Here is a 243,793-nt window from a genome sequence, read left to right as displayed (position 1 = left end):
TATCATGACAGTCATCTGCTAAGGGGTGTACCTTAAGCAATGGCAGGATGTATAATGACCCAAGAGCAATTTTAGCATGCCTCCAAAGCCAAGCAGACCTCACACCTGGTCTCCTATTCTTTCTTGCTTTTAAGCATCTGAGAGACATGTTTTTTTTAGGGGGATCTATCATACCTGTTGTTGTTTCCGAGTTACATGTTTGGTTTTAGTGCAAATAGAACAGAAGTAGACGGGTGATGTGACAGGGACGAGCCCAGAGAGCTTGATGTTGTGCATCTAGGTTGATCTTTGGGAAATGATATGATCAGTTTGTTGCTGTAACTCTCATCCTCCAATAACCAGTCACCTTTGCCATGGAATCTGGTCAAGTGAAGAAGTGAACTATTGCAAAGAATAATAGGAAGTACTCTTTTTTTTCTCAATAAAATCTTAAAATAATTTCAAAAAGTGCTAGGGGGTAGGGGCTGTACAATGCTTATTTGATTGTCATTATGTACATCTCTATGGATACATAAATAAATAAAATATGTCCAAGAGCATGGAAGTAACATTAAAGGTATACACATAGGAGGTCCCTTCCAGTTTGGGATAATGTCCAACCCTTGATAAGAAGAATGAGTGAAGAAAAATGTGTCAGTCTTCAACACCCCCTATCATCAGAATCACTCCTCCAATGGTGATTACATCCCATCTCTTCTAAGAGAGTAAAGATGTCTTGTGAGTCAGCAAGAAAACCTGGGGCTCAGCATTCATCTTCAACTTCTCTGATTGGTGGGATCAGACTACTTGTGGATTTGTATTGGTTGACTTGGTTGGCCATGTGAGTGCTCATGGGCTTGATCTGAATGTTCCGTGGGTAGGCATTTTCTGGTTCATCTGTAAACCATTTCTTTTCTGAAGAGGACATGGCAGGAAAGGGAGAAGAAAAAGAGAGAGCAGTGTTAGTTTTGAAATACTATTTCCATTGTGATTGCTTAAAACCAGAGAGATTCAGTTTAAGTAATAGATTTGGCATGACGCTATTTCATAAAGACATTAAAACTCATGAAGTCACCTTTACATTTAATAATCGAATCTAGGATTTCTTAGTGAATTCTATTCTGTTAAGTCTAGATATTAGGTTACACAAACTCAATCATTCAGTTTTAAAAGTTGTAGGGTCCATCCTCCCAAAATAGAAAGTGCTCTCACTATCTTCTGTTTTGAAACAGCACACATTATTGATATCACATTTTAGCGTAATTTATTTCATAGCTTGGATGAGAAAAAAAAAAAAAAAAAAATTAACATAGCATTTGATCGAATTGCTGAAGGAACACTGAAAAATTATAATATTGTTTATTGTTTTCTTACGCTGATCTCATATTGCCCATCATTTTCTCGTTTACCAAAAAGTTAATAGAAAGATTCCCCAACATTTTTAGAACTGTATTGAAGCTAGAGGCTGACTTTGTTTCAACACATGACAATGCTGAATTTTACAAATGTAATTTAGAGGTGTCAACTATTGACTTTGTTGGAGAATATGACATCTTGAAACCTGGAAAATAAATATATATGTATGTTTTTTATCATAGGTCTCACTGCATTGTTTTCAACTTCTTTTTGGGGGAGGGCGGGCAAGAAATTGATAAATAGAAAATCATACGTAAATCATATCTTGCAAGATACAGCTGCTTTATCATTTCATAGTAAGACTCAACGCCATGCAGACTGTCACTCTTTTTTGGGTGAAGTCGATATATTAAAAATGTAACTGCTCCTTGGTACAAACCTACATCCACATCTCCAAATGTACACATACATGCAGGCTTGCATGTGTGGAGATTCATTTGTGTAGGGCTTGTGTGTGTCAGCAAGCTTAAGGCTGCAGACCTGTTCGTTACAGCACAGGCATTTGATGTGTAGAATTGTGCCCAAGGTGAAGCAAGATGTCTGCCATCTCTCTCTAGAGTCTGCTGCTGATATGAGGACCTTGTTGCCTGAAACCACTGTGTCAGGTGCAGAAGTTTAAAAGGGAAGAAAACTTGCAGACCCATATCCCCGCCAATTTGGACTTAAAATTAGTCACACCTCCTAACTTTCTCGGTGTGCCCGATGGCACAGGGCTGGGCACTTCTATTAAAGTTCTGTGAAGAAGTAAGTCATTTGGCTGCATCAGGGGGTTTTGAATCAGTTTGACCTACATGTGAGAAATGATCTGGAGTTGAACAATCTGACACTTTATAAGCTTGTGATTGAGGCGGATACTGATACAATCACATTCTGCTGTAATTAAGCCTTGCAAGAATATGAACATTAAAAATCAGCTACAGTCATTTGATAGCATCCATTAAGAAGATGTGCAAACACACAGACCTCTCACACAATGCAATCCAGTTCAAGTAAAAATAAATTAGAAAAAAATCATGATAGATGATGGAAAGGAACAGGGATCTTACTGAACAAAATGAAACACCATCAATTGAGTAACAGGTAAGGGCACAGAGAATGGGGGTTTTGTCTCAGCCTCATGCAATGTAGAAATGATCCTGTTCATGGTAGAGGGTGGAGGTGGGGCAGCAGCAGCAGACATTTTGCTTTCCAGACGAAAGCAAAACTTAAACTGAGGCATGGTTTAATTAATATCTGAAGAACATAATAAATAAAACAAACCCTCCTCATCATAACAATATCCAAAATGGACATAGTTATGACAGGAACCCCGAATAAAGGTTGCTAAGTCATGCAGAATCGTTAACTTGCATACCTTGGCCCATTCTATTCATCCTTGTTGCACTTCAGAAAGAGAGGTGAGTAATCTACTGTAAGTAAGTAGTATTTACAATCTACAAAGAAAATACACAACTGACAAATGACTACATCATATTAATTCTTATCATACATCTTGATTTTAAGATGTATTAGGAGCTTATCATCTACAGTTTTGTAAACGTTACAAACTGAGATTGTAACAAATCTGCATGCTTTTAGAAAATGACATGATCTCTTACATTATTATTGCTTATTAAAATTAAAAGTAACATTTTTATTTTAGGGGAACAACATGTACATAACATGTACGCCAACATTTTTTAAATTATTTCATAATTATACAGTGAACAAAACAGGAAATAAGAGCTTGCGGGTGCTAACATGGACATGCATTAAAGCGGTATAGAAGCACCATGGATACTAAAATATCAACACTGCTTATGGGGGATGAAATATGAATTAAGCTTTAAAAGCATAATTAAAAAGTGCACCCTAAGCAATACAAACTTTTGAATCAACAACCACAGTGAGTAATTCAAAATAAGCATTAATCAAGAGTTACTGTTTTTGTTATAAACAAACATGAATCAACATCAGTTATTTACTCTAGAAAAATACAGAAAACAGCACAAAACAGTGTGGTCAACGCACAACAAACTGAATGTGTGTTGTATGTCTCCTCAAATGGCCTAAGATTTTACTTTAGGCTTGTTTTCATCCACAGCAGCTATACCATCTAAACAGATGCTTTATTTATGTAAAGTGCTGCATTTTTATAACTGTGCAAATCTGATGTTTTGTTTTTTTCCCTCCATTTTCTGTTACAAGAAGGATAATTCCCTTCAAGAATTTCTCGGTTGGCGCTGCATGCAGTACAGTATAGATAAAAAGGCCTTCTTTCTAACAGCCAGTTTCCAGCTTTGGATTAATCATTTGCTGTAATTGTTTTATTTTTCCAAAAACAACAGCACTAAATACAGCATCTGCTTCTCAATCTCAGAGGCTGCAAGAAGCGTAGTTCGGATTATATTTGCTAACAAGTGGACGATCATAGTCATATGTAGTTGTTTTGTTCAATGTGGAAACCAATTTAGCTTACTGCCCCTTGTTTAAATCAGTTTTGATTTATAAAAAATAAAATAAAAGCGTGATCCATCAAGGCAATTCAAAAAATAGAGAATTTTAGATACCAACCCAGAGCCAATTTTTTTAGCTTTTTTTTTCAAAATCTATGCAATTTTAGATGTAAGGCTTCAGTCATCAATATGATAGTCTTATCATATTCTAATATTAATTTCACAAAGTAAGACTATTCATATAAACCCTGAATAACTGGCAGTGCATGTGTGAGTGGACTGACAGTGTTTTTCTCTATCTTTACTGACTTACATGGAAGGAGGGGCGAATTACTAAATTTCACGCAGTGTCTCAGTGATATCAAAATTTACATGCAGATGATTGTGCAACAAAAGTACAGTATTTGAGCATGGACAGAGAGCATGAGTCACAACCACAACAGACAACAACACTTACCAGTGCATATGGCTGTGCTTAACACATACATTCACAAACAAACACATGCATGCTCGCACACGTACGCACACATACTGGACACTACAGATTGGACATTTAACACAATCTCTTTTAATAACAGGTAACAACCAAGGTCTACAGGATATCTGGTTGACTTACTTCTGTTTGTCACGGGTCTCCCGAGTCTTACTGCTGCGATTCTGCCGGTTAGAGGGTGGGATGGAGTGGACGGAGGAGCTCTTTTTGCTGGAGGAATGAGAGGAGTGGGAAGAGTGGGACAAACTTGTCCGGGATTGGCCTGCATTGTGGTCAAACTGCATGAGGCAGAAGATCAAGTCTGTGGGCACCAGCTCAAACTCATAGGGTGGGTTGGTGATCACATATCTGTCAAGAGCATAAACAACAGAGGTGAGTCCAAAAAATAATAGAGTCCTGAAAATTTGGAAAAGAATTCCTTGAATGTGAAACAGATAAGTAAATACTAACAATTATAGGAGAAAGGTTGATGGCTTTTTTCATGTCAAGTGTATTCATTGATTAAGTGTACACGTTGTACAAGTTGTGAACATATATGAGCATGTGTAAATAGCAATAATTTTGAGAGTAAATATTTTTAGTACCTAATTATCTATAGCACAGTATATGTATTATAACACTGTAAGTTAAGGCATGTTATAAGCTTATTTCTAAGCATATTTGAGAAATTACACTGAAACTTAAAATTGATACATTGACAGTAACAAATGTAGCTGTACCGTTTTGTACACTGGCTTGGTGTACTGAGATGAGCATCTCTTAATCTGTAGATTCCAAAACACAGCATATTGTACGTCTTCAAAGCTTTACAGAATAAGTCACCGTAGCAGCCACCATCCTGATGAACAACAACACACAGACACGTGCGGTTAGGCTGGTGACACAGCTCATTTTTAGCAGGTGTGATTCTTAACACAGTTGAATGCTCCTCATTCTTCTTAAGTGTAGTGAGTGCTTTGCAACAATGAACAGAAAGCAGAAATGCCATATTCAGTTTTAATATTGCATGCAGATAAAGTAAAGTGATTCAAGTGTTGAAAGTCTTCTTTATTGTAAGAAACAGTAAAACAGTGATTTCCTTTGTGCTTGTTTTCAAAAGCCTTTAACCTCTACCATGGCCTGCGTTGCGTGATCACTGTTCTTCACATTGAATTAAGAAGCACGAGGAGCAGAAGCAGTTAGATGTGTGTTGCTGGGTAGTGCCAAAATTTGTCATCTCCACTTAAACATTCACTTACCCCCAAGTCGGCAAATGGCCCATCATAGAGGGCTAGCTGGGCAACGCGACACCTGTCTCTGTTGGCTAGTGTTTGCGGTGTGCTGTAGCCTCCTCTGAGAGCATTTTCCTCGGCCAACAGAGCCTCCAGCTCTGGTGTGGCTCCCCCTGTGACTAGCGTCCGAATCAGCGTAAGGATGTTATCATTGAAGTATGTCTGTGGAGAAAAGGGTGATCTGTGAGAGGATGCTATTACAGTCACCAGAGATGTTGTGGCTGATGTGGCTAAGACCTTTAACCCCCCCCCCCCCCCCCTTAATATTTTACGGACTGCTTAGGCACAGGAAAATTCAGTGAATACTCCAGCTCGAGTGCACGGTGTTATGCAGCAGGGCTACAACTTAATCTGGATATTTGGCTCTTGGACAATTTGCATCTACAAACAGACAATGTAGCTATGTAGTGTTAAAACTGATCACATCTGAAAAGAGGATAAGTGTTGTTGGCACTGTTTTTATTATAAAACCTTCGGTGAACATTATCAATTAGTATGTTTAGCGATAATAGTGGTAATTGGTTGCGCTAAAAATGTAAAAAAACATGATAAAAATATAATCCTCATGAGAGTTTTGTAAAACAACTGACAGGTTATGTGTCAAGCTGAGCAATCCATTAAGGCCTGACTTTGTCAGACTCCCACTATGAGGTACAGTTCGACAGTTTGACCTTGAATCCTTAATTAACATGAGCTATAATTTCATTCAGTCATAGTTCTTAACCTTTTGTTGATAATAATCTCTGAAAACATACTCTTATATTGTTTTGTTTTCAGCTGCAACATATGTGAAGAAACCAGTGGCCCAAGAATCAAAGAAATGTAGAATTCCTACTTAAAATAAAACAGACATGCTTCAATACAACTCCACTTTCTCCTCTGAAACAACTATTTGACTGCACTCAGCAGGTGTCAGGTTCACTTGTCCTTCAAGCTGATTAGGACCTGCTGTTGTTGCATGTGAAGACAGTTGATGTCAGTCGGCAAAGAGGCCAGAGTGGCAGCTCTTCTCCCTGGGCCCCTGACAGGCCTGCAGAGCCTCATGATGGATGAGCACTGTCCATTAGCCGGCTTCAACTCTGACCAGTGCCAGACTATAGCTGACGCCTGCCCTACCCCCTGCTCAGCTTGACTCTGCACACTTCTAACATGTCACTCAGTGCTGCTGGAATTAAGCTATCAGAGCGCCAAAGGGAAAAAAAAATGTACTTCTGTATGAGTGGGGAAAAAAAATATGTGTGGGATGAGACGTTTTTCCAATCTCTTCTGTCATGTAATCTCTGTCACAGCGGGAAATCCATCAAGATATAAGGGGCATTTCTTTGGGTCAGGCACAATCAAAATTGGCATATTGCGAAAACTCAACATTAATTTGATTAAATGATCTTATATGATTATCGACGGTAGAATTTATTATATTTAGTTCAGTTCAGCTTATTTTGGTTGGTTTTTCGTTCTTTTCAGAATCAAAATTACTTTATTGATCCCAAAGGTATTTGTGTGATCCAAGATGCTCCATACGGAAAGAAATGAAACCAAATAAAATAAGATGAGATGAACAGAAATAAATATATAAAGATGATAAAATATCATTGGTGTTAGGGTTTAATTCCATGAATGCATGACAATATATGCACATACGATAACTATATTATCAAAAAAGAAACAGTCATTCACATAATATTCCTAAAACAAATGTACCTTGACCAATAAAGATAAGGCTGGAGCATTACCTTTATGCCTTCCAGCCTTACATTAACAGTTTTTGTCATTGCATTTCAGAAAGAAAAAAGTGTATGTATATATGCATTTATATATGCATTTATATATTATTCATAACTCTTCATAACATATTAATATTATTATTTCTAGATATGTTTTTGAATCTGTAAAAGTTTGTTCAATATTTCCATTTCTATTTCATAATTATTCCATGGATTGAATCAGGAAAAATAAGCAAAAAATAAGGACTATTTCAAAATAACCTTAATTGTATGCGCGATTAAGCAATCGCTATCAAGAAAATATATAAACCCTGTCAAGAAAATACCTGGGAACGTGGCAACATAATTCCCAAAGATATGAATAAATTTATATCTGTGACTTAGGAAGCAGTTATGAGAAGATATCTGGGAGAGCCTTCCTCTAATAATTAAACATGTAATAATTTAAATGAGATGTAGAAATCATGAAGAGGTACTTATGGGAAATATTTAAACCTCACCGCACTCATCAGAGAGTCGAGAACACTGACAGCAAAAGCAGTGCCACAGGCAAAGGGCTGTGTGAGGTACAGCTCTGTGTCGGGGTCGTCGTCGTCATCTTGGTCCAGGAACTGAACATTTGAGTCGTTTACTAGGGGAGTGAGAACATTTCGGAGTTAGGAACTGATTTATTACTCAGTAAATCCCAATACCGACACACCTGAGAGTTCAGCAATCAGGTTTTGTTTTCAATCTTTTTATGTTTTAACAACTTTGTTATGCTATTGCAATGCAACGGATATGTCTCAGGTATATAGGTATTGACCTGTGGGTTTACCTTGGAATATAATGGAACATTTGATGGACAACATATTTTACACTCTTACAGTGCCACTTACACTGTACAGAAAAATAACAAAGAACCTGAGCATTGTAATTTGTGACAGTCTCTTAATCCATGTACTAGACATTGTTCATAGATTAAACAGTATTAAAAAGTCTTGACAATTTTCAATATATAAAGTCGACAGAGTTACACATGCAGGGTGCATTTCATTTAACACATGTAGACAAATCACAAGTGATATAGAAAATATGAACATAAACTATACATTCACTGACATAACCATTGTAGAAGTACTCGATCAAAGGTGGGCCATCCAGCTAATCAGCAATAGTCTATTAGTCGCCATTATACCATGATACATATTTACAGGAAGTATATGCACACCATCTGATTATATTTCAAGACACTGGCTCCTAATAGAGAAAAAAGACCAGATATAGATAATAGCCTGTATGAAGAATATGATGAGGTTTTTTTTTTTTTTTTGAAGTAAAAAAAGGGAGACTTCAACAATGGCTACGATAACATCAGGTATTCAAATATTCATGCATTTTTAAATTCATGCTATTTTTTTCTTGATGAATGTGTTAACCACATCATCTCTTTTGGAGATATACACCGCAGATATTTACCTGTAACCTGAAAGTCACCTGAATGTCAAACAACCACATTTTCTTTTTTCAATTTCAAAACTGAAACACCAAGATTAATTTGAATGTCTGCGAATTTGCACAGACATTCAATATCCTTTACATAAAGGATGCAAAAGCATAGTAGTATTTTTTCTTATTTTTCTTGGTTCTTGGACCCAGCATTTAAAAAAAAAAAAAAAACAATCACACAAGTTTTTGTTATACTTCCCCAACAGAAGTGCTTTGGTAATACAGCCTGAGGAAGACGAAAAAACAACTGGAAAATGATTTTAAAAATGAAACCACTAAAAGATGCTTTGATCTTGAGTTTATTTGGGGTGGGGGGGTTGAAATCTGATTTTGTCCCAGGCTTCCTGTGTGCTGTGGAACAGAAATGTCAGTCAAAGAGAGAAGGGCCTGATGCAAACGGGCTTGGGCCAAAGAAGTGAATTGAGGGGAGTGTGTATGTGGGTGGGTGTATGAAATAAGGGCGAGAGAGGGGCAGGACGCGTATTGCTATGAAAACAGCCACAAGAACAGACTGAGCATGATCAAAGGCCTAGTGATGCGCTGCAAACGCAACTGGAGGAAAAAAAAAAAAAAAAAAAAAAAAATCATTAAAAAAGGGCCAAAACAAGACAGTCAATTTCAACCAGAAGGAAGAATAAAAATGTGTTCAAAGTGAAGCCATGGGAGCAGTGAGGGCCTTGACTGCAGCAAGATAAATCAAGACAAGCTGATGAGGAGCAGAGCGGCGGAGCGAAGGAACGAACAGCAGCAGAGGACAAAGGCTCAGCTTACCCAGCTCTGTTATCATTTGTATGTTGGTTCCACTTTTTTTTTCCTGACTGAGTGAAACCAATGGCAGCAGTTTGCCAGGTTTATCTAATGGTGATGAGACAGCGCAGAAGAAGGAAGAAATTGTGTCGTTATTGAAACAGTTTCAAAGACTGCAATAATGGCATTTCGCTGTCTCAGACTACTTGTATCACCTCCCAAATTATTCTCAGACATTCATGGGTGTCTGGTATCTAAAAGTACAGCATCCTGGATTAAAGTGCGCAGTAGACACAAAGCCAAACAGGCTGAGGGCTACAGCACAATAGCAATACATTATTGCATAGTAAGACAGTTATAAAGGATAAAAAAGGTCTTATCCACAAATACACCTACTTCACATGCCACGCCAACAAATTGATCAACAACCTCGGATTAGGCATGTTTTTATGTTTCAACTTGACTTTAATCCGCTCCTGGCCCTGAAAACTGAACATATGACAATGTAATTATGGTATATGGTTCCAGTGAGAGATGCGGTCACACTCTCTTCCATATGCTCTTACTCTTTCTTTTCCTGAAGGACAATGTTATCACAAATACTGTTGCTGTAGCTGTGTAATGTGCAAAACGCAGAAGCACGGCACCCAAGCATCCAGTGGACTGCGTTTCAGTCCAGAAACCAGTGAGTCCAACATGAATAGAATTTAGTTTGGAAGATTACGTATACAGTTACGCGTCTAAAGGGATAGCCCCTCTGCAGGTAATGGCTGGCCCGGTTACAAGTAACATTAGGTAGCTCCTTTCTCTTTTTGGCCTTTACTTAGCTGGTCTCACGCTCCATTGCTCTCTAATTGGGTCAGGGGAGACAAAGTAGCCAGTCTCTGGTGCTTTAGAAGGCCCCTCAGAGATCTGAAAGTTTCATGAGTCCCCAACACCAGTGGGAATACAGCCACTACCTTTGTTATTAATAAATGGACCCATTTTGCAACCTAGGCAGTTTTTTCCTCTACCTTTTCACTCTATTTTCCCTCTGTTCGTCTCACTTTCTTTCTTTCTCTTAACCGCTCCATCAAGCTTAGTTTCTTGTCTGCATTAGTGGACAAACTGCATACGGTGTAGTGCTAAAAAGGTTTGTCTGATAGTAGCCCACTGTGTCCTCGTCGCAAAGATACTTTCCAGTCCTTAGTTGATATCATCAGAACACCACAAAAGACTGCAAAATTTGATCATTTGCATTAACATGGGGCTGAGTTAGGCAAAGCTGCTGACAACATGAATGTAATCAAAAATTCCACACTGCACATTCCTTAGTCCATTTGACCACGAATGAGTTGGAACATTTGGCAGCCGCACAATGTTCAAAGTTTCGATAATCAGCTTTATGCTTCTGTGTCTGCAAATGAGCGATGAGTTGATCTAAGGTTACTGGATAGGGCATGCAGTTTGATTTGAATCTGCATTTGTGATCACTTGTGGAAACTTTTTTTTTTTTTACCTAATTCCGTGATGATTGGGATGTTGGATCCGGTGGTGACGGAAGCCTGACGCACAAAGCCATGTACTGGACTGCTGTCTGGAGATGACCGGTCCATTCCAGGAGGCGTGAAACCTGAAAAGCACAGCACAGGCAGATGATAGATAAGAAAAGGAATTCCAATTTAAAAAAAAAAAAAAAAAAAAAAAATTCCAGGTTTCTACTATAACACCATCATAAACGCAAGTTTGTGAGCAGGAACATTGTTCTATACCATTATACATCTGTACACGTCAGCTCATTCAGCAAGATACTAAGATGCACTTTATATGCCATTCAACTGTGGGGATTTACTGAAAAAAAGAGGCAGCAGAAGATGGAGTAGGAGGTTAAGTGAACAAGGCACCTGCCTAAAAATGCCAATATGGATACTGTGCTTTTAGGGGTCATCTAGGACATATTTAGCATTCACATCCCTCCATCAACGGGCAGGCATAAATTTTATATGTTGTTCATTTTGTTACAATAAAATTGGTGAAGTGGATACGGAAAACCTTTTATCGGAAATGGCGTTGCTGAGAACTATGAATACAAGTGCAAGTGACAAGAGTATGAATTCGCATGACTTCACATTTTTGCATTTCCTCAAAGTGACAAGTAAACACCTTAAATCTGTAATGCTGTATGCATAATGCATCCAGTGTGTTTTGACATCCATCATTTAGTGCTGACTACAGCAAAATGCCAGCTTATGGAGCCACCACCAATGAAATATAAAATATATTCAGGTCACAAAGTTTTTAAAGGATTGTAAATTCTCAATGTGTGCATGCATGTCTTTCCTTGTCAAGAAACTCAATGAGCTGCTTACATTACAAAAGAGATCTTGAGTCCTTTGTGAAAAAACACGGAAAAAAGTTAAGCAGAGGGAGGGAGGCTCAGCTGTTCTAAAATGCAGGTAATCATATGTTCTAAAATGCAGGTAATCATAGGTATTTTCACACAAATTATTGAACTTGGAAACAGTGAAGATTGGACAGCAAGTGTCAACCAGTTAGCCCAAACTCAGTCATCACTTTGACCTTGTCCATAAAGGATGATACTCACACCTCTGGAGAATGACATCAGGTTTTCAAATGTTGACTCAAAACTGTGCTCTTACTATATCATAGTGAACATGAATTCTGTATGCAGTTGTTGAAAAACAACTTCCCTCAGTGCAAGTTGTGAAAAAGACTGCGATTGTTGGTGGGTGTGGGGAATGAACAAAAGCTGCCGAGCCATCACAGCTACCAATTTGATTTGGTGAGGTCCATACAGAGAGCTGTGCACCTTTCTTGATCAAAATGAGTACTTTAAAACAAATGAGCAAAATCTCCCAGATCGCCATTTAAAAACAAAAAATTTTGAATCTTATTGGTATAATGTATATACACATATATAGTATAGTATTGCCCTATTTTTTGAGCTATAAGTCGCACTTTTTTTCATGGTTCGGCTGGTCCTGCGACTTACAATTGAAATATATACAGCAATTTCACATGTTCGTTATTTTCACACTGACAGCCGCGAGAGTGCGCACCAGGCTTGTCTGCCAGTATCTGCTACTCCTATTACTCCTTTACTATTGAAAATTTAAAATTTTAACATCATCTTACAAAGACAACTGAGAAAGACTGAACATAAATGCCCCCAAAAGGCAGATTACAAGCTCCAAGTAGTGAAATATGCAGCTGAAAATGGTAATCAAGAAGCAGAAAGAAAATTTGGAGTGAGCAAGAAACTAGTGAGGGACTGGCAAAAAGCGGAGAATACTCTAACTGCAATGAAGAAAACAAAAAAAGCTAATCGAGGGCTAAAAGCTAGATGGCCACAGCTAGAGGAACAAGTTCACAAATGGGTGCTTGAACAATGTGCTCCTGGGAGAGGCTTGTCAACGGTGCAGCTATGTCTCTACACACAGGTAGTTGTCAAGGTGATGAATATAAATGACTTTATGGGGGGACCTTCTTAGCGTTACCACTTCGTGCTGTTAATATGTTGCATTAACATACCAGACACCTGTTCAGCCTGGTGTTCTCTATTCTATTGTTATTATTATTTAAGGACCCTGCGGTACTTTTAAGAGGAATGTTCAGACTTCTGTGATCTCCTACTGGCTGTTAATGTGTTTTGGGAGGAGTGAGAGCGCTGAGTGGGAGAGGGTTAAGTGAAGCTGCTGTTGTTTAATTGTTCCAATTGTTCTTATAAGGTTTAACCAGCAAATCATCATCGTTGGACACATCCCCTTGGACATTACATAGTAACTTGCCTTTCAAAGAGAAATGGCTGTTCATGGTCTCTGACTTTATGAAATAAATTTGCTCTCAAAAATGCGACTTATAGTCCTATGTGACTTATATATGTTTTTTTCTTCTTCATGATGCATTGTTTGGCTGGTGCCACTTATACTCCGGAGTGACTTAAAGTCCAGAAACTAAGGTATATAATTTTCTATGATTTGTATTTAAAATAATCACTGTAGAGGCACTCTGGTTGCATACTCTTAATATGATTATTATAATTAATACTATGACTAAAAAAAACATATAATACTAATAAATAATAGTGTGTGGAAGTATATATTTTATTCCTCTACTGTTTCATACTGTTTAAGTTATTCCTAGATTATGATCTCATTACATACCTGTAATATATAACAAGGGGTGCTTGCATAGGGCATTGACTGTATCTGATGTTGACAAATACAGTTGAAAGGCAAATGGATGAGTAGATAATGCAGATTAAAAGCTGCTCGTTTCAACACTTACTGTATGTGATGTGTTCCTGCAAAACCTCTCAAATTCAACCGCATGTTGCCATGATAACACGCTAAGGCTCATTAAAAAGAAAAAAATACATGCCTTACAATGTTGTGAAGGATGAAAGAAACCCCTGATTATGTTGATTTTTTTTTTTTTTTTTTTTTTTCAAATTTAATCCCATATTTCTGTTTTTTTTGTCAATTATAACTGTTCGAATACCAGAACATCATGTAACGTGACTTATAGTTCACTGGCACAGAGCTGTTCTACTTCAAGCTGATTGTTTCTGCTGCAGGTATGTAACCTCATCTGTTCAGCTACACAATACAATAGACAAGTGAGATCTCGGTTACATAGCCCTCATCCCTGTTGCCCCCCGGGTACAGCCATGCTCTGCGGTTGACTACACGGTAGAGCAGCAGTGAGAAACTCTCCCCCAGGAAAGGGAATGTTTACTTATTCATTTGCACCTTCTTGTTTTAAATCCCACCGACACTGACTGAATAGGAGCATCACTAGGAGGAAGGAATCTCCTAAGTGTATCTTATGTTACAATAGCAGCAGTGTCTATGTGACGGTATGTGTGTATTTCCCAATGTATGCATGATTGCATGAAACTGCGGCGTGATCTCTTAAGTGAACTATTTTTCACTGAAATGGGTGGTTGATGTAATACCTAATTATTGATGAACACTGGCTCCATCCATCGACTGCGAGAGGATATAGACTAGTGGGTTTCCATATTGAGGTGGCTTTCTGTGAATACTGCTCCCCAGAGCAGTGTGCTCTCAGATTTACCCCCGCTTATTGTTCCTCAGTGGTATGGCTATCGACAGCCCATCACTCACTCAAGGCTCAAGAAATAACAGCATTGGCATTCTCCTAAAACATGTGGAAGTGTTATGCACTAAAAAAATAATGGCCCCTTGGACCTTCGACTTTGATTTGTATTTACAACAGTCACTGTGGAGGCACTAAATAATACTGAGCTCAAGTCATGTCACGGCTTTCAGGCTAATCATAAACTGAGGATTACCTGTCTGCGGATGTGTGCAAAACAGATTGCTCTGACATTGCTGTCTGTGTGTCTGTGAGTGTGTTTTACGCATACACACGAATACAAAAGGTGTGTGCATGTATGCTGCTGTTTTGTTGTGACTAATGAGGAGCAGCTGAAAGGGTCCGCCTGGTGATTTGAACTAGCTGCTTAATGATGATGAGGCCTGATGGGATGCCAGGATCGTGTGTTTGTCTGCAAACATCAACAATCTGTTCCCGACGATCTGCCAGACACCAGATCAGGGGGAACAACATCAGATGACACAGTCATGTTGATTACATCATTAAACAGTATTATCAAGGAGGTTTAGCAGCATGTAATTACCAGGGACAAGGCTGAAATAATCAGAAAATGATGCGGGGTAAACACTCTTCAAAGGTTTGATGAGGTAGTCAACATAATATCTTGTGTATATGACTTCTGCGAATGAAACCAGTTCATGGATGCCCCTAAATGCAAACTCGAAGAATTTAGAGCACTAAGCAGACTCTTCTTGACACGTTACTTTCTTTTTTTATGTTTTTATAATGCCCCCTGCAAACAAAGATTTTATTTTATTTTTTTTATCTTTGACTTCCATTCTTGTCACAACCTGTCTCCTTCGGGCAGCAAAGAGATACAAAGTCTAAAGGGGCGCTCCTTACCTTGGGAATTAGCCTGTAAGACCCCGATGCTGTCATCAAACTGCATAGATTTGATGTTGAGTGATGCCAAGATGCATTCCTTATCCTGCAAAGAGGCATCTTCGATATTGTTCTGATTGGCTGACAGTATTACACACATGTCGCAGAGGTTGATGTTGACAGCCCTTAAATCTGCCCGACTTAATGGTGTACCCTTCAGCACGAGGAGAACAGAGAGAGAGGACAAGACAGAGAAAGAGAGAGAAAGAGAGAGAGAGAGAGAGAGAGAGGGACCAGAGCAAACAGACAGACATGAAAAACAAATTTAAGAAGTGAGCAGAGTTGAGCTTTGGGAAATTAGTTAGCAAGTTTTGAAGCAATGACATTCCACTGATGTAACTAGGCATTGGAAAATCAGAGCCATGAACTAATCTAAAGGCTACCCTGTGCTGAAGGCTGTATTCGAGATTCTCCTCTAATCATCAGTCAGGCCAGACCTAACAAGCTGTAAGGCAGAGAAACATGCCATCTGAGCGGCAAACATAAACGCCATTTAAAATATGCGGAGTGTCACTGCTCTAGTTGAAGAGAGTTAACTCTGCTCTCACCGAGCGATCATTCTATTGAGTTGGTAGTGATGAAATAAAACTGACAATCCCTCTCAGGATCTCAGCATAGTATGTTACAAATGTCAGTGCCTTCCTACAGAGGCAGCCTCTGGTGACCAGCGAACTTGGACACTTACAGGTAGGATGGACACCTTGGGGAAGTTGTGTAGAGTCTCCCATTCTCTCCGAAGATAATCCAGAGACCCCACAAACACTATGGGCTTTAGTTCGTGATAGTGAAAGTTGCTTGCTCTTAAAGGCATCACCAAGTTTCGCAGCCCCACTAAAGCGGACGTGACATCTCCAAATATACAGACCACCACATGGCCGCTCAGAACTGTCATGGAGGCTTCACTCCGGGTCTGCAGGGGAAAAGAGGGGACCAAAGAGGGAAAGATCACAGAGAATCAGAGATTGTGTGGGCACAGACATATGAAGCAGGGGGAAGAAAGAAGCTGTATTAGTCACTCACTATAAACTGTTATAAACTCAAAATAAATAGTTTGTTGACTTCTAAAGTTTAAATATATGGAATGATACATTTTCTTCAGATACAACATAACTTCCTTTTTTTTATCATTAACAAAAACAAACTATTTTGTTTATAAGCAGTTTATCATATATATTCAGATAAGGGGTTGACGAAACAAAAACAGAGGGCAGGTAGTAAATGCAGTTTGTAAGATTTCAGATACATTAGCCATGTATTTAAAGCTATCTTGGATGAAATTTAAGCCAACAAAAGGAACTTTGTAGACCAACTCATACAGCTAATGTAAACTGTTCTCTGTTATGAAAAATCTATTTTATCACATTTTAAGGAAAACCCTGCAGATGATTTTAAATAAACATCTATTGCAGTTAAGTTTTTTCAGTGAGAACGCGGTTATTGAAGCTTTTGTCAGACAGCTGTGCTTTTTTTTTGTCCATTCCCTCCTCTTTAAATGTTTCTGTTTTAGAAGAGATGCTTCATCGTTTGCAACAATTCTCATGATTTTTGCTCAGCTCAATTATCTGCAAACCAAAATCCTTACAAACTGCTTTGTTCAAACATCTGAGGCGACTCATGCAGAAGTGCTCTAACACTGTTCATACCCTTAGGAGGGTATGTAAAGATAACAGACTCACCTTGAAACAGAGAGGCAGTGAGAGAAATTTCAGTATGCATTAGTATGTGGATTGCTTTAAGAATGAGGGGAAACATTTACACCTCACCATACTTACTTTTCATACTCTTTATATTTGGCTCAACATTTACGTTTTTTTTTTTTTTTTAAAAGATAAGTTTGCAAAGCCATGCTCAACTCACCAGGATGACTTTTTCGATGTCTTTTGAAGGGCACCAGTGAAACATTCCAGTCGAGTCATACCTCTTCACGTTCATGTCCATGTTTTCAATTTGCTCATTGCCAGGGATTAGGAGTGGATCATGTCTACTGAAAAAAAAGAAAAAAAGGAGCATGAATCAAGCAAACAACCAAAGCAGAAAAAAAGAAAAACACCACAATTAATGCATGCTGAATCATTGTAGGAAATGATTGCAGTCGAGGAAAGATGGTTACATTCCAGACTAAAGCAATAATTCACCCCAAAAAGGAATATTAACTTAACTGAACCATCTCTCAGCAAATGGGTGAAGAAATATGAATCTTATTTTAGACTGAACTATTCTATTAATGATTCATCCCATCTTTTTGCAGCATCTTTCAACTGCTGCTTTAACTTCTTGTCCTTGATGAAAAGTCATTGGGAAACTCAGACCCAGATGCTTGCAGTGGTGCAGAGCAGAACAGCAACTGACTAAATAGCAGAACAACACAGGGCTAATTATCAGCTTTTAACCTCTCTTCCTGTTCCTGATGCCATGTGGAACAAATAGAGAATGCGTCAACAGACTCGCATTCTAAATATTTCAGGAATTTGCCCAATCACATTTTGCTTTCCCAACTGATGGCCATTAATGTTTCAGCAGCATGTCACAACCAAACAGGCTAATCAACAGCAGTGGGCTGCTGAGTTTTATCCAATGTAACACTGACCATGAAAAAGGCTCGTGTCAGTTCTGCAAAACTGCTGCTCCTATTGTTACACTTATTTCCAAAAAGAAAAAAAAAGTTGTCACAGATCCAGTGGCAGTAATCCTGAAAATTTTTCCCCGAACTGTTAAAAAGTGCGGAAGTCTAGTGTTGTTTTCTAATATATATGGCCTATTCATAGCATTACGTGCATATTTTTATTAACAAATAAAGAAAACCTTGTTTAAAGCAATTGTATGTAGACTCAATATAGGAAACTGAAGAAAGAAAGATATTTGAGTAATATGGGGAAAAAAAACATCTCAGGAATTTGACATACATCTCTCTCACTATCACTCTCTCTATCCTCTATCAACGCTATCATTCAATGACAAGGCTTTGATGTTGCCTCCTCTTTCGGTCTGCATTTGGGTTACATGTCAGTGCTGGGAAAGTAAAAGTAGAAAAAAAAAACTGTCAATTAGCCACCCCCCCTTTCCTCTTCCTCCCTCTATCAGTTAGTGTAGGTGATAATAACACTGACAGCATTTAGTGTTTTTACACTCAGCCTGAATCTTTCATCCACAGCCCCGTGTTGCGCCAATCAACTCCATGGAGCCCCCGTCACTTCAATCTGCTCAGCTTTGCTCGCCTCCACACTGGCTGACTGGCGCATGCAGGCAGGCTGCTGCTCCACCTCTCGCTGCCAAGACAGCTATCTTTCACAGAGCTGTCAGCGTTGTGACTGGCAGCCTGTCACAGGCTCAACACACCTCCTCCTCCCTCTGCCTTCTCCCTGCCTTGGGTTGAACCTACCACGAGGCTCGGGGAGAACAGACAAGTCATCTGAGCGATAGTGCCACGCCCAAGGGATATCAGCTGCAGATGATACTGCGACAACTTTTACGATTGGATGCCTGTCATCACTCATGACCCGTCAAAAGGGTTCGTGAGAATGGTGTTAATGCCATGGCGGCAATGCACCTCATTAGCACAGTGACAGATCAGATTGGTTAGAGGGAAATAAATAACACGGCCACAGATTTCTCAGCTAGAATGAAAAATGTGTCAACCCTTGTTTGTACCAAAGTACACATTTTCATTTATTAAATTAACAGCAAATTCATTTTATTTACTTTAATATATCATGTCCTATACATACATTTATATTGTCGGACATTTTCTCCACCTAAAATTAGCAAAGAAATCCACAAGGATTAAATGGGAACTGCTTTCGATTGCAAAACAAATATATATATATACTTTTTCCTATTCCAGAGTGGTATTTTATCAGATGCTTTTATATAGGACAAATATAATATGTCTCACTCCAGTGTCTAACCCCCTCATCGCTTTCTTCTTCCCTTCCTCCCTCAGTATGTATTTCAAACAGAGTTGAGTTATTCCAGTGTATCACTCTGCAGTCACAAACTGGGGATGGGTGTGCTCCCCCAATCCCTTTCTGCCAAACTATGAAGGCAGCCTCTTCCTTTGAAAATTTTCCCCATCATGCAAACTGACAAAGGCATGCTTTTCAAAAGCCCACAGCCAATCTGTTGATCATTATTTATTTACAAAGGCCTTCAGGCTGCAAGTCCTGTAAAAACCATACTTGATACGTATGCGCACTCTCTTGCTAACTCTCTACTGTGTTTCCCCCCTCCTTGCTTGTAGAATAAAATATCCCTAAGGCTACCTCAAACAATCACTTTTCATTGTGCATAAAATCCACCTTGTAAAGCACAACTGTTTAATATATATGGTGTTACATGTTGTCAGGGGCAGCTGTGAAGGGGGTGGGGGGGCTGTTGCCCATGATGGGTAATTTGATGTTTTGCTGAGGGCTTAGACTTGGAGAAAAAACTACACCTATAACAGAGGACCTGTCATCCAAGTACCCAAGAGCCTTGCAGAATACTGAAGTACCCCTAAAGCAGAGAAAACTTTAACACCGCTTTGAAGCATTTTCAAAACCCAGTAAATAACTCACAAGAATTATTATCACTGAGATCAAAGCAGAGATGCACATTTTACATGGCAAAAGGGGACTTTTCCTAAGCAGAAAAGGAAGAGAGAAAAGATTTTGTGGTTGAGTTTAGGCAAACTAAACATGCTTTTAAACTAGCAGTTAGCTGGAAATGTGCCAGTGTCGACTTGTTTTTGTAGCAGCTTTCTCCCTTTGAGCAAGGGCATCTAAAATGATTCTCTGTTGCAAACTAGACTGAAGGGTATGACTCTGTATTTGCCTAATGGTTTGGCAAGTGTGGGGCTTATTAAGTGCTTGTTTTGTGGAGAACTGAGGGGGAGGCCGACAAGTGCACTGGACAAAATCATATAGGCATGCCAGTGCAGTAGGAGGAAAGCTGCCTGAGGGAAGCAAGCGTGACACACAGACTCCACAACATAGTAAGTAAATGCACAATGGTACAATAATAATAGTGGGAAAATAAAACTACATAAAAACAAAGGCATGTTGGATTTTAAAAATTCTCGTCAATTTTTATTTGCAGAAATATGTTCTGTTGAAGAATTTGAAATGCAGTATGCAAAATTTAGAGCCAAGTGACAGGAACCCAAAAACCCGTCCCATAAGATTAGCCTATTGTTAAATCATAAGAATAAAACAATACAACTCACTCTCTAAGAAAGATGTAGCTACGAATGTGCTGATCACCACCATGCCATTTTCCCGTTGTCCCAATACGCACAGGCTGGCCTCCCAGTATTTTCCTGGGGGGGGTAGCTAACCCCGCCTTGTTTCCAGAGAAGCACAAAGCTACCCCTTTTATCTTTCAAAATCAATTAAGACCAATCTAATACCACAGGACAAGATAAAAGGAAGGTAATATTTTAATTCATATTTGATTGCGATGATACATCTCACATATGGCCTTAAGTACTAGAAACAGTACTCGCAGGGGTTCCCACAATAGAGGAGTTGCCTAAGGGCAAAGTAACCATGCAGGTCCCTCTGATTGGTTGCTGGTGTCATTAGTGTCAGCATTGTTTAAGGAGTACATGTGGACCAGAGCGGAGGAGGTGACAGCTGGGACTTTAAAGCAAGAGGAGTTTTCAAACAGCCGCACAGCCCCTTTTTTTTTTTTTCGACAGAAATATTATTTCAGCTCTGTCATTAACTGCTGACAACATGTCATCCTAAATAGCCAGACTCTAACAGGGCACTTCTCCTCTCTCTTTCTCCTTCTTATCTCCTTCTTCTGCCACCCCTAATTTGCCCCCTCCGAACCATTCAAACTCCCACCATCTCACCATCAGGAGCATCTGCCTCTGAAGTAGCTCTCACATGCATCTCTTCATCCCTTCGTACCTCTCTCTCTCCCACCCCTGTATCTGACTTCCTCTCACTCCCAATGTGAAGGCTGGAAAGAGAATTAAATCAATGTCTTTTACCTCATCATTTTGGGAGAGCAGTTGGGTGAGTTTCGCATTCCTCCATTGCGCTGCTTTTTTTTGGGTGAGAGAGTTGATGGATGCTCATCTTCGACTGCAAACACATGCACAGGATGTCAGAAAAAAAGACAGTTTGGGAATGTGTGCTTGGCCTGACATGAAAAAAAGACAACAATCAATCAATCAATCAATCATTTCAAACAAAAAAAAATGAACAGAAGAAAAGGAAAATTAATAATTCAGTGTCAAATTTAGAACATGTAGAGAAAGGATTAGTAATGGAAAAAGGTAAATCTGAAAAAGGCAGGAGAAAACCTTGGAGAAAAACCAATTTATGACCTGGAAATGTCACAGGAGGCACACAGTCTCAATGTACCCCATAATAAGGCCTTTCTAAGGTGCACTTTTACAGGGCCACTGTTATACATTATAGTGTTTTGTTCTGTACACTTGGTTAATTGTGCAGGTGGTTGGACCTCTAGCAGTCTGCATCAGAGTGACCATGCTGACCTACACCAATAATTGCCATGAGATGGTACAGACTGTCATTGTCAGTGGGGCACGGGCAAAAGCAATCACATGAGATAACGAAGAGGTTATGGAAATGTATCTTGGGTGGGAAGTTTTGAGATTTATTCTATTAAAACCTATCTAAACCCAAACCCATTATTCGAGTTCTGACTAAAGTGCAGAATGGCTCTTCTACTGGTCTACCTCCATGCCAAGAGAACACTCCACGCAAATTATGATCGGCAGGGTAAACTAACGGGCTATGAATTAGTGGTCTGTGTATATCAAAAGCCTCAAGTAAAGGCACATAATCCTCCAGCAGATGAAGGTCAGCACTACCCTTAAAAGCTAGCAAATTAAGAAAAATATATAATTAATGTAAAGTTAAATGTTGAATTCTTGTCTCCAATATTTTGGATTTGTCATATGCCTGACATACCAAAGTCACTCTTTTGATATTTCTATGACTGGGGGAAAAAGTCTACAGGCTTTGCAACAGTCCCATACGGAGAGTACAAGAAAGAGAGCAAAAGTGAGGTTAGGTCCAATTGTCTGATTATGACACTCAAACAAACTCTGATCTGATCTTCACCACTGTTTTAGGATGACCAGCAAGGCACTCAGATAGTATTTTTCACCTAACACTCTTCTCGTGCAAAATGCCAATTACACTGTAACTTCAATCCTTGTTAGTCCTTTGGTGAGACATCAGTAACACTGCATGATATTAGTGCAAATCAATGTGTGCGAGTTAGCTGCAACTACACCAAGCATGTGCAATTTCATTATTGTCTGAGCATCCACTCTGAACTGTCACCTATGTAATGAAAGCTAAGAAATGTGACTTCCCATAAAATGCCTCATTCAGACACTTCCTTTAAACAGCTAAACATGTGGAACTGTTAATACAACAAGTTCTTTCTTCTTTACACATAAACTGCAAATTACCTTTGAAAATTCCACATTTTAAATTTTGTATTTCAAGCCATACCATTTGACAGATTCCTGTGGGCTTCACTAAATTTGTTAACATTAAAAGAGTGAAATGGCATTTACGCCGGCAACACTGAAATTAAATGCCTTCTGGCCACTGCAAAATAAAACCTATTACTTGTATATATAATACATACAGGATATGCTTAAAATGATTTCTTCCTAGATTGTGGTTCCCTCATAACAATGAGCTCAAACACCCTGAAAGTAGTTTCTCAACTTGTAGGCAATTCCGTGCAAAGCGACAGTAGCAACAGTAGCAGCTCCTGCAGAGTGAAACATCATGCAGCAAACAACACAAATGAAGGAGCAGCACAGGTGCAGTCCTGACTGATGCATTCCGCTAAAGGGGCAACCTACAATGCCTACTGTGACTGAGCGGCATGGCATTACTGGGATGGTAGCAGTATTTCACCGGCAGGCTGCAAGCGCGGTTCAGCCGACTCTCAGCCAAGGGTCTGGCCATGGTGTCTCCCGGACCTGAGATACTGAGCCGCAGTTGTGAAGGGTGAGCCCGAGGCCCTTGGCCCATGGGAAGCAGGCTTCCTTTACGGTTATTAACAAGAGGGATGCTGGTTGGGTCTGGCTTGACCAGGGGTTCCTGGTTGGGGTGCTGGGTGTTGGGAAGGAATGCATTTGAGGTGATGGAGGTGGAGGTGAAGCCAGTGGTTTTAACTGATCGTTTTTTAAAAGTCGGTCTAACTTCATCCAATACTGTCAAACAATGGAAAATAAAAAGTGTGAGAACCGTGAATTAATGCTGATGAATCAGTTAATTATTGAAATACACAAAGACAACTACATTCCAATTTTTTCGTTATTTAGGATTAGTATTTGCTATTTGTTGTGGCTACCCGAAATAGTCAATGAGATTCATTTTAACTTATATGGCTCATGTTGGAGAATAATACTGTCCTTCAGTAAAAAAAAAGTAATCTGTTAAAGCCATACAAATCAAAAAATGAATAAAATCAATCCTAATGTATAACTTTTTTTTTTCTAAATCTAAAGATGACACCCCTTATTGTGCTGACATTTGTTGTAACTATTTTTTTCAACATTTACAGCATTTTCAACATTTTTGTATTTAATGCAAACATGAATTAAATAGAAACTGCTCAATCTTGTTCCTTGGTTGCCTTGCAGTATCTGGTAGAACAAAGCAGAGACATGGTTTGCCTGAAGCCAGTAAAATCGCATCGGATACTGTATCATTCCAAGCACAACGTATATTACGGTCTTTTAAATTCAAGATATATAAAACTGGTATTGATAATGTACACTCTTCGTTATTTAACATTTAAAAGGTTCATTTTGGATAAAAAATAAACTTGAATAACAAGTCCAAAATTGCAGTCTTTTTTTTTCTATAACACTATATTAACATGATGAAATATACTTGAAATGAATTACTGTACTTCCTGCGACACCCTGTAGTATAAGAATAAGGCTCGAGTAGAAATGCAAATACACCTGATGTTCAACGACCAGACACACTCACATAATCCAACTGAGGCTACATAGTCAACTTATATCTTTCTGTGTTTTGAAAGGGTCATGGCACTCTACAGGAAGACAAGAAAAGGAGATGAGCCAAGTATCTGGTTGTAAAGTTGTAAGGGGTGGAGCCCTTGTCCTCCTTTCTGTAGGGTGGTTGGTTGGTGCTTTGGAGGACAGAGCATGCTTGGGTGGCCTCGGGCGATAAACAGACGTTTATCCCAGCCGTCAGCTGCCTTCTTGATTTACAGGGCGCCACCGATAGCTCCTGGATTCATCTGGCCCTTGTCAAACACGTGCAGCGTTAGAGTGCGCTCACCCACCCTGGCAGGTCCACTGTGCTTTCTGAACAACCCAGACGGCAACTGTCCCTTCTTGAAATGCTAATCACATGACGGTACTGTCCTGCATGCAAGCCTTATCAGATCACCATGACCCAATGTAAACTAGATGAGGAGACAAAGCAATAACAGCTAAAAATGTTTACTTTTGCATGTGAGCTAAGCTGGCTTTGCCTTTACTATGTTTGCTGCATGGGCAAGCTTTCATTTTGATCTGCTTTGCAACTGCATGAAATTGCATTTTTAGGCCATGCACTTGTGTTGTGTTACTGTTAAATGCCAAAAAGGAAAGAAAAAATGAATATATTATGATTATTCTGGGTCCTTTTTAGTTTTCCTAAAAAGGCTGCTTGGCATTAAAAGAGGAAAGAAAAATATCAGTATCAATATATTTACAATATCAAATAAAAATATAAATCTAACATATATAGCATATCAAAACAGGAACTTATTCTTTACCAGTACTAAGAATTATTTACCAAAGATTTACCTAAAATGCAATCAGCTTTGAATCGAACGCCAGCCTCTTTTTGACTCCCACTGTTTCCTGGTGTTGTATCGCCATCTGCTGCTAGATGCAGCACAATACAAAAACAAATAGTTGATTGAACTACATGGTATTAGCAGACACAAAAATAAATTGCTTTAAAGTTATCAGGACATATTTTAATCTGGGGGATTTTACAGTAAAAATACAATCTATTGTCAATGTATTTCTAAATTATAATGACATAGTTTAAACATAAAATCCAACAGTGGATAAAGCATAGGTCACATCTTGTCTTTGCGTAAGACACAAGGCAACCAAAGATATGCTAAAGGAATAATTTAAGGGAAAGCATATGCCTTAGTAAAACCTTAATTATCATGTTACATTTGACTGTGAAGAGTCCGCAGTCTAAACACAGAGCTGGAGCAGAATGGAGAAGGACAGAGAAACACACTTACGTGATCTGACATATCCATTATACTTATATTTGGCTGAGGAGAATGCAAAAAAACAAGTGGCATGTCACACGGGGGGACAAAGGAGGTAATGAAACAGACACATTAGGATATCGAGACATCGACATGAGAATGGAATTCGAACAGTGATGAAATATTTAAGAAATCAAAAACTCAAATAAAGGTCACAAATGATGAACATAATGAAGGGAAAGAATTCAACTATTCCACAAAAATGGAAGACAAGTGACTGAAATGAGCTGTACATCATCAAAAAGACCTATTCACCAGAGAGAGTCTTAAACCAATAGTCTGATGAAACAATAGCTAAATAGCAATTTATTTTATTATTCTTCAAAAGAATAACAATATCTTTGGTAGATATAACAGTTAATGGCAGACATTAAACTTTTTTAAAGTATATTTATATATGATCAATAGCATGGGTTCTGAGGACAAAAAGTAAATAAATGGAAAAAAATTAACAGACAATGGGAAAATTTAGACAATTATATATAGTAATTCATTGCATGTACGTTACCAAAACAGAGACAGCAGATGCTGTCTTAACCAAACAGCTGCATTTAATGAGCAGAAATGCAAAGATACCTGATCTTTACATGCAGTCCTGGTCCTTGATGCAAAAGCAATATATTTGAATTCCTGTTTTTCTGAGCTTATATTGTTATTAATTAGTACAAGCAAAGTATTATATATATATAATATGTATTATTGTATGAAACTTTGATTTGTTAAGGAACCACACACTGTGAACACTCCAATAGATCCACTGGTACAGCGGGCACTTGAACTAAATTCAGATGCTAACACTCCCCACTCTTTCCCAGAGTCTCTTCCATCAGTAAAGGTCACAATGAGAGCCCAGGGCTGGCCTATGACACAGATCCTCAAACAGCAACCCACAGTGGCCTTGGCATCTGTCTCGAGCAATCTGCCCACACCGCAAAGGCGGCAGACTAACTGGCTAGCATCTGGGGCATAGTTAGGCGGCATAGGACAGAGGGTAGGGGCAGGGGGGACCAAGTCTGCCTGGTGGACAGGAGCTGTCAGGCCAAGTTTGGTGACGGACCAGCAGGGCTGGGAAAATGAAAATGCAAACATAATTTCTGTGTCAGGATAGATAACGTCCCCAGCAATGAGATACAATTGCACACACATGCACAGACACACAGAGAGAACTGTGACACACGCAGCATGTGCACACGCACACAAAGGCACACACAGCCTGGGAGGCTGCAAACTAGCCTTAGATCAGGCTCAAAGCATCTTCTGAGCCCTGTGTCGCTAACCCTTGTTCAGAGTCCAACTTTAAATGTCTCCAGCTTTTTCCACAGAATAAAGCAATCCAGTCCCAACAAAAGACTAAAAATCTTCAAATAACGAACATGCTACACACACTAAAGAGAACAACTTATATAAGTACATTTGGGCACTGAACTTCTCATTAGTAATTGACACCAATCTTGTTTCCTTTTACATCCAGCCTGCATGCCTCTCTAGCCACAATCTGTATTCAATCTGACTCAAGTTCATGCGTCATTACCCTGACGTCATTTCCCTAAAATGTCATTGTCAAATGCCATTATTTCCTTTTAAAAATAACTGATGCAATTTATATAATGCATTTAATAAATAATTAGATTTAATGTTCTGAAATAAATGCTGGGTAGCCCAAACTTTAACGTTACACGAGCAAAGGCTAAAAGCAATTAAAATGATGTTTTCGTAATACAAAATTCAGATAATGTGTCTAATAAAATCTAGAATTTTATAACATACAAAATGCTACCAATCATTATGAAGCATTTTTGAGACGGTTGAGACCTTTTGTCCCACAAATTGGCACATTTTAAAATATAGGAGGCATGAAGTACTGAATGGAATCTGTAAATAATTTTGTTATATGACAATAGTAATTGGATTTGAAAGTAAATTATTGCACTTGTACAACTTCTATTTGTTCCATTTACACAACTGAAATTGTTTAATAGACGTAGGTTGATGTCTTTTTATTTTTTAAAGTACAGCATTTTCTTATTATCAAATAAAAATCCATTCTGCGCATGACTCTTTTTGTTGATATAAAAGAAATACTGTTTTGTTTCTAATTTGTAATTGATTGCAGTGTATTTGATTGTTCAAATGCCTCTGTCTTATTTCAGGTGCTGATCAATATGTGATCTCCTACAACATAAACAGTATACTGATTTCCTTCATTTTAACAAAGTTGACAGGCTATATTTCATTAATATCTGAAAAACAAGTTGTAGTTCATCTTATTATGATCTGTTGTTCATTTGATCCAGCAGAATAACAAATGGTTATCACATTCAGAGAACTTAAATGTTCATGTTTGGAAAGATAGACGAAAGTTTAAAGTTCACAAAAGGATATAATGTATTTCTTTATTTCATTTATAAATTTGTTTGGGTGAGTGTTTTCGTCTTTTAACAAAAAAATCAGAGGCACCTTCAGAAAAGACACAGGAATACATTTTTTGAAAACACATTTGTTATTTACACTTCTCCAGTACCATAAATTATAATTAATTTGCGGCAATATCTTCAAGTTGGAATTATTTACGAGACCCTATAAATGGGAACATATTCAAAAATGATGACGCCACCACATTACTGGTTTCTTGTGTCACACTGCATATTTCTCTGCTCTGAATGCAACTTGCATCACACTACATGAGGAATTTAATAACGGTGTTCAATCAAGAAATAGAAAGTCATCCAGGTACTCGTGCTCTAGAAGAATACTTCAAATGTATAAAAGCATAAAATCATCAAGGATAGGAAGCCTTTTCTACTTCATCTGGCAGGGGGGAGGAGGGGAGATAGGAGAGAGGAAATCAAGCTATCCTCAACTGACAAAACGCAATGCACTCTTCACTGAATTTGCTTTGTTCAGACAAAGTTAAAAAGGAAAAGAAAGGGGAGGCTTTCCTGAAATCCTACAGAGGGTTTAGGCAGAAGTGAGATCAGTAACCATGTAATGGCCAGTAATTGGTACCAAGGGATATCAGCACAGGCCGAACTACAAGAGGCCAAACCAAACTCATCATGGCATGTTTGACACTAATCTAGGCTGAGTCGACAGACGGTGGGAGAATGTTGAGAAGGAAATCAGATCTGTATGTCTGAACCAAAGGCTTCAATAGCAAGGCCTACTGCTGCCATGTCTAATTGACAGACAATTTAGTATTTCTCATCCACTAAAGAGCAAAGAAGAAAGAAGAGAAATCACCCAAAGCCCATACGTTGTTCTGTTTTCTACCTTTGGCCAATAACTCTTACTTTCTGTTCACAAGAAAAAAAAATCTAACCTTTTTTTTTTTCTAATGGCCTTATTCATGCCAATAAATAGGTGCTGATCATTGAGCGTGATATTGTGGATGACTGTGTCCCATGAGGGGACTCTTTTGAGCATTTTGTAGTACTGTAAATGGTATGTAAGAATTAATATCACTCATTTAAATATAATGGTAAAGTTAATGACAACCGTGATTAGTTAACTACCACACAAAATGGCAAAGATCCTCAGCCAAGACATTTTAACACACTGTCACTAGATTTAAATTCAAAATACTTACAAAGTAAAAATTTGTATGATTTTAAACAGAATTTTATGATTCAATAAATCAGGCAATCAGGTGCTGTCATTCCACATGTATGAGTAACTGTTAATCAGTTTGGTAAGCAACTATCTAAAATAAAAATCAAAAACACTAATAATAAGAACAAAATGGTCATATTTAGGGGAAAACCCCTTTGAGAGGCATTGCTATGAATTAATTTCACCATTAAAATTATGCCTTTAAATTCATTCATGGTCAGAATTTATATTGTAATAATTATTCATATTTACTTATAATTAAAATAAAGTATGAATATCTATAAAGTATGAATATCTCATCTAACCTTTTATGTTTAATGGCAGCAAAAAATAAATAAAAATACACAAAGGAAAAGTTGTTTTAAATGAAAATAATGAGCAAAACAATTTAAACTCATTGGCCTTGAAAGCAAATACATAAAGCAAAACCGATCAACAGACATTGCAGTTCAGTATGAAACTTTTGGAATGAAATCACATGTTCCAGTCATTTTTCCAGAACGGACATCTTACCTTAGACAGTTAAAACCACATAAAATTCCAATGCTGCAATAGCAATATTATCACAACTGCATGGCTGATGCAGCATGCGGTAGCCACATGTCGAACACCTACAGTACTGCACATTACAGCAGCATGACAGAGCGACACCATTACCAACCCACCACACACATTAAATGAAAGTAATAGTAACGATTAATGAATAATTAATCCAACTACAAATTAAAGATAGATAGATAGATAGATAGATAGATAGATAGATAGATAGATAGATAGATAGATAGATAGATAGATAGATAGATAGATAGATAGATAGATAGATAGATAGAAAATATTCATAAACAAAAATTATGAGATCACAGCTACAAAAACCATGGAGAAACAGATCACGCCACATAGACAACATTACAGATTTTATGTTCAAGTATAGTACCTTCGCTTGGTACGATACACAAGTAGCACACAGCACAGACACGTAACAGCATGTATTGGGCGGTGTAACTTACAGGCACGTAAAGTGGTTGCGCAATCATGAACAGAGACAGAGGAAAGTGGGTAGGCCCTCTGAAGGGTGTCCATGTTACTATGTACACTGCCTGACATGCAAGAGCAGTCTTGCTCTGAACGGCCGCAATCAAAACAACATGCCAGTTTCATTCGTTTGTAGACGGACATCTTGGCTACAGTCAAGTTTCGGGATGAGAGGAGAGGAAAAGCAGCAGGTTAATGGCAAAAGGAGAAATATTCATCCAGGGGAAGTTGGAAGGTACCTTCATCATAAAGTGCAAGCCTTAGCTAACTGCTCTCACAGACTTGAGCCACAATTTAAATCAACATAAGGGCTAAGAATTTTTTTGACTTGTATAAGTCATTCACTTCATTCATTTTCAGTGTTGGCTGACAGAGTGTAACCAAAAGGTTGACACTTTATCATGACTCAATATTGATAATACTTGTCACATTTTGTTACTCATAAATAGTACATTTTGAGGAGGTCAAGCTGTGTGCTAAGGCCATAACAGATCAAAAGGCAAAACTATAACAGTGGAAAAGAGGGGTGAGGAAAAGGGGGAGAGGAAGGGAAGCATTCAGGGCAGAAAGGCATGAGCAATGTATTCAGCAGCAAACATCATACAATGTTTCATACATTTCAACATCCTCTATCTGTTTGGCTAAATGAGTGCATCACGTACCTGTATCCCATCATGCAGCTGCAGCGACTCTGTCCAAGGCATTACACTATTCTACGGGCTACTTTGGCCAACGCATGCTACATTCAAAGGTAAAGTTTCACTGCTCCACTCTCAAAAGGCAAGCATCACTCTGATGTATGTGAGTGCTCTGAAACACCGTGAAAATAATGCCCTTTGCAACCAAGGTTTATTAACTTAATTTCATATCCAGGCAGCTAACTTTGCTTGCTTAAAAGACCGCTGATCCATTAACTTCTAACTTGTAATTTTACTTACTTGATTAAAAACTTTATATTATCTATTATCCCATCATTTAGCAATACTGTCTGTTTTGGTCACCTTTATTTTGCTATAATGTTCAAATTAAATGGTTTTTTTTTCACAAAATCACAAAGTGAGGTTTATATCTTAAACTTAAGAGGTCAATCAGAAAAGACAGAAAAATCACTATTGAAATAGAATTCAGCTCATTGGTTTAACAACTTTGTTTTTGGATTTGGACTGGACATGTTTTTCTATTTTATGTACTGCCTAATGTCCCATCTAATTAACAATAATTATAATCATTATTATTATTGTCATCATGATTATCACCACCACTATTGTCATCATCACAACTATCATTATTATTATCATTAGTGGTAGTAGTAGTATTAGTAGTAGTATTAACATTAACATTATGTGGTTTTCAATTATCATTCTTATTAAAAACAGAAGGCCTGGTTTCCTTAAAGCGGAGTGTTGCAAAATCTAACACCTTGAATTGACTAATGTTTCTATAGCTAAAACTATTCAGAATCTATTTTCTGTTTACAGTGGTGTGTGGAAGAGTATTTGGTTAGGTGTGTGTAAAACCCTGAACCCTGAGGAAAGTGGGAGTGAACATCCCAAGTGTAGCATCTCTAGATTGCTGTGACTCTGGGCAGAAACAGTCCCTGGTCCCCAGTCTCCCATTGCCAAGGTGTAAACAGACAGCAGACTAATACCGTCTGGCACATTCATAGAGACGCTTTAGGCATCTTTGAGTCTGAGTCACATTGGAAAATAAGATTCTGAATGAAGTAATATGTTTCAGCCTCTGGCCCAGGAAAGAATGGGACACCAAGATCATAACAGAATGAAGGAAACAGGGACTGCTGTGTACTGGCATGCATGCGTGCCTTATGAGCATGTAATAAGCATGCAGAATATGTATTTTTGGTCTAAGCAACAGGGGTACAAATATAACTGTTCACAGTAATGAAACAGTTTAGAGGGCAAACAAAAGCTGCAAGGTCATGCTTGAATCATTTCACTTCAGAGTTTGTTTTTATCTGCCAGGAATTTGATCACATTACATGTGCTTTACAGTGGGGATAGGAGACACGTGGAAAGCGAGTAATGGAGAACACAAGACACACACACACACTGGCAATGTTATTGACCTCTGACCTCACAAATACCAAGATTTGCCCTTTATATACCATAAAGTGTTCATTTCAGGGCATTCCTGCAGCGAGATTCAACATGATGGCTGCCCTGATAATCTGTTTGCATGGGTTCAATCATCCCATCATTTCCTTGATTCCACAATTGCACATAAACTCAAACAGAAGCTATCAGGGCACTTCGTTGAATAAGAGGGATGTCCCAAAGAAAACACCATTAGTGTATCCTTAACGTTTCCTCTTTCAGCAAGATTGCAAGGATCAATAATTATGTTGGCTCAAGAGTTTAGACACACTGACACACTGCACGTTGGCCATTCAAGGTGGCAGCAAACACTAGTGCACAGGGAAAACATTATCTTTTCTTGAAAAAAGGAGGAAAAACACATTTCCCACAAAACCCCAAACTATTTATATTATAAAACATGAAATTGATAAATAGGTAATACTGTTTCTCTAATTTGTATTATATCTATTGTCTCCATGAACACTAACATTCATAATTGGTCCTTGCTGTTTTGCTGAATAGGTTAACAGATTTTTGTTTCTTCTACAGACGACAATTTTTAACTGTTTTGGTATGGGACATGACTCTGACACGTCATCACCATCTAGTGGTACTCTCCTGCTGTGACAATTGTGACCCAAATACAGTAAAAAGAAAAAGAAAATAGAAATAAAAGAAAGAAACCCAATAAAGGTCCAGAATTTCATGCTCCAGATTGGCTTAGTGACATGTCAATTCAAAAGGAACTAATGATCTCTGGAACTTCAGTCTGAGCTGGACTAGGAGTTTTAAAAGGGGCTGAGATCACTATGTGGTTAGGATTTATAAAAGCTTGCCACAAAGACATTTTCTGCTCTCTGAAAGGACAGTCACACACAAAACCTCCTTTGACAGAAAGCAGATCAATTTAAACCTCAGTGGTTCTTGTTAATTTTCTTCCCCCTGCTTGTTAGCTCTTTAAAATCTATGATTACATTGTGGCATGTCAGATTTGCATTGCAGTTCTTGGGTACCGTCTGGGAGCATGGCACCATAAGGGGGGTTAATTGTGGGCAATGACATCAGATTTGCAGCAGATTTGCTTCCAACTATGAGTTTGGTTCAATAATCAAACAGGGGAGGGAAACTTCAGAGCTCATCGGCCCAATCCAATTAAATAACACATAATTCTATTGCCATTTTCAACTAGTCAGAGCATCGGCCAGTTGATGACATGGCTTGATGCTGCTTAATTTCTGCTGTTTTGGTTTTGGTCTGGTTTGAGTACAGTGTAGAAATGAGAGGTGAGGAGAGTGATGCAGAAGCTACATTAGAACATGCAACATAGATACAGTATACTATTTGTTGAGAAGGAAAAACACTTGCACTGCACTTTGGGTAATAGAACACCCATGTTCTTTTACTCACAATATATCACTACCAGTGAGTGGTTAAAATTAAGTGGTGTTTTCCAATGGCAGCAAGGAAGGAAATACATCAAAAGTGTGTCACTGGTCATAAAAAAATCATGGGAAAACAACAGAAGACAACAAAACATGATAGAACAAAACATCTGGTCAGATAGATTTCTAAAGCTGTAATGTAACATGTACGTAAAGGGGCTTTTAGACATAAATATGCTATATCCATTGTTTGGTCTAAGATAAAAAAAATACTTTAGGTTGTCTGCGACTGGCCGTCTGTTTCCTTCTCTAAAAAAGATAAATATACCTGAACTACTTATCCTATTGTTAAAATGCTCTGATGCGAGTTATGTATAAAGGTGAAAAGAAAAAAAATATATAAGTAACCACACCCTTTCCAAATTACAAGGGAAAAAAATAAAAGAGCTGGCACATACATTTCACATTGTTTAGAAATCAATAATCTTTCACGTTTTTACCCCAAGTATAAGCTGAATTTTGTACATAAAGATTTAGTGAACACACATGAACACAACTTCAAATTAAAGTATTAAGTACACTCACATTATATAATGTGTTTTTTTTAACTAGCACTGCACTTAAATTTATCATAATAGCGTTATAACTTGTTTATACCCCAAAATAGTTCAAACATACTTGGGCATTCTCAGTGTAAGAAGAGTGAGGCAATGGTTAAACCAATGCAAAAGACACTGAAAAATGACAACAATTTGTATTTGTATTTAGGGAAAGAGAAGAGATACTGACCAACAGTCACACCACACTGGATGATATGAAAGCTCAAATGGAAACCATATTAAATACAACATTTATTGCATATTACCACAGTAAAGGAGTAAAAGGACACAATGAGAAGTGCGCAAACACTAGGTATCATATAGCAGACAGAAGACCTTAAGGGAAACTTGGAAATGAGAGAAGACGGCATGAGGGGACAGGAGAGAAAAAAATGATTCAGTTATACTCACGTCGTTTGCAGCCACATTTCTTTATCCGTTTAGGGTCGGTGATGTCATCATGACAAGCTTTGCAGTAGAAAAAAGCTCTAGAATAGATACAGAAACAATATTTAACCCTGTCAGATATTAATCTTTCAGTAGTTTTTAATAACAGTTCTTCATTAATAGACGGGTTTACCGTTTCACTTCTTTGGCATCACTGGCAATAAAGAATCCCAGTGTTCCCTCCTGCATCTTGACATGGTTGCCTGGGTTGATGAGGATACTAGATAATCAAAGAAGACACACAAAGCATTTTAACTTGTGTCCAATATGATACACACGCACACAACTGGCTAATCAAGAGGAATGGTACACACACACTTTAAGAAAGATTTAACCAGACCTGGACTACCTGGACTCGATGTCTTGAACGTTTTGTGTTGACTATGAGTGCTTGACAATGTGCTGACATCACTCAAATGGATGGACAGAATGTATGACAGTATGATTAGATTTTAATTATTTTTAGTACAGAATAAAATCTGAACATTCCTGGTAGGAAGTGAACAGAAAGGTGTAAAGGGACAGGGGCAGGAAGAATTAAAATTATGAAAATGAAGCATATTTATTTTCAGCACAAAAATATAGTCACCATCCAGTCTGAATAAACGTTATGATGGTCACCGTGACATGGCTGTAGTACAGAGTATGTACAGTTAGTGTTGTAATCAGGTTAGGGACTGACAGTGGGATGCAAGGGAATGAACAGCTCTTTCTCATGTGAAACTAAATGATTCCATCACTTTCTTTTAAAACCGTTTCTCTTGAAAATAGTAAAAGTGTTGGAATCCAGTCCTCTACCAATATCAAAATGTGTCCAATGTATTTACTGAAGGAAATTACTGAAATACATGTCCATCGTGAACTATATGCAGTTTTAAGTGCATATAATGTAAGCATACTCAACTGTTTTAAATCACCTAATGCAATTACGTATAAAAATTAGGATTGGACAAAAGTCATCCACTTTAACTTACTTTGTATGATAAGAGACCTTAAGTACTTAAAATGACCGGCTGTATCATTCCCCATTAATTAGACTGACACAAAAATATACACCACAGACATTCTGTGTATAACAACTCTTACCCACGCATTCTCTCTCTCTCTCACTCTCTCTCTCTCTCTCTCTCACACACACACACACACACACACACACACACACACACACACACACACACACCCTGGTCATTAATGGTCACCTGTGGGTAACAATCATCAATGATGTGAGTGTGACTTTAGAAAGAATTGAAAAAATAATAATAATAATAACAACACAGAATCCACGAACCTTTAAGGGTCACACTCATCCACAAGCCCAGATGAAAGATTATGTATTTCAAATTGCTTTATTTTTGATATATGATGTTACTAATAGTTGCCATAATCCAATTACGTGGAATTAAATACATTTTCCTGATGCGATATTTTTGTTTCATATAGGTACTTCCAACAGTTTGTTTGAAAGATAATGTTGCTGATAAAAACTGGAGATGGATGTTTAAAAAAATGCATCTAGAATATGTTTGTTCCTCTCTGGGCTTTGGAAAAGGTCAAGTTATTGTAAATAACCAAAAATATTGTTAAGGGAGCAATTGAATCCATATACCTATCTCCTTATGATCGAATTGCACTATTCATGCAGAACAGAATTTCTCTCCACATTGCAAGAAGTAAATTAGCATTTAATATTCACTAAGATTAAATAGCCCCCAAAGTAGTAAACAGGCGTTAAGCCTGGCATGCTATTTAGTGAAAAATAAATGAAAAAAACAGATTAAATTCAAGACAGTTTCACAAACATTGCTGCCCAAATCTGAGATTTTATGTGTCTATTTGAGTAATTTCTCCTCAGTCAGATGAAAATTCATAAATAGAAGTTAGAAAGGCATAAAAACCTCATATTGTGAGCAACAAGGCAAGCGTTAAACACCTTCAGTGACCGTGTCAGAGCATGCAGTTGCCAAACGGCATGAAAAAGATCAACAGAAAGGAATAGCCACTCCAGTACAGGTAAAGGGACAGGTACGTAGATGCAGACTGTTGCAGTAACTTCTGTGCAGTTGGATTGTTTCTCAAACACCAAACTGACAGGAAGTGACCTCACTTAAGGACATCTACTCGAGAGACGCACATCATGAGAATGCATCGTGACTGTGATGTACATACACACATGTTCATACACGTGAAGAATCCCTCTCACACACAAACACACATACATGCGCAGATGATAACACATTGAGCACTGAAAACATGAGCGGGTGGTGAAATGCAAAAGTGAAACATGTGCACATTTGAACCCTGTGTTCTGAGATTATTACATTACTCTTTGGATAAACGTGACGCTATTCGCGTTCCACAATATTCATGCTTTTCCGTAATGTTTAAATGAAAAAGAAAAAAAATGTGAAGTGCTGTTGTTGGAATAAAACCATGACCAAAAGGACATGCTATTAACAACCATCACCTACAGCAATGGCAGCTAAGTCAATTTATTTAAGGTTCAATTTTAAAAATGTAAAACAACAGTTTATCAATTATATCAACTTCCCATCGGAGGTCATTATATTTTGTGTATGCACTGGAACCATTAGGTACAGCTCTGGCAAAGATTTAAAAACACCACCAAAAGTGATATTGTTTGGCAAAACTAACACACAGTCAAATAACAACTGAGGAACACTGAAAAGGGAACAGAAAGTGAGAGAAATAAACTACGTAAAGGACTGGTAAAGGACAAAACTGAAAAAGATCAATAAGAGGTAGATATGGAGAGGGCGAGAGTTTGGCCTTGGTACACCGACAACAGCAAAGACAAAGAAACAGCACTCCTACAAACATGTCCAATTTATCTATGCTCTCACTGCCTGCAAAGAAGTTAGTGCATAAAGCACAAGGGACACCATAAAAAAAAAGAGTTAGAAAAAGAGGTCCATGAGATTGTATTTGGAAAAATATCCTTGGGGGAAACTCCCAAAGTTGGAAGCTTTAAAGTGGTGGAGATTGGGTGGAACTTTGGAAGTAAGATAAGGTAGAGGGCATACCGCTTTCGGCTTCTGCAAACAACAAGAAAGAACCTTAAATCAAACAATCATCATGAACACAAAACGAAAGGAGAATACAACCGACTGTTCCCAAGCCTGTATGCCTATAAGAGTTAGAATCATATAAGGCCGAGCTGTCTGACATATAACTCAGTTTGCACATAAAAGTCACTTCAGTCAGTCTTGTGTGATGTTTTGGAATTTGCACCTGGAAAGAAATGTTAACCACGCAAGAGTACTTTCTGAGAGGCAATACCTATTAGGCCAATAAATACAGTATGGATATTGTAAATTCTTTGTTCAAAAATAATAAATAAGTGTTAAATGTGTTTTTTTATTTTCTGTTTGAAAACAACAAACAAACAACATAGAAACAGAAGCATTCCAGTCGTAGGTTCAATATTTTAAATGAAATGGCCATTTCTGTCTTCAAACAAGAAGTGTATATTTTACTATGATTTTGAAACACTTTTTTTACCTTCAGAATGTATCACACGTATTTGTCAGTAAACAAAACAGGTTAATGGAATTTTGTCATTGAAATAATAACCAAATACGAGTTGTTTGTTATTGGTTATTACAGCTGAGACATCAATAGTGTAATGTGAACATACAGCACAGGCCAAACAAGGATGGAGTATAGCACATTGAATGGTGTGAAGTATCACTGAACTGAAAATACAGGGTAATAGCTGAAACGGATTTTTCAGCCTACCAGCTGATAATTGTCTGACTGTAAGTTTTTCTATTTCCGTTCTACTGACAAAAACATTGTCAAGTACTGTGAAGCCAGCCTCCATTAAGGACATGTAGCGTCTTTGGGCTAGAGCATTTGTTTGACAAATGGGCTCACAGAATAGCTTACTTCAATTTTGTGGAAACTCAGGAGAACAATTAGTGTTTGGTGCGGATCAATTAATTTCATGAATACAGTTAGTAAGATTCTATTTGGTACCTTTGTCAGAATACCTTCTTGAAATGGGCTTTTCTAGGAGCTCTCTAATTGACTAGTTGTGAAGTTGAACTATTGTTTTCAGCAATAAAGTTCATATCTTACTCACGAAACAAATTAAAAGCATTTGAAAGCATGTGATTTTAAATGGGACTATAAATAGACTTGTTGGTATTAATTAACCAAACTAAATTGATCAAATGTATTTATGAATGACCTATGATAAGACCTGCAAAACAGAAGGCTTAAAATACAGTTCACATGTATCTAAGAAATGTGTGCTGTTGCCATTCAAAAGATCCAATATACAAACCTGCTCTCTCTCTGTTCAGACTTGTATTCGATGGCAATAAGCAACAGCTTCAGCTTCACGTAACACAGCCTATAAAATATGTAAAGTGTCATTAAGGAAGTGTTTTTGAAGTTCACTTTCGTAAAATTACTTTCTTGTTTGTTTTTCTTCACTTTACAACGACTTACCTACCGCTGTCAAATAGCTTGTTGAGAAGGGAAATGAGTGGTACTTACTCACAGACAGTTGGAAAGGAGAGGCCCACAAAGGCACTGGACAAATATTCTGTGTACATCTCATTAGCCACTCCTTCAAGGTAATATTTCTGCCATGTGTCCTCTTCAATCTGACAAAAAAGTACCAAAAAAATATCACTTGTGAAGATAAAAAGGAAGAAAAACTGTTTTCCTTCCCGTTGTGGGCCAATGTGGTCTGCAGATGTTCTTCTAGACAGCATCAGCCTGGTCATTATAAGTTGATCCATCATCTTAATGACATAAGAACAGTTCTTTGATAGAGGCAAGCACCTCTTCAGTATTGAGCCACAGAAAGGCACAATAGATTCCATATGAAATCTCACAGTAAAATATGATGTGCCAGGATATCTGAAAACACTAATGGAGGTCTGTCTCTGGACCAAGATGTCAAGATTTCCTGAGGAATGTATTGCATTAGATACTGAAAATCCATTCCATTTGTCAGCAGAGACCCTACTGTATCCACATATGTCAACCTCACATCCAATCCAGTCATAAATCATTCCATACATCCAAAATGCAACATGAGTATTCATTTATCTACACGACTTCAGCATTCAGAAAGAGTGATTGAAACAAGGCAAGTAAATCTTGTCCTCTGCATTACCTCAATGAAGGACCTCATGGAGAAGAGGTTGGCCAGCATGGTGGACAGGCCTTGGGCCAGACAGCTCTGGGCAATGAAGCCTGCCTTCAGCTCTGCCAGGCAGATAGCGTCATCTCCCTCCTTCCAGTTCCAGCTTGGAATGTTCAGCAGATGGGCCTGTGTCCCGCACCACGATACAGACAGGAGTCAAAAGATAGAAAACACTACAGAAAAGATCAATATTTCTAAAAGGATTAAGATGTTGTGAGTTGCATTTATTTCGTTCATGCTCAAGTGTTTGTGTTCTATGTGTCTGGTTTAATGTAAAGTAAAGCTGATATTATAGATGAATAGATGACTAACTATAAATAAAAAGTACCCTTTATAGTATAGGTGTCAAACTCTGGCCAGCCGGCCAAATTTGACCCGCACTGTAATTATATTCGGCCTGCAAAGCCATACCAAATGACTATTAAAGCTAGCCTCCCGGTATAATCTACAGTGCATGTATCGCTATTTCTACAAATCCCAGAATTTTCTGCTGGTATTTTGGCATGAAAATCACAACAGGACCCATAAACGCCCATGTACAGTAGTCATAGCAACCATATGCTAATACTGGCACCCTGGCACTTAGGCAGAAAGCAGGATTTTGCCTGTGTGCAATATTAAGTTATATATTGTATAGTATTAAGCTATGCTTGTTCCATATTTAGTTTTTAAGCAGAACTTGTTTTGGTCCTTATGAAAAGGTTCATTGTTATATCTGGAGGAATATCTTTTTTAATAAATATCAATGTTGGCCCGCGACTTTGTCCCAGTTTTGAATTTTGGCCCACTGTGTATTTGAGTTTGACACCCCTGCTTTATACCAATGTCTTAAAATTCCTAGCTGGTCAAGACAGGATCAAAGTCAGCTTTATTGTCAATTTCTCTGCATGTGCTGGACATACAGACGATGAAGAGTAGTAACAGTAATATCACACAGCAACCAAACATTTAATTTAATTTTTTTAATTAATCCATGACTATAATTTTAATTATGTCAATTTTCGTTTTTATTTGGAATTTTCTTCACAATTATTTTCTTCCTTGAGAGCTAAATTCCATTTTGAACTGCTTGTATAGCTTATTAAATCTACTGATGCGTCTTTGGGTTGTTGAGGGAAAACTTATTCTGTCTAATTAAATCCAGGATAATGGGGATATATGGTTGGCATTGGAGTGACAAAGACTGAGAAAAGCAATCTATTCAACAGCCATAGATTTTAGCTTAATTAACAATTCTAAAGACCTATTGAGAACTTCCTAATGTCCTTGTAAATGGATGTTTTGTTTGTCTACTTAGAAAAGGACTTGAAAAATTGAAGACTTGGCAAAAATGAAACAACTGCAAAGAGCAGAGGTGTAAAATTGAAAAGTATTGACTAGGCTGTTGTTGACCAACTAAAAGCATTTTACCTTATTGTGATATTGTAGCATCTGTGTAATAATTCTGATCTTCGGATGATAATTTTTGATCGAGATGACTCTGGAAAAAAAAAGAAAAAATAAAGCAGTAAAAGAAATTGATTAAATGATATATTTTTTGAAATTAGGCTTCAACTGACTTTAAAGTTTAGTCGACAATGGAGTACCTCATGATGTTGGAGGCATCCTCAGCATCAGGATCTGCACAATATTTATTGGCCAGGATTAAGCAGGCGTCTGCTGACTCAATCTATGTGTGTAAAACGGCAAAACAGTGATATAATTCATAGCATGATATCTGTCAAACCCAAAATCTTTCAACAATTAATAAATGTGACTTCGTTGTAAATAAATCAAAGAAAATGCTCTGTCTTTTACTTTAAAGTTAATTTCATTTATACTGTACATGAACAGTACGGATGCCTACTGGTATTTTAATCTCATTCAATGATCTGTTGAGCATAGAATCAATCAATTAAATGACCCAATATCAGTTGTTGTCAACTATTAGAGTTTTTAAAACATGGTCAGTGCAAGCTATATTGGACAAGATAGTGCATATGATCTATAAAAATCACTCCTCTCCATACCATCACTTCCGAACGTAAAGTACGTCACAACCCAACATAAAGCAGATCTTCGTGGATGAACAATCACCGATTTGATGTAAGTAATTTTCAATATGCTCTCCACATGTCTGCATGATTTAACTTAAGGCTCTAAATTGTCCAGATTGAATGTGAATAAGAGTGAATATGTGGCCCTGTGATTGACTGGCGAACGGTCCAGGGCGAACTCTTTCTCTCCCCTAATGACAGTTAGGATAGACGACAGGTTGGAGAGATGGCTGCAAATGGCGAGTAACAAGCCATCCCTCACTCCAAAGTCCTCACTTCAAGCGCATTAACCTCCATCCTTCTGTTAACTTTTTCACTTTATGTCATCGGATTGTTATTTCATTTCCAGTTAGTGTGATACATCCCAGCTTCCCTTAATATGCGTGCAACTGATGAAAGCCATTTAATGGACTGAGAACATATGAAGACATACATTTATGCTATTTAGCTTCACTAAGAATCTTGACACTGACTCTACCTTCACACGGGCCAGATCATGAGGGTTGAGAACAGATCCCTGGTAGAACTCTACTTGGGTAAAATGACGTTTAAACAAGGCTTCCAGCTCAAGATTAGGGGAAATACTGGCACACAGAGAGAATAGAAGAATTATGAATACATGGAGAACAGAATGATTGAATATAGATTCAAGCAATGCTTGTAGCTGGTATACATGGTGAGGAAGAAAAAGTAAACTTACTTATGGAGAAAAACAATTTCTACATTGACATCATCCCTGTCCTTGTGTAGGAAGTCTTTAAGGAAGTTGGAGACACTTTCAAGGGTAATATGACCACAGACCACAATATGCCTGGAAGGGGGGAAGAAATCATCTTGAGTGGGCAACATAAATCATTGCAGACATTGGCATGTCTCCCAAAGATAATCAGTTCAACCAAAGCATACCAACATGTAACTCAATGATAGAATTTTAAAAAATGTCAAGAAGTGTCTTTTCAAAGCAAACACGTAACTGAATTATATCTTTTTTGCCATAAGAGTGAATATTTTCCCCCATGTAATGAAAGTGGTTAAATTCTGCACGACAAGCGCAATCAAACACTCAACTCTGAACCACTTTAGAAAATCTAAGATATAATCACACAGCCCGCAGTGGTAGGATTGTCATCCGTTCTCAATATAAAAACCGTCCCTCCAGCCAAACCACCCCTTTGCAAGTTGAATGGATGTTGACAAAGACATGTACATCAATATGATCATGCTTTTATATAGAACATTACTAAAATGTTCAAAGTGATTTGGAGGCCCAAAGTTGACACAAATTCCAAACAGGACCTCAGTGTATTTGACGGTTCCTTGGCAAAATTCAGTAGTGCATTACAGCAGAGGGATCTGTCATACTTTGAACAACGCTGATTAGAGAAGTAAGTGGGAGGTTCAAATGATCTTAAGAGCTCTATCCTGTTTGGGTTGTGACTCTATTTTAAGACAGAGTAATCAAGTTCAAAGGTCAGTGGTACAGTTGTGTGGCATTGAGACTACTATCTGGCAGTAATGGTGGTCTCGCTCTCATTCTTGTTACATTTCCTCTGCTTTCTTGGCAATGAAACTCATGGACATTCTAGGTTTTAGGATTTAGCAATATTTGTTGCGTTGAATTTTTTTTTCCAGGGTGCATTTTAATCAATCTCATTGCTTCAATGCTATAGTGGCATTTCTATCTATTGCTTTAAAGAAGCAGATGTTGAGGAAAAGTTTAAAAAAAATTGAATACTTTAACGAAACGCAAAGCTATTGATAGTGTAAGTATTAGTACTGAGTGATGATGTGGCTTTGATTGCAATCAAACTAATCTCATGGATTTGAGCTCCTTTACATGCTTCAATTGCACCGCCTTAAAATAAGCTACCCTTCTGGAATTGGGATTTGAATGTGACCAACTTCTACTGCCAAAAAATCCAAACATCCTAAGGAGAATGCACCTATGATATTGACGAGGATTAGCATGGACACTAAGCTGACTCCTCAATTACCCATCAGAGCCTGTATGGCAGTCTGAATAATGACAATAGTTTTATCCACTACTTAGCAGGATATGCCAAGAGACAATTGAAATACTTGAATTTTGAGTCTCTGGGTACTGGACAGCTTTGCTTTGCCATGCATGTATTAGAACAGACCTTGTTGATTCTAGAAAGCAGTTATATTGCATGTAGGTAAATACATTTTTAAGTTATTTATCCACTTGCTTTTTTTATGGCTGTTTTTTAGTTCTTATGACCACAATAGATTTATTATGACATATCCCTTCAATTTATTATAACGCCCATACACTTGCAGAATGAGACATCTAAAATTATATGGAAAATTATTGTCAGGTTTAACAGCCAATAGAAATCTGCAATGTTATACAAATGCCAAAGACTGGAGTGTACTGTCCTTTAACCAGATGGACCCAAAAGAGCCAAACTGAACTAAAATTGCCAAAAAGGGATATTGGAAACATATGGAGAGAATGACAGTTCCTAGATGTTGCAGGACATAATGGTTTTCACAGATGTCGCCTCTGTCCTTTAAAAAAATCTAATGAGCAGCCATGATGGCAAGGTTGGCCAGAGTTGAGCAACAGGCCATGTGGTCCTACAAGCTGATGAGCTGAGATGACTGCGGGCAGCCAGCAGTCTTTGGCACTACATGTCCCTCATTTCAGGAAACGAAAAACATCAGTCATGTTTTCCGATTTTGAGTGACTCTCTCTTTGCCCTTCTCCAAGGGTAGAAGGAATATGTGGACAATATGTGGACTTTTGACTAACTTTTGGTTCGAGAGGCATCTGCTTTCAATGCTAAATCTCATACATCTAAGCACGCAATGCAGCATAAATTCAAAGGTGCAAATTAGTCTACATAGGGCCACACATAAGGTGCTGTCTTTTACTATGAATATATTATTTATGAAAATGTGAACTTTTTTCATCATATATTAAACAACAGTCTTGCTTTAGACAAAACAATTAATTGAGTTTAAGCTGGGAATGAACTAACAATGACTTATCAATGGACATTCCTCATCATTGAAATTGTCCGGCATCTAATGAAGGATTTTCTCTTGCAGTCTGCTCTCACAAGAGTCAGTTTCAATACTGAAATCTTCATTCTAAAGCTAACTTATAGTAATAAAGAAATGCAATGTGTACAAATAAGGAAAACATTTTATTCATTGAAAACGTATATCCCCTTGGTTAGCCCAACTTATAACTCAGCTAAAACAACATGAAATCTATAAGCTCAAGTGAAAACAAAAGAAGGCACATCACATGATAATGAAACCATTTACATCAGTGGAACAAAAAATAGTTTCAAGCAATCATACTAAATGCAAACGGGTAATAGAACATGCACATCATGCAGTCAGGGAACATCCCACAATGTCATCAGGGATGCACTGAAGATAAAATGGACAAATAGAGCTCAAACATCAGCAACAGACGTCACTCGGTAGGCACTGCTCTAATCCTTAGGTCAATGATGAAACGTTGGATGAGAATCACTGTCAAATTTGATATAACTTCATATCCATTCAAGCTTTCTATTTCTGTATGAGAATTGCGGGTAAATATGAATAATCAACAACTATGTATCTATATGCTGCCCTTTGTCTGAATCGTGCAATAATGCAAAATCTTGACGAAGTGAAATAGCTTGGCCTTACAAAAAACAGAAAATAAAGGTTTCAAAGGTATATGCCAGGGTTCATCCAGGGTTGAAGCCAGTTTCCGTGCCAACCGCTCTCTACAGAAGTTGGGGATAATGGAAAGCATAGAGCCGTAATGGAAACCACAGAGTCCCAAGTACAGCGGCGCCAACAAAACACAACAGTTGTCATTATTATATCAGCCTACACAGCCTGAGTGCTGTCACTGAACTCACGGGTGTATGCTACACTGCACAGACTACCATAAGCATGAAAGAAAAAAAGGATGTGAGTAAGTTTCTCTCACTTCCAAGTAACCCTCAAGGCCTGTTTCAAATGACAGCAACCGGCCAGAGAGATGAAATAAGGGTTACATTTTAAATAGTTCAAAATCTATCATGACCTCATTGTTTGTGAGCTCTGTAATCAGTCCGATATTTGTAATCTCCTAATCTTATTTCCATGATAGACTTCTTTTTGCTGACAGCTGCTCACTGATAATGTACCCCCATGGCAATCCTAAAGCCACATGACAAACAGGGTTAATGTATGTGTCAGGCTCTACGCATGTAAACACCAAACACATACATATCTAAATGATTGTGCAAAGAGCCTGGTGCCACTCTAAGCCTTTGTGTTTGGCCTGATTGTTACCATGTGTCTGTACTGTAATCTAACCAAAAAGAGGGGTGGAAGGGGCTATGAAAAGAGAAAATAAAGTGTGCGGGAGAAAGTATCCTTGGTTTTGACAAGAGCTTCTCTCAGCACCCATTTGTGAGCCGTAGCTGAGGGCACTAGCCAGGCATAACATTTTATCAATCTTTTTGCACTGGCAGGAGACGTTATTGAAAAGGCTTTTTTGAAAGTCTGTCTACAGCTCACTTCCAAGAATCTGCCCTACAAGGCAGGTTGACTGAAAACATGTCTAGTAAAAATTGAAACAGAAAGACTTAGAAAGAGAAGACAGCATAGTCATGGATGCTAAGAGTTACAGAAGGAGAGATAATGAGAGAGAAAAAAGGGAAACCCCCCTCTGTTCTGAACACATCACATTAGGATTAAATTAATCTGTGTGCTGAATATCTTTAAGATTTGAGCAACAAGGGTAGGAGAACAGTACCGCACAATGAGCACTGTGAAATTCTTGTAGATCACAAATAATTAAGCACAGTGTCACACGCATTTGACAATGCACTTGAACCTCTACGATGAGAGGCCCATAACACAGGAACAACAAAAGCCTCGATAGATAAAGTCCACAACACAAACACAAGAACCAGGCAAGCACTGAAAACCAAGCAAGCATAGCAAGCCAAAGGCAATTGAGAGCCTCCAATGGGAGCGAGGCAACCAGCATTCAGGGTGTGGGATCTGACTGAAGATCAGGGCCAGAGTCGTGTCAAGCATTGATGATGTGATGGACCGGCACAGTGGTGACAGACAAGAGGAAGATGGCTTTTTCTGAGAGTTTCCGATCAATGAAAATGCCATAAAACTGCAGGTCTCACAAATCATGCCAGACGTGATGCAGTTTGACAAAAAAATGCAATAAAAGCATGCAAACTCAAGCAAAATGAATAAAGATTTTTTTTTGTCTTGCAATGGTCATTGAGATTGATGATGCTTTAAAAGACCACCAATAAAAATGCACTTGCAGATGTTTAAAGTTTTCTGTTTTCTTGTAAAACAAAACCCTTTACGAGTGGATAGTAGGGGTTTCATGACTATTTTCTTTACAGGTGGATGGTTCTTAGTTCATGATTCATCCCTAAAGGGAAAATAATATTAATGTTGACTTGAGTATTATAAGAAATGGGACATAAGACACCTGACAGAACCTTTCATACGATCCCAACGGGTTAATATAATTTATTAGTGGAGTAGTCATGAAAGCTCTATTTTCCAAATGTATATCAGAATGTTTGAAGGATACAGAGAGTAAAGCACAGCACACGAATGACTTTAAGAAAAGCGCAAATTGAAGGACAGAGAGGCAGAGACAGAAAAATAACAAATAACAAAGAGCATGAAAAAGAAAGAGTGAAAGAGAGTAACAGGGTATGGACATGTGTGTCCTAATGGCCAAGGTCTCCAGTCACGCAGTGTGACATGACAGTATAATGTAATTCTACTTTTCTAAAGATCAAGTTAAATAACCCCCAGTAACTACCAATCTATCGGACCAATCTGCACTAGTGTCACACAACCACACCTTGTCTGGATTAAAACTTACTTTCTGCCTCGTGTTGAGTTATAACTCCCTCCGTATTTCTTCCGATTAAGGATGAGAGCAGCAATTTCTGGCACGTAGCGAGCAAACATGGCCTACATGCATGGAACAGAAAAAAGAAAAAGGCATGCAGAGAGGGTTCTACCGCACATAAAAAAAACAGCAGAACCATCTGGAATACTTACTTTCTCCCATTAACCGCACTATAGGAACCACCATATTTCTTGCGGTTTCCTATTAACTCTATGATTTCAGGGACGTAGCTGGCAAACATGGCCTAAGGAGAAGATAGAAGACAGAAGAAGAGACTAAAAAAGAGACTAACAGAGTAGGTGGTGGGGAAACCGGTTGATGAACCAGATTTCTGAAGCGTGAAAAATATTAGAGAGAAACTCTGTCAGTGTTGTCAGAAACAACAAAAATGTTTTGTTTTGGAAAAAATAGAAAAATAAAAAAACAACAACACGATTAATTTTGGAAAAAAAAATAGCCCCAGTTTGTTTAAAGGTTCAGAAATGTTTTTTTTTGTCGGTGGGCAATAATTTTGTCACAGCTGGTGTACCTCCCATGCTGTGGTTGCATCCAAGCCCTTCCTGAGGAGCAGAATTTAGAAATTCTATGGGGAAATAAAGACCTATGTGCCATGTTTTGTCCAACAAACACAGAAGATCTGGCAGGTTGATTTGAATAGGCCTACCTGATGGTCCACAGCTGCAAAATGCATTAAGACTCATTTGTTGGGCTAGGAAATGAGCTGGATGCATTTTGCAAAGTTTCACAGCCACTTATCCTTGTGTAGGGGTACTCACTGACACTTCTCATTTGAGCTTACATCTACAATAAGAAACTAAGAAGTGCTCTTTCCCTTGTAAAAACATACTTAAATCATGCTTGGAAATTTTAGTTACACATTTCCAGAAATAATGTGAAATGACGTGAGTATAATATTGTCCCTGGCTTTAAAACATCTCCAGCTTGGAGTCATTATTCACTGCTGCTGATAGAAAGCAGCTTAAGGTACTAGCCTAAAGCCTTCCAGAGCTCTCAGCGCTAAGAAAAACACATAACCTATCACCATGGTCACGACACAGGACACATTCACACAGCTGCATGTCATCAGCGCATAGTGATAGCTGTCCAAAAAAACAACAAAAAAATCTGTTTTGGATAGATGGCCTGTTTTTTTCCCTGTGAATGTGTGTTTGTATGTGTGTGTGTGTGTATGTGTGTGTGTGTGTGTGTGTGTGTGTGTGTGTGTGTGTGTGTGTTTAAAGAGAGGAAACATGAGGGTACCATGTGTCCAAAAGGTATGACCCAAACCATGACTTGTGTGTATGTACTAACTGTTCTAGTGGTAGCCCAACAGGACATAGATCAGAGAAATGCGAGTGGGAGGCTGCTGTTGCTATGGTAACAGTCAGGCTAGCCTAAGCCTCATCTCCCTGCCCCTGTGTTTGTTGGAATTGTGGGAAGAGACACAGGAGGTGGGGTGTCCTGAAACCGCAACTGTTTTTAAGAGAACATTAACAACATTATGAGATAATAGCTTTTACCCTACTTCAACAAATACAGAGAAGACACAAGGGAAGGGTACAAAGGAGGACATAATAAATACAAAGGACAAGATACAGAAGGCTAAAAGGGAGGAGGCAACCGCACAGAGGAAACAAGTATGGCTACAGGCAACATAGTTCTAACATAAAGGCTCTAAATTAAGATACCATAACGTTTAATTTAATGTTTACATCTTATCAACACATTGAAAATAATGCATTTATTTAGCTTGCATCTACAATACTACAATGTTTTATGCAGCCTTTTGAGAGGGTCAAGCAGGATTTAGGACAGGATAAAGAGAGGAAGGGAAAAATGAAAATCTGATTTTACCAAACCACCCAGGATGAAGAAGACCATAAACAGACGTCCCAAGGTGGTTTTTGCATAGACATCCCCGTAGCCCACTGTGGACATAGTCACCATCAGTAAGTAGACACATTCCCAATAGGAAAGTGACTGGGAGTTTTGGAAATTTTCCCAAGGATCCCCTGAGTTTTCCACCTAGAAGGAAAAGAGCAGGGAGGAAATTTTGAGAAATGAGCTGGACATGAGCACCAATTTGTGAGCAGTTCATCAGCATGAAGATTCTACTTAATCTAGTTTGATAAAAACCAACTTTAAGTGGAACTTCTATCACCATTTGAGCTGAAATAGTTTCCATGCTGAGTCAAGGCTGCTATCTAGTGGTGATAGAGTGATACTGCATTAGGTGGGTGAGCAAATCAACAGATATGTTTCAAGGGGGCTTTTATATTTGAGGTATTTGAATTCAGGGGAAAAAGTTAAAGTGTTGACATATGTCAGTATAGCATTTCTTCATGCATTTATTTCTTTACTAGAGCAGAAACGCTAACCACTGTGCCACCATGCCACCTCACAGATAAAATTATAATGTAAATGACATACTAATCTTGACCTCAGTTTAAGTCTATCGTGTCCCAGTCAGTCGGCATCTTAATGACTCTACATTTGATCTCTCCACTTACCAAATGTATAAATCCAGCAGCAGTTAGCCATGTGCTTATGAAGATAGAACACAGGTTCACCAGCTTGATGGAATTGCTGAGCAGGAAAAAACAGAACTCTCAAAGAAATCCAGACACACATTACAGGCAAAGATCAAATCACACCAGACGGTACAAAATGCTTGACCTATTTTAGACAGACAGTCAAAATTTGAACTAAAAAAATCTAAAAAGCAGTAAGCAATGCTGACAGTTGCATTGCTGATATGATATCAATGTCACCACTTGGAAGTGTGATTACTAGGTTCTAAAAGTTTTAATCTCACCTTGTTTTCAAGATGTTCAAAAACTGTAAAATTTCAGAAAACTGGATCAATCTCAGCGCTCTTAAAAATCTTAAACCTGAAAGAAAAAGGCAGAGGAAGAGAGGCACAGAAAGAGAGAGATAAGTGCATAGTGACACGAGGCTAAGGCCGAATGATAACATTGTACTAGATGAATACTAATACATTTACTTTATGCAAAAATAACACAAAAGAGCAAATGGGAATCTAAAAAAGGACTAAATATAGACAGCATGTTAATGAGCAGCGCGGTCTCTGTATTTGATAAAACAGCAGAGTTGACTGGCTATTTTTATTTTGAGATTGTGCATGTACGTCTGCATCTGAGAGAATGAAAGAATTAGAGAGAGAGAGAGATACAGACAGAGAACAATGTGTTCAAGATGTTATCAGCTGTGGTAGAATAGAAAGTAGCACAAGGAAAATATTGTTTTTAAATATTTCCCAATGTTTGATATCTGCTTCTCTCACTGTCTCTGGGAAGTGATAGCAATAGCATTACAATCATACAAGATCCATTTGCAACAACGAGCAGTTGTAATTTTAAATTGGGCATTTCTTTTATCCCAGCAAAAGTTCTCCAAGTTATAAAACCACTTTGGAAATTCTGACAAATTTTACACTGTGCTGAAAACTATAACATTAACTGACATGTAATTGATAAAACAAAATGAGCAATGACTACAAGCAAGACAACTGGCAAGAACTACAGCCCTGTCAAACACAAAAATCAATAGGCATGTTTTCAAGGTCCTAGTAAAGGTAGTTTGATAGAGAACCACAAGTTCGGACTGCATCTGTTCCCACTGATGTAGATCTTGCCATGCATTCATAAACAAGCTTTATCTTATGCTTAACATGAGCCAAAATCACACTCTGAGCGGGTGAAGATTAAAGATTATGATGCAACACCTCCCTCAATGTCTTTTTTTAATAACACAACTAATCTCATAATCTACATGGCATTGTGTCTGGAATTGAGAGTATCTGTGATGGGAAAAGAGGGACTTTCTGTACCCGAGAGAATCTCAATAATTTCATATATTACAGTTTGCAAAAAGCGAACATTATTGAAAAAAATGAAATATACTCATACTGAGCTTTGAAGAAATGGCTCAAAAGTGTGTGCATAAGATGATTAAAAAAAGGCCTGCATTACATATTTTATGTTGTTTTGCATTGGAAGAGCTACTCACAATTTTTTAAAGGATTTCTTAACAGCTAAGCAAGGCAGGACAGGTTGTTTAAATTGTAACAACTGTGATTTCTCATCAAACCATTGGCTGGTCATATCGGGTTTTAACCTTATTTATCTTTGATTTGATGATCTGAATTTGAACGTTGCTATGGTTCGCCAAATTAAGTGTGTTTTTGATAAGCCGATACAGGCTAAAAAATTGAATGTACTATTTGATTCATAATAAACAGTAATTGAATCACATATGATGTTGCTATAATTCTCCAAATTAAGAGTGTTTTTGATAAGCCGATGCAGGCTAGAAAATTGAGTGCACTATTTGATTCATTATAAACAGTAATTGAATCCCATATAATTGAATCACATAGAATAAAATAGAATAGAATATGCATTTATTCCTCCCACAGTGGGGAAATTTCAAAAATCATATTTGACAATCATTATCAAAAAATATATATTACAACAAAATTCTTAGACTACTTTTGAGGTAAACAGGATATGTACATACGAAGCAATTTGCTGAATAAATATTATTTCTATTTCTTTATTTACCCCAGTTGGAAAGGATGCATAAACAAGACCAAAGGGAATGATAAGGTCCCGTCTGCCTTTCTTTTGCACTCTGAGCATGGTGGCTCTGCCTCACTCTGTAGCCATTCTGAAAAAGATCCCCGCAAGACTTCTTTCGTCTCCGAGTTTCTGGGAGAGCCTCCAAGTTAGCATCGCTCAGCGTACGGCGGTACACAAGAAGCTTCGGTGGTATCATTGTGTCAGACTGAAAATATGTCCAAACAAAATTCCTTAATCTTTTGGCTGATATAGACCTTGAAAAAAAGGGGGGAAAAAAAGTTGTTCAAAAGATTCAGGGCCAAGATTCCCAAATACCTCCAGGCAAGAGATAATTCAAGGCAAAATAAGACAAGCAAGACACAAATGTGCAAATAAAAATCAAATTGTCCTTGATAGAGCACTATTAACCATAAAAATCCTCCTCAGGCAAAAATGTCACCCCTGACTGGCAATCTAAACCAGACAGTTAGAACTGTACTGTCTAATCCTGACAGAAATGTCAGCAATTGTGTCTGTGTGAGAAAACTATCAGCTTTGATTTAAGTGCTTTTCTGTCATTTTTCATTTTGTTTGAGCAAAATTTAATCCCCACAACCTAACAGATGCACCTTCCTCATCCACCTTTTCCACGTTAAACTGTTAACCCTATGCTTGTCCCCATACACATGCTGTGAAGACTTTATATTGGAAAATATATATATTTTGTCCGTTCAACAAGATTAGCAATGATGAAAATGAAGTCATAAAACAGATGAATGAAAAACAATAATCCTAACCGGAAAACAGATCCAGTTTCCAAGATAAATTTTAAACACCCCCACGAAAATGAGCGTCCTGCAGTGTTTGTTGTAATATTCAGGTCTGGAATAAATTGTTCTCGTTTTCAGTTCCCCTCAATTTCCTCTGGATTTGGAACATGTCTTTGCACTTATTTTCGGTGATGAGGGATTTTAATGCCAAATTGAATTTAATTTCAATTAAAGGGTCAAAGGAGGAGATTGATTCGCTGTGGCAACCCCCTAAAGGGAAGAGCCACCGAAAGTAAAAGAGGAAGCATTCATCCATCCATCGCCTGCCACTTATCCTGCACCCAGGGTCACGGGGGATGTGGGAGCCTATCCTAGCTGTCATCGGACAAGAGGCAGCGTATACCCTGGATTGATTGCCAGTCAATCGCAGCGCCACATATACAGACAGACAACGTTCACAGGGCAATCTTCACAGTTTTTTCCCAATTAACCTGCTGTTATGGTTTTTCGACTGTGAGAGGACACCGGAGAACCTGTGCTGTGTGGCTGAAGTGCTATATACTGGGCCACAGTACAACCCTAAAAGGGGAAGCAGTTAAAATAAGAAATTAAAAAACATAAAATGAAACATTTACAATGACAGGCTTAAGAAATCTACAAATATATAATACTAAGTATAATATAATATGTAATATAATATAATAATATTAATGTCTTACTATAATTCTTAGTCCTTGGATAATATTAACCTTTATAAATAATTTCTCATATATATGACAAATAATAGATGCTGACAGAATTACAGTTCACTTGTTACAGGGCATTATTCAATTATATGAGCAATTTGTGCATTTACTGTCTATAATGATATTGTTGGTTGTTATTCCGATATTAACGTATGGATTTTTCTGTGAATATTACAATTACAATACTGGAATTCCTGATGTACAGGCTAAAGAAGGAGACAAACCCACTCTTGTAGAGGGTGCATCTGAAAATACCCGCATGTATCCACTTCTTTAAAAAAAAGGCAGGTATAAGGAAAGGAAGACATAGTTCAGGTCAGTTGAATCAGTCAAACCAGTTCAGAAGAAAATATATACAGATATTAAAATACAAATTTTAACATACCAAAAATTGTGTTTCTGAGCAATAAATTGATTGATAATGTCCAAAAATCAATGAGTTAACTCGAAGCCAATGCATGGTCCTCCCAAATATAGAGGTATTCTGAGTGTATCTGTGCTGCAAAACTGTCAATGAATTACTAAGCCTTTGGACACGTGCTCATGTATGAGAAAATCTCCTTTCCACACATCCCAAAGCCTCTTGCATACACAACTGGCTCACGTGTCCCTTAGGCAGATGCTCATTCAAGAGGGTTTCTGATCTGTGCCTACTCTTACTTCATTGAAGCTTAGCACACCAGAGAACAGCCTCTCTGTCTTATTTCTGGCAAAGCCTGCCAGGGATCTTTTCTCAATCAGTAGTCTGCAATGGTTCATCTGGGATAATACAGACAGTCAGTACAGCTGGGATTAGATTATACTATGCAGCACCACACCACATAAACAGAATTTCAGAGGGACCAACATGATGCAAACAATCCTTAAACCAGTACCACTTGACCACTTTTCATTTTAAAATGCATTGCAATTGTGATCCAATTATTTCCATTTCAAATAGAGCATGCGTGCAGAGAGAGCAAAGATATATAAAGAAACCTTTTTTCTTTTTTTTTTTTCTGAAGCTGTACCATAACTGTATTGCCAGCAGCTTCATGGTTATGTAAAGTAAATACAATGAAGATAATACCTCAAAGTGCTTCTTAACCAAGACCTCCAGAAAAATATGGCAGTACAGTTTAAAACCACTAGAGAGCAGTAGCAGGTTAGAAAACATATAATCACAGTCAACTGGCTGGCTCATATTCCCAAACATGTAAATTAGCCAACATACTTACTATAACTAAATATTTGAAAATATAATCAGAAACAACAGTGTGTCTCAGTTTTGTTATGAATTTATTTATTTATTTATTTATAAATTTATTTATTATGTATTTCGCTTCATTGTCAATAATTATTGAAGAAAAAGTTAATTTAAAAGGTAAAAAAAGGGATGAGGCATCATTTCATTGTACGGGAAAACAGGTTTCCACACTGTACAATAAATACTGTGAATCTTTGAATCTTGAATAACTTGACTAACCACCACAGACGTGTACATATTTCAAAGGTCTATATGTTAATCCTGCGTCAGTGCTGCAGCTCTCTTAGGAGCAATTTTCAGTTCAAGTTGTTAAAGAAGATTAATTCATTTTTTCCAGGGTAGAAGTCTATGTGCTCCTCCACATTAGCTGCACATATTTCTCCCCTTGATCAATGTCCACTTTGCAAAGGCAGGGCAGGAAGGCATGTAGCAAATACTCTCCAGGTGCAGGGTGGGTGGCTAAATAACCCAAATAAAGGGGTAGAATCCTGATTAAGTGGTATTTTTAACTTTTCAAGTATCCATTTGCTGGATAGCTTAAATCATTCTCATGCAGGACCAAGGCTGAGACTGAAGGTGCAGTAATTACAGTGTAGTACACTGGCTGTGGTGCATATTCTCTGCCAGTGAATGGAATAAAAAAAAAGTGGACTAATCCACTGGGAATATAGGACACAATACACCTTCTTAACAACCACCTTGGCTCCCTCTAACAGAGTGTTAAGGGGTTGTCTGTGCACTTAACTAAATGAAAGTAGCAATTATGGATTAGTTTATAGATTATTAAGAAACAATTATGGCACTGTCAAACAATTAAGCTTGCTGTAATCCATGCATATGTTTAGGTGCACTTATTTACCAGGAAGACAGTGATTCTGTATGATTAGACTTTCATAGCTTAATCGTGATAAGGAGTACACTCAGTGTTTGTATGATTTACTTGTACTTTACTTGAGTATTTCCACTTGAAATTGCTCAGTGTCTTGGGGGAGATTTACTTTCTTCTCTACTTTTGTCACTGAAATTACAATACAAATTTTTCACAAATACATGTTTAAATTATCAATGTTTTCTTTTTGTTATGCACTACCAGGATGCTCTAAATATATCAAATAGACATTGTACAGCTGTATATGATATAATGTAATACAATTCTATTACAATTAACATGCATTTTCTTTGCAACAGTAAATTAAAACATTTAAAAAAACAATTTTGTGATCCATGTTGGAGGGAACACTTCAATGTCATCAGCAAACAGTTATGGGGTGGCAGTTTTGTCCACAAAGTTGTCCTTGGATGATTTTTCCCCAAGTTTGTTGTCAGTTTTCTCTAAAGAAAGTAGTCTAAATGAAATATCCCAGCACAACCTGTCTTAGGTTTTGAATGCAATCTAATGTGTAACCAATCCACATATAAGTATAAAATTGAATTATCATATGGCAATCATGTGTACAAGAAGTGTGACAAATTCCCTCCTTCAGTTAGTGATTAAGTAATTTATGAGTTTTGATAACATAATTCGTGATTTACATTACTCTTTTAGTACCAGCCCCGGACACTTAGTGATCCCTACAAAAAACATCAAAAATGAATACATTTAAATTTGATAGTTTGAAAATAATTTGCTAAAAGTACCTGTGGAACACAGCATTTTCTTAAGTGAAGGAACCAATGCCCAGTTAGCATTCTGCAAACTATCCCAAACCTTTATAAGTCTACTTCATTTTCCTATAATTAGCAGTGCTTTGCAGCAAATCATGTAGTATTTGGCACATGGGAAAGCATACCCACAGTAAACACAGGCTTAAGTGATGCCAGCGGTGGGAGTTCTGTTACTGCATCGTACTCTGCTCTAATATTTGAAGGAGATGCCTCTTGATATTCTGTGCTGTACAAATATTAATCATTTTAATTCCCTTTTGATAATGATAGTGTGAAAAGTAAATTAACAGCACTGGAATATGTATCGAACTAGTAATTCATACTAAGTAGGTGATGTTTAAACACAAAAATCAAACTGCATTAAAAAGCAGTCTCTGCTTTTAAACTATGAACCCCGGCCACAAGTACTTTAATGATCAGGGCTAAATATACTTTGCAGCATCTAGACTACGATTTCAAAGTCTTTCATCATCCTTATCAAAGCCAGAGCACTGCTGATTTTCTGGGGATGAGATGAGGACGCCTTACATCATGAACAATAGAAACCAGATTACTTTGCCATATCTAATTCATTACACAGCCATGTGCAATTCTTGAGAAACTATTATTAACACGCTCGCTGTTTCATATTACGGCAAACAGTCTGTCATTGTGTGTGTTCTACTCGACACAAACACTGCCAGACAGAATGTTGACACTTCCACAAACCAGCAGTCACCAGTAAAAGGAATAAGTAACTCTAAATTGGCTAAACTTATCTTCATTATGTAATTTGATCATTTCAACTTCAAAATCCTGATGTTGATAAACATTTTTTGGAATTCCAAGAACAAAAAGTAGTTTTGCAAGAAAAATCTAAACTTTGAATACTCTTTGAGATGTAAACCTTTTCAGTCTAACATTTCAGAGCCAGTCAGGAATCAGTTTTCAATTCTCGACACTCTGATATATTTATCTCTAATAGGATAGCTGGATTATTATAAATAGATACATGAATATTATCTGTGTGTTTGTGTGCTGCATGATCTGAAAAGTTTATCAGTTTTCAATACCTTCTTGTTAATTGGGTCTCCGTCCATATTCCAAAATGGAACTGAATTTGAAGCATATTTTTCATTTTTCATTTTCCAATGCAATTTAGGACACAGCACTCTTAACTTGCAGATAAAAAGGAAGTCATTAAATTATACAGGTTACGGTGCTCTCCAGCTAGCTCACTCAGGAATGCATGTGTCTGTGTGTGTTTTTGTAACAGGAGAATAATGTAGTTTTGTGTTTGGCAATTACATAATTTATTGGAAATTGTTGGCTGAAAAAAGGCACTCCAGGTGCAACATCTTAACATGGCAATTATAGATGAACCTGAAGCACAAGTACATAAGCTAGATTCTGAATCCCTCTTCTACCCATTAGCCCATCCACTGTGCTGTTCCCTGAAATATCAGAGGAGCTCAGTCCTGTCACTTTCAATGATGAGGGAAAGATGACTCCAGCCTGGAGCAAGAGGGCCTCCGAGACACTCTCCCAGTAATGGGGAGACAAAGGGTACTGAGCAGTGATAAAAGGAGGGGTGACAGGTAAAGATTGAGGGCAAAAAGAGAAATGGAAGAAAGAAGAGTAGTAGGTAGCTGGGATTGAGGAGAAGAAAGAAAATTAGAGAAAGCAATGATGGGCAAGACCGATTAAACAACAAAAAAAAAGTAGCAAAAGTGATCTCGACTCACCAAGCCAGCTTCTGTTTAAGTAGACAGAGACAAACACAGGTGGAACTGTGAAGAAGTCGACCACCGAGTTGACCTCCAGCCAGAACCACAGCTTATCATTGGCTGCTATAAACTATCAAAAGAAACATTCAAGAAGACAAATTTGAATTCATTCAAAATATCACCACAAACTTCATTTGAACAGCCAGCTTTGTCTACCCCTGGCATCGCGGGCATGCTGTATAAAAAAAACAAAAGCTCTGCCCCACTTACTGACTCATAAGAATGGTTGATGGCATAAGTAGCTTATGAATTTATTTATTCATTCATTCAGGATGTCGGGCAACAATGCCCACCACTGGAATGTTGCCCTTGCATGACAGCCATGCTGGGGACATTATTACAGCAGTGTCAGTTGGATTCAAATGCACACTATGTGTGTTTTCATATGTATGTTAGGTAGTTGCATGCCTGTGAAAACATTGTTGATTATCCTGACATTACATCATAGAAAATAAATGACATTACATCATAGAAAATGTATGCAGGCTTGATTTATGAGAGTGCTTCGATGCATGACATAATGTGTGCAATTCGGCCAGCTTACCCGCAGACCAAAATAAAGGAGGAAGAAGACATTGAAGGCCATGTCGATCTGTAACGTGAAATCTTTGTAGAAGTTCTGGCACGATTCTATTGGGCTACAGAAAAGAGAGAGACATGTCAAATATTGAATCATTAAATAATAGTAACATGTTCAAATTACAGGCCAATATGGGGACCTCTGTGCATTTTCGTACAGTCAGTATACAATAATTACATAATCTTAAGGCTGCACATACGGTGAAAAAAAATGAAATTCAAGTTATGAAAGATGGGATACTGTGGCATAATAAAGTACAACATAGGAGGCGAGATAGCTTTCTCCCCATTTCTTTATTACTCCGCATAAAGAATCCAAGGGACAAACTTTGGCTTGGAGACTTACATATCAGACATGCAAACATGCCGTAAAAGGTTTAAATTCCAAGTCATTACAGGTGGTTTTGAAATAGCACTCGTGTTGCTTTCACTGAGTCGCTTGTAGTTTTTTTTTCTTTTTTTCTGAAAATAAGTTGTCTGAAACGGATAGTACTGTAAAGTGCATTAAAAGCACCATGGTTAACTTTTAAGTACAGGAGGCTTGGGTCATGTGCAACCCAATATTTGCTGTACATGACATTTTTTGTCTGTATTATCACTGTATGTTGGAAATTTGGTTTATTTCTATGTTGTATTTTTTTCATGGGACTACAAGTAAATAAAATTGCAAATTGCAAAGGTCTTTATGAGAATAAAATCATATCAAAACCAGTATAAGATATTAATAACAATATATATATAACAATAATAATAAAAATATAAAAGAAACTTAAAAAGGAAGAGTTATAAGTTCTACACAGTTTACAACAAGTAAGTGACTTGTATGTTCCTGGTTAGTACTGGGTCAGATATAAAAACAAAGGAAGAACAAAAACAAACTAACAATGGAACAAAAGGAATTCACATGTTAACAATTCAATTCATGTTAAACTTCACTAAATGGGAGTTTTCATTTTTTGCAAATAACATTTTGTCAACTATTTTTCCTTTTTTAAAATTCCTGGATAAACACAAACCAATGTTACCATAATTGAGTTACCCAGTAATTATAGGCTAGGAATTTTACTAAGTGAATTAAATTTAATCAGTGGTAATAACATATGCACTAAATATGCAATAAGCTAACACTGATAAAATTGTTGCCACCGAATGTCACTGACAGCCAATTCTATTTTTATCTCCTACATAAAAGTCACTGAAATGTAGTTGCTTTGATGTGACAGTACATTGAGAATACATAAATTATTCAGCGTCTGTCATACACAAATATCCCCACAGATATTCCCTGATATGACAGAAGTTGCACAGATAGAGAGAGACTGCCAACAGGAGAGGGTAGCAGCTATTCAGATATTCCCAAAAAGCCAGATGATGATAAATGAGTCATGATCAGTCTGATCTGTCAGACAATTCATCTTAATGTTTACCTTGCTTCGATTAACCCTTGAAAAGCGGCTGTTTTCGGCAAAGTAATTATGGGCTGTGTGAGCACCCCATTCTTCACTCGGGCATATAAATATTTGCTCATGAGTATTGAGGAAAACCCAGTGAGGAGAAAATCATGAATATGCATTACAGTTTGTCTATTGGTGACCTTTTAGGAATGTAAGCAGATTTAAATACAACATTTAAATGTACATTCACATTGAGTCAAAAATCTGTCAGTAGCTTTGCAGAATAATGACAATTTCTGGAGGTGAAAGAATGAGACTTAATCATCTCCCAGTTACATCAAGCCTTTCATCACATGATTATCCATTTTAAATGGATGACTGAGTGTGGACATGCCAGAAAAGGCACACTGCTCCAAGATGATGATACAACCTCTAATTCATGAGTGCTCTGTCTGGAGCATATCCCAAGGACTGAGTTGATCTTTAAATGATACAAACTCTGGTGCATCTCCAAGAAAATGACAATGAGTCTTGTTTTATGCACATTTTTTTTAAAAGATGGGTTTGATTTAATTAAAAGTAATTTCTCCAATTAGGCACCATTAGAGTTTTGACAGATGTTTACTTGTCATTTGGAACCCAACAAAGGCATTAATAATGATCCAACCTTTTGTTTCAGTCTTACTTTCCACAGTGCAAATGACTCTCAAGGATTTCTATGAAAGAAATAATTACATAAATGTAAGTAACACTATTCGAAGAGATTAAGTCTTAAATGGCCTTATCCCTGCATCTCATTGAAAGGACATATATAAACAGATGGTGCTCACTGAAGACACCATTTGGAGGGGTCACTGTAGCCTTGTCCCTTGGGCCCAGCTCTGGCCTCATTCTGAGTAACCGCTCAACTACAGTCATATGACCCAAAGCTTCCTCAATAATACAGAAGAATAGCTGACAGAAGCAGGGTTCAATGACACAATACGCTTCTCTTGATTGGGCATTAACACAACATAATGTCTTCACTCTTTAATTTAGTCAGATTTAGTCATGTGCAAAACAAAGAGGGAGACAAACCAGGCACACAAAGACTAAAAATAGAGGATAAAAATGAATGTTTCATATGGCATGTCAAACTCTGTTTCATTTGAGAACATCCAGTATAGTCAACCGCAGATAGAGAGGGTCACTAAGCAGAAAAGTAGACCAATAATTAACTGTTTTGCAATTCTTGTTTGAAGAGAACTGGACAAAGTGCCAAAGTCTGACACCCATCTAAATCTATACAATCTGTTCGGCAGTGTATGACGCCAAAAAAGCACTTCACATTCAGGTGTAGCCTTTGTTCGTGGCTCTTCTACATCCTTAAAATGCTAGAATTATTATGACAAGGTTACAAGTTCTTTCCTTCCATTAAATTAGGGTGTAGCGAAAATGTCAGAATCCCCCAGTCGAACGCTAGGATGATGTGGCACCTGTCACGACCAAGATACCTTAAGGGAGACACCAAGTTTCACAGACATTAAAATATATCCTACTGGTTTTTGCATTTAATTTTCTAGGTAACTTTAGGCATTTAAACCTGTCACCCAATGTAAGTGATACATAGCCTACCAAGAGAGAGATAGTGGAGAGGATAGTACTTCAACTGTTGGGATCTTACACAAGGCTTTAGGCACGTTGCTTTGATATTAGAAGTTTGCTGCTTTTGCCATTTGTGTATTATAGTTCATGTTGTGACTATTTAAGGTTATATTTAAGATCTTATTACTGTAAACACATAATGCTTTATAAAAAAAAAAAAAAAAAAAATTTTTATTATTACTATTTTCATTTTAATCTGAAACAGCATACAGTGGCTGTTATTACTTACCGTGACATACCTCTTAATATACCTAACAGATTTTATTTTGTTTTTCTGTGGAACAGAGCCAAAGCCAGCACCTCACTCACTCAATATAAGCTGTGTATAGTTTAGCGATGAATACAGTTGAGAAACATGTAATTAATTATATCCATATGCTTAAAATTGGCATCAACATTTCCAATCAGGGCAAGTTTGCGACCCCTTACATAATAGAAAACATATACCAGGGCTTTTCCCCCATAGAGCCTTACAAGTCAGCTCTATCCGGCAATTATCACACTGTCTCCAGCTGTCAGTGGTTGTTCTTTTAATGGGATACGTACTGGTATTATTATTATCGCATCCATGACAGAGATCAGGCATATGGGTAGTTCGACTATCTCTCGTGTCTTGCCATCGATTGCTAATTGGCCACTATGACTAAAATGTGATTTTAGGGGAATCAACAAAATTTATTGCTGGAATTTTTATACTGCTTCTTAATCTCAGTGAGTTGTAGTAAACACCCTGATTTTCCACTGAAACGTTAACATTTAGTAATAACTAAGGCCCCAGATGATTGGGTTCTTACATTGGTTGCCACAAAATGAGCTCATCATAATCAGCATAGTGCACTGGAAAATGATCTGCCAAATCTGCCACAGAGACAGAGAGTGGCTCACAAAGAAACTTGGAATTTCCCCAAATGGTAAGGTCCTGCTCCTCTTCAAAGCCTGACATGCATAGTAAAATATGTTGGTACTCAAAATAACAGCACATGATTCAGAACACCATTTAGGTCTATATCAATATCATTCAAAATGTAATACTTGAAAGTTGGCCATCAATTAGTCACAGCTTGAGTCATGTGACTATGTCATCTACACTCTGAGGGCTCCTATCAACAACTAAGGTAAACTCTATCAGACAAACTTATATTTTCAACTTGTATAAATTAATAAAGTTCAATTGTAATACAAAGCTTAGAGATAGCGATTAGAAATGTTTTGTTGGTTCGTTTGAAAAAGCAGAAACCATTACTTGGGATTTGATTTAATGTTCTACCGGGTACTGCTATTATCTTTTTTTGATGGAATATGCTTAATCATAACAATGTCCCATAATAAATCTCATCAGACCTCCAAATATAGATAATATTCAAATTATGTGGAGTCAGTTAAAGAGCCACAAGAAATACAGAAACACACACAATCCGGAGTTGACCAGTTTTTTTCCCCTTTCTTTTTTGATTTCCATTCTCTATCCAGAGAGGATTGGAATGTACATGCGTTTCTGCATTTGTGTTACCAACACAGACACCATGTAAGACAAGACCAAATTCCAGCTTTCAATGTCACATCACATTCCACGGTCACATTGGATTTTTGCCCACAAGCTGCCAGTGTCCTTCAGAAAATAGATCTACGCACCACCATCTACCTACTTAAGCAGAGGCATATCCTGGGGTTAAACCATTCTGTCTGAGAGCAAAAAAACACGAGGGAAAGAGAGGGTGAAAGAAAGAGAGAGGTGAACTACATAAACATAGAGAGCAAGAGAGATAAAGACAGAAAAAGAAAGGAGACTATGGCAGTAAGAAGAGAAATATGTGACAGTGATGGAGCGAAAAGTGAAGTTGACCACGTGTGTGTGTGTGTGTGTGTGTGTGTGTGTGTGTGTGTGTGTGTGTGTGTGTGTGTGTTAGTGAATTAGTGATTGCTCATAACACTCATGTCACTGTCCAGCCTGCACATTTGCATCTACATGCACATAAAAACAGACACTGAGAACATAGAATGCCCAAGGGAGAGCCTCAGATTATGCTAGTCTATTTCAACATATAAGATGATTCCTCGCATTATACATATCTGAACAGAGACGATCTAGAAGACCTAAGTGGACATGCAAGCTTTATTTGTTCACACAGCTTTTAAATATAGTGCAAAGCACCTTCAGTCAGTCAGCAGGAGCTGGCCTCTAGTTAGTCTATACATGACCTTAACAAGCTGTATGAACAACAGCAGGGCAGAACCCTGACAAGACAATAACAACTCACTCCTACCGGACTGGCTACTGCTTAGAACCATTAAATTTCACACTAAACCTGAGTCATTCTTTATATGCTTTTCATATGTTTATTGAGTAAATCCAGTGTATTATTCGCTATAGATATTTCAAATTGTTGGAAATATTCAATTCCTCCTGTTCAAACAAAGCGCAACCAGAGAAAAAAAAAATTATATTTTGATTTTGATTTAAGCACAATTACCAAATAGCTAGCATGAACAATTTCCCCTGCGGTTTATGCATGCACATGTAACGCAACCAGCAAGGAAGGGTCTTAGAAGCTGTGAGAAGGACAGATTAAATAAATTACTTAAATAATTGATTTAGGTCAAGGCACTATTTCAAATTTAAGAAATACTTTCACACCTCTGGCAGCATCAGATACTACTAAACTAACAGTACCTCAAAGAGGCAAAATCTTGTTTTGGGGGAGTGGTCTTTTTTTAATAGCTTTTCCACAAAATGTTTTGTTTTCATTTTTTTTTTTATTAATTAAGAATGGTGAATGATTAAAATAGCACATCAGTTGAAGAAACAACAAATATATACATGAGAAGAAATACAATAGGGGAATTTTGTTTGAAGGTTTATTCATTCAAAGGACAGGGTTGTACAGTAAGATCTGTCAGTTTATTGGTTATTTGATGCCATATTAAATCCGTCAGTTTAAAAAAATTATGATTTCAACTTTACAGAACTATCCATAATTTTCATTATATTTGGGGTTGACAGTATTTTAGAATTGTTAAACATATATATATATAATCAGCATTTATCTCACCTAAATAGCCTTTACAAGGTAGTATTTACATTCTGTTTTTTAATAATAGTAATAATATTACTCATAAAAACAATAACAATCTACACCCCTTAAACAAAGCCACTGATAGCATACCAGTCTTCATATATATTTATTTATACTGTCACGGTGAGCCATGCTGCATTAATTCTTTGTTCTAAAAATAGACCTCTGCATCGAGGGATATCAGCCAACAACATAGTAAATTGGCATGTGTATTGCCATTGTGACTTAAACATAAAGCTGGTCTATTTAGCGTGCATAGGGGCAATGATATAAGAAAAAAACAAGCTGCATTCAAACTAGGCAAATATTTCCTTATTTTTAATTATTTAATGCAGCAAATGTGCATTTTCCAGAGAGAGGCACGGTTACTGTAGCTTAACTCTAACTAGAACAATAGCTCAGGGTTGACATGTTATATTTCACTTTAATGTACGTCTTTACCTTATGAGGCGAAAAGGAACACTTCAAATAGTTCGGTCCACTAAAAAAGGCCAAGGAGCTTTCAACAATAACAAACTATTATCTTTCCTTTCTTATTTTTAAGACCAAACATTAATAATGACTCTGTTATCCTTGGAAACAATCAGAATAGATAAGATCTGAAAAAAAATCCAAACTTTTTGTCTCAAGTGAAGGCTTTATATGTAGGGATTGATAACAATTGGGTTTTACAAATGCTCCATTAATTCCACCACAGTTTGTGGATTTAAATCAAAAGTTACTCACAAACAGAGTCTGCGATTAAACTGCTCTTAATATTGATGTCCTTCAGTGATACTCCATGCAGAGTTCAGAGTTCATCCAGGTGTTTCAGACACTCTAGGAAGCACGGGTCAATTCATAAGCTGCTCATCATCACCCAAAAGTGTGCAGAGATTGTCTTTTAAGTCAGTCATAACTCTCCACGTCCTCTATTAATTAGAAACTATAAACTGTTTCTTTTTTCGGTTCTGACATTTATAGTTCAATGTTATCTTATGTTGAATGTTATGACAGTTACAGGCATGGCTGACTACTTATGAAGCCTAGAAATTTGTTTCACTGTGCACAAATGCGTGCTCTTCAGCAATGTAATGTGACTGCGCATGCATATAATAAACTGTATGTGTGACAAGGGGGGTCAAGACAAGAGAGAAATATAGAAACAGAACTGGAGCAGGAACAAGGGCATCCCTTTAGAGCAGCCTGTAGAGACTTTGTCCTACATTTCCCTTGATTTGTTTGATGGGGGCACAGAATAGGAACATGACGAAATGAAGGATGAACCAAGGTATGAAAGGAAACTTGGTTTTGGGTGAGAAAGAATAGGTGAGTTTGATCTACTAAAACTTGTGTGTGATAGTCATTAATTTTCATTTCCAGAACACTGGCAAAAGAAAAAGCAATGTATTTCTGTTTCTTTCAAGGACTGATTTGTGAATATTCATTGAGTCTGTTTAAAATATATCACAACATATTAATTAGTGGTTTCTCTTGAGAACCAAGCTTGATCTGATATTGAATTGTTAATTACTCAAGAACTTTCTTCAGTTGCTGGTTTCATGATCACAAAGGTTTTAATGGATAATGCTTTTAACTTTTTGTTACAGTTCCTTGCTTACATTAACATTACATTAAATGGTCATCATAAATAATATTTCTCACACAGTAGTATTTGCCCTTACATTATCTCACTGTGAACTTAATAATGCTAAAGTAAAATCAGTACATGTCCTTATTACAAGGTGAAATGGCTTTTATTATACAATAACTGCATTTCCTCTTTCTTGTACATTAAATTGATTTATATTTTCAAAAAAAGGTTAAAAACTTTCAGTCTAAAATTTTCCGAATTTGTGTTAATGTGATACATATTCAATGAAATGTGTTGAATGAAATAGAGGATTGCAGAGGACAGCACATAGGCGGTGTCTCATAATGCCATTATTGCGTGTTGCACAGATTGATGGTAAACAACCACTTTGCAGAAAGAAACAGATGGCCAGTGATTCTGAGTGCTTATTGAGGCCACATCTTCATTCCCATTCATTCATGGTTAGCCCTAACAACAGCTTGTTTGCCAAGTTATGACTCTGATCTGTGCTCACTCGGGGAGGGAAGGCAATTAACAGCTTCATCTTTTGAAACTATGTCTACCTCCTTTCAGTTTCCTAGCCCTTGCTAGGGAAGCCTCCTTCTTGCAAACAAAAAGGCCCAAAGGAGACTAGTGGCATGCCATGAGAAAGGTGCATCCTCTTCAGCATTTTACCAAACATGCATGTGTTGTTTCCTGCCGCGAGGGGCTATCCTGCCTCAGTGAAGTAAACATGAAAGCCCCTCATGGAGTTCCAGCTTGCCAAGATCCAACCCATATGACATTTTTTTTCTCCCACAACAAGGACTCAACCAGAATTCCCCTCATTGTTGTTGCATTTTTTTGCAGAAATTTGAGAATGTAAATCACTTCACCTGATGAGCAAGGAAAAAGGAAGGGAACGCAAAGGGCTGACATACTTTATATTTTTGTATGTAAGGAACTTTTACAACAGGACCACACAAACGGTGACTACACTAATTTGAACAGCAATTGCATATTCTTTTATCTCATAATTTTACAATGAGCATAGCGAGACACAGTGGTGAAGTGACAAAATGATCATAGTTAAGGTTAATATATTATCACTTTTTGTGCTTCGGAGCAGTATCAAAAAACGGCTGTAATAAATGTTCTAGTTGACAACCTTTTTAGTCAAAATATGCTGGAATCTGAAGGAAGACACAAAAAAGCCCTCATGCTTAGACGTAACATGAACAGGACCATCAGCTATGCTTTGTTTGTTGTCAATAATTATATTTCTCTGTTCCTTTTTTTGACTTTGAGGTCCCCCCAAGGACATAAATTTAACATTTACAGATACTGGTTTTAAGTAAGACCAAGCTAAATTAATCCAGCTATTGTTTCAAAAATAACTGCAAAGGCCCATAGAGTAAAGGGGTAGAATGAAAAGACAAATGAGACAGAAGAGACAGAATCTTAGAAATAAAAATAATCGGAAATCACATTGTATGATTTTTTTAACAATTTATTTGTAAATTGCAGGGTCAAATAAGTACCAAATAAAATTTGGTAGCGAAGTCTTTGTTAACAATTACAGAGGTCAAATGGTTCCTGTAGGTCTTCACCAGGTTTGCACACAGCAAGAATTTTAGCCCACTCCTCCATACAGATCTTCTTAGATCTCTCAGGTTTTAGGGCTGTCTCTGAGCAACATGGAGTTTCAGCTCCCTCCAAAGATTTTCTAGAGACCTGGATTTAGGTCTGGAGACTGGCTGGGTGACTCCAGAACCTTGATATGCTTCTTACGGAGCCACTCCTTGGTTTTTCTAGTCGTGTTCTTCAGGTCATTGTCATGTTGGAAGACCAAACAGTTCTATTTTGGTCTCATCTGAACAAAAAACTTTCTCCCATGAGTCCTCTGGATCATCCAGATGGTCTCTGGCAAACATGGACTGACTTAAGCAGGAGAATCTTCCATGCGATGCATGATTTTAAGCCATTACGTCTCAGTGTATTACTGATAGTAGCCTTGGAAACATTGGTCCCAGCTGTCTTCAGTTCACTGACCGGCTTCTCCCATGTAGTTCTGGGCTGATTCTTCACCTTTCTTAGCATCATTGATACCCACCAGGAGAGATCTTCTGTGGGGCCCCGGTCCGAGGGACATTGAGAGTCATCATTAGCCTCTTCCATTTTCTGACAATGGCTCCAACAGTTGTTCTTTTTTCACCAAGCAGCTTGGCAATTGCTCTGTAACCCTTTCCAGCTTTGTGAAGGTCAACAATTTTGTCTCTTGTGTCTTTTGACAGCTCTTTGGTTTAACTCATGTTGGCTGCTACACTTTTGACAGATTATGGGGTGCACAAGTGTCTTTAAGAAAGCTAACAACCTCAAATAAGTGCTACTCAATTAGATGATGAGTAGAGTTAAGTTGGACTCTTTAAAAGCAGAGGTACAGATATTTGAGGGTCAGAAATCTGGCTGATAAACAAGGGATCAAATACTTATTTGACCTTGAAATTTACGGATAAATTGTATAAAAAAATCATGTAATGTGATTTCGATTTTTTTTAGATTCTGTCTAACAGTTGAAATGCACCAATGATAAAAATTTTAGACTCCTCCATCATTTCTAAGTGGGAGAACTTGCAAAATCAAAGGGGGATCAAATACTTTTTTGACCTGACTTTAAATCCAACAATGCAATGAGTTTTATTTGCTGTGTTAGGTACTGATTTAGCATGTTAGATTGAATTTAATGTGGTTATTTCATTAAAATAAAGGGTGATGTGCTTATTCAAAACCTAAATAAAACTTGAATGTGTATTTGTAATTGTATGTGTATGACAATAGTTAATAAAAAGTTGAGCATTTCTCCGTATGCTACGACACACTCTTACATCATACATTAAATCTACATGTATTGATTTAAAAAAGACATATTCATACACTGTCATGACCATTTTACACACTTAGACACCCCGTAAAAGGGGGAATAACTAATTTCTCTGGAAAATTACAAACTCACCTCTTAAGAGGCATACTTTGGGACTGGATGGTGCAAAAGTGGCTGCAGTGGTTATCGGAAAGATGCCAAGACCGCAATCTGTTTCTGGGTGACTGCCAACATTGGATACGCATAAACTGACGATACGCACCCCGACTTACAACACAGAACAAGATTTCCAACACATACTGTATCACCCTCTCTCTGTTGCCATGGAAACTGACAGGCCTCCCATTGACAAATCTTCCGATACAGATGCTGGGTATGGATGTGCGTGCGCATATGTGTGTGATTGTCTGTGTGCGTGTCACTGCATATGAGTGCTTGTGAGGGTGTGAATATGTCTTTTGCTCCTAAGAGAATGCAAAGTGCGGATATTTGTAAAAATATAAGTCCTCATGTCACTCAGATTCAGCACATAAAGGCAAATGCTTGTTATGTTCATAATTTTTTCAAGTGTAGTGGTAGAATATTAGGGGAATTTCCAGTAATCATGAAAATGTAAGTGATCAAATGAATACTTACTCAGAGGAATCTATAAAGTATATCCCAAGGGCCCCGATGCTGAGTGCAAAAACTAACACCACCTGAAAATATAAAAAGAAGATAATTAATTCACTCGAAAATATGGTTCTCACAGCGGCGCTGTTCAATTCCTGTCGAGGTCTGTGAGACCAAACAAAAGGTTGAGAACGAAAGTATGCAGGCATGAGTTACAGAAATATAGCGTGTATTTATTAAGTGCATAAACCTCAGTAGAAAGTGTCAAGTCCTGTGCTCCGAGAATGTATTTTTCCCCAAATCCCTGGCGATTACCTGGGAATTACATGACGACCAGTATTAAAAGTCTAGGGATGTAACAGGCACAATAGTATGAAACCTCTGTTTAGTAACTTAAACTATGGAAAACAAAGTGTTTATTCAGGGACACAGGATGGACACAATAAGCACTATTTGTAACAAGAACTGAAATTAAACCATTTCTCCTTCCCAGGGTTGCAGAATGGTGCACATCCTTAATGAGCATGACCTAATAATGAATGTCAGCCTACATGTCAGCATTTACTTCCTATTGAATGCTATCAGTTTTAAAGCCAAGCTGGTGTAATCATATGATGAAAAGAGCATACACACAATACAACAGCAGAACAATGACAAAGTTTCATCAGAATGCTTTGAGCAGACAACACTTAACATGTGCTCATACTTTATCTTAAACAACAACAGTTACTCAACCTAAGTATTATGAGATAAGGGTGGAGATAATTAATTTCAGTAACTTTCAGCACTATAATGCAATAACCAACAGTACTAAAATATTGAAATAATATATATGCCCCAAATTAACACAGTTGCTTTACTGAAAATGTTAATTTCTCTATAAATCATTAAACAATTTTTAAATAAAATGTTAAAGAGTTGCATATATACTACATTTTCACTGCATATGCAGTCATCCTCTACATGTTACCTACATGTTTTGCACTTGCTGCATAGTTCTACTATCACGACTAATGTCACAACCATCATACTTCTGATATTACAGTTATGCATGTTAGTTCCTCTCCTGCCCTCCTGTTAGCCATTGAGCCGTCTAACAATAACAGCCCAATATTCTGGTATGCTGTGGTGTCCATTATTGATGATAGGAGCTTCATTACATGCATGCGATGGTCCTTTGAATTGATGTGCTCCATTGTGCTTGAGGTATTAAGTAAACACCCCAATTCTATTGCATTTTTAATGGTTTTACACTTGAATAGGAGATGATGGCAATCTTGGCCACAATGCTATAGAGAGAGGGAATAACCTTACAAACTAACATCAATGACACTCTGCACAAAGGAGATGGATGACTCAAGCTGAAACAGTACGATAACATCTGGCTCTTTAAATAAAGGAGACTCATCTTGGCTGATACAGAATATAAAGGGTTGACTGAAGGACACAGGATGTTACAGAATTTGTGGTTTGAAAAGAAAAAAAACATGTACATTTTCTAAATATGATGCATTCTCAGTGTTGCCCAGTAGGTGATTAAACAGTTTTACAGTGCTATTGAACCCGAAACCAAAACAACATCCACACTGCTTGCAATACAGGGTCTAATGATCCATGTGCTCTGACTTGAAACATTTATCTGTGATTAATTAATAATCTGAGGAGTATTTGTAAATTAGCCTGACTAATAGAACTTGTCAGAATGACTACCAAGTCTCTCTCACACACACACGCACACATATATAATCAATGTATAATAAATGATATAACAAAGAACAATTCAGGCAATGTCAAATTTTTGATGCAATAGATTCATGCCCTGATTTGTTAATATCAAATATGCAGAATATATTCACAATATATCAAAGCAATCTAATATCTGTATTTTACACCCTCCTTCTCACTCTCTTGAAGAATGTTTGCATCAGTCAGGTGAAGCATAAATCAACAATTAGTTTGTGTGTATATATATGCACACAGCAGTATACAATAATAATGACTGATATCGTATTTCCTTGAAACTTTTTTTTTCCTCTACTCTAAGTTGAAGATGAATGACCATGAGGTGGCAGAAAGGAAAAGGGGCAATGAGAGAGAATATTAAGTAGTCAGTTGTTGGTTGCTGTAAAGCTAAGCAGTGAACAAAGAACACCTAGCGATGAGCTACAGAGATAAGATGCATCATCATCTTAAACTGACCCAGTTATTCAACTGTGAAACCCCTTTACCACATCCCCCTGACATTCCTTCTCCTCTTATACCCTGTCCATATAACGTGTACAGCAGCAAACTATCAACCTCAAAGCCAAACTGTAAAAAGTCAACCAGTTTAAAGTCTCATAGTAAATTGCAATCAATGGGAAAACCTACAAGAATCATAAATGCGCATGGACAATCCATCTGCCTACTAGGATATGAGATACTAAAAAAACAAAGTGAAGTAGTAAATATTGCTAAGCAACTGCAAATGCTCCAGTCATAATTTACTTCCTGGCTTACACATGATGAGAATTCTTGATTGATTTATGTATGTTGCAAACCAAACTGCAATAAGCATCATGTCGGAGCTACAACACTTAGAGGTGATGTCTATGTTTTCTCCTTAATACCCGTGTAGGTTTTCATGGTGTATTCCTTTCTATATTTGAAGTGTTAAGCTTAATCTGTCAAATGTTTTCCAAGGTGCACTTAATCAAGTATACTGGAAGACTACGAGTGTAAGAGCACCACGCCAGAGCATACATGTGTGCACTCAAATGTGCGCGGGTTTCAGGTTCCAGCATTGCAATCGGGCTAAAGGTAGTAGCTCTCATATGACAGCAGCAGAATTTTAAACACATAACACTATCTTATATGTATAAACACACGTGCGGACTGACAGTGTGATTTGGCAGTCTTGATAGTTCACAACACTTTGCCTGTGGAATTATGAAGTTCCATAAAACTGAGCCAAAATTTCACACAAGGGATTCTGACTGATGACTTCCTTGACCCGTTAAGTGCAGCTTGTGACAGGGAGATAGCTGAGTTTCCTCGACAGGTGATGTGGGCGGACAACATACAGAATAATCGCTTTGCATTAAGGCCAACTATTCAGGTCAAGAGAGTGGTAATTCAAAGGGCCTCTGTCTCCTCGGTACATAAAGTCATAGTAAACAAGGTGAAATTTCTAGAGCACTGAGGACAATCCCTTACCCCAGAAAGCTTCTCAGAGCATATTATGTGGAAATCAGTTTCAGGAAAGCATTACATGATAGCTAAGTATGTGTTGTAATGGGCTGGGCACCTCATCATTGTGTTGACAGGTAAAATGGTGATATCAGTCATTTCAAGGAATGTTGGTGTTTTGTCACAACGAAGGCTGTAATATATATGAATCTCCAGGAATGGTGAAGTGAGATACATTGGGGGGATGTCAAGGTAGATGGTGGGGTCAAGAAAATGTGAGCCTTAACAGTAAAGTATGGTATCTATTTTTTCACAACCAAAGCATTATCAAATCAGTTTGAGACTGACCTCTGGGCTTTGGATACCTTGGCTTTTTTAGCTGGTAAACATACTATATCATCACTATGAAAAATAAATCACTGCATTGAAATTGTAGGGCTCACTGAACCCCCTGGTATCCATAGCTAAAAAGTCATACAAACAAATAAAATAACAACAGTTAACAGCAATAAATTGGGCAAAAAGAATGAAAATAAAATGACTAATTTTGCTTCAACATTATTTTCATGATTTATTTTCAGGTAACATGGAAATTATTCCACAATAAGTTAACAATGTATGAATATGGTATCTGATAAAATATCCATCCATCCATCTTCCCCTGCTTATCTAGAATCGAGTTGCGGGAGCAGCAGCCTGACGAGTGAGGCTGCCACATGGTCCAGCTCCTCTTGGGGGACCCCAAGGCATTCCCAGGCCAGCCGTGAGACATAGTCTCTCCAGCATGTTCTGGGTCTTTCCTGTGGTCTCCTCCCAGATGGACATGCCCAGAATACCTCTCACAGAAGGCGTCGACGAGGCATCCTGACCAGATGTCCGAGCCACCAGAGCAGCGGCTCTAATCCAAGCTCTTCCCAAACGACCAAACTTCACACCCTATCTCTAAGGGAGAGTCCGGTCACCCTCAGGTAAAACTCATTTTGATTGCTTGTATCCGTGATCTCGTTCTTTAGTTCACTACCCACAGCTTGTGACCATAGGTGAGGGTGGGAACATACGATCGACCAGTAAATTGAGAGCTTCGCCTTCTGGCTCAGCGCCCTCTTCACCACAACAGACCGATACAGAGTCCGCATTACTGCAGACCACCTGTCAATCTCCCGCTCCATCCTTCCCTCACTCATGAACACAACCCCAAGATACTTGAACTCCTCTACTTGGGGCAGGATCTCTTCCCCCAACCCAGAGTGGGTATTCCACCCGTTTCTAGTTGAAGACCATGGTCTCAGATTTGCAAGTGCTGATCCTCATCCCAGCCGCTTAACACTCGGCTGCGAACCCCTCCGGTGAGAGCTGGAGACCATGGCCTGATGAAGCCAACAGAACCACATCATCTGCAAAAAGCAGAGGCTCGATCCTGCAGCCACCAAACCGGAACCCCACAACGCCCTAGCTCCACCTAGAAATTCTGTCCATAAAAGTTATTAACGGAAACATGACAAAGGGGAGCCCTGGTAGAGTCCAACTCTCACCAGAAACGGGTCTGAATTAGAATGTAGACCAAGCTTCGACATCAATCATATAGGGACCGAACAGCCCATATAACAGGGTTCGGCAAACCCATACTCCCGGAGCACCCCCAACAGGATTGCCCGTGGGACACATTCGAATGCCTTCTCCAGAGCCACAAAGCACATGTATACCTCCCTGCCATCATCCTCCCTGCCATCATCCTGAACTTCATGAGAGGGGGTGCGGCGCCAGCCCATTCCAACTGAATTGGGAATGTGTAGAAAGAGTTCACTCTTTCAGATACCTTGGTGTACATATCTTGGACGACCTCTCCTGGTCTGCCAAAACAACAGCAGTGGTGAAGATGGCCCAACAGTGATTCCACTTCCTGGAGGTGCTCAGGAAAACCAACCTGGTTGAAAAGGAGCTTGTGACATTCTACTCAGCAGCCATCAAGAGCATCCTGACATACTGTGTGATAGTGTGGTATGCTGGATGCACGGCGACTGACACGAGAGCACTGCAGTGAGTGATCAACACAACCCAAAAGATCTTGGGCTGCTCTCTACCCAGACTAGAGGGCGATGCCAGCTCTCGCTACCTTAGCAGAGCGACAAACACACAAGGACAATTCCCACCCAGGCAACCACCTGTTTGAACTGCTGCCCTCCAGCCAGCGCAACATGACACACAAAAGCCGCACAAACAGAGTCAGTCAGATTCTTTCCCAAAGCCATCACCACACTCAACCACCACAAACAAATCCCCACACAACCTACCATACCACGCACATCCAGACTCTTTAAGATAAGATAAACTTTATTGATCCCCATAGGGGAAATTCTTTTGTCACAGCAGTGTAATAATTATAGTGTCAAAAAATAAATATTAATAGAATATAAATAGAGACAGTTAGAAGACAGAAAATAGCAAAGACATCCACAAATAAATAGACAGCAGGGAGAACAACAACATAAGGGATAAGAATGGAAAACAGAATGGAACAGTAAGTGTGAAAAACTGACAACCGAAACTAAATGACAATAAAAATAGTGTGACAATAGCAAAGACAAGGATAAATTAAATAAACAAAAATAGGCAGGATGAGCATGGGCTGGGACCAACCAGGATAAAAAAAGACAGCAGAGTTAGGGCATGACATGTGAATGACAAGTGACAAGTGAGGTAGTGAATGGGATGAGGTAGTGAGGTTGTGGTAACACAGATGCACCTCAGGTCAGTCAGAGTCGTGTGCTGTCCAGACTGCTGTTATACACTCTGATGGCCTTGGGCGCAAAGGAGCATTTAAAGCATTCAGATCTGCACTGGGGTGAGATGAGCCGTTGGCTGAAAGAGCTGCCCATCATCCGTAGCTCTTCGTGCAGGGGGTGGGAAGGATTGTCCAGGATAGCCCCCAGTTTGTAGTTTTTCCTTCCCCCTCCCAACTGCCACTGATTGAAGATGGTCCAGGTTCAGTCCCACACCCGAGCGGGCTTTCCTCACTAAACCTCCTACTCAACTCGATGGTGAGTAGGAGGTTTTTGTGGTTGCTCCACTCAACAAAACTGCAATCAGACTTCTTTACTCCTCTTCATCATCATCGCTGATACATCCAACGAGTTGTCAGAGAAATCTGGCAGGAACCAGAGATGAGGTGAAGGGGCAGCGTAGAACGCAGGAGGTAGAGCAATCATCTTTGGAACCAAACATTCCTGGTTCGATTCCTGGCTCCTCCTGCAGTGTTGTTGAGCAAGACACTGAACCCCTTACTGCTCCCCTGGCACTGGTGGCCGGCAACAAAATTAATCAAGGATATATTGTTGTTGTTGTTGTTAAGAAGGTTAAGAGGAATGGAGACAGGACAGTACCTTGGGGCACTCCTCTGCTGCACATCACGGCCTCAGAAACCAGGCCATCCACCCTGACACACTGCAGTCATCCTGTGAGGTTGTCCAGGATCCAGGCAGTGATGTCAGGGTGAAGTTGCATTCTTGCCAGCTTCTCCTTGAGGAGGTCGGGTTGAAAACTGTTGAAGGCACTGGAGAAGTCAAAGAAGGTGACTCTCAGGTGAGATAGGGCCCTATGAGTAAAGATCATTGCATCCTCCACACCCATGTGCTGCCTGTACGCAAACTGCAGAAGGTCCAGGGAAGCAGATAGCCGGACGAGATAGCCATGCTGGAGCACAAGCCTCTCGAACAACTTCATGACATGTTATGTTAGTGCCACCTGCATGTAGTGATTGAGAGCATTTGGACTTCCTTTCTTGGGTACTGGGACAACGAAGGAGGTCTTCAGCAACCTCAGAGAGAAGTTGAAAAGGTGCTGGAAGACCCCAGCAAGCTGCCCAGGACACACCTTGAGGACCCTGGGGCTGATGTTATCTGGCCCACTGGCTTTGCTCTGCCTAAACCCGGTGAACTCCCTCTGCACCTGGCTGGAGGTGAGGGTGAGGCAGTGGTTGGGGAGAGGGTGGAGGGGAGTCTCTGTGTCAGTATTGTAGCAGTGTTTGTTAATGTTTCCATGGATGTAATAGAGGGCTGGGGGGGTTGTCTGTGGAAGGGCAGGGGGAGGGCAGGCGTGGGGTGACCATGTCTGTGCTTGGGGGGATGAAATCGTGTGGTGAAGGGTGGCGTCCATAGCCGCTGCAGGTGGGCAGGGGGAGGTGGGGCAGGTAGTGGTTGCATCTGGGTTTGAGGAGATAGGGAGGCGGGTGAAGGGGAAGCTGATGCTGGTCCAGGAGAAGGGGGATTGGGGGGCTGTGTGTGGAAGTTCCTGGTTGGCGGGGGGGCAGGTCTAGTAGTGACCATGTCTGTGCTTGGGGGGATGGGACGGTACGGTGGAGGAGGGGGGGTGTCCGTGACAGCTGCAGATAGGGGGAGGGGCGGGGGAGTGGGGGGGGCTGTCCTTATTCGCTGCTGCTGTTGGGCAGGAGGAGGGGGATGGAGGAGAGGCAAGGTGTTGATAGGAGGGGGGCAGAGCAAACAGCAGAGGTGAGAGGGGGTGGAGAGGAGGGGGATGGGAGCCCAGAGCTCACTTGGGTGTCAAACCTATTGAAGAAAAGGTTTAGCTCCACAGCAAATTCAGGGCCACCTTTGGTTCCAGGCATAGTTTTACCACAGCATGGTTTTTCCTCACCTCCCTCCAAACCGCTCCTGTTTTGCTCTGCTCCATATTGGACGCAACCTTCTCCTTATAGTCGAGTTTTGCCTCCTTCAGTTTCCTCCTCTGCTCCATCTGGACAGCCCTGAGAGTCTGGTGGTCCTTTGCCATGAAGGCTATCTGCTTCCTTTTAAGAAGGCCTTTGATGTCCTTGTTAATCCATGGTCTGTTGTTGTTAAAACAAAAGACTATGTTGTACTCGCAGAATTTGATGTCATCTGTTATGTAAAGAAAGAGGCCATCAAGGTCGGTGATCCCACCATATCAGTGACATGCAAGCACTCCTGCAATGCCTCCTCTGTGGCTTTGGACCAGATCTTCACAGACCTGGTGATGGCCACCTGCCGCTTCACCATCGGAGTGTAGGCAGTGCCCAGGAATACCAGGTTATGGTCCAAGTTGCCCAGAGGGTTGAGAGAGGAAGAGTTGCATGCATCCCTCATGTTATCATACAGGATATCCAGGGTTTTATTCCCTCTCGAAGTCCCTGCTGACCAGGATCACGCAGCGCTAGCTGCAACCGTAGACGTAGGAACATAAACAAGCACCCGGATGGAGTGAACAGAGGTAGTAGGTGTGAAGTTATACCACCATGAGCTCCACATCGGGGGGCACACAGAGACCTTCACAGTGATATTATTGGGGATGCGCCACTTCTTGTTAAGGTAGGGGGCAAAACCTCTTCTTGAGGAGCTCTTCTTGCCTCCCTGCCTCCCCCGGTCCACGCCCATCAGCGTGAAGCCGGGAATATCAATGGCACTGTTGGGTTTGTTAACCTGTAGCCAGGTCTCTGTGAAGCACAGCATGCTACAATCCCTGTAGACATGCTGGCTGTCGACGAAGGCTCCCAGTTCGTCAGATTTGTTGGCAAGTTCCCAAGATCATTCAAGTGCAATACTGGAAGTGTATTATTTATTGTTTTTATTGATATCTACATCCTTAATCAAGCATGTCGTCGACAAGTGCAAGATACCTCATCTTAGCATGTTTACAAGAACCTCTGTGTACAAGAGTATTACTGACTGCTCCAGTTGCACATCTCATTTTATTGTATCGCTTACTATATGTTATTTATGTAACAGAGGGGTTGCGAAAGCAGCCCATACTGCGTACAATTACAAAATAACAACGCAGAGACTACAGTTTCTCTCGGGTAACGTTCTCATCTCTTCTTTATTATCCACTTTCCTTCATACTTTCTCCCAGCAACCACACATACCACACTTCCGCTCTCCGTTACGCCTTCAAAATAAGAGCTAAAGGCATCTATAGTGGTTACAACTTAAAAACAGAAACCAGGTCCAGAAAGATGTTACATTTATTATTATATTGTGTAACATATTGTTGCATTTTACCTTCACCCTTTGTTTTTTTTTTCCTATACCATGGAACAGCAATCTAATATCTTTGTGTTTTTAAAATGCAAAGACAATAAAAGGCTATTCTATTCTATTCTATTCTATCCAAGGCTATTCTATTCTATTCTATCCAACTTATATGGGTCATTTTCTGGAGCTCTGCACTAATTCCACTGTGTATTAATTCCATTGCTGTTCATATGGTCCCTTATTATATTTATTTATTTGTCTCGCATTGTTCTCTTTTTCTAATCCCTCTTTACAATAACATCCCCATTTTATTTTATTTGTGATTGGCCAATTCAGCCTTTAATCCTGTGATGTGCTCACGGCTGTTGTCTTTTTCTTTCATTTCTTCCACTTTCACTTGTCTCAGCCATTTGGTCCATACTGAAAGGTATTAAAATATTATTGCTGCATATCATGCTATTTAGTTTTTAAATTATAGAAAACACACCTCTGAAAAACATTGTTGAAATACAAAGCTTGAGGCTAATGAGTCGGTCCCAATGTAATCTTATTTGCATGCTACTGTTGCGGAACTCCAGAGGTCGACATGAAAGACTGAAAAATAAATATCCTGTGAGGCAATGTGGTTAACTGTGATATCAGGGAGATCTGAATTACAATATTTCTCTTTCTAAAAATATTGAAGTGGAATATGTTATGCAAATATCAATGGGTTCATAATCACATAAGTAAAAAGACTCAGCGGGAAGGAAAAATGGCCATCAGAAGTGTATTCCAGTTTGGCGGAAAGGGGAGCTGTCCGATTGATGTCTCAGCCAAATTTCAGCGGCACGCAGCCAAGGAAAGCTTCTGAAAAAGCGGTTTGTGGTTTCATTACTCATTGTCATTAATCCCTAAACATACACAACATGCTTCAAACAATTTGAAGTGAATATTCATTCACAACCAAGACAGATTTCCAATTCAGCTCATCAAAAATGAGACTGATGTCATTCTAGTGTTACCACTCTAAAGAAAATTGCACATTGTTTGAACTGAAGAGCAAACATGTTTTCATTCTGCTTTTCCTATTTTACTCCAACCTTATCAGTCTGGTGTCTGTACAAAGCTGAACACAAAAGGAAACAGAAGCACGTCATCGGAAAAAGGTCAGCAGCAAGACTTTCTCGAGGGATTAACAACAAACAACCCCCCCATTAAATTTAGATGGTATACATCCATATATCAGCACCAACATTGATCCAATCTTTCCTCTCAACCCTCAAACATAGGAAGTTCACGACAGCCGACTAGATGTAGGTATGATTTGACATTTTGTTGGAAAAACACTCTGCATTCCAGTCACACACTGTATAACTCAACTTGCACTTTTGATTCCCTCCATCTGACTGCACGGGTGTATTGCAAGAATACCAATTCAAAACGTAGCATGTCTACTGGTTTTACATGAATCATGAAATATTGAGGGCTAAGCTGATTTATGTACAACACTGTGGAACATTTGTGTGCAAATCATGAACATAAACTGAGGCTCAGTGAATGCAGATGAATATCAGCTGGGGAACGGATTTTACAAGGAAAAGACTTAATATATATAATTCAAATAAAGATAAAAGGTCAATCTTCATCATCTTTTATCGTCCAATTTGACAGTTTAATACTTGAGGAAAAATGGGGATACTTTGCCGGATGGCAAGGATGGAAGGCTATACAAAATAGTGCCTAAGATTCTTTAGATCATCAATTAATTGGTCCATTCCAAAGCAGTCATTCAATTTATCAGTCATACATAAATGTTAGAGGCTGTTTCCCAAAACCAACGATGGTCTCCTAAAAAGGCTTGTTTTGTCCTCCTAACAATCAGCAATGCAAATATAATTAGAATACTGGTTTTCAGGATTAAAACATTCTATCCATCTGGATTTTGAATAACACGTTGATTGTGTAATACCAATATGTAACAACACACAGAAATTTTAAAAGAAAGAATAGACACCAAGTTAAAATAATCAAACAAATTATAATCATATTAAACTATCAATGACAATGCTATCTAGAAAAGAAAAAAACTGCACTGAACAGCATGCCTCCTGCATGCACCTGCAATTACATGAAAACAAACACAAACTTTTTAAGAGAGACTTACAATTGAAATTAAATGAATGAATATCATTGTGAAACACCATGAGCCACCCAGGGGTAATTTTACCCTTCACATATGTTATTCATAAATTATTACACACACAGACACAAAGGCACAGGGGATACTGACAGGGAGGATACGAGTAGGATGAGGAATGTACTTTGTGCTTGTGTGTCTGGGTTGTGGTCATCATGAGCACAGCAGACACCCATTTAATTTCAGTTGCTTCATGAAGAAGAGTGACCAAAAGCTAAAAAAAGGTATTAAATGAGGAAGATAATTGCCAAACTATGGTTATCTGAAATCACCGGCACTTAGATACACAGCCAGATGACCCGATGTGTGATTTTATTTTACAGTAGTAGAATGCATTCATGTTTTAATGTTGATTTGAGGAGAAAAAAAAAATGTGATGCAAAATGGAATACAGTGCTCCTTCGCTATTATCCCTCATTCATGCAGTCTCGTTTTCTCATCTCCCACTGGTCCCTCTTACCCTCCAAGGTCAAATGTGTCTATTGTAAAGAGGATGAGTGGAAAGACGCTCATACATATCATTCTCAACAACTCTACACACATCATACAACCCAAGGATTTTTTTCTATTTGTTAGTTGTTGTCTTTTTATGACAGCACCTCATGGTTCAAAATGTATTTAACGGGGTATGCATCAAATATGAAAAACACATAGCATATATTAGATTTATTAGAATAAGGTGAGGATGAAAAACACAAAGAGTGCCTGAAAAACCGGCACAGCACTCTAATGTGTTCCAGTTGTAGAAATTGTGATTTGGAAAATTAACATGTGACATGAAACACATGACACATTAAAGAAAAATAATGAATCAAACTTTCTAGATATTCTAAAATATTTTTCCATTTTGCCAAAAATTGACATAACATAAATGGTGGACAACTGGGCAAATAAATTTATCACTATCAATGTTAGTTAGATATCTTATATTCAGCATAAAAAAACACTGTTCTAATGAGGACTTTTCCAAAACATCCATCCAGGCCTAACAGATGATGAATGTCACACTCTAGCTCTCAGCGACCCTAAGGTCGTGGCTCTTAACCTGGGTTCGATTGAACCCCAGGGGTTCGATGAGTGAATTTTAGGTGTTCGGCGGAGGTCAAGACATACACCTGACTCATATAATTCATGATGACATGCCCCGCTTGGCTATCACTGGCTGCAGGTAATCACGCTACCTAGCTTGGCCTATCTGTGCTGCAGGGATTTTGGCACGCTCAGTCGTCAATTTGTCCTGCTGTGATGGTATGTCGTGTGATTTCTTTTTTTAATATTTTAATCCCTTTATACTAATGATGTCGAGCAAAAGAAGAGAGTGGTTGGATGAAAATGTAGAATATGGATTCACATATATAGCAGAACATGATGGGAGTCAGCACCCTAACTGCACGATTTGTCATGCCAAGTTGAGTAAGTGGAGTCTGGCACCAGCAAATATAAGAGAATACTTCCTTATTCCTTCCTATTCATCATTATGTTTCTGTTTTTGTGTGAAAATCCCATTTTGCTGGTTTTGTTCTTTGAACACAGTGATGTTGATGCATGGTTCATTTTGTGCACCAGTAAAGCATATACGTATGTCTTGAATTTGAAAAAATAATGTTTTATTTTTCCAAAAAAGAATGGTTCGGTGAATACGCATATGAAACTGGTGGGGTTCAGTACATCCAACAAGTTTAAGAACCACTGCCCTAAGGTGATCTAATCCCTGTAGTATGTCCTTGGGAAATCGCATACCAAGCTGCCAATGGGATGGGCAAGGAATCACTCTGAAAGACATGCTTTCAAGATGTCTGAAAATCCTAGTATAAGCTGTTGTGGGGTTACAAATCCAAATACCGATATACCGATTTTTCCCCACCTTCCTGGCAAACATCAAATATGTATTGAAAGAAAAACATAGGGAATCGATAAATTTCGGTCATTAAGAGATTCTGAATTGGATTTTTGCCAATGTGTCATCGAAAAAGCACATCAAATATTTCCAGTTAATGGTAAAGAGATGCCATTAAATATTTTTTGACTGTCCTTGTTAAAAAAAAACATCCTGTTGCCAATAAAGAAAAAAAAGCATGAAAGACAAAGGCACTAAAGTCAAGTCTGAAAACAAGAGCTTGTATTACTTACAATTTTCGGCATCCCCATCAAAATTTCCCAGCTGAGTGAGTACATTCTCCTACTAGAACTGAGAACATGACTTTTTGTCCAGGTTGGCAGCCAAACCCTTGTGCATGCTGGTCAGTACATCATGTACACAAAGATAATTCAAGAGGCAAATATATTATGATTTTAGGAGAGGAAGCTGTGCCTTATTTCACCGAAACAAATCCAGCTTACTGGCCCTCTGTTGTCCAGTCCATGATATGAGAAGCAATCTCATAAATCAAAAGGTAACTATTATGGGTGCACCCCGTAAACTGACTTCATTTAACCCTGTTGGCTTCCATTACACAGCTGTGCACATAGAGCTGTACCACGGCAACAGACACTGTGATTGGTAGTTGAGAGGGGAGCTCTCAGGTCCGGACAGGATGACAGCTGATAAAATCAGCATCTGTCAGTGAGAACTGAAAAGGAGGCATATGGAATTGTGTTTTAGGTAGACAGCACAAACTGCCTGAAAAGTCTCCTGAAAAAGTTTCTCTGTTGCATAATTAGGGAACTGAAATAGGATGTTGAAGTAGATTTTTCTACTCAAGCACACTCAGAAATGTGTGACTGCGGAAAGTCATTCTCACAGCAGTGGACACTGCAAAGTGTACAGTTTGCACCAGATACTAGAAGGGTAGGTCGGATTTCTTCTACAGCATCATAAGCATCCCTCAGAGAAAACCTGTGTGACTGTGACCTTGAGCGAGAGATTATTCCAGAAGGACAAGAGAAAGGGAGAGAAGCAGAGAGGACAAGATGTAGAAGATAAAAAAGATGGAGGTAAATGGAGGGAGGAGAGAATATTAGAAAGCCCCCTGTGGCACATGAGAAGCATAAAGAGGTGGCAGAAAATGGCTTGTGGCAGTGAAGGAATGAGTGAGCTGAAAAGAATGAGGAGTGGAGGGATGGAGAATATTACAGCATGTCCTCTAAGGCACAGCAAGTGCCTAAATGCCACAGCGTGTGCAGGTTTGTGCACGTGTTTTCGCCCCTTTGTGTGTAAATGTGCATATATAATGTGCATATGTCTTAGACCTTTCCATGACTTTAACCTTTCTGTGTGTTGGAGTATGTGCGTGAGTGTCTGTGAGACAAGATGGAGGTCTCCCACTGGGATTAAATCAGCACCAAGAAATGAGATGATGCATGTGACCAGCCTGTTAAGTGCTGTTGACAGGAGGTATACTTTTTCAACCCATCAACCATGTAATTTCTGCACCAAGCAGCCATTAAATGCTGTTCTTGTATAAAACAAAAAGAATTGCTCAACAATGTCATCAGGTATGGGACGTGGGTTTAGAAATATTAAGAGTTTATATAACATCCATTTTGCATACATGCTCTATTTGGAAAACAGTGAAATGAAATATAAAACAAAAGGATCTCCAATCTCTCATCTTTACTCTGCTCAAATACTGAAGAAGTAACAGGTAACAGTAACAGGACTTTAATTTATTTTGCTGTACTAGCATTCTACACAATTCTTCACAATTTACGAGTTCTGCTCGTGACACAAATAACTGACTTTCACACTGAATTAACCCTTCAATATTTTCAATATTTGGCAAAAGGCTGAGCATTCCATGACATTTGCTTTTGTAACGACATTGTATTAGTCAAAGTCAGCTTTTGTCTGCATGTACCGGACATACAGAGGAATCGAGAAGACGTTTCTCATAATCATGAAATTAACAATATTAATAATAATATGGTGCAAATTAAACATTAAACAGAAAACAAACTATGAGGTATAAGGATAAAGTATATTAGAACCTCTATGTTTATTGTGTATTTGGTATAAGCGTATGTGCTGTTTCCTCCTCAGCTAAAAAACAAGAGCCACCTTTGTCAGTATCTTGACATGGAATTATCTTGACCACCATACCAACCGCACCTTCCAGACTGAAATATTGAACAAACGTATTAAGGCTGGCATTTATCGGAATGTCTTAGAAAGCCAGGAGCTAAATTTGAAATGGCATAAAAAGCCATTGTCATTACAATGGCTTTTGATGACAACAGTGCTGCATTGGAACAACATTTTCCTCAGCATCAAGCAAACTGGTTCTTTCAACAGTGTTTTTTTAACAATTCTAGAGTGCCACTTGAAACAGCCCACTTTTCAAGTCTTTACATTTTACATTCCAAAATTCAGCACACCTTTTTAGGAGCTTAAACGATGTATTTTGTTTCTGGATGTGATGCATTGTATACGAAAATGCATTAGTCTTTGAAAAGATATAGATATCTGGTGATGACACATCACTGGTCAGAAAATACTCAAAGAGCCAATCTGTGCCGGTAGGTCAGAAAACTCAAATGAAGAAGAGTAAGAAAAATAAATACAGCCTGTCAGAAAAAAGCTAAAAGACATGAAATGAGAATTGATTGAAATTCAGAAAACTACAAAAACCATTCAAAAGGTTAAAAAAAAATTCAGACACAGTAGACCTGTTTGCACCTCAACAGAACGCAAATATTTCACAAAACTGGGATATTCTTCATTTCACACTGTCAGAGGGTCTTGTCCTTCAAAAATACCAGTTAGCCTTAACAAAAAGAAAATACCTGTTATGCATTAAGACCTCCTCTCAATCACCTTCACCTTTACAGAAAGCTTACCTGCTTTTGTAAGCCAAACTGAACCAAACCATGCAAAAAAGAAACTTTGGAAAATATTGTTTGATTAGAAAAAGAAGTAGTGTTGTTTTTGAAGGAAATGCTCCACCTGAAAGGATAGAGGGTCAAAGAAGTAATCCACACTCTTAATTTCACACTCTTACCCAAACTAAGCCATATTATTGTGGTAGCCAATTAGTTATCATCCCCCACAAAAACCTCTAATACAATGAAATGGGTTTAAGAACGGTACTTGACCTCTCATTGGATCTTCAAATGTAGTGTGTTAAAGCCCAATGAGCTACAACAGTGTGGCACCTCAGAAAGCATGAGGATGAGCACATTGCCAGCTGAGTCACAGCTATTCTTTGAACAACAATATCAGCTTTCCTTTGTAGATAATGAGGAACCACAGACAAGGTGAGAAAATTGACGTTTTTCAAAAGCTGCAACTCTGAGAGCTGTTGCTTCTCCTTTTGTCTTTCAGTGTATATTGCTGAGCTAATGGGGGTCCAGCAGTTTAGCTAGAAGTTTGGTTATGAGTTTAGCTGTAAAAATAGGAAGCAGAATTTTTTTTTTTTTACAAACACCTAATGGAATCAGGTGGTCACTTACTATTGGCTGACCCTAATCTTCTCCAACACAATATTCACACTTATTTTAGTTTGATGGGATTTCTCTCTGACTATTTATTTTCTCTCAAATATATTTTCCGCAATGACTACACCACAACCTCTTGACATTACTGTCACCGGTACAACTTTCTATACAATCACACATAACTATCCACATTATGCAGATCAAGAAACCATTAAGGGAGTAGAAAATTTGTCTTCAACTGGCTTCATTCTATTTGGTTTGCAGGTTATAATATAGTTGGGTCACAAATTTGTTCTCTAGGCTCTGTTACTGCCACCACAGTCCCATTACCTTGCTTTAATCAAAGCATACATAATTCCTGACATAGTTAATGAAATCTTAACTATCAAACCAATGCCATTTCTATTAAAATGCATTGAGAGCAATTACTTTCCTTCCAAAATGTATTGCAGAATCTTTTTAATCCTATTCCAAAGAGGTGCCATACTTGGCTTTGCAGCCAGAACTGTGGGGATTCTTGCCAAATGTACAATTCAAACTCGGGTTTCAATCTGAGTGTTGCAAATAGATTGAAACTAAACTCCTAAACTAAAACAAAATAACTTTGAAATATCTGTCTTTGTCCTGCCTTTCCTAAGCATCCCCCTCATATAACTCCTAAACCCTCCAAGCACATACGTTTCATCTCAGAGGAGAGAAAGCGGTGACACGATCTTTATCTAATTAAATCAAGGTTTCGTTTAATTTCCTGAAGGTTAATGAGAAGTTTATCATCCGCGTCAAAGCCTACTTCTGCACTCTAACAATATTGCAGATCCTGATAAGGTAGAATACTCACTCGCAGCAAGGTTATAGATGTGACAAGGAACTGCAGGCGGTAAAAACTCTATTAGTATTCTGTTGTCATTTTTATTGGGTACGTATAAAGTGGAGAGAAACAAAATCTCCTTCCTATATTTGCTCTGTGCCATATCAGATCAAGTCCAACACGTAGTTGTCCACCTCAGTCAATATGGTAGATAGATGTCTGACAGCTACAATAATTGACCTTCAAGCAACTTACTGCAAACTTTCACCCACCAAAAGGGGGAAAAGGTTATCATAATAAATGTTTTTTTTCTTTCACCAGAGAAATCCACTGCTGAAGCTACAGAAGTCAGCCTACACTTGAAATGGCGGAAACAGAGGCGCTGAATATGGTCTTTGTTTTTAGATATGGTAGCGCGAAGAAATAAAATAATTATTTGCTAATGGCTTCTGTTCCTTCATCTTTGGGGGTATATATTATTAATTCTACTGAAGCCATTCAGGCATTCTTTCAATGGATAATTAATAGCTTCCTTTCGAAAAGATTCTCCAAGTAAAGCAGAAAGTGGAAGATATGATCCACTACATGTTGAAAAAAGGATGTTAAAAAGCTTTGCTTATTATTCTAGAATGAACAAGGAATGGATTCTTTTTAAAAAAGAGATTTTAAACCCAGTTTGGTTCGTCATGACTCCTGTTAAGAAGACAAAAAACCATTGTCGTGTCACTGTCCATTAGTCGCAGCACTGACCTTTTCCGAGTGACTAATCAGTTGGTCGTGCTGATATATGTGGTAATATTCAATATCCATCACCCTTGTGACAATAAACTTTGGGCACCAGCTTCCAGGAAAGACGTTATTTTCTTCAAGACTGAAGGTTACAACCCATGTCTCCATTTTTGCAAACAAAACCCTCAGCTTCCTATTCAAAGTCCAACATGACTGAAAATGCATTTTAGAGCTATAAGATTCTAATGGATGTCAAGGTAAAAGCCACAACCTATGTCTCATTGCATAATCGGTTCAGTGTCATTATATAAATACCATTTATGACCTTTCTGACAGTGTGTCTTTGTCATATGTGCTTCCACCTACAATCCAACTCGCAACCGTTATGAAATTGCAGTAGATCATATGTTCCGCAGAGAAACATTTTGCTCCAACAAGGTAATAAAACAAGGGCATCGCTCAGCCCTCAGTGTCCACATTAGACCTTCAAGGATGATATAACGGTTATGCCTCTCTGTCCTAAAGTTTAATTCTTACATTGTTTCACCAAACCATAATACAGGGCTCTATCTTAGTTTTACCTCATAGTCAATTTGTCAGTTAGATTTATTTTAAATGAACGTACTTAATTGAAGACTCGAAAACTGCATTATCATGCCATTGTTAAGACAACGCAGTGCAAATTTGTTTTTGGGTAGTTTCTGCACGTAAATATGTTCAGCAAGAGGAGAGGAGACAAGAAGAGGAAAGAAGGAAGTAATACAGCTTTTGTAACTTCTTTTGAAGGACTGCAGCTTTGAAGTCAATACTGATGCAATTTTGGTCAGAGGGCACAGCCGAGCCTCGAAACTAGTTTAATTAGCACTTTCCCATGGCTCCTGAAATGACAGTTACAAAACCCCCCAAAAAACCCAACTGACAAAATAAATGTTACATACATTGAAAAAAAACTTGCATAAAATCATGGACATGAATCAGACAAAAATGAGCCATCCATTAATATGGGTTTGGCATAGCAAATGTGACTCATCCATGATGAGGAGGGGTGACTTTGTCTACAGCAGAAATGCAAAGAAGGTCCATAATTTTCAGCTTTTAAAGGTATAAACTCTTACTCATATTTACAGAACTGCACAGGAGCTTGGGGAAAAAAAGTGCTACAGGACTCAGGTCTCAGAAAATTAGAATATTGTGATAAAGGTCTTTATCTTCTGTAATGCAATTAAAAAAACAAGAATGACTTTTTCATGATATTCTAATATTTTGAGATTAGATTTTTGAGCTTTCTTAAAATGTAAGCCATAATCAGCAATATTAAAATAATAAAAGGCTTGCAATATTTCAGTTGATTAGTAATGAATCCAGAGTGTATGACATTTTTGTTTTTGTAATTGCATTACAGAAGATAAAGACCTTTATCACAATATTCTAATTTTCTGAGACAGTCCTGTATGTTCTGATCGGGCATCAAGGAGGACAATTTCCATAGAATGCAAAGAACAACCAGTTAAAGCTGACTGGAAGAAATAATGATACCCAGCGACAAGAATATTTTTGCTCTTTTGTTGATTTAATTTGTTGAAGATTTTCAATTTTGTCTGTCATATGCCATGCGGCTCTAAACAGTTGCATAATAAACACCTGCTCATAGTTGCATACAGTGAATGCATGCACGCACACACGCATATGCGCACTCCGGATGAGTTGTAGGTTTTTTTCTTGTTATGATTGCACAGCAAAGCCAAAAATTTAGGATGATTTTAAATTAAATTAACCTGCTATCTCACCTGAACAGATGGCTCATTCACCCCTACAGTCTTTGTTTTTCCCTCAAATATGTATTGTATTGTATGCCACTACTCATAATTTCTATTGTAGCATTCATTTGTTTACAGATATTTGTTTACAGACCATTATTCAAGTCCAGCAGGTGATTTTTATTTTAAATGGTGATCATGCAGAGCATGTTAAATAGTTATACAAATTAGAAATTATTCACACATATTGCATATACTGTAGATATATATTAAACATTATTAACTTTAAGTTCAATTCAAAAATGTGATTTCATCAGCCAGTGTCTTCTTTCTTGCGCCTCTTACATCACCTGTGAATATCCCTGAATGATCTCATGGAAACTATGGGCAGCAGGACTGGTGGAGGTGATGCATTTTAGGGACACTGCGTGGATGTCCCATCCTAGGAAACTGAATCCCAGCGGGGGTAAACGGATCTGAAACCTGGCTTAGCAGATGGTCCCAACTCTGCTGACTCCACTGATAAGCAATTAGCAGAGCAAACATGACTCGGGTGACAATAGCATATTTTGAACAAACCTGCCATCAAAATCTGTCACAAAATAGTCACAACAGTTAAAAGTATAAAGCTTTTGACATAAGACAGAGAGCTGATATTAAATCAGTCGATTTCCGAGACTACGTTGTAGGGTGGAAGAGCTTTTTCGTCAACATACTACATGTGACAGTGGGTACTGCAGTCTTTCGGGTAAGATTTATATCTCATATCTCACCCTTCGCAGATGCTGCTGCAATAATAAATGATTTACCCGATGAAGCAGAGGTAAGGAAACAGTCAAACCCCGTATCCACTGATTCTTTCACTCCCACATTGCTATCTTTCTTCCTCTCTCTCTCTTTCCCTGTGACTCAGACCTGCTGATATATGGGCCTAGATGGTGAGCCAGAGTGAGAAGGAGTTAATGCTGCTCAACAGAGCTATTGACATTCAGCACACAAGGCCTCCAACATGAAAATGCTGAATGTTAACAATGTAAAACTTATCAGTTCCCAACGGGAAATTCTTGTAAAGCTTTACCCACCACAGGGAGTTTTGAGGACAAACTGAGTAAGAGAACAGCACCTATGAAGCTGAGAGGGAGTCTTATTTCTTACAGCAGATACATCAAGGTCATTTTATCACTTGTCTTTGAGTTATACATGGGATTATTTCTCCCTCCCTTTGTCTTTCAAACCTCTAAGTGGGTGTGTGGATATTTCATTGGGTTTAAAACACCTCCCTATGACTGTTATTCACATGCCTCACACAAAGAGCATTCTGCCATCATTTTATAAAATAACTGTGAATGTTTTAGTGCGCAACAGGCAAGTTTGTAGCCATACTGTTATCCTGCTTACAAACTGCAGGGTTTTTTTTTTATAGCAAAGGCATTACATATTCATAGACAGTAAGGAGACCTATCAGGGTACTAAGCAAAATCAAAGTTACATTGAGTCTTTGAGTCTTTGAAGCACTGATCACAAAATGACAGTGCAACTTTGTCTGGGGCAGTTTTGGAAAGTTGGACCAACTTATGTCTATTTAATCAATTTTATTAATCATTTAGTGTTGTGTTATGTTGTGTTGGCTCATGCTAAATCTTTCATTTGTTTCTACCTCTTGTCAAAAATACTATCATTGAGAAGCTGCAGGGGTAACCTTTAATTTGATTTGCTGCTACATCAATCTCTTATTTGAAAAGATTTGAAAAGATATCCTGGGAAATATCAAACCACTGGAGGATTAACTAAATATCAAATGCTTGTAGCTTTTTAACATTCTGTAAGTCGACTCATTTGAAGGCAATCCAGTATAGATTCGCACTCCCTCAGCCTAAATCGCAAAGTACATTACAAATTTCAGTTTATTTTAGTAATCTATTTATTAACGATTTACAATATCCTTTAAAGATCTGAGTTCTGAAAAGCTCCTGAAATAAGGATCTAGTCAATCACCAAGAATGTTACTGTTGTAAATTTATATATACAGAGCATAACAAAGAACCTTGATTATTCCACCCAGATCCGTTGAGCAACTTGCTGCACACATATTATACTTTGTACCATTTGACCATTTCATAATCAGCTTTATCCCCTTTTTATTATCTGTTTCTGCAGTGTCAATTTTCTCTACTCCTATAGATTTGATAAGGCACAGAAATGACCATAATTTCATCTCATGGGTCTCATCCTCTTAGTTAGCCCTTTTGTCTCTTAACAAGGTGGTTTCTGGGTTAATTCCAGACGGACCGATACCCCACTGATTGGAATTTGCATGGTCTCTCCTTGCTTGCGTGGGTTTTGCCCATGTTCTCCAGTTTCCTCTCACCATTCAAATACATGCAGTAGGTTAATTAGAGTCTCAGAGTCTGGGGGTGGAGATGTAAAAGTGACCGCTTGTATTTCTCTGGCTCCTGATGTAGAAACAACCAGACAACTGGAATTAGTATTTTAACCCTTTTCAAAGCGAAAAGGAAACCGTTTGTTTTTCAGATCAAATCAGCTTTTTAATGGATAATTTTCAACCTCGGTACACAGGAGTGCCATGCTTCAAGACCCAGAAAGAAAATGTTTTGTTTTGTTTGCTTGTTTGTTTATTAGCAACTATTTGACAATTAGGCCACTTTTTTTGTACTGCATGCCTCTCAGATTATCAAATGTTACAGGAAATAAACAGGGTGGTCGGGGACATATGATGATTTATTAACAGTCCAAAATCGTTTGGTATCCCGATTACTTTCTTTTCTTGCAAGGCAGCACAGGACCTTTCTTATTTACATGTAATTTCATAAACATTTTCAACGAGACATGTGCTATAGAACCAAGCGAATCATATGCCCATCGTGCAATTAAAAGCGATAGTGACACATCAGCTAAAAGAACAATCATTACAACATTTTGCTGATGTCCTTCTGCAGTAATCTGGGTAATAGCCTCTGTCCCTAATTTTGGTTTTGGAAAGCTTTAAGGTTCTGGCAATGAAAGTGGGTTTTGGATGCAGTTGGATCACTGTGATGTTGCAAGTTCCGATCCATTAGGTGTGCGTCATCCCAGAGGGACTGAGTCAGTCTTTACGATCTCCCAGAGGCCAAACCAGGCGGCCGTGACAAAGATAAGACTCGGAGAGCTCTGTCTTGGAGGTGACAGGGGGAGATCCAAATGACAAACATGAGAACATCTGCATCATCCATGACTGCCTACTTTGGCCAATCTGTCCACATGCAATTTTCTGCCTGTCAGTTTGCCTATTTGACTGTCAACTGTGACTACGTGTGTTCCCCTAATCATCTGTCCGTTCCTGGCCTGCTGTCTAATGTGCCAATGTCACTGAATACACTCTAATCTCAAGTAATTCCTGAACTTTAAGCAGGTCATAAATAACCATTATAAAATTAAACAGGATATCATGACTGCAGTAATTTGGTAAGACTTAAAAGCATATTTTATTACCTAATTGCATAGCCTACCTATATTAAAGCTACAGTGGTATTGTTGAAATTAGGTGAGTGATTTCTTATGACACAGGGAGCTATGAGAGGCAAAATATTGAGTACAATAACCATGTAACATACATGTAACATATAAGATTCACCATGTAACATACATCAGTTTGGGGCGGCATGGTACAGGAGGTAGAGCAATCGTCTTTGGAACGAACATTCCTGATGCACCCACAAAATATTTTCTTCTGTTTACCATAACATATATTAAAAGAATGAAGACCCTCTAACTATTCACATAAACATTTAGGTACTTCATAAACATGTAAACCAATCTCAATAATATTATTTATATCTTGGCTCTGTGCAGAAGCAAAACCTGAGAATCAAGAAGTCTGTAAGGTTCAAATTTCATTTCACTCCGTAGATCCACCCCTCACAATTTATTTGGTTTCCAAAATACCAGGGAAATCACACACACTTTTTGGGGCAGGAAAGGTTTTATATGTAGATTTGATAACTAGGGACTGGAATACCATATCTGAATTTTTTAAACACAAGGTGACTGCCATTCCTGTAGTTTATTGAGTGATTTGCAATGTGTAAACAGCAAACAACATGCTGACTCAGCACTATATCACGCATACATTTGGTATGATTTGGTTTTGCATCACATTCAATCCCTGTGATTGGTTGTAGCTGTTAAACATTTATCAGTCTGGTGACCGATTGTTGTAAAATGAAATTAAATGATCCAAAATGTAACCCATAATATATTATATCATGCAATAATATTGGTTGTCAAAAAATATTTTCAATGATGAGAAATTAACAAATTAATACACCCATGACTATTTATCAGTATGAAAGCAGATTTAGCTTTGTTTCACAAAGCAACTGACAAAAAAAAAGACATGTTCAAAGATAGCATGGTTTTTAGAGGAGAAATCAAAATAGAAGTTGTAATTAGCAGTGGCATGGTGGTGCAGTGGTTAGCATTTCCACCAGCAAGAAGGTGTCTGGTTCAATTCTGACAGTGGGGCTGTTTTGTCTGGCATTTTCCTGTTCCTGTTACATCTGAGTGGGTAGCTTCCAGATTCACTGATTTCCTCCCACAACCATAAAACATGCCAAAGGTGATTTAGAGACCCTAAAATCGCCCCGTATGAATGAGAGAGTGGATAGTTGAATGTCTGTGGTCATCCAGCATTTACCCCGATTCGCACCCAATAACAAATGGGATAGACTCCAGCCCCTGATGACACTGAGTGCAGGATAATGAATGAATTAGCTGTGTTTCCTACAAATAAGACAAGCATCTTGACATGCAGAGAAAATAAAATGGAAATAATTTAAGTTATCTATTCTTTCTGTGCGGCCCAGAACCAAAAAATCCATGAGTACCAGTCCTTAGCCAAGGGGTTGGAGGCCGCTGTTTTAGGCTGAATGAGCCAAAAACATAAGTGTTTCTATGTCAAATCATTGTATTATGTCAGACCAACACCTTACGCTTTTCAGTCACAGACTTAAAACTGGAAGTCGGAAGGAAATCTTAAGGGGAGTCCTACTGAGCCGCAGCTTGCTCTCATCCTCTCATCTTCACGTCACCGTAAAGACTCAATCAAAAATCAATAGATAAAAAACCAGAAACAAGAAACCTGAAGGTAGCATGATGGGAAACCTTGCAAGATGGGAAAATAATCTAGTTGCAGTTTCCACAACTCTTTTCAAAATCTTTAACTGTAAGATCCACAGTCTTTTAACCCAGACTACACTGAGACTAGGCTGGGACTAAAAACTAGTCTTTGGATGCGAGCTAGAGTGAGATGATAGTTGTGAAGGAGCCTTTTCAAAATCTTTTCAAAGATAAGGTGTAAGCCCAGCATTACGCTTCACAGTTTGCATTTCTATGGCAACAATTAGCTGAAAATGACTGAATCAATTTTGTGAATACACTAAGAATACAGATGCTTAACGTTTTTCTGGTTATTTTAGCCGAGAACGAAGAAGCAATGCAGCATGTGCTTTGCAACAGTATCACCTCACATTTGAAAGTCACAGGCAACTTTGATCTAATGAAGAGAGACCTGGATAGCCATTAACAAGCTAAATGAAATACCACTCCTCTGCCTGCTATCTTGACCTTTTCCTCAGAACAGTTTGAGGGAGGGCAGGACAGACGAAGGGATGGGGAGTGCAGCAAGTGAGGGCGGGGTTGAGTCTTTGCCTCTGGAAATAGAGGACTGGGTGACAAATGGATGGCCTTATAGATGGGAGAGAGAAACAGCGATCAATGATGAGTCATCTGGCAGAACAGGTCAGAGTTATGACGGGCCTAAAACGGCAGCAGGGACGTCACTGGAAGGGACGAAGTGAGAATTGTAAAATCTCCCTAAATAATTTAGACGATGGGTCGATGGAGTGAATTGTAATTTTAAAAGTGGTGAAACAAATATCTCAGATACGCACTGTGTATGTATTATCTACTTTGTCAGAGTTAAGGTATTTTCCATTGTAGACTTTTGAACCACTTAGTTGACAGAGGTCTAAAGTGAATGACTAATGGCTAATACACACTATAAATGTGTCCTCGCCTTGACATAAGCATGATCAGATGTACAACACTATGTCTGGTTTCTAAGTGAGAAAACAAATGTGTGAATTTCTACCAGCTAAAACAGCACAGCATGATGGTAGTGCTCCATGTAATTTTTCTTTCCTCCGATGACACCCTCCTTTGCCCTCCCACACCCCTCGTTTTTCCTTACTCCAACACTCATCTTATGATTCTTATGGGCAGCAACCCAGAAAAGACAAGCCAACTGGACATACTTTGCACAGCTGAGCTGTATTCATGGTAAGGAAATACATACTGAACTATGATTCAGCATACTTCAGTATGTGTCAGTGTGAAAGTAATGCCTGAAAAAATAACAGCTATACAGTAAATGAATAAATATCTTAATGAATAAAATAATGCAGTAAATTAAGAGCTATATCTAACTATGAACATTTTCATTACATACACATCTGGCACAAGGCAGTATGCTATTTCATTGTGATTACATCATAAATGTGCAAATTGGAGCTGATATAACTAGCATTTGGTAACTTTTTAAGCTGGTTTCGGGCTGGTGGTTGGTTGGCTCACCATCTGAAGAAGCTCTAACACTTCTGTCATGCATTTCCCCAAAAGAGACTACTCAGAAATATATATTAGATGTGACAGTAATGATTGGGGTGAAAGGTCTACATATTAATGACAAATAAAAATCAGGAACTGTATTATCATAATAAGTAGGAGTGTGTTATGTGGGGTCACATACTTTCATGATTGTTAGAAGTTTCTTATTATTTCAATTTGCATTTTAACTGATTAAGTGCTGAGAATTCCACAGCAAATAATTCAAATTGATGTTCTACATTTTGGTTATGCATTGTAATGCATGAATTTTTAACTCCATGAGATTTTAAACATTTCAGAAATCTTTGCAAAACATCCTTTGCTGTTTAAAATAATGATATTGACAGAAAAGTATGTCTGATAGTCGTACGGTAGAAGAAAATAGAATCAACAATTAAATATCCCAGTTAAATAATGTCCCTAATCAAACCTCTCCCCTCCTTTCTCCACTACTTCACTTGCTGCAGAATTTGTTTCCCATGATCCTTTCAGTATATGCAGTCATTCATCACATTTCAAAAGATTTTGGCCGATGCTAATTGGATTGCCATTGACCGAACTGATGAACTTTGGCAAATAACATGAATAATCTGCACACTGAACTATATTCAACAACAAGGGAAGAATGGGAGGGTGGGTCAAGGAAAATAGAAGAAAGCCTGAGGACGCTGGTTCCAAGTCAAGGAAATCACAGTGACCTGGCTAAGAAACTGAATTTCATTCTTGTGAAACACTGCCATAACAAAGTGCCATGTCACTGAATGCTGAACTGTGAGGCGAAAAATTGAAGCATTTTTCTGTGTCCACTGCCGTTAATTTCAGGAGAAATAGGGTTGTGAATCTTGGGCAATGGTTCTCAGGTCTCTACAGCTATCGATTGTTTATTTTTCACATCAAAATGACAGATGCTTCCTTCAGCACTTTTACAGCCACTACGAACTCAATGTGTGTGTGTGTGTGTGTGTGTGTGTGTGTGTGTGTGTGTGTGTGTGTGTGTGTGTGTGTGTGTGTTTGTGCCTGCATGCGTGTATGTGTACTATTTTGTATTTAATATTAAGAATGGGATTTGCCTAGTGCTTAAACATTTGACATTGCTTGAATTGTTCTTCGTTAAATTACTTATGATACATTTACTATACATAAACATGGGCTTATACGTGTGTGTGTATATATGTGTGCAAGTGTGTGTGTGTGTGTGTGTGTTAGTCAGGACAGAGTAATGATTCAAATAGGGACATCTTTCACTTTCAGCAACGTCTCATCTGGAAGATCATATGTTACTGTGTTGTAAATTTCTTGTTCAAATTGATGATGTTAAAACTCTTGTAAGCTTTTGATTTAACAGCTGCATACAAGAAACACATTATTGAATGCGGTCAATACCACACGGTGTCATAGTAAATTTACCTAAATGAAGAAAGAAATAATTATCAATATTTTGAGCCCAATTTCATTTGTCTGGTCCTACTTCTTTGTGCCTTTCGCTGTTTGTGAGTGGGTATGTTTTGTTTTACACATTCCACATTGAGTCTTGAGCAGTGACATTTAATGCTCCCTGTGGATGGATAAAACATTATATTGTATAGGTCTCACGCTTGCAATGATTCCATATAATAGAGCAAAAAGGTGAATTGCTGTGAGCTATGAGACATATGCTCCCTACGATCTTTGCGAAAGAAACGATAAAGATATTGCCATGATGGAGTGAGATGCAGGAGATGGTAGTGTGTTGACAGCTGTATCCAATGCTGCGGAGTTTGCTGACAGCAATAAATTAGTTTCACACTCTCGATGGGAAAGAGTAATTAGCCAGCCCAAGCAGACGCACACAGACATGCATTTACAAATTCATGCATGGACACGTGGATACATTCTCTTGCACATACACACACAGACAGACACCACATGGATGAAAGTACTGTTTCCACTGACAGAAAAACTCATTAGACACGAACACATGGTTAAAATCTGAAATGCAAACAAAACCCATGGCTGTTGCGAAAGACTATATACATAATGTTCAAGTAAGCCAATGCAGTCTCCATACAAATGTACTTATACATCAAGATTAGCTCATAGTGCAATTATACAAACAATGCAAATCTATCTGACAAATAGGGCACATTGCATTTCCTTTTAACAGGAAAGATATGAACTGTAGGAAGTGAGAGAGAATACACAGACACCCATTTTCCTCACAACATGAATGGTAACACATAAAGACACAATAGACTTTACGCAAAGTATCATTACACATTTTGCTTACTACCAATACACACTTTCCCATTTTGAAATTGAGGAAATTTATTGCAATATCACTGTATATTCATGACTGCCAGTGCTTTACATTTATCATCAAAACTAAATACCCAACTCCGTCATAAAGGGAGAATCAATACTTGCCATGTGACATATAAGCCAGGTTGCAGTGATAGGATAGGTATGATAACATAAGATGTGTGAATCAGAGATTTTCCTGTCAAATATATTTTCGATAGTATGGGGTCATTCTTTGTATGCTCAGGATTTTGAAGATGACAGGTGGGTTGTCATTCTCCAGCTGAGACAGATGTCTTGTATCGGTAGTTGATATGGGTCATTATGCCGTTTACCAGGCAGTGAGTGGGTGGACAAGTAGGAAGAGGGATGTCCATAGGGTTTAGTGAGAGGGCTCTGTGAACAGATGGTCCTTGGTTGCCACCCAAGATCCCATTAAGAAAGATGGCAGGGCTGACCTATTTCTGGACCTACCATGCCGTGCAAATCCACCGTGCAGAGAGACAGGGTAATATCTACATTCAGAGGTTATAATCCTCACTGTTTTTGTTGGACATTATGGGATTACATACATTGTTACTGAAGCATTTATGTTGGAATCAGTCGGCTGAGATGCTGTGGTATGCAGCTCATGAATTGAGGCAACATGTATTTCCAGCTGTCCTCCAAATAATTTTTCTCACACACTGTGCCCTTGAGAGCTTAATGGGGTATTTCTTCAAACCATCCAGGATGATGTGCTTGTAAAGAAACTGATGAGCCAACCATAGCCAGAGCAGAGGTGTTCTGCCTTTCACCTATGTTTTGCATGCAGTCCCTTTCATGTGCCCAGCTGTCTCACATGGCTCAGAAAAACACCTCCTCCTTAAGCTGTAGCTGGCACATGCTCACGTAGTTGCATCCTGCTCTGCGAGTCCACACGGATGGACTTATTCAACCAAAGGTCATATTAAATTGCTTCTATATCATTTAAAAACTATTGTGAACTGATCCTTTTGTGCACATTTTATTTCATGTTCTTTAACCTATAACTCTCTGTAATTTTGCCTTTGATACTGAGGTTGGTGTTTGCGTGAAACTACACCGATCGTGTGTGAGGCACTTAATACTTTGTGCGGTTACAAAAGCGTCAAAGACTCAAACAGACGAGCAATGCAGGCTCATGTATTTTCAATCCTTTGCCTTATATTTCATGGCACTGAGCCTAATAGAAATATGATATATGGCTGTATGTGTTTGGTGTGAGCTGCTCATGTGTGTAGGTTACAGACGCTTATCACACGGAGATAGGTGACTTTGACATACGACACCCGGTCTGAGGAAACAATGTATTATCAACACCTTGGAAGGTGAAATCACATGAGGCACACAAATACACACAGGAGTTGTGCGTGCGCACACCTGCTGCTCTTTGTTTACTGTTATTACATCCTCTGAGCCATGACACAAGCCACCATGGCACAAGCCATAATAGCTTTCAGTTCTCTCAGCTTATAGCTCAAAAATGGGACTTAAACAGGAACGCTAATGACCAGAATTATCTGTTTCTCATGCAGAACGTCTGGTCTTAATGGCTATGCAGTGTGGGTGGATATATGTTTATTTAATTCTTTTCTCATCAGAGCAAAGTCATTTGGCAAGTCACATTAGACACTAATAACAAAACAGACCTCACACCAGTATCTCAGCTCAGTGTGTCGGAATAAAATTGGACCAATCTTCTGCCGCTGGTTTTGGAGTTTTCTGATAATTTGGTACGCCTGAAGGGAAACAAGATCTTTGACTAGCAGTGAAGTCATCACGGCAAACAGGGATGGATTGGGTGAGGGTCATCTACCTTGCAATGTAACTCAGGGTACCTCTGCTTTTTTTCTGTTGTGTAGAATAGAGGATACAGCAAGATAAATTAAACCATTATTTACGTGACTGTTATTTCTGCTCTGCTCTGTTCAGCCAGTCACCCCCCTTATGCACGATGACTGAGCACCACTACATAACAGTTCCCATGGTTACCAGCCGGGTTCTGTGTACACAGATTTTCAACATAATTTTGATCCACCTACCATTCACACAGAAAAACAAACCCATAGGCATAGACACACTTATATACACAAATTCCTGAAGCGACTGAAATAGGCAAACATATATGCATCTGCAAATGAGCACCCCAATCTGGTTGTGTCTTGGTTTGAGCCTCTTGTGTAAATAAACCTTCTTCAACAGTTGGTGTTAGCATTTCCCTCCAGTTCGTATTCAACTCTTAAACCCACTAATTCACCCTGCTAAAATTCAGTGGGCTGCCCAAACCTGGGCTCAATTGGATATTAAGATCAGTTTGCATAAGAAAGCTTGTTGGTTAACGCCTACAAAGCCACTTTTCCCCCCATAATGTTTAAATTGGGTCTTTTTCAAGACTTCCACAGTATAACCATAGATTGGTCTATGCCACTGTCAGCTGGTAGCCAAATTTTTGGAGCCCGATGGGAACAGAAAAAAGTAGATTGCTCCATTTCTAGTCTCATTGTTCTTCTACACTCTCTAACACCCCCACAGGACTACATACATACAGGGCAGATTGAGAGCGCCAAGGCAGAGTTTAAGATGAAAAAGATAGGGAACCGTGTCCATCACAGCAAAGCTATTTGAGTGAGGAAGTGATGAAAGCAAAGGTCATTTCGCAAATTGACAGCTCCAATATAGGATCATTCATCTGTTACCAAAAAAAGGCCTGAATTCTTATTTTTTGCTTTCACCAACCATGAAGATCCTGCCGCATTCAAGGAAACATTAACAATAATAATGTTGGTATTTTGGTTAGAAATCATTTTTGTGTTTTATTTCCACAACTGCTTCATTCACTCCACAGATGCTAAATGAACGTTTGTGCAATGCAGACATGCTGGCAGTAATGCGACCGAAAGTTAAGTTTGGAAGCATTGCTTTGATTGCTGGAAGATTTTTAACAGCCTGATATTTAGCCTTGTGTTAGAAAGCTGGAGAACGTGGGGCATATATCTAGGTAAAAATGCTGATATGGCTCTAAAAAGATGTTTAACTATAGCAAGGCAACAAGCTACTCATCGCTGCTGGTCTATCAATCAGCCCAAATAAATTGGTGTCATCTTGCTTTACAAAGAGGAGGAGCAGCAGTGCATGGTAGACCAATTTCTTGCATTATTAATGTATAAAGATATGGTATCTATAAAGCAGAACAAGATATTTCTGTCAAAATGAACTCTAACTCTGTGCATGATTCCTCAGTTTATTTAGAGAATCTTTTCAGTAAATTTATTCTTGACATTAAGCTAAGCTGATGCTACTTTTATCTGTGTGATTTACTGCAAAGAAGAAAGGCATTTATTGCAAGCCAGACCAATTCATTTAAACTCCATAGTTTGGCTCACAAACCAAAAAGTTTTAGGAACAATGGAACTGATAAATAAACATGATTTTCGCAGTACTAAAGTTTAATCTGAAAATCAGTCTGTGGCTTTTAACCTATCTTGATTGTGCACATGATAAAGTTAACAACAGAAATCAATCGAAATGCATAAATTCAATTGATATGAGAATGGGAAATTTTGTGTAGTATTAATCTTGCATTTTTCATCATGAGAGATCATCCTTATTGATCACTTTTCCACAACTCCAGAAGCACCACATAGGTGACTCACTCTACTTAACAGACGAATCCAATTCACAAACCTGTGCCAGCACAGGAACTCACGAGTTCAGCAGTTTATCTGACAGATGCACAGAATAATCAGTTACAACATGACTTACATAGGCAGGTACATCTGAGAGAAGGTCGGACAGCATCTGCCAAATAGCCAGCTAAACTCCAGTGAGGACCAAACATCTACTGGCTTTGGTACGGATCAAATTAATTGCTGTACATCAGGTTCCCAGTGGGAGTTGCTTTAATAGGTGAGTCAATGTCTCCATGTCTTGATAATCCAGAGGACTAATCTAGAGGTATTTTAAGGATTCCCATCGATGTGAGGTTATACCAAGATGGTCAAGGACACAAACACTGTTCCAGACGGTTTGACCTTGAACATCTCAGCTGGTAAAGACCTTGTTCTAATCACAGTAACTGTACAAATTGGATTTTGACTAACATGTTAATGATCTATGGAAATGGATTTAATAAAATGAGAGGCTTTGTTGAGTTGTTATTTTGTGTGCAAATCCACCCACTGATCCAAGTCATTATTGTCTTTAGGTCTTCTCCAGAATGTGTCAATATTGATTACCCTTAATGGCGGATATGTGAAGAAAAGCTTGAAACACAAAGGGCAACACCAGCAATCACTCTTTGGCAGTAGCTTTATTTACTGCTGGCACGTGTCTTATCATTGGCAGTGCTTTGTGATTCCCCATCCATTGCAGTGATATGCTGTGTCAAATGTTCAAACCTAGGGTTTAAAATATTTACTCAGTTCTGCTTGGTTCCATAATAAACCCATCTAACAACAACAATAGCTTAATCTGAAAGCTGACAAGCTTGCCGCAATATTTAGTCGCTGTCAGCTTGTGAGGGGAATAATCAAACTGCTGTAGTGAGTCCATTACTGACCCGGTGCTTTTAAAAATAGTGCTGTTGGGTCTCACCTAAAAACTGAGGTTTAGAAAATCAAAATCTAAAAAGGCGGGAAAAACTTACCAGAACTCTGCCAGTGAGTGTCTGTGCAGAAATCATGACCCCAGCCCAGTCTTTGACTGAGGTCATCCATCCCACCTCGCTGGCTGGGGCCTCCTCTTTCTCATCAGGACCCTTTGGTGCCCTGTCTGCAGCCTGATTGTTGGCGGGGTTGTTTACTTTCTGTGCCTCCTGGAAGAAATAATAATCTTTGTGAGGTATTGTAACAAGAGGAGCTTACTTCAGAGTGAAAAAGTCTATACAACTGAAATGCACAAGCTTTAATTTTCATTGGTATCAGCTCAAACATTTCTCTTCATGCACAACTCTTCCAAGAATACACACATTTATTAGCTCCTTGTATTACACTACATCTTGTCAGTTAATGCCCTTGCTCCCAAGCAAGCAATGCATATTCATGTAGCGTTAAAACCTTGAAGAGTTGGAAAAAAAGGGACAACCTATTCAACCATCATGCCGTGATGGTGTCCATCTAGTTTATGTTGAGAATAAGTTTCGGAATGAGTTTCTAATGGTGACACATTTAATGCTGTATTAGCTCTTTTCATTTCACACACATGGGGTCTCAAAGCTAATTGATCCGCGAGCTAAGTGTTGTTCTCCTGCAGGCCTTTTCAACGTTCCTTCTTGTGTGCAATTACGTGAGCAGAAAAACACTGCAGATCCTTGACATGCCTTGCTTGGCAAAGTCACAGCATGCAGCTGTTCCTCTTCAACCACTCATCCACTCCTGATTTGACACAAGCAGGCACTCTGCTTCCCAGTTCTTCTAACAAAAAAAAAAGGAAATTAAGAACTTTCTAATTAATTTTGGGGAGGATCGTGTTTTTTTCTTTAAATTGAATATCTTTGCAGCATGAAACTCCACTGTTACAATTAATTAATTCATTAATTACAATTAGTGCAATGACTCAGATTAAATGTGACTGTTACCCCGCAGCTTCATAAAATTCTCAGTGCAACCTCACAAATGAACTCTTCAGTAAGTCTTGAATAGACTTAGACTTTACAATCAAACTAGACATTAGAATTGAAATTGTTTTAAATCACCCGATGGTGGCCCTCTCTACAGCATTAGATTCATTTTACAGTGGGGGGCAAGTGTAACACTTGGTAAATTTCCTTTCAATGTCCCTCCCTTCACTGACATCTTACAGGTAGCCATCAGAGCAGATTATGTGCTTTGTCAACAAAAGTGTAATTCCAAGATCCAAGTGTTTCTCATGCCACACTTTTGCAGTTTGTTTTAAAGACATGACAACAACTAGAAATAATGATGCGTTCTTACTTACACCATAGTTTATTACATGACCTAACTGGCATCAAGGGCTGATTTGGAAAAGTGATAGATGTAACTTAAGGTCCAGCCTTAGAAATAAACGGATGGAACTTAGAAAAAACGAGAGTGCAACTTGAGCACTTCTGCATGGCTAAAGAGAAGAACTATTACTGATGAGCCCAAAAGAGTATTGACCATTTCAAGAGGATTGTCTCATCAAATTGGATTACATTTCATAATGATATGGTATGGACACAGCTGCTGTTTTCCTAATTTGATTGTAACCCCATAACAATGCCAATAAACTGGCTCCAAAAAAGCCTGACTTTTTATCATCAGTCATCAGATTATTATGTGGTGGAACCATTGGGCCTGTCAGAACTCTAGTGCATAATTCAATAATTCACACCTTATGTACTTATTAAACAGATTAGTTATGAAGGACTAACAAAACAACAAAGCACCTATTATGGATATTATTAATAATTCAGTTTTGTTTTAACTAATTTGACAAATGCATTTATAGACATGCCAGAAACCATTTCAGAAAGAAGCTTAAGCTTGTGGAATTTTGAAATTAAAATCTGTCAAAAGCAAGCCACAACGTCAAATGCAGAAAAAAAAAAAAAAACCAAATGCATTCGAAAATTTTCTACACAACACACATCCGTCATTTACTAAAGTGTAAAAAAAAAAAATCATATTTTCAAAGTAATTGCTATCAGATACTCATTTTAACTGACCATTGCCACATACTGTCCACTATCAATGCATATTAATTTGCATTGAGGTTCAAGGTTAATTCATAGCATTTTTGTTTAACATGGGAATTCTTTGTATGTACTTTGTATGTGTATGTGTACTTTGTATGTTATGTAAATATCGAATAGAGAGATGATTGTGAATGTCTAAGATTCTTTCATCGCCTAAGATCCGATCAGCCCTGCATCTCTCGTTCATACTTAAATGTGTATCAGCATGCACCTCACTTGTCACATGCTGCAAATACTCAGTAAACTGTGTATGCATGTATGGGTCAGCGTGTTCAAGGATGTCTTAGGTTTCACTCTGATTGCCTGCTCGAAAGCCCTCTAGGCTTGTGGGGGCATAGTATCTGCTAGTCTGTCTCCAACTGTTACCTCAGTCTCACACTCAAAGGACATTAACCACATTGGGAACATACATCAAACAGTAGCATTACAGCATGAGACACAACAACGTTGAAAGTCCATTTTATTTATAGAAGTATAAATGTGGGTAGAACAAGAACCAGATAAAGCAAAAGGATTGTATTTGAATTCAAACGTATTTCAAAATTATATTTGCTTTGAAAAACCTCCATAATTAATCTGGGAATAGCTTGCTCACTTGTGCACACCTGAACACAGAGGATGCCACACATTCAGCAGCAATAACGTGTTACCGTGTGTGCTGGCAAGCATGTGTGTAGAAGAGCGGAACACATGAATAATGGATGCAGTCACAAACTGATGGGTGGGCAGATCAGAAGAGACAATGTAAACAAGAAATTGTTTCTAGTTCATTTGAGTGGCCGGCAGAAGCCTTTAACTGAGAGAGGGAGCGAGAGAGAGAAGCACTGGGCAGCCTGCTATGGGAGAATCCATCTGCTGGCTATATATACACCTATGATGTCAAACTGAGAGAGTGAGACAGGCAGAGGCAGAGGGGGAGTGGGGCCACATTGGGAGGAAATGTGTAAATACCCAAACCAAAAAGGAAATAAATTAAATAGGTAAAAATAAGCTTTCAACAAGAATTTCATAAAAAACAGAATGTTGCTTTGTACTATTTCTGTCCCTTCAGATGTCACGCTGTATGAAATTTTATAAAATCCCTTAAATTAATCTTTTAAAAATCCAAATAATGAGTGCCATATTAGATATTTAGAGGGATTTTTTTGGAGTCGTTCAAAAGACACATCTGTTTTTCACATCACTACAATCAGAAATAACCATTTATTTTCTAAGCTCCTGAAAGAACAGAGGTTTTCTTGTTTGTATAATTTTTTTGCGTTTTCCCTTAAACATTTGGAAACAGATGGGAGTGTCGATCCACCATGGTCCTCTGGAGACTGCCAGAGGATGATGTTGAATAACATTGTACTGTTGAGGTACACCTACAATCTAATTCTGTATGCATCTTATTCAATATTTTGGATGTATTGCATGCACATGTTCAAATTTGTGCCAGTTATAAAATAATGGACATTCTTCTGTTATGTTAAATTAAACGTTTGGATGAAATTATGATTATTTTGAATTAATATTGTATACTTAATATCTATAATCTCTCTGAATGTAACAGCACTCCTGTGTAACCATTTTCATAAATTTTACTGTAATTCAAGTGAGTAAATTCTTAAGGGAATCTCACTGTAAAAAGGATGTAGATCAATTTTCTTCTTCAATAAACTTGCTTGATTGTACACATTAAGAGCATACACTGGGGAGACTTTGTAAAAATAAGAAATTAAAAATCACATAGACAGAAACTTGAGACTAGAAGTGAGACATTTAATCGTACAGAGTTGCAAAGACAGAGGTAGTAAACCAATTGTCAGAGAGGGTCAAAAGCAGGACGCCAGATGGATAAAAAAAACAGGGACCGCAAATCAAACATCAAATGATAACGAACAGATAGAGGGGGGGTGGACAACTGATAAAAGTACAAATGTACATATAGACTAGTCTGTCCAATCAACAAAAGGGTGGAGGAGAGACCTCAAGGTTCATTGAGGGAAATGAGAAGTAAGAGTGAAGAACATGAGACAAAAAGAGAAACAGAGAGCGACAGACACATGCCAATATGACTCTGCTGATCTAACAGGACTTGGCTTTAGCGCAGCTGTTCCTCTGGCTTTCGCCTGCATCGCAGGGGAAAACTCTATTCCAGTGTGAGAGGCTATTTATAGCCTCACCCAGGGAGATGAGAAACTAGTGAATCTCATAACATGCTCTGTTCCCCCTGTTTGCTATTTTAATGCCGGTACAGTTACCCAGTGTCCCTGAGTAACAGGCCTACACTGGGTCACAGCAAAGGGGAAGAGGGATGAAGAATAGGGAGACCTTCATATGCCAATGGATGTACAACGTGCACAGCCAGGTGTTAACATATGCCAACATCTCGTGAAAAACAGCAGTTATTTTTGTGGCTTGAATGTACTAGTCCCTGTTATGCAACAGTAAAATGATGCATCCCTGGTGCAGGCAAGTACATACAAGCAAAATTTGTCACTCACAAAAAAAAAGGTATCTCTGATTTGAGACAATGGTATCTCTCGCCAAATCTGTTGATTCAGATGTTGAGGGGTTACCTAGGCTTCCATATGTTTGATTAGTGGATTACACAAGTACAGCTGGGAATTCAGTATGCTCGGCTCAACACTCAAACTTCCTGCATATAGAACAGTGGAGTAGAGGATGTGTAGAAGCAGAGTAGAAGTTTGTAAATGATGTTAGGAAAACAAATTTGAAATGGCAAGAAAATTGTATCTGACAGCATGTGTATGCTTTTACGAGAAAAGAAATATCACGTTTAAGATTTGGAACATTTAGAAAGTGAGTTTGTCCCTATTTTAATAGGGAGTTGTTTAACTCCCCTATTACATAGATGGCTTAGAACAGCTTCTGAATAGACAAGTTTTATTTCCATGGTTCTCCAAGACCTTCACGTAAAATAAATCTGACAAAGCATCAGTTGACCATAATGTTACCATTGAAAAATACAATTCGCCAACAAAATTTGCAAAAATGTTCTCTTGCAATTATTTGTAGTTCTTCCTGTTATAAGTTAATATCTGGTCTGCTTTTCCCATCTTATTTAAATACATTTTCCATTAATTTTCAGGACCCTTTCTGCTTGGGTTTAAAACATTCAACATTCACACCAAAAAGGGTGATCAAGCCTCTGGCTGTGTCTAAATCTAAAAACTGAAAACAGGAAATTACAACAATAGGTTATAATCACTAGCCTCGCTAAAGATAGTAAAGCTTTAAGTGTCACTGAGGAAATTGTCCATCTCCAAAAATCACATTAGTCCAGTGCTGCCCCTCTGTGCTTAGGCTATTTTTAGCCCTGCAGGCCAAAACAGGATTAGAAGATTTGTGTACACTGCATTAAATAGATGACATCCACAATGTCGTCAAACAGGAAGACAAGCCAGTAGGTTGCATCTCTCCACATCTCTGCCGAGCCGTACAACCATGCGCAGACAGGATATATGTTGTCATTCTTCAAAATGGCTGTGCTTTGCTTCTGTCCCATTTGTGACATCCTCAGCAGCTTGTGGAGATGAAAAACTATAATGTGAGCCTGCCAGCGCACACTGTCTAAGACGCTCTTTATTTTCCTCCGCTCAGACAAAAGAGGACAGAGACAAAGATGCATCTACATTTGTGCTACTTCCGATGACTGCGGGGATGGGTGGATAATGGGAGAAAAAAAACCTTGAATGTACAGCTGTTCTGATTCAGACCACTGTATCTCGCCTCTTCCATTCATACAATATTGAAGTCAAAGTGGTCCAGGATGGAAAAACACGGAAAACACTTTGAACTGTGGCTAATTGAGAGATCATCCATGATGTCTTTATTCTATCACCTTGGAGAGAAAAAAAAAAACAGCCGGCAAGTGGCGAAATGATGACATTTCCAAGAAATGGGTTACTAAAATAGAGACAAAAACGTGGATTTTTTCCATTAAAGACTTCCTCATGTCACAATCTTTGGTTAGGCCACCCGTAGTATATTTGTAGGGCATGTAATGTACCAGAGGCAATGCTACACCCTTTACTGAGAAGAAAAACAAAGCAAGCAAACAAAATGACCACAGTCAAAAGTACAAAGGTAACAAGGGAGAAGTTAATTAAAAATAAATGTTAGCCAGGGGATTTGGGTTGTATGTGAATGAAGTAACTGTAATCTCAAGTTTAAGCTCATCTGGGAGCCTTGCTCTACATTATTGTCAAAATCCTCTTGTCTTGGCAACTAGACTTGAATTTCCTCACTTGAAGATGTTTAACCCCTCATCCAAGAGGCTTCTTCAGTTCTAGTGACCTATGAGTTTCTGAACATAACTGCCAAGTTTTTGAGCAGCTCTAGTTTATGGTAGCTTGTTATGTAAGTGGAAGAGTTAATCTGCAAAAACTAGGTGTTAGGGGGGTTGTTATGCTAATCAGAGTGTCCTTCGTTGGAACGAAAGAGCAACATAGTGGGATTACCTGGATTGGAATGTGAAAAGGAAAAGCTAAAAAAAAGGGTGAAACCTGTTGGATCACATGAACTGAGGCTCATGTGGACGTTGTCGGGGGCTGGTTCTGGTGATGGGTCTTTCCTTCTTGTGTGGAGGCTACAGATGGGCCCGGCTACAGATGGGTCCATGTGTGCAAATCCGTCTTGGTATTGATCCCAGTATGGCATTGTACGTTTGTGAAAGGTTGTGTCTGAGGCCCCATCCTCTGTTCAGAGATGTTTTTTCTTTTTTGACAAAGATGGCTTCTTTGACTCCTCTCTTGAACCATCTGGCTAGAGAGTTTGTTGAACACCCTTTGGGGTTTCTCCGAAACACCGACATTGGAGAGCCTCAACTTCAGGACAGGACTCCGCGGTCAACCTACATCTGCAGGACAAGGGCCATTCATTTGAAGACAGCAATGTCCGTATTCAAAACATCTTCAAGTGAAGAAATTCAAGTCCTGTTGCCAAGACAAGAAGATTTCGACAAGAATTCACCATGACCTGGGTGACTAAGAACCTCCACAGACATTTCGTTCCAGATGTTTGTGTCCTCAAAGCTGAAAGACTACTTCATTTCTGAGTCTAAAAACAGCTCTGAATGTTGAACATGTTGATCTGCGGTTTGCAAGCTCACAAGGCCTCCAAGGCCTTTTGTCTTTACATTGATTACTAATGTGGAGCTATGACTGAACTTTCCCGAGTTACTCATGTAAAGACCCAACACTGCTCCTGGTTGCTGTTGTATGAAAAAATACACACCTTCAAAGAAGTGGTATATTATGACTACCCTGGAGTCTGTTACCCAGCAGACTGATACCACCAATTTGGTCCATGCATCTAAAAAAATCACCCCAAAAAAGGGCCAGTCCCTCTAGCTTCGAGTTTTGAAAATAATAGTCTGTGTAATTACCATTGACAAAATACAAAATTAGAGCCAAAGAACATAAAAAAGACACTTAAATTGAATTTCAAAATAAATATAAAATGTCAGGTTTGGATCCAGCCCATACATGCATCTACGTACCCATCACATCATATCAGACAGGTTAGATCATCTGCAGACAAGAATAATGTAATCTAAAAACCCATGATGTGTAATGGCCCAACCTATAACCTTCTGTGTTTCACCACAGTGGTCTTTTCACCATTTCCTCCAATGGGAAAGTAGGTGGGATAAAAAACAAGCTACATACTTGAGTGACATCAGCCTTTATCTTCTAAAGCCATCAGTGGCAAAATTACCCAAGGCTAGCTTCCGCCATTTTGAACAACAGCCCAATGTAAATGTGAATGAGAGTTATCGGATGAATATACATGGAGAGCATGAAGTCAAGCACGAAGCTAAACAACGTCCTAAGGCATTTTGACTACACAAAAGATACACATCCAATACTCAGGATATTAAAAAAAAGCTTCCCATGCCCAAGGGTGCTTGTTACTCAGTAAATATCTGTCATCCTTTGTGCTGAATGCTACCAATATTTTCCTTAAATAGATAATATGGATCTTTTTCTTTCTACTTGGGACCAATAACCTCCATCTGTTCAGCAATACCTTGCATGGGTTTACTTGGTTTCCATCATTACAAGACAAATGGACAATCATTCTTTTTAGGGAGTGGGGCAATTTGGCAGTGTGCAGTATGTTTGTGTATATATACTATGTGTATGTTAGTTTTAAGGGCTATGATTGATTTCTACTTCATATGTTGCTTGGTTTATGTCCGCATCACTTACCCCCTATGAATCAGGGGATGATACTCAGCTTCAGCAGTAAAGAGCCTAAAACAGAGGTTCTATTCTAGAGTGCCTCTTAACCTCACTTAGTTTAATAACGAGCTTGATCATGATCCCTTCTTGAGACTTTCCATGAAATATTGTTTTAAAAGTGGATTATCAGTGGAAGCCCAAAGCAGCAAGCATGCACTGATTTGTCACAATAGCATATCTTCACATGAAGCCTGTACAACAAATAATGTTCTCCACTCTGTCACTGGCCTTGGTCTCAACCTATCTGATGAGGAAAATCAGTAGTATAATGACTTTGGTAATGTATTACAAATGTACTCTGTGAAATAGGTTTGTATGTTTTCTATCGAAAAAGACTACATTGCTACCAAAACCGGATCATTGGCCAACGAAAGAAAGGACTATCCACTGTTAGCCTTTCTATGGCCTTGTTCACAGTGAATATGCCCACTGGCATTTCTCTTCAAAAGAAGAAAAAAGCTTTTTGTCAGTTTTTGTTCCAAATGACCTTCTGCAACTCTGAATTAATTTATTTTTGGAGTTAGTATTTCAATCAGTTGAAGTTCGGTTCATCAAGCAACCCGGATCCAGTTTTCTGCTGATGTGAGAAGGGAAACAGTTTATCCTGACTCAATCCCTACCTTTCCTCCCTCTTAAAGAATTTGCAGATAAATTGGGATGTAGTCTAAATCACCTCAGTGCCTTTTGAGAGAATATACTACATTCCATGACACTTGCCTACCTTATCAGCTAGAAGCCGGAAACCTGCCAGCATATTTTATATCTGACATGCAACCTGTGCCACATGTATCCAATCAGGCAGAGATATTACAGATTAAATTTAATGCACCCTGTTTACTTTAAACATAGTTGGTGCGAATCACTTCTATTTACAAATATGAATAACCGAGTTTTATCTCCCAGAAATTAAATTACATAGCATGCAATTGAATTCTTTTTCACCAAATATATTCTAATATAAAAACAAACAATATCAAGGTGGGGTTGTTTAAGATAATTTTCATGTTACATGAAAATTATGTAACATTATATATTCAGCATCTGTTGTCTCCAAAACTGTAAGTGCATGTACCTAACATTTTCTCTAAATTAAGAGCAAAATAAAGAAAATATAATGGCTTACAACACAATAGAATAGCTCTGACTGCCATCTCTTTGGTTTGTTTTCCTTATCATGTCATTTCCCCTCGCCATTTCCATAAATACAATTTTATTTTTGCATTCTGTAAATCATCTTACGGGAAATGGTAGGTGTATTTCCCCCTACTTCATTCAATATGACCGTGAGAATTTTAAGACCTTGTTATCACAAACAACAGCAGCAAAAACAACTACAGTAGTTTTATCAAGCCATCACCCGCCTTACCCCTCTTACCCCTGATACCCAGAGAGCTCTTTAATGGTTTCCTCCTAAATATGCCGGTCTGTCAATAAGAGACTGGCTGTACAAGTGACAGGTGAAACCACAGACTTTTACTGTCTGCTGGAAAGACAGTTTAGGTGCATTCAGAGAGCGGATATCAAACAGGTCAGGAGCTATTCTCCTAATTGGCTCCCTGCTGTCTAACCTGCACAGATCAATGACCCCGCTCTAGAAAGGGCAACATCCTGGCAGATCATTTCTTATCATACATTTTTTTTTCTTGTGCATCTACAATCTGAGGTTATGATCCTTATTTACATTTTTTCAAATATTTTTTGACAGTACGTTTTTTTGATATTAGTCAATATCATGTTCTGTCACATTTTAAAAATCAGGAAATCTTTATTTAAATATCAAGAAATCCCCTGCAGATTATCTTGTAATTACTTGAAGATCATCAATATGAAAACAGAAAATATAAAAGCAACCAAGACCAATTGAGCACCAGAAAAATCGATAATAATTTGGTGAGAAAATAGAAGGATTCTAATTAATTGACGCATTTTCAAAAGAAAGGTTTGTAATTTGATTAGATGCATTTTATTGGACTCAAATACTCCATCCATCCCTTTGATTAATGTGATTAAATCAGATTCACCAACAATACAAAACCAGTATGTGCTTTTTCATCAGAATTAATTCACAACTCCACTCAATTCAAAAAGTACATTATTGGGCTGCTGATTAATATTCTTATATATATTCTTGTCAAAATCTTCTTGTCTTATCAACAGTCAAAGTCCCCATAGTTTAACCTGTGCAGTTTGAAATGTAACCAAGATCAAATCTGCTCTGAACAAACAACTAACTATCAGATGACAGATGATAGGGAGATGGTGCAACTTGAAATTCAATCTGAGCTCTGCAGGGCTGGCAAAGGTATTGCCGTAGGACACATTTACTATGCTTGTAGTTTGGTGATCTGGTCTAATTAATGCACATGTCAAATACTTTCTAACTGAGATGTCATCATGTATTTCTAATATAAATTCGTTTTTCAGAATCTGTAGAAAAAAATATGGATCTTTTTGAGAACTATGTCCCTATTTAGTCAGTTATTTACAATGGATTTAAAATACACAATGAATTTAAATATTACTTACAGATACTTTTTGAGAGGAAAATTACATTATCTACACAATCCTGGTAAAAGCTTTGAGTATGGTTAAATATGGTTACAATAAAGCAAAAGTTTACCCAGAAAACAAAGAGAACTGAGGAAGAAAAATAATAAGACCTAAAATTGCCCCCAAAATTATTGATTAATTTTTTTTTTTTTAAATGGTCAAATCAGGTCTGTGGAAGGTTTATAAAAACACTGTAAATTAAGAGTGTGTGTGTGTTCTCTGAACACAGGGTATTGTGATGCATCTAGTGCAGTAGTTAGAGGGAAGGTGTATGTCTTCCTTTCTGCCTGCTACTTCTCGCTTTCAGAAATGCAGCTGGCTAGCCCTTGTGGTGAATGAGGAAGCAACTCATCCATCAGTATTCTCCTGCCAGGACAAAGCCTCTTCATTACCAAGACCCCTCCAAGGCCTCCCCATGGCACACATGGTAACTGGGGCCTTGCGGCTCCAGGCAAATTTGGCAGGGGATCTGGGAGTAGCAGTGGGCTCCATAGATATAGTGTGCAGGCCCACCGTAGTGTATATGTCCTGGCACCTATCAACCTCTGCCCTTCTGCCTCGTGGGTGAGTCTGGGAGGACGAAAGGCTAAGGGAGCACAGCCTGACAGAAAACCATCATGCTGGTGGCACATGATAGGCAGTACTCCTGAAAACTGGAGCCCCGGCAGCCCCCCACAACTGCTAGAGGGCCAGTTGTCTTGGGCCCTCCTTGCCACCGGAAGACGCCCTCAAGCAGTTAAGAAGTGCTGCTGGGACATGCGCACCCCCAGCGGTACTCTAAATAATCTCCCTGCACAGCTATCCATCTTCTCTGTGCAACCAGCAACCAGAAATGGTCATCTGGTGCCAACAGGGTGTCTGGTGGTGGGTAAGGGTCTGAATGCGTTGCAAGCTCCTAGTCAAAACCCTGCACACCAGGTCATCCTGTAGTCCGCAGACAACACCACAGTGATAACACGTGTCACCGGCGGAGATGAAACGGCCCACAGGATGGAGGTGGCCAGTCTGGTGAAGTGGTGTAAGGACAACATCCTCACCCTCAACTTGGGAAAGACCAATGAGATGATAGACGACATGAGAAAGGATATCATCAGCCACTGTTCCTCCAAGGTCTTGAGGTTGAGAAGGTTAGCAGCTTCAAATACCTTGGTGTCCACATAAGAGAGGATCTCACCTGGTCCCTCAACACCATGCAGACAGTCAGCAGGGCTCAACAGCAGCTGTACTTCCTGAGGAGGCTGAGGAAGTTTAGCATGTCCCCTAAGATCCTCAGCAACATCTACAGTTGCATTGTTGAGAGCATCCTAACCAGCTTCATCACTTTGTGGTACGACAGCACCACTGCTTTGGACCAAAGACACCTGCGAGTGGTAAAGACTGTAGAGAGGATCACCAGAACCCCACTGCCTTCTCTGCAGAGCATCTACCACCGCATTGTCCACAGAGGAGCCGCTTCCATCCCCAAGGACCACTCCCACCCTCAACATGGACTGTTCACATTTCTACCCTCCGGCCGGAGGTACAGGAGTTTGAAATGTAGAATGACGCGATAAAAGAACTTGTTCTACCCGACTGCCATCAGACACTCATTCTTCTCCTTGCACATGTAAAGTCTACTTCCACTTAAATTGCACTCATCCTTGCACCTGCACTTTGTGAGTTGCACACAAAGCTGCACGCAAACGCTACTGTACTATTGCAATGTTCACATTCATATCTATTATCATCTTTATAATAATGTTGACACTTTCTATCAGCGCATATCAAAATGCACTGTGGAAAGCAAAGTAGGGATTTCACTGTACGGGGAAACATGTTTCTACACTGTACATGTGACAATAAACGCTTTCAATCTTGAATCTTAAAGTGGCACAGGGCTACCAATCGTCATTAGGAGGTGGGGTTGCATGGAAGCTGCTCCCAGCAGACTCCTGTGCGGGGGAGCAGCCACACTGCTTACCCCAATTGGAGAGGGGCCTAGAAAAGGTGGCCTAAAAACTGTCCACTAAGAACATACTAGATAGGGTAGCGCACCTATCAGGACATTCCACCCATCGGTCGAAATAAACAGAAGAAAAAATCCCTCTCAAACTGACTACATGGAACATACGAACCCTCCTGGACACTGATGGAGTCAATGGCAGACCACAGAGGAGAACTGCACTCATTGCAGCAGAACTTAACCGCCTCAATGTTGACATCACTGCCCTTAGTGAAACCAGGTTCCTAAATGAAGGCTCCCTGAAGAAAGTAAGGCAGGGTTACACCTTCTTCTGGAAGGGAAACCCAACAGAAGGACAGCATCACTATGGTGTGGGACTGGCAATAAAAACACACTTTTACCAAGATTCCCAGAAATACCAATTGGAAAGAGTGAAAGGCTCATGTCACTAAGGATCCCTCTGGCCAAGAAATATATGCCTCACTTCTGAGTGTTTATGCTCAGACTCTTCCATCAAAGGATGACATGAAGGACCACTTCTACCAAGGGTTAGATGAGGCTCTCCGTCGCATACCAAAGGAGGACATGGTCTTCTTGATGGGTGATTTCAATGCCAGAGTGGGGAAGAACAGGAAGCTGTGGAAGGGCATTATTGGGAGTCACGGTATCAGTCAGGTCAATGCCAGTGGCCAGCGGCTGGTAAGTCTCTGTGCTGAGCACGACTTAACCATCACAAACACCCTCTACAAGCTCAAAAATAAACACAAAATATCCCGAATGCACCCACGCTCCAAACATTGGCACTTGTTTGACTTCATCATCGTGAGACATTCTGATATAAAAGACGGTTTGCTTACCCATGCAATTAGAGGCCCAGAGTGCCAGAAGGCTGGACAGGCCATCGACTAATTATAACCAAGTTCCATGTGAAAATACCACCATCCATCCCCAAAGGTCAGGGAAGAAGACCCTTGACTGTGCCTCGCTTGAAAACCCTAAAGATCGGGACAATCTTTATCGTTCCCTGGCTGGAAACCTGAGGGACATTGAGTCTTTGCTGCGTACAGATGTCTCCATTGATGCTAAATGGTCTTCTGTCAGCTTCAGGCTCTATGAGGCAGCAGCCCAATCCATTGGCCACCAGAGCAGAAAACACCAGGACTGATTTAACGCTAATACAGGCGAAATCACCACCATGCTTGAGCTAAAGCATGCGGCACACAGGGCTGTGCTCAACAACCCCACACCAGCTGTGCCCAGGCAGAAGTGGCTGACATGTAGGAGAGAGCTGCAGTCAAGATGTGTGTCCTGCAGAATGAGTGTTTAAACATCAAAGGCTAATGAGATACAATCATATGCAAATAATAATGATATGCACAACTTTTATGATGCAGTGAAAAACATCTATGGCCAAAGAAAGTGCTCAGTCTCTCCCTTGAAGGCTTCTGATGGTACAACCCTCATCAAAGACCAGACGCTCATCATCAACAGATGGGCAGAACACTTTCAAGCCCTTCTGAACCTGACCTCCCCAACAGACCCCTCAGTGTTACCTGACCACCCCACTATTAAAGGCCTTGATCTCCCACCAACCTTTGAGGCGCTTAGATGTGCAGAAAAATCGCTGAAGAACAACAAGGCCACTGGCCCTGATTACATCCCTACAGAGATCTTCAAATATGGAGGCTACCGCTGCACTCCCACACTCTACCTCTTTACTGCAGACGTCTGGCAGCAAGAAACATCACCACCATCTCTAAAGGCAAAGGAGATAAGTCCATCCGTGGCAACAGCCATGGCATTTCCCTTCTTGTGGTTGCCAGCAAAGTCTTGGCCTAAGACATGCTGCACAGACTGGTGGATAACATGTCGTACCAGCTGTTGCCTGAATCACAGCATGGATTCAGAAGGAACAGAAGCACTGTGGTTTTTACAGCAAGGCAACTTCAGAAGTGCAGAGAACAAAACCAGGATCTCTTCATGGCGTTCACTGACCTATCAAAGACTGACCAAAGGGAGCTCCTCTGGAGTATCCTACTGAAATTCATCTGTGCAAGAAAATTTGTTACACTCCTTCAACAGTTCCACACAGGGATGATTGCACATGTCACTACTGGATGCCAGGAATCTGGACCTTTCAGGGTCTGTGCTAGTGTGCGTCAGGGATGTGTCCTTGCTCCAGAACTTTTTAATATCTTCCTGCTATCTCCCCAAGATCAACTGCATCAGAATCAAGGCCACAGTCCACCTCTGGGCTGGCCATGTCATCAGGATTCCCAAAGATCACCTACCACGACTCACAAGTTGCAGAAGCAGGATTGTCATCATTGGACATGATTGACCACCAAGAGAGAGAGAAATTGAGATTATCACTTTAAAATTACTTGTATCTGGTATGATAGAAAATGAAAATCCTTTTGTATAAGAGGAGATAACATAATATATATTCTGCACAATGGTTTTATTAATATCCACTAGCCTTGAGCCTAATGATCAAAAATAATTATCAAATACTAAAATAACAGTGCAGAGCTGTGTCCAAATTTAGGGGGTTTTGGTGCTGGTACATTAATCATTTTTTTAATTAAAATAATTACTTATAAATTCTAATGAGCTTTTAGCACCTGCCACTATCTTCAGTGCTTTCAGCTTTCACGTTTATCAAACTCTCATTAAAACACAATCTATTTGGATTTGTCACCCTCTCCCCATCTGTCATTTCATCAAACCACCACTATCCCCATTTGAAGCTGGCAATAAATCAACCCCAGGCAGAATATAAGGTTTTACTGGAGTGACCACACATCCTTCTTCCTTCCTATCCTTGTGTTTTTATTCCTCATCTCTATCTCAACTGTAATCCCTCTCTTTATCCCACCTATTCGCGTTCCAGTCAGTTCCCTCTTCTTTTTTGCTCTCTCTTCCTTTTTTTTTTCCAACTCCACTCCAATGGAGTGGCTTGAGGAGACCAAGGAGATTAGGCTCTCTGTTTGAGAGACAGATCTAATTACCTTTATCTTCTCATGATGCAATAGTACTCTTAAAATCTCTTGCAAATGCAAGCCTATTGCATCGTATGATGTAAGACCAAATGTATCAAAAATGAAGACGATTCTACAGAATTTGACAGAGTAAGCTGAATTCTTATCACTTCTCGTAAGAGTTTAAGTCTGAAAATGTTATTGCACAGTTCATGATTCATCAATGTTGTTGCAGAAAAGAATTCTCTCAGCAGTAGAGTAACAGTAATCTTAGACCAAATGATTCAGAGGACTGCCCTTGATTGACCAACAGCTAACAAATGGAAGTGCAAATGGCCAACTCTAGGCTCATTTTATCCTTTTAAATTTAGATCTCACGCTTCCCACTGGGTAAAATAAATCAGCCTCCTCTATGGAGAATTTGCAAGTTTTAACCCTGGAGTTAGAATGACGAAAAAAATGATGATATGCTCAGGGATTTGAATGACTTGTGTTCCCTTATCAGCCAACACCAGGGCTCCAAACACGCTCTGGTGAGAAGGTTGTGTTTCTCTGCGTTGACCCCAAATGGAAGGACTTTGACCCCAACAAATAAGATCTATCAAGAGGAGCTGAGGCTGGATGAAGCATTAGAGCAAGTGTCCATAGAAGTTCTGGAGCCTAGAGAGAGAAATTATGCAAGATGGAAGAGCTGCTAACCAATCTGGATGTTATAGAAAAGGTCATTGACTTTGAAGGCACACTGGACCATAGCATTAGCATTAGGCCCCAGTGTGATGCCGAGTGTAAAAAGAGCTGCTGGGGAGGATCGAGGCACCCTCTCTCTGCTTGGTTTTGACTGCATTGTTCTCAATTTCACAAATCAAGACTTATTATTTGAAAAATGAAACATACTCAGACAGGGCAAACACAGCTCAGAGGGAGAGCAATGCAGCAGACAGGTCAAAACTAGTCTGTTTATATTCTGTGAAGGACGAGCATCAACTCTGGCCTTTGCTGTGATCTGCCTGCTCCGACGTAGCATTGCTATGTTTAGTTTGGGATTCAAGAAGCTGAAAAAAATGTAATGCAGGACTGCCTTTCGCAGGTCAATTCAAGGGAGGTATTTCCTGTGATGGTGGTGAGATGTGGAGGCAGGTTATGAAGCTAGAGATGCACAAACCACCTCCCTAGAGCGAGATATTTGACCCTTGCAGGCTTAACACGGGCTGCACTGTGGAGCTAAACTATATCGCTGTGAAAACTCAGCACAAAAATAAAAAGTGTTGTCAGGGTGCATTGGAGAGCTAGCAACGGCTTTCACATGGAATGATGTGAGGACTGAATCAGCTCACATCTAACCTCCACAGCTTGATCACTGCAGCGCTGTTAGTGCACAAGGACAAGTAACCGAGGGTGACACACAGAACATGTTGTGGCAGAGTTTGCATGAGTTGTGGATTTAGTTACGAAGCTCTATTGTCAAATTCAAGACAACCAGGGGGAACAGTGTTACCTGGGTGTCCGTCAATGAATGACTGATTAATAAAAAATCCAGAGAATTATTTTTCAACTAATACTCCTGACATATTATCAATTACTGTCCAAAGAGATGACAATATTTTGCAGTTCAAATAATCCATCAGCTGATTCACAACAGGATTCAATGCCTGTCTACATGAGGGAAATTAACAAAAAAAATTTTTTGTTTCAATAAATTAAGTCACTATCCAAATAAAATGTATATAAATGTAGCTTTCTAAATGATTCTGAATTTTTGCAGCTCAGGAAAATTATTTTGAGATTCCGTTCAAATTGCAAACTTCGAAAGACTTAGAAACAAAAATGCTAACACTCCACATGGACTCCCTTTGAAGATCACTTTTATCTATATTTAGCTTTTGCATACTTAATGTTTTTTTTATATTTTTTTACAGTTCTTTTTTATTATCTTAATAGATCAAGGTCTGAATTCATGTTGGACAATTATTCAGTCTGTTCCGATTACTGAACAAGCAAAAGGAAAAAAAAAGGCATTTTTATTTATTCTCACAACAAATGGGTTAAAAGAAAAGGTAAATAAAAGATTGTGGTATTTGTTATGTTTGGATTAAGAAGTCTCATATGTAAGTATTACAAACCAGACTATCTAATATGTAGCCAAAGGACTCTGTGCCAATCTGGGTCGACCTCTAATGGCAGTTAGGATGATGGGCTTCCTTTTCATTTGAGTAAACAAGGACGATATTAATGATGTTTGGCATGAAACTGAGGACAGTTTTCATTTCTGCTCCATATGGTCCACATAGCCAGGGTGTTCACATCAGTAATCCACCCATCTAGATGCATTATGCCTGTTACAGTAGTGCAACCTCCAGCTCCCTTCAAATGCAGCAGTGAGAAAATCCACATCTCTAATCCCAAGACTCAGGGCATTTATTTAACAGGCCCTTGATAGTCAATGAAGGTTTACTGTACGTCTCCCTGTTCTCTTCGCCAGGCTAATAGGTGCTATAAATCAATACTGCTCTAAGTGCTTTTTTAGTGTTGACCACCATTCTCATTTGTCAAAATAAAAGCTAAGAGAGCCCCAAGAGACCAATCAAAGGAGAAGAAGCATCAAGAGAATTCTCTGCTGGTCCACACCCAGTCAGAATGGCATGGGAAGGTCCACAGCAGTCATCTGAGTATACATACTGTTTGAAGACAGTGTCCTTTTAAAAACACACAGGTAAATATCAGCAGCAATGTTAATTTTGCAATCAATTAATGAATTACTTCAGTCTCCAGTTTACAGTGATTAAAAAATACCATTACATGAAGAGGCATTAGAGGTTCAACTGCTCCTAAGTATTTATATATTTTTTTGCCTCAGTGCGTTAACTATAATTAAGAACTTAAAATGTAATCACTGGACAAATAAACATATTTTGAAATTGTTATTTTCTACTCTCCATGTCATTCAACATGGGTAGCATGAACTATGTGTGTCCAAAATAAACTGTTCACAGAATTCACAGCTAGTCTCTGCATACATGGAGAAGATCCTGATGGACAAACGTTGTTCTTATAAGAGCAGTCCATCTCTCATTGCTTGTCGCCTAGCAACAGAGCTGGCGGGCAGACAGTAGGTGTGTGAGACACAGTGTGTGGGAGGGGAGATTTGGAGGAGGGGTGTGGAGAGGGACAGCAGCAGAGCAACAGGGAGAAAAAAGAGGCAGGCAGCAATAGGAATACAGGGAGATGTGCTGCAAGAAGCCTGTGGGTGAGATAGTCAGTGTGAGAGCATTCAAATGTGTGGGGTACATCAGAAAAGGATAATTCAACAGTTTGAGAAGAGCGGATGTAAGAATAAGCGTATGTTAAATGCGACTGTATTCATTGCCCAGGTTGTCCACGTCCAGTAGAAATTACAATTTTTCCCCAATTGCATGTTATATGAAACGGTTCATATGCCTGAAATGAGCCTCTTACAGGGAATGTGATGTTTTCCACAAGCTTTCTAACGCCTTTTCAGTTGCCCTGACACTAATACGATTATATACCAAATCTGATCAAACTCTTCTTGTTGTTAAAAGGTCCGTCATACCTTCATTTTGCAAAAAACAGGATTTTAAAGTAGGAAACTTAGTATCTAACGAAACAATTGAAGTACTTGCAAATAGAGTCTGTTATTACAAAATATCCACTCTAAAACTTGAAGGTCAGTTCTATTTTTGTATTTGGATAGGCAGTGCTGTGTGTCTCCATCTCTCACTTTTTCACCCCAGCAATGTTTTCCAAACTAAAGAAAGGTGCACACTGGACTCGGTCGAGGTTTTTAGAGCAGTTAAAGGTGGAGCTTGTACCATCTCAGTCAACAACATGAGAAACAACAGGAAATGGAGACCCCTTGATGGGACTCGAAGCTACAACACTCCCTTGACCTCCCTTAACCAGTTTTCTGGTTTGTTTCTTCACTGGGAATTTCAAGCCATGCTTGTTGCTGAATGACAAAACTATTGTTGTTAATGCTAACATCAGCGTTCAATGATACAATGTAATGTGATGCAAAAAAATATAACATATATTATAATAATAACAATACATATTTCAGTAGACACTTTTTATGACTGGAAACGAGAAAATAGAAGAAAAATAAAATTCTTAGTTTTGTCTGCCCCTTACTTGAACACAAAGAAATTTATATGGTCTGTTATTTACAGTAACAAAACCATCAACTACAACTATGTTCAATGTTGCTCAATGTTGTTCCTTTAGTCATTAATGGCAATGTGCTTGCTGAGTGATGGAAATAACAAGTGAACAATCATACTTTGGGATCATGTTATACAAAAATCCACGCTCACAAATCCAACCCACGGCCAAAAGAAATTTTGGATAGGGAGGGACTCTCAGCAAAGTTCCTGGAAAAAAAGTGTCTCTGTCCATGCTACACAACTGAGGAGTTAACATTGTCGATGCAACACCTCAGAAACCAGGAAATGTATAGAATATCATCCATTTTGTTACCACCCAACATCAGACTCTGCACCCATTTAAGTTCATGATGATCTCCAAAGAGTTCAGTGGCATGTGACTGAGCTATCATTGCATCTTTTCAACAACTGTGCATTAATGTACCCTTTATTTATCTGCAATGGTCAATGACGGCTTTGACTAAAGAAAAAAATGCTGTGTGACAATGCTGCTATCTGACACAATACTGGATCATACACACATCCATCCATCGTAGTAAGTAATAAAAATCACAATTAACAGGAGCTGGGCAGTACTTTGGAACACCTTTTTTTCCAATGAGTACCAAAATGAGAGCACTCACAGAAATTAGTTCTTGAGACTGGATTATATGCAGTGTTAATCAGGATATATGTGATAGAAATCCATCCATAATAAATTCTGGTCCAAAAGTTTCCTTGTTGGATTCAACAGTTATTCTATAGTAAGTAGCTCATTGTTAATATCAATGAGAAGCCACTGTTGAGTGATCGACTTGTCTGTGTTGTTGCATTACCACTCTATAATTGAATTAATTGAAGCAAACCAAATAATTGGCTATGAAAATATAACAAAAGAGATTTGAGAGATCATGAAGTTCAAACAAAAAAACTAATAAATTATAAGAAAATCCAAATTACTTTATTAAGAGGATTATTTCTAAGTAACATACTTATTAAGTAAATACTGCGTGTTAAAATAAGATAAAATTAGTTAACATCCCACATTATTTACCTAAACTACTTTCTTCAGTGTGACAGTATTGGTTCAAAAGTTGTGTAACCAACAGGGAAATCAATAAACTTTTTATATGTTTTGGAAACACCTTTTTTTTTAGAACTACTAATATGAATAAGTTACAGAAGACAACATGTTTGAATCTTTTGGAGTGCCACCGTATTGAAGAGACATGTATTCCATTAGCAGAAAAAGGAGACAATAGATAGAGGGGTATCTAATTGCTGTAACAAAGCTGGTTGTAAAATTCTTATAGACACTACTAGTAAGCAAATGAGTACCAGAGAGGATACGGTGAGACAGTGCTCACAGGACTGTGTGATTCTATACATTACGTTACAGACCCAGACAGATCATGCATCAAGGGTTTTTAAATTTAAAATAGCATTATAATGCTGCTAGGCAGTTGCCTTGAACATTAAGGGAGAACCATACCTACCTAGAACAGAACAACTGTGACTAATGTCATATTTTCAAGTATTTTCAACCACATTCTAATTTCAAAATAATATAAAAGAAAAATAAATAAAGAGCACACCATCAAGGTTGTTTTATCCTTCATTTCAAAAAGGCAGATCAACAGTAAGCAGAGAAAGGGTGTTCTAATAATGCAGGTGGCAAAATATCAAAATACCATCACATTATTTTTAGCACAGCAGAGGGTGAAAAATACTCCAATTGCAACCTTGGTACACACTCAGTCCTGTCAGCCTAGGCTTTACAAGACATATATTGTCTTGCATTGGTGTAATGTCACCAACAGAAGCCAAGTCTCAGGCAAATGTCAAAGATAAGGATAGAGTGACGCTGAGGAAAGAGTAGAATGTAACAATATGTTTGCAGCTTTTTATTCTATGGTTTTTATTTTCTCCTTTTTATGATGGCGTTTATGTATGGTATATTCATTGAGGACTATAGCCAGTAGTAGCGCCATTAAATGTTTCACATGCATTTATTCATCCTTGGGTTCTTTGAATTCCTACCAATCATGTCATTTCTTTCATTAACCTTTTAGACAGTGTGAAATGCGTCACCAGTCTCCTTTTCAAACCATTAAACAAAACACTGTACTGTGTACAATTACAACGAGATCTAACAAATTCATTCGGGCTGGGTTGTAAATCTGACACCACCGGCTTTGATTGATAGATATTTTTAAAGAAAATGGTGTGCAATTTTACGAAAATGGTTATCAGTCAATATTGAGAAAACTGGAAGGACCTTTTTCCTTTTTTTTTTTTAAATCAACAGTTATCACCATCTGCCCTCACCTTCTCACTCAGCGCTGGTATTGTCAAATGTCGATCAGACAGTGGAACACATGGCTGTTTAATGATTAGCTGCTGGCTTACTTACAGCACACTCCATTATCGAGAGATATGATAGGCTGTTTACGAGTCAAGGAGGAAGCAAAGTCAGCGCACTTGCTTTTTAGGCCCTAATTTGCATGCAGAAAATAGATTATTAATATGCTAAGGAACAATCTTAGCCGTGCCATAAAAAAAGGCCAATCCATGATAAATGATTGCAACATTTACTGTCTCCAATTGGACCTTTTTAAGCCTATTAGAGTGAAAAATGTACAATAATTAGCATTATTATATCAAATCAAGCCAGTCTTTAATACACAGTTGTACATTTACAAATATTCAATTATGGACAACTGCAGCATAACAAAGGGAGGAAAATCAACATAGCAGGAGATACACTTTTGACAACCTTGCTGATGGAAAATATGCAAAGGACCATAACGGACCCAACTGACAGCACTCTAATACAATTAAGCTACCCCCCAAATACCCCATCTATTTAAAACTCTGTTCAACAATGGCCGAGAAGACTCCAGTATGCCTGAAAAAACATTACGCAAAAGAATAGAAACCAAACACCCCTTTGTCCCTCTGTCGAGTATGTGCAAATGTGTATTTGTGGGAGCATGTGTGCGCAGGATTCATACTCCGTACAGCCTTGAGATGCATTTCTTCTGTGCATTCTACAATAGCAGCATCCACTGATGGTTGTTTCAGTTAGGGAAACCACAAAGTAATGCAATACAGAGATTGCTAATGTAATGTAGTTACAGTGGACATGGCCTCTTACAAAGTCAGCAGAAATTCATGAAAATGCAAAGAGCAAAAATAAGGTGAGAGCCTGTTTGGTATTTGCCCCTATTTTGAAATGAATTTGGACTTTGATTACACTATTGTAAGAAGCAGTTTTCTGCTGACTTGACAACAAAATCAGACAGCAAATTTACTTACCATGGACATTTTTACGTGATTCCATAAAACTCTAAAACTGATTGTACTGCAAGAATTTGCAGTAACAGATTGTTGTTGAACAAGGATGGTATTACTCTGGATGTGTCTGAATATAGACAATGCAAGTATGTTCATGATTTTCTGGAAAAGAAATTCTATAAATCATATTATGTACCTTTAAAAAGATTGATTGGCCGCCCACATCCTCTGACACTGTATTACAGTTCAGCATAATACACCAGACATAGAGTAAATCATCACTTGATATCTATAATGTTCAGTTTCATTGAACATTTTAGTATCAAATTTCCAGTGGCCAGTTTTATGACAGGCATAGACGTTCTCTACCTACTTGTATAACAGATTAAGACCAATAAAAACCAGCGCAGTGAAACAGCCCCGCAGCTCGCTCAGTGGTTTTACACCAGCAATGAGGTTATTTCCCTTCCTTCTTAATCAGAGCACAGTGGTGCCCTACAGCTGTTTACTATTAAAGCAGGATTAGGGCCAAGTTTTGGTGGGTAGTTCTGGGAGACAGCAGTAATGCCTGTTCCCAGAATGCCTGGGTGTTTTGTTTTTTTTCCTACAACTTGTTAAGCTAGCAGGCACTGGGGTCCTCTCCCCCTCCTCAAAGTCACATGACATGGAAATAGAGGTGCAACAACTGTCAATCATTTCCGCCCCCCCACCAACTTGCCTACTTGCCTGAGAGAAGCAAATGTAAATATTGGGCTTGAAAATACTGCAAATGCATAATGCAATGTACATTGTGAAAAAACAGCCTGGGGGAAGTTTTCATTATTGATTTATGAAAATAAGGATAAAGAATGCCATCTCCAAGCTGCATCAATAATGCAGTTACAGTATCCATGTCCTCAAAACAAATGAACAAAACACTAGTTCCTCCATTATTTATGAGGGATTCCACCTGTAGCACCTCAGCTGTATTAAAAGGCTCCTACAGGAGTGCTGTCAAAAGCTGTGTGTGACATATTAAAAGCAGTATTTGCAATGACACTAAGACCCCATGGTGTTCAGTGGGAGCACTGCAGATCAGGTGTTTCTCCAGTATCCCTGGAAGCAGAAGACCCCAGGAAATGTCAGCAGGCGCCCAGTTATTCCAATGGCATATAATAATGACATTCATCTACTGAACTGTTAAACATTTTATTACAGCATAAAAAAGGCAGAAAAAAAGTCTGAGCAAAAATGTAGACGGGAGAGAGAAAGCTATCATTAGCCAAAACAATACCTGTAAGAAACATCAATGTTTACCATCAAAATATCGGATTTTGGAGTAAATGCCAGTACTCCAACACTGGAGTCACATTTAAACAACCTGATATCAGAAAATATGTTGTGAAAATATAAAGTGTTAAAAACTCTTTTAACAACCAGCTTTGCCAGGTGTCAAATGAATCTCAGAGACATTGATCTAATATCAGAGCAAAGTCGGACAGACGTGATATTTTAGGAAGAAGTACAAACAGGTTGACATCAAAATCCCGACATACAGCCAGATCTATGAGAGGCTGGTAAGGCTCTAATATCAGATCCTTTCAAGGAAATGTGTTTTCTATTGTGCCTTTAAAAATCAGAAAACTCCACATAATGGTGATCTAGACCGAAAATGTTTATGCATACAATACAATGTTTCAAATCAAAAGTAGTTTTATCACTGGAAAACAGGGCTACTTCTTTCACTGGGTCACACAAAGCGACATCTGAACTGGCAAAGGCAAGGTCACACTCTCTGAAGAAGTAAAATTGAGTCAGGCATTGTTAAGCGTCTTTGTGTACCGTGAAAAGCGCTATACAAATCGTATGTATTATTATTATTATTATTATTACAAAGACGGGCAGGCTGAGGAAACCGCAATGCTGTCACAACTCCACAAGACGCCAAATGTATATTTTTAAAATAATGTATATCTCAAGATCAAGCAGCAGTTATTTTGGAGTCTCAGTCGGAACTTTCCATTTGTCTCGAGCACTTTTTCTTCTTTAAGTTCCCTGGGGCACAGAGGTGGCAAATAAAGCACCTCCCTCCCCCCATGTGGCATACTCCTAAATGTCAGACTATGTGTGTGTGTGTGTGTGTGTTGGAAGCAGTAGCTGAATCTGGCTCTAGTACAACAGTAAATCACATTATGCACTGCAATCTCTATACATCATGGCCACTCACACTCTGTTCACTGTCCTCTACTGCTGTCCAAATTCTACCCCCATCCCCCTTTGGCTCCTTTCTGATAAAAAGTCATTCCGGGATAATGCGATGAATTCATAATGTTTGCGGGTTAAAAAAAAGCGTCTTTTTCGTCACTCGAGCGCAGTGTGCAAAGGGATGTAACGACTAGACTCTAGAAGGCTGAGTAAGACAGATAGATCCTTTTTATCTATTTATAACAAGCCGTATTTCTTGACTTGTGTGTCTTTGTTCACCTACCATGCATTTTTAAATTGCATACTTTTCACACCCACACGCATCCCCTTCTCTGAGAATGGGTAGCTGTGATCGGCTTGGAGGCGTGACAGTCAAAGGCTGTGTCTTGAAGTAATTACAAAGCAGCCATGTCAGAATACTAGGGTACTTCCCAGTGGAAGAAGAGACAGAAGAAGCCCAGGTTGCATAGGTAGAGTTTCACCTCAAGAAGAACACCGTCTCTGTTCTGTTTGCCAGGCTGTTATGTGAGAACATGCAGACAGCTAATTTCTTCTGTCACCCTTTTCACCTTTGATCCTGACCTCTGTTCAGAAAGGTGAAAGGTTCCTTCGTTGGTCCCGCCCCAAGTCACAGTTTTCCATTTGTGACAACCTGAGCAGAGATCAATTCCTTAAAGGGAAAGCGTGCATCCACAAGAAATAACGAAAAGTTAACTAATGCTTTCATGAATTGTCAAGTGACAGTCACTGTATTTCTTTTATTCCCTTAAGGTCATTCTTCTTATGAAATTTAATTTGGATTAATTTGTGTCATTTCCACTATTTAAAGTGATAGCATTCATAACTTCTTTTTATATGGCTTTAGGTGAAAGCTTAGGGACGCTAACAAATGTAGGGTACCAAGTGATAAAGACAAGGACCATTAAAAGTAAAAAAAAGAGGCTAAATAAAGAGTTGCATTACGGATCATTCAATTTAGCAGATGACAAAAAGGAATAAATCATGAAAGAATCTCCTGGCTCTTCCATATTTTCAAAATGTGAAGTTATTGGATGAAGGTGGTTTAATTTCACGGGAATTGTAATTCTCAAACACCCATATTTGGGATAGGCAAAGAGACAGAGAAAAAGGTAAAGGTAGATGATTGAAACTGGGAAATGGCGGATCAATGTGTTGAAAGTCATATGAATATTACAAAACTAGGACATAGAAAAGTCAACAAAAGGGAAAAGACGGCTGACAAGTAGAAAACGTGAGACAGCATGTGACTTCCTGGAAACCTACCAGTGTATTTGTACTGCTCATGTTCATAGGAGACAATGTTGAGTGAAGCTGCTGCTGAAGTCAGCTAAGCCCCTATGAGGGATGAGAGCCCAGTGTGGGGAAATTATTCAGAAGAATAACCAGCCTGTCCAGCAGCTGATCAGTATAATCAATCATTCCATGAAGCTATCAAACACCAAGGGCGTTAAATAACGACATGAACAGTGATGCTTCTAAGTGATCTGTATGGTCAGTGTTGTGTTAAGATTTACTGTATGTGATACCAAACTGTGAAGCCTAATGCTCATATCCACATCTGTGTATGATTAAGTTTGAAATTGAACTGAAGTCATTATTAACAAACATGAAATACAAACCAAATATTTAATTATTTTTAATTGTAAAGTATGGGGTGTTTTTCCTTTTATCAATCATAATTGTCCATGGACATAATGAAAGACAAACCAGATAATTTGTAGTTGGGTAATTTTTTTTGTTTGTTTGTTCAAAGAGTGACATACCCCGAATTCTTGGTCCTAAGGTGTGCACTTATGGACACTTCTATCGTTGTAATTTTAGGTGTTGTGAGATCAGAAATAGGCAATCACAACATTTCAGTGGTAACAAAGATGAGAGTAGACCATGCAGGCTCATAATCAGATGTTTCCTGTATCAGTTACATAGCAATTATTTAATAACCTATATCCAATCCAAAATAAAATCTTGTTTTCACACATCATGGACTAGAATCATACGGATACACATCTGCCTTAACACAAGACCTCCACTTTAAAAAAAAAAGAAAAACACATCTATTATGACTCGGGACTCAGGTAAAAAAAAAAAAATCTCACCACAGCTAGCAATACAAGTATGCTTCATACTGGTCCTTTGTGGAATGCATATGTCTCTTACAACTGAACTTTTTTGTATTAGCCCTGCCTGCACATAACATGCTGCTGAGCAACAATATAACAGCATTAGAAAAAAAAAAAAAGGAAAAAGTGATTTACTGGTAAAAACAGTGGATGTATTGGGGATAATGTCTGCAATCAAAAAGATTGCTATGTGTAGCTGCATGTCTAAAAACAGCAATAATGCAGTTATTGTATATTAGGGTGTCTTGCAGTTACGTGTATAATTTATCTGTTCAAAACATACAAACCCTGTAATTTTCATCTGAATTACACGGTTAAAGACACCTACCTACAACAAAAAGTACAATAGTGAAAGTCCTCTCCAACCCAGAATTACGAACACCCCTCTTCCAAATGATAAGAATGAAAAATGGACCAAAGGCAACTAGATTATCCTGTTGTTTGACAACAATACAGTCTCTTTTTGTTAAACATTGCACTGAACTCAAATGTTTTTACAATAAGGGCCATTTCATGGATAATGGGTTCTTCAAACGAATGCACACATTCGTGGGGTTTCAACCAGTTGGCCAAAAATATAAACTTTACAAAGACTATATCATATTACATACAATATGCTAGAAACTATTTACCCTGTAAATTGCAGACCAAAACCTTGCAAGGTGACAAACCTGATGTAATTCATAGGTTCTTTATGTCAAAAAAAGTCACCAGGGTAGAGCAGTGGATATTAGTTTGCCGAGAAGTACATCATTCAGGTCACTACTGCAATAAAAGTGATTTCAGGAGAATACAAATTGAAGAAAAAGCAAAGAAAAGGGCTTGTAATTTTAGCATTAAGGGCATTTTATCAGTGTTTACTTTAAAATGCCAATTCTTAACACAATCTAATCAGTTATTTTCAAACCGCAGGTTGTTTGCACAAAGAAATGAAACGGAAAACAGTAATAAACTCTAGTTATAAGAGGCCTTGCCGCAGTGGTGGCTGCTGCTGCCTCGCTTCCTGAACTCTCCATGGTGCTGAAAATGGTCATTTGTGGAGATTAGCTGGGTTTGAACACAAACCCTGTTGAATACAACCAGCCAACACACAGCACAATTCCTGTGCCCCATAATAAGGCACAGATTTCACCAATGAACACTGCAGGAAACATTAAGTGAAAATTACAGAACTAATCCCTGCATTTTTTTAAGTTAAAATCACATTTAAATATTATGAAATGGACAACAATATCACTATACAGAATGTAAAATAAGGCATTTTAGTTAGTAGCAATGGCAAATATTTATCACTTTATGTACAAATATGTTACTTTTCATCTTCAAATAAATGCATTCTGACTATTCATTGCCACAGATATTTTAGATTTTCCCAAATTATCATCATGGTGACACATTAACAACAGCAAAGCTTTTAAGTATTAACACGCCTCCAAAGATCCAGCTTATCCACAACTTAATATAATTATACCTCATGTGACATCAAAATGCAGGAGCAGAATAATGTTACCAAGCAACATTTTGAATTTCATGCATTATGCAAGTCCATCTGGATCAATGAAACACACATTAGAGCAGAGAGAGTATCAAGCAGTTTCATAGAAATTTATTACAAATACCGAATTAGGTCATATCAATCACCAAATCATCATCATTATCACAACACATCAACTAGTATCTATAATACAGTAATTGTAAATGCCAACTAACAATTTCCAACAAATGCTTTATATATAGTTGCAATTCATTATGGGGTCTAGAGATATGGACATAATCACTGGATGAAAGCATGAAGAGTTGGCAAATAGCAGTATGGCAGTTCTACATTATATTCATCTCTAATAAGGCATTCAGTATCAAATCAATGCACTGTGTGCATCGTCTCCACATGATGTCTGCACATGCTGTCATTTGGTGCTCAACACTAGGCACATCATCTTACACAGCTCATGTCACTCTCAAATTGGTCTGCCTTGCCTGGTTTGTGTCAAGATGAATTTCACAGCTTTCAGAGAAACACCGAGCAGCAGTTCTAACCTGAGTAAGAACAAAATCCTTCAGGACTTCACTTTTGCAGGCATCAAACAACACTTTAATTGACAGCCAAGTTATTCATTTGGTAGAACAATTTTGGAAAATGTCAGAAGAAGTCAAGAGGTAAAATTATTGTGTAGTAGGCCCACTCACTTTGCCTGAAGAGAGTTCAACTAGTGAGCTGCCTTTTGCTGCCAGTCTTTTCTAATGATTGTAAATTATATTAAGAAAGAGAAAAAAAGGTTTGTACCATGGTAATTTCCTTCAAAAAGTATTCAAATAACATTAATAATGCTGTCTATTGGGCGGCACAGTGGGTGGTGGATAAAATTGCCTCGAATGAGTGAGTGAATGGTTGTCTGTCTTTATATGTAGCCCTGCGATTGACTGACAGCCAGTCCAGGGTGTACCTCGCCTCTCGCCCAATGACAGCTGGGATAGGCTCCAGCATCCCCCGCGACCTTAAGTGCAGGATAAGCGGTAGCCAATGGATGGATGGATTGATGGATGCTGTCTGCCACAAGGATGCTTAAAGTTTAAATAACGTATGGTGTTTGGAGACAGACAAAGAAAACTATCTACTGTATATAGGCAAGAGTTTGACATAGAACTATTTCTAATCACAGGTTCAGAAGTTCTCTTCTTAGATATCAGAGACATGACCAAGGCATGAACAGAAGACAGGAGAAAAGGGTTTGGCGCTGTATTTATCCAAATCTCACAGAATTTGGTCAGAGGGACTTGCAGGTGAGTAACAAGAATCTTTAATATTACTAGGTATGAGTATTTAGGGTTGTCTCCAAAAAATCATCACCCCATATTTTGTTTTATTAAAGTAAATATAATATTTTAAATATATTTGCTTACATATCCTTAAAAGATAAATAATATGATGTTGCATTTGTTCCATATTAGTTTAAAAAAGGCATTTTTCACTGGCTGACATGGCATCACTGGTACACGGTTGTCTGCTGTTAGCCTGCATAATTAGCATTTAGCCAAGTCCTCCCTGAGGTCAACCAGAACAGGTTGCAGAGGCAAGGTCTGAGCTCCTTTGTCCTCACTGCTGTTGACGATATGTATGTTGCTAAGACAAAGTCATCTCTAAAATAGGCAGCAGAAACGCTGCCTGCTGAGCTCTTTGAAGGTCACCACTGTGTCCTCTACACTCTCTGCAACTGTCTCCATCTCCCTTCTCTCTGCACCAGTGCACATAGCTGAACACACCAATTGTGATGTTAACCGTGCCTTCATGTCTGCCTATCAGTGTTCCACTGGCTTACCCGATCGCTGGGGGAGGAGCAGCAGGAAGATGAGTGTGGTAAGTGATGGAAGGCACTCGCTGATAATCAGTACCAGAAAGAGTAGCTGTGCACGTGCAGCACTGGCTGGTCTGGAAAATGTATGCAACAGAATTGTGGGAAGGTTTCTAATTTATTCTTTAATTTATGTGCAAATGTTTCTGCATGATGAGTTTAAAATGAAGCAGTCTCTACGTTTGTCTATCTAAGACTTGTTATCTTATTCAGATTGTTCGTATATATATGTATATATATATATATATATATACATATATATACAGTACACACACACACACTTGTGTCTCGCTTATGCTCAATACACAAGCGCTAGTTGTATGTATGTTAAAATTGATAAAAAAACGTACCTTTAAATAACTTCACTGTTTGAATGTCATGGGTAGATTAATTAAAATAACTAATATAGATATATCTTAAAAGACTATATTAATAACAAACACAGTTGCAAAGTAATATGATACCGTCCCTTGAGTTAGCATAGAGATAGAATTTAAATTTGATATCTATGGCCAAGCTATACTAATAGAACCCCCACACACACACACACACACACCCTTCGTCTGATGTTAAGCTGTTTAAGGACAACGGGAGAATTAGGGACAGCTGAGGGAGGACGCTGCTAGACTAGAAACCATAAGCCATGATCCCGCTGGCTAGCCAGGCACTAGCTAGCTATCTCCCTCCTGCAGGCCTCCCATGCCGGCTTAGCTTAACCGGTCTCATCCAGCAGATCTATATGCAAATGGTTTTCCACTGCCAGTTTGACAAGGCAAGGATCAGGTGGCTTAGACCCTATCACACAACTCCAGTGACAGGGATGCCAGTCTTGCGCTCATCCCCCGCATGGAGCCAGGTATACCCTTCTTGTCTAACCTTTGACCTACGAATATTTCCCAGGGTGTGAAAGTACTTTTAATAGCCTAGTGACTGGCCAAAGAAGACATAACAACATTACAGCACAGGAGTACAGTTTGGGACTTCTGTGTCTGCCTTATGATATACATAGCTGGTCTTGATATATGGCCTTTCCTTCTCCGTGGATTAACATACATCAGCTTAGCACACTAAATCTAGCCCTAGATGGACATCAAATATGGTCCGGAGAATTACGGAATTAGAGCCTAAAAAGGGTGGATCTCCCCTGGAGAATAACGCATGAGTCACACATTCCACATTGGAATGGCACAAGAGCAGAAAGTCAATGCCAGTGACACTTGGCTGAGCTAATTATAATAAATACTTTTAATCCTTAGACAGAGGACAGACGTACACTATATGTATCTGTGCTGTCATCACCTTATGTTCTGAGTAAATTGGAGGGTATTTTTGCATGATGAGTATTTTATGGGATAAATTGAAAGGGATTTCACTGACTGGAGGAGTATTGAGACAAATAATAGATGCTGCACTTCTAGCAAGTAATTGTAATCCTACTAAGAGGCGGAGGGGACAGACATGTCTGCTCGGTGAAAAACTGGTCATTCTTTGCCCTTGCATGGTTTTAAGGCATTCCCACTCCCAGGAAATGTCATCGGTATGTAACAAGACATCAGCGATAGCATTTCTAGGAGAAGGAAGCGTATTAATATAAGACAAGTTATTTCAGCAACACGTTTAGAGAAGAACTTTCATTTCATCAGACAAAATTTCTGTATCACAGAAACCAGAGACTAAATAGCAGGTGACACAAAAACTTGAAATTGTAAAAATGTTACATAAATGTAATTCAAAGCGCCATGCAATTTATGCATTTATCCAAATATATCAAATAGCAGTTCAATTGCATTAGAACTTCTTGCTCCTTTTAGTAATTTGACATGGGTGATTAAGTTGTGTAATAAATGCATACATGCTAAATGTGAAAATGTTGCCATGTTAATCAGATCATCAAAATTTGTTACCTGAAACAAAGGGAAAGCATTTCAAAATTTCACATGAAACTGAAATAATAAATAATAAAGTGCTTGTGGACTTTGAGATCTAATGCTAGGGTATAGCGACAACATGAAAAATTTATATTGGACCTCAGACTTTAGCTTTGAAAGGCTTTATATTGGTAGATTATAGATAACTGCTACATTTATCTGGTGGTGGCAGACTACGTCTAATTTACCAATTTGACTTTTTCCCCCTAATTATATTGGAATTTCAATAAGATGGTTTGGGATGCAGCTGGCTTAGCTGGGTAAATCGAAAGCAGGTTAGTGAGAGCAACAGCTGATGGCAGGGTGTATGCTGCTCTATGCTGCTTTGGTAAAATGTAGCTGTTCTCCATCCAAGCACAAGGCAATTATATAAATTAAATAAATATAAATGAAACTTCTCCTCTGCTTGAATATCATCATCTGTGTCTCAAAGACGATAATGTTCACCCTGTATTCAGCAGCACACAAAATCGGGGTGGCAAAATCGCATTTTTTTTTTTACACAGTTGAAATCAATTAGATTGCAGAGGAAACAGAGATTGGGCACCAAATGTCTCCTGAATCCACCTCTTTCTTTTCTGACAACCCAGAAGCAATGTCTGCCCTTCAGTGCGAGGACCCAATACACAGCACATTAAACTCTCATTAGAAGTGATGAATCTTTAATGATCCCATGTTTGCCATCGGGACAATGTGCTGGGTCTGCAGCAAACATCAGAAAGCCAAATACAAATAGCATAATTTCAAATAGAGAGAATAAAAAAAAGAAGAAAATGTGTCATTCTGAGCGAAGGAGCACAGAATTAGTCAAGTGGTAGATTTACTTGTGTACTATGTTCCTACTTAATGTGTTCACCAGCATGTTTTATAGCTGTTGTCTGTCATAGAAAGTATGTGCAAATGCCAAGGTGAGCCACATGTAGAGCGTGTATGGATGTGAGATATCTAATTACACAGTAAAGTGCCATCTGAATTAGACTGGTACACCAAAAAGCTACAAGCAAAAAGTTGATTGTGAGGGCAAGGCAGGTGAATTGCTCCACCACCCCTGTGATTAAGCAATTTGGAAGGAAACAACCATACAATCCTGACAGCTATTGGCTCTAAAGTGCACATAAACACTCCATGTTGCACCTTGAAAGGGGTGACGGGGGGGGATTAAGGAGGTTGAAGAAGTGTGGTAACTGCGCAGTGCTGTTATACTGTTGCAAGGTGTCAAGATGTGTGTTTAATGCTTGTACGCCTGTCTGACGACAGAACCTGCTACAGGCGTGTGGTTATCAAGCTCATTAATGCTATGTAATTTAAAATATACAGCAGTCAAGCCAGCCTTCATTCATGGCTTGAAATCAATCGACAGTTTGGGTTATTTTCCTGATAATATATAACCACGGTTTCATAATAGCCTTGAAATCACTGTTGGGTCAGTCATACAGTAGTTTAGACTCTCATAGACATAGATTCTCTTTTTCACAAAAAGATTAAATTGTCATCAAAGCTTTTGTGGAGGACAACCGGGCAGCCAAGTGCTGGTGGCACTGCCACTGGAAATTAAATAATACATCCGAAAAGTTTGTTTTAAAAGCATCACCTTAACTTATTAGTTTTCTGATGATTCTCAGTTTTTTTAATCACAATTTCAAGTTGGGTTTTTTTCCCCAGAGTGTTTCAAGAACATTCTAAGTAACAATATGGTAGGTATAACAGACATGGATTTGGCCCAAACACCATATTGTTCCTGTCTAATGAAGTGCCATGAGAAGGTCATTCTTTATTTTTTCCTCTTATTTGATTATTTCTTCAGTAAATTATTCTAAAACAGGTGATTAATGAAGAATATTAAAAAAAAAAACTATTAACTATTAAAACTATTAAAGGCTAATAGAAATACACAACAGTGAAGACACATCTCTTAAAATGAAAAGGCAATTGGTTTCCTCTAAAACAAAATAAAATACTTGTAGGGCTACCAGTTACAATTACCTCTTGACTGATTAAGCTACCAATTACTTTTCTTATTGACTGATAAGTTGATTTGTCTCGCAAAACATCAGCAAAGGTGAAGAATATTAATAAGGCTTTTCTGCAGCCAAGATGAGAATCCCCAAATGTACCCAACCCAAAAGATTCATAGAAATATGACAATTTAAATGAGATCAGCCAAGCATAAAAAAATGACTCACTAAAAAAATAGGTCAGTTTATGTGGAGCTTAAATTGAATTAGAAAATAATGGATTGACCACTGGGAATCAATAAGTGTTGGTGTAATTTGAAAGATTTGCACAGGATATGGGACATTAATTAGCCCTCAATAAGAAAATCCACCTTTTAAAAACAGATTACCCAAATTCTCAATATAATTTTAAATATTAGTAATTTTACCAGTTTTCAATAACAGGCTTAGTTTTCCACTAATTTTTAGGTTTCTCAGAATGTGTGAGAACTGTGATATAATATACCATAATTACCAAGCAAATGATGGTAACTGTTAGAATGCATGCTGCTTTCACACTCCAAAGTAATAGGTTAAAACTACTGCCAATAGCTGGCAGTGATAAGTTTATTCATTAACCACCTATGAGTTTCATAAACAACCATTCAGGTTAAATGGAGCCACAGTAACAAAAATTGCTATGACTATCTTGAACATATTTTCCTTTTATATTTTATATTCCTTTTATATATTATTTATATTGCATTATAATTCATTAAAATAAAAAATACATTCCACATCTTATGCAGTGCCTCCCATGTCAGCTCACTTTTGTCTTGGCATGTTATGTTCCCGATAAATTATTGTACGCCTGCCAGTTGCATTCATCATTGAAGTAAGTAGGATGTGGACCCGTGTTTTCACTGAAGGATGATGGTGCCATTCATATCAGGAAAAAAAATAATAAAAAAATAACCGGTGCCACAAATGCGAAGCCTCCGTGCTGCTCCTCCCCACGCATCCCAGCCAACAGAGGCGTCATACGAGAACTCTGGAGGTGGTATAGACCATTAGATAACCATCCAGCAGTGAGACAGCACATCATAGAAAACAGCTCCAGAATTTAACAAATCCAGCAGGGCCATAGGAAAAGAAAATAGAGCAGTATTCTATGCTAATAAGCTTCGCACTATAGTGGTTGATTCTTCCACTTCCATGTCACAGAGTAGTTGCGCTTCCATTTCTGTTCCTCATCAATATGCGCTAACATCTTCAATAGTATCTCCCCCTCAGCAGGAAACCCCAGGTTTAGAAAGTGAGAAGTCTCGAGTTGAAGCATAAAAAGGGTATTTTGGTAACGCAGCTCAGATATGAGCTTTAGATTTAAGGCAGATTGGACTGAAGGGATGGTTGATCTTAAAATTCCTCAGCATCTATGAGACAATTAATGCCTAAATGTCACCAAGCCTAGAATATAGGTATATTTTGTGAATATACTTTGTTTTTCATATTAATTCCAAAGCAGGTTTGTGAACGTTATTCAAAATAAAGTGCATAAATCCTCTGTATTCTATGATGGAACTGTCATCAACAAGCTTCTTTGGCAGGTTTGTTGTGGTTTGTTTTTTTTGTCATTTAAAGTAAATTACTACTAAAAAAAAAAATAAAAATAAAAATACCTGTTTATTTGAGGGGTATACCAAGATTCAAGAAAGAACCCTTTACATTCTGGGGCGTAGTAATTGAATATATTAGCAAGAAGTTTTTTTTCTCTTAATTTTTCAAGTGCCTGTTTGTCTGCAGGGTTCCACAACATGCAGCTTCCTCCTGTAGGAATCGTTATACAGTTGCAATTCAAAACAGCATTCCTGATTGTAGTAACTGTTTGAGCAACGATATGGCGCCTGTATCCTCCTGATTCATAAACAAAACACACCCCTCTCTCCCCATCCATTGCTTTCAGCAAAACAGAGTAGAATATTCAGTTTGCATGGCAGCTCAGATATAAACGCTCACTGGAGAGACGCTGTGTGCGCTCAAACTTTCTGATGTTGTGTCGCGATTAGATATAGCTGAAATACCAGTCAATCCAAGTGTTTTAATTACAGGGACATTGATCGGGGGCAGTGTGGCACAGGAGGTAGAGCAACCATCTTTGGAACTGAACATTCCTGGATTGATTCGCGGCTTATAATGCATTGAAGTGTTGTCGAGTAAGACACTGCTCCCCTGGCACTAGTTGACAACAGCCTACTGCTCATGGTTCATTCATGATGGGTTAGTTGCAGAGAATGAATTTCCCCACAGGGATTAATAATTATTTAGTTGAATTAGTGATGGCAAAACCACTGTATGATCTCTACTTATATAACTCTTTCAAACCCCTTATATACTGGATTACATACACACTCAACACACCAATGGCAGAAGAGCTACCATGCAACTGGAGGTACGTCTTGCCCAAGGACATTTCACCATGCTGCCAGGAAGATCAGAGAAGGAGCCACCAATCCTCTGATTGGAGGGGCGCCCACTCTAACATCAGAGCATCAGCTGTCCAAGCACTGATTTCTGGGGAACTATAAAATCAGATTTGAAATATGAAATTATCAACCATGTCTGAACTACTAACAAATGTCTGTCTCATTTGGGGATTTTCACGTTATTAAACTTGGCCTCAAGGGGGGCTACAACAGGGGACCATTTCAAGGTAATTTCCCTTGTGCTGTGGCGTTGCTTTGTGATTGACAGCTAATCTTTTAAAAGTATTGGTATTTCCCGAATTGATCAGTGGATGGGCATAACTCTTAATTTTCCATCAACTTGATTAATTTTTGGAAAGCAGAACACATGAAGGGGACCAAGTACTGGTAAGCCGGCCATAGTTATTCAAATTTCATGAGGTACAAGACAGAAACGTCATTCACTCAAAGATACAGAATGTGATGGTTAATGAATTTTGAATTATTTTCTCCAATACAGATAATACAGGCTACAATTCCCCTTGTTATAGCCTCTGTCTATTTAACCTGTGACTCAAATGTCAAGAAATTCTTCTCCCTCTTCATTCCTTTATCTGTATCCACAATCACTCCCTTGCAATCCAAATAGAGAACACCGTCATATAAAATAATTACAACAGAGCTGCATGTCAGTTGCTACACACATTTGGATGTTGTGCAACGCCACCCCTCCCCAACCCCTGTGTTTCCACTTCTTCCTATTTCTCTCTTGAAGTTTCCACCTCTGTTTCCTTGTTTCTAATTCCAGGTTCTGAGTAATGCCAGTCCCCAAACCAGCTATGCGTTCTGTTTCTCACACATGCCAACTTAACTGGCCGCACTAGTCAGCTGAAAACAGATCCAGTTTCCCCACCCTAATACTCCTAACAAGCCTTTTCCCTCTGCAGCCAAGTGTCAGACCTACCAAAGTCACCTAAAGAGATGGCTCTGCTTTCACCACACGGCAACACAGGAGCTAGAACAGACAAATGCTTTCAGTGGCCGTGCTCTACAAGCGACAGGATACTCATCGGTAGCTACGCCAAGGATACTTTGCATTCTTTATTTTCATCAATATCTATTAGAGACAATGTAAAGTTTGAAGGATGGCATGGTTTGATTCCATTTCTTATAGTAGGAGCCATAGGAATAACAACATGACAGGTGTCTAACAGACAAATAAAAGCCCACACAACACACTGAGCAGAATCATACTGTATATTAATGAACATGAGAACTGCTCAGCATGAGAGATATTCCACGAGTGGGATGAAAAACAATATCCAATCAGGAAATCTTATTTGGTTTTAAATTTCATAAAATTGATATGTCCAATTATTTTTAAATTGGACACATGCCTGAGATTTTTTTTTTACATTAAATGTATGCAAGACCGTCAAAAAAGCACAGTCAAAAGTATGTAAATTCTGAAATTAAATGATTAAACTTAAGTCCATCAATCAACGGTTCAATCTGAAATTGAAATAATATGTTGATAAGGTGATTTAAAACTTATTGTCAAAAAAAATATTAAATATTTTCCTTTTCCACACAGCAGTGACACGATATTGATATTTTTCAGCACCATGACTCACAGCGATGTTTCTCACGGCCAACGTAACTCGATACCTACCTATATACAGAAAATCTTTCTGGATCACACAATATTTTCTGGGAGAAAATAGGTATACCTTTTAATTTCTGTTTTTCCACTACTGGTGTTTACTTCATTATTTTTCCTTCTTGTGTAAGGGCGGCCTACCTTTGTTTGTTTCGATAAATTACTGCTCAGAAAGAAAATGTATCATATATCAATAATACAATATATACATTGTATATATATTACATTATAAATCCACTTTGACTTGAAGTTATTTCCAAGCCTGTATGCGTAGCTTTAAGTTTTTGTTTTGCTTCAGGCCCCCCCCCCATTCCTCTCTTCACGGCATCAAAGTAAAAGATAAGAAAAAAAAAAGCTAACTATTGCATGTTGTGGCATTAGAGGTTACCATTTATGCTATGTTTATCATCAACTTTGCTCGCTAATCTATCTTTCTTGCTGTTCTTCTCTCTCGTCAGCCTTGATGCTGAACAAAAACAGGCAGGAGAGAACCATGTGCACCACAGGAACACAGAGCACGACTCGTTCGCTTGAAATGGACAAGAACCAAAGACATCGAGGAAAAGTAAGAATCACCCATTAATCCTTCACACAGTCAATGTTGCATATCACCATAGCCCGAGATAGTTACAGAACACCCTATTTATTTTCTCACTCCAAACAGTTATTATGATAGCTATAACGCTGGGATGTATTCAACTCACCCCCAGCAAACATTAACCTCCAACTGTCCAGCTCATTCAGGGGGACACTAAGCCCATGAAGAATGTGAGTCACGTACGACAGAGGCACTGTAACACATGTGAACAGCCATGATTCATCCCTAACGAAGGCCTTCGCAAACAAACTCACGGACAATCTCTCTTAATTCCCCTGGCAGCTGAGACAGGTTATCCAAAATGACATTTAATATACAGTCAACACACACACACACACACGCACGCTTCACCATAACTGAGTGTAAAAATGAGATGAAAGAGCAGCTGTGACTAAGGAGAATGAGGTTTCCTGGGACTTCATATTGCAGGGATGTTGACAGGATGAGCCTTGATGTCAATGAGTATGTCCCCCAGTGGACATCATTAAGTCTCGCTGGTGCAAGTGCAGCTTTTACAAGCCCCCTTTTAAATGTTTTACTTTTATCCAGGAAGTTTTTGCATGAATGTTGCATGCAGATGGATGAGAAAATGAAGGACCTGCCTGCCCCTAATGCAAAATGAACACCTCCATTCAAAACACATGATTTGGGAAGGAATCGCTCATTTCAAACAGACATCCTGATTCTTGAAAGGTGTTTAAGATGAATAAATAATGCATATTTAGGATACTTTTTAGTCTGTCACTCCAGTAATGATCCTGTAGCTCTGGCTGGTGTCCCACCACAGAATAACAAAAAAAAAAACATCAAGTTTGGAGTGCATGTGTGGGGGTGGGAGGGGTGCCATTTACAAGCAGCCATACCTTGTTCTTAATGTTGCAGTGGCAGCAAACAGTCCACAGGTATTTGAGGGTTCTCCACAACAGGATGATGAAGAGACCCCCAAAAAACGTCACCATGGAAGAGGCGAGGAATGCCCACCACATGCGCTGTCCATTATTGTCGCAGGGAACCTCGGACGAGAAGGGAATGACAACGTCTTCCATCTTGGATATGAGGATCGAGGAGTCCGGATTGATGTTATTATTGATATTGCTTGTCCTCATAGAGCTGTCGCTGCCATGGGGAACCGTGCCATCCGCCTCGGCTAGCATTTAGGAGCCTTGGAGAACCTGCGCCAGCGTCCCCAGCCCCACTCACCAGCCATATTGCTTCAAAATAATAAATAAATAAATGAAAAATAAATCTAAAAAAAAAAAATGCCGTTCTTCGCACACAGACCCGATGGAGTCTTTTCTTTTTTTTTTTTAATGTGTATATTTTAGTCTATGAACTGTTTATTTGTGACAGCGTGACGCGGTGCACACGCAAACCTGACCGAAAAAGCGGGGGTCGGTGGCCCTTGGAGAGTGGCATCTAACGCCGAGGCGAAGCGACGACGAGTCTTCTCAGTTGCTTCTCGTTTTTCGAGAGGTTCCTGTCTCTTTCGCGGAGAACGCCATGGCAGGGACCGGGGAGGTTGGAGGGGTGGGGGTGCCGTTGAAGTGTCGTCGAATCGCGGCGAGAAATGTCAAGAGTCCGTCCTCGGCAATGCGATTTCCCCTTAGCCCGCTTCCATTCAGATATCCTGTCGATCGGCGGACGTCCGTCGGAGGGGAATCGATTTCACTTTTCAATCGAACCAGTCGGTCATACGAAAATCAAAAATCAAAAAAAAAAAAAAATCACTGAACAATCTCCTGTGCGTTTTCGTCGTCGTCGATTCTGCGTAAAAGGACGAGCGCCCCGGTGGATGTGGCTGCCTCCATTCGGTTCCCCCCCCCCGAAGCAGCCCGGACACGGAGCGGCCAGCTGAGCGCGCCTGTCAGATCCGCTCCGGAGGAGAGCGGGCAGATTTACAGGTAGGAAGGCGGAGCGACGCGCTAAGAATAAAGATGGACAGAGGGCAGCAACACAGCAAGCGTGGTATATTTTTTTTCTTATTCTTGCGCCTCTGCGCCTCTATCTCACGCCAGTGACGCATTATAGCAACAGGATCCGAGTGGGACTTCCATCTATCACTTAAGGATCAGGGCCCATAGGCGTCACAGTGAGCCCACCTCCTTCTCCTTCCCCTGGGGTGCTCCACTGACACATGTTGTAGGTTTTCATTAAGGATGATTAAGGATGATGAGCCTCCCTGCTTTGTTTTTTGTTTGTTTGCTGTTTTGTTTTTTTTTTGTTTGTTTTTTTTTAATTTTGAGGAATGGGCACACACAGTGTTTACAAAGGCTCCACAAGCTGAGCTCTCATATTAGGTCACAAACAGGTGTGGATTGGCGATGACGGTCAGGCATGACTTACGATAGTTTATGGCTGAACACAGATACTCCTCATGTGGCAAGCTACACCAAAAGATATGAATAAACAGCTGTCTCTGCCCCATACCCGAATAACCTGTGACCCCCGGGCACCGGACCAGCCAAGTGCGCACAGCCACCTGTGTCGGAAGGCTCCAGGCTTCTTGAAGATTATATTGCGATAAATTCTAAATCATACTCCCGCCCTCAGTCTGGAGTTATTTGATTAGGGTCCCTTCAATTAATGTTCTTCTCTGTTTATGACTCATAGCACCACATTATCAGCTGCAGAGCTTGTTTTTGCTGTGTTCTATGAGTAGCATAGGCTATTTGAAAAGTGGTCTAGTCTGAATGAGATGTGACAATTATACAGGATATGGTAATTTATTTTCTTGGAAATATTAGTACTTCAACAAATATAGCTGCTGTAACAGAATCTTTGAGCCCAGTAGCATGGGGTGGGGGGTAAGCTGTAAAACAATTAAGACGAGACAATCTGTGAATTATGGCCCTCTCATAGTTGAGAGTTCTCTAAGTAAGCGTTTGAAGTGAACATAAAAGCTATTCTCTACTGGCTCGCAGTGAAAATGTGTCGGAAAACACGAGCGCCAGCAAAATCTATATTGTTTTTGATTTCTGTTCAGTCCACATTATTGGTAGGGAATAATCCTTGCACAAAACACTTTCTTCTGTCAGAGGTTATTGATTTACAACTACGGCAGGATTTATGTCTTGTGTTACCGATGCATAGCAGCAGTGTTTTCGGCAGCTGGCAGCTACAGTGACTATTACAAGGCATTAGAATGAGACATGAACAGCACGTGTTCTGCTGGAACGCTGATGGACCGTCACAGTGAAGCTCATCAAGGAGTAGGGACCCACCATACTTAAGCATTTCAAAAATGGAAAAAAAATAATAATAAAATCTGTCTGAAAATATCAGAAAATATGATTGGGTTTTTTTTAATGCCCACATTTATTCAGTGTTATATTTTGTCAACAGAGGTATTTTCATTGAGAGAAATACGCATTCACATTGGGTTTTGACACAAAGTTCAATACAACAGCATATCATTGTTGGGGTCAATATCCATGAAAGGATAACAAGAGAAATCTCTTTTATTGTCACCAATTCTTTGTGTGTTATACAATCCAATTTAATGAAAAAAAGCAACAATAAGGTTTCAAAAGAAGTTACAGAGAGCGAGGGGCAACAGCAACACATGCTACATACATTATGTCATACTAAATCTCCCTGGTGTTTTGCCTGCCATAACAGAAGGGGCATGAATTGATCATCCTCGACCAAAGAACAGCTGTTGGACAAGCAGTTCCTGCAGAACGTTTGCTGGAGGGTCTCAGTGCTGACAGACGAGGAGATTAAAATGAGAGCAGTCAGGTGGTAATCCCACGGGCCATTTGAAAATGCTCAAATTGACATGACGGACAGGACAAATTCATCCCATCAAACAGAGAGATGGGAAAAAGGGAGTGGAAAGAGAGGAACACACCTCCTCAGCTCGACAGGAGCAAGGAGAATTCTGTGCTTTCCAGGGTGGACTACAATGATCCTTCGCTGTCAAGACTGAAGACTTCTCAAGTTCAGTTGAGCTGTCACCAGCTGTTTGAGCCAAGCCCAGGAGGACGGTTGGTGACTACCACTTTCTAAAAAAGGCAAAGAGGCTAAATGAAGGATATCAAAAATGTGCCAGAGTATAGCAGAACTTGGCTGTTATGTGAAGTAAGAAAATACATCCTTGAGCAGCATGTCAACGGGGAGGGGGGTTAGTGTCGTGCTTGCTCATTTGGAGGCAGTGCTTGGTTGCATGCTGCTGAGATGGAGGGCATGGTGGATGTTGAGACACTGGGTACTTTCTTGCCCCAATGAACCTGACAGGCAACTGACAGTCATTCACTGAGACATCATTGGCCAGAGGATCTTGTGACCCTGATTGCTGTGCTTGGGGGAAAAAAACAACCACGAGCAACTGGAGGAGAAACCAATCAACCAACGAGATCTGGCGGAGCTAAAGGCTGTCCAATTGCATGAAAAACAACTCTAATAGAAAGCTGCAGAAAATGAGCTTGATCTTGTCTCATCCAACATGATGAAGTCTCTTTTGCTCTTTGCTCATATGTATTTTGAATCCTAATTTGATAATTTGATTCAAAAGAGGTATCATCGATTTTCATCATGACAATGAGATTATAGAATATAGAAGGGAAATACAGCCAAATCTGACCAAAGAAAAAACAAGCTAACAAACAAAAAAATTGGTTTGGTGTCATGTTGGTTTGGATGATATGCTGATATTTTCCAACCAGCTAAATGTCAAAGAGGGTGTTGCATTGAGCAGACAGCACAGATGCACCTGGGACCAAGCCACTGTTTCCGTCATAGTTGATTCTCTTACTCAGTCACTACTTGTTCCATTTGCTGCACTCCAGCCATTTTTTAAATGGCTAAAAGCTGCAACAAAACGGTTTGCAAAACATATGAACCATATGGCTGAATTGCCACATTACATTTCTTAAGGATGTGGACATATTTCAGGAGGACAACAACAGAAATGTCTGACTCAAACCTTTTTCTAAAAAAAAAAAAAAAAAAATCTTATACCCATATACAGAAAGATGGAAATGTGTTAAAAAGGTAACATTTACTCCTACAACATCTGAAAAGGCTTTCAGGAAAGAGGGAAATAGCAAAGAGAAAATAGTGACTAATGAATTCTGACTCGGGAGTCAATTTAGTGATACAGAAAAATGAGTTTTATTCTCATGTTAATGTTGACATACAAATCACATTCCTTTTTGACAAAAGGTTCCATCAGTACCTGGCATCTAGACTCTTTCTAAAAGTACAACCATTTCATGTTGTATTTCACGAACTCTTGCTATCTACTCAGAAAAATAGTAAAGTTTCAGTTTTGCTTCTCCTTACTTTTTTTTAGCCCAAAAGTCAAACTTATGGACCAAATTTACTTTGAAAACTGTGCAATAATAGATCCCTTTTTAATAATTCAAATAAGTGATCCTTTTTTCATAATTCAGAATAAAAGGCCCTCAATGAAATGTAAGGAACTGATGTGATACACAAAATAACAATGTTAATTAGTTACAGTAGAAATTATAGTACCTATTCATAGTCTACTGGAAACCTAGGAACAGTTACATGTTTAAGGTTCACAGCTAAACAAGTGCAAAACAGAAATATAAGGATAAAGTTGCCTTAGTGGATTTTGGCACAATAAGAAACAGGATATGGTTTGAGGAAGGGCAGAATATCTTTATCAATATTTTTTTTCTCCTCCTGAATAAAAAATACAATTAAATAACAATGAAAAGTCACTAACATTTAAACAGATCAAAGGAAAATCCTTTAAGATATTACCCTGCAAATTTTGCTTCATAGAGTCTCTTTAAATGAGAACATCAATGACCGACACCTAACCACAAAAAATAAATTCTAAAAACAACAAACAAACAAAATAAATCATGCTTATACCTGCTAACAATGACTTGACTGTCAAATGTTCCTAGGTATTTAACCTAGTGAAAATACAAGTAATATATATTCTCATATATATATATATATATATATATATATATATATATATATATATATATATATCTGTATATATATGCGTATATATATATATATATATATATGTTCTCCGGTGTATCTGTATACTGATTATGTTATACTCTATGGTGTAGTTAAATACATGTTAGAGATAGAATGATAGTTACACAGTGGTCTGTCTAGCCCTGGAGTGCATTCTGAGGAGTTCACCCGTTGGCTGGCATATCAGCCTACCCTCAAAACCTCACCATTGTCATGCGCTTTCCACTGTACTGATCCCAAATCAGCCCCTAATGCAACTAGTCATGTGCAGACAACTTGGATTCACACTGAAATCCTTTAGCACTCTGGCATAGTAAATAGGGGCTAGTTTTAGATCATGCGTCGTCTCCGAAGGCACTTCCGAAAGGCCCATTAACTGTCCACAAACCCAGCTACTGTAGAAACACAATGCATAGAGCAAACATCAACGTGTTGAGTTTTGATGGTTGTCACTGCTGGCAGTCAAGTTCAGTAAGACCACAGCTACATAATTCAGAGGTCTGTGTTGAAACACCACTAGGAACATGAAGATTGATCCTGGCATTCCTTTTCTATAACATTTTATAACAGTTTATTCTAACCAACAACCATAATTCATCTGCTAAAATTCTCATTAAAATTTTGAACAACAGTCTCAATGTTTTCTTTTTCAGTCTCACACACACACACACACACACACACAAAAATAATACACATAATTATTTGTCAGTCATCTTCAAATTGGTGCATAATTGTAGAGAAACCACAATGTCTTTCAGTAAATGGGGGTGGGGGGGAAGGGTTGCTGAACTTCATTAGTGTTGAGGTTGGTTTATGCAGGGAAGGGGCACACATTCAAGCAAAAGGTGAACATCAATGGTTAAACTTGTCTTTTGACTGTAAACGGACGCATACAATGCAGCATTACAAATAAACCAAAAGAAATCCTCAGGGAAGACTGAATGAACATTAATGTGGATATCCAGTGCTATTTGCCCGCTCCGGAGTTTCAACAGAGTAGATCATAACAAAGACAAAATAAAAAAATATTAATAATTTACATAATTAGTTCACTGTAGTGTACCTAATAGTCTAGTGTGAAAGGGTTAATTAGTGTTTGGGAATGGAGATGAAATCCGCAGGCTGCTGGAGTGCCTCCCTGTTTCCTCTAGGGGCAGCCAAGTGGAGTCCACAGGACTTTGCTTTGTTCTTGATCAACTATAGTCATGATCTGAGTGCAAATGTAAGGGAAGGTGCCACCTTGGACAATACCTACAGAGAAAAGAAGTGTTAAACACAGTGAATATTTAGCAAAGAGAGATACCCCAGATTGACCCCAGGCTGGGAAATTATTGCAGGGCAATGAAAATACACAAATTTAAAAAAAAAAAATGCGTGTGTAATGCCTGAGGCTTATGGCCCTGTTTAATTTTGTACAATCAAACTCCAAGAGGACAGCTCCAAATGTTCATTAATAGGCATTAATAAATAACTCCTGGCATTAGAGTGCATGGCATGTCTTTGAGTGAACCCTTGCAATTACCCAGCTTATATGTATTTATAGCCTAAATGCCATTTGCAAAGTGCGAATTAGATACAATATTAAAATGAAGGGAATAATAAAATGAAGGATTTATTTGTTGGAATATTCGGGAAAAAAAAATAAAATAAAAAGGAGAAAGGATATAATTTAAATGCTGTATGCTCTAAATGTATCCTCAGAATGTATTTGGTGAAGTTGCACATGGAACAAGAGCTTTCTCTCAAGAATATGTGGGAAAGTTCTGTCCGTCTTGTATTTTGGCTGAATACATACCTGTGAAGAATTTGCTGTACTCCTGCTCTATCTTCTGTGCACTTTCAAACTGCTCCTTGGAATGTTTTTGAGATACTTTGTCCCGCAGATACATAGGGTCTCTCTGTTCTCTGCAAAAAGGTGACAAGTCATTACTTGCAGAGCCTGAAGGCATAAATGCTGTTTTATATTTTATCATGCTGCAAGGTCTGATAAAATATTCTATTTAACCTCCTCCTTTTGGGTTGCTTTTGCACATTTATAATAATGAGCCTGTAATTTAAAATATCTGGAAAATTATTTCTGGCCAATGCATTCAGTGAACAACAAGTACTCTGTGAAGAGGTTGTACAGCATTGGCAGAGTCAGCCCTTATTTAAGGGTATAAAAAAAAAAAAAAAAAGCTTGTTTCACCAGCTGTTGGGGATTATGCAAGTGTGTTTGGTAGAGAAGGGTGCTTTGACAAATGCTTCCAAGGCTTCATGGTATGAGTGTGAAGGCTTACACACACACACACACACACACACACACACACACACACACACACACACACACACACACACACACACACACACACACACACACACACACACACACACACACACACACACACACACACACACACACACACACACACACACACACACACACACACACACACACACACACACACACACACACACACACACACACACACACACACACACACACACACACACACACACACGAGTGAAATACCCTTGCATCATAACATCCTCTCCATCTTATTCACATTTGTGCAGCCCTTCCAAGACAGAATCCAGTAATGCATATAAGAAGTAATTATTTTGCGTTTTTTTCTTTTGTTTGTTTGTTTTATTTTTTAACATAATTATACTCACTTGATCTGCTTTGCATTTTTGTAGCGGACAAAAACAACAATTGGATAGATGTGAACACTGTGGAGCCTTTCAATGGCATACGGTGCAATGTCAAGCAAGCAGTGACAACCCTGTGTCCAAAATAGAAAGCGATATCAATCATATCAGCAGATAAAAAAACATCAAATAGATTGAATGCAAGAGTTATTGCCCCTTGGTCAATATCTAACATATCAATACCTTCTCTGTTATTTCCCTTATAGAAGCAACAGTGGTCACATCAAAATGGCCACTCCTACGCTTGTAGTCAATGAAGAGGCAGTCTTTGACACCCCGTTCAATAGCTTGCTGGGATGCCTTCATCACCTCTGCAGTAGCAGAAGAGAGGTCAGAATAATGACGAAAATAAGCCATTGTATGAAGTTCCAGTGCAAAGGACATAAATCATTCAAAATTAATAGCAGTCCTCCAAAAAAAAAAATCCACATATGCCAGGGCGCTCTAAGAAAAAAAATTGTATTGCAATATTCAAAGGTACTTTTTCTCCTTGTACTAATATATCACAAGATCTGCTTAGATATGGAAAATTATGTGCCAGATACAGAGGACAAACATTTTGGCAAAGAGGAGACTCTTTAATACACTTAGAAATGATCAAACTCAAGAAAACTGACACAGCAAAAATTATCCTGCCCTTAATAGTATATAATTACTTTTTTCAAAATGATTATTTCTTCTTTTTTTTCCAGGATTTCAAATCCATGTCCCTATAAACTCTGACTAATTTACTGTTTTACTAATCTACTGAATTTTGACATGTTAAAATAGAAAAATAGCTAATAGGGAATTTGGAAACAAAAGAAGATGACAAATTAGAAGTCAGAAACATATGCTTCAACAGAAATTCTGAATGTGGAGGAATGTGTGAGGAATAAAATAATTCATTGTTATTTTTTGATTTCAGGATTCAAATACATTACAGATAGGAAGTAAGATAACGCTGGGCCACATATGTGAATATTTTGAATTGATATCTGGACATCTAGAATCAAAATTTGCGATTTCAATTCTCAACATTGCTAGGGCTATCAAACATATGAACTCACCCAGCACACATCTGCAGAACTTGCCCGGAGACTCTTTCACTAACATCTCTTTGACGGGGTCAGTCAGTGGCCCAAGGACAAGTACTGGTCGAGGAGAGGTGCATTCCACCTTCTGGACTCTCTGGTACGCCAAACTGACACAGTCTGTCACAAGGAACAAAAAAAAAAAAAGAAATTAATGAATCTCCAACCATAGCATCCAATTCTTTGATATTTTGAACCACCTGGCACCTCTCTCTCTTTACCTTCAAGGAAGGGGATGGAGTCTGTGCTAATAGCATCCAGGGCCACCATTTCTTTACTTTCTTTGGAGCTGCTACGTTTGTGTTTTTGTTTCCTCCTGAAGAACGATCTGCGAGCTGCTGCGGAGAGTGTCTTGCTGGAGTCTTCCTTCATTTCGGTTACACTGTGTCTGCGGTAAAACTCTTGGTCCATCCTACATTGAATGAAAAAAAAATATTGTGATGAAGAGGCTTTGAGAGCATCTATGTACAAAAACAGAACACTTTACATTTACAGAGATTTGATGCTTACTGGGTATTTTAGCTAGTTTTTAAAAATGTATCTATACTAAACATTAGCACATGTTTACCAAAGCTTTAACACAAAATAACCCAAACGATCAAAACAAAATGCACGGAAATGTCAGATAACACTCTAATATAAAAGGAGTACGTCCACATTTAACTCCAACACTGAAGCAGTAGGATATGGGCTGTTGTCACACCTGTTACAAAATGTCCACCGGCTTAAAAATTCAAGCACATAAGCGTGCGTCACATTCTCTACCCACATGTATTTGCTGGGGATCTGCCCCCTCTGGATCTGCTGTGCGTTCTCATCTAGCTGCCAGGCCATCCATGTCCCAAAGCTGCCCTTTGGTAAAGACTCATCCACGTACAGGATGTCATCCTTCTTAAAACTGAGGTCCCTTTCGGCTTCCCCCACCCGGTCATAAAGTGCTCTGGTGGGAGAGAAACAAAGATAAATGTGCAGTTATGAGGACTTGGGCAGAGCGAGGGAAGCAAAGGAGCATAAAGTTGATGAAGTGAGAGGAGGCGAGGAATCGGACAGGAAAAGGTATAAAAAAGAACAAGATAAAGAGTCATGGAGATAGAGGGAGGGTAAGAAAAGAAGCATAGAGGGTTTATCTATCAACAGTATAGGTCTTGCTGGTGTTGTGCAGGGGCCTTGTAAGTCATTGCCGTGCTGCCTATCTGTGACAGCCAGGCGGGCTGTGTGTATTTACTGCAGATGACATCACAGGCCCTCTTGCCTATAGGACAAGTGACTGTGGCAGCTGCTGTAACATGGCCCGGCCAACTCCTAACAATAAAACCTAACTATTTTACATCTTCCTTTTCCATTCACATATAATGTAGTTCTAATGACCTGGAAAACACTAAATGAGCACTAAATTTAACATGGGCCAAGTGTAGGAGATTGGATAACCTAAATTTGTGGTGTGATTAGAATCGTCACACTCACACAGAGGATCTGGGACATAATTGGTTAGATGAGAAAGATTCCTGCTTGTCCGAGGGGCTCTCCAGTGGTGGGTCTATATATAGCAGCATGGACAGAGATGAGGCAGCTGCGGGAAATTAATGTGGTCCTTTTACAGAGTTGTACCACATAAGCATTCAGTAATGTACTGTGTGAAAGATGTACAAATATAACGTCACGGTACCGAATATAAAAGCCATCTCCTGGAACATCTTTGAGTATGTTGAAGTCATCTGGCCGGTGCTGCACCTTGAATGTAACTGTCTCAGCAGGCTTCAGCATTTCAACATACACTTCTTCTGCTGTCTTATTCTTCATATTCACCAAATTATACTGAAAGATAAAAAATGTGCAAGAGAAAATTAGTGAACTTTACATTATGTTATGTGTTTACCTTTAAGTGAGATCATTTGTGTCTATTAAAAAAAAATGTACATTGCTTTCGATCTCAACTGTATTTAAGTGTTCCTATATTGATCAATATTGTGCACAGAGACAAAAGCGACAAAGGATGAAAGATTGAGGGATAGAATGATGTTCTGCGACAAAGGCCCATGGCAATTGATATTGCAGGTTCTTTGTGGTTGAGAGCAAATTGGGATCATGCCAAGAATTGTCTATTGTGAGTTTGCAACGCTATTGGTAGATCAGTGATGTGGACTGAGAGAACGCAGGCAGGAGAGATCAATGAACAATGACAACCAGAAAAAAAAGTGCCAGCCCTTTTATCAGCGTTTGAGGTCAAACTAATGATATCTCACAAACCATTGTCACAGTCATGAGACTCAATATGCTGAAAGTATATTTTCTCGCACACACACACACACACACACACACACACACACACACACACACACACACACACACACACACACACACACACACACACACACACACACACACACACACACACACACACACACACACACACACACACACACACACACACACACACACACACACACACACACACACACACACACACACCTCTTTGCAGTCTTGTATGACTCCAAAGCATTGCGGAAAATGTTATTAGTTATAAAGAGTTATAAAGTGTGTTCGATATCATCAAACCTTTATTTATACTTGTAAGACCACTGAGGTCTCATTTTTAGGGTCGACAAGTTTACAAGCAAAGCAGAGCACAGCACAACAATAAAATTAGATCAAATTAAAAGACAGTAGATAAACTAAAAGCAGGTGAAAATGAGATTAAATTAAAGACAATACGGAAGTAGTAGATAAAACTCGAAACAAGTAAAAATGAGATCAAATTAAAAAATACAAGGGGGTGGATAAAACTAAAAACAAGTGCAATTGGCAGTACAAATAAAAACAAAACAGTAGATAAACTAAAAACAGGTGCAAATGTGATTAAATTAAAGACAGTATGGAAGCAGTAGATAAAACTCGAAACAAGTAAAAATGAGATCAGATTAAAAAGTACAAGGGCAGTGGATAAAACTAAAAACAAGTGCAATTGGCAGTACATACATTTTTAACCAAATGTTTAAAAACAGTGATATCAGAGGAAATACATGAATCCATACCTCCAAAATGAGGTCCCCAGGAAGCAGCCCTTCAGCACCTCTGGCAGGGCTGTCCTCATCCAGATTCTCTATATACACACCTCGCAGGTTACCCCCGCAGAGTGTCACTCCCACCTCCACCCCTGGTCTATGCACTGTCACTACCCGAGGCTCACCTGCCTTCTTGGTGCCATTGGAGTGCAGTCTGTGGAAAATTGGGTCAGTAAAAAAAAAAAAAAAGACTCTTCTTTTCTTTGGTAATCTATGCTTAGCTGTTTCTTAATGGCTGCGTAGGTTTACCTGATTAAATTGCGAGGGCTGGTAGTGGGTGTGGTCTGCTTGGAGGATGGAGTGAGTGTACCCTCATCCTGTTCACTGAGTGTATCGATAGTGGAGTGATTGTCTGGGGTGGCTGCTCCACTCCCCTGAGGAGTCGACTGAGTACTGACTGGCTCCAAACGAGAGCTGCAGTTATAAATAAATAGAAAAGAAAAAGACAAAGTAGTTCACTGTTTCAAGTTACTGACGGGATTGACTGTATGACCTGGGTGTCAAAAGTTACATCATTAAAACATTTTTCTCGAAAATAGAAAGAAAAGCACAAGAAGACTCTTTCTGCCCCAAGATATGTTAGACAAAGATTGAGAATGTTTGTCAAAATGTTAGCAGTCTAGCGAGATGTCTTACCATCTTTAAAATAGGCCTTTAGCTTCATTTTGAAAATGGGGAAAAAAAGGACCTAGGAGTGCAATTTTCTACCCCCCAGCTAACAGTAAATAGCCCTCCACTTTGTGGTGAGATAAAGTTTTCCTCACGGGATGTAGTGTTGGTAGTATCAAAGATGACAGGTTGATATGCATTTAACCCAAATGTAGTCATTTGTATCGACATATCAAATACAATCCTGTGATGACAGCTCTTTAACTGCCATTTCATTAATACCAGATTAAAAATATTCTGTCCAGCAGTTGTTTGACTTGTAATAGAAACAATATGTAACATTCCCTCAGTCTGTCGGACTTGGCAAGTGAAGGGATAAAAAAGGTGCACTGCCCAATTACCTTCATAGCCTGAGCAAACTCAATAAGGTAAAGATAGAGATAGAAAAGGCAAAACAAAGGGCGTTCGATGACTTGTATGCTAGGTTGGACAGTAAGGAGGGAGAGAATGATCTATACAAGTTGGCGAAACAGAGAGATAAAGATGGAGGGGATGAACAGCAGGTCCAAGTGATTAAGTATCAAGAGGGAAATGTATTGACAGATGATCAAAGAGTGATGGGAAGATGGAAAGAGTACTTTGAAGAGCTGATAAATGTGGAAAATGAGAGAGAGGCAAGGGTAGAAGAGGTTACTATTGTAGGCCACAAAGTAGCAGAGATTAGTGAAGTGAAGTGAGGAAGCCACTGCAGAGGATGACGAGTGGAAAGGCAGTTGGTCCTGATGATATACCTGTGGCGGTGAAGAAGTGTCTAGGAGAGGCAGTGGTAGAGTTTCTGACTAGATTATTCAACAGGATCTTAAGAGAATGAGAAGATGCCTGAAGAATGGGGACCAAGTTTGATGGTGCCCATTTTTAAGAATAAGGGGGAAGAGCAGAATCCCATCAACTATAGAGGGATAAAGTTGATGAGCCATACAATGAAGTTGTGGGAAAGAGTAGTAGAAACTAGACAGAGCAGAAGTCAGCATTTGTGAACAACAATATGGCTTCATGCCAAGAAAGAATGCAGTATTTGCTTTGAGATTGCTAATAGAGAAGTACAAAGAAGGCCAGGGGGAGCTGCATTGTGTTTTTGTAGACCTGGAAAAAACATATGACAGGGTGCCAAGAGAGGAACTCTGGTATTGCATGAGGAAATCTGGAGTGGCAGAGAAGTATGTTAGACTGGTACGGGACATGTATGCTAGCTATAGACAGTGGTGCGATGTGCTATTGGGGTAACAGAGAAGTTCAAGAGGTGGGACTTCATCAGGGATCAACTCTGAGCCCCTTCTTGTTTGCAGTTGTGATGGACAGGCTGACAGATGAGGTTAGACAGGAATCACCATGGACCATGATGTTTGCAGATGACATTGTAATTTGAGAGCAGGGAACAGGTTGAGGAAAATCTAAAGAGGTGGAGGTATGCGCTGGAAAGGAGAGGAATGAAGGTTAGTTGCAGACAGACAGAGTATATGTATGTGAAGGAGAGGACCCCAGGTGGAACAGTGAGGCTGCAGGGAGTGGAGATCAAGAAGTTGGCGGATTTCAGGTACTTGGGGTCAACAGTCCAGAGCAACAGAGAGTGTGGAAAAGAGGTGAAGAGATGGTTCAAGCAGGTTGGAATGAGTTGTCTTTGGGAGTGACGAGAATGGATAGGATCAGGAATGAGTCTATCAGAGGAAAAGCACATGTTAGATGTTTTGAAGCAAAGGTCAGAGAAGCCAGACTGAGATGGTTCAGACATGTATAGAGGAAGGATAGTGAATATATTGGTCGACGGATGCTGGAATTGGAGCTGCCAGGCAGGAGGTCTTGAGGAACACCAAAGAGAAGATTTATGGACGTAATGAGAGAGCATATGAAGGTAGCTGGTGTGAGAGAGGGGAATACAGAGAATAGGGTTAGATGGAGAAGGTTTGCTGTGGTGACCCCAGAAGGGGAAAGCCAAAAGGAGAAGAAGAACCTGAGCAAACTCAATACCTAGAACCAATCCCCAAAGAAACATCTTGTTACCTGGAACGCGAGTGGTTGCCCAGCTGATACATGTGCGGGTTATACTGGGCCATTATAGTGATGGTGTCACATTGCTGGCCAATTATGAGGCGAGCTTGCTGCTCCGTAGCATTCCGCAGATTAATGCCGTTATACTGACAAAAGAAGAGCAATGCAGTCATCAGTTAGTAGTATCTTTTGCGGGGAGGATATATGAGAGACTTGACAGATGTTTTCTACATCAATGCCCTCATCTTTAACAGTACAAAATTATCTAGAAAGAAACCACAGACATAATTCACATAAAATTATCTTTAGTCTAATTTGGTAGCTCAGAAATGCTAGAGGAAAGCATTTTATAAATATTTGATCAAAATTATTAATAATGGGCCAATAGTAAACTATAAGAAATAGATAGCAGTTCAAGGAGATGCTATTCTCTACAACTGAAGAAGATATTCATGACCACCTTCATTAGTCTCTAAAGTTTTGAAAAATAGATAGATAGATTTAATAATAGATTTTTAACATATATAGACTCTTATGTTCCCTGGATTAGAGCAAGCATGTGACAGATTGGAAACTGCGCAGTAGAAGACTACTCATTATAGTAAGTTATAGTGAATTATTCAAAGGACGGCAAATAAGGGCGTTCGTGTCAGCACCTTAGTGGTATTGCTGCTCCTTATTTTCTCTGCTCTGTTTGATAAGACACTGATACACTGATTGAAAACTGTGCATTTTTCAATAGAGCACGTTCGTACCTCCAGCAACTGGTCTCCATATTCCAACCCTGCCTGGTGGGCGATGCTACCGCCAGTAACTTTTGAAACAAAGATCCCGCCATTCTCGCCACTGACAATGGAGATCCCCAGAGGCTCTGCACCTTTGTGTACAATGACGTTGCGTGGCTCCTCCAAGTATGGCCTGGTAGAAAGGAAGGAAATGTAAGAATGAATAGAATTGCAGAAAAGCTGGAAGAAGTTAACATACTCGGCTGTAAGAAAGGGAAATAATTATTCTGTTGACCAGCTGATTTACAGACCTGAATTCCTTTCCCAGCATGCGCCGTAATTATATATAATCAAATCTGCTCCAATTAATAAAAAATATGTTGTGTCAAATTAAATGTTACTGCAGACAATCTAATTGACCATTTATGATGACTCACAGTTTCTTCCCATCTTACAGATGCAGTTCAATGGATATGTTATAGACTTGAGAAACCTGAGCTTTGAAATGCAACATTTTAACAGACTGAAAGCAAATACATTGGAGATGCCACAATATAAAAGAACAGTAAGATTATCTTTGGATGTCTTCGTACAACATAACAAACACTTCCACAAAGGTAGATAAAAGGAATGGATAAGCAGCAAGACGGGGGAGCAAACAGTGTGGTGTTCAAACAAGGTAAGGCCCGAAGTCTGGGGCTGAGCAATAATACCATTGCAAAACATACAATTTGCAGGACTGAAGGGTCACTTGGCATGAGGCAAAAATGCACACATGCATATGTTGGCCATGACATTTTCATTGGCCATGGACACTGCATGCAGCATTTCGGATTTGAGTGGGTCTTTTGACATGGCAAAAAAGATGAGCGCAGACAAAAAAAACATAGCACCAAGTCATCAAAGCTCACCAAGTGTAGACAATCAGGGACAAGTTCTATTTTATCAGAAGCATAAATCATAAACCATAGCATGCAAATACTACTAGTGGCATTAAAATGTAAACTGCGTTCTTAGGGAATGTGAAGGATAAAAAATAAATAAACAAATAAAAAAAGTTTATTTTTACATTCCATATGGGGCATGTAAACCACATGAGGTTTTCTGCACTTTCACATTATCTGTCCAACAAAAGTGAGGCATGATAGGGATGTGAATTTAGGCCAGGGTGGGGGTCATTCCCTTGTCGGGACATCTGTAAGAAAGAACGAACCTTAGGCTCCTGAGAGAGGAGAACCTCGGCCTTGCAGCCAGAGGAATCCTCAGAAAAGATCGGTTACGGTAAAGAGATCTGGAAGTGGAAGGTTGTAAAAAGGTCGGAGGAAGATAAAGAGGACAATGGAAGACATATCACACAGAGTAAAAATAGCAGAGTTGGCAAAAGACTAAAAGATGCTATGATAACTGATGATTTATGTGATACAAAATGAAAAAAAAGGTTTGAAGAATGACAGTTAGTTAGAACACATTGGTAGACATATTGTATCTGAATTTCAGAGAGGAATTCATCGCTCTGACAACGCTAAACCTGTTGCTTGGCAACGCTTTTTGTAATTAGTAGGAAGATCCCTGAAGGAAGAAGTAGGTTATATCGTACCGGTGTCTGAAGGAATCTCTAAAATTGTACTCTCCCATCTGGTAAACCTTGTCTTCCATTGAAATTTTGATAACAGTTTCACTGATCAAATGGATAACCGATTAGAATCTTTGGTGCGACGGTCACAACATGGTAACAGCAATAAATGGTCACTCACTTCCAACAAAATCATTTAAAAGTTTTGATGAAGCACAGTGACGGTTTCTAGCATAATGCAAATGTTGCATCTTAGGCACAGGCAGTGTATTTTGGGGGCCTTTTTAAATTTTTCTGTCATATATATTTGTCTTACCTATCTTTCCTGCGTTCTCCAATTTGCACAGGACTGACGGAGATCCGAGGCAAAGTGGAAATGGATCCTTGTGATTGGCTGCTGGCAAACGACGAAGTCTCTAGGTTAAGGGGCGACTGCGGAGGGGTGATGAGGCTTGGGCTGCTACACTCGGAGTGTGAGAGGGATCCTGGATTTGAAGATAAGGAGGGCAACATGGAGCCTTTGAAATACATAGTGACTGCTGATTATGATACTGGCTTAAAAATAACATATATTAACACAACAGTAAAAACATTCACAATAGTGTTCTATTAATCAAAACATATTGAGCTTTATGAATTTTTCAAATATATTAGTGTTAAAGGTGACAGACAGTTTGCTGTCTATGTCTTATGAGAATGTCTGAAAAGTGCAAGGAAGAAAAAAAAAACAAAAAAACAATGCCAATACAGTTACTTCCACTCATATTATAACACTGTGTTCTCAGCAGCTGGGGGTTGGGAGATTCGATATTGGTCCTTCAATGTCTTAAAGCAAGATGTGATGTCTCCATTTACTTGGCGAAGCGAGGCAATTCAAAGTTGTTCTTGGTTTCATTGTGCCTACAGTGCAAAAGTTAATTTCAAACTTTTGTTAAGATACTGATCTTACAATCCAGTCCAGCTGGACAAAGTTAAACCAGGCCTAAGGTGCTTAGAAACAGCTAAGAAAAATGATGTCAAGAACTAAAGCTATTGCTTTCTAGTTTGATCAAAGAGGCTTTTAAGTGTTTTAATACTTGCTTATTGAGTGTGAAGCATGAAGTTTGAGATTTCTAGCGGGTTCCATACCTCTGTCTGACCCCAGCATTGAGCGGGGATATCGTGGGGTGGAAGGGATTTTAATTCTTTCTGTTCGGTACTGGAGATTGTTCGACGAACCTGACAGTGAGATGAGACGATACAGGAATGAATGCAGTGACTTCATGTCCAAAAAGAGACAGGGACATTGAATGTGTGACCTTCATGTGTGCGTGTGTGTATGTGTGTGTGTGTGTGCGTGCGTGTCGGACTGACCGAGCCGGGCGCTGGAGGGCAGTGAGTTTGTACCGTGTGAAGCTCGGCTGCTGCGTGAGGATGAGGATTCAGAGTACTCGCCGCCCCGCTTCTGCTGGCTCAGATCCAGGCTGAGACGACCCTGGTGTTGTGGGCTGCACAAAAGGAAGAAAATGAAGCCCAAGGAAGCGTAATTGTGCATACAATCCTTACACAATCATTTGAGCATTTGAGATATTTCACAGTTAATTAAATTGATGGGCCGTGCTAAATCAAAACATAAAGTCAAACCAACAGTAGGAAACAATTTTCAAACACATACTAAATTTAATTATGTGGATTTAGCCTTGGGAAACAAACTCATTTGAAATATTAGTCATTTCAGAAGTTCCATCAGACACACTTAGAAATATAAAAATCCCTCCATGTAAGCTGTCAGTGTTAATAAAAGTCAATAAAAAAACAAACACAGAGAAGAGATAACCTGGTGTGTGTGTGCTGCTGACAGATCTGGGAGGCGACTGACGGACAATTGCTGGTATGAACGCGATGACTGCGCACTGTGTACACAGGGTTCCTCATCACAGCTGTCACAGCAGGGCAAGGAGACAGACCCCGGTGGGCTGAATCTGAGAAACCCAATATGTCCCCATTTCAATAAGGGGGACTATTGAAGGATTATGTCAAGTGTAAATGTGTGTTATGTAAGCATTTAAGAAACTCACTAGGAGGTAGGGTGCCATTGTAGACTGTGGGGACGAAGCCAACACTGTGCCTGTGGGAGCGACTGGGGGAGGAACGGACCATGTCCCTGGGTTCTGGTGAATGTTCATCATTAGAATAGCTCTGTGATGAATGACAGGAAGACATTAATGTTTCCCCTCAGGTAAAAAAATAGGGAACTACACATTTATGAGAAATCCTCTACCTTTTGCGGAGGACAGGAACCATAGAGGGAAAATGACAGAATGAATATCCAATGACAATAAAATGGACATTTATCCCCGATGTGATATTCTGGGTACTCTGAGAACTGAAGAAGTAGTTGGGCATGCTTGTCTGAGCCCCAGGCTCTGACTCAGCTCTGTCAGTGCAGAACTATTTATCACTCACACCCTGGCTAAGAGGCAGGTCCCAATGGCACAAGTCTAATGGGGTTGTACATTTTATAATGAAATAGATATTTCGGTCTCCTGGGATGATTTGAAATACCACTCCACTCTGCGTTCAAACTCTTTTGCAATGCCTCATATCTCTGTGTTAAAAGGACTATGGATCAAAACGGAGCCTAGTTTTTCAGAGAAAGAGGCAAAGTAATGTTTCTGGCACAAACAAAAAAAAAACAATGTACCTAGGGACTGACCTGGAAGGTGGGGAGAGTGATGGTCTGTGGAGTCATCCTTCGTCGCAAGGCAGGTGCAGATTTAGGTCGCGGCCTCTTCACCTCTGGCTCCTCGCCCCTAGTGCGGCCAATGTCTTCATCACATGACTTCCTTGAAGTCAGGACTTTTCCATCCAGGAAGTAGTGGTTTCCATTCCTGTCTCTTTCCCTTTCACTCCTCTCTCTGCTCTCTGCTGCCGCCATGGAGATGGCAGCCTCCCCCTTGCTGTCAGAAGTGATTGTGCAGTCAGAGGCAGAACTGCTTTGATGTTTGTGTTTGAACTTAAAGGAGTCGCTCCGAGTAGGTGGGGTCGGAGGGGTAGGGGTCGGAGTAGAAGACGAGGAAAGGGACTCTGTCTTTGAGGGTTGTGGGGAGTGCGACGCAGTGGCGGCAGCTGCGGCTACTGCTGCTATTTGATTGGCTGCCATGTATTCCATCTTGGAGGAAGGGGTTTCAGGGCGTTTGAAAGTATCCGGGTCAAAGATGGATTTCCTCTGTTTGGGCGATTTATAGATGGAGAGCGGTGCTACTACTGTGACCGGACTGGCATTTTCCGGTGCAACAGACATGCTTCCCACCATCATCTTTGGCCACGTTCCTCCACTGTGTTTTCTCTCCTGGGCTGTCTCCATTGGCAGGCAGTCTGAGGCAGAGACTGGGTCAAAGGGCAAGGAGGAAGGTGCCTTTGTGTAAGGACAACACTCTTGAAAGGCACTGGGGCCATAGCGGCCGCTCCCCAAGTCAGAGGACGGACGTAGACTCGCACCATGCAAAGATGTTGTTGAGAATGGTTTGCAGATGTCCCCGTAGATCTCGTCAGAGTCACCTCTGACCTTACACCTATCCCCGGAGATGTTGGTGGCACTGTTGTTACTAACATCCGGGCAAAAGATGTCAGTTTGTGTGGAGCTGTTGTGTCTGAGGTTGCGGCTGTTCCGAGAGTGAATCTCAGACAGGTGAATACGCCCATTAGGCTTCTCTGATGACTCACGCAAACTCTCAAAAATGTTCTGGCCTGATGTGCTGTGAGGGAAGAACTATGGGAAGGACAGACAAGGAGTCAACCTCCAAATAAATATAGCATCAGCGTTCATAAATGTTGACTCGAATGAGGGTGCATTGACTTTACAGTGATGATATGAGTTTTCACTAACCACAAAGTTGAAGTTGCAAAACTACAATGTAGGGCAAGCAAAAGTAGAAAGGAAGATCTTATATAACTTAAGTAAAAAAAGGTCTCAAAGTGACAGATTATTTAGGCTCACCTTCATGAGCGAGAGGCTGAGAGAGTCCCTGCAGTTCCTCAACAGGGCTTCACACTCTGTCACAGATTTGTTATCCAGAGCAATGCCATTTATCTGGGGAAAAGAGATAGACAACGGAAATAAGGACAGCTCCTGCAACGTCGAAGCAATACGCGTTAGCCTCTAGATTTCCCTGTCAGACATCTTTGTGTCTTGGATGCCACCATTATTTGAATAGATGCATATCTATAAACACATACAGGCGATATATATCGCTTCAACATGGGAATGCCTAGGGCTTGAAATGTGTCTCACTCTGCTGCATTCAGAGAAGCTATAGAAATCTAGGCCAGCACGTGTCAGTCTGAAGGACCATCCCAGCACAATCTGTGCACTTCAACCTTAACTCAAGTCATCACCACCTCTGGGACACAGGGTTTAGTCATTGAAAGTCAATGGCATCCTATGACTTTTTCATTGCAGATTCAGCACTCAGAACCATCTTTGCACACATATGTGTGACACATTTAATAAGTTATACATAACCTGATACACTCAGGGTTATTAACATCTACAAGGACATGATAAAATGATAGTCTTCCGTGATTAAGATCTCTTAGCACATCATCTGTACTTAACCATTGCTATCTGTGGTAGCAGCTGAGCTATCATCTGGCATATCAGTTCCCCTTGCTATGCATATGCTGGTAAATAGCAAGCAGATAAAGGTTCTTTGGGACATATGTAACTTTTTCCACTCTGCAAGATTAAACTTACTGAAAATTTCTGCTGCAACTAATTGATTAGTGTAAAAACCAAGGATGCTTTTAAAACCAAGAGAGGATAATTTCCCATTTTTTTCAGCCATGTCAAAATACTACTATATTCCATTTTATCTGGGTCACAGTGTCCATATTGAAATGGCTTTGATTACAACAACTACTGCTGGACTGGAGGAGGGTGGATGTAGAGGCTGTAAGTCACAAAAGAGGACTTCATAAAAGTAGACTCACAGCTATAAGTCTATCTCCAATGGTAAGAGAACCCTCCCTTGCTGCCGGACTGCCCTGGACAACAGCAGTAACAAAGACACCACTTTCAAGACCGATTCCACTGTCTGAGAAACAGAAAAGAGTGATTAAAAGAAGGGTGGCAAAAATTGGAAAAAAAGACAAAACAAAACACTGTCACATTTCTCCAAAGAATCACAAAGAATAGTCATTAATGAAAAATATTGAATCAATTAAAAAGCAAGCAATTATTATCATACAACCTTTATGTCCCACAAGGTTAATATGAACTGGAGTGACCAGCCTTCCTCCAAGAGACTTTCTCCTTCGTACCACCATGTTGATCAATCCTCCACCGTTAACCACAGCTTTCACCACCTGCTTCCTGTCCTTATTTGTCAGGTCGATGTCGTTTATCTTCAACAACCAATCATTCACTCTGGACACACAACAGCAAAAATTTAAGACACAAAATCAGTTACCATACATGGCAGAATAAGGATAAGCATGGGCTATGCAGGACTCACCTTAATCTTCCATCTGCAATACTTCCTTTATCCACCCTTGTAACAAATATTCCACAATCCCCTGGTAAATATGGATCATTTACCCCCTCTGCAATATCAAACCCAAGTGCCTTCAAATCCATGTCCTCCTTTAAATTCAAAAAAGTCTATGTCAGTAAATGGTCAATTGTATTTCAACGTCACCAAGCATTGGCAGTATGTCTCCCTCTACAGGCACCTGGGAGACTAGCATCTTATCGAATCCTTCCCTGAGATAGTAAAGAAAAGCTACTTTTACCCTGTCTTTCTCAAACTCCACCACCTCTGTCTCCCACTCCAGGGAATCTGTATCAATGGCTGAGTCGTGAGAGCTGTGGGCCATTAACTGACAGAACCTGGCCTCCTTCTCCAGCTGGTTCTCCATTTTCTCCCTTAAAAATGAAGAGATCAGAGTCAGGAGTCCATCACTAGAGGATGAATGGGTAGAGAGCAATACAGACACACACAAATCTATTCTCGAATTTTTAAAATGTTGAGTTAAATAACAAACTTCGATTTCTATTTCAATTTAAACTGAACTGAAAGTTATTTTGGGTGTTGTATCCATCCAAGTCTTTGTCTGATATTCTACCTGCATATTTAAATCGATATGTACATATTCAAAAATGTAGATATTAATTTCATGAGTTGGACTCAGATTTTTTTCATATGTTTGAAATTTCTTATCTCCATTTAAAGAATGCATTGTGCTTTGCAGTTTACATGGGAAAATCAAAGGTAGTTAGCACACAAGGCCTAATATCACTAAAAGGTCACCAAATACTAAATCCCTTGTGTTACATTGTCATACGCAGGCAGGGGGAGAAAACTCCAAATTAAGAGTATATTCCAGCAAGTCCCTTGACTTTGTCATATATGCTTTGGCCAGCAGAGTGCGCTTCCTCACCTAGTGTAAGTGTAACAAGCATAGAGGGAGGTACAGACACCAAATGTGTGTTTGCATCACTATTGGTTTTCGGGATTACACTTTTAATCTAGGCAAGAGCAAATGTCGCAACACAAAAAACTCAGCTCAATGATGTCTCTAAAGGCAGAATATTGCAGCTTACAGCGAGCCACACACTGAGTGCAGCGGCTTATGACGTGAAAGCAACTGGCCACACTAAGTTGGCCGGGTAGAGGCAATAGTGTACTGTGAAGAAGGATTTTCGCTGCGCTTGTTATTCAAGTGTAATAGCATGCATTTAAAGTCCATCATATCTGGGCAAAGAAAACAAGGCTCTCAAACTCACTTCAGCTCCTTGAGCTCTCGCAATGCATCATTCTTCTGCTTCCTCATGTCATCAAGATTCCGTAGGGCATCAGCAAGATCACTAACTGCCCGGTCTCTTTCCCGCCGCAAATTGTCACACAGAGTCCTTGGGAATGGATGTGGAGAGACAAAAGTGACAAGGGAAAATTGATATTAGAGAGATCTACGACATTGTCTTTGACCCTCTGTAACCATTTTTAACTTTGGAAAAAAATAATAAGAGCGAAACAGACCTAATGCTCTCCCTTTCTGCTACTATTTTGTCTCTCTCTTGGAATGCCCAATCCCGTCGACATTTGGCGACTTCGGTCTCCTGTGTGGCCTCCTTTAATTCCTGGGACATGGCTTCATACTGTTTCCTTAGCATCTCAATCTCTTTATTGGCCCGTTCCATGTCCAGGGTGGCGGAATCTTGTTTCTAAGGAGAAAGATAGGTATACACACAGATTAGTTTCCTTATCACATTGTGCATATTGCTTTCACTCTGATAAACTAGGCTTTGTTTATCCCAAATGATCAACCTTGAAATATCAACATACGGATGTCTCAATGTGACACTTGGAGTTAATAAAACAACCACAAACCACGGTGCATTTAATTACAGTGCGTAAAGTCACACTGAAGCTACAAGTTATAGTATATCAGCTACTATAAAACTTTTATAGTGGCTTTACCCTCATTGATTAAGTGTCTAGGTTTTCATTCCAGTCTCCCCCCCCACCCCCACATTCTCCACTTTCACTATCATAAATGAATACAATAGTAATAGCAATAATAAATTCATTTACTGTAGTTCATACAAATGGGAATAGATAACAGGATATTGGTAAAGGGATATTGCTTGGACATGCATTAGCTGTGTTAAAATGTCATAACATTTGTATTTAGAAGTCTTTTCTACCTTCAAAATGCCTAAAAGAAAACAATTTAGTTCAGACTAATCTAGTACATACAGTGACTGTTCGTGTGGCCATCTAGTATGATGACAGGGGTGTGTCCTATATCTGCTTGAGGGCTCATCATGGCCTTACAGGCTGTAATCTGCCAACTGACAGCTCACTGAATCCACTAAGCTCTTACCTTTGACATTATGCAGCCATATCTGTAACGTGTTCATTACAAGAGGTGGGTAGGTTTGTTACCTGTCTGGCTTGGTAGTACTCTCTGAGGAGCTGGTCCCTTTGAATGATGGCCTCTGTCCTTTCCTTCCGGGCAACATCCCTCTCCTCTCGGACAGTCTCGATATCCTTGCAGGCCTGGCTCAGTTCTTTCTGGGCCTCAGCTTTGTCCTTTACCTCATAGCAGTACTTCTCAAGGAGCTCATTCCTCTCACAGATGGCCCTGTCACGATCCACCAATGAGGAGTTCAACTCCTGTCACAGAGCAAAGTGAGTAAAGTGATCATCAAGAAAGGGAATTCTTTGGATACTCTGATTCACGGTTATCACTGGCATGTAAGCCAAACATGTAGCTTTTGCTTTTGTTAGTGTCTTTACTGATACCTGTCTAAGTGCCTCCAATTCTTCACTGGCCACAACCCTCTCGGAGGAGGTGTTTTTGAGTTTGGCCTCAGCAGCTTCCAGTTCAGTCTGCAACTTGTCCAGCTCCTTGATCACTTGGTCCCTCTCACTCATGATGAGGCGATATTCATTAAATACGGAGTCCCTCTCCTCCTTGTACTTCTCGCAGTCCTTTGCTGCCTTTAGCTGTAAATTCTTGTAGCGGGTCACCTCGGACTGAAGCCGCTCCATCTCTCTCTCCAGCTCCTTATTCTGGGCTGAGGACTTGTTCAGCTCTTGCTGCACGGAATCAAACCTGGGAGGATAGAGAATTTTGATGAAGGTTTGGGTGAGGACATTTCAGAAGATAATGATAGAAAATTAATTAAGCTAAAAATGGAGGCGAATATCTATTATCGTGATTAAAAAGTCCAGCTTTCCTTTTCATTATTACATTTAATAGATAAAATATTTTGTTACAATGTTCTTTGTTAATATAAAAATGACCAAATATTGGGGTACCATTTGGTACAAACAACTCAAGGCAAAAAGCACATGCCTCAGGCTGCTTGAGGCTGGGCTGAACCAACTGCACTGGTTGAGTCTAAAAAAATGGACTTCAGTCATTTGCACAAATCAAACTCAAGACTCATCTATGCACAGCCATGTTTATGTACTTGCACATATGAGTATGAGTAAGAGGAGGCAGTTGGCTAAGACAGAACTAACTGAAGTAAATGATTCTTAAGACTTTGACAGTGGTTGATAACTATGAAAAAACATTTCCTTGAAAAAAACAAACAAATAAAAACAACAAGGACACTCATGCTGTCTTTTGAGAGGATTCGTTTTACTCAACTGGCTTGGTCAGAGTGGAAGGTGACATTATCAGCCTATTCCCCCAGAGGAAAAATGTCTCAGCAATATTGATGAGAAAGACAATACCCTCGACATAATACCAAACAAGGCTTAAAGTTTGGGTCAAACATGACACAGGTTTCACACAGCGCAACTTGTGCCATTCAACCGGGCCTACCTTAAGCCCTTTACACAAAAATAAGGCCTATAATATTGGATTCAGTTCATTCCATAAGTCAGATGACGGCTTGGTATGTCAAAATGTACAAGTACGAGTTACATGTTTGACAGAAGATGAACTGAATGCTGCATGAACAGCTTTATATTTTAATATATATATTTGACCAGAAATGTAAGAGTGGGGATAAGACCCTCTTGCCAGCAGTTTCCTCATACGGTTGATCACACACACACACACACGCACACACGCACACACGCACACACGCACACACGCACACACGCACACACGCACACACGCACACACACACACACACACACACACACACACACAATTTATAAATCATACATGTGCATATGTGCATGTAAAATATGAAGGTATCACCTTCTCATTGAGGTGGAATACTGCTGCTGATAATGCATAGCTGAGTCGCGCTGTATGAGCAATGCATCCATCTGCTTTTGAAGGCGCCGGTTCTCCTCTTCAGCTTGCTCCAGCCGGCTCAAGTCTGTGTTATGGTTAGCTACCTTCTCACTGTGGCGCTTGCTGAGGGCATCGTAGTCTTTCTTTATATTCTCCAGCTTGTCCATGGCTGTGTCGTACAGTTTATTTAAAACCTCCGATGAGCCTTTCTCTCTCATTACCTGGCATATACAAAAAAAGACAATGCGGTCATATCATTTGCCAAAGGAGTATATATTTATGGTGTTGCATAACTATGCGTGCTCGCATATCAACGGCAAAAATGTATTTGTTTGTGAACTAAATATTCTAGTTCAGCTCTCAGCAATGGCTTCTGTGGGTGTCATCCTAGGGCTATGTTTAGACACACCGATGTGCACAACTGGATGGGTCACAAAAGAAATATCAAATAGCTCATTGGCTAAGTTATACGTTTTATATGTAGCTTATCTCCTTGCCACTCTATTATTCATTCTATGGGAGAATGTCTTTCTACTCTAGTTCCTGCTGATACAGTAGTCAAGTTCACTGAGAGAGTTGCAGTGACCCGAGGGTATCAACAACCTCGTCTACACAGCATATACACTCATCTTGTAGCAACATGGTTTGGGTCAGTGTGCCCTTTGCCCAAGCCCTTGTCTTCTGCGTTTGCCCTTTTCAGAAATGCATTGTGTGCACTTCCCTCAGCTCGCCTGTCCTGTGCTCTTTTTCAATGCAGTATTCTCCAGAGGTGCATTGTGAGATAGCACTTCACATTGAGAAATACAAGTCATAACAACCTTGCCAACAGATCATATTACCAGGGTGGAGAGAATGTGTGATGATTCAAAAATGGAAGAGATGAATGTCTCTCTATGTTGTGTTGAATGGAAAATGTAACCGTTATAAACAAAAAACCTTTTTTATAAGGCTAATTCAGTTTATGTACCTGCGTCCTTTTTAGAGAATGTTATTATGTCCCGAAGGAAATTTCAGCCCTTAAAACAACTTGGCAGCTACAGCAGACATCAAGACATGCTTTTACTGTTAGTGAGGAGAAGGTACCTGCTGTTGCTGCAGTCTAAGGTCTGCCAGCTCTTTCTGGTCTTGACTGTGCAGTCGTTTAAGCTCCTCACAGTTCTGTTTTAGGTGATTGTGCTCTCGGACAAGTTGAGCATTGTCCCTCCTGAAGGTCTCCATTTCTTCCTTCAGCTGTGTCTGTTCGCCCAAGACACGGCTATGCAGCATACTGTAAACAGAGAAGACACAGATGCACAGAAGTAGTGAGCATATGCATATACATACACAGATTGTGGGTACAAACAAATGCGGTTACACACATTTACATAGAGCAGGGCTGACGATATTAAAAGAGATGATAAAGGTGATATGTGACATCAAAAAGGCTAGAAAGTCCTTTTAAAGTTATTTTATTAATGAAAAATACTTGGTTGACAAAACCCAAAATTTACACAACAAAACATAAATATTTCCAGCTTCAAATAAATACAATTCTGTATGATTAATCCATTCCTCTAGAAACACTTTCTGCGCTCAAGAGCTGCTAGGCTGAATCATATGAAGACATTCATTACAAAGTTTTTAAACAATGCAGGGATTATTCTAAATGCCATCTCATATAAATATCCTTTTTATTTGGGTAACTGTGATACAGCCACGTAGGATAGATTTATAATAAATCAGTAAAGCGATTTTTTTTGCGTTAAAAAACATCTGATAGCAAATGACAAAATGCTCACCCCAAGCTTGCATCACTTGCAATTCAAGGATTAGTCCCATCACACAATTACTACTGATTTTGCATGGAGACTGAAGCAACTAATGCATTTACAAAATAAAACAGATACATTTTTTTATAAACATATCAATACACAACACAAAAATGATTACTCACTGGTAGAAATCAGCCTCTTTTACAGCCTCTTCGCACCTCTTTAGTGTTTTCGTATGCTGGTTCTGGAGTGACTGCAGATCTCCCATGGCCCTCATGCACTGACTTTTTAAACGTTCATAATCATGACTGGCTTTGGAATTTGGCCTTAAGTACGGAACAGCAAGAAAAGAGAATATTTCAGGAGCCCTGAAGAATACAACATTCAGCTACAAGGACAGACAGATATACATTGAAATTCCACCAAAGTGAATACTTGATAGATAGGAATAAGTTTGACTCGACCAAATGTCTAGTTTGACTAGACATCAGTATGTTTTCTATCAGCAAAACAAATTAAAAAAAACAACAAAAAAAACAAGTATATCAAACCTTGCAGGATCACCTTTACAACCCAGAGTTAAACAATCATACAAATTAAGCTTATCCACAATGAATTCTGCTGGTTTAAACAATTATTGAGAAACTTAAGATAAAAACAGGATCCAACACCCTGTAAATAGTATCCATCACCAAATTAGACATATCAGCCACATAAATGTGTGAAGCAGAAGGGAAGAAAAAAAAAACACACAACAATAACTTGGCAGGCAGGCTTAGAATTGCACCTGCAGTCATCAAAGGTGGTGCCAGGCGATGCCAATGCCAGACGTTTACGGAGCTCATCCCGCTCCCTGGTCACCTGACGGAGCTGGAACAAGATGGTATCCATGTTGTCACCGGATGGCCGGTTGTCATTGATGGCTGGGGGTGGGGAGGATGCTTCACCATTGACAGGGGAGCCTGCAACAGTGGGCATTACCCATTGTTAGGGATGTTAATCAATGTATTATACAAGTATATAAGGACCAAATGCGTTAAAACGATGTCCTGCTGCCTCAACGACATTACTGAAGCCTGCTGTAATCTACAAAAGGACATGAATTGAAATCTTAAGCCGTTCCTTACAATCGTCTATAGCAAGGGGCAAAAGTAGCCGGTCCCATTGGTCAGGGCAACAACTGTGTGCTATGAATATATAATGTAATCTGCTAAGGATGGTTTACGTGACAATTTGCTGTAAATTTGCAGAAAATCATGTTGGATTTGCAAAGCTACAAGATCTCTAATCTCTGACAGGAACATGAAATGCAGAGTGATTTGGATTTAGGGATTTAATGGCAAACTTGCTGTTTTTTTTTTAACTTGATATTTCTATATTAAATTTGACTTTTCTCTGTCCCTCATTGATTGAAATTCACCTGACTGATCTTACAGTAACAAAGAAGGATTGATCATCATGATACTATGCTCACCCTCTGTTACTGTGACCAATGATTTGTTGCTAAAGAAATAGGTTGTCACAAAACTGTTACTAAGGTCATTTTCTGGGTCATTTCATCCATAGGAAAGAAAATTCATATCAAAAAGACTCGGGAAAGAAATTGGAGGATTATATTAATCTTTGACTCAAAGTTTATTTCCTTACAAGCTTTATGTACCAAAAATGAATCATTTGGACAATGGTCAAAACTAGAGAAAGCAAACATGGAAAACTTCTTATGGGAAAGAAGACGTTGCCCAAAAATAACCCTAACACCTAGGAGAAAACCAGGAATGATGAACGTATCCTATGTGTCACAATGTAGTCACCCATGGTTATTTTAGCAAACTTTTCCCCTTTCATGGGTTGAAATTATAAGGGACAAAAAAAAAAAAACAACTTAGTAACAAGCACCATTATACTTACCAACACTACTTAGGGAGCTGCTGCTTTCTGAGTCTGATGGCATGGTGGAGAGAACGCTGTATGTAGAACCTGTCACGAAGCAAAGCAAGGGGAAAGGATCCATTTAGTAAAATGTATAAACACTGACAAACTAATGAAGTAGGTGCCATCTTACCACGATGTGGTTATCAGTTTTATTGGGCAATATAGCTTCTCTGCAAAGCAGCAATACATTCAGTGAGGGTCCGATGCTACAAATTTTATCTCCAATACATCTTCTTATGAGCTCTATACTATTACTCCAGACTGTCATGATAATTAAAGCTCCCCTCTCACTATGCACTCTCCGCTGCTTGTATGTATAGTGCCTATACATTTCTGCTCCACAGGAAGAATGTAACAATTAAAATCTGTTTTGTTTTTGGTTTTTTTTGTCTATTTCATGCATTGAGACAGTGAGGATTGTTCTTCAGCTGAATAGCCAGACATATGGTTTACACAGGGGGATATTTCACAGGCTCCAACTATTGGGAGATAGTACAATATGCTTGTGATGGCATTCCTGGTAACAAGGGTTGCAATAATGTTAATGACTTTCTTCCGCTAGGATATACATAAAGGATTTGCCCCAAGACACACACTTTAGTTGGGAGATATGATAAAATATTTTTTTTAATGTTTAAAAGAGATTAGAGGACATCTTTTTTAATATCAATGAAAATTCCACGATTAAAATTAACATGAGAGATGTATTTAATTGCTTAGGGAACTTGATACCGTACTTCGTAATCCCAATGTCAACTGTTTGTATACATGCATTTGACAGATTATTTCCTCCGGCTTCTCCGGTATCCTCCCACAAACATATGCAGTCAGTGTTCTGGAGACCATTAATTGCCAAAATGTGACAATGACAGAGTGAATGGTTGTAGGTCTCTACATTTGGCCCTGTGATTGACTGGTGACCAGTCCAAGGTGTGTCCCACCGTAGCCCCGTGACAGCTAGGATAGACTCCAACACCCCTGAAGGCCTGAGTGCTGGATATGCAGTACAGATGAATGAATGAATAAAGATTATTGGAACTATGTGGATGAAAATTACATCCACAAATTTCTTTGAATCGCAAAAAAACAAAAAATCAAATATGAGAGAAGCAAAATTTGGAGCTACTGCAAAATAGATATGGGAGTAGTTTGGTAGTGCAAAAAGGAAAGAGCATTTTGGGATGCTTGTGAACACCATCAGCACCGTGCTAGATGCAGAAAAACTGTTAATTTGCTTGTGGTGTTGAACAGTCTCACACCAAATGGAATGAAGGACCTGCGGTAGCGCTCCTTCTTGAAGCTTGGATGCCACAGTCTTTGACTGATGGAACTGCTTAGAGTAACCTATTGTCATATGATAAATTATAACAAAGTTTACTCCAATCAATACTTGACATTATTTTGTTCATGCCCCTCAGGTGCAGGCCTGACTTATCAGTCTAAATTTGTGAGAATAAATCCTGTGCTCGAGTCAGTAATATTTTGAGGTGCAACTAAAGCAGTTGAAGTTTCTACACGCAACTGCTCATGATAAAATTCTATGAATCATTGAAATAAACCAGGACATGATTTCTTGAAAGGTAATATCTGCGGAGTTGCTCAAAATTTATTTTTCTGCACTTTGTCACTCAGTTCCATTTTACTTACGACAGGCTAGACATCTCTCTAGCTGATATCTCCAAAAATCAGTACCTTAAACAGAATTTTTGAAAGGGCATTATACACAAGAGTGACCTATCCTTTTAACCTTGAATGTCCTTCATGCTCTCACTAAATGGTTTTAGAGTCCATGTAACTTTGAATTTGAGGCCACATTGCACTGTTAATCATTTCTTACATAGTTGTTCTTTGCTTCCTCTATCTGGGTTGTAATGAAAATGTTTCCTTTTTTATTCATCCCCTTTTGAAAAAAAATAAAAAAAGAGATCTTAATACAATCAATTCTGCTTAACCAAATAAAGATTATATTCCAAAAATTTATAGTTATAATTAGTTGCTCTGTACAGGGTTTAAGAGAGCAGGGGAATGACTGTTGCTTTTGCCAGCAGGCAATAGATTGATGCCAAACTGCTCCCGATCTCCATCTCCTTTCCTCCCCACAGGGTTTAGCTATGCTCTGGCTCCAGCCCTCAATGTGTGACAAGGCCAAGCCTAATTAACTATGAGCTCTGTGTGACTGAGCCTCTCCATCTTAGAACCTTTAGACAGAGCAGAGAAGAGGGGGGCAAGTGGGGAAACAAGGGGAAGGCATGGAGAAGAGGAGGTTAGATGAAAGGGGATAGCCTAACTAAGTTGCAAAAAGAGACGAGGGGGTTGTTGGGGAGACAAAGAGGAACAGAAGTAAGAGGAGAGACTAGGAAAAAAAAAAAAAAACGAGGAGCAGGGTGGAAAGGCTTTTAATCTGTTCTGACATTCCCTGATGCACAACACTTTTTGTCTGTGAAGTGTTAGGAGCACGCAGCTTGGATTTCATATTGTTCCATGAGACATGATGAGAACCAGTCTGGGGCTGCATGTCATTACTTAAAAACCAACATATCTATGGAGAAACCTCATGCTCATTTCAATGGTTGCTATGAAAAGCAACAAATGACTTTTTGAACCCAGTATCTGGCTGAACAGGTCTCATATTCAAAAACGTAAGACATGGAGCACTATTATCCCTGCTTAGCTGCAATACGTTACTCTAAAGTACTGTGCAGTGAAGGCAAAGCTTTTTGACAGAAAAAGCCAGATAAAAGTGGCTTCTTAAATCATGTGTGAAACCAAAACACTTAGACAAATTAAAATTCCAGTAATCCTCATGACTAGGGACACCAGCCCATCACTAGACAGCTAAATCTCCAACAACCGCAGCAATTCTCATGCAAACCTCGCTACCACACCATCCAATTTTGCTATGGGGACAAAATTCTCGCATTTAGATTGAGTTGCGAGTCGATTAGTTAAAACACATTTTCTGTATGGAGTGCATGTCAGATAAACAGCAATTATTAGGTAGCCAGTGGGCTAGCAAAAATTAGCCCTTTTCCTACAGACATTCAATCATTTAAAGCAATTAGCACTCACCATAGATTGTGAAACTGGTCATTTGTAAGCATGCTCAGTGCATCAATAGTGCATGCACCCATTTGGACAGCAAAGAAGAACAATCAAATAGTTGCCACCAAAATCGATATGGCTGGGGGGGAGGGACAGAAAAAAAAAAAAAAAAAAAAAATCAAACCAAGAGGTTATATCAAATACTCAGTTGGGTATATAATGATGGGCTTCAGGCATTATTAACACAGGTCTATTGCCATGATTTAAATAGGTCGGGGAGTACCCAACATTACCTTAGGGGTCCTCCTTTCCCCAGTCCTCAAGCCTCTCCTTCCCCCCCCAATCAAGTGATGTGCTCAGCAACCAAGACTTGCCTCAGACAAACAGATTATGCTCTCCCGCACATAAAGCAAGATGACACATGTTGCCATGGCGAGACTGGATAAGAGGAATAGCAAATTCTGGAGCATGGTGAAAGGGGTTAAGATGCCAGAGAAGGAGAGCCTTATCAAAGCAAGATACAAAGTCTGGCTGCCACGGTCAGCTGTGACTAAATTATTTAACAGTTCAAGAAAATTCTTGTATTTGCCAATGAGAACACCACCAAAAAGATAAAGCACCTATGATTACTATAATGACTGGATTCTGCTGCTACTTCAGACTGTTCATCAAATAAATGTGATAAGTGCTTAAACTATGGACTGGATAACACCAAGGCATCTCCCTTTACCACAAACACAAGGACTTAATTTCAGGGCCATTTGGTAAAGCAGGAGAATTCCAAAAATAACAGTGTGCTATCCTTTGTTAGCCACTGTCAGTTCTTCTTACTGTCAGTGAGCAACAGTGATTAAAGCCATAAACCGAGAGGCGAGACCAAATAAGTCTCTGCACACTCATTTGTGTCCTCAGCTTCACAGCTATTAAACTACAGTGGTGCAAATAATAGCAACACTAATAATATGGTTCAACACTACCCACTCGTTTAACAGCAAGCTTAAGTCAGGCTGTGGAAGTCTCAGTCCAAAATAGCCCTGTGTTTTATGTACACAAGCAAGGTCTAACTGATGGATTTTGAGTAAAAGCGAATGTGGAATACTCATTTCAAGGTTGACTATTCATGAACACAATATTAGAAGAATGAACCAAATCAACCTACATGATCGAAATTAAATGGTAGCTTCTGTGCAAAAGATAATTTGGAAATTTTTCCAGGCCAAATGAGTTTTTCGATCCCTATTCAGCTTAAACTTATGTAGAATAGTAAAATTGTTTTTTGTTTTTTTACATTTGTGATGTGAATGTGACCACTATCATCATTCTGACCATGCGTACACGGTCTCAGAAATTCAGCAGTTTCCTTCTTACATGTAGATTAAATGTTCACTAAAATGCTTGATCAGGCATTTTAACTTTTTTTAAATTCACATTGATATGCTTTGCAGCCAGATTTCCATAGTGTGTAATGTAAAGACTGTAAAGCCCATTTTTTAAATCTTTCTAGACTCCTAATCTCTGGCAATAGTAGGGCATACAGTATTGAAGATCTTTCATATATACTTTATATCCCTACTAAAGCCTAATTTTTAAACCAATATTAACAGAGGTCAATCTAATCCACAGGGTTCTTTTTTTTTACGTCTAGGTAGTGTAGCTGATTAACCGCAAGACACAAGGCTTCTCGATTTTAATTCATGAACCACCTTAAAAAAAACATTTAGGCAATTTTCATTCTGTGAGCCTTACAAAAATCTCCTCTTTCAAACTTTTTTTGATCATTCAAACTTCAAAAGACAGGTTTGACCTCTCTAATCAGTCCAAATTTAATCTTTTTCTGTTCAACACAGAAATGAAACATTAAATCCTCTGTCCACTTTACTCCTTACACTCTTAGATTTCCAGTTAGTCATGCAGTGGGCCTAACTTCTGCGGGAGCCAATGACACCACAGGCCAAGATTCTGGGCAATGGGCCAGTGGGCCCATGCTGTTGGAGTAAAGGATTGATCATCTGATTTAAGGAGTCTATGCTAAGCATAAACATAAAAGACATCCAACATGATGACTCCATGAGCTAGGATTACTCTACTGCATGCACTCTGTCTGACTCATAGCTCATGTTCAAAGCCCTATGGTCAAATCCACTTACCTTTATCATGATTTGGCTTAAGTCTCCCTCACTATTTTTTTTTTAATTTAGCAAAAATGAATAGGAAACATCAACTTCATGGAATAAAACTAAAAGGTTATGCAGAAGTCTAGAATTGAAAATCAGCACGATGTGTAAAAGAAGAAATAAGGGCTCCAAACTTAAGAAGGCTCGGAATATTTTTCTCAGGATTTTCACTGAAATGCATTTTTCTTCTTGAAATATATCCTGAGTGTGTCAAAACATGAGCTGTGCACTGTCTTCTCAGTGTAAATCACAAGCTTATTGTACATCACACTATTATTCACATGGAATAAATCAAAATTCATTCCTGTTGACTGGGCTATACTGCAATATACAGCAATTAAAATGAATCCTCCAATCACCAGCAATAACATTCAAGATATCATTGAAACAAACAATTCTAATTACAAATTGTACTGAAATAGGCTATCAGCAATTTTGATTTGACAGTAATGTTTATTTTCTACTAGAGTGCGGGTTTCATGCAAATCTTTACCTGCACTTACAAGTCAAGACACTGCATCTAAATATACGGATTCCTATATTTTTGAAGCTGAGTTTAGTTTTGAGTGCTGCGGCAGTAGCTTTTGTCTTGCTATAGTGACCAAAGCATTCTAGGTTTCAGCCACACAGCAGTTCTAAAACAAATGGATCGACACCTTTTTTCACTTGTGGCCCACAGACAGCTCGAAGTGCAGAAGGACCTCATGGCTGCCAGCTCCATTCAAGGTTTACCCTTCCAGTCACCGAGACATAAGATGTTGATTCAAACTGGCTAATATAATCACATGAGCTCTGTAATTTGCAAAATGTCCCAACAAACTACAGATATTCACAGAACAAAGATCCAAGATGTCCCCTCTCCAAGATGAAACCAGTCTTTTGTAAGACTCGACAGATGGTCCACGCTCACGGTTGCATGAGATTATAATCAATATAATATACACAACAAATTAAAAAAAGAATAAGCTGCATGACAAAAGAGCAACGGTTCTGTAATTCTACCTCGATATGACAACTTTTGGTTGTAAAGAAAGTAATGTTGCCTAAAAATTTTACAAAAACACGATAAAATATGGATTATGTGTTTCCTAGTAACGCTGGTGTGTCAAGTTGTAAACTTTCACTATACAGTATCCAAATACGGTCACAGAACTCAATAAGTAGGAAAGAGTCACAACCTCTAGTTCTGCATGCTAAAACCATGTCAAAGAATATTGGTTGGGTGAAATAAAACTCACTGCTGTACTTCCTGGCTACATAATCATAGATACGCTAGACATCAACAATTAATATACTTACCTAATTTACATTCACTCCATGATCAAAAGTTACCTAAGGAACAGTGATAAAACTGGGCAGCTATTTTCAAGATCATACACCTCAATGAAAATAAAAACAACAAACCTTTGCAATGCTTAAACATGGCAAATGCATTGGTTTACAGGGTGTTTCGTTCCCTTTCTTCCTGGACACCAACACAAAACAGCAAATATAGCCTTTTTTAAAGAGCAAAAAACGAGTGCATCAGTAAACCATTCAGCCAATTTGTTTGTTTGTATAGCTCTCACTCATGACATTCAAATTAAAAATGTATTCAAATTTTTATTTCATGGCTATGGAGGGTTCCTTCTGTAAAAGAAATGATTATAATCTGTTGTTAACTGTGATATTCAGTGCTTATTATTGTAATCCATAAACACTGTTGAAGCAAGTAGTGCAAGAAACAACACCTTGCATATCGGTGGTTATACTCTGGGTCATGCAGTCATGCACACGTCTCCAAGAGACGTGTGCATGACTGCAGCACAAAATGACAGCAGGTGGAGCCCAGCAAATAAATAATTTGAAAATTAAACAGATGGAGAGACCACACGTGTCTACAGTGATACAGAAGGCTGTGATGCCATGGCAGCAGATGAGGAAAAAAGGGATAGGGAAAAAAGGAAATGAGAAACAAAGATAAAATGTCTTGTAAGAAGTTTAGAAATGGTTAAACAAGGAAGAAAAGCAGTTTATTTCCATTACATAATATCACTGGTAAATATTTTGAGGCTGGCATTTCCTCTACATTGTGGGATAATTAGGAAGTTGAGGAACATGAGGAAAATGGTAATAAATTCCTGTACCATAATACAGCCTCCTAGCTGTGGTTCACATGTTTGGTGTGTAAAGGACACCTTCCATCCAAAATGCAAAATAATATACAAATACATTCAGACTCAAAAGGACGGGTATCATGGTATCATCAATGAGCAGTGGAAATACTAAGCACTACACAATACTAAGGGGATCGGCATGGCTCAGGGAATAGGAGCAGTCGTCCTTGGAACCAACATTCCTGGTTTGATTCCTGTGCTCCTCTGAGCCGATCGAAGTGTTGTGGAGCAAGACACTGAACTCTTACTTGCCCCTCGGGCATTGCTCGGTAGCTGGCAACAGGTCATGTTTTATCCATGATGGGTTGAATGCAGTGGTCAAATTCCACTGATGTTATGCTGTATGTATAACTGAATGTGAGAATAAAGGTCTTTCTTCTTCTAAGGTCAACTACTCATTAGAGTATATTTCTGGCTTGATAGGTTTATTGATCAAAATTTCAGGCAAGCGATCCCGCTATCTGTGCAGATAATTGCGAGTGAGACTGTATCTTGTGATTTTTAGTGTTTAACTTTTTCAATTGTTAAAACACTTTAATTGATTGATAGCCAAAGAGTAACAATGGTCTCAGATCCAACTGCATTTGCAATAATTGCCACTGCTCATCCTGTAATATGATACCTAGGACATGAGCATAAAGCAATGTCAATGATGAAATAATTTTTCATATAGCCAAATAAACTCCCCCATTCCTGGAAACAATTCACCTAATGACTGGTTGTCTTGGTTCTTGTAAATATACTTGCAGAACCGCAGCTACCAAAAGTGGCTTGAGTTCTACTGCCGTGGTGTCTTTTAACAAAGAGGACAAAATGATTACTCAATCTGAAAGATAAAGTAATCCTTTTATAAGAGCACATGGCATTGTGTTCGACGTGGGTACAACATTCTTACTCAACTGACCACTGGCAAATATAGAGCTCTTTTAAGAGATGATCTATATGCCCCACTTCAAGTGAAGCATTATTAGCTTTCAGCTGCTTGTGCAGCAACACTGCAGTGTAATCAAAACACAGGCTGTTTTTTGCCATTAATTACATCTAAGCAGAGATGTTGGTGAACCATAGATGAATTGGTGGCTTTTCTCCTTACACTGAGAGCACAAGAACAAGCGAGTGAGCTCATTCTTGTTTGGGAAGAGTCAGAGTGACGAGGTGAGTGACAATCTGCGTCATTGTGACAGCTAGGGACACACAAAGAGAAGGGAAGAAAGGGAGGCCAGATCTGACCAATGGGAGATGTTTAAGAGCAGCACTTGTGACAACAGCGTCAGAGTCATAATTCGTTCTGTCTGTCCAGTCTTGTTTATAGTTGGGCAGAGACTGGTTGACAGGGAGGAGAGCACAACACGCACACATACTCGTGTATGTCCTGGGCTGCTGTACACAGCAAGCTGCTGACTGGGCACTTTGCGCCTGCTCAACCTCTCAACAAAAGGCCTGTTGTGTACCCCTCTCTTGCTTCCTCTTTCTATCACCCTCCTCGTCTCTCTGGTTTGTCCAATCATATGAGCGTCCAGGGAAATGAAACCATTAATGATTAGGGGGCAGCTGTCAGGGGAAAGAAAAAGGACATTTCAAAAGTATTGGATTGTGAATCAGAAAAAAAGGACTCCCAAGTCAAGTGGATGATAAAACTAGGGAAATGAGAGGAAAATAGAGAACAAGAGAAGACAGTGGATCTTGTATCCTGTCAGACAGATTTGTGTTGCACTCTGCTCGGAGTGTGTTTAAATCACTGTCACAGAGCCTAGAATCCAAGTGAGGGGGAGGTGCACAGGTACATCTCTTCTATTACTACTTCAATTGGAAATTTGTTTGGCAATTGAAACCACTTGAATTGCTCAGCTCGTATTAATCAAATAAATTAGGGTGCACACGGAGCATAACAAGGCTTTGGTAATGCTCAATGTGCAAGATGAATCCTCTGCATTTAAAACACAGTACCGGAATTGTATACATTTGACATAAAAGTGACAAACACTCCCGATGCAGCCAGATGCACAATACAGACTAAATAATAAATGGTTTGTGGTATGTTCGCTACTGTAGATGTGTGAATATTGCCAGCAAAACAATCAATCTGCATCTGAATGCTTTTTCTTTGCTGTGAAGATATATCTTGGGAATTGAGAGGATTTCATGTGTGAGCGTTGCTCAGCTGGCAACAGAGGAACATCCGAGAGTCAGAGCAAACTGGCATCATGTGAAGAGAATGAGCTGAGTGCAGGTTGCTATCAGCCAGATTCATCACTCATTCCCACGTCTCATACACCCTGTGTCGTACTTCATTGACTAACCAAAGCTCAGAAGATACCAATGTGTTGTCTCTCTTTGCCTTTTTGCCTGAAGGTGCTGTTGTGAGCAGCAAGTCTTTCGTCTCTCATAAGTGTGGTTAAAACGCAGTAATCGCATCAGCTAAATCGCTACCCCAAAGATAATAAGAATCACATTTAAAAAAAAAAAAAGAAAAAAAATCACAGCACTTGAGTTGAAACAGGCAGCCAAGAACAAGGTGCTAATACACAGAGCTGTGGAGGCATGATAAAGCATGTCTCACAGAGACAATTTATACCAGAGAGAGAGAGACAAGGCCTAATCCTCTGTTGAATAACCACAGGCTGAGTAGCCAGCCTGGCTACAAGTGCTCCCTCTCCCCTTGTACATGGCAGGTCAGTCACTATAGCGTGTAAAAGTCCAGTAAAGAAAAGCCCCAAGCCACAATTGTCACATCCAGCCAAAGTCAGGGGACGAGCAGCTGGCATTTTTTTTTCATCTGGTTTCAGGTCAACAGTATTTTTAGTATCAATGTTATTTGCTAGCAAGAATAATCCAAAACAAGATCGACTGGTGCACCAGGGTGAATTTTCAATATAGTCAGCGTGCTGGGCAAAAAACAAATATTTTGAAATCAATCCATGTTGGAGTGAGTCGTCAGATAGCCTGCAAGTTGTTTTGTGGGTTTGTTTTTTTTTGCATGCAAGATAGATCTACATCACTTTCCTACACTTGGCTCGCAAAGCTCATCCTGCAGTCAGGCCCTCAGGGCATGATGCTGGTTATGAGTAAGCCACCAGCTTCAGCCATTCATTCAAAGATAAACAGGCAAGAGGAGACAAGGTTTTTACATTTGATTGCCCTTTCTCCATGCAAAACCAAAAATCAGAACCACTGAAGTTGCAAGACAGGCACATTTGAAAATAAAACAAGGAAAACACTTCACGGAATGGCAAATGAAAAAAAAAAGGTAAAATATGTGAGAATTTAAATATGTTTTCCTCCACGCATGAAGAACTAAATCACCAGATTGTTAAGCAACAACTTGCTTTTGGTTTTATAAGCATGTGTGGTTGAGATGCACACACACCCATACGCAGTTCGATACTGACCAACATGTCAATGGTGCAAGCATTGTCATGGAAACAAGTCAGTCTACATCAGGAACCTATACCATATCATGCTTACATTGTGACAAACTGTATGCAGAGCTTGAGGAAGGGTTCCATATCAGTGAATTGATCATTACATTTCAAACTAACTAACTAAAGTACACATAAACCATATCTAGTCAATGCAACTGAACCGGATTTATGCATTGCAGGGTGCCTATGTGCACTCTTTACAGCAGGGTAGTTTAGAGGAATGACAGAAATGAGATTGATGTTTCAGTTCTAAGCCATGCATTAATGAGCGCAAGTCAATCTTAACATTAAGCTTAGGGACAGACTGAAGCATTAACATTTCCAAATACAAAAAGGCATAGTGAACTGAGCGGATCGCTCATTAGAAATTTACAAGATATGCAAATGGTGAGTGGGCTTCCACTGCAACGGCACATGTGACATTGACATGCATCTTTGCTATCTTTTGAGTGCATTTTTAGAAATTCACATCCAATCCTGATCGCTAATAAGCTCTTTTTTGGCCCAGACCACCAAGGTTGTGGTCATGGGGAAGGGTGCGTGGTGCTAAGCCAACGAGTTAAAGCCCATTTATGGGTATTTGGTGTGATCGGCTCGTACCGGTGGAGTGGTCCACAGGTCCCCCGCCGTTGCTGCTGAACAGGGCAGTGTGCAGGTCCGGGTATGCCTTCTCAAGGGCCACACACAGGTCGAGGAAATGGTCGCTCTCCTTGCTCATCAGCATCTTCAAAAGGTGGTCTACTTTCTCGGCGCTGGACGAGCAGTTCTGGTCCAGCTCGAACCTATCGAGTTGACTCAAGGCACCAGAAACTATCAGCAGCTCGATCACTCGGTCCGCATCTGTTATGGACTCCAGCAAGTTCTGGTGGCACTGGTCGAGCAACTCTTTGTGCTTTGGCTCCATTGCTACCCGCTGTAGTTCCGTAGCTTCTCGGCTAACCCAGGCGGCCAAGTGGATGGAATATCCTTTCCCGATCAAAAGTACCGAGCGATTGTAGAACTTAACTTATCGCGGCTTGCAGCAGTTCGCCGGAGCCACCGCGGCATTAGATTGCACGGGAGATCAATTTCTATAGCATACTGAAAAAGGCACAAGAAGCCATATTTGTTGCCCAAGGCTGTTGACTGCACTAAACAGCGATACATTTTCCCATTTTACTCCTGTGTGGCAGCTCAGGTCGGTTTTTGTTTCCCCTCTGAGTACGCGCCAGCCCAACACATTTTCCTCCTCTTGAGTATCATTTAATGGGCTTTTTCCCGACTCAACTACTGGGAAAACTCACGTAACTCCGCCGCTGATCCTCAGTTACACTGTATCCTCCGCCATGTCTGGGCAACTCGGCAGCTGCTGTCCGCTGTCAATCAACCGGCCATACAATGACCATATAAGGGAATATGGGGAGGGGCTTTGACAAAAATCACACCTATTTCTTCAATGGGCGTACACATCACCTCGTAGTACGTCCAAAATCCCAGGCGGAAAAAAGGGGACTAGATTGAATATGCAAGTAAACGTGGACATGCGTTGAAATGTCGTCTTGGAGGTGTCTTCATATCTGAAAGCAGCTTGGGGTGAAACTAGCGTCCACATTCACTGAACTGTCAAAAATATGTGCATACTATGGCCATCTGCAGTGACATAATGGGGGTTGGGGGGCAGATTGCATTGCATTATACACTCAGATACAACGGCAGTTTAAGCCAGCTCTGAAATAAAATCAGAATTTTATTCAATATTTTGTTACATATGTGAGAGAAGGTTTGGGCAAATCTCAAAGATCATGCTTTCATGCTTTGTGCCCTTGATTATTTTGAAACATCGGCCTTTTCCACGTATTTCTCAAATGTATTTTTCTGTACAAAGGCATACATGATAAAGTCAAGTGTGTTTACACACGTACACATTCTAGGTTTAATTATTGTCACTGATTTGATGACATTGTTGTCAATGTCATGGGAAACCAGGCTTCATAGACATGCCTATGTTACAAGAGAGAAAACCTGTTATACTTAAAGCACATTTTAATTGGTTAGATATTATTACATAGCCCTGACTTATGAAACACATTCATTATAAAATCTTCTTTAAATCATTTAATTTTTTTTCTACTACTTGTCATTTTTTTAACATCAATGTATATCATATATTCAGTTGCTGTATAATAACAGTATTTGTGATATACAGTATTAATTAGAAATAGTTATAATAACTGATAATAATAATGTTGATGATACCTTGATTACACAGGGCCACATAGCATCAGTAGAGCCTCTAATACAGCAATTGAAAGAGCAGTAACATAAATATTCAGTATTTTTTCAGAATACAAATGCAAATATAATGACTTGATGAAAATGTGAGGATTGCATTCATTTGCTCGACAACAGTGTTGCTGTGGGTTATATAGACTTAAGCATCAAATATCCAAGGTGCAACCTTTTTCAAAAACAGAGTATTGAGCCACTGAGGCTGGCAAATTAAATGTGTATTTGAGAAGGCTTTGTTGAATAACATATGATGACAGAGTCATTCTTCTTTCAGTCTGCAGCCGAATAAATATTGCTGGCACGAAGGCAGGCGTCTGCAGGCATACTTCTCTAACCGTGACCTTATTCATGCATGCATCAAATCTCATTGTGACATCTACAATTTTCTCCCTCTCCCCCTCTTGCTGTTTCTGTCTGCCATGTTGGCTCCATGGCTTGTGCAACCATGTGCTATCCCTTTGGATGAAAAATTAATTACAATTCATTCATATCAAAGGGAAGCAAGACCCTACACTTGGCACAGATTGGACCGTTGTGTCTGTATCCTACATCTGAGGACAAACATTTGAATACATGAGACAGCCTGATGCTTTTCATCTGGGGGCATAAATTAGTTCATTATTCAGACAACAGAAGTGGTGTTTCTAGCTGTCTGATAAACTACTGAAATTTTACTAAACAGATTTGTTTATAAGACAACTGGGATCAGTGATATTAATAGTTGTATCTTTGATTAAAGCGATTGTCAGGAAGGATTTCCATCATTTATTGTCAACAAACATTTTGAAAATATAGCTTTTTCAAATTATATCCATTTTGAGTTCAAAAAGTGGCAATTATTTTTTAACTATTTTTCCTCATAACAGTGTATATTCTACCCCATCTCCAAATAATGCATTATAGTGACCATTTGTCCTATCACCATGGTTATTTTGATGTAAATTATCTTCTAAGTATTTTTCTTAATGCACTTGCGCAGTACTCTAATTTTTTAAAAATTAATATTACAGTACAATTGGGTTTCTGTGCATAATAATATCAGTTCTGAAAAGCCAAATCACTTTGAAATTACAACTTGAAACTCATCTCATGATATATGAATTATGTTCATCAAAACAAATTATATGAATCTTTATTAAAATCCCAGGTATCGTTATCGGAACCACTTTAAGAGCCCTATTCTGTTGTCCAAAGTCAACTGTCAAATGATGCATTCAAAAAGGGTTCCCCAGCATGCTAAAATGGGGTCCCCCAGGCCTCTGGCAGCAATGCAGACATGCTAGACTTGTTTAATGTGGCCAAGGCAGCTTTATGGATGCCATCAATTCCACTAGCTTCCCACTCCTCACTTTGCAGAGTTATTGATTGTAGTGCAGTTACCTCACACATAAACTACCGGAGCGAACTGAGATCCAAGGCACGCCTTTTCTGCCATCTGTGTTAAATAGCATTTAAGAGAAGCCAACAGATCTTAATAGTGTATGAAATTTCATGAGTGTTTATTCCTGCATATGCTGGCCTCACAGGCCTTAAGGATTTTTTTTCCATTTGATATTAAAAAAAAAGGGGAAATCAATACACACTATATCCTTGCTGAAGCTAATGTCCTTGTACAAGGATCTAGTTCTTCCTAATTATGTGGATGGTAGTTGATTTAGGACTTTACTGCCCCCCTCTGGTCCCATTACTTCACTTTCAAGTGTTAAGGATACAAGCTGTTTTAAGGAGAAATTTTGATTTTAAAAGTCAATGAAAAATTAATGACATCTAAAAAAATAATAATGAAGACTTAATGTAGATACTTGGCTTATTCCCATGGATGAACCAGACATACTTCCAGTGTGCATTCCCAGTATTTATTTTCAGATACTAATGAAGATAGATATTCCCACAGCTTATTGAAATGTCTTGCTTGTTTGTATGTTCTATAATAATGTGTGTATAATACTCAAGATGCAGACAGCACAAGTGACAAAAACAGTGAAGAAAAAAAAAAATCAAGAAGAGTTATAGATAGTTGCAGACAATGTTGGCACCATAACACTACAATTTAAAAAGGGGTACTGATCAAACTTCAGTCCTGACATCAACAGTTACCCAGATTGGGTATTGCCTGACACCAAATATGGATCCAATATGTTGATGAACTAAAAAGGAAGACCAGGCTTACTAAAAGGGTTAATTTTCAACGTGTTTGTGGCGAGATTCATGTAAAAACTCTTCACTTGGAAATTCAGAAATGACAGGATCATATATGAATTAAGTTTTTAAGAGTTGCAAGTTGCAACCAAGCAATAGTTTCATATCACCTACTTTTTAAATTTAGATACTTCCATTCATAAACCTCTTTTCCTAACAAAAGTTTCAAGTGGGTCTAACAATGCATGATGTATTATGATCCACAAGGACATACAACAGCATAGACTTGAAATGTTAAGTTTCAACTTTCACTTATGCCCGAACTAACAATTTAAACTGGTATAAAACTGAAATCTGATATTGCATTAATACACACTTTGGATGTTTTTGGCCTAACTGAATATATTTCTAATTAAAGAACAACAAATTAGAGATAAAATCATACTTGGCACAGGTACTCTTAAAACAGCATACAAAAGTTAAAGCTCCTAAACTTAAAATTACAATCAAAGCATAATATTCTTTTCAGCAAAGATATATAGTAAAAATATATATACTTTTTATTTCTGCATATAATGTTCACTGTTTTCAGCAATATGAGGTTTTTACAACTAGGTAAACATTGCATTGACGGCATTGGCATGCATATTAGTAAAGAGTGGAACTGTAGATATACTGTATGTGTGTCTGTATACATAAAAACGCACACTTATTTCTAAAGTGGTACCTCGGCTTTCAAAAATTTGACTGACCAACAAAGGAACTGGTAACATCCTAGGAACCGCCATGTGAGATTGGCATTTTACTTTCAGTCATACTGCAGCATCCAGTGTGCGAATGCCCTCGTTGAATGTGTCATTGGTTCTGAGTATTTTTGTGCTTTTTTAAAAAAAAAAGTATTTATCTGTCGCCAAAGGTCCGAAGACAGCAGTTTGGAGGTGAGAAACTGAAAAGGAAAGTCGTGAGTGTTAAAATGGAGATGAACCAAGAGATAATATAAAGCATGAATATGATGTTTTGGATCTTGCTTTGCAGTTCATTTTAGTGAAACGGTCAATCTGAATCATACTGAAGGTCAAGGAGGAATATGGAACGCAGTCACTAAGTGTATTGTATTGTGTAAAGTGTATTGTACAAAATTCTGGTGAGGGGCGTAGGACGGAGGGCAGGAAAAAATTAATCAATTTTCCATTTCTTTTCAAGAGGAAAAATTAGTTTGTGTTTCCGAAAATTTTTATTTAGGACCAAGGAATAAATTTGATTTGTAAACCGTGGTACCACTGTGTTTATACAGAAATATATGTACAATGGAAAAGAAATATTGGTGTAGAGGAACTTTATGACTCTGTTGATATTGTTCCCCTTTCAGTCACTGCCACCACAGAGTTTCAGAAGGAGTTTCTTGTAGTCTCCTGATGTATCCCCCTTTTAAGAAAAAGAAAACAAAAACAAAAAAAAAAATCAACAGCATTATTAAAGATTTTACTTAAATAAGAATCATTCACAGCACTGAACATTCTAGAATGTATAAAATGAAGCACCATTAATGGACTTACAGAGATGTCTGTATACAACGACTTGCCATGGTTTTTCACGTATTCTTGACGGATATCCAACATGTCAACTTCCGAACGGGTGACCATGATTCGGATAAGAGTTTTGTCTTTAGTCCCAGCTCCCTAAAACAAAGTGCAAGACCACAAATACTCATGAGCACATAAAGAACAAGGGAAACAAGAAGAATCAGTATTACGAATAAACAGTAATGCCTTTACTTGGGATGTATAAGTCATAAATAAGCAAGCAAAAAATTGGATGTCTTACCTTCATGGCCTTGTAAAGTCTGTCAGCAAAGTAGCCTGGAGTGTTCTTAATGCACCTCACTAAAACAGAAGAAATATTTAATGTGTCTACATATGAGCAAAAAATGTGTTCATTTAAAATTCCACCTCCTCATACTCTTTAACTCCTGAAGATCAAAACTGGATAGTCAAAACTGTGATTGGATAACTACAGTCATTATGTTACATCTAAAAATGAAGACATAAACAAATATGGGATAAAATCATGCAACATGTATATTTAAAGCTTGATTTGTAATTCATTTCTATTTCAGACTATGGTGTTCACTGAAGGTCTCTGGCGATACTTTGGGCTGTTTAATTTCCAGAGTATTTACTGGATCTACGTTTACATTGAAATATACATTTAAACACGTCAACTCTGATGCAAGAAACAAGCAGCAGCCGTTTATGATCAAACTCTATGCAAACCATTAACTCAAACTCAAAGCAATGAATGGCAGGGCTCGTTATTAATAGTAGATTGGTGAGATCTATTGAAATTTAGTAACGTTCAGAGACCCCCTTTGTTATCTTCTGGCAGAATATGGCTAACCCTAATGGCCAAATGTTTAAATGAAGCTTTAAAATACATGACTTAACTTTCTTTTTTTAAATGAAAATTTAAACACAGGATGAGAAATCAGAAACAAAACTTTGCCTAAATGAATGAAACAAACAGTTATAACAACGACAAACAATTAGACAGTTCACTGCAATGAAAAGGAGTGAATTGTGCAATGGCAACCATAGGATTGAAATTCAACACATCTGAAACATGTTACTGTACCATAAACCTGGTATATGTAAGCAAAAGGAAAAAAAAACAAACAAAGATTAGATTTTTAAAGTGAATGCAGCAAAACAATAAGTTTCTCATTTGGGATGTAAAAGTCAGCATTGAAAATGAATTTAGGGATAATATAGTGTTGACTAGTACCTGACACAAACCTTGACTTTGAAAAAACTCTCACAATGCATGGGTGTGATGGATTATCCAAGATTAAACTAGAATGAGTAAGTATGCATTCTTACCCACTGCAAGCATGCCATTCTCAAGGTCTCCAGACATCTCCCTGCAGATGCTCTTCTCAATATCCCTACCACACATGCTCTGGTACTCGAGAAACACTGTACACGACAACACATACATATAAAGAGATAGAGATAGATTGACAGCTTACAGGTCAATTGGAATAGCCTTTCAACACTTATTCTCAATTATCATTTGATTTTAATTAATTAATTAATTTAAATTACAACTTTGCATTTCTTCATAAACAATACCTGTGCGGAGGTGATTTTTACTCCTGGCACATAAAATGGCATTGAACTTGGACTCATCTGTCCCGAGCTTGTTCTCTCCAGCAGCATACAGGGCCTATGAAGTGAGAAGGTATTTGTGCTCTAAACATGATTAAAAAGGGCAATCTAAAAAACTGTGTATCTATTACCTGAGCATCTTGTTTAGCCAGAGATATGTCAACATTTTCTCTTTCATCACGATTACCCTGCAAATGAAAGAAAGAAGGGTTTTCATTATAGTGATGTAATCAATTGTGGTTTCGATAAACATTGGGAATGCAGATCTTGTAGCTGTACCTGTGCAAGAGATATCAGGAGTCTACGAAAGTGACCTGAGGTGTCCCCACTGATAGCATCCTCCAGGGACTTCTTATACTCTAAATTATTAACCAATAGAAAAACAGCAGGTAGGAGTTACATGCATGAATAATCACTTGGCTGTCGCAGTGACTTGCACCTTGTCAGTATCTTAGTAAAAAGTTAATGAGCATGAGTCAAAAATTGTTTCCATGATACCAAAAGTGAAATTTAGCTGAAAGTAGGTGACCATGAACCAATCAGTTCAACACAAAATGTTGAAATTATCTGAAAGAAAACAATATGACCAATTATATAAACTACCGATAAACTTTCAAAGTAATTACTTCACAACATAAATTGATTTTATGCCTGTATAGTGTACCAGCTAGTTTTGCTAAGATATCAAATTGTGAATCCAGCTGATGAGATGCTGTGATGAGACGCTGTGATCATTTTCTCAGTGGTACCAAATTCTTTTTTTTTATCTTGATACTGTATTGTATGGATGTGCCAAAATCTAGATACGATGGGACTATCCAATAACGTAATAAAACTCTTATACACAGTGTACAGTGAGATAAGGTACAAGAGGGAGATTGGGTGAAAGTAGTATGCTTGGCACCCTAAGGCACTTCACCTGTTTTGTAAACACGGCTTATCTCCTTGATTTCAGCATTTGAACGTGAAGATAGGATCTCTATCAGACAGGCTTCATCAGTTCCGGCTCCCTGTTAGGCAGACAGGGCAATAGTAATCTGGCAGCCACCATCATTTTAACTTAAAATGAATGCAATTGGTTCTAACATTTTGCAACAGTTGATTTTCCATTCTTCCACATTTTTTATTTTCAAAAGGGGAAAGTTAAGCTGTATAAAGCAAATAAAAGTTAAAGGAAAAGACCTGAAAAATGTTTCAAACATTCCAAAATTTCTGTTGGTTTTGATCTTCAACATTTACCTTAATGGCACTATTAAGCTCATAAGCATCAAATTCAGCCGGAGTCTTCAACATAGCCATGACCAGCTTCCTAAAGTCCCCAGAAAGTTCTGAATGCAGGTCTTTAATCAGATCCTGAAAAAAGAAACATGCTTGGATTAATTCTTAAACATTATCATAAGAAAATGAATTTTTAGTATGACTGACTAACTGCAAGAAGCTCAGTGGTACAACTATGATGAGCTCTGGAGAGATCCCAACCTCTATATAATGGAAGGACTAGCACCAGCTGTCTACCAACCAGTTACTTTGTAGGGAACACTGGATCAAATGTGAATCTAAATTGGTAACAAGATTGGACAGCTATTCCAAAAATATTGAGTCTTACAATATGACAACAAACATCATGTGGACTCAAAAAAAAAAAACATAAAAGGGATTATTACCTTCCCATAGGAAGTTTTGTAGGCCCGAAGCAGGGGGACCCGTTGCTTATTGGAGCGACTACCCAGTAGTTCAATGATGGCTTGCTCGTCCGTTCCTGCCCAGACAAATCCAAAATAGCAACTCAGGGACTTCAGTTCAACCAAAAACTGTTTTACTTGTATTAAGATTATTCGCCACAGATTCATCAACCATTCACAAAAACTGCAGTGATGAATATTTTCTAGGGACAACAAAAAGGCTGATCCCGTAAAATTTAGCGAAACAATGTCTATAGTACAAAAAGCATGCTTATATAATTAACTGTTGTATAAAATCTTGTGCATCATATCCATCCACAAGTCATTGCAATCCTGACAGTTGATATTGTGAAATGTACGACATACTGCAATTTCCTTCGGGATTAATAAAGTTGTTCTTATTCTTATTCTTATGTGACTCTCCAAGAGGTGACAGTCAGAAAGGGCTTTGTTTACGCTGACCAATCAGATCAGCAAAAACTTATCCTGGATGGACACTTAATATTCACCTTTTGATTTTTAACTCAACCATGACATTCAGGTTTGCCTCCCTTTTGTTCAAGTATGAAGAAAAATGGTAGCTTCACTGCACTGTGCACGTGAAAGCCCAGTATTCTTATGGCTTTGAGTTTCTGCCTTTTTCTTGCTTCAGCAAATATCAATGAATCAAAATGTTCACATTTACAGCATGCAATATGTAATCATTAAGAGTCAAAAACATCAAAAAGGAAATCAGAAGACTGACCAAATCCCTTCATTGCCTTCCTCAGGACCTCCACATCTTTGAGTGGGTCCGCTCCAGGAAAGTCCTTGATTGATCCTCGAAATCCTCTCTGAGATAATGAAACATTGATTTCAACTGATGTGTTAGTCCCTTCAAAGACTGAATTATGTTTTACACATTATTATGTTCAAAGTCTAATGAGTGGTTATAAAATATAATATTAAAAGAGAGACATAATAACAAGACATTCATTGATTCAATTTCAAAAAGGAACTGAACAAATGTTCTCTTACATTCACAGGTGGAGCTATAGGCATTGCCCCACCCCCATAGACTGGCATTGATGGGTTTGGTGAGGGGACCTTTGGGTAACCTGGCATAGGTGCTGGTGTTCCTCCATAACCAGGCATTGATGGGTTAGGTGATGGTGCTCGAGGATAACCAGGCATAGGCTGGCCTGGTTGACCTGGGTAGCCCATTCCTGGACCTTGGTGTTGGGGCATGGGACCTCCTGGCTGTGGGTACAGGCCATATGACTGTTGGTTAGGGGATGGGACACCATACCCACCTGGTTGATGGGCAGGTGGGTATGCCCCAGGGGCCTGGGGGAACATGAATAGATACGAATTAAAACCCTCTTATGACTGCAGACAACTGGCCGACCTGTGATATGGGATAGACTGACATGTAATAGTATTCGCAAAGTAAGGTCACACAATTTTTGGATTCAATTGCTACTGGTATTCTTACGGTCTACACTGGTCTTAAAGAGACAGACCCAGTTAAATTCCTTTGAATCTCGAGCTATCTCTGTTCAACCAGAAAAAGTCATACATTATCATATGATAATGTGCAAGTCTCCAAAAAAAGTGTGGCCGTTCTTATTGTGAAACAGAAATGCAGATGAGATGACTAGTAGCATAAATGATAAAAACACAAAACAAAAACAGAGCAAACAGAAAGAGAATAAAGAACTTTGGAAAGGACAAGGAGTCATAAACGTAAAAGGATTTAAAGTTGCACTAGATGGACACATTTTTACAAGCATAACTCATATTTTAGGATGGAATATTATTTTTCATGCAAGAGAACTAAAAGGAGACAGTAACATTTAAACTTGCAATGCTGAAGATTATTGGATGAATAGTTTGGAATAGTCTTACCGTAAAGATGACCTATTCCCTTAACCGTTGTGTAATTCACTCTAACTGCAATAATCTAAAAATGTTGCATCACAGATATATTAGGAATATCAAACACACTTGAAATCTATTGCATAAATTTACCATGCCAGCATGGTATCCGGGATTGGCTAGGTTGTCAACACCAATGGAGGGATATCCACCAGCAGGGCCACCTCCCCAGCTACCTACAGGACACACAAACAAACTGGTCAAACAATGTCTTGCCCAAGGAAGATTAGCATGGAATACCCACGCAGGTGAAAAAAGATGGAGAGTGAAAAGGGAGTTATGTAAAGGATGGACTCTGGAATTTGCATCTCTATCAACAATAGACAGCATACGGTTTATTTTTTGGGTGAAAAAAAAACAACCCTCCAACTCTAACGTCATATGACACTTGCTGCCGGCAAACATAACATCGCTGACTCATCCACTCAAATGAATTGAGCTAGAATACCTCCAACATGTTCTGTTCAAGTTCAGCTTAGTCTCAATGTAAGAACTGAATGTAGATTGAAGTGTGCATCATATAATTTTGAATGGATATTAAATGGGACAGTGCCTTTGTGAATAGTCACGAGTTTGGGTGGCCATCGAGCTCCATCTGTGCACTGGTGCCATTTTTGATAACATGCTGGTTAAATTACTTTGAAGAAGTACACTGTGTTTGTAAGTACTCTCCTAGATTGGTGTGATGTCTTACCTGGCGGTGGTGCCTGAGGGTAGCCTCCAGCCTGCGGTGGATAACCTCCAGCTTGTGGTGGATATCCGCCTGCTTGTGGTGGAAAACCACCAGCTTGTGGAGGATAGGCACCTGGTTGTGGTGGGTAGGTGCCCTGTTGTGGTGGGTAGCCTCCTGTCTGGGGAGGATAAACTCCAGGCTGAGGTGGATAAGCACCAGATTGTGGTGGATACATTCCAGCTTGAGGTGGGTATCCACCTGCTTGTGGGGGATATCCTGGGTAACTCATTCCTTAAAAAAAAAGTGGTATATGATATGATTTACTGTTGCTATATTTTAAACAGAATGTCATAATAAATATAGTTCCTAAATGTCTGTGGAGGTTCTTAGTCATCCAGGTCATGGTGAATTCTTGTTGAATATTTTTGTTGTGGCAACTGGACTTGAACTTCTTCCCTTGAAGATGTTTCACCCCTCATATGAGAAGCTTCTTCAGTTCTGAAGTTGCCACAACAGGAAGATTTCAACAACAGCTCCTAAAAAATGTGCTACTTTAAAAGAGCTGCCAACTAATGAAACCTGACTGTCATGATATGCTTGGGGGAAAAAATAGATTTTGCCTACAATAATTACATGGCTAGTTCATTTGCATTGGAGCAAAACATTCTATAGTACCTGCTTCATATTCTAATATGCCAGATTGAGCTATATACAATAACATTTTCATGGGGACATATTGAAGGTTGAAACTCTGTTTAGTTTGTTAGTCAAAAGAGAACAGGAGCAGCATCAGTTACATGAAGGGTCTCAGTCACCTAGGTCATAGTCTTTTTGTGGAAAATGTTTCCATAGGAACTCAACTTGGTTTCTTGAAGACGTTTTACTTATCACCAAAAATATTCCTTCAGGTCAAAAACAGGGGAGGTTCCAGTGAATGCTTGAGTTGTGAAATAGGCACTGGTTAACTTAGACCTATAACATAAACTCATTTATGATCCATGCTGGATGTACATATGGATACAGATGGCACCTGTGATGTGTATCCAGCATTTATTATGTGCATGTTATAGTCCATCTCATTATACATATCAACAGAGCACCATCACTGGGAATCGTTGGGACAATGTTGAGTTGAATCTCCGAACTGCGAGAAAATGTGAAAAAGCTGAACTTTTTTGTGGGGAGGCTATGTGAGTTTCAGTGAAATAATTCACGCATATATAATGTGACATAACCAGGGCATAGGGACAATCGCCTATTGCTGATGAAAGGGATGAAATTGCCAGGGAACTCTGGACGAAATGGACGATGGAGGAAGTCGAGGTCCTTGTGGGGCCATTTTGCCAGAACACAACACTCAGACTCTGCGTGCCGCCTATAGCGAAAGTACTACTGAACGCACTTTCCATCACAAAGGACACATTCGAAGTATGAGCAGCAGTGAACTTCAGAAAGTTCAAATTTGAAGCATCTGTTTTCGTGCATAAGTAGAACGTTAATGAATATTGCCACTGTCTTTTGTACCTGAAAAAGACTCTCAGGGATTGGTGAAATATCCTAAAGCTAATAACATGTTTGTTTGCAACAGAAATATAGACATTAAAAATAGAAATTTGTAATTAGATTAAAACAGCGACAATAAAACAGAGGTAACAAATGCAATGGTCTCTGTATTTGTAAATAACAAGTCAGTTCAATTGCTGATTCAATTCTCCTTCAAAAGACTGTTTTTGAATGAGGCATTATATAAGACACCCATAATTTGAAAACAAATAAATTACATTTTACTCATAATTTGAAAACAAATAAATTACATTTTTCTCATTCGAGGGCCAATGACTCACAGATATTTTTAGTTCACTGCAAGCTCGGTAAGGAACATTTTAGTTAGGTTGGAATTCAAACCATAATTTCCACAGACCCATTTATTCCATGGCAAAGTTGACCAAAGTCTAATTAAATGGAAAGGTCCTTTCTATTTTACATGTGACGTACACACACACACACACACACTAGTGCATGCATACTAGCCAGGTAAACTATGACATAATAACAAGAGGATAGACGCGAAAACTCTAGCCTCACCCAGATATCTCTCGAACACGACCCAAGTGTCATTATTTAGTTTGAAGTTTGTTCTGGTTCACACTTATAGCAACTTCCTCTGCCCCCCCCTCCCCCCAGCCTTCATTAAAATGAGCGATGATCGCCACACCATACAAGGCAACCAACATCGTACAGACATATACCGTCTCGAAAATAATGATTTTTTTGCAAATACAACAGCTGATAGGCTAATACAACACAGCATCCGGTCTTGGTGGACGTTTATTATTTTCTATCAGATTATCGTTTTGGTGCGACCTTCACGTCAAAAAGTTCAACATGTCAGTTAAGTTGGTCAGGCGATACCAAGTAATAAATTTTGTTGGAATAACCACCACGATTGACAACATAGTTGCCCCAAGTGAGCTCTAAAATTTAGTTATGAATAAAAGTGACATGTTGTTTAACGTTTAATATATGGTACGTTATGGACCCTGACATGAATTCGGGCCCATATCCTATAGACGTTGCAAGTTACTATACTTAGTATTGCTAGGCTAAAAGGCAACGAGAAGGACATGTCGCAAACATATTATTTCGGGATTTTCGAGCGAATCACGTAAATACAATCTTTTCTGGATAATTTAATATGCGAGACAGGAAATAGAGTTGCCGCCTGGACAACAATCAAGTCGTTTTCAGCGAGAACCGAACGTGAATGTGCAGTGACGGCCGCGAAGCTGAAGACGGCGCCGAAGGTTATAGCAGGAAGTCAGACCTTAAAAAAACCCAGAACAAATAGTATTTGTAACACGTTTAAGTCTAACATAGTCCGTTTTTACCTCGGCCTGTTTGCATCTTTACTAGAATTTAGCACTTACTTTAGCTTGTCTTGGGCTCTTCCTGGTTGAGTGTATTTTTGACCAGTCCTGGATTGGAGGGGGCTGAAAATTTCCAGGACCCGCCTCGTCACGCAACCGACATTCTATGGCTGCCTCTCGAAGATAGCGCCACACCTTCCTCCATTTCTCCGTCAAAGCAAATACATTTTTAAAACACCGCGACACATTGGCTATTTGAGATGTCAGTTCGTTTGTCACGACGTAGGTGTGTCGTTTAAAACAAACAGGTTGCCGGTGAATCCCTACAAACGTCTCAAGAGCATTGTGTATTCTTAAACCGTAGTGTGAGCACTCGGTGACATCACTCAGAAAGATTAGCTAGGGGGTTCTCATTACGAGTGTTTCAGATCTTGACACATTTCGGAAAACTTAACTATTCTTTCTGCGCTCAAGTCAACGAGAGATGTGTCAAAAGTTAATCATATTTCCACAACAAATGAGTATATGCTTCTTTTCTCAACCACGTCGTCTACATTACACAACCGAGAAGACAGTCCCTGGCAACAGGGGAAACAAACACACATTCGCATGAAAGCAAACTGAAATAGATAGATATATAGATAGATGTTGTGAATGTTAAGAGTAAGAGCTGGTTAATAGGCTAAGTATTGAATCGCAATTCTACAACCCTAATTTAGTCTAACTGCGTGGTGATTTTATTAAATCTACCACGTAAAATATAGCTTTTGTCCAATTATTTTGTAATGTGTCATTTCACATAACTGATGGTCTACAACGAATATTACGCAACAAACTATTCATAGTTATTATCAGTTCGCAGGTTAAAAAATAGTGTGGGAACAAAGTAGTGCGCTGCAAGAAAAAATTGAATGCAGCTGCATGCTCGGACAGTTTGGCCTGTTCTTCCTCTGTTGGAGCCTTGATGTCCTCCCTATGAATGTCCATCATTGGTGCCCCAGATAGGCTCACAGTGAGATGTGTGTGTGAGTGATAGTGAGTGTGTGTGTGTGTGTGTGTGAGAGAGAGAGAGAGAGAGAGAGAGAGAGAGAGAGAGAGAGTGAGTGAGAGTGAGAGAGAGAGAGAGAGAGAGAGAGAGAGTGAGAGAGAGAGAGAGAGAGAGAGAGAGAGAGAGAGAGAGAGAGTGAGAGAGAGAGAGAGAGAGAGAGAGAGAGAGAGAGAGAGAGAGAGAGAGAGAGAGAGAGAGAGAGAGAGAGAGAGCTGCCAGTAGAGGGAGCCATTTAGAAAGCTTTCCAAACGCTTCACTGGCCCGCCTTCGCACCAGCTGGTTTGGAGGAATCGATTCAGGCTCTCTGCACGGCTTTTTTGCTGTTTTTAATTAATTGACTGTTTTTTCTTAAATACAGAACACCCGTAAGCCAGCCTTTCATGTTCATTGAATAAAGTGAATAGAAATTAGAAACCCAGATGTAAATGAAACACCAGTAGCCAAAACGTTAGTGTGTCATTCCAGAGTGCAAATCAATGCAACACATATCTTCCCCTTCAAAAAAACACAACTAGACTCAAAATATTAACTGCCAGACATAAGTACACAGCTCCCGAACTCTCTGAGTGGATAGTAAATTCATTTAATCTAATTTGAGAGTTGGAAAAGGTACACGAACTATTTGTCCCAACATGCAGATCATGAATATTCATGAGTCCCGGACGCTGATTGGTCTGCGCCCTCGGCAAGTTACAGCGGCTCTCATTGGATATTCAAAGAGCCTTTCTCTGCCTCGCTGCAATAAAGGAAGATAGCGGACCATGGGGAGCAGGGGGAAACTTTTTTATACTGACATGTTAGCGCAATGACTTTTTGAGCAACATCTAACTGGGACAAGGCTCCCGGCGTTAGGAGGACAGGCCCCCTTTGCGGGAACAAAAAAATAGAGGAGCACTTGACATTTGCCGGGGCTCGGGAACGAAGAACGACAAGAGAGTTGAGACCAGTCCAAGAATCAGCGGTGGAAAATCTAGCTTAGCCCCTTTGAATTGAAAGATGAGCTTGTTGTCTGCCATAGACACGAGTGCCTCCGTGTACCAGCCAGCTCAACTTCTCAACTGGGTCTATCTCTCCTTACAAGACCCCCACCAGACCAGCGCCTTTGACGCGTTCAGACCCGAATCCAACTCTTCCCACCCGGATCTCAGTATCAGCAAGACTACCATATCGGGGGACCTGAGCTCTTCCCTCAACTCCAACTATCTCAACAACTTCTTTCAGCTCCAGCGGAATGAGGTGAAAACGGCACGACTGTTTGTGTATATCAAATTGGATTTCTCGGAGCGGGTCTTGGTTAGTTGAGTAGTGACCTGGGAAGAGGGCTGGTTGATCTGTTAGACTCTTGCACGATGACGCAGGAAATGTTTCAGCATGTAAAGCATGGGCTACTCTGGTAGAATACACTCGCGGTGACACTTCTGAAACGGACAGAAACTTCAGGCAAAATTAAACCAAACTCTAGCGGGCAGATCAAAAATCGTTTGAAGCAACCAGCTACCCCCCACTAGACTGCAAGACCAAGAACTAGCGTACGTCGGAATGCAAGTGCAATATATTTAAACACAACATAGTAAGCCCTCCAAATATATACCGAGATTATCAAATTGATTCCACTGGAGGTCAGTCTATTCAGTTTCACAATGTCACCATTAAATCACCCCCTCAACTGCTATTGTAACAGATCCACCTTTAAATTTAATAACATAAGTGCAAATGTAACAATTAAAAGATCTAGTGAGATATTTGAAAGTCAAAAGATTTTGATATTTATTTTGGACGATAGGTATCTTCAGCGTGCTCCAGCCACATTCTTTGTATTGTAATTATATTGTTGAGTGGGACAGTGGTGGATATACATGCCTCTGAGTGGTGGAAGAAGGCCACTCAGCCTTTTGCTGAAGTCTGCGCTCTCTGACTTCTTCAAATAGACCAGGTTGAGCAAACAAAATCAATCCTTGCTTGCATATTGTCTATTTTTGTAGCTCTGTGTAATTTTAGGGACAAACATGATGCTAATGTATGCTGGGAGCAAACCTGATACTACAAACCCTTCCCAAAGTGCAGAGACCTCAGGACTGCATAAACACACACAACTAATAACGTACTGTCGGAAAAAGTTGCAGCAATGTATGGTTTCCCGTTGTGTTGATTTACACTGCAGTTTAAGATCTGTTTTATTACAACACTTTCTGGAAAACCCAATTGTAGATTTATGGTGGATCCTTCATTCATTGCATGTGTCTTTTATGACTGCACATCATTAAACATGAACATGAACCAGTCCTCTGAAAATTTGGGTGTGCACAATGTACATTACACATCATTGTGTAATGCAATTCAATCCACATGACTATGAGGACTTTCAAATGGAGAAAGCATACATTGAAGCTTTTTTTTGGGGGGGGGGGGGGCATTGTGCATCATATTTTACTGACCATGCCCAGTAAAATGAACCACTGCTTAGATTGGATACTGAGTAATGCATTTGTTTTTGAAGTAACTGATAGAACACAAAAGTACTTAGTAGAAGATTGGCGTATTAATGCATCTGTTGTTGCTTTGGAACTGCTTACCTTCATCTCATCTGTTGGCACTTTGATATTAAAAAGTTTTACATTGTGCTTTTATTCTCACTCACTCACTCACTCACTCACTCACTCACTCACTCACTCAGCAGTGTGCAAAATTAGTTTTCTCTTTGGCTGGCAGTAGCTGTTTTAAGGCCAAACTGAAGAAATGTAGCCATCGTAAATGGGCCAAAGTTTCTTGTTTTATGTTTGTTAAAATAACTCCACAGACACACCAAGGCTGCACAAAGTAAAGTAATAATAGTTGTAATACATAATACAGTAATACTGTATGGTAGATGGAAAAGTTGAGAAAGAACATAGTCGTAATGTTTGATTTACAGTGAATACATATAATAAATGAACATGAGTCTCAAAGCTGGAGTCAATTAGCAAGGCAATCACACTGGCTGTGAGCTATAGGTATTTGCTGGGTTGCCGAGTCTAAGGTTTCCACTCTATTCAACATTAAATATCAACAAGATCACCCCAAGACACAAATCTGATCCCCAAATGAAGGAATGGTCTTTTGTGTTGTGCATGATTATATCTGTGATTGTCAAGCTTAGTCCTCATGGACATTTTGTGCTTTAGTACTTTTTTCCCAAATTTGTAATTTGAAGCCAGACAAATAAGTAGGGAGAGTTTGTTAGGCAGTAAGTCCAACTGAGTTAATTACTTGACGAAGAACAATTATTGAAAAATAAACATCTGGCCAAAAATCTGCACAATCTAATGCACTAATGCATGGGTTATATCATTTATGTTGTAGCCAGGGTTCTATTTCAGCAAAGGAATTTATGAATGAGAAGGAAAATGGTGAGCTTCGGGCTATGCTCTGTCTGTTATTAATATTCAGTGGGCATTTTCAGTAAATTCCCCGGGCCAGTGGCATGTGTTGCTGTGTTCTGTGGCTCTGAGCAGTCGACAAACACTGACTGACTTGTTTACGGCCAATAGTGCATGGTGACATTGCTGATGTTCCCCAGGCTGGCGAGGGAACATGCCTCCCATCTTGTTTACAATGAGTCATCCTCTGTAAAGTCCTGTCCTTCTCTTTGGACATGCTTAGTACTTTTCCAGTGCATGAGCACAGCTGGGCCTCTCTCCAGATTTTCTGTATTTAATGATAGAAATGATCTTTGAGGGTTTTTTTGCCTATCAAAAATAGGACAGAGCAACTCAAAGTATATCAGTGACTGATGGCAACACAAATGACAGTGGAAAGAAATGCTTTTTAACATGATGTTATATTGTTTTGGTTGCTGTGGTCAAGTGATAAACATATTAGCATAAACATTTTTGTACTTTGTACATCTAGATCAGCTGTATTGATTTCCAATTATTACCCTATTCTAGAAATTTCAACATAGACATTGGGTATAGGCTTATATAACAACTTTTACAGATAAATATTTCAGAAGAAAAAAAATTGTATTTATTTGACCCTAATCCCAGCAGGAATAATATTGGAAGACAATATAAATAAAATATTAATACTGCATGTGGCTGAATGCAGGCTGTTAAGCCATTGTCAGAATCGCCATTGCAAGACGTTTGATTCAAATACGAACAACAGTGATATAGTGGTGATTTAAAGTTGTTTAGAAGTTATAATCAACCAAGACCCAATTTATTGCAAATGTCCTAATACAATATCTTTCGATGACGATATTTCATCAACCTGATTTTCATATTATGCTAAAAGGTAACATCTGTGCTTTGTGGTTTTGATGTTATGCTAACATCTTTTTGAAGTTTATTTGAAACATTCCTGACATTTATGTCAAATTCAGCTGCTTATTCTACATTATTGTCTGCTAAAATTAGGTATCAATATCAGAATACATAAGAAAGACATGTAAGAAAACTGTTTTGGTAATCTCTTTGTGCTGTTTTTATACAAAGGAGGTTATACCTTGGATCTTGTCCAATACAGTGTTAGACGTAAACATTCATGATCTTATTCTTGTTTTTTAGGCCTTAAACAACAACGTTTATAAGAATGTGTCACCGTATGGCTCCTTAAATAACATTGTGGATGGACTCAACTCCCTGACGGACCATTTCTCAGACCTTTCCCTTTCATCAGAGCCAAGAAAGCCCAATAAGAGACCACCTCCCAATTACTTATGCCACTTGTGCTTTAACAAGGGTCATTATATCAAAGACTGCCCTCAGGTAAGACAAATAAAGCAAATCATCAATCGACTTTTCCTCTATTTCACATCAAATGTTGGTTTTATGTCTTGAACTTGTCCTATGTTAAATGGAATAAGCTTTGTTGTGTAATTTTGGATTTTACTGTGTCTTTCAATTTCATTCACACCAACCCATGATGGCACCCAATGCCAAGTTGTACCAGCCAATCTCTATAACTGTGTCTTTCTCTCCCTGGCCCTTTTTCTGGCTCTGGTCTGACCTACTTGTTAAACAGATGGGCCTCTGTCTTCTGCAGTCATGTGTGTGAGTGTCTGTATATATGTGCTTGTGTTCCTTTGAACAGCAATAATGTGTTGCAAGGTATCATCAGTAAAAACCACAGTATATGGTCAGGCTTCTTCAAAGGTCAAAACAGTAAATCTAGATATCAATTCATGATATATGTTTGAGGCACCATCCTTTTGTTTAACTTGCAGACAGTACATTCAGCAAATATATTCTATGAATGTATTTTCATCTGTTTACCGGATGCCTGATTGACTGTTTATATGCAGGTTTTCACTCTGCTGAGATGCTTAGGGTAATTGTCCTTGAGGTATTGCAAGAAGTTAGAGAGCACGCTAATGTGATACCTATATGGTCCCTGCTGTTTTTACCTCCCAAAAGCTAAAGACATGCTTCCAAATACCAAGGTAATGTTAGACATTTAAGTGACGCAATTTAATTCATTTGAAATGGTCTCTGATTGGAGGGATAAGTTGTTACAAATTGTGAGGAAAAGTAGATTCAGGTGGGCTGTCGTCACTTCGCCATGTAGGTGACAGCTACTATCAACTCAGTTTATTATTTTTTTTGTAAATTGAGTTGATGATTTATTTGCTGAATTCGCCAGGGGACGTAGACTGAGGTTTCTAGTGTACCGCACATATGTCACTGAGGGGTTACGCTGTGAATTGTGAAGGTCACTCAATCACCAGGCTGTTAAATAAAGATATTATCTCATAGCAGAGAGACAGTAATAATAAATGGTTTAATTTTTTATAGTTTTTTCATGGTGCCCCATAATCTCTCCTCTATTTCTCTCTTACTTCTTTCTCCGCCTTTCTTTGAATGAGGTGTAATGGCAACTTCTAGTTCTGAGTTTCTTTTGCATGGAATGGTAATGAGGAGCAGATGTGAGATTAAAATGCTTTGACTTGCCTTATGACAGATGATGGCTTGTCTCAAGAGGGCTGTAAAAGACCTGTGCGCTGATGAAATATCTTCTGGACAACTCCAAACTCCAATGTGTGGGAATTAGATCATCTACTGACCGCTTCCCAATGGGAATTGGCTCAGTGGTATATCATGCAACGTGTAATTGCTGCCCTTATTTTTGTTAAGTTAACTTACTACAGTTGCTTATATTAGAATTGATCAAATTGTTAGAAAAAGTGCATAATAGATTATACATAAAGTAGGGGTATGTTTATCTTTCATGTCTCTGCATATTTCTGAAACCAATGATATACACTTTAAAACGGATTAATTCTATAGGGTACAATTTCAATAGGAAAATATCAAATCGCTACTGTATTAAATAAGACAATATGCCAGTTACATCTGTGAAATTAATCCTACACATGCAAGAATTTTGAGGTGGAAATCAAACTCAGCTATCTTATGGCTTTTATTTAAGATGTTGTTAAACTGCCAACAATAACTCAAAATTCCACAAAGTGTCCAAACAGCCTCCACACCTACACATTTTGACACTGTCTTGGTTATTTAGGTCTCTCCTGGGCTTTTTTCTCCATAAATTTTCCTTCCATTTGTGCTACATCACTTACTCTATTGCCCAGTCACCTGTCACTGCATGTCTAGCCAAGTATAGGTCAGACTTATTTAACACACTGGAGACCCAAATAACAGATGTGACACACATTTTTTTAATAGAAACATGTTTTAAATGGCGACAGTATTTGGCTCACCCATTACCTAAGACCTCTGTCATTTTGGAAACAATATTCAATGTGCTACATTATCATCGCTGTGTTTTGTTCTCAAGGAGTCTTGGAGAGTTGCGCTGGAATTGATTTAAGGATGAATATGTCCCAACTAATTGTCAGTTCTTTCCAGAGATGATTGCAAATGAAAACACCTTTCTGTCTCAGAACGCAGCTGAGCTTGTCAGCAGTTCAGAAGGGGAACTTGTGTTCTAATGTCACGTGCACCTTTTCTCTGCTATTATTCTTTAACATGTTTCACGGTGTCAAGTTGCTCTGCCACCAATTTGAATATTATAAATATATCGGATTAGGCATTAATTTATTTTCTTTAAAGTAAACCGATTTAGTTAGTGTCAACCAATTCTATGTGCCCAACAACAGAATTGGATATTTAGTAATAATATTGTTGTATGACAGAAGCTGTGTGATTAAATTATTAATCAAAAATATTTGGTGAAAAAAACAAAATTAGATTTTAGTTCTATTGAGGATGATATTATCTAGCCAACACAATATTACAAGCTGATGAAAACCGTTAGGATCTGACTATCAGTATAGACACACAACTCAAACCCGGAACAAATTACACTGTGGCTGAAAGTCAGATTTTCTGGAGAAAGGATTTGAATATGGTGGATGGTACTGTTCTGTTGATTTGACACTTTTAATGGGCCACACAGAGTCCTCCATGTGTTCCTTATGCAGACCCCCTTCCCTACACACAAGCAGTAGATATCAAAGCAGCTTCTTACACAATCTCCATTTTTTGCTACATCAATAATATTTTAGCTCAAATTGTAATATGCATTGCTTATCCCTGGTCTCACAAAAAAGTGTATCTTTCACCACCAAATAAAAAGAAAACACATTTTATTTGCTTTAATGATCTCCATCTTTGGTTATAACTTTGGGCCCTTATTTTGTATCAAACTTCTCATTAAGAGAACGTACCCTTAGAATTGTTTGTACTGCCAGTCCTTTAACTTCTCAGCAACATGATGGTGCTGATATTAACAAGCTCATAACAATTTGATGTGGTTACCTCATCACAAAGTTGTAACCAATGCTCAAAATTTGCACAATAAAACACCCTCCCTGTTCATTTAAGTCCCTAGCTAGCACTAATTAGATATGAAAAAACATATAATTACACTGAATCAAAATGGTCATTGCACAGCTTGTCCAAGTTAAAAAAAGGTTTGAAGACTAGTGGATTTTATTGTCTGCGTATGTCTGAGTCAATCTTTTCAGGAGAAAAATGCAAATTTTAAATGGTAGACCCTGCAGAGAGGGGCAACAGGACTGGACTTCTGTTGGTAGAAAGGAGGCTTTCTAATGATGTTGGACTCTTGTGAGCAGTTTTGGCGATGTGCAAAAATGTTGTCATTTGGCCAATGTTGGCTTTAGCAATGTTACAACTGCAATGCTCAGCTAATGACAACACTGAACTGGAATAATATCTAGCCAATAGGGATATTTTCTCATGATGATTACATGAGGATTAGCAGTATCTTACTATGATAGGGACAAAAGGATCCTTTGAGAAGTGTGTAAATGAAAATCGAATGCTGTTGTTTTTCACACCATCATTTAAGTGCTTAACTCATATCTAAACAGTTGATACCCTGAGGTGTTTCAATATAGTCCCTATGAGTTTCAAGTGAGTGAGTGGTTGCTGTCGACAGATAATTTCACTAATTACCTTTTTAATATGAGTGAAGATTTTGTGGTGAAATGATTTATAAGCATTTAAAACCACTTGTGAAGGACTTAAATTATATTTTGCTGATGGCAGAGGGGATACACTAAATCTAAATATTGATGGTCTTGGTTGAAATGTTCTTTACCCCTTCCTTTGCATAATTTCAGGCAAACAAGAGTAATGCAATTAAATAGCTGTGGTTACCAATGTGTTTATGCATTACTAGAATCCTAAGACCTATTTAGGTTATTTTTGGAACCTGTCATGAAGGAGGGTTGTGGCTGTTCAGAGAGAATAATTTTTCAGGGAACTCATGGTAGCTGAGTGAAAGCCACAGGCCTGGCAGCAGCTGCCCTCTGCTCCTGTCATGGGGACAGAGGTGTTATGTAAACTAGCTTTTATTCGGAAAATTAGGTCGCTCCCCCAGTTATGAGCAGAATGCCTCTCACTGCCACACTTTGGCTCCCTTCCAACATGTCTTCCACTTGCACTCATGATTTTGTTCTCCATAAGGGACTGCAGTCGTTGGCTCCATCTGTAACTGGCATGATCAAAATGATGGGCTGAATGACATATTATAAAAATTTATCATTGTAGAAAGATGAACTCATGGAAAATGTCTTTTCCTGGAATGCAGGTTTGTGGGTATGTGGAGGTGGTTGCTGCTGTGTGTGTAGGTCTCTGTGCTTAATTTGTGTCTATGAGCAAAGGAATAGCCATGCCCCTTTCTTAGCTTTAGTGCATTTCCCTGGCTCAGTGCTTCAAAATGATGGATTCCTCTTCATCTTTTTATTGTTCAGTGAAATTACCAATTATTTTAAGCTCATACTTTACTGTCTTTTTACAACCTGAATGGAAGTTTGAAACAACAAAGCAGCACAAATTTGATCACTATGTTACTCATTTTTTGAAAGTCAAAAAGTTATGGTGAAGTCTTAATGGATCACAGGGATCTGTAGCATTGCCTTTTCTCCTCCCACTTAACTGTTTGAATTGGGGCTCAAGAATTTGTACATTTGGATTTGGTCTGTCTTAGTAGAAACTAATAAGGAATATTTATTTTCTACTCCAATAAAGCACAGATAAAGCTTTTCAGTTTTTACTTCTTAAGTAGAACTTAATTATTGATTCACCAGGATTATCAGACTACACATCGCTTGTGTAATGGAAGTTGTTGCTGTTTTTTCAGCAATATTGCCATTTTTGTAATGACACTTTTTTCCTTTACAGGAAGTTTTCTTTATTGATTCGCAATCGATTTATTAATTAATTGACAAATGCTTAAAAAACAGCAAATAATTAGCCAAAAGGCACTATTTATCAATTAATCTGGAAATTCAAAAGCAATGCATAAAATCAATACAGCACTGCCTATTTATATGTATATATATATATACATATATTATAAAAGTATGCATTTCTAAGACTTTTACCATTTACAAAAAAAGTGTCATTTCTGATTGAATATTTACCAAAACTTTTTTTCAGTGAAGTGGATCAATCAACATTATCCATGTGAGAAGAACTGTGATGAGGCATTACTCAGGTTACATCGTAAAATAAAATTACTTTTTTGTTACAATGTGATTTTTGTTTCACTGCAATTAGTGAAATTGTTGAGATTTTCTCAGATTCCTGCCCATGTCAGTTATTTTATTTCCTCTATCTAATCGTGACCATATGCTAGTTACAAAAATGGGCCCTCGCACCTCAAATGGTGATCATTTCAACAGCAGCCTGTCGTTTGTGACAAATGGCCATAACAGTGTAAACATGGAGACTTGACATGAGCTGTGAAGGGAGGCCTCTTCACACTGCAAAGTAACACTTTCAATGAGTTACTTACCCAAAAGGATGCTTTCCTTTGGTTGTGGTGATAAAGTTAACGTCATCATCAACAATACAGACCTGTTAGTCCGCAGCGGCTGTTATTCTGACCAAAACTATTTGGTTATAAATCTCTGTGTTTGCATTTGACAGAGGAGTGCTCCTTTTTCAAGGCAAGTAGACAGTCATGCTGGGATGACTGTGCAACCACTTGGTTGAAATGTGGTCCCATATATTGTTTAACTATGCCCCCAGGGTTATAGTGGGCTAACATGTCAAATATCTAAGTCTCTAATTGACTTATATTACCGCCGATGCATTTAACCTATGTAGGTATCAGCTTGAATCAGCTTTTATACTGTATGTGCACTGTGTGTGTATGTGTACTGGATATGCAAGCAAATATATGAGCAGATTTTTATAAGGCAGCTGATAAGGAAGGTTTACTTAGATATTAGGAACTTCTGAATGCACAATCAAAAGAAAAATAACTTTTTTGAAAGTGTCCAGTTTGTTAGTAGGTCAGTTGTTTGAAGGAGCTGACATTCTGCTTATTCTTAATTATTTTAATTTCCCGCTTATTCTCAGATTGAATTGGTTATTTTTCCCTACATCTCAATGTCAAGGGTGTTCCTGTAAATACATGATGTATAAAGAAAAAAAACTCATTTCTATTTAATGTATCTGTGTTCATTTTTGATTCAAGCATTATAGGGGCTCCTGTTAAAGCCTCTGGCAAAATATTTGGCAATTCTTGATTTTTAAACACGATATTAAAGTGGCTAAATGGATACTTTGTACATCGTCTGTTGCGTTTGAATTTAGTTTGGAGCATGATTTGACAGTATTTCAAGAGTATATGGTACTGTAATATTGATAATATTGTAATATTGATAAAATTTGCCGTCCCCTGGAGGCTAATGCCACTGGGAGAAGCAAAAAAAAACATCTGCCCTTCAGCTTTTCTAATTTGAATTTACCAGCTCTTGTCTTAAAAAGGAGGATATCTACCCTGAAATCATGTTTACATTTTGCCCCACCAGCTGTTTTCTTTCATCTACGATTTCACCCCTTCACTCTATGCATCCTTCAGTTTTTAACACGGTTAATTGATAAACTTTCAACACCAGTCACACTTCACAATTTGTCATGAGAGAATGCTTAGCATCTTACCCCATGATCTCTGTGCCCTCGGGCCAACTCTGAAATCACCACAGTAATTTGCCATGGGAGGCACTTTGCATGGTGTTATTGTCATGTCATAGGCTGGAGCAACTTTGAATATCCACAGAGAGGGTGTAGTCTGTAGGCATGAAAAGGTTGGAAGACCTAGGAGACAGTAAACCAAAGAGGGAATGAGGACACTTCCCCCGCAAGGAAATCAAAGTTAAAAGAATGATAAAAGTGTGGTTTCCTGCCAGCTGGTTTGTGTTTTGCACAGAAATCCCATTCTTCCTCTCAGTTTTTGCTGAGACAACAGTTGCACCACTTCCTGTTTTGGTAATCATGATACTTAACCCTGTCTGTTTGAGGCTGGAAGAGGTTACTTTCACCGAAGGTATGTAAATTCACACCTGCTCTGATAGAAAATGTAGATATACACTGAAATAATAATAATGGAGGCTTCAAATTCCTCAGGTGGACAAGATAGACTCTTAGTGTCAGTAAAGCCGAAGATAAATACATTATGTAGTCTTTGTAATTTTTTATTCTATTTCATCGTTAGATTCAGATATTTGTCTAATTTTTTTAGACTTTATTTCTCATTTTCCTGCAACTGAGTAATACTTTTGACCTTAGGTGGCTTCATGCAAATTTGAAATCATTTCTTACAAATGGTAGTGATAATTTTTGGTGGATTTTTAACAATTTCATGACAATATTTGCTGCCACTGTACTAATTAGATTCCTGGAAACTGGTTGGCAAAATGAAAATAAAAAAAGTCAATGATGAATGGAAAAAAAAGTTCTTACCTTTTTTGTTCATCATTGTTGTAGGATACTGGTCATTGGTTTTCCTCATCCAAGCTAATCTTTAGAACATTAATTTGAAAAAAAGAAAATGATCCACGTATTTCTCAGTGTGCTTTTGATGAATCATTTTTTTTAAATCACACTTTTATTATTGCAAACTTGTTCAGCTTTCTTAAGAAGATAATTCACTTTTACAATCATAGCATCAATTCAAGATGGCAGCAATCTGATTCACTTTAGATTTATAGCAGTGTGACAAGTAAATAACTGCATGGTAACAACACTGTGGCTTGTGTTCATAACACAGCTCCAGAGTAACTGGGGTCTCAGGAACCAGAACAGGATGCTTCTCCTTTCACTGTGGAGAGAAGGTGAAAGGTCAGATATTTCACTACAGCACCATATCCTGTTGGCACACCAAGTTTAGAGGGGGTATGTTAATTTACAATAAATGCAAATATTTGATCACATGCCACCTCTGAGAAAGGCTTATATGTACACTGTATGTTATTATATGAGTACAGTAGAGACTTCCTTAACCCCAATCTCCTCATTTACAGACTGTTGCTATGCCTGTGAAGCTTTTACAGATAAGGCCACCTATGCCATTTTTATACCATCTTTGGACAATTTTCCCAAGGTCTAAAAAGCCATTTTGAAATCAAAGTCCTGAAGTATTACAACATAGACATTAAAATTAAGACATTAAAACTGAGAAAATCCTACTGCAAGCATCAGGTGCTTGTGTCTTGATGGTTTTTCTGAAAGCACAGGTACAAGAATATGAGAATAACAACATTAGCTATGAACCCTGAGTACATTGATTGCTCCATTTGCTGTAGCTAGTTGCTGGACAAAATTGTCTTGGTTTCTATTTGCTTTACTCGTCCTGAGTATTTTCCATGAAATGCCATTATTAAGTAAGATTATTAAGTATAAGTATAAATTATTTAGTAAGATTGTTTGCTACAGTATAACCAGTCTTCAAATAAAATATACTGCTCAAAAAAATAAAGGGAACACTTGAACAACACAATGTAACTCCAAGTCAATCACACTTCTGTGAAATCATAGTGTCCACTCAGGAAGCAACACAGATTCATTTTGACTTGTTTTAAGGACATTACATCAAAGTTGGATCAGCCTGGAGTTTGTTTTTACACTTTAATTTTGAGTGTGATTCCTAATCAGACCTCCATGGGTTGATACAATTGATTTCCATTGATCATTTTTGTGTGATTTTGTTGTCAGGACATTCATCTGTGTAAAGAGCAAAGTATTTCATAAGAATATTTCAGTCATTTAGATCTAGGATGTGTTTTTTAAGTGTTCCCTTTATTTTTTTGAGCAGTGTACATTTCTAAAGTCAACTTCTCTCATTGAATTCTAGAAGACACTGCATCGCCAATTAATATCTAAATTCAATGCCATCATTTTTAACTAAGGAGGTATGGGAACGGGGGCATTTCACTGAAATACTTTTACGAATTCTTTTTAGGTGTGCAGTGTCGACAGTATGTGTCTGAACAAAAGTATGTTAACTGCATATTAACTTGCAATTGAATGAGATAAATTAATAAGTTGAAATCTCTGTTCCCATTTGTCGTTCGTAATGTTGCACTGTATTGTTTTCAAAATTACATAAAACTAAATTATAGCAGAAGAGGAAAGAAGAAAAGTAAAAACCAAAAGTCTACTGGACATTGTTCAGTGCAGAAAATGACCAATCAGTGAAAAGGGAACAATAAAAGAAGTAAGATCCATGATGCTATTGGTGGATATAACAGATACATCACAATAATAATAATTGTATTTAGCTTAAAACAAGTATGATTATAAGTGTGATTATTTATATACTCGCAATAGACTGGTGCTGGATACTCACAGGTATCTATCTATCTATCTATCTATCTATCCATCTATCCATCTATCCATCTATCCATCTATCCATCTATCCATCTATCCATCTATCCATCTATCCATCGGTATCAGGACTGAAAAAGTCAGAGCTACAGTCCTTCCTTTGAGTGCTGCTCCCAGATAATTTAATAGCCAAAGAACTGACAATAACTCCCTCAACAGAAATATTGTTGTTGTGCATTTATTTTAGTGTATGGGGCTTGCTGGCATTTAACCGTATTAAACTACTGGGTCAATTTTCATGGAACTTCATGGAAGGCAGTTGTATGTAGGGCCATGAAAGGAGCTGAATTTATGGTCAGATCCATTTTACATAGCTTTTTAGAGCTTTAGTTGGATTTTAACCAATGGAACTTGTATTACATTTAATGTATGTATTTTGCTCCTATAATCTGTGGCTACCACTTTATGTCAGAAGATTCGGGAATGAAAATGAATTCATGTTTCCAGACACAAAACATCCAGACGCAAATAACCACATTAGACTGGCAAATGAATGCCAAACTAAGCTCCAATGTTTGATCGGTATGTGGTTGAACTAATTGCCCTTTTTAGCAGCACATACAAACAACAGGGACTCCTCAGTGAAATGAGACAGGCTGAACAAGAGGGTTGAAAAGAAAAAATGAGATACAGAGACACTTTGAGGCTGCAAGTGCTAGTGCACAGGCCTGATCTCGGTGTCAAGAGATCAGAGGCGGACACTGCTTGCTTTGTGTTTCGCTGAAATGAGCAACTAAGGGAGAAACTGCAGTTCTGAATGGGCAGTGCAGGGGAAAGCCCTGGTGCTGGGAATGGAGGCTGGTAATTAAGGCTGTCATTGTGTGTCTGCTAGACTGAGAGGTCAGAAAGGCAGGGCTGCATTGTTCCCCCAGCAGGGACTTTGCTGCATCACAGCGGTGTGTCAGACTCAGATGGTTCAAAGAAATTGTCAGATGGGGAAAAATAAACAAAAAAAAAAAACTTACAACAATAAACCACACTGAGCATCCCATGCATTGTTTGTCAAAATATAGACTATAAGGAGCTCTTCTGTTTTTTTATTTAAAGCACTTTTTTCTCTCTCGCCTTATGTGTTGTGCATATCTATAAAGAAAGACTATTCAGCCACATCAAAATGCGTACATTCACTGTAGTCTAAACACTGTAATGGTAACCATGTAACGCCACTGTGGTGTGGAGTTACTGATGTCAAGCCCTAGTAAACCTGGCTAGCGAATTTTTGGAAATTATGTGCTTACAATTTCATTAATTTGCAGGAGATCAATGACAGCACATGAAGCATTATAATGGAAAACAAAAGCGAGAGGAAATGAATGAATTCCTCATCGCCACTATGACAGAGTAAATGGAAAATTTTCACAATGTATTAAACATGAGGCATGTTCTTCAAGATGGAAACAAAATCTTTAAAAACCACAGATTATCAAAGAAGATAACTAATGTTTGATTAGTTAATTAAAGTCTTTACTAATTATTTGTACAAATTAAAAAATAAATCTAAAATCTAATTTTAAAAGAGAAACATCAAATGGTCAATTGAAATATGTGCTTTGGATGTGGAGCTATCTCAGATCACCATGTATGGTGACAGTTTTAAGTTGTTGTCTCTTTTGACAGTGACAGTTTTAAGTTGTTGCTTGCTTTTTACTATTGTCATGTTTTCTCTGGACCTGAAGTTAAACTGAAGGTGTTTTCCAACAACACTCAAGCACTTCTTTTGCAACCTTGTCTGTGTCTCTGCTCATCTCTGTGCTCTGCTCTATGTCAGGAAGTTTCTGGCAGGGGTTGAGGGGGAGGCAGTGGGGGTGAGGTGCACCATGGGAATGTTTTTATAGGGTGACCCCATGATCTTCCTTCCAGTCGCAGCAAAGGCTTTGAATACCCTGTGTCTACCTCTGCTCTAACACTCACTGAGGCGGGTTACAAAGGAAAGGGACAGAGACAGGGAAGGAGTTAGAAGAGACTGTCCTGGGATAAGGATAAGACTTATCATGGATGCCAGTGACATGACATTTCAAACATTGTTTGTCTGTTATGGTGTCACAACAGGCAGTTAACCATCCCCTCTACCTCTCAGTGCTCCAGCGACCTCTCTGTCGACATTTTTTCTTCTGTTAACCTTGAAACCCCAGCATTGAGAAGGTCCAATAAAACAGTGGCACCATATGTAACACTTAATAAGCACACTTACAAATACAAACACAGATGGCAGTCATAAGGTCTTCCTATTGTGGAGTAATCAGTTTTTTGTTCACCTCTGTATTCCCCTGTCTGTCACCCAACCTGCTCTTGTCATTCACTGGCCCGGTAACCTAACTCTACTCTGCAGCTGTACAGCTCATTGGGCTTAGTGGACCATTGTTAAGTCCAAGGCTGAGAGAGGGGGAAATTTCACACCCACGGTCCCACTTAGCATTAGCCTTTAACGACCAATAAATGTGGTTAATGTGTGCTTGGTAAACTTATCTTATATTATATGAGAGATTTTCCATAACAGGCAGGTGTAATGATGAATGAGCTTTGTGGGGTTAACCAAGAGGCATTCTGAAACACAGGTGAATAAAGCATGAGGGGTGAAGAGTGTGGACTCTCTCAAAAACATCAATGTTCAAACTGAGGAAAGTGTTACTGCTAAAGAAGCCAGCACTTTACACTAAGATAAGATAAGATAAACTTTATTGATGCCCATAGGGGAAATTCCTTTGTGGATTTCTGTCGTCTATCGCCTGTTGGGGTTTTCATCAGTCATCCAAGAATTTGACAAAGATATGTGGCCCACAAGGGAACCTGGATTGTGGAAATGTAGGAGTTTGGGAATCAGGTTTTGGAAAAAGATGTATTGGCATTTAGCTATGCCTCAGCAGCTGTCTTGGGCATGAATGACATTGGTCTGTTGCTGAGAAGGAAAACATGGACATATACACACACATAGTACATGCTCATATGTGCATGCATATGAAGCGCTCATGCAATATCTGTTGGATCTAATGGGAATGGCATGAGTCATCAGAATTCTGCATGCAGTGGTCCCTAAAGGGGTAGACACTGAGAAAAGTTGATGTTAATTAATAAATATTTTTCATTATTTAGTGTATAACTTGTCATAACATTGAAATCAACTGCTGAAAACATCCCATGGTATTAGAGCCCCATTTCTAGTTTATTATAACAACTAATAGCATGTAACCAGTTTCCTTTGTAATTAAAGATGACTTAGTTGAGATTTGGCTTAATCTAAATAAACAAAAGTAACATACTGTAATATCAGTTCTGGCATTTTTCCTTCAACGTAATTGAAACATATTGTTCCATACAACTAGAAAATGCTCTCTGTCCACTCTACTAAGCCATTGACTCAAGATATTGTTAAAGTTTAAAAAAACACATTGTTGTCTGTGAGAACAGACGTCTTTGGGGGAATTTTTATATTGCCAACTGTTGGTCTTCATTATTACAGGATTGCGACAGTCCTGCTTGGATATGTTCGCCTCTTGTTTCATTTGAAATTGGTCTTATGAAAATTGAGTCAAACGTATCACAGTTTTGTGATCCAGCATTCTGTTCCACTCAATTAGATTTAACAATTTCTCTGCAAATCGATGACATTTCATAGCACAAAATACCTTTTTTGATACTTTCTGGCAAAGTCGCTCCACTTATCTACATGAGTGATAGCTGTGGGATGTTTTAACTTTAGTACAGCTGTCTTGACTTACATCTTCTCCATGTGGTATCTCAGCATGTCAAAGAAGAGACAAAACACAAGTGATATGGCCAGCGCTGTTATAAAATGTCTCTGGAATCTAATAAGTTGTTACATCTTGATATTTGTCCTGTTTTAAGATAATTAAAGACAATTGGCGTGTGTGTGAGACTTACCACGTATCAAAATCTCCCCTCGTAGAATACACACAATCACACTCAACCATACAAAGTGCACTTAAACTGCCAAGCAGCAGCCATTTCCTAGAACGAACTATTTTGGCATCGCCATGGGGCTGGAAATGGACTTGTGGTTATTTTTCCAAACAGTTGGAGTGTTTATCCTCTTGAAAACCTTCCTTTTGTATTCCAGTTAGACATCACAGCCATTTGTGATAACGTGTGACCCAGGTGGTCAAAGCCGGAAAATCACAGGAGGAAACCTGTAACCCGGAGCATGGCTGCCCACAAAATACTTTAATGAAATCATTCCTGCTCACCTTAATTTGATGGCCTAAATCACTTGATGACTTTTCAATCATTTTATTTTGCATATGTATTTGAAGTCCTACTTATTATTGCCAGTTATGTTTTCAAATAATTGCAACTATTAATATTTACGGATATTGTTTTGTTTCTCCCCAATATTTTCTTTGGAAATGTCTTCCTCTCTGCAATATGTATTCTATTTTTATGCTTTCCAAAAAATGATCATACTTTGATAATTCATGATTGCTTAATAGCATTATGTATTTATTTAAACCTAGACTGTTGTGAGTACATTTCTCCCCCAACAGCCTTATGAAACACACTTGATTAACTAAATTAAAGGCTATATACAATAAGGTTTTTATAAATAGGATCCTAACCCTCTAGGGCTCAATATTAATTCAGCATAGTTTCCAAAGCTATTTGTCATGAGTTTTTCGTATATAAGCATGCTACACATTATACAATGGCAGTTTACAAAATTAATTTGAACATTTTCTATGATTTTACATTTCTTGCAGCCATTTTGATTGAATGTAGTGTTATTAATGGCTGTCTCTATGTAGCACTGCGACACCAACTCTTGCCTTCCTTGTTATTATTGCCACATATCTTGTATACATAATAAATTACTTGATTTAACATTTAAATTTTGTTATCTTTTTAGGTTAATGGAAAGCTTTATGAATGAAATCTTTACAGTAATATATATGATATGGTTAGTGAGTTAATATTACAAGAAATGTTGGAAGTACAAATATCTTCGGAACTGCCACAATACTTTTCTTTGTAATAAATTGGAATATTGTAATCTCTCAGAATTAGGCTGACAGTACATAAAAACAAAGGTTTGAAGATGATGATCATTATTTTCACATGGCAAATAAACATCAGTCTAAATGAAAATGTATGTATTCAAATTGGCTATTTTAATTAATCCCACTTTAGTTTGTATCAGTTCCATTTTTTTTTTATGAGTTTCCAAATGTTTACGTGTTTTCAACATTTTTAGTCTTGATGTTAAGTCTGCATGACAAATACATGTTTGTGCATGGATGTGGGTGTATGTGAAGCTAGGTGGAATACATGATTATGTAAGGCTTAAATTTAAAATTTAGAGACAAGATTCAGAAGATAACAGTGCTTATCACAATAGTTGTGCACAAGGCCCCATGAATACACATAGTATTTAAAATATCAAAGTAAACTTGAAGTCACAGTGCACTGCTTAAAATTCAAGCTGTTATGTAGGAAAAGCATATTAAGCACAAATATAGAAAAAAAACATAACTGTAATATATTGTAATTGGAATATGTAAATATAATCATGTATTTACACTAAATAACAGGGTTCCTTCCTTTGGGTAACAGGTTGAAGAGCTTGACAGGCATTGCATAGTTTTTAAGTAAAGGTCACGGTTAAAAGTCACTACAAACGACTCCAAGTTTTCAGCTGAACTGAAAAAGGCAAACCAACATGACTAATGGATGCATGTTTACTGAAACACTAAACTTCAGACAACATTTCCATGTCATGGCCCAGAGAAGGATCAGGCATGAGTGATGCTTTGATCCTGTTTTGATGTTTCACAGAGAACCAGTTCCCAGGTTAAAATGACATCCAGGCATCCTACATCACCTCCTTTTAATATTTATCAGACCACTAAGGGTAGCATGCTAACTTATACCACATTAAAGCAATTAGATGGCTTATCAGAAATGCTATGGTTAATGAGTAAACCAAACAAAAACTCCAAAAGACCCAAAGCTAACATTGTGGACTGCAGCCCATTCACCATATCTAAAAATCTATCTCTTATGAGCTGCAGCCAAATCAAATACAGATCAAAAGATGAGGACATAAGCAGACAAATATACATCCATGGACACACTCATGCATGTGGAAATGCATTACACAGATTTTGGTCTGGTTTGGTGTTCTTGTGTTGCTCTCTGAGAAATGTCCTGGGGGATGCTGAGAGGCAGAGCAGGGCCTGAGCTCCTCCGCTGTTCTTTTGTTTACACTGATGGTTTCCAGATGCTAGCTGGGGATTGTAGCGCTATGGAACGCTGGGGAGCAGCCCAGCAGTTTGGGGCCCAAGCCAACCAAACGGGATTAAGGCAACTCCATTTGATATACATGAAAAACATGGCTTTACTTTTTCATAACTGTAGAATTGTTTACAAAGGCTGAGAGCATTTTACAAAGAAGAATATAGATTATCAATTTGCAAAGGGTGACATACGGTTAAGTGTCACATTTTTCCAGGATTTCTCATGCAATTCACAATAATTACTCAGATTTAATAGTATTGTAATTAGTCCAAAATACAGACAGGATTTCACTGCATCTCAATGCCATTAATATTTTATTCAGTAATTTGAATAACTACTGAACCAAAAACTAGCCAGACCTCTGATGGTGGTTGCTAATGATTTCTCTTAACTTGCTTTTCTATGGCTTTCTTAGTTAATTTTCAGTGTAATTTTGTGCAGCCCCATTCAGAGGAAATTGTTTTTAAAAACAGAGGTGTATTGTGCTGTAGTGAGAGCAGATTTATCACTGAAACAGCACACCTGTTCCTCCCGTCACTTTCAGACCCTTTTCTTTACAGGCATTAGAAAGAGACAGCTGCACTAGCAAAGGAGCTGTCCAGAGAGAGGTGTGAAAGATGGCAGAGAAAAAGAGAGCAATGCACAAGCAAACAGTGGCTGTATTTAGAGCTCGCAGTACATGGTGAGATTGATAAACAGTCCCTATAAAGCACCTGGTTGAGTTTCTGGCTTGGGGCTTAGGATGTTTAGTCCAGCAGCGGAAACAGCCAATAAAAGTGCTCGTTCTGTGTGTAGTTAGACACAGCTGAGGTGGTGACAGTGTCATTCTTGTGAGAGACTTGAAGCGGTGGCCATCTGCATGCCCTCACTTGGCCCTAAGTTGTGACTTACAGGCCAACGACAACATCCTCAGCTTGTGATGTCAGACAACGTGGGCAGTAATTCAGAATAAAACAATCTAGCAAACTGCACCTCTTGAACAACTTTGTTCAAAGAGCACAAATGCAGATGACATGGGATAATGCAATCACAAAATGTTAAAGGCAGTGACCGTTTTGCATCTTGTATTTTACCCCTACATAGCTTTGATGTGGTTGACAAAACTGTACTTTTATAAATTCTTTGGCCAATGTAATTAGCTCTAAATGAGCCAGCAAATCACTGTATCTTTAAATGTGGTCACAAACACAGCCCAAGGTAAGCCTGTCACAGGATCTTAAGTGAATTGGAAGCATATGTCTAACTGTCCTTGTCTCATCCCTTTTGTGCAATAATTTTAACATCAAATATTGCCCATGAATTTATTCCAATGATTATTTTAGTTAATAAGTCAGAATTTTTTTGGCTAAAACATGACACTTTGTTTAAGTCTTTCAATGTATATTTGAACAACTATGTGATGAACTCTCAAAGAAAAAAGAATGAGTTTCCTTTAAGATGCACTTATTGCTTTTGTTTCAATCTGTCTGTAAAAACTAGCAAACCATAATTCTGCTTTTGAAATGTTTAGATTTTCTTTGTAAATAACGGAGATCCTTACATACACAATATGGCCAAAAGTATTCGCTCACCCATCCAACTAATCGGAATCAAGTGTTCCAATTCCTTCCATGGCCACAGGTGTATAAAATCAAGCACCTAGTCATGCACACTGTTTTTACTAACGTTTGTGAAAAAATGGGTCGCTCTCAGAGTCTCAATGAATTCCAGCATGGAACTGTGATAGGATGCCAGCTGTGCAACAAATCCAGTTGTGAATTTTAAAACTCCTAAATATTCCACAGTCAACTATATTAAAAGAACATGGAAGTGTTGGGGAATAGCAGCAACTCAGCCACGAAGTAGTAGGCCACATAAACTGACAGCGCAGGGTCAGCAGGTGCTGAGGTGCCTAGTGCGATGAGATCGCCAACTTTCTGCAGAGTCAATCACTCAAGAACAGTGTGTAGAGAGCTTCATAGAAAGGGTTTCCATGGCTGCATCCAAGTAACACATCACTAAGTGCAATGCAAAACGTGGGATGCAGTGGTGGAAAGCACACCACCACTGGCTTCTAAAGCAGTGGAGACGCGTTCACGCGAAGAGTGGTACTTTTCTGACTGTATTGTGCAAAGTGTGAAGTTTGGTGGAGGGGGAATTATGGTGTGGGGTTGTTTTTTAGGAGCTGGACTTGGCCCCTCAGTTCCAGTGAAAGGAACTAAGTGAAACTTCAGCATACCAAGGCATTTTGGACAATTCCATGCTTCCAACTTTGTGGGAATAGTTTGGTGCTGGCCCCTTTCTTTTCCAACACGACTGTGCACCACTGCACAAAGCAAGATCCATAAAGACATGGATGACAGAGTCTGGTATGGATGACCTTGACTGTACAGAGTCCTGACCTCAACCTGATAGAACACCTTTTGGATGAATTAGGGCGGAGACTGAGAGCCAGGCCTTCTCATCCAAGATCAGTGTGCGACCTCACAAATGCGCTTCTGGAAGAATGGTCAAAAATTCCCAGAGACCCACTCCTGAACCTTGTGGCTAGCCTTCCCAGAAGACTTGAAGCTGTTATAGCTGCAAAGGGTTGATCGACTTCATATTGAAACCTATGGGTTAGGAATGGGATGTCAATTAAGTTCATATGTAAGAAAGGGCAAGTGGGTGAATACTTTTGGCCATATAGTATATATAAATGAGAGATCTGATGAAGGAATTAGCCTGGATGTAGTCCTGTGCTGCATTTTTCACAAGTGAAAAAGTAACACCCCTTTTAGTGTCAAAGGGGGCATTGCAGATGACAGGTGGTTCGAGTCTGCAGGAGGCAGGATTTGACCCAAACACCATTCCTGAACACACATTCTGCTGTGAATTGGGTGTACAATGTGCTGCTTTGTGATTCATCAGGGATTACACTGCCTTGACAATCGAATGCTGGTTGATTAAAGACCATCAGGTCAGTCTTATTATAACATTTCCTTTCAAACATACAACCATTTGCCAATTTCCTTGTTTTCACAAGTATAAGTCAGTTAGTGGTTTTAGAAATTTGCATGTATACTTTTGGGTCAACAATACCTCTAGATGTGTGTTGACAGTTGAATGACTGCAGCCAATATCTTTAGACTAAATCAACATGTAAATTTGCCCTCTAATATGTTGAGAAAGTATTAAATTGCATATTCACAACCTTGACAGCTGTGGTCTGGGTATTAGGAATGATTGCTCTGAGGTTTGGACTGCAAAGAACACTTAGAATTAATCCAAGGCCAACCTATTCTGTTTCTAGAGACAAAGGGTGATGGTTTCAGTTTTTAGGCAAGTGTACAGTCTTGTGTCTGTCCAGTGGTCATTACTCTTCCCCTGGAATGCAAGACCCAAGTAAATCCTAGATCGCCATTAAATGGGTTTGGACCTCACTTCTTTTCCATTGGTCAGTAATTGACACCTTTTACGATCTACAGTGGAACAGAGCTTGGATAATTTCATGGTGAAATTATATTTTAGGGACTCATGCTGAACTCTAAAACTCTTTGGCTTTTATGATATGTGTCATATGTATTGGGAGATGTGTCCATCCCTGAATTCCTTCTCATAATAACAAGGCCAATTTATTACAGAGCTACAACGGTTACCACTCTCTCTTTCTCTGTTTCTGAAATGTATGTCCTAATTGAAAGCAGAGCAGTGGTTTTACGACAGCTCTCACATGGAGGCCATCTGCTTTGGATTAGAATCCCTCCTCCCTCTCTTTGTCTTAGTTTCTCCTTTCCTTTCTCAACTGTCCTTAGAGGGACTGATTGGAGGTCTCTCCACAGTTGGCTTAGATCACTATGGGGCTGGTGGTATTATTGTTCACTTTTCCTTTTTTCTTTGTCTGAGTGTGTTTGTGTGATTGTTGGGAGTCTGTGCCTGATGCAGCAGGTATATAGAAACCAACTTGGTGACAGAATCCTCGGAGATTGTTTCATACTCAGCTCTAATGTTAAATTGTTGAATGTCTCTTACAATTTCCACGGGTCATTTATGTCATGTTTTTTCAATTTCTTTTACTTTTTTTCAGCTTTCTTCATTCGATGTAATGCAATTTTTGAGGTGATTCATTCTATGATATAAGCCATGCAGTGATCTGTTTCTTTGCAGTAGGGCTAATTTCTGAGTGGGAGTAATGCAGGAAACTACATTGAGACCAGCTGTGCCTCAAGAGTGTGGAAAACCTGTGGATGTGGAATTTGTAGAGAATGGGTGTGTGTGTGTGTGTGTGTGTGTGTGTGTGTGTGTGTGTGTGTGTGTGTTTGAGTCTGTGCGTGTGCTTAGACTTGTGTCTGGGTGTTAAAAGAAAAAGAAAAGTATTGTCATTTATAATTGTGCTTGTGTGTGGCCATGACTTGGTGCGAAAAGCATCAGTGAATGTCTGTATCACACATTGGCATGTGTTGTAGGCTTCATTTAACAATTCATTGACCCATGATACATGTGCATGTGTGTGTGATATGATAAGTCCCTGCTGTGATGGAACAAAAGGGAATGTGATCAAATTGTGGAAATGGAGCTTTGCTATCTTCACTTTGGACACTGTCCTCTACACACACATGCTGACCCTTATCTCAACATGTAGGGCTCTAGCTGCTGGGACAAAAACAAACATTGACTGAAAGCAAGTCGGCACTGTCAAAGTGATCTGATAAACAGAGCTGGTCATCTCCTGTCACGAATGCAATCAACCGATTCACTGTTTGAAGCTTTTCTTCCACTTGCTGGACATCTAAACAGTCTAAATGACACAGATATAGCCATTTATCTCTTAACTAGGCTTGAATGGCTTAAGATGTGCACAGCAGTGGCAAATACGAAACACATCTCCAGTCTTGCGTTGAGTGATGACGCAAATCAAGCAGATTAGTCATTGTACTGTGTGTATTTCAATTTTTTTTTGTAAATGTTGCTTTAAAAGCAGGATGTGTGCTTATTTTCCTGGAACTCGAGCCTAACTAAAACATTTATTCAGTCATTCTTGTGTTTACAGCTTAAGAAAGATTATGCATCTACAAGGCTCAGTAGTGCTGTGTGTGAAAGCTTATCAATTGTTGTCCAGAACAAGGCATGATATTGCGCATCCTCTGCTAGCAGTGCTGGCATGACAATCCAGATGTGGTACACGGAATGTTTTCCCTTCATGTTTGTATGACCCCTTGAATGTGAAATATCAACATTGCCCATAAAGGCATCAGCTTCAAGATATAAACTTGCTTGTCTAATAATAGTGGCAGCTTTTTGCATTGTCTTGTCAACAATTGACCGCAATGTGAAAGCAACACTTTAGATTTAAAAATTAAAAAGTGAAACTGAGTCATATAACTTAATAGCTAGGAACACTATGTACATTGTGTGACACGAACAGCCCAATTAATTATCATAGATTGTACCTTCATTTAATCTTTGTTTTCAGAGATAGTCCATTTACTCTGTGCACATCAGGAGAAACTTCAAAGTGATTGCCAAGGGAACTTTAGCTGATCTGAAAACACTTCAACGGAGCATGATGTGCAGCCAAAGGCCAAGGCTGAACCCTGGAAACAGCATGAAGCAGCAGAGGAATGATCATGAGGACGATTGCTGTTTCTATCCTGTTGAGTGTTGGCACAGTATCAGGGACAGATCTTTTACATTTTAACAAAAAAAGCTGCCCTGTAAAATAACTGAAAGTGTTCAGAAAAACTAATTTTGTCATTTACTTGGTACTTACTATTAGACCTTATTTGTAAAGAATCAATTTTAGGCAGATCTAATATGTCTTTTTTCCTGCAGAAGAACCTTAGAAAGTTTAATGTTAAAGTTTCCAAAGCAGAATGACCACATGGTATCAGTTAGATCATGTTGGAAGTGACTCACTGGAATAAGAGCATCCAAACAAAATTTTGCCATCACTGTCTGTTGGATTGTCCACTGATTACATCAAGACATCCCTGTCAGTGTGTGCAGCATGGCGTGTTGCAAGCCTACAAAGTCATATTTTCCAGCCTGTGAGCTGTCACACTGAGAGATTCAGAGCTGACAGTGGGGTTGAGATCATGCTGTGGAGGGGCAGAACTGAAGTGCAGCCCATAGTTAGCATTGCCTTGCTGCTGCTGCTGCTGCTGCTGTAAAGTGCTGATGTCTGCTTAGACAGGCACCAGATGCTGCAGATTAAAGTTCCTATTATTCACACATGGATTGGGACAAGTAAAGGCAAGACCATGCCCTTCCTTTCCCTGTCATGGTCCCATAAACCCCAGCATCTCCCCGAAAAACTTTAGACAATGTTAATATAATTATGAAAACCAGCAGCAATGATCTAATTTCATTTTCAGTGCTGACTATGTCCACAACACCAGTTGCACGCTGTGATAGATCTGGACAATATCAGTAAACGTATAATGAATATTGTATAACTATGATATTGTGGATTTTTTTTCCTTTTTAAATACTGTAATAAATCATGAGTCTAGGAATGTTTTCCCTTTTTTGCCAGTAATTGTCTATATCCTCAATATATGTGTATATCCATAAAATGTAAATTTATAACTATGGCATTAAATAATTTCACAATCAGTTAACATGCAGCCCAAAAATGACATGAAAGAATTGACCTTGATTATACATAGTGTACACACACACACGCATACATACATACACAGTGACATAATATGACAAACTCACTTATCAGTGTATATTTTGGTTACTTTTGGCTGGGAGGACAGCTCAGATTTACCATTTTGATGACATCAATACATTTGTTTGTGAACATGTTTTTGGAGAGAAAATTAGTCCCTTCTGTTGCTGTTATAGTGGCTTAACTAAAGTTGCCAACATGAAGTCATTGAAGCTGCCCCTCCCAAACATATTTCCCTGAAGTTAGTACTTTTTTATTGATGGCTGTTTGCAATCACCTTCCACATAAGAATCAGAGTAATGATTTGATACAGCTGTAATGGAAGTAAATGTCGATGACACAACTAGATAATGTGCCAAATTTGTGTCTAGGACTGTGCGGTATTAAGAAGTTGGGCATATTAGCAGGGCAAGGATAGAAACCCCCAGCTTTTACCACTCACTATCTAGAATGGTATTGCAAATGTAGCTTCACCTCTAAACATTCTTGTTAAAAGCATTTCCTGTTGTCTTACAGTTTATTAGTCCAGAATTCAAAAATAATGTTTTTCACACAAGTTTTAATCACGTCCCTTTGTTCCTCACAGGCCAGACCTAAAGGAGAGGGGCTGACACCTTACCAAGGGAAAAAGAGATGCTTTGGCGAGTACAAGTGCCCTAAGTGTAAGAGGAAGTGGATGAGTGGAAACTCCTGGGCCAACATGGGACAAGAATGTATTAAATGCCACATCAACGTCTATCCACACAAACAGGTACATCACACATATAGGCGGCATTTGCACTTAAACCTCTTTATGTGGAAATTTTCAGAGGTTTGGCAGAGAATCCTGATTGGTCAAACTATTGTAACGAACTGAAACAGTCCAAACTCAAGATAGCCATTCTAGCATATTACATGCTGTCTCACTTAAATCAAAGAAAAATAACACCACTGACACTTGCATTTGCGTTTGTGACCATAAAACAAGTCAGAATTTATTATTTTAAGAATCATAGCCCCTGGGTAATATAATTTGATGATCATGTGCACTGTAGTTTGAAAAACAAGCGAGATATTATCCCCACACATCATCTTATAATATTTATGCATTTTCACATTCTTCCAATTCCATTTCATGAAATAAAATTAGCATTAGTCCTTGAGGCCTTGCCTTACTCATTCTCTGAATACCATGACTGACTATGTCTGTTCAACTCTCACATGAAATGGACACAGCACAGTATTCTTGGATAATTAATTTTAACAAGTTTCTTTCCCTCTTTTATTTATTTATTTTTTTTTAAAATAGCACCTTTATTAAATCAACCTGGTTTAGATGTTGAGTGAAATCCAACAAACACCCCTGGTTCTCTTTAGCACACTTCAATCACCTCATTACTTTCCATTTTCTATGTTTAAAAGATAGCATTGAATCGACTGAGGGCATTAACTCTATTCCTATTTTTTTTTAGAGAATGTAAAAAAAACTGCATTAACAAGTCAATCTGCGTTTCTCACTGCAAAACATTTTGTTCCATGGAGTTAAACTGTGAGAAACCTTTGCTCTCATGTCTGTGTTTCTTGTGGCAAAGCCCCACACAGTTAAGCAATTTTCCGGCACTTGCAGTATCACCCTCTTAACATATTTCCATCTTGCCAGCTAAGAATTCCCATAAATGGTTTGACTATGTACTATATATTCCAACCTTCATTCATATGCAATATTTGTTCCTTGGAAATACAAAATCCACTACACAGGGGTCAAACCAAGGACATGATTTACACTGGCGTAGGGGCCAAATCCTCGCTTTTCCAAATTATAATTCTGTCCATCACTTTTATAGCATGAGTCCCAAAATAAAATCTCCATTAAAAGCTTCCAGTTACTGCTCAGCTGCTATAGTCCAGATATATCTATGTGACTTTAAAACATCATTGTCTTCGCTTGAGTCAGACACATCAGAGAAATCCTACTGTATGATGGTTTGATTTTTGTCTCAGACAAATGGCTGAACTATTTGCTCTACAATGAAAAAGGTCACAAACATTTGTGATTTGGCAGTTTCACTGTACATTGGCATTACTGGGCCTTTAGTTCTGCTTATAGAGCCCTATTCTGCTGACTAGTGCGACGGAATGTAAAGGCGTTGAAACCTTAATGCATACAACGGGTGCAAAACATAAACAGGTTTTATAGCGCAAACTGCGACGGACTAAAAAACGTTTTTTTCCGTTTCAAAGTATTAGTTGTGCCAGTAAAACGCATGCACCGCGTAAATCTTTACTCCTGAGCGTCTTACCCGCTGTCCATACCTGGAACAGGTCCTCTCTCAGGTGAGTGTGTGGTTGTTCCAAAAGTCCCTCCACTGCGGGCTCTTCCTGTTCTGCCCGGAACCTTAGAGGACTCCACAGATTCCTGTTGCATGTCAGCCTTTTCCAATCCAGAAAACTTTCCATGGCACATTTTTGACTGAAAGTTTTACTGTTCACAACTTTCGTTCTCTGCCGCTTATTTCAAGGCTGCCGTTCGGTTGTCGAACTGTGATCCTAAATAAAGAATGATGAGAAATAGAAATAATTGTGTTATATTCTGTCGCCTGACGTCTTAATGGCATGCGTGGTGTCCGTTCGTGGGTGAAATTAAGAAAGACGCGCAGACATTTAAAACTGTTACCGTTAGATCTCGCGAGACTGCAGCAGGCGTTGGTTCATTCCACGACACAGACAATTCCATTTCATCCTGCCATTTCTCGATAAAAAACACTGTAAAGGTAAAACATGACCAGTTAATTGAAATTGTAATCTACAATAGAATGAAGACAGCTGTGCATAACTGCACAAGAAAAAAATATATAAATTAAATTGTCAATTCCTCATTTGATTGCAGTGCATCATACCAAAGTATAAAATATTCTGATTAGTAATGATAAACATACTGGATTTATTGTCATCATCATTATCATCTCTATTATTATTATTATAACTATCATTTCCCTAACTAACAGTAGTTTTCCACTTACTATGTCTTACCATGCCAGCTCAAAGAGGTACAGTAAAAAACGAGTGTGCTCAATTTAGATTAAAAAAAATTACACACATAAAAAATATGGTATAATTTGATATTATTTACACTCTGGCAATAAATCTCTACTGAAAGGGTGATTTGACATTAATAAAGCACTAATGTAATATAGAAGTTATGAAGAGACGTTGCAAAATTAGGATTTTGATTTGAATGAAAATAAATGCTATATTTTAGAACAATGGATTTATTAAGTTTTGTGTGTGATGTGTGTGTATGTACCCATGCACATGTGTGCACCACGCAGTTGCTTTAATAATTCATGAATCTGGGGCGCAACTTCAAAATGTTTTGTAAGGCTACAGTTTCAACGTTAAGCCAAATAACATCCATGCAGTTTGTTTTTTCTTTTCCGCTTGAGGAAAGATTTCATTGAATTTCACCACACCTCTGAAAATAAACCATGACTCAGACAAACCTAAAACACTGTAAGATTTATCCTGCTTTGCCAACACACATACCAGATAATGCGGTAGATTGGTGGGGAAAATTTTCTTCCTAACCTCCTGCAAATGGAAAGAACTTAGCCCCTGCCTAAGATTCAGAGCAGACATCTTTTTGAGTTTCCTGCTCAAGGACACTTTAACGGGAAAGAACTGCCTGCCAGAGGTGTCTGACCCTAACATGGCACTCTCTCAGCAGTGAAGCAGCCCATAAAACATACATCAGATTTCCCAGCTTTCCCAGGGCCTAACATCTCTGACACACCAATAATAAAGTACCAATACTTCCTGGCAGACTCATTAGCAGACGACTGAAATATCTCCTTCTTGTGACCCATGGCAATCTGGCTTCCCTTAATTAGGCCCTTTTTGAGTAAATAAAATTACAAAGTTCCTACAAAAAAAGAAGAAAAAAAAAAGATATTCATGCAGATTGTTAAAGCAACCTCCAGTAGTGCTGGCATAGATAGATTCCATTGTTCTTGGTAAAAATTCCAGGAAAGCCTAAACTTTATTTAATATCCCCATGCAAAACATCGGGATCAAATGCATATTAGAACCGTTTCTTGAATATGTGCACTTCTAGTGTCCAGAGCTGATAGTACTCTGCCATATCTCAGCATTTAATTCTGTTTAAAAAACATGTGGACTGTGAAACCAATGGATGTAATTTAAAAGCACTTGGGCTCCCATTAGTTTCAGTGGAATGCTCAATAAAGTGCTTGAAAAATAGTGAAATGTATGCTGTTTTTTGTTTCTGTCTCTGCCTGCTTCAGTATTCAATATGACTCAATACTCTTTTTTTTTTTTTTTGTTATGTCCTCAGCGCCCCTTAGAGAAGCCAGACGGCCTGGATGTGTCCGACCAGAGTAAAGAGCACCCGCAACATCTGTGTGAGAAATGTAAAGTCCTGGGCTACTACTGCCGCCGTGTGCAATAATCAAACAGTCAGAGAGCAAGCGTGTCTGACCGTTCATCCTTCATCAAGGCTTTAACTGACGTCCCCCCTTAGGGTAATCACGTCCGGGTTCCTCTAACCCCTGCCCTGCATTAAACATAGCAGCCTATCCTCCTCACATCTTCCCCTGTACCTTTAAAAAAAAGAAAAAAAAACCCTCAATACTAGATAGTAGCTATACTTCTTTTTTTCCAAGTCAGTATTAATAATTGCATTCAGGACTGAGAGGAACTCACGCCTTTAGGATCGATCTCTTTTCACTAAAAGCAAAAACTTGCCAAAATCGGTGGTCACCAGAAACCCCACGACAGCTTGTCACAGCTGTGATGATTAGCATTAGTCCTTTATGTCACTGATAGATAGATTACCTCATTTTGGGGTTTGTTGGCTTCACGTTTACAGCGATAAGCCTTCCATTTCCCTGTCGAGTGAAGTATGTGGTAATGTGACGAACGTTGCATCCGGACCTCTCATGATGGTATATTGTATATGTGGCCTTTGATGTCTTGCCATATTAGGGTCAACAGCACATCTTATTAACTGTGAATTAACTGAGGGATAATGTGCCATACATCCCGAGCTTACATTTGGCCTATTTATTTTCTTGTTGTCTAGTGTGCAATTTGAATTTTAACTGGGACATAAAGAAATATGTTTGTATTTTTGTGTACCACATTATTTGTGTGGCTGCTTCCACATGTTTAGAAACTACTGTAGGTTCAGTCACATATTGCATCTCTTCTATGTCTAATTTCAAGTGCTTTGCTAACCAATGTGGCCTCATTAACCCATAAAGTATTTTTGCTGCCACAAAAATGTTACCAATAATTGAGAGTATTATAGTACCTTTTTTTGCCAAGGTTGCAAAAAAAGAAAAACAAGGATCTGTAGGAAAAAACAGCAGGAGCTTCAGAAACAAAATCTTGCCATCCTCAGTTTCTGTATTCCAAAAGGTGACGTTGTGCAACTTAAAAACAATAACTGCTTTTCATAATTTTGTGAGCATTTAAAAACACATCTTACAGACTGAATTGTCGATGTGTAAAAACCCAACACACTTGATTTCTGAAGCTGATATTGTTACCAATAAATAGCATGAAGAAAAAAGCGCAAAACAATCTGTATCAGTAGATTGGCTCATGCTATAGCTGTATTAACACATTATCATATTGACGCTAATGTCAAAAGATGACACTTTGAATGATGAAAATAAATTTAAAATTAAGTAGACATTGAAATCCAAAGTTGGACATAGTAACCAAAATAATGTCAGTTCCAAAAGATGTTGAATTGTCACGTTTGGAAGATAATGGATTCTAGTTACTAAAGACCACAACCAAATACAATATCAATATTTAGAATATCCTGATTAGTCTACACTCTTATATCGACGTCACAATTTGAACTCCACCATATGGTGTAAAAACAATGTTAAAGTCCAGGAAATATTGATCTGCAAAGGTTTCATATCAGCTAAAATATACATCCTATACATCCAGACCAACAGGTATTTGTCATAGGCCAATGTTGGTTGATTTATCGGCTGGGCTCTACTTTGGACCACAAAGAAGAGAAATATGAAAGAAGATGCTGAACAGTAACGCTTGTAGCTTTAGCGGTGACAGTAAAGCTATACATAAAAAAATCTTACAAGCACCTTTGAAAATGAGTTGTACAGCTGAGATCAGAGTGTCCAGATGGAGGTGAAGGCAGAACTTCAGCAGTTTTTTTTTTCCAGGTTGGTTAGGAGATATGAAATGTTTCAAAATGCAGGGGCTCGATGATGTGGTTAACCAGGTGTCTAAAGGATATAAGGAAAGTAACAATGAATTAAGTTTACACTTTAGTTCATTTTATAGGGGCCTAATATTAAAATGTCTTTATCATGTTTACATATATCAAAGTGCCAAACTGAAGCACTACAGAAGAAATGAATGCAGTTTTTTTAAGACCAGCCTTTCATGAAACATTGTTTGAGGAGTTGTGAAATATTTTTATACTTACTGTACTTGTAGCCTTACAGAATCTGGTTGACTATATTTCATATAGTATAATGTAAAATATTTTATGTGCCTTAAGGTATTTTAATGACTCTGAAGTACATGACTAATAGAAGGCCATTTAAAGTGAGAGAAAGACAAGGGGGATCATAACAGTGTATGTGCAAGTGGTAACTGTGACTGAGCAAGTTCAATGCAGGTTCAAGATGTGATGGAGGGCAAAAAAAAAGGTGTTCTTTTAATGGCAGTAAACGCTGGCATGGGCATTTGCTTCAACAACTCGTGTTGGAGTCCTGCGCTGAATCAGCTCTTCCAGCTGGCCAAAACAATCTTACCAGGGCCAGTTATACAAAATCAACAAAGATTTCTTACACAACAAAATGGAACCTCACTCTTTCCTTTTATTTAACCAGTAATAGCTGTATTTTAGCCACGGGTTTTTGTCAAAATATAAAATGTCACTTGCCTATGAGGGTGTCTGGTAATGGTACCTTACAATGTCATGAATCTGACATTTACACCCTTTCTTTAAAGTTAGGGACATAATACAAAATAGGCAAACTTTTAGGAGATGTAAAAGAATCATTCTGTCGCTGAAGAAGGGGATGTTATCTCCCTGATGAGTGGAGTCCCGAAAATGCAGTTTAATAGTCTCCTTTGTCTGAAGCCTTTGCTCGGTATATTCCTTAATGATTCAGTATGCACGCACTGTGATGCAGCCTTTTTACACACACACACACACACATATATATATGCATGTGTGTGTAGATGAAAAAGAACAAACCTTCCCAAGGTCATAGCTTAAATAACGCAAATGACATCACTATGATGTCATCAGGGTTACTTTTGCAGACTTGAAGAATCTCCAGCAAAGCCACAGAAAACATGACTATTCCACAGGAGGAGTTGCACCCACTGTGTTCAGTACTTCATGCATAACAATGGCAAAATGCCCCTTTACAAGAAAGATTTGGTGGTTGTGCATATCTTTCCACTCATTAAGATTGTGAATCTTACATTACCCCATTGCTCTTGGGAACAATCATTTTCCCTTTACGTAACATTGTCTTTGTTTTGCACCATGTGATGACATTAACCTGACAAGTCTATGTTCACATTGTGCAGCACAGCTGTAGTGAGAGGAATAGATGCCAGTGATGCCTTTTCGAGTCATTCACAAGCAACAATGTGATTGTGATTAACAGACTTCTGGCAGACTAGACACGATAAATAGGTAGTGATAAATCTGTTGCCCGGAGACATGTTTAGAGGACATGGTGAATGGCAAATCAAGACCCAATGGAAGCATTTAATGCATAAAAACAGAGACTGAAATCTCTGCTTTAGACATGTTGTCTTGAATTACATACTTGACTTTTCTAGTACCTTTTCATTTCAAATTTATTTTCTATAAATAAGATGTGTATTTTGGAAATTTAATGGATGTTGAAAATTTTTAAAGCAATCTGCAAAAACTCAAGTTACTTCCCTGATAAAGGTATTTACTAATGACTGATTTATGTATATATTTTGATGGCCATCATTTTCAAGGTTTGTAGCTCTTCTGACATATTATGCAATATGGAAGTGTTTTTGTGTGAAGAAGGGCCTATTGCTGAGAAATAAAACAAAGCTGGGAGTTTTTTTTCTTTTAATGTTTTACAGTAATCTGTGGGTTATCCCGCCAAAATATTTATGTTTTTTTTTCTTGTTTTTACAACACGTTTTGTATAGAATATGCAGAAAAGTTACACTAAGAAAATATTGATGTTTATATAGAATATATAAAAAAGCTGGTACATAATTAATACATTTCTCAACTATAAGCCATTGTATTTTTGTTTTGTTTTCTGGGTTGAATAACCCATAGTGTTATTCACTTGCTATATGTAACTAATTACAAGAAGGCTTTTACATCCATCCAGTTGTGTTCATTTTGTAAACCGTAGCTACGGTATGATGAAGATATATTGTTAACGCGGAATTCTTTATTATTTAGTGATGGATACTCACCACTGTATAAGCACGTTAAACTGTGAGATATAGCTTACCAAAAGCAGCCATGACAGGAAACTTATTATAAATGGTTATTAGTTTAGGGAGTGTATACTTTGTTCCAGAAAGTGTGTGACAAAGAACTGTTTCTAAGTTTGCATGTGCATGTGTTTGATTTTGAATGAAACATTATTTTGTGCAATTATTTAAATATTTTAGATTGCCACAGTATATTTAGTTTTAACTTCTCACTGTCATTAGTCCTGCAGTTTTTCATTTACCGCTAGTGTAGCCTCTATGAATAATTCATATTTACCGAATGTACTGCGTTAACACTTATGTGGTCAATTTGGAAAGTTATGTGTATTCTTTATTGTCTCTATCATTTAAGATGTCTGTAATGCAATATTGCAATGATGTAATATTTGAAATGGACAGAAATGGACAGGTGTGAGGTTGGAAGAAATTATTTGGGGGGGAACAAGAGTTTCCAGTGTCAACCACAGGTCTGTTTTTCATGTCCATAAAACGGCATTCCAAAATGTGCCTTATTTGTTAGTCAGAAAAACATTTTAGTGCTTTAGTGCTGTCTGATTTGATGAATAAAAGTCATAATGAATTGAGTCTGTTTTGTGGTTTCATTTGTTCAGGTCTTCTGCTGAAGTCAGAGTTGTTGATTCTGGAATTTGACACCAGCCAAAAGCAACACATTGTTTTCTGTCTGGATCATATTCACAACGGTGTTTATGTTCAGCACTGCATCTTTAAGAGCAGGCATGAGGTCTTTCACAAGATACAGCAGTTTTTAATAGATTATTCAGGGTAGTTGTGTAACAGAAAGGGCAAAGACTTGACTTAGAACTTTTTTCTCAACCGTCAACAGAAACATCAAAACAGGACTTTATTTCAGCACATTCATTTTAAATGTGGACAGGAAAATTGAAAAAGTGACACAAGCCAAGTGGGAAAAGTAGACCAACTTGCACCAGCTGTAAAGATGTCATTGTTTTGAATATGTATTCAATTCTGGCCATAACAACACCAAATTTCGAGACAAGTCTCCATGCACAGTATTGGACATGCATTCCAAAATCCAAACCAGAGGGTGGGGACCCAAATTATATCAAGTTTGTTACAACATCTGAAGCTCAAACAAAGTGAGAGCTGAGAAGTCTCTATAGCAACAATGTAATCTGAGAATTCAAACAAACGTTGGAAGGTCAGTGTGCATATGGTTTCATTTAGAGCCAAGAGCTGCTTTTTTTCCCCTGTCGCTTCACTATTTACTTTCATAAAGTATTAGCTCGATAAGCAGCACCACCCAGTCTCTGGCCTTCAGACAAGGCCTGAGCTTCTTTTCTTTCTCCTCAAAATGCTCAGAAGGAAGAGCAGACCAGATACATTCATTTTAACTATAGACATACAACTCAAACCCAGAGCAAATTATAATGTTTGTGGCTTGAAGTCAGATTTTCTGGAGCAAGGATTTGAATATGATGGATGGTACTGATCTGTTGATTTAAGACTTCTCATGGGCCACACAGAGCCCTCCATGTGTTCCCTATGTACCCCCCCCCCCCCCACACACACACACACACACACAATCTATCAGTTCTAAAGGCCACAGGTTTATCATTCATATGATATTTCAGTTCAGCTGTAGGTGGATGTCATATGAAGTCACATCCTGGTTAGATGAACAGGAAATCATGCTGGAGAACCGGAGTCTAAAAAAAGCTTCTGGATCATTTCCAGGAAGCGTTAAAACCAGCAGGGTTGGTGGCACAGGAGAACAAATGTCCTGTGCAGGGAACAGGACTAGTAAAACCTGAAAATGCTGACTTATTTGGCAATAAATGGAGAAGAGTAGCAACATGTCCCTGATTCATGGTCCTAATTTGAAGTATTACCGAGAGCCCATTTTAATATGTCCTAAACAATAAATCTTTTATCAATATTAACACAAGTATGAATTTTGAAGTTAGTCAAAAAACAGAATCCTCATGAGCTGTTTCTTGAAAAAGTAATAAATACAAGAAGAAAATAGATGTTCCAATAGCAAAGTATTTACTCATCAGCATTGTACCTGACAGGTGGTGAGTAACAACAAAAACATTCACAGAGAATCATTATGTTTTTATCATATAATCTTGTCTTAATGCAGACAAGATACTTAGCTTACAAAATCTTGCATCCTGGAGAATGTCTCGTGCAACATTATCTTGTGTACATTACCATTTTTTTCTCCAAAGATAATAATAACTTAAAAGTGATTGGGCACACATGATAAAAATTCAGAGAAACAAGATCAAATAAATCAGCTCTATACGTTAGGAAAAAGTCCACCGATAAACTTTGGTGTTATTTAATTTCACCACAATTTGTGATTACAATCTTTTTGATCACTCCACCATCATGTAAACCAAAGGATTCCATCTTGTTGACCACATGCAATCCCTCCTTTACCTGACCGAACACTACGTGCTTGCCGTCAAGCCTGTAAGAGACAAAAAATATGATTAGTGTCTGGGTGATTGTTTATCAGTTCTGAAAAGGCATATTAAATTAAGATAATTTACCACTGAGTTTGTTTTGTGCAAATGAAAAACTGTGAGCCATTGGTGTTTGGGCCTGAATTCGCCATTGAAAGAATCCCTGCAGTGAATGAAAAGCCAGCATATAAATCGATTAAATGTGACAGTCAACAAGGTCTTGGGTGTCTTTTTTTCAGTGATCTAAAGAATAGAGTTAAGTCATGAGTGTCCGAAGAAGCGCTGTGACACAAGTCAACAGCAGTATTGAATGTTGGCTGTTTTTCTTTTCCTTAAACTGATGCACATGTAACACATTCAAACAAAGTACCAAGTGATTAGCAAGTGTATTCTGTTGATGAAAAAAAAAACTTTTGACAAGTGCATGACGATTTACTTGAAAGTAGGTCATTGACTTGCAGCTCGCAAAATCCATACGGCCATTCGTTATAGTGATGCACGAAATCAGACCGCGCCACCGAGTGGGCATGAAGAGATATAGCACATCAGAATCAGCCTAAATGGCCAAGTATGTTCGCACATTGAAGGAATTGGCCCCGGTTAACAGTTACACATTGAACTGTGTGAGGGTAAAAATACTCTACGCAATATTTGCTGTGCTTCTTTTGATAGGATTATGCAATTTTTTTTCCCGCATGGAATGTTCAAACTAACATTCCGTAACTCAGTAAGATTTGAAAAAAGGTAAAAGGATATAAAAAGGTTTAAATACATACCCGGTCCCGTGTGTTTTAATTTGAAGTTTTCATCTTTGAATGTTTTTCCATAGATGGATTTCCCTCCAGTGCCATTGTGTTTGGTAAAATCTCCACCCTGCATCATAAGACACGCAGCATCACCGGGCATCGGCGGAAGACACTTGGCACTACGGGTAACGTTTGCTCGCTATACCTGACACATGAACTCCGGTACAATCCGGTGAAACACAGATCCCTTGTATCCAAAGCCGTGCTCCCCCGTACAAAGGGCTCTAAAGTTCTCTGAAAAAGATATTTACTGTTGCAGTCATCAATGCCCTTAACTACTACAGAATTCAGGGGGGACATGTTAGCGAAAGTGTAAATGTATTGATGGACGTACCCGCGGTCCTTGGCACTTTATCCGCATTCAACTGTAAAGGAAATCACAATGAAATTAATGAATAATATCACTCTGACCCCTGGCATCTGCAGATCTGACAGAGCCAGGAGGCAGTTGGCAACTCAGGCGACACCAAGGACCTCTGCGGAGGCTTGAGCTAACGCCGCTAGCTACCTCGATTATTATTCTGCCGAGAGGCTCACCATCGGCTTCGATATCCAGAAAAACGACCGGGTTCTCGGTGGAACCCGAAGAAAACAACCTCGAAGTAGCAATACCCAGGGGGCAGAACCTCAAACGGGTTTTTATTAGAGACAAATCCATTCAGCTGACGGAGTGAGCGGGACCTGCAGGCCATGGGTGGTATGTTTACATGTGACGTCACAGGCGGAGATCTACAGAGACACCGACCGGCACATACGGGAAGTGCATGATCTTCAAGAAATTATCAAACAGAAAATAAGCATTTACTATTTCATCTGTGACTCTATTACACACTGTAGACTCTTAATCCACCCGTTTAAAAAAAATCAACGTTAACAATCTACTTTCAAAATTAATAGCTACAACGATTGAAACACATCTGTGTAATTCTAAAAAAAAAGAGAAAATTGTAAATTGAATATCAGTATTACTTTTGGATCTGAAATTGTTTTCAATTCAATGACATTGGCCAAAAAACGATTGATCAATAGAATAATTTGCAATGAAATCTGTGGGACTCCAAACTGAGAAGCCCAAATAAAATCTGTCATCCAAGTCTATGTACAATAATCGTACTAATTTGGGATAATTAATAATCTGACTGCTCTGTTACCCAAGGGCCTGTGTGGATTTGTGATTAATACATAAAAAAAAAACACTCATTCATAAAGTAACACAAACACATACATAAAGTAATTCAATCTATTTTTTTTCCTACACATTTTAACTTGTCAGATGAGAACAGATTATGAAATGACCAGCTTTCCAGCTTTCTAAGCTATAATTCTTAATTATTTTTTCTTTTTTAATAGTGTAGGCAAAAGAAGTGCATGACTTTGAAACTAAACAACATAAAAGCAATAGAAAATATTTCCACTTGTGCTTTGAAGCTGGGACGTCATGTTTTTCCAACTTGTGTATGCCTATTAGTGCTCTATATTCCATGTGAACTTTAGTAAGTGTGATGTCCACCACAATTTAGTCTGTTTAGTGCTGCACTGATTCTGGAAAATGATTGTGATCATATTCTGGTTGTATTTGCTTAATTGCAATGATTGCACTTTATATGTCAAAAGGGACTGAAGACATTAAATGTGTTTCATCTGAATACATATTTATTAGATAAATATTGGGATGTCACGTCATCTAACTACATACAGATTTGCAAGACTAAAAATCACAATGTTTTTCTGACCAGTTTAGAAAATGAAATGATTGCACATAAAATGTACAAAACCAAAGAGACAACTGCCACTTTTTGTGCCAATCACTTCAGATTGTACCTTTATATCATATTTTGCCAAATTGCATAAAAATGATAAATTTGACATTTTTTTTTACAAATAGTAATTTTGGAAACAACCCTCATGAGCCACTCTTGCTCAGTGTCTCCAAGTCCTAATCATAGCTCAAAAGGTTGTATAATTTTTTTAGCACCTTTTATAAAGTACACAGGTAGAGAAATACACAGAAGTTTAATATTACACAAAGGAAAATGCATTTTGTCTTGGAAACCCCAAGTGGAGGGGTACATAGAGTATGTTACATAAATGCACAGGCATGTATAGAGAGGTCTGCAGATGCAAACACAGACTCGTTTTTCCAATTCAATGTGTTGACAGGAGGTTGCAAGCTTTACAAATTCTAAATACACTATGCACACTTCCCCTGGAGAAAATGAATACATTTCTCTTAATGTGTCTCTATTTGTCATTTACATTATATACATATATCCCTTAAATCCCCGCCCTCACCCTTTTGCCTCCCCAACAACCCTTGTAATGCAAATGAGGGGGCTCCCCATGATTTCATTTCACAATGTAAATTGCATTCCTGATCAAATTATCAGTTCAATTCACATCTGCAGTCAGACAACCAGTACATTTTTTACTGCCCCAATTTCTAGACGCTGTTGTTGTGAACATCAGTTACATGTTGAACTGGAAGATAAAACATCCCAATGCGGTTGTGCATTGTCTTTTAACAATTACATAAAAGAACTTAAACAACATCTGATCCTTCAACTGTGTTAAATTCAGGTGATTTGATTATCTTAAGTGGCCAGTAAAGCATCATTATTTGGTTCTTCGAGGGGATACAAATCTCAAATGGGGGGAACTTTAGCTTATAACACAAAGCATATTTTAAATTCTTTGACTGTACTGCATGAAAAAAATGTCATAAAAAATATTGGACAAAAATAACTTAAAACAATATACAATGTGATGAAAATACACAAATCATGTTCACACATTTTTTAAAGGTGTGGTTATCAAAAGTTCATATCAGGCCTTCAAATAATCCAAAGAATATTTTGCACATTTTCGAAAATGTTTTTTGGAGAAATTTGGACCTCAAAGCTATGAAAGAAAAAAAAAGATTTTTTAAACATGACATCTGTTCCTGTAAAATTGCCTGTATATAAAATGAAAAAAAAAATCCTAAAAGTAAATAAAATATTCTTCTTAACTGATATTTTTTCACAGGGCATGGAATAAACACCAATACACATGTATTTCGATACAGTGAGAGTGCATTTAGATAATTTAAGTATAATATTGGACTGGGGATTGCATGTATTTGTGAGTGTGTGTGAGTGTGTTGTCGTTGACAGACATACAGTACCATGTAGTTACCAGTAATAGATAGGTACAGCACTGTACAGTCACAAAATATTCACAAAGGGTATATACAACAGTTCTGGAAACACTGTTGGATCATGCAAGATATTTTCCAAAAAGGACAGACAGTAACAAAATGACAAATAAAGATAAATCAATACAATAACAGATGCATCTATGAAATACAGTGATTTTGAAACTAGGGGAGTGGGGGGTGGATCTAATATCCTGATCCCTTACAAAAAACATTACTTTGGTGATAATGGGTGATTGATTTTCTTTTATATGTAGGAAAAATTTAACAACACACATAGAAAGGACAACAAAAAAAAGTGATGAACTAGAAAA

General features: G+C 38.7%; 6 protein-coding genes across 33 annotated transcripts in view; 1 reads left to right on the top strand and 5 right to left on the bottom strand.

The window, feature by feature from the left end:
* Positions 1 to 453: 453 nt before the first annotated feature.
* kcnma1a (potassium large conductance calcium-activated channel, subfamily M, alpha member 1a) lies at positions 454 to 145,606 on the bottom strand. 20 transcript variants are annotated; one of them, XM_086171155.1, is made up of 35 exons: positions 144,646 to 145,605; positions 104,299 to 104,466; positions 70,701 to 70,762; positions 59,485 to 59,578; positions 58,899 to 59,010; positions 50,983 to 51,058; positions 50,678 to 50,753; positions 50,022 to 50,192; positions 48,320 to 48,411; positions 42,951 to 43,061; positions 42,729 to 42,834; positions 41,801 to 41,883; positions 41,625 to 41,694; positions 40,185 to 40,340; positions 39,557 to 39,666; positions 39,342 to 39,410; positions 38,077 to 38,088; positions 35,169 to 35,255; positions 35,000 to 35,076; positions 34,015 to 34,023; positions 30,487 to 30,660; positions 25,841 to 25,873; positions 25,383 to 25,460; positions 21,552 to 21,645; positions 17,435 to 17,561; positions 16,263 to 16,487; positions 15,539 to 15,731; positions 11,052 to 11,165; positions 9,578 to 9,661; positions 7,819 to 7,949; positions 5,562 to 5,756; positions 5,043 to 5,161; positions 4,447 to 4,671; positions 2,750 to 2,778; positions 454 to 894 (listed from the first exon to the last, which is right to left on the bottom strand). In XM_086171155.1, the coding sequence occupies exons 1-35, from the start codon at positions 144,934 to 144,936 to the stop codon at positions 743 to 745; spliced, it is 4,005 nt and encodes a 1,334-aa protein (XP_086027281.1). In that variant the 5' UTR covers positions 144,937 to 145,605; the 3' UTR covers positions 454 to 742. The 20 variants fall into 20 exon arrangements, with proteins under 20 accessions (XP_086027281.1, XP_086027138.1, XP_086027147.1 ...); XM_086171012.1 differs by lacking the exons at positions 30,487 to 30,660; positions 34,015 to 34,023; XM_086171021.1 differs by lacking the exons at positions 30,487 to 30,660; positions 34,015 to 34,023 and having other exon boundaries at positions 17,435 to 17,558.
* Positions 145,607 to 150,523: 4,917 nt separating this feature from the next.
* Positions 150,524 to 187,089, bottom strand: dlg5a (discs, large homolog 5a (Drosophila)). Of its 4 annotated transcripts, XM_086171001.1 has the most exons (35): positions 186,350 to 187,089; positions 174,932 to 175,000; positions 173,811 to 173,985; positions 173,206 to 173,349; positions 172,356 to 172,539; positions 171,234 to 171,493; positions 169,817 to 170,129; positions 169,457 to 169,687; positions 168,548 to 168,732; positions 168,295 to 168,420; positions 167,301 to 167,433; positions 167,024 to 167,151; positions 166,760 to 166,935; positions 166,500 to 166,603; positions 165,508 to 165,600; positions 164,224 to 165,279; position 163,976; positions 163,586 to 163,741; positions 163,345 to 163,489; positions 162,882 to 163,015; positions 162,657 to 162,746; positions 161,845 to 162,013; positions 161,169 to 161,246; positions 159,986 to 160,148; positions 159,243 to 159,376; positions 156,825 to 156,989; positions 156,546 to 156,729; positions 155,180 to 155,328; positions 154,283 to 154,453; positions 153,735 to 153,925; positions 153,490 to 153,633; positions 152,624 to 152,751; positions 152,405 to 152,514; positions 151,545 to 151,654; positions 150,524 to 151,000 (listed from the first exon to the last, which is right to left on the bottom strand). In XM_086171001.1, exons 1-35 carry the CDS (start codon positions 186,651 to 186,653, stop codon positions 150,897 to 150,899), a joined length of 6,207 nt encoding a protein of 2,068 aa, XP_086027127.1. In that variant the 5' UTR covers positions 186,654 to 187,089; the 3' UTR covers positions 150,524 to 150,896. The 4 variants fall into 4 exon arrangements, with proteins under 4 accessions (XP_086027127.1, XP_086027099.1, XP_086027109.1 ...); XM_086170973.1 differs by lacking the exon at position 163,976 and having other exon boundaries at positions 163,586 to 163,706; XM_086170983.1 differs by lacking the exon at position 163,976 and having other exon boundaries at positions 162,915 to 163,015; positions 163,586 to 163,706.
* A 2,770-nt stretch (positions 187,090 to 189,859) lies between these two features.
* On the bottom strand, positions 189,860 to 200,657 carry anxa11a (annexin A11a). Of its 2 annotated transcripts, none has more exons than XM_086170952.1 (15): positions 200,520 to 200,657; positions 197,614 to 197,883; positions 197,013 to 197,095; positions 196,020 to 196,328; positions 195,748 to 195,835; positions 194,985 to 195,079; positions 194,560 to 194,673; positions 194,240 to 194,330; positions 193,600 to 193,679; positions 193,452 to 193,508; positions 193,285 to 193,378; positions 193,033 to 193,128; positions 191,981 to 192,039; positions 191,713 to 191,835; positions 189,860 to 191,581 (listed from the first exon to the last, which is right to left on the bottom strand). In XM_086170952.1, the coding sequence occupies exons 2-15, from the start codon at positions 197,879 to 197,881 to the stop codon at positions 191,522 to 191,524; spliced, it is 1,617 nt and encodes a 538-aa protein (XP_086027078.1). In that variant the 5' UTR covers positions 197,882 to 197,883; positions 200,520 to 200,657; the 3' UTR covers positions 189,860 to 191,521. The 2 variants fall into 2 exon arrangements, with proteins under 2 accessions (XP_086027078.1, XP_086027087.1); XM_086170961.1 differs by having other exon boundaries at positions 196,020 to 196,241.
* Positions 200,658 to 202,232: 1,575 nt separating this feature from the next.
* zcchc24 (zinc finger, CCHC domain containing 24) lies at positions 202,233 to 237,611 on the top strand. Its single transcript, XM_086170928.1, has 4 exons — positions 202,233 to 202,743; positions 206,055 to 206,255; positions 229,118 to 229,282; positions 232,862 to 237,611. Exons 1-4 carry the CDS (start codon positions 202,504 to 202,506, stop codon positions 232,973 to 232,975), a joined length of 720 nt encoding a protein of 239 aa, XP_086027054.1. The 5' UTR covers positions 202,233 to 202,503; the 3' UTR covers positions 232,976 to 237,611.
* ppifa (peptidylprolyl isomerase Fa) lies at positions 235,944 to 241,825 on the bottom strand. The gene is made up of 6 exons (XM_086170940.1): positions 240,795 to 241,825; positions 240,621 to 240,651; positions 240,432 to 240,520; positions 240,257 to 240,353; positions 239,568 to 239,643; positions 235,944 to 239,485 (listed from the first exon to the last, which is right to left on the bottom strand). The coding sequence occupies exons 1-6, from the start codon at positions 240,942 to 240,944 to the stop codon at positions 239,350 to 239,352; spliced, it is 579 nt and encodes a 192-aa protein (XP_086027066.1). The 5' UTR covers positions 240,945 to 241,825; the 3' UTR covers positions 235,944 to 239,349.
* Positions 241,826 to 241,917: 92 nt separating this feature from the next.
* zmiz1a (zinc finger, MIZ-type containing 1a) overlaps positions 241,918 to 243,793 on the bottom strand; it is a 108,444-nt gene continuing 106,568 nt past the window's right edge. For all 5 annotated transcript variants that reach the window (XM_086170887.1, XM_086170897.1, XM_086170870.1 and 2 more), the window contains one exon: positions 241,918 to 243,793. This exon is cut by the window's right edge and continues 1,355 nt beyond it. The gene's annotated coding sequence lies outside the window, so the exon portion shown is untranslated.

The sequence above is a fragment of the Fistularia commersonii genome, chromosome 2, assembly GCF_037954325.1.
Source record: "Fistularia commersonii isolate RoL2024-O1a breed Wild chromosome 2, RoL_Fcom_v1.0, whole genome shotgun sequence".
In the NCBI taxonomy this organism is placed as follows: domain Eukaryota; kingdom Metazoa; phylum Chordata; class Actinopteri; order Syngnathiformes; family Fistulariidae; genus Fistularia; species Fistularia commersonii.
The sequence above is the reverse complement of the archived record's forward strand: the minus strand, read 5'-3'. Positions and strand labels throughout refer to the sequence as shown.

Coding starts and splice junctions, on each gene's coding strand:
- anxa11a (XM_086170952.1), bottom strand. CDS start 197,881: ATGAGTTACCCAGGATATCCCCCACAAGCAGGTGGATACCCACCTCAA. Junction 196,329..197,012: donor CCGGATACCATGCTGGCATG/GTAAATTTATGC, acceptor ATGTTCCCCCAG/GCCCCTGGGGCATACCCACC. Junction 192,040..193,032: donor GAATGGCATGCTTGCAGTGG/GTAAGAATGCAT, acceptor CTTCTGTTTTAG/TGAGGTGCATTAAGAACACT.
- kcnma1a (XM_086171155.1), bottom strand. CDS start 144,936: ATGCTAGCCGAGGCGGATGGCACGGTTCCCCATGGCAGCGACAGCTCT. Junction 59,579..70,700: donor TACTTTATAGATTCCTCTGA/GTAAGTATTCAT, acceptor TCTTTTCTGTAG/CCCAATAGAATCGTGCCAGA. Junction 4,672..5,042: donor CCAAGCCAGTGTACAAAACG/GTACAGCTACAT, acceptor TGCTCTTGACAG/ATATGTGATCACCAACCCAC.
- ppifa (XM_086170940.1), bottom strand. CDS start 240,944: ATGGATTTGTCTCTAATAAAAACCCGTTTGAGGTTCTGCCCCCTGGGT. Junction 239,644..240,256: donor ATTAAAACACACGGGACCGG/GTATGTATTTAA, acceptor CATTCACTGCAG/GGATTCTTTCAATGGCGAAT. Junction 239,486..239,567: donor TGCACAAAACAAACTCAGTG/GTAAATTATCTT, acceptor TGTCTCTTACAG/GCTTGACGGCAAGCACGTAG.
- dlg5a (XM_086171001.1), bottom strand. CDS start 186,653: ATGGAGCCAAAGCACAAAGAGTTGCTCGACCAGTGCCACCAGAACTTG. Junction 170,130..171,233: donor TATTCCACCTCAATGAGAAG/GTGATACCTTCA, acceptor CTATCCTCCCAG/GTTTGATTCCGTGCAGCAAG. Junction 152,752..153,489: donor GTTCTGCAGATGTGTGCTGG/GTGAGTTCATAT, acceptor CTGCTACTGCAG/AGGTGATGAAGGCATCCCAG.
- zcchc24 (XM_086170928.1), top strand. CDS start 202,504: ATGAGCTTGTTGTCTGCCATAGACACGAGTGCCTCCGTGTACCAGCCA. Junction 202,744..206,054: donor TTCAGCTCCAGCGGAATGAG/GTGAAAACGGCA, acceptor CTTGTTTTTTAG/GCCTTAAACAACAACGTTTA. Junction 229,283..232,861: donor ACGTCTATCCACACAAACAG/GTACATCACACA, acceptor TTATGTCCTCAG/CGCCCCTTAGAGAAGCCAGA.